This window comes from Notamacropus eugenii, chromosome 3 (assembly GCF_028372415.1).
Source record: "Notamacropus eugenii isolate mMacEug1 chromosome 3, mMacEug1.pri_v2, whole genome shotgun sequence".
NCBI lineage: Eukaryota > Metazoa > Chordata > Mammalia > Diprotodontia > Macropodidae > Notamacropus > Notamacropus eugenii.
The window spans coordinates 262731985-263020342 of NC_092874.1; the positions used below are offsets into that span (position 1 = coordinate 262731985).

The following is a 288358-nucleotide window of genomic DNA, read 5'->3' on the forward strand; positions in this document are numbered from 1 at the left end:
TAAAAAGGCAACATTGTTACATGGAATGAAGGGTCATAAACCAGTGGTTCCCAAATGGTTTTGGCCTTTGGACCCATTTACAATCTTAAAAAATTTTGAGGATCTCTCCAAAGGGCATTTATTTATGAGTTACATCTATTAATACTATATTAGAAATTAAAACATTTTAGTATTATGATGAAAATATTTTTGATCTTACTCTGAAATGGCCTTGGAATTTTCACAGGTCCCCAGACCACATTTCAAGGACCACTGGTAAAAACCTAATTGCTTTACTTTCCTCATAAGTTCCTGGATTAACTTTGAAATATATGAATTACTAAGACAGATGAAGTAGAAAGTAGGGTTTAGAAGGTAATTTATGGAGTTAGAAATTCCTGAGTTCCAATCCTGTTTTTGACATATACAAGAGCTCTTTTCTGATTCTCCCAGATGAAACTGTCTATCACTGTAAAACCACCTTTTATCTAGCATGCTAGTATGTTATTCCCTCAATCTCTAAATGATCTAAGCATATGACAAGTCAGTTATAAAAGGAAGAAAGGTAAGGTATTAACAACCATCTGAAAAAAAATGCTCCAAAATTACAAATAAGAGAAATGCAAATAGAAAGAACTCTGAGGTTTTGCCTTATTACCAATCAGATTGGCAATGATGCAAATTAAAATGACAATCGTTGAAGTACCATAGGAGGACAGACACTGTAATAAACTGTTGGTAGAGCTGTTAAGTGGTCCAACAATTCTGTAAATTGATTTGAAACATTACTAATATGTGCTGTTGACCTCCTGATTATACTGATGGATCTATATCTTCAAAGACATTAAAGAATGAGGGATAGGACGAATATGCACAAAAATATTTATAGCAGTGCTTTTGTGTTTTAACAAAGAAGAAATGGAAGCGAAGTGATGAATGGGTGAATGAAATGGATGAATGATTAACTGAATATGAATGCAATAGAATGTTATTTGATCATAAGAAATCATAAAAGGAATGGATTAAGAAAAACTTGGAAATTTATGTTAACTTATGCAGAGCAAGTGAGCAAATCCAGAAGAATAATTTATACAAGGACTACAGCATTACCAAAAAAAGCAACTGTGAAAGACTCCAGAACTATGACGAACACAATGACCTGTCATAACTCCAGAAGACTGATGATGTATGTTATGTTTCATACCTCTTGGCAGAGATAAACTAGGGGCACAGAAGGAGAGAAACTTTTCAATCAGTCAACGTATATGTGTTCTTTTTCACAATTATACTTATCTGTTGTAAGGGAGAATTTTTCTTTTTGTTGGGGGGGTAAATTAGGAGGAAGCATTGGAGAGTGCTAGTGATACTAAAAAGGAAGAAAAGGGTAACAATTATCCTTTTTAAAAAACAATAGAGTGCATTTTAGAAGGTGCACAGACAAAGCCAGCCAGGTTTAGAATTGCTATGTTAAATCTGAATCACATTAAAAAAAAAAAAAAACCCCAACAACCGAGAAGTACATAGTGGAAAAAATATACATAACCAAAGTCCATGGTTATATCCTTTATATCTTCCTTTGTAGATTGAAATATTCATGTTTGTTGATGTTCACAAAGTCCACAATGTTGGTTCCCCCAATGAAAGGTAAGCTCTTTCAGGGTATGGAATATTTGATTTCTGTCTTTATAGCCCTGATGCCTATCCCAATGTCTGGCACATAGCAGGTGCTGACTTGTGACTTTTTTTTTTTATTGATAACTGTGTCACCATGAACAAGTTAATTAACCTATCAGTTTCCCAGAAAAATCTCTAAATTAGAAACAGATGTAAAACTACATCAGTAGTTTGAGTTGCTGTCCCTGCTATATCCTACACCAATGAAATTAGAGTTCTGGGTCAAAAAAAAATGGCTGAGCATATTAAACTTCGTCCTCTATTTCACAAAATGTGTTGCCACTCTGGTGTGAGGTCCTGGCATACAAATGTGTGATTAACCTCTTCAAAATAAATTGAAACAGTATGGTCTTTGTCAGAGTTCATAATCTTTGCTATTAGAGAAGTTCAAATATTTATAATAAGTACATTTACTGATGCTGTGCTGTCTCCATCTAATAATGTTGAAGTGGGGAGGGGAAGGGAAGGCATCTATTACTCCATATTAGTTCTAAATTGGTGCATATGCTACATTCTGAATAATAATTTGTATATTTGAAACTCATCAGGAAAAATAAAGCAGAGTCAGTGGTTGATCATTTTTTTCACCTCTATTAAAGTCCTCTCTGATGCTACAATAGGGCATGAAGTTGATTTGGGATTCTCAAAGACTGTGCCAGTAGATCCCAAATTCAGATGTGTTTTACAAAGTCATAAAAGATTTGAGGATTGGTTCAGTGGTGAACCAATTATCTGTCATCTGAGGATCAACCCGACCAAGTTCAGAGGGGCTCATCCCTGAGCTGGCCGCAAGGTCATAAATTTTTCAGCCTCATCAACTCCTGAGATTAAGGAAAGGACATCAGATCTGACAATTAAAGAAATTATTAGTAACTTTGAAGACAGCAGCTTCAATTGAATGATGAGACTGAAAGTCAAAGTGACAGGAGGGGAAAGAGAAACAGCAAGGGCAGAAAAGTTTTTCAAGAAGCTTGCCTAAGAAACGGAAGAGATAAAGGATGGTAGCTTAAGGGGGTCATAGGATCTAATGAAGGCTCATTTTTAAAGATAGGAAAGACTTTATGATGTTTAAAGGCAGTAGGAAAGGAAGCAATTGATAGAGACTGATGAGACAAGAGAGAGGAGACAATTAAAGATGTAAACTACTAGAGAAGAAATGGGAATGGAATCAAACATATATGTAATAGATTTAGCCTTAGTAATATCTTTGTCAGAAATTGAGGGAAAGGAAAAGAGAGAGGGAGATGCTATCAAGAAGAATATCAGATGATATCAAGAGGAAATGAAGAAAATGAGAAAAGAATGAGCTTCTATCAAATGGCCTCAATTCTTTTTTTCCAATAAAGAGGCAAGGTCCTCAGCTGATCGGGGCAAAAATAGGGAGGTGCATGAGAACAGACTGGAGTTAAAGGATAGAAGGAATGTTTGGAATAGCTTTTGTAGGAAATGAGTTTGAGAATTAATTGAGAAAGAATGAAAGGGAGAACCCATTTCGGGTTAGATAGCACACATTTGTAAAGTAACCAATCAGCATGATTGTGGGACTTCCTCCAGCTTTGTTTCAGCAGCTTATTAGTAGGAATGGAAAAGGCATGTAGTATATAAAATATATGTAGTTCATTGTGTAACATGAGCCTAAGTAAATCAATACATCCTGGCAGAGTGAATAGAGTTGATCTTGGTCTTAGGAAGAAGTGGGCTGCGCAAGCCGCAACTGTTAGTGCTCTGGGCAGTTCTCTAAGACCATTAGTTGCAGAGTTATTGCATTGTTATCTACGTTGATGTGGAGTGTTTCCTCACTCAGGAGCTCCCTCTAGCAGTGTGGTCATAGATCTTGTAGCTAAAAAGCATAGGTCAAAGGTAGCCTTGAATTTAAAAAGTAAATCACAAATGTGTAGAACAGAGACTTGTCTTTTTGGTTTTAGCTGAAAGTGATGGATTGAGGATCAAATTATCTGAAAACATAAAAGGAGATAAAGAAATGCACACAATTATGGATAGTGATTTGGGACATAGAAACAGGAGGTGAAAACAGGAGATGACAGGCTCCATATTGTCTCAATCACTTCTTAATTTTGTGATTATAGACAAGACATTTAATTTATCAGGGTCTTAATATCTTCGCCTGGAAGAATGGGGTGATAGATTTATTCAAACTCATCCCACTTAAAGTGAAAAGATGTCTAATCAAACAATTTCAATCACAGGCCTTACGCTAAAATTTGAAAATTTCTTTGATTTTGAATTTTGTTCATAATTCAGCCATACTCCAGGGAATATTTGTAAATTATCAAGGAAGTTGATAAGTAATTCGTTCAAGACGTTAGAGTGAGCATGCATTTCCATCACACTCCTATAGAGGAACCACTGGAAATGAGTTTGGGGATGGGGGTAGGGGAGGAGAAGAAGTGGCTTTGACTTTAGCCTTTTCCAGTTCTCTTTTCCTTCTGTGTGTGTGTTTCGTTCTTCATTGCCAAAGAAGACTATGCTATCAGAGTAATGATGACATGACTTGCACTTGACTCTGTTTTGAGGGAGGGAGGGTTGTGTAAGGTCACCAGCCTCACTTCTGCTTCAGAGCCATCTGAATTCAGTGACCAGATATTCATCAGGATGACTGGAGATGACCCAGGATGAGGCAATTGGGGTTAAGTGACTTGCCCAAGGTCACACAGCTAGGGAGTGTCAAGTGTCTGAGGTGAGATTTGAACTCAGGTCCTCCTGACTCCTGTACTGGTGCTCTATCCACTGCTACACCTACCTGCCCACTTTTCCCTCTACACCACTGACCAGAAGATGACCCTTCAAGGTTCAAGTGATCCAGAGGATGTTGGACTTAACCATCCTCCCATCAGTATCTTATAGTAATTGCTGGATCACTTGATGGTAGTGTCTGCATTGGGGGCCAAGGACAGATTGACTCAGATTCTCCATGCTTAAAGAGAATGTTCCTCCATGTTCTTATGAATGACAGACAAGAACTTCCAGCACCCAGGAACTGTGATTACTCTTTTTACTTTCTAAACTTTACTCTCTAAACTTTAGCCCCCTTTCCCCTGCACTCTGCAAATACTTCTGAGAGAGTCACAGACTTATGGGATGATTTTTGTAGCAATATTATTACTATGACACCTTAGTAAATCTATCACCTTTCTAAAATCTACTTAAGGCTAGATGATTAAATTGACTCTCTACTGATAATCTTGAAGGGAAGAATATCAGTAAGGACTCAACTCAACGACTTGGGAGAAAAATTCCCTTGATCCTCGAGGAGTATCCCTAGAACCCTGAGGTAAAGATGTATCTGGCCATTCTCTCTGGAAAAGTGAGGTTAGTCTCAGGTATGGGGAAAGTAATAATAACTTGCATTGCCTACCACACTGAGTAGTTATGAGAAAAAGTAGTTGCTAGACTTAAAGCAGTACCTAAATGTTATTAATACTATGATTGTGTACAGCACATTGACTTACCTACTCTTTCTTTCCCATCAATTCTACAAAAATGAAATGGTTCCATAAGGAAGCCAGAGGGAGAAGGTGGATAGCTCCTGTAATAATAACTGTGTCGTTGCTGTCATTCAGTCATTTCAGTCATGTCCAACTCTTTGTGACCCCATTTGGAGTTTTCTTGGCAAAGACACTGGGATGATTTGCCATTTCTTTCTCCAGTTCACTTTTACAGATTAGAAAACTGAGGAAAAAAGGGTTAAATGACTTGCCCACGGTCACACAGCTAGTAAGTGTTTGAGGTCAGATTGGAACTCAGGAAGATGAGTCTTCCTGATTCCAAACCTGGTGCCTTTTCTACTGCACCACCTACTCACACTCAATAACTAGAATTTATATTCAAAGAAATGTTGATGGGTTGACACAAAACAACTGAAACTAAATGTTGTAACGTTATAAAAAACAAACTTTTCCCCAAAGAAGAAATATGAGGACAAACTTCCTCTCCCAACCCCAATACCTTTACAGACATAGAGGATTTACCAGTGTGGAACATTATATAACGCAACAGATTATTGTTCAATATATCAATAAGTATGGTTTAGTTTTTGCTCTTACTCTTTTTATTTTAAAAAATTGTTATAAGAGGTGACTCTCTGAGAGAAAGAAGAGATGAATACACAGAAAAAAATTAGGTGATACAATTATAATTAATAAAAATCATTTTAATGTAATTGATTGAATGTGATAAACTTTAGAATTCTGTTATTTGAAAGATCACCAACACTCCCATACTTTGCTATTTTGAGTCTAGTTACACCAGCTCTTCAATACCTTTCATTACATTTTATTAGCTTAGTAAATCTAATGTAATCTCCATGTCTCTAGTAACCATGTCAACCAACTAATCAGAATTTATACTTATTGCATTAAATAAAACTAAAGAACACTGAGGTGGGGGACCAGCTTGCACCATGGAAACTATAGTCAAAGCCAAGGATTTTCATCAACAGAGTTTGAGCTGAAAGCTGTCACTGAATTCCACAACATGACCATCCAATAATGTTTTGAACAAGAAGTAGAAAGCTATCATGTCCTTCTTTGATAGAAGGAAGATTCAGGTTTCAGCATTGTCTTAAGTCACAGTTTATAGGAAAGGTGCTCAGTGAGACTCTCCCTCTAACAGAGTACCAGTCATTTAGGCTTTACCACTTCCTACCCTATATTGTTCATTTGTTTTGTTATATTCCATAATCTTGTCAGACTCTTTGAGGGTAAGAATCATCTTTTTTACTTCTTTAAAAATTACCATAGTATAAAATATAATAGTATATAGTATAATATAATAACACTTTTGGAGCATCTCCAGGTCATGCAGTCTCAACTCAGGCTAAAATTGCCATCTCTTTTCCACTAGAACCGTAGACTATATCTCCTGGTACTACCTAGCTCTGTCCTTGTCTTGCCTGGATCTATGCCTTCACCATGATTCCAAGCCATGTCATATCACCATATATGTATACTAAAGTCCCTCTTACAGGTCATCTTCCTCCATTTAAAGGTAAGCTCTGTGGGGGCTAAGATTGTCTTGACTGCTTGTATTCATATACACAGGATGTTACATAGTATGTAACACATAGTAAACATTTAATAATTGCTTTAAATATCTATCTATTCATCCATCTATCCATTTATCTAACTACACACACACACACACACACACACACACACACACACACGCAATCGGCCATTTCATTCCTCTTGAAAAATTGGACTATTTATTCAAAGTTCCTTACCTATTTTACATATGGGATAATTGAGGCCCAGAGAAGCTAAGTGACTTGTCCAAGGTTACTCAGTTAATAAGTAGCAGAAGAAGATTTGAACTCAGACTCTCTGATTCCAAATTCAGTGTTATTTCCAATGTAATACCCTTCCTCACTTCTTTCTGTTATGATGCCCCGGTTACTAAAACACTTAATAGGGATAAGGATCTTTGATGTAGTACTTAGGAGGATCCTCAGAGATTACCATGTCCAATCTCTTCATTTTACCACTGAGAAAAATGAGGCTCAAAGGGGTTGAGTGGTTTGCAGAGAGAGAGAGAGAGACAGAAAGAGACAGAGAGAGAGACAGAGAGAGAGGCTTAATGAGTGCTTGGGTTAGAACCCAGATTTCTGTTCTTCAGGTCAAGCACTCTATCTGCCATAGAATACTTATTCTGTAATTGGTTTACAGTGACATATTTCGATTAATTTATCCTTGATATGATGTTTTAGGCACAATGCTATTCAAGGTTCAGAAGGAATTTTAGCAATCTAGGTGGTGCCTGGAGTTTAACAAAAATGTAAAACTGGGGCCAAGATTCTCTCTGAGGGTCTTTTAATTATGATTAGTTTATGGACTAGAGAAATATTACAGATTTTGAATAAATTGATTTAACTGACTCAAACCATAGAGAAACTGTAGACTTTTTCTATTAGACTTCTCATTTTTTCTGTCTATCCCCTTTTAGATCCAGACAAAATTAAAGTGGTAAAGAGGCTTGGAAAAATCTTTTGTTCAACTAATGGCCACACAGTCATCCTAGATTATAAGCCAAGGACAGGATTTATACAGGATTTGGATATATATTGAGTTTATGGAATTTCACAATTTCTTAGGACATATTATTCTATTAAGGGGCTTGATGCTTGGATTGTATAATACTATTGTGGCCACTTAAGTTCTAGGATTTACTTATGTGTTACCCTTTGGAGCTAATTGGTGTTTATGTTGGATCTGGGTAATGGTATTCTTGGATTCTCTTGCATTTAAGAAAAATGGAACATGAGAAATGGGGATTGGAAGCCCCTCCACAAAACAAAAACAAACCCATGGCCCTTGGCTCCCATGGTGAAACCATTTGCTACTTCAGTCAGACAAAAACTACTGAATCGTGTGTTCAGAATATTGTACCCAACCAACAATTGGATCAAACTATAAAAAGACTTACTACATTTCATAGAGGCTTGGCAAGAAGCAAATGAATGGCTTTGAGAGTGGTTTGAGTTGGCTATATTACCCACAAGTAGCTTAGTGAGTCTCCCAGAGAATATTTCCAGGTGGTCAGAGTAAGTATAGAGGCCCAAGTTGGGAGAAGATTCTCAACACTGCAACTTTTTGGAGAAGAAAATAAGCATCTAGTAATTGCACAAAAAACTCTTCATGAGTTGTAGTCATTGCAATATATCATTTGAAGGATCACATTTTGAAACCTGTATCTTGAAGATTTTGAATAACACAGATTCTTTTGCACCTTTCATGGACTGAAATCACTAGACAGAAAAATTTCATTCTAGCAGGCTAAAAAAAAACCACAACTGTGACTGTCACTATTTTTCTTCTTCTTCTTGTATTTTAATCATTTTCCAATCATGTCTGACTATTCTTCACCCCATTTGGTGCTTTATTGGCAAAGATATTAGAATGATTTGCCATTTCCTTCTCCAGCTCATTTTATGGATGAGGAAACAGAAAAATGGTTAAGTGACTTGCCCAAGGTCACACAGTTGTCTGAGGCCAGATGTGAACTCAGGAAGTCAGTATTAGTTTCTTTCAAAACCACAGAGAATGGAAGAGATGCAAATTCCAGAAGAAAAGAGAGTACCAAGTCAAGATATAAACCCAATGAACCTCACTTCAATGTCTAATACAAACCCAAAGCAGATTATTAAAGGAATGGGTTGAGAGCTTTTAGAGGAAGTATTGATAAATCAATCATTTGACGAGTACTTACTAAGTGACCATTATGTGTAGACATTCTCCTTGGTTCTGGGGATGCAAAAGTGAGATGGTCGTTGCTCTCTTAGATCTTGAATTCAGAGGCTGGAGCCAGGAGGATACATAAATATATAAGTATAAAATATATATATATATATACATAAAAGAGGTAAATTGTGGCGAGAAGGCCCTACCATCTAGATATATCGGGAAAGGATTCATGTAGGAGGTAGAGTTGGAGCTGAGGGGATTCTAAGAGGCAGAGATGAAGAGAGAGGGCATTTTAAGCATGGGAGGACCATATATAAGGGACAGTAAGAAGACCATTTTGACTGGACTATGGAATATGTGAAGGGAACTCACATACAATTGACTATTAGGCATTACAAACTGAATTTTTTGGAGATATCATAAACTTACTAGGTCTAAAACTCAACTAATTTTCTTCTCCAAACTCTCCACTGTTACAGAATCATGATTTCTGTCAAAGTCATTACTATCTTTTAGTTTTCCAAGTTGAAAATCTCTGCATTATCTTTGATTCCTCATACTTCCTCATCCCACATATCTAATCAGTTGTCAAATGTTACCATTTGTACTTCTATTTCTTATATCTTCTTTCTGTTCATGTTGTTACCACCTCTTACAACATCTCATTTAGTTTATTGCAATAGCCTCCTAATTGGTCTCTCTGTCTTCATCTCTCACCCTTCCAGTCCATCCCACATAAGGCTGCTAAAGGAATTTTCCTTATATACAAATATGACTATATCACCCCAACTACTCAATAAATTCCAGTGGCTCCTCTATGACAAAATATAAGTTGTTCTGTTTAGTTTTTAAAAACCCTTCCCAAACTGGTCCTAACTAATTTTCTATCCTCACACATCATCCCCTGAATTTTCTCATGTATGCTAACTGTCCTCTATGTTTGTCACTCTTGATACTTCATCTTCCAATTTGGTTTCTTGGAGTCAACATAAATCCAAGATATGTCTGAGTTTGTTCTAAACTTCTTTCATGACCCATAAGTTGGCATTCAGATTTTGCTTGAGTGAAACTCACTTGTCACTTCTTAAGGCACTCTAACTTTGTGACAGCTCTTTCCTTATATAAAAGTCAAAGAGACTTCTGTGCAATTTCCACCCATTGGTCTGTAATGCATTATATAATTTTGCCAAGAATCATATAGCTGGTTGATTTGATTAATCAATCATTTGACATCTTTTTCTGTTTCCCTTTGAAAATCAGGACAAAATTTGATCTTTTCCAACCCTGTTGAACCGCTCTCATTGTCCATAATTTTCCAGTGATTGACAACAGTAACTCAGTAACTATAACCATAATTTCTACCAATAGCCTGCCTGGCAAGTCATTCCTTGGAAGTAGGTAACTTGAACTCATCAAGACCATTTTCTTTTGTCATTTCTTCCCTTATTTTGGATTTTAGTTCCCTGTTAATTACTACTAGTGTTCTACACTTTGTAGATTAAGAGTCATTCTTGGCAAAGAAAACAGAAGCAAAGTAGACCTCACACAGAACTTCCTTGCTTCTGTCATGTATCATCATCAGCATCATTATCATCATCTCACTCACCCTAACCACAGTGTACATGGAATGCTTTCTTTCATGATATACCTTAGCTTGTCCTAAGCCTCAGTTTTCCTGGCTTCATTGTTACAAGGCTATGTCAGGGTAGCTAGGTGGTGCGGTGGATAGAGCACCAATGCAGGAGTCAGGAGGACCTGAGTTCAAATCTCACCTCAGACACTTGACACTCCCTAGCTGTGTGACCTTGGGCAAGTCACTTAACCCCAATTGCCTCATCCTGGGTCATCTCCAGTCATCCTGATGAATATCTGGTCACTGAATTCAGATGGCTCTAGAGGAGAAGCAAGGCTGGTGACCTGCAGAGCCCTCACTCACTCAAAACAAAGTCAAGTCCAAGTCATGTCATTATTTCTCTGATGGCATCGTCTTGTTCGGCAATGAAGGATGAACACATGCCACTTTTCTAAAGTGTCTTAAGTTACCTGCATTTACTGTTATCTTCTGGGCATATCTTTTTTTTTAAATCTAAGTTTGATGAATTTTGCCTGTAGCCACCAGTCTTTTCAGACAATTCTCTTTTATCTTCCTTTCAGAATCATTTGTGTTTCTGTCATCAGTTTTATTTTTGAGAGCATCTCATGTGTCACCAAATGAAATTTTTGTTTCTAGGATCTCTAAACTCTTAGAAATCTCCCCAATTCTGTTGTGTGTAGTGATGTCTGACTTCACCTCATCTACAAAAAATTCTGAAATGAAACTGCTTTCTACCAAAGTCTCCTTTATACTTCTGCATCCAGATTTGTATTGGTTAGAATCAAGTACCAAATGGTTACCATTATCACATCTTCTATATTTGGGAGAACAAAATCAAGAATTGTTGTATAATATTCTATTTGGAGAGCCAAATTTTCATAGAGTTGACATCTCTCATCAATGTCACAATCATCTCTCTGTCAGCTTTCCAACCTCTTCATCCCTTTCTTCTTTCTAATAGGGTCTTATGTAATGCACACTCCTTTAAAAATGATTATATTTGGGGGGAGAAGCCTAGATGACGGAGTAGAAAGATACACATATGCTAGCTCTTAACCCACAGCCCATAAAATATCTGTAAAGAAGAACTCCAAACAAATTCTGGAGCAGTAGAAGCCACAGAACAACGGAGTGGAGGAGATTTCTGTTCCAGAGAGCCCTGAAAAACAGACACAAAAGGTTCGTCACACCCCGGACCCAGAGCAGAGCAGAGCCCTGCCTTGGCCACGCAGCACCAAGAGGAGAGGATCCGAGCAGGCTTCAGGGACAGAATCTCCAGTGGCCAAGCAGGTCACTCCACCCACAGGTGCTGGGGGTGAGTGAGAGAGTCTTTTTGGCTCGCCAGTAGGAGAGCAGGGTGTCTCCATGGCTTGGGCCCCCTCGGGAGGCAGCAGAGGAGGCAGCAGCAGACAGGGGCTCCCCAAGCAGGCAGGAGCTCAGATCCATTGTTGAAGGTCTCTGCATAAACCTCCTGAGGGAACTGAGCCTGTGTGGCAGCCCTGCCCCCACCTGAGCACCTGAACCTAATCTCACACTGAATAGCAGCCCCGACCCCACCCAAAGCCCTGAGGCTGGGAAGCAGCATTTGAATCTCAGACCCCAATTGCTGGCTGGGAGGATCTGCAGGCAAGGTGGGGGTAGAGAGGATACTCAGAAGGATTCTCAGATACTCAAGACACTGGCTGGGAAAATGCCCAGAAAAGGGAAAAAATGTAAGACCAGAGAAGGTTACTTTCTTGGTGAACAGATATCTCCTCCCTTCCTTTCAGATGAGGAAGAACAATGCTTACCATCAGGGAAAGACACAGAAGTCAAGGCTTCTGTATCCCAAAAATCCAGAATAAATATTCAATGGTCTCAGGCCATGGAAGAGCTCAAAAAGGATTTTGAAAATCAAGTTAGAGAGGTGGAGGAAAAACTGGGAAAAGAAATGAGAGAGATGCAAAAAAGCATGAAAACCAGGTCAACACCTTGCTAAAGGGGACCCAAAAAAATGCTGAAGAAAATAACACCTTGAAAAATAGGCTAACTCAATTGGCAAAAGAGGGTCAAAAAGCCAATGAGGAGAAGAATCCTTTAAAAAGCAGAATTAGCCAAATGGAAAAGGAGGTTCAAAAGCTCACTGAAGAAAATAGTTCTTTCAAAACTAGAATGGAACAGATGGAGGCTAATGACTTTATGAGAAACCAAGAAATCACAAAACAAAACCAGAAGAATGAAAAAATGGAAGATAATGTGAAAAACCTCATTGGAAAAACAACTGACCTGGAAAATAGATCCAGGAGAGACAATTTAAAAATTCTGGGACTACCTGAAAGCCATGATCAAAAAAAGAGCCTAGACATCATCTTTCATGAAATTATCAAGGAAAACTGTCCTGAGATTCTAGAACCAGAGGGCAAAATAAGTATTTAAGGAATCCCCAGATTACCACCTGAAAGAGATCCAAAAAGAGAAACTCCTAGGAACATTGTGGCCAAACTCCAGAGTTCCCTGGTCAAGGAGAAAATATTGAAAGCAACTAGAAAGAAACAATTCAAGTATTGTGGAAATACAATCAGGATTACACAAGATCTTGCAGCTTCTACATTAAGGGATCGAAGGGCATGGAATAGGATATTCCAGAAGTCAAAGGAAATAGGACTAAAACCAAGAATCACCTACCCAGCAAAACTGACTATAATACTTCAGGGGAAAAAATGGTCTTTCAATGAAACAGAGGACTTTCAAGCATTCTTGATGAAAAGACCAGAGCTGAAAAGAAAATCTGACTTTCAAACACAAGAATGAAGAGAAGCGTGAAAAGGTAAACAGCAAAGAGAAGTCATAAGGGACTTACTAAAGTTGAACTGTTTACATTCCTACATGGAAAGACAATACTTGTAACTCTTGAAACTTTGCAGTATCTGAGTAGTTGGTGGGATTACACACACACACACACACACACACACACACAGCACAGCACAGAGTGAATTGAATAGGATGGGATCATATCTTTAAAAAATGAAATTAAGCAGTGAGAGAGAAATATATTGGGAGGAGAAAGGGAGAAATGGAATGGGGCAAATTATCTCTCATAAAAGAGGCAAGCAAAAGACTTTTAAGTGGAGGGAAAAAGAGGGGAGGTGAGAGAAAAACATGAAGTTTACTCTCATCACATTCCACTAAAGGAAGGAATAAAATGCACACTCATTTTAGTATGAAAACCTATCTTACAATACAGGAAAGTGGGGGAGAAGGGGATAAGCGGGGTGGGGATGATGCGAGGAGGGAGCAATTTGAAGTCAACACTCTTGGGGAGGGACAGGATCAAAAGAGAGAATAGAAGCAATGGGGGGGCAGGATAGGATGGAGCAAAATATAGTTACTCTTACACAACACGACTATTATGGAAGTCATTTGCAAAACTACACAGATATGGCCTATATTGAATTGCTTGCCTTCCAAAGGGAAGGGGTGGGGAGGGAGGGATGAAAAGAAGTTGGAACTCAAAGTTTTAGGAACAACTGTCGAGTACTGTTCTTGCTACTAGGAAATACGAAATACAGGCAATGGGGTATAGAAAGTTATCTGGCCCTACAGGACAAAAGAGAAGATAGGGACAAGGGAAGGGAAGGATGATAGAAGAGAGGGCAGATCGGTGATAGGGGCAATTAGAATGCTCGGTGTTTTGGGTTGGGGGGAGGGGACAAATGGGGAGAAAATTTGGAACCCAAAATGTTGTGAAAATGAATGTTAAAAGTTAAATAAATTTTAAAAAAATGATTATATTTTTCTCTTCATTGATTCTCAACTAAATTGTCTTCATTATATATCACTTCTGTCTGGTCTGTCAGGTTACTGGGGTGGAAGGATTACCATGTTTGTATCTGGAAAACTTGGATTTTAGTATGTACTGCTTATGTGAGTTTGGAGAAATCATTTGGCCTCACCAATTTAGTTTTTATTTTCTTCATCTAATAAATGAGAATATTAGATTAGGCCATCTCTAATATCTTCTCTGCTCTAATTCTGTGGTCTACCTCATCTTTCATTTAATCTGTTCCTCTTGAATGTGGTATATTCTTTAATTTCTCTGTTTGAGTCAGAAGTCAGTCTACCTTTCGATGGGCAGGTCTGCACCAGATTATTAATGCTCTGTTAAGACTCCCTTCATTTTTTCTATCCCTTTCCTGTACAGACTCCTAGGAACACTGCAGATTACAAGAACTTCCAAAGAATTGTAAGGGAAATTGCAATTCAGTGATCTGGAAGAAGCAATGGGAGTATAGTCTGGCTTTCTAATGTGGCCTGAAAAGACTGGGGCAAGGGGCAACAGGAAAGGGAATCACAGACACTTGTGTAAAATGAGATATGTGCACAAGCATACATTTCAAAGAGTCCTTGATTTAATTTTTTTTTCTTTTCCTTGTAGAGACCTCTGCCAAGATTTTTTTTTTTTTGCTTGATTAGAGAAAGAAGGGGGAAGGGAAAGTCACTCTTAGGACTCTGTCCTTTTCTTGCTTTGGGGTAGGCAGTGAGGGAGAGGCATGCTGCTCTGGTGGCCATGATCAGGGAAAAGCAAAGTAAAAATAGAGAGATCACTGTGCGAAGCTGTTCATGGACTTGGCACAAACTGGATGAATCAAAAGGGTAGTAGACAAAGTGATGAAAAGCAACCTGTCAATAGTGAAAATGGCCACAACCCCCAGACCAAAGTAGAAGAAGTTAGGTTAGGAGCTGCCTGTGATACAGCTGAGAACATTGTTGTCTTGAGGAGATCAGGTAGAATTCAAAGTCAAGTTCTGTTTTCTCAGAACCTTTGTCTTTTATGTCCAATCAATTCTGACTCTCAACCTAGCTGGGAGTATGTGTATATTGGGATGGGAAGGGGAGAGTAACCCAAGAAACCATGGTATAGAAGCTTCCTATTGAAAGTTTTGTTTATCTTAACTATCCCATGCTACCTTATTTGTGCTAATATATCACATGGCCAATTATGGTGAATGGTTGATCCTCTGAGGTTAGGGGATGGATTGTGATTGTGGAGATAAAAACTGCTTGGGGAGATATTTTTGGAAATTTGGAGTATACTCTAGATCAGAGGTGGGGAGCCCATGGCCTCAAGGTCACAAGTGGCCTTCTAGGTCCTTGGGTGTAGCCTTTTGACTAAGTTCAAGTTTTATATAACAAATCCTTTTATTAAGGGGATTTGTTCTGTGAAGTTTGAATTCAGTCAAATGGGCACACTTTATGACCTAGAGGGTTACAAGTGACTTCGAAGCCAGAGGTTCCCCACCCTTGCTTTAGATTATACCACTGGACTCTGAATCTTGACAAGCTTAGTTAACCCACTGATGAAGACAGCAAGGACCATGAGAAGTCAGAGACAGGGCTATTCACAGGTATCTGGAGTACCATATGATGTCCAAACAGTATACTCTATCCCCTCATTTAATATTGCTTTGTGTTAGAGTAAGAGAATGACTGACTAATGAGGGACCATCATTAAAGTATTTACAATCCTTGGCTGAGAATCCAGATAGAGGTTTTCTGAGCCTCCCTGCATAAATGCAGATGGGAGAGTTTTTCTCTCCATAATTCAGAACATATGTAATTATTCAGCATGTTTTCTGATAGCTTATTTTTAATTGCCTGCTAATATTGATTATGCATACAAGAGTTTGCAACAGACAAAGTAGCTTTTCATTTCCCTTCCAGTTTCAGAATGAGGAAGAAGAAGAAATGCTGTGAGCCTATTAAGAGTGGAGGATGGGCATGTGGCTCCTCTAGTTTATCATCTTTTATATCTATTCTTTCATGATCTTAGGGGAATGAGTATCAGAAATGGAAGAGATCAAACTAAAACCTTATGAGTTTTGAAAGGAAGGAAAATCACCAGAGTCTATAGCAAAGCCTGTTGGTAGCTAGGAGTCAATTCTGAGAAGCAACATGTTTGACCTAACCCCAGCAACCAAGACACCAAGTCCTACAAGAAAGGGAGCAACTCATCCATTGGCTATTCCAAACCCAGATATGAACTTGGGTAGAGGGGAGGAATATTTAGTAGTCACAACTTTAAGTTGAGTTCACTCTCAGGTGATATAGGAGAGTTTGCATCCAGTCCAAGAGGTTTTTATCTCATTGCTCCTGATACATCTTCTCAGTAAATGTTCCTTTGTAAAAGCTAATTTATATTAAATGGAAAATCAATGTTGAGAGAAAACCAACTGGTCAAATAGATATTGAAGAGATATTAATTGGCATTTAGCTGGAGAAGAACAGAATGGATAAGGATTCATGAATGACCATATTACACCATTCCCCACCCCTTTGGCGTTACTAGCAGGAACCTAAAAAACAGTAGTTGTCAAATGAATTCAGGGACTCAACCGACTAGTAAGAGATGGGAGAGATAGTCCAGAGACTAAGCATTACACAAAGAAGTTCATCCTGTCTGCATTTCTGGAAGCAGGTTTACAAAGCCTCCATTTGGATTGGCAACAGAGCAGAGTGTACATGTACTAAGGACTGCCTAGGTGCTCATTGACTAATCCTCCCATTGCAGTATCAAAGAATTGTCATCAAAGCGGATGCCTGTTGATTAGAACATGGCTGGGAAAATAGTGGCATATGGATGTGATGGAATTTTTATGCCATAAGAAATGATCATACAAAGAATTTAGAGAAAGGTGGGAAGACATAGTTGAATTTAGGCAGACTGAAAAATATATAACCAGAAAAACCACTAACTAGTGACTACAATAACATTAATGAAAAGGTCACTAAAAGGAAATCAAATTCAGAACTGAAAATTGCTCACTAATGGTCCTGGAGAACAGTTAATAAAACTTACCTGCACCTGAAGGGCAGAAGCAAGAGACTAAGAAAACAGTGTTATGCACATTGCTATACAATATTACTGAGTCATTTGTTTTGCATTTACTATTTTCCTTTTAAAGGATGATCTAATGACTGGTTAGTGTATGTGGAGATGGATACCTAGAAATGCCAGTGGTGACCTTGAGTGAGTTACTTCATCATCCTGTTTCCTTATCTGTAATATGGAAGGACTGTAGTAGAAAGTCTCTAAGATCCCTCCCAGCTATAGGGTCTTTGCTCCTATGATCCTGTTGGTCTCTCAAACTATGATCCTATGATTGTTTTTGTTTCCCACATATATGCTTTATATTTAAATGATTAGACAGTGTGGTATAGTGGATAAAAAACTGGACTTCAAAACCAAGATCTGGAACAAATACCCTCTGAGCACTCCAGATAATTGCCTAAGTTAAAGAAAAGGACCTAACCTACATTGGTAAAGGGAGTTAATTATACAAGTGAAATCATTGGTTAGCCTCTGTCTAATTATCATATTTTCCTTAGTTTAATTTCTATATCTCCTTTGAGCAACTTAGAATATCTCAGCCCTGCTGCTCCCTACTGCTTTCTCTGCTGCAAATCTTCAGCATTCCAACTCTAATTTGTGGTCCTCTGATTCTATCTATAAAATAAAAGGCATAAATAAGACAAAAATAGGTGTACATCTATATGCATATATATATGCACATGTACATATGTGTGTGCACATGGGAATTTGCTTGGAAAAAGAGTGGAGGTTTCCAAGGGCACAGTCACTTGAGCTAAAAAAGAGGTGAAGAATGGTAGAAACCATGGGAATGAATAATGTTGGTCTGAATAAGAGAGGTTGGTAAGGCGATAGTGTCTGTAGGGAATCGGCAAGTTACATTGCAAGCCTGAATGACATATCAATGCTAAGGGAGAAAGATCATTTGTGAGATAGATAAATAGTGAAAGATCTTCAAGAACGAATTGGCTCCAAAGCACTAACAATAATGAAATGGATTGCTTGGCACTTAGACATTAGACCTCATGGCAAGATTCTTGAGATTTTTCAGCTCTATCACATAGGAGTCCTGAAAATTGAAGGGAAAGACTTTATCACCAGCAGTGAGGTCTGGGAACATAGATAGATCATCAAAACAGTGGCGATATTTGCTGAGCACGACTTCATCCATATATTGAATGTCTAGAGGATGCTGTTTGGCAAACTCAGTTGGGGAGATGACAAGCAGATTGGACTGAAGTATTTAAATAATACACTGATGAACGGCTTCAGAAAGACAAAGCAAAGTCAGGGACAGCTGGGAAGTGCTGCACCAGACAGATCAATCTGGTGTGCAGTAATTGGGAATGGTAGCTCCTTTTGAACCAGAATATTAGACAGATTGCATCTCTAAAAGGTGGAATTATCAACAGTGGCTGGTTCTCCAATAGCAGATGCAGCCATAAATCAGTGCCCAGCCAGCAACCATAAACAAGGATGAAGCATCACATGGTTGGTTCCAACCCAAGCCTTTCACAAGCCCTCCACATTGGACCTTCCATAGTTTGAGCTTCGATTTCACTCACACAGAAATGAACAATCATTTCAGAAAATAATAATGATAACAATAATTAGTAATAAATCTGGTTCCCAAGAAAATGGAAGTTTGATCACCCTTTGTCTCCCTTTGTATCTACTTCATCAAAGACCTAAACCTAAATCTGGGGAAAGAAATAACAGTGGTGATGGAGGCAATGTCATCTGAGTACACTGAAAGAAACATCTGGGTTCTAACATATTTGGCTTAAGTTCAAAATGATTCAACTATTAGAAGAAGAAAAAAGAAAAAAGCCTCTAGGCTTTCTAGAGTACACGATTTACCAACTTGGCAAAACAGCCAAATTTAGCTTCCAACAGGTCCATCTTGTAATTACTGAGTAAGGATTTTCAATTTCTTTCCTTTCAACTAGGCCAACTATTTCCCAAAATGTAGGAGAAAATTCTTAGCATGTAGATATAAATGTAGATGTAGATATAGACAGCAGTTTTGAGGCCAATGTCAGTATAGTAATGAGGCAGTATTACACAGTAGATATAAAATTGGGTTCAAAGTGAGGAAGACTATGTTCAAGTCTTGGTTTTGACATATACTGACTGTGTGACCTTGGGTAAGTCACTAACTTCTCATGACTCTAGGCCAGTGGTATCAAACTCAAAATAAAAACAGGAGTCACTAATCTGTTAAGGACTCGTACTGGTTGCATGTTATAATAGTAGCTAACATTTATATAGTGCTATGTGCTAAGCAGTATGCTTTATAATTATTATCTCTTTATCACTCTATATTATTATATTAATATATTATACATCATATATTATCACTTTGTAGTTATTATCTCATTTTATTCTCACAGCAACCCTGGAGTAAGGAGGTGGGGTAGGTACTCTTATTATCCCCATTTCATAGGTGAGAAAGCTGAGGCAAACAGAGATTAAGTGATTTGCCCAGGGTCACACAGTGAGTAAGTGTCCAAGATTTGATTTGACTTCCCAACTCCAGGTCCAGCACTCTATCTACTGCACCACTTATCTGTTAGTTTTTAAATGTAGTATTCTCTGTGTTTTATTATATTTTCTTCCTTTTATTCAATATTCCCCAATTACAATTTAGTCTGTTTAGAGGTGTTTGACACCCCTACTTTAGGCAATTCTTTAGGACTTTAAGTTACAGAGAAGATGTCGAACAACAATGAATGGGACAGGGACTTCTTTGCGTATCCCAATGAAACCCTAAATCTGGTCCTCATCTTTATTCCTCCCTAGATGTGTGTATTCCAGTTGAATTTATGTGCATCAATGCACCTATGTGTCTGTGAGTGTGTGTGTGTGTAGATAAAGATGGATAAGGTGAGGGGAAAGGAGAAAGGGAGGGAGTGGAAAAAGAGGGAGGAGAGAAAGAAGAGAGAAGCTGGCTCAATGACACTTGAATAACTGTCCCCTAGTGTCCCATAACAAATCAGCTGGCAGTAGCTCACAATTCCAAGGGGTTGCTATGCAACCAAAGTGAGGGAAAGGAGGATTTCCAGTCACCAAATATGCTCACATAAATTCACGAGCTAGAATAAAACTAGTTATGTGTTTATGTAGGCACAAACATTGTATAAATTATCAGATAGTAGTGAACTGAAAGAAGAAAACAGTCTTTCAGCTAGAAGGAAAAAGCAAGGAAAGAAATTTATTATTTTTTGTTTCCCCTCCCACATCCTTCACCTCCCTGGTGAAAAGGTGATAGAGCCCTATGGGGTTAATTAGATTTTCATTTAATTTGATCACTCCCACTACTGTACCAGTTACATAACAAGAAGAGGACAGTAGATGAATGGTCAGCAATTAAATTGGAGAACCAACTTATACCCCTGAAAGACCTTTCTTTCTTGGGATGTATTTTTTTATTTTTTATTTTTTGACATAAGGCTGTGAAACTAGATAATGTCTCCAAAAAAAATTCTAAATCATGGCTGGTGATAATTTTGCCAAAACTGAAGGTATGCTTTACAGAAACTCAGTGTAGGTGTTGGTATGGCCTGAGGCCCTGGTACAACCACCCTTGAATTCAGCCTGTACATACCCTGAGGTATTTCATAAAGCCAAAAACAACACAGGGAGGTCTGAATGGAAAGACTATTTCTTCCAAATCCAAACACATCAAACTTTGGATGACCTTGCTCCTTTAAAAAAGGCCTAGAATTCTCTGAGTCTGAAATAAAGATAGATTTCATTTAGGGGATATAGAAGTGGAGGATGAAGACAATTTCTGAAATATAGTTGTGAAATGATATGACCTTCATTTACAATTTTCTCCTAATTGTGGAATTCCAATATTCACACCATGCTGGTAATCTTGGCTAACCTTTCCTGATATACTGAATTCAGTACAGATGCCTCAAGTGTTAATACATGTACATGATGAGTGTTCACTCCTCTGTAAAGCTTGATGTTTTCCAAAATACCACACTGCATCAGCCTGCCCGCTCCCAAGAGGAGGTGGGGAGGTGTGACACATACTGATAATTATGGCAGTCACTAGGGCTGAGGCACACCCTTCCCCTCAGGAAAGAGGGATGGGTTCTAAAGTGAATATAAAGCCGAGGCCAGATCAGGTCAGGAAATAGAGTTTCTCAGGAAGCCAGAAACCAAGGGGCTGAGATTAGAAGTGGAGTTAGAGCAGATATTTCAAGTCCGGGAAATTTACACTTGAGCAGTAGGCAGAGATGATGGCAAAATAGAATAAAAAGAATACAACTTAGAAAAGCAAACCTTGGTTCTGCTATTTACTAACTACCTGGTATTGGATTAGTCCAGTTTCATCATCTATAACATGAATTTAGTCCACATTCATCTTGAAGGAGCCTTCAAGCACCCAAATTCTATTATCCTAAGATCCTATGATTGGTTGTCTGATCTGATCCACCTCCCCAGATCTTTAGCCATTTTGCTCTAAAGTGTCAGTGTGTTCCAAAGGTCTGCCATTCTGAGAGCTGTCACTAGGGTGTAACTGCCTAAGGGTGTTGAATTATCTGACAGAGGGATCAATGCAGCATTTACACTCGTGCAATATGTAACTGAAGATAGCATCTGTGTGTTCATCCTTCCTTGCTGAAGAATACCCTGCCATCAGAGAAATAATGACATGACTTAACACTTCACTTTGTTTTGAGTGGGGGAGGGCTGTGCAGGTCACCAGCCTCACTTCTCCTCCAGAACCATCTGAATCCAGTGACCAGATATTCATCAGGATGACTGGAGATGACCCAGGATGAGGCAATTGGAGTTAAGTGACTTGCCCAAGGTCACACAACTAGGGAGTGTCAAGTGTCTGAGGTGAGATTTGAACTCAGGTCCTCCTGACTCCTGCACTGATGCTCTATCCACTGCACCACCTAGCTGCACCTAGTTAGCAAGGGAAAGGTAAAAACAATTATGTAGCACCTACTAGATGCTAGGGACTGAACTAAGAAAAGTTTGCAAACATTATCTCATGTATTTTATAATCTCATTAACTCACTGCAATCTTGTGAGGTAGGTGCTGCTGTTATTTCCATTTTAGCATGGAGGAAACTGAGGCAAAGAGAGGTTGTGAGTTGCCCCAAGTTACACAACTAGTGTCTGAGGCTGAACTTGAACTCAGGTTTCTCTGACTCCAGTGCCCTGCACCATGTACTTACCAGAGTAGGTGCCAGGAGAAATAATAATTAAAATTGGAAGCTGCCAAATGGTGTCCTTAACATCCCATCATTGCTAAGCCCCAGGTGAGGTCCTCTGCAGCCTGTCCCAACTTACTTCACTTATCGTATTTGGTAGACTCTTGAACAGTGGGCCTCTATCTCCCTCTACTTCAGGGCTGTGTCATGGGTTCTTGCTCCACAAGGAATTTCTATGAAGAACATGACAATATCTTTCAAACTAAGTTCACATGTACTTTGGTGTTTATGAAATTCAGATAGGAAAAACTGGCAGAAAATATGATTGAGAATCAGGAAACAAAAGAAAGCAAAGGTTGTAGATGCTTGAATTTCATTAATTCTTCCCTTAAGCAGTGAGTAAAGATTACTAAATAAGATGAATAGCAAACAATAACGCATAAAATGAAATTGATTATATTCTAAGAGACAAAAAATGACTAGTTATCCACATGGTCATTTCAGAATCAACTATTAGTCATCTGATAATCTGCAATCCCTTTAAATAAGCTCCAAAATCCCCCAAAATTACAATGGACAGAAATGAAGTCATTTCTTTATCAGCATTTTGTAAAGCATACGAAAAAAAGATATGACAGTATCAAAAAAGACACTAATACAAAAAAAAAACCATACTAGTGAAGATTATAGAATCACCAAACTGGAAAATCCTTCAGAGGTCATCTATTCCACCCTTCACCTGAACAGGAATCTTCTCTACATGTCTCATCATGAGTCATTCAGTCTCTGTTCGAAGACTTCCAGTAATGGATAGTTATTATCTTCCAAGGGCGCCTATTTCATTTTCAGACAATTCTAATCTACTATTATATTTCCTCACATAAAGCTGGATATCTGTCTTGCTAACACATCATTCCCAGTTTTGAATCCAACACATGAGGAAAATAAGTCTATTCCCTTTTTCACATGAGCATTCTTAAAATACTTGAGTATGGCTATCATGTTCCCTGCAAGTCGTCTTTTCTCCAGATTCCTTCTGGTGTTCCTCTTGTCTCCTCAGCATCCCAGCAGCCATCTGCCATACATTTTCAAAGTTGACAACGTCCTCCCTAAGTTGTGGTGGCTAGGACAAAATTCAATACTCCAGTTACAGACAGGAGAATTACGGTTTGAGTGGCTTATAGTAAAAACCTTGCCATATTGAACACATTGCCATTCTAAGATCTATTACTTGTCACTAAATATTTTCATTACACACTTTGCTTAAGAAACAAGCAGGTTGATTATAGAAACTTCTACATTTTGTTACTGTTGTTGAAGTGTCATTGTATACTTTTTTGCTGGCTGTGATATCCACCAAGGTGATTCCATTATTGGAGAATTTGTGTTCTATGAAGATACTCGAACCACTTTAGCTAGTTACTGTGTTGAGGACAACATTCAAAAATGTTTGTGCCATGCAGTGGACCCATATGTTAAGGTACAGGATGATAAATAAATTTATGTGATGGAGATAATAGCACTGTCTAAGCTGTCTTTGACCTTATGTGTTCCTTGAAGATGCAACATCCTAGAGAAACAGTTACTTTTTCAGATGCTAGACAGACAATTTGGTGGTATTGAGAGTTCATGGGGCAAATATGGAATGTTATTTGATATGCTTCGCTAGGAAGTCAAGAAAAGACTTTATGTTAAAGTTGGAGTGCCTGCTACAGAGAACAGTAATTAAAGGGGCAATGTCTGTGGAACAGAGGAAATACAATAGATTAACTAAAGTGAACAAGGAACTAATGTATAATGAAAGACCACAGTTGCAGATATTGATGTGTACATATCAAGGATAGTGACTTAGTGATATGGTTGGTGGTTGGTGATTAAGGTTTTAGAAACAAGTATAGGGTAGAAAAAAGCAGTAACAAAAGTCAGTCCCACTTGGTTCAAATATATTTTTTTCACAGAATCACAAAATCTGAGACTCAGAAGGGACCTTATGGCCATCTAGTCTATCCCATACACAAAAGGAATCCTCACTATAACATAGCCAACAAATGGCCCTCCGGGTTCTGAGAACATCCCTCCATTGGACAGCTCTATTTATAGGGAGAGTTTTTCTTCACATTGGGTTCAAATTCCTATCTTTGCTGCTTCTACTCTGCTTTGATCACACATTCCTTTTTTACAAGTAATCAACTATTCTAGTTCTACTCTCTGTCTACAAGTCTACTTATTCCTCATCATTACAGTCCTTCAAATATTTGAAGACAGCTATCATGGAGTCTTCATGTCTACAGGCTAAACAATCCCAGATCCTTTAGTTCATCCTTAGATAATATCAACTCAAGTCTCTTTACCAACTTAATTTCTTTCTTCTGGACACTTCAACTTATCTATACCTTCATCCTCAGGTAAGAGTCACTGAATCTAAAAGAGAGACCAGCTCGGTCCAATGAAATTCCCCAAGAGAAACCTGGGGCCAGGTCTATTGGAAAGTATACCAGCATACAGAAAGAGTGCTCTGAGAAGGGCATAGACACTTGACACCAGAGGTCAGGGTATTTTGCTTCAGGAAAAGCAAGAACAGATTTTGATCAATATGGCCAAGTTATATTTTGGTACCACTGTGAATGTGACAGGCATCCACATACTGGATGTACAGAAAATGGAATACCTTGATTTGCCAGTGTAGTTTCAGTTGCCTAGGAGTGCTGATTAGAGGGGTGCTAATTAGAAGGAAAAAAAATATATATATATATAATATCAACTATCATGGTTATACCTCAAATTCTAGAGGCATTAGTCATTTAAGTAAGCCCAGTATCTTCATAGTTAATTAAAAGAAACAGGACCTTGAATGAGTGCATACTTAATCAATAGTCATTAAATTCCAATATCCATTAGAATTAGATTGCATTTGCTTCAATGCAAATTTTGGCACTCCTCAAACAGACCAGAAAGAGGATCAAAAGTTCCTGTTAAAGGGGAAGCTCACAGAAGGCTTATTATTACCATAGGGGAAGTTGTCACACCTCAACACTGGGACAATATTAAAGGAATATTCCCAGGAACATTAGGAAGCCAGTGTCTAGTTTGGGCTTTTAGAAACATATTCTTATGTATGCTTCATTTTCTGCTCCAACTGATTTTTCTGCTTTCTGATGTCTTTTAGGAATTAGTGACATAAACTATATTCTATCTCCTTCTCAATGGTTTTTCACGTGATTCCCTATGCCTGAAATAAAAATATATTTTCAAAACCTAGCTCAGGTACTGCACTAGGAGATCTTTCCTGATCCCTAGTTGTTAGCACTCCCTCCCTCTTGAATTTTTTTTCATGTTTGTTTGCTTGTCTCATGTCGTATCCTCCAATGAATGTAAGTACCCTGAGGTCTGTCTCATGGTTAGGTTTTGTGTCTTCAGCAGCTAGTATAATGCTTTTCATGTTGTTATTGTTCAGTTGTTCTGTCTTGTCTAACTCTTCATGACCCCTTCAAATATAGTACTCCAATACTGTCCATGGGGTTTTCTTGGCAAAGAGACTGGAGTGGTTTGCCATTTCCTTCTTCAGTAGATTAAGGCAAGCAAAAGTTAAGTGAGTTGCCCAGGGTCACACAGCCAGTAGGTATCTAAAGTCAGACTTAAACTCAGGTCTTCCTGACTCCAACCCCAGCGAGCTATCCACTGAGCCACCTAGCTTCCCTGTACATAGTAGGTACTTGATGTTTATTCCGTTGAATTAGATAGAATACTTTGCCCAACTGGAACTTATGTCTATCAGGACTCCGGGTACCCACATTTTGCCTTCAAGTTACAGCAGGTAGACGTGGCTCCCATGTCTCACTTATCATTATGAGGAGATGAGCTAGCCTTCCTCTTTATTGAGCTGCTTTTCTCCCCGAATTCCAGTTATTTCCAATTTCTTCTTGGTTTCAGTTTTTGACTTTTCCATTCCAGACTCCTCTTCATTTATCCTATCTAATTTATCGGCTTCATTTAATCTGTCATTCCACTCATCTTCGTTTGTAGTTACCTTTTCCACCTCTTCTTCTCCCCAGGATTTGGATCGAGGTTTCCCCTGCAGCTATACTTATTGAAAAACTAATAACACACCACCCATAGCTTTCCACAGGGGACTTCGCATGAGTCCCTTCTTAGCTTGCGTTCAAACAGATCTTTGGCAATGGTGCCGATTGATCTTACCAAGTCCAATCTTTTGTCTTTACATTGTAGTTTTCTCAATGGAAAAAAAATTACAGGTATAATAATGTCTATGCTAAACCATCTCAAATACCTATTTAGCACATTACCCAATTTGAGTAGGACCCTTCCACCACTACTTAAATAAAAAGCAACAGGGAAAATTAGCAAACTTAACTGCAACAAAGATGGGGACTTTTGCTTTCTAATAATTTATTAGATGTTATTCAGACCTAGCTTCATTCCAGTCTCAAGTACTTTGAATCAAAGCCTCATTTCATGCATTATTACACATAAAACTAAGGGAATACTTTTATTTCAAAAATACAGTTTCATAATTAGATTTCTATATGGTTACCTGGGTAATTGTTGCTGTAGATGTAGGATGCATAGTCCCTTTCTGCAGCACATCCATAATCATTTCCACACCCAACAGATGCATATACTATTACATAAAGTGTGATCATAAACAAAAAAAAGAATGAAATTTGTTGAGCCCTATTAATTCCCTCAGATACCAAAGATGACTATTTGTCCCATCACCATCATCATTTTAAGTTTCAATTTCAAAATCTGTGCTCCCTTGTCCCATTCTCTCCAGAATAAGAATGCTGTAAAAGTTCACAGTAATATTTATTGGCCTTTTGGGGGATGCTAACAGCAACCAGATAACTGAAATGTTTAACTACTCATAATTCAGAGCCTCCAAGTTCATTTATGAGCCTGACTACATGCAGACTTAAACGTCCAACAGCAGAATGGTTAAATAATCTGTGCACAATGATACAGTTAGTTCAATGAAAGAATGCAATTAAGACTGACAAGTCTGAGAAAAATTAGGAAATCTGGGAAGACCTTTAAGAAATAATGCAAAATGAGAAAAAAGTGGAAAAAGGAGTACAAATTTATTTTTGTTCATATGAAGAAAAGTAAATGCAAATAAATTAACAAAGAATCATCATAGAGCCAAAGAGGGAATTATTGCAAAAGTGCTATGATCCCTTAGATGATAAAATTAATTTATTTCAATCTAGAATCCTAGATTTAGGACTCAAAGATACCATAGAGGCCAAGACCAGAATGGACATTTTACAGGTGAAGAATCTGGAGCCCAAAAATGTTAAATGACTTGCCCATGGTCACACATCTTATATCAACTAGTAAGCAAATGTTGTTAGTAGTTTGTGCTGATGTCCAGTTAAATTTCTTTTTTTCTTCCTTTCTTTCTTTTTCTTCCTTCCTTCCTTTCTTCCTTCCTTCCTTCCTTCCTTCCTTCTTTCCTTCCTTCCTTCCTTCACTTTTTTTTTTTTTTTTTTTTACTGATTTTACTGGTTTCATTCATTAAAGAAGCTCTCACTATCAAAGGAGATCAGCACCTTCTCTGCATTTTATACCATTGCTTGGGGCCACTAAGAGATTAAAGGGTCACAGAGTCAATATGGGTCAGAGGAAGAACTTCTACTCAGGTCTTCCTGGCTCTGAGTCTAGAGTGCTATCTATTCTACCATGCTGCCTCTTAAGTTTCCACTAAAACAATTAACAAGAACTATTTTTAAATGATTTCAAAGAGTAAAGGGATTTCTTTAGATTTCATTAAAGGGATCAATTGCTGTCAAATGAATCCCTAACATGTCTGGAATAATACAGCCTGGTCCTAATTGGACCATCTAGTTCCCATATCATTAATGATTGCTATTTCTAAACTAAGTTCACTATTGGTTCTAAGCTACTTTGTATATGGGAGGTTGGGGGAGGAGGGGGTAGTGTTGATTAGAAAGGGATAGAGCACAATAGATAATCTCTTGAAAGCTTTTTGGCAATTTTCAAAGGTAACTACATAAGATGACACCACCATCACCACCCTTGCCCCAAAGTCATGCCAGATGGCTATTCAAGAATATTAGTTTGAGACCCAGGTATTGCCTAGATACTCAGTTATACCAAATGAGATACTACACTGGACCCAGGGCAGAAGGCTAGTCTTTTGAAAGTATTTTCCTGCTTTGATTATATTCAGGGAATAGGTCAGAATTCAAAAGAATATAAATTTAAAGGATAATGAAATGTAATAAAAAATCTTCATTAATTCTAAAATTGATTTAGCAACAAATCTGCCTGAGTGTGAATGAGGGAATGCAGAATTTAATCGGATGAAACAACATTCTTAAAGAAGCCATTTGGCTTACATTTGTGTCCTAAAGCTCTGTGCGTAGAAGGGACAAATAATAATGAGAAGGAAAATGGATATTATGGGGCTCATATGGATGCAATTTGATCTGTCTGTATACTAGAGCACAGGGGACTTTAATTTTAATGGCAGAGGATTTTCTCTGTTTTATTGTCTAATGAGGACAATGGACATATGTGACAATTTAGTGCATTTATATATCTTGTATTCAAACATTTTATAAAGTGTCTTTTGAAAATGTCTAATATAATACTTGCTACTGTGACATAAATAGGTATTCCAGAATATATCAAATGATATACGGGAATGCTAACATTTCTTGCCATCAACTAGAGAAAATAAATCTTATCAGTATTGTCCTTACTACAAAACACTTATTCAAACAAAGCTACTTGAACTTTAAGCTACAAAACTGTTTTCAGCTTAATAGATATTCCTATTTGAAGTAACCTCTTTCAGTCGATGACTTGACTCCCTGGACTCTTTCTGAACATTTGACTCAAGGGACATCTTCTCCTCCTCTGATCAGTGAATTCATCCTCAGACCTCCTGCCAAACATGCTCCTCTCAGATCTGATTCAGACCACACCTCCCAGGACTCATTCTGGATGCCAGGAGCTATCTTCATACTGACAAGATCTCGACTTCTACAATGTCCTCCTCTTCTTGGCGAGCTCTTTCCTGAAACTTTATTTTAAGAAACCTTCCCACCAGTCATGCTTTCTCCAAGCCTGGTTTGGTCCCTGACTCTCTGGACTCCGCTGGACCTTGCCCTACATGGACATACCATACCTTTTCACCTCGCTTTTATGTGTTATCTTTCCCTATTAGAATGAAAACTCTTTGAGGACAGGACTGTTTTTCTTTTATGCTTGTCTTTGCATTCACAGTCCTTAGCATAGTACCAAGCACATAATAAATGCTTAATAAATACCACATCATCTATCTTCTGTCTGTATCTATCTCTACCATTTTCATCATAGAAACAAGTACTTCCTGTGCCTTGTGGTAAAATTGTTGCATAGATTACATGTAATACATTTTGGGAGATACATTTTTGCACTGCAGAAACTATGAATCCTAAGTTCTGAAAAGTTCTAAGAATCTTATGACATTAAATACAAATCACAGAATTTCAGGGGTTGGAAGGGACCATAGGAGCTCAGACATCTAGTATAACCCATACCTGAGCAAATATCCTCCCTACAATGTCCCTGTCATCTAGCCTTTGCTTAAGATCTTCATTCTCAAGGTCTCTCTTACGAACTTTGGAATTGATTGTGTGACATGGGAGACACTGGCAGAGGACTTCTCAGCATGGTGTGTCCACATCAGAGAAGGTGCTGTGCTGTAGGAGCAAAGCAGAATTGAAACAGCTCAAAGGAAACACAGGCTGTGTAGATTTAGAGAATCCAACCCCAGTGTTCACATGGACTTTTTGTGCCTGATCTGTGGTAAAGCATTCCAAGTTTGTACTGGTCTGATCAACCACAGTCGGACCCGTTGAAATTTGACCCTAGCATAGTGATGTCATTTTCTCTTCTTTCTCTTTGAGAATGAAGCACAATAGCCAATAACCAAAGATCTTCAGTGAAGGGGAATCCATTACTAATCAAAGCAACTCATTCTACTGACTAAAATTACTAACTGATGAGTAGTTTTCCCTTTATGTCAAGCCTAAATATGCTTGTTTCCACTCTCCATCCTTATTCCTAGTTCCTTCTGGGTTCAATAAGAAAAAGCATGCATGCCATTCTATTTTAGTATATTTTTCTGAAAGTAACTGTATGATTGGTGACTGATTGGTCTATTTCTGGCTCTTAAATATATTCTTTTGTAGTTGCAATTCTTACTACCCTGTTAGCACTGGGTTACCTCAGCATCAGGAAAGCATCCATACGCTCCTTTATAGTTTATACAGTATAATCAGTCACTCCAATAAGCAGCAGCAAGCCCTCTTCACTTTGGTGTTTGGCTGCCTTCCCTCCAAGGTAAACATCTAATAATAGGCATGGCTCTGACATGGTCTAGGGAGATTCATTCTAAGAAGCAGGTACATAAGCATCCATAACTGGTTCCAATCCCTAACACTGGGGATGGGGGTGGAGGGTCTTTGTTACACTTCTGACAATGTAAGTTTTACTTCTCCCATTGGATTGTAACCATAAGGGGAGCTTCTATATTTTGTGTCTCTTATTTTCTATGTATTTCTTGGGCATATAGTAGATACTGAGAAATGTTTGCAGATTAAAATTGAGTTAAAATATTGTTCATGGAACTTAAAATCTTTAAATCATATGTATACAGATATACAAAGGGTTTTCTCAGCATGTCAAATAATAATAACATCTAGCATTTATGTGGTGCTTCAAGGTTCGTAAAGCAGTTTACATACATGATCACATTTGATCCTTGCAACAACTCTATCAGATAGGTGTTATTGTTATTCCCATTTTACAGATGAGAAAACTGAAGCTTGAGAAAGGTTATATGAACTATTAAGGGTCACAGAGATATTAAGCAGCTACCTAGGAAGGTAGAATTCAAACTCAGGTCCTCCCAATTCTAAGGCTGTTGCAGAATCCATTTCACCGTCTATCTGCAAAATATCTCTAAGTTGCCTTGGACTAAGGGTGCCGAAGGAGGCAGCTAGGTGGCACAGTGGATAGGACTGGAGTCAGGAAGACCTGAGTTCAGACACTCACTAGCTGTGTGACTTTGGGCAAGTCACTTAATCTGTATTTGCCTTAATCCACTGGAGAAGGAAATGGCAAACCACTCCAGTGTCTTTACCAAGAAAACTATATGATCAGCATTGGCATGCTATGCTCCACTGGGTCATAAAATATCATTCGCTACTGAACAGCAGAAACCACAAGGGGCACTACACTCCAAATACATAAATTAAGAAAGGGAATAATAAAAGGAAATGACAAAGGCCAGTCTTAAAAACCTTTTGACTCAGTAGTTCCTCTTCAACAAAGTCAATATATTTTGGGTTTTTTTGTTTGGCCACTTTAAAGTAGGGATTTTTCTAATGCTTTCAGAAAGGCAAAGCTTTCTAACTAACGTGCAAATTATGGAGGAGAAATGCACCATTTTTAGTCAAAAAGCAAAATGTTTTAATGACATAAAAAGATAAATAGGTTATGGGCACTACAATGCCTTAAGTTAGCCCCCTTTGATGATATAACAAAGTGTTAGTCAAAGCTACATCAAAAGAGGTAGCAGTAGGGTGGCATAGATGATTGAGAGCCAGCCTCGGAGTTCAATCCCAAACTCTGACATTCACTGGCTGTCTGATCCTAGGAATGCAACTTAAGCTCTCAGTGCCCCCAGACAACTCTCTAAGATGCAAATGAAAATAGAAAGAATAGCAAAAGAATTAAAAATACAAATGATGATAACCAAGCTTGGCTCCAAAGAGGAGATGGAAGAAAACACCTCCTGACCCTCACCTTCTTTGCATTGATGGGGAACTATGGGTATGAAGTTCTACTTATCAATAGTAGATATATATATATATATATATATATATATATATATATATATATATATGACTTTGTGAAACTCTTTTGTTTCTCCCTATTTTATCCTTCTTTATTATAAGAAGTAATTCTCTGAAAGGGAGTGGTAGGGTTTGTGAATTCCTCAAAGACCATGTTTTTGTCTTTCTTCATATTCACAGTTTTTAGCCCAGAGCCTGACACCTGATAAGATAGCTAACTAGTGATCTTGAGCTCAAATGAGACCTCCAGACACTTACTAGCTACGTGACTCTGGACAAGTCACTTAACTTCTGACTGCCACTGTTTCCTCAGTTGTGAAATGGAGATAATAATAGCAGCTCCCTGGGTTATTGCAAAGATACAAAATAATATTTGCAAAGCATTTAGCCCAGTGCCTGGCACTTAATGAATATTTATTTCCTTCCTTCCTAATAAATACTTCTTGATTAAATAACACAAAAATAAAATATATCAAAACTGATTTTTTAAGAAAAGACTAAAAGTTGTGGGAAAGTATAACACTGATATGCATGAAGGGGAGGGAATTTCATTCAATATTTCTTACTTCATTAATATCACAAGCCCAGTCCAGAAACAAATTAAAGGTTTGGTTAGTTAAAGCTTTACTCCTAGTCTAGTACATTCAAAGGAAATGTACTTCATTTTTTTCTCTCTCCCTTCCTTCATGTTTCTCTCTTCCTCCTTACCTGTCTCCCTTCCACACTTAGCTTGCTCACAGCAGGAGTGTCTACAGGCTTCCAACTGTTTTCTGTCTTTCATATGCTTCCAGGGCACCTTCCAGAGCTGACTTCTTTGTAGTTTTCTGGATATAAGAACTGTTTAATTAAAAAAGATGCCTCTAAGATTGCCATCCTTGCTGATGATTAATATGATGAATTTTTTTTAAGTGTTGCCCCTTGCTCATTATTTTGGTTATCCTGAATAAGGATTAGCCTCCCAGGACACTAGCCCTTTCATTTTAACTCTAATTATAACCACAGAGAGAGCTAGCCCCAAAGACAAGACAAAGGTTCAGGTCCTGCTTCTCACATATATTTCTGTGTGATCTTTCTACTAGATCACACTGCCTCTTTTCTTAAATGTCTTTTTTGGTCCCCCTAACAAAATACATAGCAAGTAACAATATATAATTTTATTGATCAAACTTGCTGAATCTGTTGCCCTAGTTAAACATTAGCAATTTTTAGCAGATTTCAATACCATTCAATCCCATTAAGCCAAAGATGCGACCCATGTTGAAGAAATAAAATAATGTGGGCAAACCACCAGTCCAATGGATAAAGCACTACTTTTGAATTCAGATACACCTGGTTCAAAGCCTGTCTTTGACACTACCTGTATTACCATGGCAAGTCATGTCATCATTCTAAGTCTCAATTTCCTGTAAAGTGAGAGCTTTGGACTACATGGCCTCAGATGTCTCTTTTAGCTCTTGATATTATTACCCGATGAACCAAGGTCAATCTTTCTATCATGACTGGATCAATGAAATCTTGACAAACCAAGAATTTTATGCTAGCAAAGGTGGCTGAGATATTCACACCATGAACGTTTCTCCCTTTGTTTATGTTCTTTGGTTGTTTCAAATGCATCCAACTCTTCATTACCTTGTTTGGAGTTTTCTTGGCAAAGGTATTGGAGTGTTTTACCTTTTCCTTCTCCAGGTAATTTTGCAGATGAGGAAACTGAAGCAAACAGGATTAAGTGACTTGCCCATGGTCACTAATAAGTGTCTGAGGCCAGATTTGAACTCACAAAGATGAGTCTTCCTGACACTAGGCTCAGTAATATACGTAGCGTCACCTAGCTACCCTGGTTTCTCACTTATCAATCAATAAACAAGCATCTATATAAAAAATTCTCCTAAAACAGATGAGTAAACCTTATCTTATTTACTTTACTTTTAATTCAGAAATCTTTCATTCAGCACATCCAATTCCGATATCAAGGTTATTATCATGTATTACTTTAACAATTCTTAAAGTCAGTCTTTGCCTTGGACCATATATATTGCCATGCTGTCCTTCCCTAGTTTCTGACATTACCCACAAGCTCTTTAAGCCAAAGTTCTCACAGAGAAGGCCAAAGATGAAGACAGGATTGAGAGAGAAGGAAATGGCAAACCACTCCAGTATCTTGGCCAAGAAAACCCCAAAGGGTGTTGTGAAGAGTTGGACATGACTGGAAAATGACTGAGTAACATGAAGATGGGGCTAGGGAATAGATCTATGGTTTCACTGTAATATGATACTCCCAGGTAAGTAAACTCCACCAGTAATGTAGGTCTGGGCTTTCTCTGCAACATTTGGCTTAAGAGAGTTGCCTAGAGCAGTGGTGTCGTACTTAAATAGAATCAGAATTCATAAAACTGTACCTAAGGATCCTTACTGGCCACATGACTTTGAAAACCACATGTTCATATTATCTATGTTTTATTGTATTTTTATTTATTTTTTAAAAGTATTTCTCAATCACATTTTAATCTGTTCAGGCCACTCTAGCGCATATTATGGTTGGTGTTTTTGACACCTCTGACATCACTGAGAGGTTTAAGTGATTTGCTCAGGCTCACTCAGTTAGTATGAACAAAAGTCTTTCTGGTTGTAGCGCTGGCTCTCTATCTACCATACCACAATTTCTCAGAGCTGAGGTACCTTTAAAATGTCATAAAACATCACTCTGAAATATGACTTACAGGCAGCAAGTCTCATTTGGAAACAGTTTTGCTTTAAATCCAGGAAAGCCATTTCCTTTAGTGGAAAGTCAAGTCAACAATAGGGAACCACCATCAAAAAAATTTGAGCAGGGGAGTAATATAGATAAACCTAAAATATGATATAAAGACAGGACAATAATATTTTAAATGAAAATTTGAGAAGCAGGCAATTGGGAAACTATAGTAATAAGAAAAAAAGTATGATCTGTGCTGTCAAAAAATTATGATCTTTTGCTGAAATCTATTTCCTAGCAGTCTCAAATACTAACGGGGATAATAATTGGTATTTTCATTCAAAACCTGGCAAAAATTCCCCCTCCATCCCATTGTCCAGAAATGTCTTCATTGTGGATAATAGATTCAGAGCTGCAAGGTACCTCAGAGGCTGTCTAGTTTATTCTCCTTATTTGAAAGATGAAAGTCCAGAGAGATTATGTAAGGTCATACAGCTAAGAATTGAGTTGAAATTTGAACCCAAGTTCTCTGACTCCCCAGTATATCATATAACATATGCTGCTGGTTTCCTTCACTATTTTCCATGATTTCACATATATTACATGGAGTTGAGGAAGGAATTAATTCTATGCAAAATCTGTTACAGAGATGGGGGAAAATTCTGTGTTGCTCAAGGAAATGGATAGTCTTGGTTAACTAGATTTGAAACAATATGTGGCTTTCTGAATTAGTCATTACTCTAAACTGAACCCCAAAGCAGGTTACAGGAGTTGAACAGTCATTCTGAGTCAAATTAAACATATCAAGACATTAAGGATAATTGATTTTTTTCCTTTGCTTTTTCCTTTGCTTTTGCAAGTCATTGTACCAGAAAAAAAATAATTAGTTTGAAAAACTTTTAATCTGATGATGGTGGGTGAAAAAATTGACCACTGAGTCCAATTAAATTTCAGAGGAAGAAGTTAAAATGAGAAAATCCTTCACAAGTCATTTTGGCAGGAATTAACTTTTAATTAAATACCATGATTAGAGACTTCCAGGAGCCAAGATGGCAGAGTAAGCAGTAAATAGCCATAACTGTCCCATATTCACTTCCAAATTATCATAACATAATGCCCATAAACAATCCTGGAATAGCAGAACCAGAAAAAAGATGGCATGAAACAATCTTTTAGCCCAAAAACTTGGAAGATCAGCAAGAAAGGTCAATCTTAGATAAAAGGGGAATGCAGTCAAGTACAAGAGGTATCTCAGCAAGCCAGTAGCAAGTCCCACCTCAATAAACCAGCAGGAGATCCTGAACCCCAGTGTGGTATAGCAGGCAAACTCTAGGAACGAGGGAAATGTGCAGACTCCAGCTCTGAGAACTACCACATGCTTTAGCATAGCCCTGGACAAAAAAGGCAACCTCCAGAGGCCAGACCTCCATGTGCTTCAGCACAGCCCCAGACAAACAGGTAGATAACAACCTTACACACAAACACTACAGATGTCTAAACAAACAGGCAGCCAGCAGAACTGGTCTACAGCCACTGGCTTCAGCATAGTCTGGAGCAAACAGGCAGCCTCCAGGGACCAGACCACCAGGTGCTTTAGTGCAACCCTGGAAAAATGCAGAAACACACCCAATGGCCTCAGCACATACCAGACAACCCTCACTCAGACCCTGACTCAGCTCCAGGTAAGTTGTTAAATTTCTATGGCCTCCAACAGCTTCAGTCACCCTCCACCCCATCTTCTCAGCATAGCACCAGACACAAGGGTCTGCCATGGCCCTCATGGCAACATCAGTGCAGTGCCAGATAAACAACCAGACCTGCAGTCCCTGGCACAGGACACCTGAAACAGTGCCCCTTCCACCTTGGGAGCAGAGCTCAAATTTAAAAGAGAGGGAAAGGGCCCAAAAAGATGAGAAAAAAAAAGAAATGTGACTATAGAAAGTGATTATGGTGACAAGGAAGAGCAAAACACAAACTTGGAAAAGGACAACAATGCCAAAACATATGTAGGCAAAACCCCAAGGAAAAATGGGAAATAGTCTCAAGCCCAGAAAGAATTCATGGAACAGCTCAAAAAAGTGCTTAAAATCATATAAGAGAGGTAGAAGAAAAATGGGGAAAAGAAGTGAGAGTGATACAAGAGAATTATGAAAAAAAGACAACAGCTTAGAAAAAGAAAGCAATTGCTTAAAAAGTAGAATCAGCCAAACGGAAAAGGAGATACAAAAATTCACTGAAGAAAACAGCTCCTTAAAAAGTACAATTGGTCAAATGGTAAAGGAGGTACAAAAGCTAACTGAGGAAAGCAATTCCTTAAAGTTAGAATTGGGAAAGTGAAAACTAATGATTCTATGAGACAACAAGAGTCAATCAAACCAATTCAAAATATCTCATTGGACAAACAACTGGCCTGGAAAATAGATCAAGAGAGACAAATGTCAGAATCACTGAACTACCTGAAAGCCATAATCAAAAGGAAGACTTGGACAGCATCTTTTGAGAAATTATAAAAGAAAACTACCTTGATATCCTGGAATCAGTGGACAAAATAGACATTGAAATATTATCCTGATCAGCTCAGGAAAGAGATCTCAGAATAAAAATTCCAAGAAACATGATAGCCAAATTACAAAACTGTAAAGTGAAGAAAAAAATGCTGCAAGTGGTCAGAAAGAACAATTCAGATATCAGGGAGCCATAATCAGGATCACACAGGACTTAGTACTGGAGTACTGGAGGTCATAGAATATGATATTCCAGAAGGCAAAAGAGATAGGATTACAACCAAGAATTACCTACCCTGTGAAATTAAGCATGACATTTCAAAGGAAAAGAGGTCATTAAATGAAGTAGAAGAAATTCAAGCTTTCATAAAGAGAAGACCAGAATTGAAAAAAAGATTTGATCTGCAGTATCTTGAGAAGCCTAAAAAGGTAAGAAGGGAAAAGAAAACATAAGAGACTCAATGGAACTAAACTGTTTACATCCCTGCCTAGGAAGATAATACTTGTAATTCCTAAAAATTGTACCACTAATAGTACAGCAAGACGGCATATACATAGTCAGAGGACGCATATAAGGCAAATCTGAAGGAATGACATTTATAAAAGCTTAAGGGATGAGAAAGAGGTGTATGCTGGATGCAGAAAGAAGGAAGAGGTAGAATGGGGTAAATTATTTCACATGAAGAGGCATGAAAAAGTATTATAATAGAGGGAAAGATTGATGAGGTGGGTGATGGGCATCACTTGAACCTTACTCTCATCAGTATTGGCTCAAAGAGGGAATAATATACACAAGCAGGTGAATATAGAAATATATCATACCTGATGGGAAAGTAAGAAGGGAGTAGATTAAGTAAAGGGAGGGATGACAGAAGAGAAAGTAGACTGGGAGAAGTGGTAGACAGAAGCAAAGTCAAGGAGGGGAAGGGTAAAAAGAGAGTGAGGACAAACAGGAGGGAAAATGACATGGAATACACAGTAATCATAACTGTGAATAAGAATGGAATGAACTCTCCCATAAAACAGAAGCAGATAGAAGAATGGATCAAAAACCAGAATCCTATAATATGTTCTTTACAAGAAACACATTTGAAACAGAGAAACACACATAGAGTCAAGGTAAGGGGCTGGAGTAAAAACTATTATGCTTCAGCTGAAGTTAAAAAAAAGCAGGGGCAGCAATCCTAATTTCAGACAAAGCAAAAGCAAAAACAGACCTAATTAAAGGAGAAAAGGAAGCCAACTACATCCTATTAAAAAGTACCATAAAAAAGAGTAATATCAACATTAAACATATATGCATGGCATGGTGTTCAAATATTTAAAGGAACAGGCTCATGACTAAATAAGAGATAGAGAGCATTATGAAATGCAAAATAGATGAGTTTGTTTATATTAAATTAAAAAATTTTTTGCACAAACAAACCAACACAACCAGAATTAGAAGGAAAACAGAAGCTGAAAAACAATACTTACAGCAAGGATCTCTGACAAAGGTCTCATTTCTCAAATATGTGGGGAACAGAGTCAAATTTATAAGAATACAAGTCATTCCCCAATTGACAAATGGTCAAAGGATATGAATAGGCAGCTTTCAGATGAAGAAAACAAAGCTATCTATAGGCATATGAAGAAGTGCTCTAAATCACTTTTGATTAGAAAAATGCAAATTGAAATTCTGAGGTACCACCTCATACCTATCAGATTGGCTAATATGACAAAAAAAGGGAAATGATTGATGTTGGAGAGGATGTGGGAAAATTGGGGCACTAATGCATTGTTGGTGGAGCTGTGAACTAATCCAACTATTCTGAAGACCAATTTGGAACAATGACCAAAGGGCAACTAAATTGTGATTTCCCTTTTGATACAGCAATACCACTACTAGGTCTGTATCCCAAAAAGATCAAAAAAGGGGTGGGGGTGAAGAAGGACCTACATGTACAAATACATTTATAGCAGCCCTTTTCATGGCGGCAAAAGATTGGAAATTGAAGAGATACCCACCAATTGGACTTGGTATATGGATGTAATGGAATACTATTGTTCAATAAGAAATGATGAATAGGTAGGTTTTAGAAAAACCTGAACTTTTATGAACTGATTCAAAGTGGAATGAGCAGAACCAGGAAAACATTGTACATAGCATCAGCAACATTGTATGATGATCAACTACAAATGACTCAGCTCTTCTCAGCAACACAATTATCCAAGACAAGTACAAAGAACTCAAGAAGGAAAATGCTATTCATATCCAGATGAAGAAGTGGTGAGTTCTGAATGCAGATCAAAGCATATTTTTTTCCCTTGCTTTATTCTTTTTCATGGTTTCTTTTCTTTTGATTTATTTCTTCTTTCACAACTGTGACTAATATGGAAATATGTTTTACATGATAGATCATGTATAACTTATATGAAATTGTCTACCATTTTTAGAAGAGGGGAGGGAAAAAATTGGAACTCAATCTTGTAAAAATGAAAGCTATAAATTATCTTGTCACATAATTGAGAAAACTATTATTTAAAAAATAAATACCATGGTTATAGAGTGAGAGAAGTTAAGCCACACTGAGATGCTGGATAAATCTCACCATTTGGTTTCTTCTAATTCTGATACTTAAAAGAGCATTAAAAGAAGAATAAATATGCTTTTAAAAAAATATCAACTATCAGCTACTAAAGAAAGCTTGTTGCCTTAAACTGTTGTTTTTCATTGTTATTTAAACACACACACGGAGACACAGAGAGAGAGATAAAGACAGAGCTTTCATCTGGCCCATTTAAAGACTCAACTGATATCAACTGAAGGGAATATGGCATATGGTAGAAAAAGAAACAGACTAACAACCAGAGTTTTGTAGAATCAGCCAATCAAAAAACATTAATTAAGCACTTACTATGTGTCAGGCACTGTGCTGATGGCTAGAGTTAAAACTGCATTAGAGAGTTAGGAAACAAAAGGCCATATGAGTTATGAGGAGAAAAGTCAAGACTAGATGTGAGAATCAAGGTAGTCTTTCAGTGGCATATGAATTGAGATTTAAAATATGCGAAGGAATTCAACAGGTGAAGAAGGGGATGTAGAACATTCTAAGCATAAGGAGCAACTTGAACAAAAACATGGCAATGGGAGAGTGTAAAGTGTAGAGGGAGAGCAGAAAGAAATCCGGCTTAACTCAACCATCTAGAGTATCCAGAAGGGAGGAGGTTGAGATAAAACAGGAAAGTTATGGAAGCATCAGCCTGTAGAGGATCATGAGTACCAGAATTTGAGGACTTGTCAGTAGTAATAACAATAGTAATAGCAGCTAATATTTATATAGTGTGTACTATGTGCCAGACCCTGTATTAAGTGTGGTGGTATATCATCATCTTTCCTTATGTACTCTTTGAAATTCCATTGTACCCATCTTGCTGATGCAACCAGAATCTATACAGAGTGGCTGAAACTGATGTTCAGGGTGCACTGAGTTTTATTTCTGTGATGTCTCTGCTCTGAGCATAATAAACTCATTTTTTCCCATATTTCTGCATTATTGATTATATAACTGACAGCAGTACCTATCAACAGATCCTTGGATAATTTTTTATCACAGTGTTAACCCTTCAATTCAAACTCCAAACCGATTTACAATTATTAACTCATTTGATCCTCAGAATAAGTCTAGGAGGTAGGTGCCATTATTATCTACAATTTACAGTGAGGAAAATGAGGCAAGCAGAAGTTAGGTGACTTTCCTACACAGCTAGGAAGTATCTGAATCCAGATTTGAACTCAGGTCTTCCTGACTCCTAAAATAGTCCCCTATCTACCACCCCACTTTACTACCAGTATACAATGGAAAACTGAAGATTTTGAAGACTGCAGTAACTTGACCATATCCATGTATAAGAAAAAATTTTATGAAAGTAGTATAAAGGGTGGGTTGGAGAAGAGAATAGATAGGAGAAAGCTTGTCAAAAGGCTAATGGAATAGTTTAGATGTACAGTAATGAAGACAGGTGTTGAAGTGGTAGTAGCAAAAATAGACCAGAAGGACAGATGAAAGAAATATTGTAGAGACACTGGATACAAAAGAGGAGAGAGAGTGGAAAGAGACAATGATTGGGGAAAAGCCTACTGGAGATCTTGGATGAACAAAGCTATCACCGGCAAAAGTACTAAAATCAAAAGGTGGGAGGGCTTTAGGGGAAAAGATAATGAGCTAGGTCAGGTCCACATTGAGTTTGTGGTGTCAGGATACCAAGTGGAAATGACTTATAAGCAAACAGAGATGTGGGTCTCCAGTTCAGGAAATAGATCGATCCTGATGGTACAGATTTGGGAGTTGTGATAAGTTGTGTTTTTATGATTCCAATAAGCAGTGTGAATTATTGGCAAGGATAAAAAATTCAATAGAAAAGCATCTTTATTTTAGGAAAGCAAGCATACAACTTGATCTTGTTGATACAGGAAGAAGGTTGTGAATGATCTCAGCTTAAGATCTGATCTGGAGTGGCAGAAGCTCTGGTCATTGGACTAGAAGCTCTGGTTGTTGGATTACTTGACCGGGGCGGGTTTCCAGAAGCAACATGAATTAGAAGTTCTCCAGCACTGAACAGGATGCTCTGAGACAGAGCACATCAATCTTCACTGGGGAGAGCCAGATCCTCCAGTCTTTAAATTGTTTTCTATCTAAGTTGCATCAGAGTTATTTTTTTTTAACCCAACAACCAATCATATTGAAAGTAAATATGTTATTTTTATATAGGTAAACATATGGCTTTTCAAAACGTACTGAGTTTTCCATACATTAAAATACTCTTGGATCAAAACATGTTTACATATCATGACGATAAGTAAGCAGTCATTGGAAGCGCTGGCAAGGTTAGATAATATTTAAATCTATGACAGCAGTCAACTGCAAAGAGGTATTAATTGGAGTCATGGGAATGACTGATATTACCAAGGGAGAGAAAAAACATTTGAAAGGAAGACCCTTAGGGAATAATCACACTAAATATCCAAGTGCTCCAAAATCTTCCTATGCCCCCCAGTGCAAACAGAGAGGAAGAAAGGGAGGAGGGCGTGGGGAAGACAATGGGACAAGACAACAAAGCCTTTCTGAAGAGACTTTGCCACTCATATAGTCCTATTCCTTCCCTATTAATCTTGATTGATCTCACTGACACATTGTAAATTTTATGGACCTATAAACCACTTCAATGCTGAGTATCTTTGCTGCCCTGTATCTACTCCCATAACTGTTTATCTGTTGTGGTTGTGGTGTTTGAATAGGTAGAAGTGATAGCTGTAACCACAACCTCCATTTTCTGTTCTCCCTGGTTCCTGGTGCCTTTATTTTGACTCACTTTTCTGCATAGACTTTTAGTTTCTTTATAATCTCCAACTCCTGATTATTTCTGTAGTGCTAGACCCATTGCTCTGTCCTGCTCCCAATCATTTATATATGCCCCTGCCTTATTTATATACAGATGTATATAAATACAATACATAAATACAAATAAATGCCCTATTCCTTTGATGGTGCCTCTTCTTTTTTGGTCCCATTCAGGGTCTCCCAGTCCTGGCTTCCATTTCTAAGTCTGAAATATATAACCACCTACAATGCTAGTGTGACCAAATAAAACACGTATAGCCTGTATCATTTTTGTAGGACTTTGGGATTTACTCTCCTGGAACATCATAAATTCATAGCAGTTTACATCTTATAAATTACTAGGCTCAAAGGGGTTATAAAATTAGTCTAGGTTAATGGTCATTATCATTGTTTTCACTATCCTCACTCTCTTGGCCATCTACCATGAGTGGTTTTAGGTAATATTATTTATCAGTTATTATTTATACATAATATGTCAGTTATATAATTATAATATATAGGTTATTATTTATATGTTATTTAATTTAGAGTCTTATTTAGGTTAGATCATCAAAAACTGTGGTATAGTAATTGATTGCTTACTTGCTCAAATAATTTGAATGGAAGTAATTGTGAAGAGAAGGCATACCTGTGTGACTAACAAAAAACTTGACTTACTTATCTGTCATTTTTAGGATAGTGGAACATTCAAAGTTAACTACTCCAACCTCTACAGTACTTCTTTATATACTCCTCAAAGTTCTAGGACTCTTCCTTTGTGCCTTCCCTTCCCATTATGTAAATAGAGAGTTCCATCCACAAGGTCATGTAGAGACATTAAACACATTCATTCATCCATTGCTTGTACGTAGGGTCCTTGGAGAAGGCAACGGCAGCCCACTCCAGTATATTTGCCAAGAAAACCCCAAATGAGCTCATGAAGAATGGGGCCATACTGAAAAATGACTAGACAAAACCAACAACATGTAGGTTCCAGCAAACAGCTTGGACTATTAGCATAATCTCATTCAAACTTTGAATCTGAATATAAGGTATTACATTTATTATGTCACATCCTTCTTCACCACCTGGCAAATATTACTCCTTCCCAAAGGACATCCAATTATCACAGCTTCCTACCTTTATTATTTTTTAGCCTCATTATCCTGCCTTTAACAAGTATCAACCTATCCCCTGATCCAGGTGTCAAGAAGAAGCTAACTTCTTATACTTGCTCTCCATCCTCATGTTCCTATCTACATTGACTAGCCTCAAAAATTCTTAGATCTGGAGTCAGAAAGGACCTTGGAGGTAACTGAGTTCAACTACCCCATTTTACAGATGAGGAAATAATTCCAGGGAAGTTATGATGTTTCTCAAGGTCACATAAAGAGATACTTAGGAAGCAGGATTTGAACACAGGACCGAAACTCTACAACTTCAGACCTAGTAGTTTTCCACCACCTTAAATTGCTTCCTTGTTCATGATCAAGGTTTTCCTCTCAAAATTTCATTGCAGGAGAGTTACCTTCTTATGATCTTCCAAGATTTCATAGAAAGTATTACTTTTTCCTCAAAATAGCATGTGGAAAGGTAAAAATTATCTCCCAAGTCCAAATGGATAGTTTGTGGCATAGAGTGGAACAAGAATCCAGGACTCATGATTTCTAGTCCAGCTCTTTCCATTCTATTACACTGACTCTGCTCTCAAGGTGGTCACTTTCACTACCCTGAAGTACTCAGCTGATTCCTGTTGCTACAATAACAAGTTTAGAAGAGGCACGTTACAGCCCTTCAAAAGGCTATATTTTTCACATTCTGCATGAGTGGAAGAAAAAAGTATTTTGGGCATCTTATGTATTATTGTGAAATTTTAGAATTAAACAGTAAGGTGTAATTATGAAAACATATAATCTTAAATTATATTAACTTTAATGTTTTTATTTATAAGATAATTAATAGCATGTTGTTTATAATAATCTTTCTAAGAAACAGATTTAGGAATGAGTTCTAAAGTCTTAGATCATAAATGACTCAGAAAATTCCTTGCTCAAGAGCACTGGAGAACCAGACAGTGTACCTAAAAGAATATTCACATTTGGAAAATGTGTTTAATAGGAATGTAAATGTTGAACCTGTATCAGATTGTGTGCCATCTTGGTAAGGAGGGAGGGAAGGTACGGGGAGAAAATTTAAAACTTATGAAAATGAATGTTAAAAACTAAAAATAAATAAATTAACTTTAAAAATGCACATTTGTAGACTGGGGTCCCCAATGGCAGATGCTGCTCTAAAGGTTCCTGGATTTCTTATGGGTACACACTTCCCACTGGTGAATTTCCCATTAACAGTCAGGTAGTAGAAATAATTAACCAAAACAAAAGTCATTACTAAAATGGCATAGAAAAAAACAGCAGTTACAAAACATTCCCTCCACAAATTTGAGGCACACTTTCCCACAAACACATGCAGTATCCGTGAGAAAGATAAAAGATTACAGTGGCAAGGAGGCACATAAGTTAATTGTTTCTAGACTGTTCCCCTGATTTCATGGTTTGTGTTTGTTCTTTTGGTTCAAATTTATGATTTTGCTGTTGTGAGGAATCCTGGGTGATGAAATTACCTCTACCAATAGAGGTCAGTAGCTGTCCAACTTTCAGTCTCAGAAAGTTATCTGTGGCACTGAGATGATAAGTGTCTTACTCAGGTTCACAGAGCCATTGTGTCAGAGAGGTTAGTTAAATCTTGGACCAAGTTTTTCTCAGTACAAACCCAATGCTCTATCCACTTCCTGAAAATTCCTAAATTCACTTGGGTGCATTTATTTCAAGGGATAGAAAGTTCCTTTGATAAATTTTACTATGATGTCTGCTAATATTAGTGAGAGTCAACAGCGTTGTTTTTAAGATCTCTCATTTAATATTCAACATGAAAATAATTAACTGAAAGAAAAAATATGAGAAAATGAACATTTTTCAAGTGATTGAAAGCTGCCCAAATGACTCTGATCTAGAATTTTTAAAAGGTTAAATAACATCCTAAGAGAAGAATCATCTCTTGGGAGGTATATTCTCATCTACGCAGGAAAATTATCAGAAAGCTTTAAAAAAAAGAATCCATGGCATTAAAAAGGGCTATGAAAAGGAAAAGATCACAGATGTTCAGCATCAGAATGAAGCCTGAATTTCTTATACTGAAGAACACAAAAATTTAAAGGAACACTGAAATGTCTTATTATCAAATGCCCAAGAATATTGTGTCAACTTATGTGCCTTTCACAAGAGCAATATATTTTTTTGTACTGGAAAACTTTTCATTGTTAGGTGGAGTGGGATAGCTAGATACAGTTTAGATGATTCCAATTTTGTTGCAACATCTAAAACATCATAGTCTGGAGCAAGTCAGACATAAACCTTCTTCTCTCCATCAGGCTGGATCAGTGTGTTGACGTTGGTCACGTCCATGTCATACAGCTTCTTTACCACCTGCTTGATCTGATGTTTGTTGGCCTTGATGTCCACAATGAAGATTAGGGTGCTGTTGTCCTCAATCTTCCTCATAGCAAACTCAGTGGTCAAGGGAAACTTAATGCTGGCATAGTGATGAAGCTTGTCTCTCTGAGGGGTACTTCTCTGTGGGTATTTGGGCTGCCTTCTTGGGTCACTGGAAGGTGAGGGATATTTAGATCTGCTTCTTTTTGTGGCTATGGACAACCTTCAATGCCACTTTCTTGGCCTTCAAGACCTTGGACTTGGCTTCTGTCTTGGAGGGAGAGGGTTGGGGAGAAGGGACAAAGGCTTCCTTTTTTATCTTTGGAGCCATCTTAGGGGAGAGGGTCATAGGAGCAATATTTATGAGGTAGGTTTTTGAAATTTACAAAGTAAAGATTGAAATAGACAATAGTTCTGGCAACTAAAAGAAAAAAGTGTGATGGATCTGGCAAAGTCAGGCAGCAGGTGATAGAGGTTATCAGATGAATCCAAATAAGCAGATAAAGTCTCAATAAATCTGATTAAAAAAGGAGTAATTGAGCAAAAGTGCCAAATTATGTGTCACCTGCCTTGGTATGTACTTATATATGAAAGAAGAAAGTTTTAATGCATTTATTCTATTGAAGGTAGATTATTAGTTTGTTAAATTTGATTTGACAAACATTTAAGAAATGCCTATGATGTGTTGTGCATTATACTAGGCTCAGGGTATCATAAGACAAAAACCAGAGTCTGGAGTGTCTCAAATAGCTTATGTATTGTTAAAGAAAAACATCTACATAGAGAATTAAACACAATATTTGTATGAAGCACTTTCTAGGGGAATGTCAGTAGCAGCTGCGTAGGAGGGATAGGTTTTCTGTAGGAGGTGATAGTTAAACTGAATTTTGAGGGAAGCTTCTAAGAAGTGGAAGTGAGGAATCAATATATTTCAAGCATAGGAACAGTGATTGGAAGGAACTGAAATAGGTTAGGAAATGGAGAGGGGTGAAGATAGTTCTATTTTAGAAATGCTAAGTTTGAGATGCTGACATTATACCCAGTTGGAGATGTCTACTGAGTATATGGTGATGTAAAACTTGAGGAGAGAGACTGAGGCTGAATATCCAGATCTAGGAGTCATTTGCATAAAAATGATAGTTGAACTCATGGGAGCTGAGATCTCTAAGAACAAAAAGTTTAGAGAGAAAAGGGAATAGGACCTAGGACAGATCCTTGTAGTACACCCACAAAGAGAAGGTAAGTGTGGTTGGGCAGATAGGAAGATAACCAGGAGAGAACAATGCCAAGAAAATCCAGGGCGAAGAGGGTGTTTAGGAGTTTGGGGACAGGCGGAAGACATAAGTTATTTCACACTAGGAAGGGAGATATTTATGATCCAAAACTTTAGAACTCACTCTGAAATCTGTCTCTTAAGTTATTATAAACAACATACTATTAATCATCTTATAAATAAAAACATTAAAGTTAATGTAATTTTTAGATTATATGTTTTTATAATTACTTCTTACTGTTTAATCCTAGAATTTCACAGCAGCACATAAGATGCCCAAAATATTTTCTCTTCCACTTATTTAAAATAAAAAAAAATATTGTGATTGTTAACTTCATTTTCCTCTCTCCTCTCCAAGAAATTAAAGATGTTACTTAGTCACAAATTGTTAGTGGGTCCAGATTTAAGATTTAGTGACTTCCTGAAAGCATTTATAGTATGTATTGCAGCTTTTAAAAATAAATTTTCCTTCCTGTGGCTCTATCAGCACCAACATTTCATTCTGGGTCACACCTACAAGCTTTCCAGGAAAGACCACACAGAGCATTCCTGCTCTGTGTCTAATCCTGCTCTATGTCTATATGCCATATTCACGGGGGACTAGCACCTCTGGTGTCAGGGCTTACCAAGCCATTTTCAGGACTGCTCATCCACTTTGGTATCCACCTATCACCCAATTCTCAGCCGGGGCTCCAAGAAGCTGTAGCATACACAGCTGTCATACCCCAGTAAAAGTGTCTCCACAGGCTAGTGAAAGCAAGTTGAGGTTAACTGACAAACCTCAAACCCATTGGTGAGTTGGAGAAATGTCTCGAAAAGACTTCCCTGGGGCAATGGGCAGATGAGAATAAATTGTTCCAGTGGCCATGAGGGAAGCTGAAGCAGGCTCTGTGGAGTACTTAGAGCTTGGTCAGACATTGAGGAGGCTAAGATCATCCACTGTATCCCACGCTATTGCTAACCATCCTGACTTTTATCTTGCCACCAAGCTTCAATGACTGGAAAAGAGAATGAGACTGGTGACTTTGTACAACCATGCCTCACTTAAATCCAATTCATGCACAAGTCAAGATATGACCCATTAGTCACTATTTTACCCTAATATTGCAATGTCATTCATCCTCCATGCAAATGAAAGAAAAAGACAATAAACACCCTCAACAGGTTAGGACTCAAAGGAGAAAAGAAAAAACAAATCTCCTTCCTTTCAATAGAGAACTAAGATAGCACAAGTGTGTGATGTGGCTTACGTTGCCAAATGAAGTCACTCTACTAGTTGGTTTTGCTTAAGTGTTTTTTTTTTCTTCTGGAAGGTAAGGCTCACTGACAATGCCAGCAGACGGTGTCCTATAGTCAGAAATGACTGAAAAAAATAAAAAGTAGCAAAAAATAAAAGCAGTAATATCAAAATATGTATACTGAAATAAAGTCAAATGAGTCTATAAGAGCACACCAGGGAGCATGCACAGAAAACTTCTTTGGAAATTTCCAGGGATTCCAAGGACATTGATTGGGCATTTGTGCATGCCAGGCAGTGACCCAGTGCTGGAAGAACATGATATTTTAGAATGCTGTGGCAAAAACCAGAGTGGTTCCTTGGTCTTGCCCTACCCCTATGACAGCAGCAGAGGACCAAGTCTTTTAAAAGAAGACTGCAACTCTACTGTGTGACAAATAGAGCTCCTCCATAAGGAGATGGAGAATTCCCTCCATGCTCCTAACCCCAACTGGAGAACAGAAACAACCAGGGCTAGCCTAGCCTTTTCCCCTTTGTGTTTCCATGTCTTAAGAAGAAATCTTGTGAGTTTAAAAGGGTCAATATTTTAACATGAAGCAGAACCAGTTGGGGTTGGGCTTGGAGTGGGAGGAGCAGGGTAGACTGATGACAAGGAAATATGCTGCATCATAGAGAACAGCCACCAGAAAGATTAAGCTGGGCTGCTCAGCCAAGGTGAAAGTTTATTAGTCTGACTGGCAGCATCACAAAACTGTTTTATGTTCTAAAATATTAATAAATTAAATTTTAATATTTAAATAATTATTTAAATGAATAATTAAATTTTAACCATCCAACCAATTGCAACCCATCATCATAAATCAAGTTTCTGAGTCCTATTAATTTTGATAATTCTGTTAATGCTTGACATGGTTCATCGATGTTTAATATTTATTTCCATGGGGGAATACTTGATTCAAATTGCAAACTGGGTCCTTTTCTCCCTCTCTTGTGTGCCCTAGAAATGAGTAATTGCTTTTATCATAATTAACATCATCCTGAGAAACAGGAATTTGTTAATAAGTCAATGATGGTAGGAATGGGGAAACTAAGACCCTTAGTTTGAGTTCAGGCTTCCCAGAAGTAAACCTAGTCCACAATCCACCATGGTCTAGCAGCCTCCTCACCCTGGAAGATCCCTCCATTTCTGTGATATCTTTCTCTGATTGTCCAGTTCTTCCCAGAAACTCCATTTTAAGTACAGTGATCAGGTCATCTAAGGTCACTCCTTCATTCTTCTTTCATCTCTGCTCCAGACTTTCCAGATTTCTTTCCCTCCCCCACACACCAGTTTGTTATCTTTATCCATTAGCATGTAAGCTCCTTCAGGGCAAGGAGTGTCTATCTTTTCACTTCTTTTTGTAGATTTTGTACAGTATTTAGCACATACCTGGCACATAGTAAGCACTTAATAAATTCTTGTTGACTTGTTGACAATAGTTGGGTACAGGACAAGAAGAGATATAGGACTCTCATTTTTGTAGGCTCAGACAGGCAGTGTTTCAGTGCTAGAACTTAATGCATGTACAAATGTACACACATAGATCATGTATAAACATCACTTCCCTGCCTCTGTCTACCATGATTAACATTTCTTCTCTTGTCTTAGTCAAAATTGTCCAAGGGAATTTAAAGAAATCCAGGAATGGTAATATAAAGATGTCATGTAGTATAGATTTGGAGTGAGGAAGAGTCAACTTCCAATCCTGCCTGAGCTGTGTGACTTGGGAGAAGCCACTTAATATATCTGCAGATTATGGGGTTGGAGCCAATGACCTCCAAGGTCCCTTCAAAATTCTAACAGAATCACAAATTTAGAGTTTTGAAATGACTTCGGAGGTCATTGGCTCCAACCCTATAATCTACAGATATTGAAATGGAGGGTTAAGTGGCTTATCCCAAGTCACACAGCTAAGACAGAATTTGAAGTTGACTCATTTAAAGGGACATGAATGATATACTGTACTCTACTTTTGTTCTGCAAACAGTTTTCCATTAGTTTCATAATATTTTGGAGAGGTCATTTCTTATTCTATCATAATACAGAATTGTTGGTCCCAATGTTTGAACAAATTGGAAACAGCTGCCCCTGGTGATTGACTGAGCCACTACAGAGTGCCTTCTTGGTATGCAGCCTCTTACTGATGTTACATCATCATGGGGGTATGACACCCATGGAGCCATTGCCATTGCTGTCATAATTGGCATGAACACATGACTGACTCCTTCAAGTTCACTTGCAGCTGGCAGCTGCTCCTTTCCCCCCTAACAACTAGAGGGCTCAGCTGCTCCCACCATCACCTGATTTGTTTATATTGAAAAGGGATTCTCCCTCTATTGGATCTGAGGTCATGCCATTGCCCTCAGTGATCATTTCCTCTTCTTGGTAAGTGGTGGCCTCATTACTATGTCCCACCCTAAACATCATAATGTGATCTTTGATGGGTTTCAGAGAACTGGATTTGGAATACTAATTAAAAGCCAGTCTGTCATGCAGTAGAAAGTAGACTGCAGATAATAAATCTGGAAAGGACTGGAAAGGAGGTTGCTACTAGCTGAAGTTATAACACCCCAAGAGAGACAGGAGGTAGCATGTGCCAGTTAAGTCAAACCATCATCCCTACCTTAAGTGCCATCTCTTCTCAGGTAGCTATGGACCTTAAACCCATGATGTCTAGAAATAATAGTGACCCACAGACCAATGATCTTACTTCCAGCCCAAGCCTCACAGCTATCACTGAGGGAAAAAAATCCATGTGGAGGGACCAACTTCTTTTGTTATCAACAATACCCAGTGAACAATTACTACCAATGGGAAGGGAAGCTCAAGAGGCCTAAAAGTGACAACCTCCTCTCCACTTAAGACCACTGGTTCTGTTCCCAACTTAGTCTCTGTAACTGTCATCCTAGGAAGCAAACCTTGTGAAGATAGGATATAGCAACTATTTCTGAGGGATGTTGTAGCTTCTACTTCCTCAGTGGCCACTGATACTGAAGCAGAAAGTTTCTTGCCACCAAAGCCTTGGTACTATGGTTCACCATCAAAAATGCGTATGGTTTTATCACTGAAAAGGACATTAAGGACACCATCTATCTTGCCACTATACCCTAAGGACCATGGGACCTGTCCATCTGACTTGCAGCTGAAAGCTCTTATATGTGGTTTCCTGTATATATGTCATCCTCCCAGAGAACCTTGGTTCAAATTTGGATCTGACACTTGCTACCTATTCAGGAATGTGTAGTAAACAATTAACAACTTGTTTTCTGGGAGTAAACTATACACAAGACACTTTTTTGTTAATTTGCATTAGTGACAGTTTCCCCATTGCTTTCTTAAGTCTAGACAATCAACAAATCAATAAATCCTCAACTTGTAGCATTTGTAGATTTCTGAGGTTTAAATGCTCACATGGAAAATTTAACAATAGGTTTTCTCAAGTCAGTACAAGCTAGCTGTAATACACTATTTGACTTTGGGTAAATCACTTAACCTCCCTTAGCCTCAGTCTTCTCATCTGCAAAATGAGAAAATTGGATTAGATGGCCATCTCTAGATCTATAATACCAAGTCATTCACCTCATTGGAACCTATTTTGCTCAACTTCTAAACTAGAGGGTTGGACTAAATCCTCTCTGAAGTCTTATAATCTCTCTTTCCTAAACTAGAACATTCATTCTACAACATTCTGGTATTTAGAAATATTAGAATGCCGCAGTCTGAAAACTTAAAAGTATGAGAAGACCAAAGATCTCTCATTCTATTCAAGGCCATATCATTTATAAAAACCTGGTTACTGGATGTCAACTTAGTATTAGCTCAATATCCTGATAGATTTTCCCCCCTAATTTCCTGTGTTTATAGGAAATTCAAAAGTGTTATGGTCTAGTACAATCTTTTACCCATCTGTCATTGTGTGGATTCCATGGCTAGCATTAGGAAATTCTCTGCTTAGGACCAAAATTTAAAAATCACTAGACATAGTATTCATTTGTCAAATGTTCTACAAAATCATCTGTTCTCTATTTCATCCATACTCTTGGCTTCAAGGAAGTGGGTCTTCAGATTCAATGTGCTATTAGAATAAATTCAATTATATGCCATCTCTTATGTATACTGCAAATGTATTCATGCCCCAAATCTAGTTCTGCAGAAGTGAGGGATGGATCAAAAAGCGAAACTAGCTAACACATATTGTGTATGTAAACCTGACCAGGGTTATCTGATCAATTTTCCATTTTGGAAGCATAAAACTTGGACCGAGTGAAAGTAAACATGATGGAAAAGAGTGCTTTGAATCTTCAGATTCATTTTCTATCAGCAAGGGAACCTGAAAAATGTCAACTCCATCACTAGCAAAACAGTGCCTTAGGCTCCCTCTGCTGGCTATGTATCAACCTAGAATTATTTATAATGCTATTTTTACTGTTCCAAAGAAATTAATATTAAAAACTTTTTTCTTCCATAATAGAGTTTGATCTGCAATGGAAATGCAAAAAGAAGTAACCTATTTCAGGATGGAAAAATGCAAACATTATGATCTTGGGCTACCATTGAGAGAGAGGCATATCTTATAAGAGTAAAGAAGCATCAGACTACAACTAATATTTAGGGTTTGCGTAATATTTTCTAAATATTATCTGATGTTATCTTCACAATAACTCTGGGAAGGTGAGGTCATTTTACCTCCATTCTATAGATGGAAAAAAAATGAGGCAGATAAAGGTTAAGTGACTTTCCTTAAGGTATCACAGCTAAGCATTTTCTGAGGCAAGATTTAAACTCAGGACTTCCTGACTTGGTTTCTTCCTACTGCACTACCAAGAGTGTTATGTTCAGTTTAAGGCACATAGTTTAAGGAAAGACACTGATAAGCCGGAAACTATGCTAAGGAGAGCAAGTAGGATAGTGAAGGATCTTGAGTCCAGGTCATGTTGAGGAAATGGTTAAAGGAATCATACCTTTTACATATTTTATTGTTTTTTAATTATAGATGAAAATAATTTTTAACACTTTTTTATTTTAAGTTCTAAATTCTCTTTCCTCCTCCTTCCCTTCTCCCTTCCTTGAGAAAGGAAGCAATTTTCTATAGAATATGCATGTGCAGTTATACAAAATATATTTCCATATTAGCCATATAATGAAAGAAAATACAGACAAAAAAAAAGGAAGAAAAATAAAGTTTCAAAAAGTATGCTTCAAACTGCATTCAGATTCCATTTGTTCTTTCTCTAGAGCTGGATATTATTCTTTATAAGTCCTTGGAATTGTCTGAGATTATTGTATTACTGAGAATCATTGTCATTCACAATTGATCATTGTACGATATTATTTTACGCTGTATGGTGCCCTCCCGGTTCTGCTTTCTTCACTTTTCATGGATTCATATAAGTTTTCCCAGATTTTTCTGAAACCATATTGCTTGTCATTTCTTATAACACAATTATATTCTATCACAATCATATGGCACAACTTTTTTCATACATTCCCCAAATGATAGGCATCCCCTTAATTTCCAATGCTTTGACACCAGAAAAAAGAGCTCCTCTAAATATTTTTGAACATATTAGTCCTTTTTCATGTTGCTATTGTGTTTTTTTGTTTTATCTCTTTGGGATACAGACCTAATAGTGGCATTGCTGGGTCAAAAGGTATGCAAAGTTTTATAAGCCTTTGGCATTGTTCCAAATTGCTATCCCAAATGACTGGGTCATTTAACAACTCCGTCAATAGTACATTACTGAGGGGGAATTATTCTGGAAAAGAAAAGACTCAAGCGAGACATTAATAGCTGTCTTCTAGTATTTGATGTCTTGTCATGTGATGGGAAAGATTAGGCTTATTCTGTTTGACCCCAGAGGACAGAAACAGAAACAATAGGTAGAACTTGAAAAGAGAAATATTTAGGATTGCAGTAACTATTACTGCTATGCAATAATGACTTCAAATCCAGCTTCAGATAATTATTAGCTGTGTGTCCCTGGGCAGGTCATTTAACTTCTATTTAAGTTCCTCAATTGTAAAATGGGGACAATAATTTCACTTACCTTACAAGGTTGCTATGAATATCAAATGAGATAATATTTGTGAAGCCCTTAGTACAGTGTCTGGTGTATAGTAGACGCTATATAAATGCTTAATCCCCTCCCTTTCCCCTCTATATAAAAGTAGAATGAGTTGTCTGGAGAGATAGTGAGTTCTCCCTCATTTGAAAGATTCAAGGAAGGTGAACTGTGTTATAATGGGGAATTCCATTTGGTTAGGGTTGGATTAGATGCTCACTGAGGACCCTTCTAATGATCAATCATTAAACATTTATTAAGCACCTACTATTTGCCAGGAACTGGAGATACATAAAGAGGCAAAAGACAGTCTCTGCCCTCAAAGAGATAATGATTTAATTTAATCTCACTTCAGACACTTGACACTCACTATCTGTGTGACTTTGAGCAAGTCACTTAACCCCAATTGCTTCATCCTGAGTCATCCTGATCCAGGATGACTATCCAGTCATCCTGATGAATATCTGGTCACTGAATTCAGATGACTCTGGAGGAGAAGTGAGGCTGGTGACCTGCAGTGCCCTCCCTCACTCAAAACCAAGTCAAGTGCAAGTCATGTCATCATTTCTCTGATGGCATGGTCTTCTTCGGCAACGAAGGAAGAACACACAGAATGACTTAATGGGGTAGACAACTATGAAATTCTATGATACTGTGACAGCACACAAAATTAAGTTAAAGTACTCAATGAAGGTTCTTTTATTAAAATAATTTTAATGGAATGTATTTTTTTCCTCTCCTTGTCATGAACAGTCCCCTAGTAAGGAGCTTCCCAGTGCTTGACCAGACTGGCTGGTTCCTGGAAAGTATACTTAGCTTGTTGCTGAGAGCACACTCAAATTTCTATCAGCATGGAAGAATCAAGTTTGATCCACCTTTAAGAATCCAGGGTCATCTCTGACCAAGAAGAATAATGGGAATAAGGCCAAAATATATAATACTCATGATTAGCTTTCCTTAAAACAATCACTGTGCATATCTGAATTTAATTCTGAATTTAATCTCTTTTAGAAAGGGAAGAGAAAAATCATCTTGTCATCTCATTCCCCAGTTGATTCCCTGGCACTGGCCATCTCTAAAACTCCTAGCAACTAAGCATTTCCTACGTAGCGCTATAAGGTATCACTATTGCAAGGGTATGGTAAAATGGATTGGTTTGCATGGAGCCCTCTTTGCAAGGCCAACATGGGACCTCATTGTTAGGTAGTGATTCAAGTTAGACCACTGTCAAAAGGAAAGATCATTTAATCAAATGGTGCTTAGAAAGATCTATGGTTCACATAGTTTGATGGTAATAATACTTTTAGAGCTCTCCAAGGTTTGCAGAGTGCTCTTGTATACATTATTCCATGTGATCCTCATGTCATCCCTGTGAGACAAGTACTCCTGGTAAGATTATTCCCATTTTGCAGATGAAGAAGGTAAAACTCAAAGTGGATAAACTATTTCCCATGGTTACATAGCTCGTACCGTCAGAAGCAGGGTTTGAACTCAGCTGTCCCTAACACCAGAGACAGCTCCTTTCCATGACTCCATGCTCATAGGTATAGGAAAGCACTTTGTAAGACCATAAAACCCTGCATTAAAGTGAGTTATTATGTGTCTTCTACCCACCAATACATATCTTAAGCAATCCAAACCTTTACAGTTATATTTTTGTCCATATCTTTCTGCAGATTCTCCAAAGAGAACCTGCCCAGTGCACAAAGACCTTCCTCCTGTTCTTTCAGTGTTCATGGATATCACAGTATAGCACTTAATCTATCTCTCTGTTTTCCCTTGGACTAGAGAATTGTGGTCTTTCTGGATGCCCCTCGTAAAAGCTTCTGACTAATACTAGGACTTGTCCATAGTCTATATAGTCTATATGCTCTTAATCTAGTCCTTACATGTACACCTTTAAAAAAATAGCAGTTGTCTAACACTATGTACCAAGCACTATACTAAATGTTTGTTTTGATCCTCATAAAAGCTTTGGGAGGCAGGTGCTATTACTATCCCCATTTTACAGATGAGGAAACTGAGGCAAAGAGGACTTAAGCAACTTGTACAGGGTCACACAGCTAGTGTCTGAGCTTAGATGGGACCTTGTCTTCCTGTCTCAATGCTTCTCCTTCTATTCATTACTCCATCTAGCTGCCATCAGTTAATGCTAGTGATCTCTGATATGTTTTTCCAACTAGCTCAACATTAATTCGTAATCTTGTAAACTACACAGTCTGAGTCTTATAAGTCATGTCAACAGGCATTTATAACAGGCTTACTTTGTGTCAGGCACTGCACTAAATGCTAGGAATACAAATAAAGGCAAAAGTCTCTACCCTCAAGGAGCTAATGGGGGAAGACAACACGTAAATAGTCACTGAAAACTAAGGTTGGAGGAAGTGAGGAAAAGAGAAAGAAGTCCTGAAAGTCAGAAATGGAGTCCAGAAAAGAAGGAAAGATTGAAGTGGCTGCTCTAGGCAGGCTCTGTAAAATGAAAGTTCTAGGAGGAATTGACTGATCAAAAAAATGGATGGAAGGATCTTCCAGGCTGAGAAAATAGCTAAGATCAAGTCATCTCCCAGGATGAGAAAGAGAGTTCTGGAGCATAAGGAGCTAAGTGGAGAAAGCAGAGAAGGAAAGAACATGGTTGGACTGGGTAATTTCCTAGAACAGAGGTTCCAGGAGGGGTTCACTAATCTGAGAAAGGAACTGTAAGGGCAGAGAGATCTTCTAGGGTGAAAAAGCTCTGAGGTTCATGTCATACAAGGGTCCACATCAAATTGTTACATTCGCTATTGTTGCAGGAATTCTGGAGGATATACAGAAGGTAATTCCAGGATTTTGCCATGAACTGTGGTCCATATCGTTCATTAATCTAACACTCGATGATATGCTAAGCTCCATGCTAGGTGAAGGGGATACAAAGAGAAAAACAAAGCAATCCTTAACTCCTGAGGAGTTCACATGTCATTGGTAAGAGACCGGCAACCAGGATGAATTTTCCAGCTCCTGGGCAGACCTACAAATAATCAAGAAGATGAAGAAATAGTTCTGGATAACTGGATGGAAAGCCTATACTGGTGGTCCATTGGTGCACAGTAGAGATGAATAATGAACTGAATTGGAGAGGAATAAGAAATAGGGCAGGATTGCCTTTGGAAAATTACACAGACCCCAAGATCCTGTCTAAAACAAAGATCTGTCTTTTCAACAACATTCTTCTGATACTGCATAGCTATGAAATATCACATTCCCTAATGAATTAAAACTTAAGGTCACCAAGAGGGCAATGGAGAAGTACATAGTAGGCATGAATAGGACTTAAAGAATCAACAGGAGAAATACTGTAAAGAATATCATCAGAGAGAACTATGATCAGAAAAAGAGATGGGTTGGTGATGTACTAAGCGTGAGGGATAACCAATGGATGGTCCATATTTTCCACTGATGTCCACATAATATCAAGAGACACAAGGACAGACACCATCCATGGACATTTGGTGTACCATCTGTAAAGGGTCTATGAATTGACATGGACTAGAGTCTCACAGGATGAGAAAGTGTGGATGAGTTGGGATCTGAATCTCTTGGAGGAAATGCACCCTTTGATGAGAACACAGAGTCATAAAACTAGGTAAGAAGGAAGATCACAACAGATTGAAAGTTGGGATCAGAACAATTCTCTAACGGTCCTGCCATTGTGTATATAGAAACAATTCAAGGTTAACTCAATCTGTTGAGCAAATCACATAACCAGTTGGCTACTTAGGTTCCTCTTCAGTAGAGTGGGCATGGAATGGGTTGAACTACTTGATTCAATAGGTAGTCCCAAGCATCTAATGAGATAATTCATTTAAATTACTCTGTAACCTTCAATTACTGTGAAAATGTAAGTGTTTTTTTTTTACAATTACTCAATTCAACTGCTAAAAGGTGTATTACTAGTCCAAGACTAATTCTACCTGTCACTTCAATCAACTAAAATGTTATAAAAAAAAAAAAAAGACGTGTGAAGATGTAGGTTAAGTGTAAGTACTGAGAAAACACTTGCACAGATTGGTGGATTTTTTAAACCTATCTGAAAATGATATATTATAATTAAATGGTCACACATTCCCCTAATTTAGTCAGTAAATATTTATAAAAGATCTGAATGATAGCCCTTTTGTGCAATTAATGTGGTCATGGAAAAACCTCCTCTACCTTGAAGAGTAAATGGAAAAAAAATGTTCTTTTCATAGCAACACTTTTTCATTGTTTCTGTCAGTGACATTATTAGTTATTTTAAGTGCATATAATTGAATGTTTAAGTTAAAGAGGGCACTTTTACAGGATCAGCACTAAAAGAAAATTAGGACATCACAGCTGCAATCATCCAGCTGCAGTGCCTTATTTTTTTGGCTCTCATTTCTGGTGCTGTGATATCACAGAGTACAAATGTGTTTTCTCATGTCATTTTAGAAATAAACAAAAAAATTATGACCTTAAAACTCATTTTCTTTTGTGGGGGAAAGAGAGATAGATCCTAGAATACATATACTGGGCACAGAGTAGGCCATACATTCATGCTGAAGCAGATATAATGCAGTGTGTGTTATACTGGATAGAGTATTGGGAGTCTGGGCTTCTGGTTTTTGGTTGATTTTCCCAGATCTGTCATTCACTAGCTATGTGATCTTAACCAAGTCAAAACAACTTCATTTTCTAATTTTTAAAATAAGAAGTCGAACTAGATAATTCCCAAGGTTTCTTCTCACCCACGTAACCTCCAACATTCCATAGTTAATAATGAAAGAAATGTTCCATAGAAAATCTTATGTGAAAACATATTAAAATGTTGACCAAAAATATCCAACTCTATCTATCCAGTGTCATTGCTTATTAGCAAACTGACTACAGTGGATAGAGAGTGGAGCGTGAAGTCAGGGAGACCTGAGTACGAAAATCAGACATTTACTAGCTGTGTGACCTGGACAAGCCATTTAACCTCTCTCTGTCTCAGTTCCCTTAACTGTAAAATGGAGATAATAATAGTACCTCTCTTCTAGGACTGCTGTGAGGGTCTCAGGGAGAGAACAGTGCCTGGAACATAGTAGGCATTCATTAAATGCTTTTTCCCTCTCCTCTTCCCTTCCCACTGTGTATCTCCAGAATTTTACATAGTGCCTTACATAGTATTAGATATAGGGACTAGACCTGTGATTTCATTATTATAAGAACCCTCCAAGTAAAGAAAATCACTCTATCAATGCAGGTGGGCACCTTTTCTGCAATTCAGTCTTAAGAAAACTGCCTATGTAGTTTTAGAAGGCTGCCCAGAGGGGTTAAGTTACTTGCCCTGGGTCATCCAGTCACTGTATCAGAGGGAGAACTTGAAACTTAGCAGAGTGCCTGGCACATTGCAGATGCTTAATAAATGTTTATTGATTATTGATTAATTGACTTCAAAGCCAACTCCCTTTATATGATGCCATGATGCCTAACATTGCCAAAACATAGTAGGCACTTCATAAATTCTTGTTGATGGATTTCATTTTAGTTGTTTTTCTTTAGGAGGGAAAATCTAGGCAATTGGGGTTAAATAACTTGCTCAAGGTCACACAGCTAGTAAGCGTCAAGTGTCTGAGGGCAGATTTGAACTCAGGTCCTCCTAACTCTAGAGCCAGTGCTCTTTTCAATGTCCCACTTAGCAGCTAGTTTCATATTCTTTAATTTCTTTAATTCATATTATTTTAATATATGTGTATGTAGATTTATATTTTATTAATAATATATTATACTTATATTCAATTATATATTTGTAGATACAGACTTATACAGACTTCTCTGACTTTTCCACCATACCCCCAGAAATTTGTTATTGGGAAAACTCCACCATCCTGCAAGATTTCCTCAGCCTTAGTTCTCCATTTCATCATCACCTTCTGTCCGTTTTCTTTTTCTTTCCCTCATGATGAAGTCCTAATAAAACTGTCCCTGGCCCCAATATTCTAACTTCCTTTGGGGCCTCACTGAAGAGTAGACATGTCCTGATTTATCCACACACTCTAGCTTTAACCACACTACAGGTCCCTACACTCAATCACAGACCTCACCAGAACAACAGGTGTGTCCTTGTGATGGAATGCTAACCACTGTCTCTAGCTAACCTCTGAACCAGATCCAACCCTCATGTTTAAACAGGTGCGTCCATACACTCAACCACAATTGCATCACCCATTTAGCCCAAGACAGGACCATAATACCTAACTATCCATCTTGACCAGTCAGGAGCACAATAGTTAGCCAATCAGAAAGCAGCAGGGATATTTGACCACTGAATAGCAGGGACTTCCACATAGTGCCTGTGCGGTAATAGTAAAGAACTAGAGTAAACTTATGACATAGAGAGGCTTATTATAATACCATCAACATACATAAATGCCACCCCCATGGGTTTTTCTTTATGCATTATGAACAATTGCTTTCACAGTTGTACCAAGTCTGGGACCCCTCCCCCATCTACCTGATACTTTAGCAAATCCCTCCTGCCTTTTTAATATTCATAATTCCTGTTGTGTAATCAGCATTATTACACTATAAAATTGCCTGTCTTTTCTTACTAAGTTGCTGGTTCCTCTTGGAACTCAGCCTGCTGGAGAGTGTCACTCTCAATAAATGCCTTTACTTGAATTGGAGGTGGTCTAAGTCTGAATTCTTTGCAATGGTCCCACTGCAACACACCATGAAACCACAACACTCCAATCCAAGAACTGGGAAAAATCATGTTAATCAGCACAAGTGCAAAAAAATCCTTCTAAACTTCTATATGACACTAAAACAAACATTCCCCCACCCCCTCCAAAAAAAAAACCCCAACACCCTGGTTTGCAGCTTTCAGAGAGGACAACCTGTCCATCCCTGAGCTGTGGTTTCTGCCCTTGTGTCTTCTCATTCAGCCATTCCCAGGCTCTGTATCATGTTGTGTTAGGATGGCATGAAAAAATGAATTGGAAAAAAAAAATCTATCCTATTAAGTCATCTCATAGTCCTACCACTGACAGGGATTATGGAGAATGTGATCAGGAAGTAGACTCTTCTTAGAACCCTAGGAAGAAAGGATTTGGGGAAACATGTCTTTTCTTTAAGACAGCATAAGAAAACCTGCTCCCTGAACTTTAGAAAGAATGTGGGTGTCTAGGAAATCAGATGTTGGTGCTAATTTGTACTTTGATCTGAAATGAGTGGAGAAGAGGAAAGGGAATAAAAGCCAAGGGGCACAGCTCAATCCCTCCATGCCCAACCTCCTCCTCACTTTCCAGAGTGGTTGGGTGAGACCGGAGGAAGGAGGACAGAGATCACTAGAGTTCATTTTTCTTGCTCCAGCCCGTCTGTGGGTGTGTCTACTGCTCCATTTCTGGTAAGCCTGCTCTTTGACCACTGCCAGGAGATGTTGAAGTCCAAAAATGGTAATAGAGCCATGAACTGTAAAACCTCTATTTAAGGAGGAAGTTGTCTTCACCAGTACAATGTAAACTTGTAAACAAAAGATTTTTTGATTGTTTACATTTGTATCACCAGTGTCTGTCATACAGTAAGCACTTAATAAATAATGATTGGTGAATGATTTTTTTCAGAATGTAACAAACTGTATATATGTGTAGAAGTGGTGTAGGGGGGGGAATTATTCCTTCCCTTCTCTCCAAAGCATTTACATTATCACTTAGAAGAGAAGCACATGGAAAGCTGCACTCTGTGGGCCAATTGGCCAAAGAGATCAGAACCTGAGAGCAGACTTTCCCCAGGGTCGGGACACCACCTCAAATTCAAAAGTTTAGAGACTAGAGAGATTCTAGAGAGAGATTTTCTCGACAACAGAGATCATCTTGAAGCTGAAAGGCCAACACCAAATCTTAGTGGGCAGAACTGGCAAGTTATTTTCTGGAATCATTTTTGATGGTGCAGATAAACCTTTGAGGTTGGAGTCAGGAAAGCCTAGGTCAAATCCAGTCTCACACACAACCCTGGGCAAGTCACTTAACTTCTGACTGTCTCAGCTTCCTCATTTATAAAATGGAAAAGATAATAGCACCTACCTCATGGAACCGATGTCAGGATCAGTATCTATGAAGCACTTAGAATAGTGCTTGGCATGTAGTAAATGTTTGCTAAATGCTCAGACAAATAAGTCCAGGGAAAGGGACACCTTTAGGAAGTCTAAGCTGAATGTCTGATGCATTTCTGCATCTGTTCATGGACTACCTGAGTCCTCTGTGTCTTATACATCGTCTCCGGTATTGAACATCCATACTGTACGAACGTCTCTGCAGGAGTTGGAGACTCTGTTACATACATTTGGGCTACATGAACACAATCTGTATCTAAACTTTATTTGGGATATTTCCCTATGTAATAAAGAGAGTAAACGACTGTCTTGAGAGCAGCGTCCCAGGATTAGTCCCAGTCTGTATGACCAGAGTCTTTGGAGTACCTTTAACTATATAATAAATAAAATACGTGCGAAATGAAATATAAAGTAACAATGTGGATTAGGGAGGGAGGATATGAAAAACCAGGAAAGGGTGAGGAAAGACCTAATATAATTCAAGCTAGACCGTGAAGGGAGACAAGGATTCTAAAAAGCCAAAAAGGGAAAGTTAGTTACTGATAAGTTATAGATAATGTCATAAACCATCTTCTTTTATGTGTTTTTTACAGACAAGGAAAAATTAGGATCTAAATGCAAATATACATATATCATTTCGTCTGTCCTCATCCACCACCCACCTCAATCCCTATCCTGTATTTTTTTCAATTTTTTAATTAATTAAATTTAATTAATTACTTAAACTCTCAGAAAAAAGAGACAGACAGAGACATAACCTTTGTGAAAATACGTAGTATTTATTGAGGTAATATGTGCCAGTCATTCAAAACAAATTCCCATGTTGGACATGGCCAAAAATATGTATCCCATTCTGTATATTTAGCACCTCACTTGTCTGTCAAGAGATGGGTGGCATTCTTCAATATCAAACCTGTGGAATCATGGTTTAACCCTATTTTTTCTTCAGTCTATGATATTTCTCTGGGTCATTTACTTTCATCCTCAAGAGAACTGCTCCCTGCAGAATTTCTGGGTTGTGGAATAAAACAGAGAAAACTTCTTTCATGATACTCCTTAGAACAACACACGATGTCACCCTTTCTTTATCTCTTATTGTTAAGAGAGAGAAAATTTACAAGCAGGCATCTTTGTGTGGCAGTGTAGAATAGACAATTTGTAAAACAGGTCTAGCCTTTCAGTAGAAAGGTCATTTTCTCTCTTTTTCAAACTCCAGAAAGGACATGTTCAGGTCAGACAAGCCTTTCACAATTTGTCTAGTCTTTGTTCAAAGAAAACATCTCTATCTGAGAGAAAGGATAAATGTCAACCCCTTCCTAGAAGAAAATGCTGTATTTTCCCCATGTTCCAATTAATCATCTTCTTGTAAAAGATTCATTAAAATCACAACGCAAAATTCTTTTGCTCAAAAAACTGCATATCTGGGTTGTTGGCCTCTACATGACCTCCATCCCCACTCACCCTAACATCCCTATTTGTCCCAATTTTTAGTTTCTGTGGGTGTGTATGTGTGCATGTATGTTTAAGGCTTTAACTATTTGGAAATTCTTATAGCAATAAATGTCATATTGAGAATTAATGATAATCTCCTTGAACAAAAATCAAATTCTTTTCTGAAAGCAGATTTCCTGTCTGGAGGATCTGAGAGAGGTGTTACCCTCTAAGGAACTAAGAGTTTCCAGAAGCATACTGCAAGGGTCCAAGTCAGTTTTTGGAAAGGAATACTGTAATTCTTTTGCCTCCTGGTTTTAGTTTAGTTAAAATAAACTTTAAAAATCTCAAGAGCTGATATTTAAGGTGTCCCCCATTTCTTCCAGCTTGCCTTAATTCTGAATTAATTGAGCGAAAAATTGATCATGTTTTGAATTTAGGGAAGCATTTATCATAGTTTAATTGGGAAATTCAGTCTAATGAGACAACTTCCCACATCTTGAAATTGCCCCTGCTCAACCAATCCTTTTCTAAAGGATTTGAAGGACGGATCATGGTTTCCTTTCAGCTCAAAGTTGAAAATGGTGGTGCACTATGGGGGGCAAGAGATGTATTCACATTGTCTTTTTTAATCAAGCCTCCCTACTTTACTAAGGTCCAGGCCATCCAACCTCCCAAATGTCTTCAGCTACTAAATTTAATTTACACAAGGATAAGATCTATCTTATTTAAACTTTATATCCCAATGCCTAGCATAGGGCAGACACTTCATAAAAATTCGCTTTTATGGCTGCTTTTGTTTGGGTTCTACTTTGTCCTTTCTCTAAAAGTGACCCTTTGAAGCAGAAGATTAGAATACTGTAAAGGACAATATAGTAACATCCATTTGATGATGATAAAGATTAAGATGCCAAAACTCCCCAAGCACCATAATGTTGAATGACCTTTTTCATAAATTATTTTGTATAAATTACAAGTATGTAAAAATAGAGCCATAATTGAGGGCAAATACCAGGAAAGAAAAAAAATGTGCCAAAGAAAACAGCATCAAAGCTGTCCTCCAATCAACTATTTCACAATAAAATAAGTTGGTTCTATGTGGTGGTTGATTGGGGGAGAGACATTCAAAGCCTCAGGACACAAAGCATCATGTAGGAAAAGACCCAGAGGCAAGAACTTCACTTTGGGAGAGGGGAAGATAGCCTTCAGCACAGACCCTCAAAAGACCATAAATTCATTTTCATTAGGGTAGAGAACAGTGTGGAAGCAGGCTATGACCTTGGGTATGGCTACTTAGGAAGAATTGGGGAAGAAAAGTGTCATTGGGTAAGATTTGTGTTTAAATATTAGTACTGTAATAAAATATTCCTGGTCTCCACTCTTTCACCCCAATTCTTTCTTCTTCTGAACTTTCCTATTTCTTTCAATGACACCATTATGATCACAATCACTCAGGTTCTTAACCCGGATAGAATCATCAACTCCTCATTCACCCCACACATCCAATCTGTTGTCAAAACTTGTCATTTCAACCTTTGCAACATCTGTGGTATACATCTCCTTCTATAGCTACCACTCTTATAGAGGCCCCTCTGTCATCTTTTCCTCTAATATTCAATAGCTTTCAAGTTGTTCTCCTTTCCTCTCCACTCCAATCCATCCACCATTCAAGTGTCCAAAATGATTTTCCTGAAGTTAAGGTCTGGCTATGTCATCCCACTTGCTTCCCACAATTAATAAATGTCAATGGTTCCTTATTACTTCCAGGATTAAATAGAAAGTCCTCTGTTTGGTATATAAAACCCTTCACCATTTAACCCCTCCTGACCTCTCTTGCTATTATTATGCTTAACTCCACTCACTTCACCCCATGATCCAGACACATTGGCCCATGTGCTTTCCCTCACACATTATACCTCTACTTCCCCACTCCGTGTATTTGAATTGGCTAAATGCTATGCCTAGAAGGCTTTTCCTATTTGATTCAACCTTCTAGTTTCCCTGGCTTCCTCAAATCCCGTCTTCTGCAACAATGTTTGTTTCCCATAACCCCTTGCTTTTTGCCCCTTTTCTGAGATTAGCCTCCATTAATGCTTGTAGGTACAGAGCTATTTGTATGTTCTCTCCCCATTAGAATGTTAGCTCTTTGAGAGTTAGGAATTGTGATTTTTCTTTTATCTTTGTAACCTTGCTGTTACAACAGTGCCTGGAACACCGTAAGCACTTATTAAATGCTTGTTGACCAGCTGTATGACTAGTTGTAAAACTCACACAAGAAAACTCAAGTTCAAATGCCAGAGACTTCAGTCTTCCTCTTATTTCCTTCTTTGGAATTGAGGAGACAATTTAAAAAATGTCTTTTTTTAAGGCACTTCTAACTTTCAACTATCACTCCACAGAAGAGAGTCTGCTTAAGGGTAGACAACTTTGAGGTTAGTTATTCTCAAATTTTTGAGAGAGACCACAAAATTAAGAGAAATTCTTGTCTAAAGCATGTTCTATGTTCGTGCTTAATAACATATTGTTTAGTTCAAAAGAAATACTTATATTAAAAAGTCTTTTCACAAAGAAATAATTCTGAAGGAATCTAAATTGAACTGTCAGGTGTGCAAAGCACAGTATACAGAGGAGAGAGAGAAAGGGGAGTATGGGAGAGACATTACAAAGATCAAATCAATGGTCTTTGGCCACAGACTGGATACAAGGGATGAGAGAATGGGGAGCTGAAGATGACAAGCCTGTTGATTAGCCAAGGAGATTGAGGGGATAGTGGTACTTTGAACAATAACAAAGAAATTAAGAAAAAGGGAGGGTGTTGGAAGATGGTGAAATAAGACAAGAAATTACCTGGCTTTCCAGAATCCACCACCTTGAACCCAATAACTTTTAAAATGACTCAGAGGGAATTTTAGAGTGGCAGAAAAATTAAAAGTTGGAGTAAAACAGTCTTCCAGCCTAAGACAACTTGAGAGGACATTAAAAGAGAGACACTGGCCAGTAAACAAATGGCAAGTCCTAGGACAGCCTCACCTTCAGGAACTTTCCACCTCACAGACAGAGTGGGGGTGGGACAGCTGGTCAGGAGAAGATTGGGTGGGGGGAGGATGGGGAACTCAGTAGGTGAAAGCATGGGGAGGGGGCTCCACAGGCACTGAGGTGGTGCCAGGGACGTTGACTGGATGAAGTCCCAGGCTGTGGCTAAGGGCAAACAGGAGAAACAACATACCAGTGATTATGTTGCAGAGGGATGGGGTCCCGCTGGCTGTAGCCACTGGTAGAAGAACAGAGGCCCTGGCTTTGGTACCAGGGCAGAGGAGTGAGCTGATGTTGGCAGTGGCAAGCAAATGTTAGCAGGGGGCAAGAGCTTTGACAAACACACTGGGGGCCCTGGATTCTGCTCAGGAGAAGAGAAAAGTACTTGAGGACACTCAAGGCATGAACCAAAAGTGTAGTGACCACACCAGATCTTGGATTATAGAACACAAGTAAAACAACAAACCAAAGTTCCCTAATATGAAAAATCTGAAGCCTGAGATATTATCCTCTATATCCTAGGGAGCAGAGCCTGACCCTAACATAGAGGTAACAATCCAAAAATAGTCTGTTAAAAAATGAATAAGCAGCAGAGAAAGAACCCAACCATAAATAGTTATTACGGTGATAGAAAACATCAGGGTTCAAACTCAGAAGACAATGAAGTCAAAACAACTACTTGTAAAGCTTCAAAGAACAACGTAAAATGGTTGCAAGCCCAAAAGTTGTCATTGGAAGACCTTAAAAAGAGTTTTGAAAATCAAATAAGAGAGAATGAGGAAAAATTAGGGAAAAAATAAGAGTAATGCAATAAAAAATCAAGAAAATTATGAAAAGAAAGGTAACCAATTCGAAAAAAGAGATTCAAAGGCTTTTAGAAGAAAATAACTCCTTAAAAATAGAACTGGGCTAGGAAAAGCTAATGATTTCATAAGACATCAAGAAATAATAAAACAAAATTTTAAAAATGAAAAAATAGAAGAGAAAGTGAAATATCGCATTAGAAAATAAGTGACCTGAAAAACAGATCAAGGATAGATTATATAAGAATTGTTGGACTACCTGACAGTTATGATTACAAAAAAAATCTAGAGACTATAGTTCAAGAAACAATTAAGGAAAATCACCTTGAAGTTTTAGAACTAGAAGATAAAATAGAAATTGAAAGAATCTACCAATTACTGCCTGAAAGATCCTAAAATGAAAACTCACATGAACATTATAGCTAAGTTTCAAAGCTCTCAAGCCAATGAGAAAATATTACAAGCAGCTACAAAGAAAAAAATTAAATACTGTGGAGCAATAGTTGGGATAACACAAGATTTAACAGCCCCTACGTTAAAAGACCAAAGGATAAGAATATGATATTCTGAAGAGCAAAGGAGGTGGGCTTTCATTCAAGAATAACCAACCCAGCAAAGCTGAATGTAATCTTCTATGGGGTAAAAATGGATATTTAATGAGTCAGAGGACATTCATGTATTTGTGAGGAAAAGATAAGAACTGAACAGAAATTTTGACATATAAGAATCAGAAAAAAACAAGAAGGTAAACATGAAAGACCAATTACAAAGGATTCAATAAGATCAAACTGTTTACTTATATGGGAAAATATTATTTGTAACTCTTAAGAATGTCATCATTACTAGGGTAGTTTGAAAAATTTTACATAGATAGAAAACTTGGGATTGAGTTGATTGTGATGAAATGATCCTAAAAAATTAATATTGCTTAGGGAGAGGTAAAATTGAGCAAATTATCTCATACAAAAGAAGTGTCAATGGAAGAACTGTTACCACAGAGGAGAGGGTAAGATGGAGGGCAGGTAGTGAGGGAATTATTATCATCAGAAACGGATTGAAGAAGGAATAACATATTCATCTAGTAGGGTATAAATGTTTTCTTATCTTAGAGAGAAAAAGGAGGGTAAGGGGATAGGATAAGGGAGTGAGTATTGGAAAAATATATAGATTAGGGAGGCAGGATTCAGAAATACATTAGACTTCTGAGAAGAGATAGAGGAGAAAGGAAGGGAGAGAGAGAGAGAAAGAGAGATACAGAGAAAGAGGAAGAAGGAGGAGGAGGAAGAGAAAGGAGAAGAAGGAAAAGAGGAGGAGGTGGAGAAAAAGAAGAAGGAGAAGGAGACAAAGTAGAGGGAGGAGGAAGAGGAAGAGAAGGAAGAGAGGAAGAAGAGGAGGAGGAGAAGAATATATCAAAACTTGTGGGATGGAACAAGAACATTAATCAGAGGACAATTTGTATCTCTAAATGCTTACATTAACAATGATGGTATTAATAGTGATGGAATACTATTGTGCTGTAAGAAATGATGAGCAGCTTGATTTAAAAAAAAGTGGAAAGACATGCTTAAATAATGCAGAGTGAAATAAGCAGAACCAAGAGAACATTTTATACAGTAACAGTAATATTGTTCAAAGAGTAACTGTGAATGACTAAGCTATTCTGAGTAAGATGAATATTCAAATCAACTGCAACAGACACACAAAGGAAGATGCTATTTACCTCCAAGGAAAGAACTGATATATGGAAATATGTATTGTATAGTTTTACACATACATATCTCTGGTAAATGTTGACCTTCTCTAGTGCTGGGTTGGGAGGGAGGGAGGTAGACAGCTCAGAATTCAAAATATAACAAACAAATAAATAAACAATAAAAAGGTAGGGTTTAAAGATAAAGAAAATTAATTCAGCTTTGATCATGTTGAGTTTAAGGCATCTATGGGACATCCAGTGCAAAATGTCTAATGGCTGGAGAACAAAGAGATTAGGGCTGACTAAACAGATTTGAGAATCATTAGCATAGAGCTAATTGAATCCACAGGAGCTGATGACATCACTAAGGGAAATAATTTAGAAGGAGAAAAGAGGGCCCAGGATAGAGCCCTGTGAGACGCTTGTGGTTAGTAGCTGTGACTTAGATGAAGATGCAGCAAGGAAGACTGAGAAGGAGTAGTCAATTATGTAGGAGGGAAACCAGGAGAGAGTAATGTGATTAAAAACCTAGAGAGAGGAGAGTATCAAGAATGAAAGTGATTTACTGCATCAGAGGCTGATGAGAAGTCAAGAAAGATGAGGACTGAGAGACCATTAAATAGGGTGATTAAGAGATGGTTAGTAAATTTGGAGAGAGCAGTTTTGATAAAGGCTGTAGAGAGATAAGAGAATGACAGGTAAGGAAGGCACTGTGCTAGACAGTAGTCATATCAATATGAAGAATGAAATAATCCTTACTCCCAAAGAGCTTACATTTTAATAGGAGAGACAATATGGATAAATCACTCAGTTACCCAGCCAGCAAGCGTTTATTAAGTGCCTAGTATGTGCAAGGTCTGTGATAGCAATACAAAGGATGAAAAAAATCTCAGCTCTCAAGGAATTTACATTTTAATATTAACCCAAAAGGTCAGGTTAATATCTGGTATTCTCTTGATATTTGACATACCAACAGCAAATCCTGATGTTAAATACCAAAGAAGCATTTTGACTGTCCATCCTGTTTTCTGATTGTCATCAATCTATCTGATTGCATCCTTTATACCTTTTCTCTCGTGCAGTTCCTCATTTGTCATGTATTATAGTCTATTCGTGTCCAACATGTACCTCTCTGGTGACTCTGGAGTAATCTTCAGGCACAATTTTTTGAAAACTGTAGTGTCATACAACTCACAATCATATAAGCACATCAGTAGAATAATACTATTAAGTAGGTACCCATCAATTGGAGAATGGCTCAACAAGGTATGGTTTATGAAGTGAATTGGTTGTTATAAACCATGAACAATAACAAAAATGATGAATTCAGAGTAACATGGAAGGACTTGTATGAACTGACGCAGAGTAAAATGAACACAATCAAATGAACAATTCATGATCACACTAAAAATGTGAGAGGAAAACAACCTGGAAAGACCTGAGAACTCTGACCGAAGCTACAATCAACCAATCATGACCATGAAATATTGATAATGAGATACCTCCCACCTCTTGGCAGAGATGTGCTGCACCAGAGGGACAGAATGAGAAATGTCTTCTCAGATATGGCATTGTTGGTTGTGCTTGCTAAATCATGAAGTTTGTTTTTTAATACCATTGACCAATTAATTGTACAAAGGTTTTTACTGAAATTCAATTAGTAAGTTTGCATCTTTCTTCATGTAAGCAAATGTTCTTGCAAACAACTCGGAATCAAAAGACCAACAAGTATTATCAAATACTTACTAGGTGCTAGACTCTATACAAATGGAAAGAATGAAATGGTCATGATTTTGTTCACCACTATTTCTTATTTCTTTTTTATATAAACAATTGTAATTAATATTGAAAAGATGAACAGTCAAAGCAACAAAATTTGAAGTACTGGCTACTTTTGGCAGACAGCCCAGAACCAGCAGACTACTTGTCTCTTCTGTCTCTTCCTCCCCTTGCTGAGCACAAAATATACAAGGAATCATTCACTCTATGGTTCTGCTGACATTTAGGGACTTTGAGGGAAATCTGTTTTGTGGGCAGAGGGAAGGAGTTAAGAACCCAGGTGGGTTCCAGCAGTTTGTTCTCATCTACATATCTGTCCATTCCCAGTCATCTCTGAACCATCTCCTTACTTCCCAGTCTCCAGTGTCTTCAACCTGTCAATGTCCAGGATTGCAGGGCAATAATTAGGGTGCCCAAAGCAAAACTCTGACACCTCCCTACCCTCCCAGGACCAAATCCTCAGCAAATTAGAGAAATTCTCTTTCAAATCTTTCCCCACTCTGGTCCATGCTCTAATCATCTGTCAAACTGGTCTTCCTAAAGCAGAAATCTGACTATCTCTCTACTCAGTAAATAGCAGTGGCTCCCTATTACCTCTAAGACTACGTATAAAATCCTCTATTTAACTTTTAAAGGCTTTCTACCTGTCCCCTTCTTACTTTTCCAGTCTGATTAGATACAAGGATTACTCTGTGATGCAGTATCACTGCCCTTGCTGTTCCTAGCCTGGAGTCAGAAGACCTGAGTTCAAATTTGACCCCAGACATTTACTAGACTTTTGACTCTACACAAGTCACTGAACTTCTGTCTGCTTTGGTTTCCTCAACTGCAAAATAGGGGTAATTAATAGTACCAGTGTTCCAAGACTGCTTTGAGGATCAAATGAGATATTTATAAAGTGCTTAGCATATAGTAGGATCTTAATAAATGCTTATTTCTTTCCTTGAACAAAACATTCCATATCCTACCTCCAAGCATCCTGCTTCCCAATCCTTAAAATCCTCTCTCTCTTCTCATTTCTGCCTCCTGGCTTCCCTGAATTCCCTGGCTTTCTTCAGTTCCCAGCTAAAATCTTACTCTTTTGTAGGGAGGCTAATGCTTTCCTTCTGTTGATTATCCAATTGTCCTCAATAACATAGGTGCTTGCATGTTACCTCCAGTATTAGATTATGAGCTCTTTGAGAGCAAGGACGATTTTTGCCTTTCCTTGTATCTCCAGCACCTAGGAGAGTGCCTAGCCTTTAGTAAATATTATTCTTAATAAATGTTTGTTGCTAAAGTACTTATTCACTCACAGCAGAGGTCACCATGCAGTAAACTGGGAAAGGCCTGGGGACCATCTCCCCTCCCTTTAGGCCATGCATCCCTGACCAATGCGTTTGAGGGCGTGATCTTGCTTTGTTTGTCCTTTTTAGTTCTCAGGGAGAGAAGTCCCCAGTTTGGGAGCATGAAGATGGAGATCTTTGAGCCCAATATTCTGGGCGGTTCTTCTTTGAAGTCAGTATTCCAGGGTAGGTGTTGTAGCTAGCCCATCAATGAAGCCCTGAGAAGGAAAAGACCTGGCACAAAAGAGAGGACAAAGGGAATGAGAGGGATAGCCTTTGGACTTGAATTTAATGGAGTGATGCTCTATAGGAAGTGAGTATAAATTGTGACCCTAATCCCCCTCCCCTTAACAGAGATCTAGGTTATAGAAGGAAGATTATTTCCCCAAATTGTTGGAGGAAATGTTTGTATATTTATTCTGGCTAATGTCTGCCTTAAATATTTCCACACAAAAACTAATCTAATGTAAATGGGTAAATAGAAATGGGGTACTAATCACTGTATCCCTAAAACTGGAGGAAGATGATCAGTAGGATCCCTAGTCAGAGATGAGCAACCTTCTTAAGGTACTGAAGAACCCTGGGGTAGGTGTGGAATAAATGGATATGGGTCACAGATTGTGGGGCCAGAGCAAACCCATGTTTCCTATGTATGTTATATATGTATATAAGTGGCAGAGGGATAGGGGCTGAAGCCCCCTTGCTATTACATATGATCATTGGTAGAAGACTTCTCATTAGTGGAGTATGTTCAGTGCTCCTTGCTTTACTCAAGAGAGCCTGGAACTTCATGCGTCCCCTCTCTATACTGGAAGCCAAACGACCTACGATCTCTGCTCTTCTAAACTCTCACCAATTCTGCTTCTAATATAGACACAGAGCATCAAATAATCATTTTTCATCAATGAGAAGAGTTTTCTGTAAGGGGCTTGAGTCCTGGGTTACTACATAGGTGTATATACTATAGGCAATATATATATGCATGTTTTCATATGTATCTATGTGTCTACATATATATACATATACATATGAGCACATGTATTATATATATACATTATACAATAAATATATATATATATAAACTCTAGACCAATAAATACATCATTAAATTAAATTGTAATTTCATTAAAGTCAGGTATTGTCTTCTGCCTCTTTTTGTATCCATAATGCTTAGCATACAACCTGGAACATAGTAGGCTATTAATATTTAGCGACTGATTAATAGATTCATATATATTCAAATATATTGAGATTATATACAAATTATAATATAGAAATATATTCTAAACCAATAATCATGAGCATACATATTTTCTGTGGTATATACATATGTATGTGCATATATATACATACACATTTACACACATATATAACATATATATATATATATACATACATACAGTAGAACCTTGGTTTACAGGTAACCTGGTTTACATATGCTTCACTGGAAGGGGAAAATTTTTTTGCAAAATTTGTCTTGCAGGATGAACAAAAATTAGCAGTTCAAACATCAAAATTTTGTTGAAAAATGTCAGCCAAATAAGGATGTAGCAATGAGAGCCACTAACATTTTTAACAATAATGCAATGTCACATTTCCATGATATTCTGAAAAAAAAATCAAAAACAAGTGTTAGATTCCTAGTCAGAAGTAAATGTAAAGAAAAGAAATCAGTTGAGTCAAAACATAAAAATGATTCTAAAAAATGAAAAATAAGTGAAAGCAGTAATGCTAGTCTCATTTTTAGTAAAAGTAGCATGAGAGAACACTCCCAACACTGAAATCCCTGATGTTCTCGTAGAAGGAGATTCTCCTTCCAAGCAATAACCCTTCCTCCTCCTCCTCCCTCTTGTCTCCCTCAGGCGAACCATGACTCTTCTCATGGTAAAGTGCAGGTTAATTTATTTTATTTTTGGTTTATGTTGTGTTCTAATCATTGTTATTGTATTTCAGGTGCATTAGGGACAAAAAAATTTACTTGAAATTATAAACAATTATTTTTATATGAATATATTTGGGGATGTGGTACCAATCACCCAACTTTACATTATTTCCTATGGGAAAATTTGCTTTGCAAAACAAACAAATCACATGATAAACAGGATCTCAGAACAAATTAAATTTGTAAACTGAGGTTCTACTGTATATATACTTATATATATATATTATGTAACATATATACAAATATAGGCAATAATATCTTTTTTTTTTTTTGCAGGTAGAATTTCTATAGTTGTGATAGCCAACGAAGAAGGCAGTGAAAATCAGAGGTCTGTTCCTTGCTCCACAACCAGTTTGCTGCTTAACCCTGAAAAAGTATTTAGTTTCACATTTTAGTACGTATTTACATTCATATACTTAAAATACCATTTAGAATTTCCCTTCTATGGGCATTAGAAGAAATCACGGTAAAGTTGTTGTTTAGTTGTTTTTCATGTCTCTTTGTGTCCCCATTTGGGGTTTTCTTGGCAAAGATAATTAAAGTTGTCTGCCCTTTCTTTCCCCACTTCATTTCACGGTTGAGGAAACTGAGACAACAGGGGTTAAGTGATTTGTCCAGGATCGTACAGCTAGTAAGTGTCTAAGGTCAGATTTGAATTTGGGAGGTTGAGTCTTCCTGACTCCAGGCCAGTAATCTATCCGCTGTACCACCTGGCTACCCCCAAAGCAAAATACATTGTGGTTAATAATATCTTTTATAGGAGGAATAAAAAGGATTATTTAGTACTGCTTCCTTTGCTAACACCAAGGCAGTGGGATTGGTTTCCCAAGAGTAGAAACCAAGAAATTAGAGCTTCCTCCCCAGCTTTGTTACTCTGCTGCGTGTGACCTGGGGCAAAAAAAAAAAAAAATTGATCTGAGGTGTTTTCCTGCAAAGTAAAGATGACAGAAATGAATATAATTTACACCATCACACCTGCAAATTATTGCTCTTTAGATGCTGTTTTATCCCCTTTTAGAAGTGCAATTTTAAATGTTTCAAGTGCAATTTTGGAAAATGTGTCCATTTCAGAGACTTAAGAAATTGTTCGTAATGTTTCTTTGTTTAATTTTATCTACAACATTCCTTATGACCCTGGCCAACAATGGGCAAGAATAATTGAGGAGCCCTGTGGCACAGTAATAAGGCACCTCACTTTGATGCTGAAAGTTCTAGATTCCGATCCTGCTATTACAAATTATAAAGTGGACAAGTTGCTTAAACTCCCTAAGTCTGAATTTTTTCAGCTATAACCCAGAGATGGTGGTTATTGTTCATACAGTGACGTCGCAGGGTGATGTTTTGACTTGTGAGTGAATTGGATTTGAGCAAGGCAGAATTGCACAAAGTCATCAGCCTCACTCTCTCCTCCAGAGTCATCAAAGTCCAGAACAACTGGTCTGGGATGCAGTAGATGACCTTGGCATCTTCAATATCTGATCAGGCTCTAAGGGCTCCGCAGCATCTCCTTCAACCTTTCATAGCCATGGAGGTTGAGAATAGAGCTCTAGCTGATACCTTCCTTGCAGGTGGATTTTTGTAAGGGTCAAATGAGAAAGCAGATGCAGAAAGCACTTTGTAAACCCAGAGGTGCTTTTTCAATGTGATGCGTCTTTATAACCATGCCAATAAGCTACAGATTGTTACAGTTAAAGACTGCCATCTCAATCCATCATTAAACAGTTATAAAGCTCTTACAGTCAGGTGCTGTGCTAGGTACTGGAGATACAAAGAGGAAAATGAATCAGTCCCTTCCCTCAAAGAGCTTATGTTCTATCAAGGAGACAATGTGTACAAATCTATACAAGTCTATACAAAGTATCCAAAAATTGTAGTGCACTTCAAAGTTTTACAAGCTATATAAAAGACAGGAAAAAGACCATGATTTCACTGGTACAAGGAATGCCCAATGAAGAAATTCTTCATACTAATACATATTGTAGCAGCACTACAACTTAAAGTCTTAGAGAGTTTTTGGCTGGATCTTAGAGGGTCTTTTTAAAATTTAATTTATTTTATCCTGAATTTAAGAAGTAAAACAAACATTTCTATAACATAGAATAGAAAAAGAAAGATTGCACATGAAACTGTAAGTCTTTTATGTATACTTTACTACTCCTTTTAAATATTTAGCTATCACATAAATTTCTTATCTTTTTCTTTTCCCCCTTTTTTCTCCCTCCTCCCAAAGCTATCATTAGATACTAGCATGTACAGATATATGTAAAATCATTCATTGTATATTTCTATTTATCATTTCTTTCTCTGAATGCAGGCAGCGTCTTCCTCCACAGGTCCTTTGCAGTTAATTTGGGTATTTATAATAGTCAGAATTATTTATTTGTTCAAAGTTACTTTAAAACAACATTACTATTACTGCTCTTAGAGGTTGAATGACTTGGCCAAGTTCACAGAATTCGATTGTGAACACAATGAGGCAAATTTCTTCACCTCTCTGGATCTCAGTTTCTTCCCCTGTAATATGAGAGGGTAGGACCAAATGATCTCCACGATAACTTCTACTTTTAGTGTCTATAACCCTATGATTCTAGATAACTATCTTCAATATTTGAAGGATATTGAAGAGGAATTTGATTTTTTTTCCTTTTTACTTCCAGAAGACAGAACTGAGTACAAGGGAGCAGTCAGCTTTGTTTGATGTGGCACAGTGATTACAGCACTAGACGTGGAGTTAGGAAGACCTGGGTTCAAATCTGGTCTAAGAAACTCTTTTTTTGTGACTATGGGCACATCACTTACTTCTGTCTGCCTCACTTTCCTCATTTGTAAAATGAGGATAATAAGGGTACTTACCTCCCAAGGTGGTGGTGAGGATCAAATGAGAGAATACACATAAAGTGCTATATAAGTGCTAGATATAATTATTATTGTCATCATTATTATGAAAGATTGGACTGATTGTCCAATTCCTACAAGGAATGGACTGCCTCAGAAGGTATTGGATTCCCCCTCACTAGAGGCCTTCATTCAATGAATGGATTACCACTTGTTAAGAGCTTTTGCATAGGGGAATTCATATTGGAGTTTGGATAAGCTAGTCTATAAATTCCTTTCCAACTGAGATTCTATGATTCTTTAACTCTGTAACCTATTATCTGTTTGCTCTATGGTCTAGATGTGGGGGAAAAATGATATAAAATTACCACTTAATAGGAATACATATGTATATATTACCAATTAATAAAGCTATTATACGTATACATATACTATATTATATATACTATATATAGTATTAACATTATGTTGGAATTTCATATTCATATCTTCTTGCTATAGGAACCTAATTAGTGGCAATGTTCATATTTTAAGATGATAAATTTGAATTATACCACACAAACACAGTCATAAAGCAGATCACAGGTAAACTGGAGTAAGGAGAAACCAATAGGTAAAATCTTGCTATCCTACACAAGCTGGTACAAAATGATGACTTCCTCAAAAATTTGTCATTATTGTTGAATTGTTTTCAGTTGTGTCTGACTCTTCCTGATCCCATTTAGGGTTTTCTTGGCAAAGATACAGGAGTGGTTTGCTATTTCCTCAGAATTGTGATGCTTTAAAAAAAATGTGGCCATTAGATTTGCAGTAACAACGTCTTGCATTGTATAATACTTTACACAATGCTTTCCCCGATGAAACAGAGGGTATTAAACATTAAGTTCATCTTGGAGGGAAGGTCGTTGATCTCTTGTTAAAACATCTGCAATGTACCTGGTACTGTATTAGGCATTCAGAATATAGACAAAAGTGAAAGCTGTCCCTACCTTCAAGGCAATGTGTCTACTCTAATGAGAAAACTGAGGTTCTGAGAAGTTAAAATGATTTGGTCACACAGATATTAAGTATGTGAAGCAGGATTCACATTCTCATCCGCTGAGCATAGTTCCCATTATGCCCCACTGAATGCTTAACAGTGGTACTGCCTAGAGCATTGGCTCTGGAGGCAGACCACCTCAATTCACATCCCATCTCTGACATTTATTACCCATTTCATTTTGGGTAAGTCAATTAACTTTTGTGGGTCTCAGTTTCCTCAAATGCAAAATGGAGGGGTTGAATTAAATGGCCTGTGGGAGTTCCTTTCCAGCTAGAGCTCTATGATCCTTTGTTTGCCACAATATTTTTTTGAACCAGGTTACAACTTTACAGGTCTATTGTGTTTGTTTTAAAAAATAACATTTTAATGGTGGTGACAAGAGGGAGAGGGTGAAGTAGATGATAAATGGCCAATTTATCAACATGACTACATTGAAAACCTTTTACTCATTTTACTTATGGTTCCCTCTCCATTCACATTACCTCCATCTTCATCATATTTGGCCTTGTGCCTAATGAAGTGTCTAAGACTATACAGTATTGCAGATGTAATCTCTGTAGAGCAATCCAGTATGGGATCTTAGTCATTTCATGATGTGCTGTCTTCACCAGCAGAGCCAAATTTTGGCCTTTTGGGTTATTGTGTTAGATTTCGGCATGATTTACCATCCACTCTTCCAAGATTTTCCAGGAGTTAGTTTTACCACTGTATCTTACTTAACTCTTAACTCATAGATCTCTCTTCTAAAAAGAAAACATTTTTTTGGCCTCTGCTTCAATTGTACTTTCAATTCTTTGCCAATCACACTGTGCAATTTATTAATTCATAGTTAATTCCCTAACATCACTTTCCACTAATACTTTTTAAACTTACTTTATGATTGGGATCACAGCCTAGTCAAATTTGCAGGGATTAGGAAAATAAAACTTTATGCTGAGTCCAACAATGTAATACCTATTCCCATTAAGGAAATTCATCAAAATTCTTGACATAAATCTGTGCTGTTTTGCCCATGATTCTCTCATCCTCGTTACTGCATATTTGTTTAAATTGATTACATATTCTTGTGTGCTTGTGAAATATGTTTCATTGTAAATTCAGAATTGGTTGACCTTTTTTTAGTCCTTTTGCTCAATATTTTATACGATTCCATTTTTTTTTGTAGCACACTTGTGTTTTTTTTCTTTCATGCTTTCTTTCTTAAACCCCTGAAATTGGCAAATGACTTAATTATTAGTAGCATATATATGTATATGTATGCACGTGTACATAATTTGAAATTTTTTAAAAACTACCAAAAAAGACCTTAATATTTCTCTCTGATGATGTGATTTATATCTTAGCTGTCTTTTAGAAATCAGATTTCATGATTGAAATACAGAATAATAATATAGCAAAATGTAAATATTTTTCAAAAATAATTAATCTTTATATTTGTGAAAGAACAATTTTAGAAGATGAGATGCTTTATCTCAATCCTAGGGCATCTCTTTTCTTCTAGGTTAATGGATTTTAGAATGCTAGATTTCATAGCTGAAGACAAAAGGTTAAAAGTCTTTTTTGTCTCTTGATACGTGTGTGACCTTGTACTTTGAGCCTCAGTTCCAGCATATGCAAAATGTGGATAATACCAGTCCAGTGTGTGTCACAGAGTTGTTAGAATCATATGATATAATGGATATAAAATGATGTATGCTTGTGAGCTTTTATCACTATATCTTGCTTGCTTTGACATCCTTGGTTCTGGGAATGTGAAAAAAGAGTCCAAAAAAACTCATGATCACATTTGTTTTATGACTCTCCTGGAGTCATAAAGTGGACTGGCTAACATTATGTTACACTCAGGTTGTTTAGTGAGACACTAAAGGAATGGGATGAGCCAGTCAAGGTCTATGGATGCAGTGAGTTATCTGTGAAAAACACAACTTCCGTCATCCCCAAACCTCTTTGTCACCCATCATAACACCTCTCAGATCTGTGACCAAAACTATAAGCCTACCGTCTTCCATGCCTATCTTTTCCATAGCAGTTGCCTGTTCTGTTCACAATACCACCCACCTCATAGTGGTATATGGGAGTTAGTTACAAGAGCAGGTTGTTACATTTTTCAGTGTGAGCATTTATATGTTGGAAATAAGCAAACAGTACAAAGTAGGACTCAATTTATTTTATTTTTTTGTTGATTGTCTCAACTTGAGAAATGAAGGAAAAAATTTTAATAATGTAGATTAAATTTTAAAATGTCATGCATACATTTCCAGTGAGCTGGTTGTTAAACATTGACTAACTCAGCCTTTAGCTATTTGGCCTATTTCACTCAATTTTTGGAACGGACATGTGACTTTATCCAGGTATTAACCATAACATTTATAAAGTACTTACTATGTGCCAGGTACTGTGCTAAGAACTTTACAATGAAATAATTTGATCCTCACAACAACCCTGGGAAGGAAACGCTATTATTTATTCCCATTTTACAGATGAAGAAACTGAGGCAAATAGAAGTGACTTATCCAGGCTTATACAGCTGCTTAAATGTCTGAGGTTGAATTTGAACTCAAATCTTCCTAATTCCAAACCTAGTCCTCCATCCATTATTAGGGGCCTCTTGGTGGGGTACTTTCTCTGCCAATGCAGATCAGAGCCTTTTGTGCAACTTATTGTCTTAGAGGTTGTGACATGCCAACCCTATTTTTTCTGCACTTAAATCATATTATAAAGATCTACAAATATTACTTTATAAAAGGAAATACTGTATCAGGTCCTACCGTAAAGAAGGACCAAAAAGGATTAATTTCACACATCAAACTATCTTTTAAAACTCTGATACCCATATATTCTTTATAGTGTCACACGACAGAAATAGTTCTAATTTCATATTATGTCTTACTATTGTTGCACATTTTTTATTATAGGAAATTTTCATTTTTTTAAAAAAAATTAAGTTTCAGGAAAAAAATAAAAATAAAATTCTACATATTTCCATCCAAAGACTCTAGGATTATAAATTTAGAGCTGGAAAGGGTCCCAGAGGCTGTCTAATCTGCAACCCTTTCATTTTACAGAAAAGGAAAGTGAAGCCCAGAGAGATGAAGCAACTTAGTGGAAGAATGAAGAATTCATACCTATGTTCTCTGCTTATTAATCCAGGGCTTTTTTCCCATTACAACATGCTACCTCTAGGTTCCAGCCAACGCAGACTACCCCATTCTTTGACTCCCCGTCTGTACTTATTCTTGAAATGTCCAATCTACTACTGAAATCCTTAAATGCCTGGTAAAAATGGAATCTCCATTGTCTTCCTTGTCTGCTAAATGGAAATATTCTTTCCCTTTTTGGATCATACATAGCATTTGTGCCGCTTCAGAATAAATTTGTGTGCTGTGTATTATTCTCTATTATAGTTAAGATAGGTGCCATGCTTCCCCATTAGACTGGAAAGGAAAAAACCTATCTATTTATCTGCCTATGCCTAGCATATAATGTGGTTGTATGTATGATTAATGATTAATAAATACTCAACAGTACACTTTGAAACTGCATCTTATATCTGGCTATATGAAGCACAGACTACAGATGAAGGCAGAGGAGCGGGAAAGATGAGAATACACATTAGACATATTTTTCCTTTATCTGCGTATATTTGCATACACTCCAGCTGAATAAAAGGTCCATGAGGATAGGGATTATTTCATTTGTCCTTGTATCTCTAGGACTAACCAGGGGAAAACAGTGTAGAAAATTGAAAACTGGGCTTGGAACCACAAAGACCTGGTGCACCGGGCCTGCCCGGGGCCATCGCCTAGAAGCTTACCTCTCCTGTAAGCCACCCGCTATACCGGTCTTCCAGTGCTTCGGGCCCCCTCCTGTGCAGGAGGGGAATGACCAAACAGTACACCTGAGGAGGTTGCTTACTGCACTTTATTGCTTACCCCAGTCCTCCTGACCTTCCCGTGTTCCCCCTTATATACCCTGCCGTAGCTCCTCCCATGTTCCGCCTTGGAGGCAGAGCTCAGCTCCATAAGGGGCGTTCCCAGCACCCGAAGGCGGGTTCTCACCCCCGGGTGTCTCCGGGCTCACCAGGGGGCCACAGTCCAGAGCTCGGCCCTCTACAGACCTGGGTTCAAGACTAGCCTCTGACACATATTGTGTATCCTGGGCAATTTTCTAAGACTATAAATTACAGAAAAGGTATTGACCTGTATGGTTAGAGGGAGTTTCTTCAGAAAGAGTTCCTTCTACCAATGAAATTTAGGTCTGGTATGCTCCCATCTACCTCCTTCCACCTTTCCACTCCTGCCATGCTTTAGACTTAGTAGGTGCTAATGTTTCCTAACAGGGCAGCTAGGTGGTGAAGTAGACAAGACTGTCAGGCCTGGAATCAGGAAGACTCATCTTCATGAATTCAAACTCGGCCTCACTTTCTAGCCATGTGATCCCTGAGCAAGTCACTTAACCCTCTTTACCTCAGTTTCCTCATCTGTAAAACGAGCTGGAGAAGGAAATGGCAAACCACTTCAGTATCTTTGCCAAGAAAAACCCATATGAGGTCACAAATTATGGTATTAAATGAACTAAGCAGAATGGATGAGAATACTTCCCCCCCTTCAATAGTGGTAGTTCCAAGTTTGAGTCAGAGGGACTATGACTTTTGGTGAATTCATAGTGGCAAACAGATGACAAGACTGCAAATTTTGGGTCATTTGTAAATTTTTGTTAAAGGCTGAAGTAGCCTTTGGTGCATCAGAAGAGAGATCTTTCAGTACTGAAGTGTCCTGAACTTTTGGTGAGAGGGATGAGTCACAGAGCTAGGATTTTATTTCCTGAAGAGGCTGACTTGTTGGCTGGGTATAAGGATGTACTCCCCAGGCCTGGACATTTTTAGCTGCCCAAAGATACTACATACAAGTAATTTACTAGGGCTGATCTGGAGACTGCAATAGCCTTGGAACCAAAGCTCTTTTATCAAATATGAGAAATGATCCATCACGTTGCCTAATAAAGAATATAATCTCTTTACCTCTTTATGTGCATGATTGAGTAGCTTTACCCTATTACTAAACTTCCTACATGTAAAGAGACCTGAGATTGGCTTGTTTTTTGCACTAACATCTCCCTAAGTTAATCAGTGTTTATTTTTATCATGGGTACTAAATACACTGTTTTCAAGAAGTGTTTTTATGCTTTATTAGCAACCTGGCAAGCAACCTGTTTTTAAAGGACACTTGAGTTTATGATACTAATTCAGCAGGATAATTTGGGAAGTCAGCTCTTTTAAGAGTTTTGGTAAAGGTTTCAGATAACCCAGGGAGAATGCAAAAAGTCATTCATTCAAAATTCACTGGCATTTTTCCTCCTCTACCCTTGGTGAGAGATTTGAAAAATCACTTCAGCATCAGAAATTAATCTAATTAATCATGTATACAAATATACAGAAATATATTTAAAAATAAACAGAGGTAGTAGCTTATGTGCAGCTCTTAGCATCTCAAAAATTCATTAGCACTATGGACACAGTTACTTTAGAGTAAGTTTTAGAGAGTATTAAGTATAGAGTAAAATCATTTTCAATTTAATTTCAATTACAGACTAATCTTTTAAAAAGAAAACCTTTTCTAAATACAACCATGTAGAATATTTGCAAACTAACCATCAAATTTTCTCTGGAGAATTGCGGCAGTGAAGTGAATGGTATCCTAGCAACTCCTAAAAAAAACTAGCTATCCAAAAGTGACTGCAGAAAGGCTGCAGGGGCCTGTACAAGGGAATATACACAATATGATGAAAGGAAGAGAAAGGAGGGTATTTTTGTTTATAAAATAATTTAATGGATATTAAGTTTTCCCAAGAGCAGGATTCATCACCTATTAGTTCTTAAATGTATAAAAAATTAGAAGATGCCAATCATAGCTTCTGATTGCAATTCTTTTTTAAAAAACTTAAACTATCACTTATAATTCTATTATTCTATGTCCTATTTAGAAACTTGAAGTTATTTTTTGTCCAATTTAGCTTCTGTCTAATAATAGAAAAAAGGAAAATAAAATTTAAGATTACTGTCTGAATACTTTTTTATGGCAGAAGATGGGTATGTGGGATGCAAATATATAAAATGCAATATTTTTATTGCTGGATCTAGATTGAATACAACATCAGCATTAGTAAACATTACTATAGATGGGGAAAGAAACTAGTCATATGTATAAGGTCAGGATGAAAACTTTCAATAGAAGAGGGAGGGAAAATTGGTAGAAATATGGCTAATGATAATAACATTCTTCTTTGCATCTACCATAAAATTCAAATACGTTATAAAAAAATTCCAAAACAAGTTTTTAATACCAGAAGAAGAGTATTTAGCTACCTAAAACCTTTATTAGTATTTAAATATCCAAAAGCTATTTTTCAATAAAATGATTTAGTTTTGTCTATTAAAATCCTTAACTGAACAAAAATGTAGCTTAAGCCACTCATTTCAACAGAATGTTTTAATTCAGCAGATCAACTTTCTTTAAGAAGTAACAAATAACAAAAAAGAAGTCTATTTGTAGCATTCTAAAAATATTCTCTGCAAAAATAAAGACATTTCCAATACGTTGACTTGGTCTGTTAGACAATGAGCACAGAACTGCAAATAACAAAGAAGGATAACAACTGAATCAAAAGAATCCAGACAATATAAAAATATATTTTAATATGCATCAAAGAACAAGATATGTTTTATGTTTTCTCCTGTATTTTCTTTAGAAGATACTCCATCTGTAGGTTCAGATTTGGTTGGCCTTTTTTAGTCCTTTTGCTCAGTACTTTATATGCTTCCATTTTCTTTTTTTTGTAGCGCTCCTGGGCTTCTTCTCTTTCTTGCTTTCTTCTCTCAAACTCCTGAAATTAACAAATGTCCTAATCATGAGCAGCGTGTATATGAAGAGTCTGGAATTTTTTAAGAACTACCACAAAAAGACCTTAACATTTCTCACTGAGGATAGCATTTATATTTTAGTTACCTTTTAGAAAGCAGATTTCTTGGTTGAAACATGAAGTAATAATACAGCAAAATGTAAACATTTTTCAAAAATAACTGACCTCTATATTTGTATATGAATTTGGATAATTTAGAAGATAAGATGCTTTATCTCAATTCCAAGCTATTTCATTTTTTCCAGGCCAGTGTAATTTAGTGGAAAGAATACTGGACTTTCTATAAAAAGGCTAAGGTTAAATAAAAGTCTCAGGTATCTCTTGGCAACAGTGTGACCTTGTACTTTGAGCTTCAGTTTCGGCATCTATAAAATGCACCTATCTTCCCTGCATGTGCCACAAAATTGTTGGAATGACACAAGATAATGTACGTGAGCCATTATCTATTTCTTAATTATTATGCTCTCTAAATTACAATCCCGAAATAACAGACTAAGATTCTACTGTCAAGAACCTCATTTAACTGTCCCATCCAGCAGACAGCATCCTCCACTTACTAGAACTGCTCTAAATGGCCCTAAAGTGACCCTGGGTTCTTGAAGGCTGAGCCAAAAGAACACAAACTGAAGCAACTCCTGAGCTGGAAAAGCTTTCAATCACAGACTCAGTCATCTAAGAATCAACCTAGCCTATCCCTAAGTTGGCTGTAAGTTTGATGAATTTTATCATTACAGAAACCCTGAAAAAAGTTCTGTTACTTAAAGACCTATGAAAAGCGAGACATAAAATCTGTCTTTTAAGTATTTCTTACTGTCAATTTCATTTATTCTTTTTTCCTGAATTTTAAAGATCCAGCCTTCTCCCTAGGCTGCCCAAAACTCAATGAAGTGGCCCGACTGCAACCTGTTTGGATGAGATGTGGCTCCTCAATTCTCTATTCCTTTCAGTGAACTGGAGGATAATGGGGCCATCCCTCTACTTGCCCTCTATGCCCTTCAGGACTCTGGCACTGTCACCTGACTTTGTCCTGGCAGCCTTGCTAACCCTACCAGTCAGGGGTGGGGAACCTGAACCCTCAAAGTCACATGTGGCCTGCTAAGTCCTTGGGTGTGGCCTTTTGACTGAATCACAGTTTTACAAAACAAATTCTTTTATTAAGGGGATCTGTTCTGTGAAGTTTGGACTCAGTCAAAGGGTCGCACTTGAGGACCTCAGAGGGCCACACATGGTCTTGAAGCCTCAGATTCTGCACCTCTGCCCTACCTCCTTATGACTTGAGGGTCTTTCCATTCACCCTGCAGTTGGACTTGTCTTATATATTACCTTTCCCAATCAGCACATGAGCTCCTAGACAGCATCAACTGTCTCACTTTCTCTACTACTATCTCCAGGCTTAGCACTTAGTACATGGTAAGTGCTTCAACAAATGCCTTTAATTCATACTTGATGATAAATAACCAATGTATTTAAGAAGATTACTTAACTTTCAGTTAAACAAAGATACAAATCCTTCTATTATCGCTTATGTTCATGCGTAATGCCATCCTTTACAAAAGCAAAGTTATAAAAAAAAAAATCACATTATACTGAGATTTTAAAATAGAATGGATCATAATATTTTTTTCCAGCAGCCTTAACTCTAAATATCTTTTTAGGGAAAAAAAAACTATATCTATCATGATTTCTACTGTCATAACTATGATAAATGCACCAGGGTTGTATATTATGCAAATAAAGTCTTACATGGGATAAGACTTAATTTGTTGAGTTTGTAGATAAAACCACCAATGCAGAGACATGGAGTAATGTCTGTGGACCGTCCACAAAGTCAAAAGAAGCTTAGTATGTCTGTAATCAATTTAGAGCCTTCATTGAAACTTTCAGTAGTCTAGCTTTTATCACTATATTGCTAGTAACTTTCATATTGCCATTTTGAAACACTGAATTCCAAGTAAATAGGTCAACATTCATTAATAGGAAAGCTTCTATTTCCGGACAAGTGAAATGAAAAGGGAACATATAATTCTGTATAGTGGAACATTCATTTACTTCATCTGGTATCCTATTTCAGAATATGGTTAGAAAAAAGTACATTAACCAATTATATAAGTTTCAATAGCTCCATAGAGAAATACTGTTTCACCATAGTCAATCACCAGTTTTATGAACTATTAAGAAAAGTAGTCATTTTATCAAATACAAATTTTTAAATGTCTGAATTACTGTTCCTCATTGGCATGATAATAAAAAGATTAAAAGGCTTGTAAGTTACAAAATAAAATAAAATTAAATCATGGAATGCTATAAATGGAAAGATGTTAAAGAACATTTTTTCCATAACCTCATTTTAGACGAAGACAGTAAGGCTTAGAGGAGTTAAGTTGCAGAGCAAATTATCTTTGGTAACATCATTCACTATCATATCTGGAACTGCCCTGATAGAGGCTCTAATACTTTTTGAGGTGGAAGGATATCAGCAACTCTGAAGTAGTCAAAACAAGAACAACCTGTGGCATTAACAAAATCGTATTTTTGTACATTTACTTTTTAACAGTCTAACACTATTTTAGTTTATGCTTCTTCTTGCTAATTTAGAAATAAACTCTTCTTAAAAGGTCATAATTAGAATAATTATTTTAAACATTTTCATATTCCCTTATAATGTTGCCTTAATATACAGCAAAAATGACTGCAGGAAAAACTATGTTTTTCTTAGTGGTCAAATTGAATTTGATTTCTCATTAATCCTAAGAGTTAATCCTAGAGTTCTCTAGATTAATGGATCAGATTTAGAGCTCAAAGGGACTGATGAGTTATGGGATTTTATTTCCTTAATTCATTAAAATGCAAACAGCTGTAATACATTATAAATAGCCACAGAGACAAAATAACACCTTGAATGGAAGGCCACGTTCATAATTTTAACTTTGAATATATTTAGTTATATATTATGATATAGGATTTTAAGGGAATGAAAGTACTTAATTGTCTTATAAAAAAGTAGGTTTTACCTGTTTCTTAGCAGCACGTTTAGCTTGTACCCGTTCATACTCTTCTTTTGCCTTCTGGTTTGATGTTTTTTTCTTATTTCTTTTTGGAGTGGCAATAGGCCTGTAAAAAACAAATGTAAAAAAAAGTTATGAAGGTCAAAAAAATTTACCAAAATTCATTAAGCTTAGTCACAAACAAATAAATTTGTAAGTATCTCATTTCATGAAAAGTCCCAATTATAGAATATTATTTAAAGACATTATATGACTCTCAAGGACAAAAAGTAAAACCGGCTAGTAACAAATTGCTGGGCAGATAGATTCTGACTATATATTAAAATCTAGGGACAGCTTGACATCATAAGAAAACACTACACAATAGGGAGTAAATATGTATCATGGTGTTACAAAATATAAATAAGTTGTAGAAGGGTTTGCATATCACGGACCATAGATCCAAGAAGTGTTATTGAGGATGGATATGATGGAGGACAAAATATGTGCCAACGCCAGAGGAACCAGTCCCATGTATTTTATACTAGTAGAACTTAGGATATCCAAAACTCCAGTCATTTTGACCTGTCCATTTGATCAGATTCCATGACTTCACCAACTCTCATTCCTTTCCTGCGTTCCTCTACTACTTGTAACTTGGATGAAAACACTCACTTCTGGTCTAACACTGTGTAAATTACATATATGTGCTAGTCTTGTTTCCCTAACTGGACTATGAGTTCCTAGGTCAGGATGATGTCAGTTATCCCTTCTCTGGAGCCTAGTGAAGTTATGGGCACAAAGTAAATAATAATTGATAACAGACATTTTCAAAACCTCCTCCTCCCCAATACTATTTGTTTTTTTTAATTTACTATTAACCTGCTCACTCTAATTTTTTGTTTCTTTAAGTTAAGGTAAAAATCAGACCAGTCCTTTCTCCAAATGATCATGAACTCCGAATTGATGACTTCTACTTTAACCACAGAGCAAATCTTGGTGTTCAAGGGTCTCTTAAATCTTATGCCAATCTACTTTTCCTATCTGCTAACATTCCTCCATCTGAGGGACCATCTAGTTCAATCTGTAACCAAATGAACTTGCCCTACATTCCCAACAAGGGGTCATTCAGTCTTTGCTTGAAGACACCCAAGGAGGGATAATCCACTACTTTCTAAAGGAGTTCATTCTATTTCTGAAAAGCTCAAGGAAGTTTTTCTTTACTAAAAGCTTAAATTTCCTCTTTGCAGCTTCTACTCACTGCTCCTATTTCTGCCTTCTAAGGCTAAACGGAGTGAGTTTAATTTATTTTCCACATCCTAGCACTTGAAGGCAACTATTATTTCTATGTTTTTGTCTTTTTGCCAGAATAAACATAATTCCTTCACCTTATTTTTGGCATGAACCTGACAGTGCTCATCATGCTGGTCATCATGCTCTTTACACTACAGTTCATCAGTCCTTCATAAAATGTGTTGCTCCGAACTGAACACCCCTCACCATTTGAGGGATCACCAAGGCAGAAACCAGTAGGACTATCACATCACTGTTGAAAGCTACCCCTATCATAATGAAGCCTTGAAGCACATTAAATTCTCTGGTGGCCATATCACACAACTGACTCATTTTGATCTTGCAGTCCATCAATGAGTCACTTAGGTCTACACTTGAGTCAAACACACAGCTGTTCCCTTCATCTGAAATGTTTTTCCTTTCTCCCCTCATCACCATTTATCCTACTTGATGAAATTCTGAGCAACCTTTGAGGTCCAATTTGATTGTTACCACCTTAATGACATTATTGCTTATTTAGATAGCCAGATTTGACTTTTCCTATTTCTAAAATCAGGTAACAATTTTGACCTCTTTTAGGGTTCTCATCACATTATGCTTTATATTTTAAATCATAGCCAACTCCATCTGTAGTACCTTTCAGAGAATGTTTTTCTCACTTATCTGACATTTCTCCATGCCTTAGCACTTTCCACTTGATAGCAGTTTTATAGTCAGAGTTTGGGTCAATTTAAAAAAAATGTTATGAGAAAAATGAAAAAACTCAAAAATGCACTATTCTTTTCATTTACAGATGAAATTTAGAGTCACAGAATTTTAATCTGTAAGGAACCTTAGAGATTTGGCCTTATTTTATCATTATACAGATGAGGAATCTGAGTTTCCGAACAACTAAGAAGCTTTCCCCAGGTCACCAGAGCATACCACTGGTGGTTAAGGCCTGAATCTAAGTATATTTATTCCCACCCAGTCCAATACTTTTTCCTCTAAGCCATCCTACGTCCTGATTCATTCAAATATGCTACAACCACATTTTCATCTAATTATATGCATTTTTAAAACCTGGATAGAAAATTAATTCCTTCTTAAGTTTTCACAATATCTATCAAAATAGCCAACAAAGCATGAGTTTAATTTTCCGTATTTAAACAAGAGAGAGAGTGAAAACATACTTCACTGTTGCGCTACATTCTTCTTCTGGCAAAGGTTGTTTTTCTTTTTTATGTCGTCTCCTGAGCATTTCTTCTTCAGCTAAATACAGATGTTTTAAATGCTCTGGATATTTTTCTGTAAACTGAGACTCTTGTGAAATTTGTGACCTTTTTTCTTTCCTTAGCAATTTCTTGTACTCTCGCTGAACCTTCTGTTTCCTCTGAAATGCAAACCCTTGTCCTACATTGAAGAAAATAAGAGCAACAAGTTAATGTAAACAAAGGGGAAAAATAGATGTTAGTCATCTATGAATCTAATATTTAAATAAATCACATTAAAAATTATCAACTGAACATAACTTTAATAACCAGTCATCATCACAAAAGATAAGTTTTATATAGTTTCCTCTTTAGAGAAGCACAGTAAGAAACAACAGCGAGGATGGCATGCTCTTTAAGCAGCTGGCTACTTGTTTTCTTATTTGTTATAAAAAAGAGACATTTGGTTCGGGTTTGTCCTTCATTTTTGAAGACCATGACATCAGGGAAATGATGACATGACTTGTATTTGACTTTGATTTGAGTGAGGGAGGGTTGTGCAAGGTTACCAGCCTCACTTTCTCCTCCTGAGCCATCTGGGTCCAGTGACCAGATATTCATCAGGATGACTGGAAACGGCCCAGGATGGATGAAAGGAGAAATTAGGGTAGCATGAGTGTGTATATATATATATCTGCATCTAAGTAACTTAAGAAAATAAGGAAATGAGACAATACTTTATATTTACACTATTTCACTATATTATGGAATCAAATCAAAATCCCCTTTGCATCCAGAGACCTTAACTGAGTCCTTGGATGTTAGGATGACAGGATTTAGAGCTTGAAGAATTACAGAACAGCCAGGCCAACTCCCTCATTTTAAAAAAGAAACTGTGGCCCTAAGAGATTGACTTTTCCAAGATCACCCATAAGCTAGGATTTGGTGGGCTAACAGTAAATACAATAGTCTGTCTACTAGCCACACTAATTCCATCATAAGTTTTTGAAACTGAAAGGAAAAAAACCATCCCATTGAATCTCTTCACAAGTTTTATCAAATATTTTAAAATGGCTTCAAGTCTGATGTATGACCGTATCAAGAGGTGATGAGGTTCCCAAAGAAAACTATGTATGGTACAAAGAGCTCCTATTTATACCATTCTTTAAAATTCACAAAGTGCTTTCTTCCCAGTGACTCTAGGAAGCAAGGTTCTACAGACAGCACTTTCCCCATTCTATAGCAAGGTAACAAAAGCAAGCATGAGGTGCTGAGAAGAGGCCTGGCTTTGAATCCCAACTCTTCTCTACTCCCAGCGTGACTCTGCTCAAGATAGTTAACCTGTGTCTAAGTTTCCTCAGGTGTAAAATGTGATTATGTGCATAAAATGATAGCCTTTCTGTTGCCTGTCACTTCTAAATGCGTGATCCCAGAACAAAGCATTGCCCTTTAAATCCACAACACCTGGATCAGTACCTATTTCATCAGGCAAATACCAGAGGAAAATGACTTCATTTCAGTGGGCTTAGGACCCCTCAGGAAGCAGACGGGATTTTGCTAAAATCTGCTGACCCTGCCTTCTCCTTTCTCAGCTGGCCTCCTATAATGCAACTGTTTCATTTCATCCTTACAACACTGTGAAAGAGGTGCTACTGTTATCCCCATTTTACAACTGAGGAAACTAAGGTAAGCAGAGATTAAGTGACTTGCCTGGCAGTCACAAGGCCCCCAACTATCAACTCAAGGCTGGATTTGAACTCAGGTCTTCCTGAATCCAAGCCCAAGGCTTTCCCTCCTCCACCACCTGGCTGTCCCTGTAGAACTAAAGGTCAGCTTCCATAGCCTGGTTCCCTCAGGGCAATGTACTCCTTTGCCTTTCCTGGACTGACTTCAGTGGAGTTGGGTAGAGAAGGGTACACAGCACTTTCAGATAACATTAAGACTCTTGGATATAGTTGGGGAAAAGAAGCCTTATCCTCATGCTTCCTCTATACCAGAGATGTCAAACTAAAATAAAACAGGCCACTAAACCATACCTAAGTATCCTTGCAGGCCATATTAGAAAACCAAATGTTGCCGTTTTCCATGCTCTACTGTATTTTTACTTATCTTGTTAAATATTTTATAATAACAGTATTAATAGCTAACATTCACATACCAAGCACTGGGCTAAAGGCTTTACAGTTATCTCATTTGATTCTCACAACACCCTTGGAAATAGTTACTATCACCCTCATTTCACAGATGAGGAAACTGGGGCCAACAGGGACGTTAAGTCACTCGCCCTTCGACACACAGCTTGAATTGGAACTCAGGTCTTCGGGACTCTAAGCCCAATTTGCACTTTAATCCGGTTTCTCTCAGGAGTGCTGTGGTTAGACAGGCAGAACACAAGCAGGTTAATAACTGGCTGGGGGCCACAAAGCCAGGAGGTGTCAAGAGGGAGGTGACCCTGGAACTGATCCTGCGGACTCCAAGCCTGGCTGTCAGCCTCTCATTTTGTAGGGAGGGCTCCTTGCCCTACACCCTACACCCATGATGCTATGTCTGGGTGTTAGATAAGACGGTGGCCGTGTTTGTCCTTTCTTCTCGTAGAGGACCGGGACATCAAGATTACGACATGACTTGCACTAGACTTTGTTTTGAGTGAGGGAGGGCTGTGCAGGTCACCAGCCTCACTTCTCCTCCAGAGCCATCTGAATCCAGTGACGTCATACTCCTCAGGATGACTGGAGATGGCCCAGGATGCACCGGGAGACCTTGGCCTATTCCAGTACTCACAGAGAGATTAAGTAAAGGATTAATAAGCGCCTACTGTGTCCCAGAGGGGCAGCTAGGTGGCGCCCTATCAGGAAAACGCGAGTTCAAGTCCCGCCTCAGATCCTCCTACGACCCTGGACAAGTCACTTCACCCCCCGTTTGCCTCAGTTTGCTCATCTGTAAAATGAGCTGGAGAAGGAATACTCCGGTGTCTTTGCAAAGAACACTCCCAACGGGGTCACGGAGAGTCGGACACGACTGAAGGGTCTCCGCCATAACTTGGACCAGGTCCGGGGGTAAGGCCGGCAGGGGTCGGAGGTCGCTGTGCTCACCGAGGCCGGAGTCCGGCCCCTCCCGCCCACAGTCCGGAGCTCTTCGAGGCCTCAAAGGCCGCGTGCGTCACTCACCCTCGCGGACGCTGCCGGAGAAAACATTCCGTGCGTTCTCCCGCCATGTCCGCCGCTGTCGCTGCGCCTTCTTCTTGAATCCCAGGCGGGCGGCCGGCGCCCCCTGTGCCTGGGCCCCTCCGGCCCGCGCCGCTTCCGCACGCTTCGCCGGGGCCATTTTCCTGCTTCTCTGGCCCGGCGGGCGTCGCGCAGCCAACTGCGTCATCAGGGAGAGGTAATCGATCGGGAGGCCCGCCGGAGGCTCGGCGCGCCACTCGTTAGGCTTGACCCCGCCCACCCCAGCGGACGCCCGGGCGGCACGTGCGGCCCGGGAGGGAGGCCGTCATGGCGGCCACCACGCCGCTGCCGGAGTGCGGAGACGTGGACGTGCTGCGCGGCAAGCTGCGGGAGCTGCTGCGGTTTCTTCGCAAAGCCGTTCCCATCGCCAACGCCCACACGGTGGAGTTTTACACGGAGAACTTGTGGGAGCGCTTCGTGGAGGGATCCCCCGACAAGGTAATGGAAGCTCTAAGATCGCATGCACTCTCGTTAGAAGCCGCGCCTGCGCGCTGGGAAGAGCGCCCCCTGGAGAGAACTGGAGAAAATTCAGGTGAGCAGCGCCGCCTAGTGGACGGGAGGAACTGCGATGTAATGGAAAGACTGCTATCTGTAGCTTTGGGGGTTCGAATCCCAGTTCCCCAGAAGTTTGGGAAATTAATCTCCTAGCATGCATTTCGGTTAAGGAAAAAAGCTGATTTAATACTCACTAGGGGCCAAGCACTGTTTTAGGGCACTGGTAACGATGTCACACTCTTGGTAAGAATTGAGCTTGAGTGTGAACCTAGGTCCTCTGACTTCAGGTCTGGCATGCTTTCCATTATATCATTTCCTGGAAAGGAATCGTCTAGTCCCATGGTTTCCAGTCGCAGAACTGTACCTAGGAATTCTTTCATATTTTCATTAAAATTCAAATATATTTTTGGGGACATGGGGGGTAAGGGCAGCTGTGGTGCCGAGGAGTTTCACAGGAAGTATAAGCCTTCCTGACTCCTTTCTCCTCTTTCCTGTGACCCATTCCCTTTTCTTACCTTGTCCCTAAACCCCTTACTCATTTCCAGTGCAGTGGATGCTTTTAGAGCATAAGCACCCAGGCAGGGCACCTCATTTCCCATGTCAGTGCACTTGTTAAAAGCCTCAGCTACCCTATCCTAGTTATAGTTCTACTCCAGATTTTTCACAATCCGGAGCTTTTTTACTGTCAACACATTACATGAACATCCTTGTGATAGGAATTACTATTAATCTGTTGATTGAAAAATGCATAATGGCAGAAATTTAGGGATCAAATGATATTTATAGTTTATTGTAGTTTTTAGTTCATTAATCACAATTTCATCTATGTACATTTGACTTGTAGTGTACATATACAGATTTGTATGTGTATGTTTGTGTATTATATATACACGTACACATATATGACATACAACTTGATGGGTAAATATAGAACAAAAAACCAGTCTGTGGCATGTATGTGGACCATTAGATTCATTATAATTAATTCCTCAAACCCTAAAAAAAACCCCATTTGTTTTCAGGGTGTCTTCTCAACCTATGACAATAGGCAGGGTTAGATGAGTCTTATATGCAATTTAAATATTAATTTTCTCTCTCAAAGGAAGGGCAGAGGATTACAAGTTTTGGGCTAGAAAATACCTTAGAGTTTACATAATCTGTTTTACAAAGGAGGAAACAGAGGCCCAGAGATGTTAAGTGATCTGCCGAAAAGCAAACCGGTAGTAAGTAACCAAACTGGTGTTTGTACCCAAACCTTCTATTTATTTGTACATTACTCTGTTAACTACATAGTGGAGGTTCATACACAAGGTTGGGAGGTTTGGACAGGGGAGAGACATGTTGCCCTGGAACTTTGCCTCTGAGTCATTGCTGGCCTAACTTTACTTGTCTTTATTATTATAACATTAGTTGAGTACACACTATGTGCATGGCACCAACAGGGAAAACTGAATCAATTATGGATAACATGGTTGCTTTGCTCAAGGGGCATAGTTATGACAAACAGAAAAAGCAAACCTCTGTGAAAGTAATAAAGTAGTGATCTCCAAAAGTACAGAAATCAGACTTCTATGGTGGTGTTTCTATGATTCTAGGTCTACAGCTGGAACACGTTGTTCAGGCCTCTTAGCCACTTTGTGTGTCTTGGGCCCCTTGGTCAGGCTGGTGAAGCCTCAGGGCCTCTCATTACAATAGTGTTTTTAATGGACAAAATGAAACGGATAGGATTACAAAAGAAACCAATTATAATGTAGTGATAAAAAAAAAAAAAGCTTTTTAAAACCCACAGATCCCAGGTTAAAAACTGATCTTGAGTAATCTGTTCACTTTATGAATGAGGAAATTGAGGCCCAGAAAAGTTAGGTGACTTACCTAGGGTTATACAGGTGGCATATCAGAGGCAAGATTGGAATTTAGGTCTTCGGACTTCAGTGCCATTGTCTTTATGGACTGTGTGCTGTTTTCTGGATTATCTGGTCCAATCAAGTGTTTCTTGAAAGAGTAGTGGGGGAGGGGAACAATTCTGAGGGGAAAAAAATAAAAAATTCTAAAGAAGCTACGGCAGCTGGGTGGCACAGTAGATAGAGTGCCAGGCCTGAAGTCAGGAAGACTTATCTTCTAGCTGTGTGACCCTGGGCAAGTCACTTAACCCTGTTTGCCTCAGTTTCCTCATCTGTAAAATGAGCTGGAGAAGGAAATGCCAAACGATTTCAGCCTCTTTGCCAAGAAAACCCCACATGGGATCATGCAGAGTCAGATCTGAAAGAACACTGATCGACACCAACAAAAAGCTGGAAACACCAGCAGTGTCTGGAGTTCTAAAGGCAGAAACATGGGAAGGGAACAAGTACCACTGGATTATCTGGAATGAAATAATAGACAGACAGTAGACTCTTCCCACGGGTTAAAACGAGACATTAGTGTAAGCAAAGACGCTTCCTGTGCTCCATGCAAAGACGCTTCCTGTGCTCCATGGAACGATGATGTGTTTCTGAGGCTTCCATCAGGAGAGAAGGCATCCCTCATGTGCCAGGAAAGCTGAACACAATAGGCTCATGTCTCTGCTGAATAAAACTGTGGCCCCATGTGAAAATGACATCAGCAGCAGAGCAATCTGCTCTCTTCCTCCGGCTTGTGGTTGAGAATCTCCTGGATGGGAAGAAACCTGATAACCTTCTGGTGGTCGGTATGGCCACGATGGGCACTGCCAGAGGAGCTCAGAACGCATCTTAGGAACTCTGAAGCCCTGGGCGCAAACTGAAGACGTGGAAGAAAGAAGTGGTGTTGTCATCACTGCTAGGGTTAATTGTGAACTTGACAAGCATCAAGAAACGGGGACATTGCCATGTACAAAAAAATAAGAGGAGAAAAAGGGATAGTATTTGAAACTGACTCTCTATTAGGTACACCATTTTGTTATAAGTGTTCATTAAATTTAACATAGTAGTCCCAACACTGCCCTGCTTGTCTGTGTTCTCTTCTGCTTTCTTCTGGGTATTTTAAAAATATTTTTTGATTGAGGCTCTTTCTTTTTTTAATCATTATCATTTGCCCCTTCCCCTAAAAACAGCCCTTCTTGTAAGTACAGTTAAGGAAAACAAGTCCATGCATTAGTCATACCAGAAAATGATTTTCTTTCTGCACCTCTAGTCTGTCTCCTTTCTGGCTACAAGTAGGAAAGCCTGCATTATTTTCAGTTTTCTGGAGTTAGGTCTGGCCATTACACTGATCAAAATTTTTTTCCTTCACAGTATTATTAGATGTATAAATTGTTCTTCTGAATCTGGTCGCTTCATTCTTCATTAGTTAGTATAATAAATCTTCCGTGGTTTCTTTGAGTCTACCTTTATTTTTTTCTCAGCATAAAACAGCCACTTATACTTATGTTCAGCTCATTCCTCCATTGATGGGCATCAATTTTACTTTTAATCCTTTGTAAAATACAACAACAAAAAAGCTTTTATTAATATTTTTGTACACATGGACTCCTTCTATCTTTGATTTCTTTATGGCATATGTTTAGGAGTGGTATTTCTGAATCAAAGGGCATTTTAGTGACCTTTTCGGTAAAATTAATGAAAAAGCCTTTGTTGTCAATGTATTGTGTGCCGAACAGTATGCTTGGTACTGAAGAAACAGATACAAAAGCTGGATAGTCCTGCTTTCAGTGGGCTTGTAGTATAATTGGGGGAGATAAGAAGTAAGACAGTTTACTTTCATGATGGGTGAAAAATCCTGGAAATGGTAAGGGTCCAGTGGGGCAGATGCCAAAGATCAGAACCTATGGACCATTTGGTAAATTGGATGGCAGTGGCTAGGGGTCAAGAAGGCATTGCAGCAAAGAAAGGTAAGGCCCTGAGGACCTAAGGAGGCAGTGCCAGAACAGACGATAAGATGATAAGATTATGGTTGGTGGCTCACTGATCAAATCAAAAACATTTTACATAAATAAAATTAATGCAGTTAGTAAAAGAAAGACAGCTATTGATGGGGGGAAAACAATCTTTGCATAATGATATGGAAGGTAAAGTTCTGATAGCCAAATTACAAAAGGATGTATAAGTATTTAAAGAAATACGCAAGACCAGGAACCATTCCCTAGTACCTAAGTGGCAAAAGGATATGAATATTTCTCAAGTGAAAAATTGCAAACTATTTATAGTCATATAAAAGATTTCTCTGACTCAGCAGTGATAGAGAAATATAAATGAGAACCACTTCCAACTAGGAGCTTCCCTTCACAACCAGCTAATTAACAAAAGTGATACAGGAAGACAGGTACACTAATATACCTGGTGGAGCTGAGAATTTGTCCAACCAGTTTAGAAAACAATTTGGAATTATGTCCAAAAAAAGGGCTACAACATACCCTTTGACTCAGCTGTATCTCTGCTAGGACTGTAACCCAAGGAGATTAAAGCCAGAAAGGAAAGTCCAATAGATACAAAAACATTTTTAGCACCGCTATTTTGGTAGCACGGAACTTGAAACTGAAGTGTACGACTTGGGCAGTTGGTTGGGGAATGGCTAACTATGTTGTGGTATATGAATATAAAGAAATACTATCATGCTGTCAAAAATGATGATTATTAAGAAATCAGAGAACCATGAGAAGACCTCAAAATCTGTAGAGTGAAGCAAGCAGAACCAGGAAGACATTGCACATGGTGACTGCAATAAAATGATACTGAACTCTGTGTAATTGTATTTTTCAGGCTTTGTCCTGGAGAACAGTTAAAATGCATCCCACTATTTTCACTGGAGAGTTGGGAGACAGTGGGTGTATAATATTGCACATGCCATCAGATATAGACTGTTATCTCACTATTAATTGAGATACTATTTATGAGAATATATGTAATATATAATACATATATCAATATAATAAAAATATACATATATATTTATTGGGAACATATAAATAATAAACATGTAAATGAGAAATAGTATTTGTGAAATATTTTGTGTTTGTCCTTCATTCTCGAAGAGGACCATGACATCAAAATGATGACCTGAGTTGCAGTTGACTTTGATTTGAGTGAGGGAGGGTTGCTAAAGCATAGTAAATACTATATCAGTATTTATCCTCTTGCCTTCACTCTTCTCTATATGTCGCTTGTTTTACTGACTTTTTTTGTTGTTTTTCACCAGGGAAGGCGGCACGCATGAGTGTGTGGGGGTAGGGGATGCATATTTGGAAATAAACATATAAAAATAAAATCCATTAAAAAAAAAGACCTGGGGCTTTTAGTAAGCAGGAAGTTCATCATAAACTGGCAGTCTGACTTGACAAATAAAACAGCTAATGCAATTTTAGGCTGTGTTAGTAGATTTCCATTAGGTTCCACAAGGGTCTCTCATAGTACTCTTCTCTGTGCACATCAGGAGTCTTGCATTCAATTTTGGTATTAAATTTTTAGAAAGGACATTGACTAGACTTGTCCCAGTGGAGGGTGATCCAGACTAGGGAGGGAACTGGAGAACATGCCATACTGGGATTTGTTGAAGGAATTGAGAACATTTAGTCTGAGGAAGAGAAGACTTGATAGGAGGCCATGATGACAATCTTCAAGTATTTTAAGGTTTATCTTGTACTGTAGAACCTTGTCTTGATCTGCTTGACCCTGGAGTATAGAACCAGGAGCCCTGTGTGGAAGTTGCAAGGACAGATGTTGGCCTGCAACATGGGAAAACCTTTTTTGGAGAGAGCTCTCCCATTGTCAGGTGGGCCACTTTGGCATGGGTTAGACTTCCCATCCCAAGAGAGACTCAGATGGCCATTTGTTGAAAGTCCTTTTTAAGTTGGAGTTGGACTTGATGACTTCTTAGATTGCTTCCAGTGACTCTTATAGGTTAATAAAGAAATAACCTCCAGCCACATACCTTCCCCTTCCCTTCACTTTTATCACAGTTACAAAGATAGAAAATACAGCCCTAAATTAACTTGATGTTCAGTGTCAGTGTTCAATTCAAACATTGTCAGGAAATTCCTTGTATAGCTACCCTAAATTCTTCATGCTGCAGCTCTGGTCTGTTTTCTCTTTGTGTTCATAGGAGATGGAAAACAGCTGGTTAACATTCTTTATATAATAACCTTTCATAAACTTTAAGCCTGTTAACATACCCCCGCAGACTTCTCCAGGATAAATAATTTCTCTTCCTTTAGCCTTTCCTCAGAAGTCCTATTTTCTAACTCATTAATAATTTTAGTGGTTCTTTGAAATTCCTTCAAATTTCCTATATTCCTTCTCAAGCCCAGAACTGGTCACAACACAATATTCTAGTAAAAGTTTCATCAGTCTAAGTGGAGTAGAAGAATTATTTGGTTTTTGAAGCATGATAGAAATCAATCAATCATTCAGTCAACAAACGTTTATTAAGTATTTGCTATATGCCAGGCATTTTGCTAAGCACAAGGACACAAACAGCCTTTGCCCTTGAAGAATTTACATTTTAATGAGGTTGGAGTGGGAGGAGCAACATGTAAATAAATGTATTGTTTAAAGATGGATTATATTGAATGGGGATTACGTATTAGTTGCCAAACCCAATTAAAATTCTTCCATTTGAAGGATGATGCATCCACATGTTCTTACATACTATGACTCATTCATCTAATAGAAGTAGGTTCCAGTCATCTATTAGGGAGCATTCTCCTTCAGTTTTTTTTAGTAAGAGTTCTATATTTTATTGCTTTCCCAATCCATGAAGTCCCTAGTTGCCTTGAAGATGGATGTTAGAGAAGTTAGACAAGATTTCTATCTTTTAAAAATAAACTTAGGCCAGTTATTGTACACTGGGACCTAGTTATGGCACCATTCACTATTAGAGCCGAATTTATTATTGGGATGTATTCTTGGACCCTATTCAACGATGTCTAGTTATTAAAATGCCAAAAAGATCTCATTAGGAGATGGTTGCTACTAGGTTATAGACATGAGGACATCATTATAGAAAAGCACTAATGAGAATAATCTAAGGGTGAGCCATAGGAAAGATTTTATTTTTCATAAATAGCTGGAAATAGCACTTTGGTCTTATAGACAAATGGCATAGAGTTGGTTGGGTGGAAGACTGCCTGAGGAGTCATTATTCAGGGAGGTCCAGAAACTAAAATCGCCTGTCAATGAAACGCTAAGTGGGGCAGCTAGATGGCTTAGTGGATAGAGCACTGGGCCTGGAATAAGGAAAGTGTGAGTTCAGATTTGGCCCCAGATATTTACTAGTTGTGTGACCCTGGGCGAGTCACTTAACCTCTGTTTGCCTTGTTGATGTGGTTTGTGTCCTCCGTTCTCAAAGAGGATGGCGGCATCCGGAAGATGATATCGTCCATAACTTGCAAGTGAATTGGATTTAAGTGAGGGAGGGCCATGCAAGATCACTAGCCTTACTTTATCCTCCAGAACCATCTGGGTGGAGTGGCTAGATATAGATCAGGACTACCAGGGATGGCCCCCTCTTTTTGCCTTAATCCATTGGAGAGGGAAACAGCCAATCACTCCAGTATCTTTACCAAGAAAACCCCATGGATGATATTGGCATGCTATGGTCCATGGGGTCACAAAGAGTTAGAGATTACTGAACAACTAAGCAACAACCACAAAATGTGAGTCTATTTCCATTTAATTCAAAACACACCTGATTTCCTTGGTGCTTGCATCCCCTCTGCTGGTAATAGTCGTGCCCCTTTTATACCTTAGTATAGTTTTCATGAGTTCCTGAAGGCCTGTTCCAGCACTCCATCACTGGAGCTTGGTGACAGCACTGCAGGAAGAAGGGAATGACCCTGGATACCTACAATTCAAGATCTCCTGGGTCTTGCTTATCCTTCAGGTCCTGTGACAAACTCTGCCTTTTATTTAAGGACCCGCCTGGCTAAGTTCAGAGACCCACTCACTTGGTGAGCCACAGTAAATCATAAATAAATAACCAAGAGGCCTTGAATACACACTCATAACTATGTTCAAGAAGACATTTACCTTCATTGCATATTAGTTCCCATAGAAGGATTTTGAGTTGTTAAAATCATTTGGAGAATGGTTTCTGAATGCTTAAAATGTATGATTTAAAACAGATATATTCATTGTCTTCTTGACAATCATTTTCAAAATGTCCATTAGGAACATGATAAATATGGTTTCCTGTTAGCATGGGAACAGCAGTTGAATTACAGACTATTCTCTGAGCTGTACTGACTTAGTTCACAGTAAATATTACATTAACAGATGTTTGGCATAATAATGTGTTTTATAACATGAAGTTGCCTCTAAAAGTCCTGTGTATAGTCATTTAAATTTTTTTTCTCCCTCAGGAGATCCTCTGGGATAGACAGAGTCTTAAAGATTCCTTCTATCTTATGGACAATCAGAACTGCTAGAAAAATGAATTTTGTTATTCTTCACATTTGAAAGAAAGTTAAGAAGAATTCAAGTAGGAACATACGCAGCCGGGATTGTTCTGGGGTACCTAAGTGGTGTAGCTTTAACTAAGACTGTTTTATGGGAAGCCTGATTATACTTTAAAGCCTTTCTCAGATCCTTGGAAATTTATAGATGTTCAAGTTTAAATTCATTAGCATTGCTAGTTACTCTCTCAGTCTTTTTAAGTAAATAGCATTCCTGTTGAAAAAGTGGAGGTTTTGTCGACAACAAATACTTCAATGCCAAATGCCAGGCACTCTGCTGGGAAAGTGCTGGGTTAGAGGGTGGGCTCACAATACCAGCCACCTCTTCATGTGCTGACAGCTGCTCTGCTTGGTTTCAGCTACTGCATCATCTTCATTATGTACCACTCTCTTTTTACCAGTGCCCCCAGCCTGGTACTCTTTAGGGCACCCACTTCCTTTCAGCCTCTTTTTGTGTATTTTCCTTTTTATTGTAAGTTCCTTGAGGGCAAGGCCTGTCCTTTTGCGTATAGAGAAAGGAGAGGGCTAGAGGAGATCAGTGACTAGCTAATGGTCCAGTTTGGCTAGATTGCGGAGTATGTGGGAGGGGGGGAATTAGGAAATACTCTTGACGGTTACATCTGATTTCATTTGTAACTACTACCACTGATACTAGCTAGCATTTATGTAACACATTTATATAGTGGTTTGCAAAGCACTTGAAAAATGTTATCTTATACATGAAGACACTATGGACAGATTAATTGACTTGCACAGTGTCATACAGGTAATAAGTGACTGAGGTTACATTTGAACTCAGGACTTCCTGATTGCAGGAACTGTGCTCTCTCCACAGTGCTACTGAGCTGTAGTTAGTGAGGATAGTAATGACATTCTTGCAGTTTTCATTACCCTCTACAACATCTCATCCCGTTTGATGACTGTTGTTGTGTGTCCTTTGTGCTGGAGGAGGACCAGTGACAACAGGACAGCGATGTCTTGAATTAGATTTGAGTAAGGCAGGGCTAGGCAATCATCAGTCCCGCTCCTCTAGGGTCATCTGAGGCCAATGGCAAGACATAAGTCAAGGTGACTGGCAGTGACCCAGCTGATGACTGTGAAGACTCAAGAAAAATATGAGAGAAGTGTTCACATCACACAAGGTACTAGTTCAACTGTGATATCTTTTTTAGTCGTAACATCCTTGGAGTATTATGTTGTTTTCTGATGACTGCATTTTAAAAGGGACTTTGAAAAACTGGAGTGCATCCGAAGGGGGTAGGAAAGGGAAGGGAAGGGATCTAGAGACTTCTTAGTGAAGAATGTGGAAAACAATGAACTTCTTCAGCCTGGAGAGGAGAAGATGTTAGCTACAGCAGCAATAACAGTGAACATTTATGTAGCTCTTTAAGGTTTGCAGAGGACTCAGATATGCAAAAGACACACCTTGTGTAGCGCTGGAAAGCTGAGCTGAAATAGGTAGAAGTTTAAAAAGCACATGTCGGCTCAGCCCAGGGACTCACCTTCTGTCAGAGAGAGCTGCCTCTCAGGGGAATAGGCTCTCTTGGAAGGTAGTAATCTTCCTAGGCTGGATGGGCATCTATGAGGGGTGTTACAGAAGTGGTGCTGTCCTGGGTAGAAAGCCAGACTAGACTGATTACATCGAAGTTTCTTCTGAATCTCTTAAAACTATGGATTTGCACTTTATCTTACGTAAAGTCCTAAAAGATTTTTGAGTGAGAATAAACTGATTAAACTGATTTTTTCTGAAGATTTAGATGGTGGCTATAGTATGGGTAGGAAAGGGACAGAGAGACTTGAAGCTGAAAATCCAGTTAGCAGGCTGATACAGCACTCAGGCTATAAGAGATGTGTCCTGGTTTTGGATGATTGCAGTGGGAAGGGAAAAGAAGAGTGAAATGTCAGAGAGACTGAAAAAGAAGAATTGACCATCCCTGGTGGCCAGGAGGATGTGGAGGATGTGGGAGAGGAAGAAACCAAAGACAACTTCAGGTGTTTAACCTCAAAATGTTTAAAATAGTGGTACCCATAGCAGGCATACTGAAGTGAAGAGGACCAACTCTTCTTCTCTTGAGAATTTGTTTTTAGACACGTTGGCAAAATCTGATTTAGAAAAGACTCCTCATGTAATGTAGTTCCACCTGTGTACGAATTGGAATTCCCTGTAACATTCGGGAGAAGCAATCATCTTGTCTCTGCTTAAAGTTCTTCAGTAATGGGGTGCTTAGACAACTCTATTTTATTTTGGAATAGCTCTGATCATTAGAATGTTTTCCTTCCATCTCCAGAGCTTAGCACAGTGCTTGGTGCATAGAAAACCCTTAAAAATGCTCATTCATTTATTCATCCATCCATCAATCCTAAATCTCCCTTTCTTTAGTTTCTACCCATTTATCCTTGTAGTCTGAGGCTATGTAAAGCAAGTCTGTGGGCCATTTCCAGTCATGCCGATCTATATATGGCTCTGGGGGAGAAAGTAAGGCTGGTGACCTTGCACAGCCCTCCCTCACTTCAATCCAATTCACTTGCAAGTCATGGCATCACCTGCCTGATGTCATGGCTCTCTTGGAGAACAAAATGCAAACCACAACAAAGCCAGTCTAATCCTTTTTCCAGTGGGCTGCTCTTCAGAACACAACCCTCATGTCTGCCCCTAAAGATAACAAGTTTGCAGACTGAGGGCTAACAGAATAAGTTGGAATGATTAGAATTTTGTGGCTAAGTTGTAACAAATTTGAACCTTTTGGACCTCAGGAAGCAAAAATAAGCAATATTGTCATGGAATCTTTGATAAGTATGGGAGTTGTTTTCACGAACCCTGTTGTGTAGGACCACAGCCAAGGGACCTCAGAAGTCACTTATTCTAACCTCTCCATTTTACTGAACAAGGAAGGGAAGCCCAAGCTTCCTAAGCTTCAACTAGGAGTAAGTGAACTTCAGAGTCCAGACTTGAACCCAGATCCTCTTTCTCCAGCCAGGGTTTTTTCCACCATGCCACGGGGTCTCTTCTGCCCTTTATCTTTAATTTGTTAAGTCAACCAGGCAGCTAGTCAGGCAGCGTTTCTGAAGGGCATACTAAGGACCAGGCACCCTTCTAGGGATCGGTCATACAGAGACAAAAATTACACACTCTTGAGTTTTCAGGGAGCTCACGTTGTCAGGGAGGGAGTGGTAGCCAGCATGGGCACATACAAGTACGTATAAACTATATAGAAAATAAACACGTCATCGCTTTGGGAGCAAGCCCTGAGCACCGAGTGGCATCAGGACAAGCCTCTTGGGGGTGTGATGTTTGAGTCGAGCTTTCAACTACTTGCCATGACACTTAGGGGACAGGATGGGCCTTTCAAGTGCTATCCAACACACTGCCGCTGCTTAGCTGGTTAGTGTTGCCACCCTCTCCCCACGCCCCTGACAATAATTCCTAGGCTGAATCTCATACTATCCTCTCTCCTCCTGTCCCTGGTCCCCAGCAATCAGTTTGGGCATTTGGAGGGCCCTTGCACTAAACTGATATTTTTCTTTACCTCTCTTTTATATCTTAAGTGATCTAGAGACTTGAGCATTGATCCCTAATACCATGTGACCTAGAACAATTTTTATAGTGTGTGCTAACTAATTTTTCTAGCCGTGTAAATGCTTTTTCTTCCAACCTTTTTGAATTCACTTTTCAAATTTTTGGTCTAGCCAAAAGTTTTCAAAAGTCTAGCTAAAGATGCATTTGAATTACTGTATTCCTTTCATCAGTTAATTTTTTTCTGAGAGCTTATTTATGTCTTAGTCAATTATCAGTTTTTTTAAAAATATAATTCTCACTATTAAAATTCCAGTTGATTTCTTTTTTCCTGGCAGATGTATTATTCCTCTTAAAACTCAAAACTGTTTATTGTTCATTGTTTTTGTTCTCTAAATGTTTCTAAAAGGATTTATGTTATTTTAGGGGAACTGGAATTATTTGTTAAGATCTTTCTTTCTTATCATTCCGTAAACTGGCAACATTTTACTAATCCTTCAATTCTTCAATCTAATATTTGTCACCAGTTATTTTTAGAAGATGGTTATCCTACTATTTTATTATCCTTAAATGGCTCGTAGTTAGGCCCAAAGATTTGTATAAATAGAATTTTTTGCAAGTGTCATCAGTCTTTGTGGCTATATGTATAAACTTCTAAAACTTCTTAATCATTTATAACCTTTCTTATAATAGATTTCAGAAAGCAGTTCAAGAGTTTAAAGCACCTTAAAAATGTTCATTTGAGTTTCTTTCCAGTCTGTTTCTCCTTCAAGCTCTAAACCAGTGTACCAGTCAATTGTATTTTATTACTACCCTTCTTATTTGCTAGTTTTAACCTTCCCTTTATCTTCCTGTTCACTTTATATTTGAAAAAAATATTAGCAGCTTTGTTTTATCACAAGGAATATAAACCTCAAAATAGAGATTCATTGGATTAAGGCAGACCTTGTCAGTATCTTCTAGAGAAATTCTGTCTCCAGGATTGTAGAAAAAAGGCCATGTCCTTGCCAGCGTCACAGACAGAAACCAGCAGCAGCACAAGGTTCAGTTTTTCTTTTTGTTCTTGTTCTTGACTTCTCTGGCTGGATGGGAAAATGGAATTGAAAATTACAGTTTTTAAATGTCTGAAAGTATTTCTTTTAAACCTATTGGTAAGATTTTTAAAAAGCTGGATGAATATTATAGTATGTTATCAGTGATTTTAGCATTTTATAATTCATAGTATTGACCATATCTCTCTCTTGCTAAAAGCCTTTACTATCCATCTATTGTAGAATAAAATATAAATCCCCTAGCTTGGCATTGGAAGCTCTTCATATTCTTATTCCAGTTAACCTTTCCAGCCTTATTCCACACTAAACCGCGCCCCCCCCCCCCCCCCATGCCCCCTGCATTCCCAGGTACAAGTGTCAGAGGAGTCTCTAGGGTCTTACAAAGCTATTGAAATTCACATCACTTTAATCCAGTTTTTACTTAGTCTCTATATTTCTGACTCATCCCACCCCACCCCCAATTTAAAAAATAATCATTTATTTCTGGGACTGCGTTTCATATTTCGGCAGCAACAGCCACATCCCAGTTCTGTCTAGACTGAAACCGAAGAGAACGACTATGGTTTCTTTCCTGTCCGATGCTAGATCACAGGGAAAAAGCAACATACCAAGTTTAAACTGTCTGCATTGGCATTGTGTTTATTCTCCCCACGGAACTGAAAAATAACTCCAATAGTGAAACTTGACTTGATTGGTTAAGAAAATATACATATAGTTAAGAAAAAAAAATGATCAGACAATAAAGAAAAAAGTTTTAAGCTTTTAGAATTTATTTTGCAGGTTTCCTTTACTTTGTTTAATGGGAATACCCAGGAGCCCAGTTTAGTGATAATAGAACAAATTCCTCATATCCACCCCTTAGAAAATATATTTCCAGATGAAAAATTATATTTAAGGGTAGAAATAAGAAAAACATGGCAAAAGAAATTAATTCTAAGTAAGTGTAACATACAGGAAAAAAAACAATGCAGTCATACTAATAAGGAAGTCTGTAAACTGGTTATAATTTAGTTCTACTTAATTTGTTAACTTCTATTTAATTATTAGTATAAATCTAATTAGTTTATATCAGTTATTTGTTATTACAAACCTAATTATTTTATGTTAATCATTTGTTATATGGCTATTCTGTGCAAGGCATTGTGCTCTCAGGAGGGAGCTGTTGGCAGTTGTTATACCTTGATTAACTTAATCACCAGGGACCAAAACTGCTTTATCTGACGTCTACCGTGGTTACAAATATTTTTATCGACTATTTCTATGCTCCCTCAAGAAATATGCTTGTTGTTTTGAAAGCATTTTGGGGGTACTGATGGCTGCCCTGTTCAGTTTTTAGAGGGAGTGTTTAGAGAGAAGGTGGGAGAGGAAGGAGCAAGGGTTCCAGTCTTGGGTTCTGGTAACATCCTAGGGGAGATTATGTTCTGAAGAGGACAGACACCTCCTTGGGTTATCCAGACCTCTTTTGCTCACACACTTAGATTGAAAGCACCACAGTGACTGTGAAAGATGACAAATGAACTGAATTTATTGACTCAGGGACTTCTTTCATCTCCCAACTGGGTCATTTCCTACCTTTGTGTCCAAGGGCATGTGACTTACCCTCTCTGATCCCTAGTTTTCTTCATCTGTAAAATAAAGGGTTCAGACTACATGGCCTTCAGTTCCCTTCTGACTCATGTGATGCCATGGCCAGAAAAATGACTCAATACATCATCCCTTAGTGACTAAACAACTTGACTGTAGTTTAGAAACTGAGATCTAAGGTAGGGGTCGAGAGGAGAAATGCAGAGTCAGCACCTACTAAAAAAATACTTTTCAGTGAACAAGGACCATTTTGTCAACAGAAGCAAACTTTTTTTGAACTCTTACTGCTTTGAGTATTATCTAAAATCAGTAAAGTCAATTTTGAATATTTGCAATAGAAAAAGAAATTAAGATCTCAGAATTAAGAATTTCAGATCTCGGTGACTAATTGTTTTTGTTTGTTTGTTTTGTTTTTTAAAGAGCCTTCCTTGTGAGGGGGGTAGCATAAGTAAAGGTGCTGAATTGGGAATAAGCATGGCACATTCAGAGGGCAGTGATGGATGTGAAGGAGCAGCCAGGTATAGAGTGGATTTGTGCCAGTGAGTACGGTAGGAAATAAATCTAGTTGGGTTGGCTAAATGAGGTTTACATATAAATGGAGGAACTGAGGCATAGATAGCGTTACTTGTAATCTGAGATTAGAATTTACCTGGAGTGAATGCTAGTTTGTCGCTTCAGGTAACTTTTTGTTTTTTTACTTTGACCATAGCTTGAACTAAGGACTCCCTGTTCGCAGTATTGCTCTTTTCCTGCTTTTTTCTTTTCAAAGATATAATATAAAGTAATATGTTCTGCAGGAAAGTGGAGTGTGGTGTATAGAGCCTCTGGCCTGGAGTCAGGAAGACACATCTTTTTGAGTTCATATCTGACGTCAGACATTTACTGGGTGGGTGACCCTGAGCACATCAACTTAACCCAGCTTGCCTTAGTTTCCTCCTCTTTAAATAAAGTAGAGAAAGAAATAGCAACCCCCTCCAGTATCTCTGCCAAGAAAACCCCAAGTGGGATCATGAAGAGTTGGACATGACTGAAAAATGACTGAACAAACCAAAAAAATGTGTTCAGCAAGACAGAACAGAATTTGTTTCTTGATGTGGTCTGCTTTAAATTTACCTTTAAATTTGTCTTTTAATTAGACTAAGAAAAATGTCTTGTGGGTTTCTTTTAAGCAGAGGAAGAAAAGATTGTAAAGTGAAACTCCAGACTGGACAGATGAGCAGAGGGTGATACATGAATAGATGGTCTCGATTCAGAGATCTAGAAGCTACGCTAGGGAAGACCAGATTTTGAGCCACAGCTGGGCGAAGCCTTTGGACAGGATGGTACCTCATCCACCTGACTGAGACCAGGAATTGACTGAGCTTGGTGCCACAGATTCTTTTTCCATTCTCTTTGCTTTGTGGCTTAATATAACACATGTAAATGAATGCATTCTCATCTCTCCTTTTTTGGGTGGAAGAAATACTATGGGTAGTTGACTCTACATTTATAAAATTGTTTAGTGAATAACTTGGCTAAATTCAAAATACTTTTGGAATGGTTGAATCTGTTTAATGCATTTTAGTTGAGGTTTACATTGCCATAGCAAAGACATGTGAATCTTTTAATAAAACATCTCATGCTTTTCCAAAAAAATAGTTTACATGCTGAAATGATTTGTTGACTGAATTTTCTTGCTGAAATGAATTAAACCATATTAATGCTGCCAAAAAGTGTCTTAGGAAGAAACTGGGTGTTAGAATGTTGTATTTTTAAAGCAAGACTATGTATTGTTTCATACCTTGAATAGATTAGGGGATTAGGTATTAATATAAACATTTATAGAATGCATTTCAAACCATCAATAGTGTTGCTAACAAGGATTTTAACTCTCGACTGAGCATAGTCCTAAGCAAATGTATAAAACCTAAGGCTTCAGATCCACTCAGTGGAAGTTGCATAGTACATGGATAGAATTCTGACCTTAAAGTCAGGAAGACCCAGTTTCACATCCTGTCTTGAAGAGATTCCAGTATACTGTAATATGCATTTGTGAAGCCTGCCCTTTGAAAAATCCTCCGTTCCATGAGTGAGAAGCATAAGGTTAATTTGTTTTCTGTATAAGTTAAATTCTTTTGTTAAAATAGAAAATGTACTACAGTGCAATGGGAATATATTTTTTTACCTCTATCCAAAAGGACTGTGTTAATAGAAATCTATTCATTTCTTATAAGGAAATACTACTTTGGTCAAATTCATATAATATGTCATCTTCCCAAATTTTGCATATATAATGGTGGTAACCCTTCTCTGAACTCCTACAACAAAATTAGCACACAGTTTAGGACATGTGGTCTTGTATTGTCAGACAATGTTAGCAGTGTTTTCCCAGCCAGTAGTAAGTGGATAGAATGCTGGATCAAGTATCAGAAAGACCTAGATTCAGATTATGCCTTTGATAATCACTAGCTGTGTGATTCTGGGCAAGTGGCATCTTCTCTTGGGCCTCAGTTTCCTTATTTGTATGATGAGGGGATTGGGTTAGATGGATGCCCTTTAAGACTCCTTCAAGCTCTAAGTCTGCAGTCCTTAAGGGGAAGGACTATGTTTTACTTTTCTTCTTTATTTCTGCAGTGCCTGACATTGTGTTAGCCATATCACAGGCATTTAGAAAATACTTGTATATAGATTTATTGAATATGCCCTGGTCTCTTTTGTCACAGCTTCCGCTAAAGACAGTTCAGAGGAGTCATTAGAATTCCCTACTATGTTCAGCAGCACATACTTGCAGGAATATCTTTTTAGTGCAGACAATAGAGTTTTAGTTCTCAAGTGAATGAGAATAACCCATTTCAAAATGAACACTTTGGTAGAGAAACAGTGCTTGAGTCCATGGTTGTCATTGCCCTTTGATCTTGGAGACTGCACCATGATCATTTTCAGATGTTGTTTTCCATCTTGACCAAACTGCTACATAAACCACCATGGCTCCCTCTTTCCTTTAAGATACCTGTTGGTTTCTTGTTGCTTGGAGCAATGCATGTGGCTGTGCAAACTGGGATACTCCTTTTTCCTATGCTTCTCTGCTAGACAAAAGAATCAAAGAATCTAGAAGGTGGTAGGAACCTCAGAGGCTGTTAATCTGGTAGAACACATACCTCAGCAAGACATGATCCTATAACAAACCTAACAAGAAATCCTTCATCCAGCTGTTGATTGAAGACCTCCATTAAAGAGGAATTTGTTTCTTACAAAGTCTCAATTCAGTAGCTTATGTGAAAGAACTCTAACAAACTAGGTGAAGGAATCTACACTACCCAACTATGTGGTACCTAGATGGACAACCTATTGAGCATATAGCTACATACATATGTGCATTCATACATACATGCACACATTTTTGTTGTTCGTTCATTTCGGCCATGTCTGATTCTTTATGACCCCATTTGGGGTTTTCTTGTCAAAATTACCAGAGTGGTTTGCCATTTCCCTCTCCAACTTATTTTACAGATGAAGAAGCTGAGGCAAACAGAACTAAGTGATTTGCTGAGGATCATAGTGTCTGAGGCCAGATTTGAATTCAGGAAGATGAGTCTTTTTTGACTCTGGGTCCAGTACTCTAACCACTGTGCCCACCATGTTCTCCCACATACAGTTATATATTATTATCAGGATGCTTTTTTTCTTTGAGGTGAGCCTCTGATCTCATTGTGTACAGTTTTTCAGTGAAAACCTTCTCCTGATATAGATTGGCACCATCTCTGCAATATAGTCTTAGAGAGCTGCCTGGGGCATTCATGAACCAGTGTGGGAGAGGTGGCACTTAAATCCAAGCCTTCTTGATTCCTAGGCTAGCCCTCTATCCACTAGACAACTCCATCTTTTAATTATATCTATACAAATGCGTATGTGTATATACACTTTAGAAATGTGTATTTTCTGCTCTCAACTCATTGAAATGCACATAATAATTGGATATTGCCCTATCTTATGTCATATTATCCATATGCATGAACCATGAGTATTATTGCCTGATATGTATTATTGCCTGATATAGGACTCCTGTAGATGTTACGTTGTTAGGAGGAAAGAAGTGTGGATAGTGGTGAAAGATGAGTATCACTGTAAATGGAAGAGAATAGAAGAGACCCCATGTTGTACTTGGTGCAAGCCAACTCACACACACACACACACAAAACACAGCTTTTTGCATTTGCCTTTCAAAGTCTCAGTATCTACCAACCCTAAAAGGATATATTAGAAGAAAGCTATGACTGAAATTTGTGTACAAGGGCTAACATCTTAAGCACACTGTCCCCACAAAACACCCACTATCCTCTGGTCTAACATATCTTAAAGCATTGCATTTGCAACTTTCTGAAGATTGTAAAGGTGATCTAGAAGCTAAATGATGTAAGTCAATGTTTATGCTGTCTGTGCTAGGTCTTTAATTGCTATTTCATTGATGTTTTCTGTCTGGTAAAGTTGTATGCATTGTGGAATTCTACCATGATGAAAGTTAACTGCCGTTAAGTCAAGTTGTAGGATATCAGTCTCAAGTGGGGATAGTGTTCAGGGCTCCAAAGTCACAGTACAGTTTTAACTTTCTACCTTTTTAATGAATGATACCAGAGTTCCAACCATTGATGTTCAGTGTATTTGGCTAGCCTGGTCTCTTTTGACTTTCTGTGTATTTATTTCCCTGACAAGCCTCTGGGATGTTTGGGGGTTCGGTGTCATTAGTATAATTTCTTTGTCAAATGGTAGCATTCTGGAGAACTTTAATATGCATTGGAAATCCTTCTCTTTGGAGCCTCTGGATGACATTTTTCATGGCACTAGCAAATATATTTGGTTAGCCTGTATTTCTGTCTTGTGTCTCTTTATATCCCATCTTTCACCACACCCCTAAACCTGTCCTTTGTCTAAACTTCCTTATTCTCTTTATGACACCACTATATTTATACTTAAAACAACTTGATATACATTGGAATCACCCTGAACTCTACCTTCTTCATCTTTCCTGCCCTTATATCCAATCAGTTACTAAGTCTGGTCAATTTTATATCTACTTACATGACCACCACCTTAATTTAACCCCTTACCATCTCTCTCAACCTCTTAATTGGTCTTCTGTTTCCAGTCTCTCTCTTCCCTAATTTTTTTCTGCACTACTGATAAGAAAGTCTTCCAAAAACATGGGTTTGGTTCTCCCTTGCGCAAGAAACATCAGTAGTTCTCTGTTTATGGGTTAAAAAAAAAATCTCAACTTGCTATTTAAAGCTCTACACAATTTAGCCACACCTTCCTCTTATAGAATTGAGAATTGTACACTATTTCTCTTCACACAGTTTCCATTCTAGCCATACTGACCTTCTTTTCCTTCTCCTCCTTCCTTCATTTCAGTTGTGCCCAACTTTTCTTGACACCCTTTGGGATTTTCTTGGCAAAGAAGCTGAAGGAGCTTGCCATTCTTCAGCTTACACAAGGATTTTGCAGAACTGAGAAAAGTATGTAACAGTCATTTCTACTATCTTTTTTGGTTGCCTTTTGGGTGAGAGAGAAGTAAAACTACTGTCCCTTCTTTTTTCCATTCTTTAGTAAATTTCTCCCCTAGATGTTTTGCAAATAAGTCCCCAAAAGTCTTTATGACCATTTTTGTGTATTATAAAATGGTATTACTTCCTTCAAGAGTTTCTTCTTTATGTTTGGACTTGATTAGCTACTGTTCCTAAGCACATCTTGAAGATGTTGAATAAACACGTGGTAACTGGTTTAAAAAAGAGAATAATATTCCATTTCCTGCCTATTTTTTGGCCCTTTCGTTTTCTTTTGCAAATATCAGGATGAATCCGTGGTTTAGTTAAATCTCCTGTGAAGTTCTCTGCATGTCTGTTTTCTCCCTCACTTCTTCTGTTTTGTGAGGGATCATCTTGTAATCTCATACCATCCTTGTATATAGAGTTTTGTAAATGAACTTGTACTCTAAATCCTTTTTGCCCTTGTGTGTCATATATCACTCCTTTGCAAGTACTGAAATATTTGCTAACTTAGGCAATTTTTGTAGGTGATTTCTGGGCTCTTTTGACTTCCTTGTGATGACTCTTGTTTTGGTTGAATTTCTGTAAGAGATGGTGATCATTAGAGTCAATGTCTTTTCTTCCATCTCCACCCCACACTCATACATACCTTTAAAAAAATTTAGAATGGAGAGATGATTTTAGAAATATGATCAGTGCCTTTTATTTTTATACCTTTTATAACATACTCATTTCCCCTTAACACCTCTCCCCACACACACACACACACACACACACACACACACACACAAAATTCTGTGTTGTAATGGTTAAAACGTTCAAGTATTTCTTATCAAAATTAAGTAAAATCAATAGACATGAGTGACTGTATCTGATAGTTTATACTGCATCGCAAAACTTTGTTTCCTACCTTTATTCTGATAAGAGGGATGTGTTTCATCATTAGCTGAGAAGAGTTCAGACATGTTGAACAATTGTAATCATATACAGTCATCATCTCATCTTCATTCTTTTTATTTCTTATCGATTTGGGCCTTTGCTCTAATTGATAACAAGTTATTTTGGAATCATGTACAGTTTTGCTCTGCTGTGTAAGACTTCCCATGACCAATACGTTCCTTCTTGTTTTTTACAATAAATATTAAGATTTATAAATTTGAGGTTTTTATGAGACGTGTTTCTGAATTCTTTAATTTCTTTATCACAAACTGTATTTCTACCACAATTTTCACCCTCCTCTTTTGTGCCTCCATCAGCATTGATATCATCTAGTATTAAGGTCAAGGCAGACTTGACTTGAAGGACATTATCAAGTTCTTCATAGAATTTCTATGCTTGATCTTCTGCTACCATTATTGGCATTCAAATGGCAGTTAGCTTCACTGTGGTCTCTTTGCCCATGCTCATTATGAGCACTGTAAGGCAACATAATGAAGTCTACCATGAAATGATATTCTTGTTACCTCTGAGCATACCTTGAATACTTCATTTATAGAAAGGCTCTCAGTTTTGTAGTGTTTCAGTTCCTTAAGGAGGCATCATCTCACTAATTATTAGATGGTGGTCTAACATTAAGAGACCCCACAGTTATGTTAATGTTGGAATGTGATCTAAGGACTGAGAAATGATTAGTACATTCCATACCTAATAGTAACGCCGGCTATGTAGCACTCTTTGGGGTTCTAAACATTTTTCTAATAACAACCCTATGAGGAACATTGTGCAGTTGTTACTATTCACAGAGCTCAGGTGTTTTTTCCAGTGTTATACAGTTCCTCTGTGGTCAAGTCCAGACATGAAATGTTCTTTGGACCTCTCTTACATCTTGGTGCTTTCTATCAGAGATGTCAACAAAATGAACAGTCTGAACACCGTTGAGTTTTTTGGTTTTTTTTTTTTGCTTGAAAGAAATATTTGCGCTTCACAGCATGAAATTTGGGTAATTGCATTGTGACTGAAGCTGAGTTGAATAGCATAGGAATTTCTGTTTGGGGCAACCAGAAAGAGATTAAATAGGGTGGGCAGTCCCATCCTCTGGTGCTCTCTCTTCCTGGTATATACTTCCATCTTTGTCTGCATAACTTTTTGAACATTTTCCCCCACGGGACACTAGAAGTTCAAAGAGGAGTCAAGAGGAGGATTCGTTGACAACTTTCACTGTTACATGAGGCATCAGCGATGATGGACACAATGGCCCCAGACTGGTTCACCATAAGTCTGCTGCCATTGCATATCTAAAGTTGGAAATGGCACCTTCAGAGAGCTTATATTCTGATAGATAATATTACTCAGTGGACATTATCTTAGAGAATTAGACAAATTTATTTTTTTATTGTAAAGTGATGATTATTGAAAAAATACGTGTCTTGTATGATTCAATACCATGTTCATATTTTTGAAATAATTGTAAGTGGAGGAACCCTTTGCCCCATTACTAGGACACTCACGATTAGAAGCTAAATAAATCATGACTTTTAATTCATATTGAATTGGAATTTTTGCTAATAATTTCAGTGCAAAGGAGAGACTAGAATGCTAGAAGAGTTATATTGATTGCAGTCTTCGTCCATCCAACAGAAACATCACATTTCTTTCTGCTGGCAACCTTGTCCCCTAACTGACGAGTGTAGTAGTCCCTCTGCACTTAGAGATTTAATACTCTGTCTCTATCACACTCTACGAAATTGCTGCCCTGGAACCTGGGGATGCTGAGACAGCCCTTAAACCTGAGCCTTTTACTTAATAGCTTGCTGAGTTGTCCCTGCTATATCATGCCTAAACATTTCTATGTGATTTTTATTACTGTTGGCTGCATTAGTACATCTAGCCTGTATTATGTCCAAAGAACTCGATGTGCTACTCAAAATGTCTTCAATAATTCACCACAGAATTTATATAATTTAAATGTCTTTTGCATTTGATGCTAAACTAAGAGGTACACATCTTTGAGCATTTTTACATTTCCACACAAACTTTTGAACCAGTTTTTTCTCTTTCTTTCCCCAAACAATAAACATTCATATACTTTTACTTAAATATTCTTATTTAAATAAGACATATGTACATCTTTGATACTTTTTTTGCAAGACAAGCACAATTATTTGTTCAAAAACCAAAGCATATGTGCCTTTGAGTTTATTGTTAGTTATAAATGATAAATGTAATTTCTTTCAAGTAAGGCTGTTTTAAATAGGTCAACCTGAGAAAGATCATGTTGTGCATTTAATTCAATATTCATCTTCATCTTTTGTTTATTTGTAGACTAGAAAAGATGATTTTTCTATTTTTCCAGTTGCTAAAATATTTAACAAAGTCTAAAGAAAGAAACATCCTTTCTTTAAGTGTCAAAGAAGCATCTCCAGGGAAAATCTTCTTACTTCATTCATCTTTGATTAATCCTTGCACTTAAGTTGCTTCTGCCTGATCATTTGGTGTGGAAACCTTAGAGTGAAAAAGATGTGAAATTGTTTTACAGGTATTCATTACCTGAGCACACTAATTAATTTGACATTAACAAGACCATTGGCAAACTAATTAAAGAAGGCTCCATGGGAACAGTTTTATAATGGGATAATCTGCTAAATATTACTAAGTCAAGGATTGTTGACAGCCATGAACTGGTTGATGACCTTGACTACTGACTGTAGATCGTATCACTAATTAACTTCTGAAAAGATTACTCTCACTCAACAGTGTAATATTTGAATTATCCACTTTTTTAAAAGTAATTTTATTGTTTTATAGAACACAGTTACTCAACTCAGTGGCTAATAATAATAGTAGCTAGCATATAGAGAGCTTTAACATTCGCAAAACATTTTACAACTATTATTTCATTTTATCCTCATAACAACCCTGAGAAGTTGGTGCTGTTATTATCCCCAGCTTACAGAGGAGAAGATTAAAGCACATAGAGGTTAAATGAGTTTCTCAGGGTCACACATCTGCTAAGTGTCTGAGTTTGCATTGAAGGCAGGTCTTGTTGACTCCACATCCAGGGCTCTGGTGATCTTGTGGTGCAAATGAGTGCTTGTTTCCTTCTGTCTGGATGGTGCTGCTCTTTAGAAAAATCTGGTTTTACTCATTTCTTATTTATGTCATACATGTGAAATCAGTGTTCACCAGGCAATGGAAAATAGGCAGTTTATTTGTGTGAATTAGCTTTTCTTCATCAAAGTCCCTAGTACATTATTGTGGCATTCCTATTACCCTGCAAAAAGGTTTTTAATGCTGTCCGGGAGGTATAATATTAGCTTTTGTCTGACAACCTAGCTTATATTAGAGAGGCTCCTCATCCGATTGGCTGCAGTGTGATAGATAGGTAGATAGATAGATGATAGACTGATCTACATCTATAGTATATATAATATACACGTGTGTGTGTGTGTGTGTGTGTGTGTGTGTATGTGTGTGTGTGTGTGTGTGTACACAGCCAATCCTCATCGTTTGTGAGGGTGACTTTTCTACAAAATGTCAGTAAAGACAAAAATATGACTGTTGCTACATTGAACCTATGGGAAATATGAGATTAGGTTCCCTCATCCACCCAAAGTTATAACCTTTCAGTAGAGATTGCTGAACATTTTCTGTATGTAGTTCTTTATAACAGAGCATTAATTCTGATAATACAATGGCAAAGGCAATTAAAGTTGTCTCAAATGTCACCCTTATCCATTAGTCCTTGGGTATCTTTTCAGTTACTTGGGTGGAGCTAGAGTTTGGTATGTTATGTTTAGAGTCCTGCTTGAAGTAGCACATTTCCATTTAGCACTTCTGGGCCTTAGTTTCCTTATCTCTTAAATGAGAGGGTGAGCCTAGATGACCTTGAGAGTCTGTTCCTTCTTGACAAAATGCTTTTTCTGAATGGTAGGTCTGACTGTGTCTGTTCCTACACTCCAGGGGCTCTAGAATCAAATACACAGTCATCTTTCCTTTGAAGATCATAATGTGGCCTCTTTTTGCCCATCCAGTCTTCTTACACTTTACCCTTTCCTCCCTGTCTGCAGTCAAGCGACCCTGGCCTACTTCCTCTTCCTTCCAAGTTACACCCCATTTTCTATCTCCATTTCTTTGCATTGCCTGCCCCTCATACCAGAGATAGTCTACCTCACCTTGGCCTCTTAGCTTCCTGCTAAGACTTGTCTTTTATCTCCTCTGTTCCTGGAGGCCTTCCCTGGTGTTTGTGTATACCTAATGCTTTATGTATTGTTTCTTCCATTAGAATACAAGCTCCTTGAGGGAAGCAACTGATTTTGCCTTTCTTTGTATCCCCGGCATTCTCTACACAAGCTGGTACATAGTAAGCAATTAATAAATCCTGGATATTTGATTAGAGCACCTGCCAGTTTACTATAATCCAGAGTTTGTTAATACATTATATAGGATAATTGCTGTAGTACTAGAACAACCTTGGAGATGATCTGCTCTAACTCCTTCCTTTTAGGGATGAGGAAAGTGGGGGTAAGTGATTTTCCCATGGTGGCAGAGATGGGATTAGGAGCCAGAACCAGGGCATTTTCTACTGCACAATGGCCTGGGCCCAGAGCAGCACAGGGATTTAGAGAATCTGAAATCTCATCTGCAACAACAAAGAGCCCTGAGATACCTGAGAAAACTGGAGAAAAGCTCACTGCCAAGAAGGTACAACTTAACATCTTAGGTTGTATTGTATAAGAAAAGTATATAGGCCATTTGGGAGGCAGAAATGTGCAGTCACCAGGACAAACCTGGCACAAGTTAATTTAAATGTTAACCTTTGAGGGAGAAATTTGGCTCTGCACACACTGAGGAGAGGAATAAAGCCGTTAGTGAAGATGCAGTGGAAAAGCTCCATATTTAAGTGCTTAGCAGAAGCAGAGGCATTCTCAAGACCTCTCACCAGTAAGTGGTGATGGCCTGTACGTGTGCAGCTGGTCAGTAGAGTTGTCTGTGAAAGGTTATTTCATTTTCTGTGATCATCTTTGACGACCGTGTTGATTTTTATTCTTTCAGAGATCAGTATTTAGTATTTGTGTGTGTGTGTGTGTGTGTGTGTGTGTGTGTGTGTGTGTACAAGTAACTTCCAGATGTTAATACTTTAAACCTTTCTCAGCCTCCTGACTCAGGGCTATCTGTGCCCCACTCTTGATGAGTTGATTGGTGACTCTTTGGCCCAGTCTGCCACTTCTTAAGGGGCCAGGGCAATGCTTAGTTCACTCCTGGCTTGATTCACTCTCTAGACTTCTCCACCCCTTTACTAATATCCTTCCTCCCCATTTCTTTACATCTCTGCTTTTCTGGTCCCCTTTATGGAGTGTCTTTCTCCATGTAACATAAGCTCATTGAGGGTAGGGATATTTGCTTGCATATATGTATCCTTAGTACTCAGTTCTGTTCCTGGCATGTAGTGAAGCTTAATAAATGTTACCTCTCTTTTCTCCTCTCCTCTCCTCCTCCTTCTCCCTCTCCTTTTTACTTTCCCTCTCCCTTTCCCCATCTCTCTCTCTCTTTTTATTTCTGTGTCTCTCTTGGTCTTGCTCTCACTCTCACTCCCTCTCCCTCTTTTCTCTATCCATGTAGCAAAGTAACATTTCTAGCAAAATAGCCTTTAACATGCTTTGTAGTGGCATATATTCTAGAAATTAGTGTCATGACTGACGCTCAGACAGTGCTGAGGATAGAGCATTGAACCTGAAGTCAGGAGGATCTCAGTTCAGAGCGGACCTCAAACTGCCTGTGAAACCATGAGCAATTCACATAAGCTCTTGTCTGCCTTAGTTAATAGTAGCACCAACCTCCCGGCTTGGCTGTAAAGGATAAAATGAGATAAATATACAAATAAAGAGCTTTATAACCTTAAAGTGTTATATTTGAAAGTGCTTTTTGTTGTTTTTCAGTCATGTGTGACTCTTTGTGAACTTACTTAGGGTTTTCTTGGCAAAGATCCTGGAGTGGTTTGTCATTTCTTTCTCCATTTTACATGTGAGGAAACTGAGGCAAACAGGGTTAAGTGACTTGCCTAGGGTCATACAGCCAGTAAGTATCTGAGGCTGGATTGAAACTCAGGTTTTCCTGACTCCAGACCCAGCTCTCTATCCACTGTGCCACCTAACTGCTTGATATAAATACTGGTTGTTATTATTATGAATAATTGAATGGAAACTATACAGAGCTTTCTAGAGTTACCAAAGGAGCTCGGCAGATTTTCCCTTATTTTCTAGCTGAAGCTTTTGTTTGTTCGTTGCTGTTTATAATTCATTTTAAATATTGTCACATGCTTTTGAGTCATTAAAAAGTGTCTGCCAAAGAATTAACTGAGTTCTAGTGCTCATGAAAAGTCATAAATTATTTTTGATTCAGTTTGTAATAGGAACATCGAAGGATCCCTTTTCACCCTTGCAAAAGAGTAACTTGGCCAGAGTAGAATTAGATTAGGAAAGCAAATGGAAAGAACCTCTATCAGCCTTCTCACACTTCAGTGAACAAGCGTTTGGAAACTCCATCAACTCTAGCTATATTGGGCTTGTGGGATCCAAGTTAAAAATGCCCGTGGAAACCGTCCGGGCTTTTCTTTGCAGTGACAGCTTCATCACATGCAGCATCTTCTTGGACACTCAGATTGACAAGGCATTTAGAAAAACAAAAACAAATAGTCTGTAAGTACAAAATGAGAGAGAAAACATCTTGCAGTAACAGCTGTACCAGTGGGGGTGATAACATTGTTCTAAATCTGGTGTGGACAGGGTTTAGTGGTATATACTTGTACTGTTTTTATCCTATAAATTCACAGTTGTAGGTCAGCCAGGACAGTTCATAAATTTAATGACCACATTTCTCCTTATCCAAATATTAAACTATTTTAGTCCCTTGAAACCAGCAAAAGAAGGGAGAAAGCCAAACTGTAATTTGGGATTAAACTATGTAATTGTCTCTGGTACTGGGAAAGAGCATAGGGTCAAACCAAAAGTTTGAATAGTAAGTAATAGTCGAATTGTTAATTTTATTTTTTATAGTGAAATAAGAACTTTAAAAATAGGGTATCTTATTCTGTGAATCAAACTTTTATGTTTTAATCTATTAATTTTTCTTTTCTGCTTCTTTAATCTCAAATCACTAGAGCAAGACAAGTACTCATTAACCTTTAGTTTTCTTGCCCAACTTTGCAGGTGGTAGTGATTTTTCCAACATATTCTGTGAAAATTCTCAGAAGCTGGTGAATGTGGAAGCCTTTGCTTTAGCGGCTAAATATTATTCTCTGCCATATTTTGGAGTATGTACACCTTTGGAACAAGTGCTTGTAACACTTCATGGAAATCAACAACAAAGACCTGGTAGGTTTAAATTATTTTTCATTACTTAGGTGAAAAGATAAAATGACTTATCTGTAAATTTAGATGTATTTCTCTCAAATCTTTGATTCAGAATAATCTCAAAGATATTATATATCTTGAAGATACAGTCCTTGCGTCCCAGCTAATAAGTTGATATCTGTATTACTGGGGTCCCTCCTGGGAAAGATACTCTCCTTTGTAGACCTCTTGACTGTCTTTGTCTCATCGTATGCGTGTCCCTGACAACCCTGAGCCAGCTCTAATTGAAATTTAACATTTTCCCCAATTATTTTTGAAAACAAAATAAGACATTATTCTGAGAAGCGGCCCATGAGCTTCACCAGATATGAACTGTCCGTGACAGGTTAAGAATTCTTGCTCTATTGCTTCTGATTACAGGGGTAAGACATGTGCCCCACATGGTCTTGGCAATCTGAGTGCAAAGGCAGATGTCGCCATGGTTTTCTGTAATTTCTTCACTTCTTTGTCCTTTTACAAATGTTCATGTGTACATGCAGGTCACCTTGGTCAGGATATCTTACCTTTGTCAGCCTCAGTTTCCTCATTTCTAAGATGGGAAAAATAATAACACCTTAAGGTTGTAAAAAGCAAGTGAGATTATATATGTATAGTTCTTTACAGACCTTAAAACAATATACAAATGCTTATTATTATTTTATTAAAGAGTATTGGAAGGCTCGATAACCAATCATTCCATCAAGTCATTTTTTTTTTTAAGAATGGGAGAAGTGTTTCTAGGAGAAAATAAAGAAAAATGATTAAGGAACAAAGGGAAACTTAACTTGTGTTAAGAAGTTGGAAGGATAGAAGAATGTGGTATAGAGAATGAAAGAATGAAGCGCCATTGAACATGTGAAACTAGGCAAGTATTATGAATCTTTTCCCTTGGTGGGGATCCTCCAAGGAAGTGGTCCAAGGAATGATGATCTGTATCCACAGGTGTTGCCAGGAGAGAAGTTGTCTAGAGGAACACATCAGTAGTAGTATATGACAGTCTGAATTCATAGTTGACACATGGAGAGATATTATCCAGAAGAAGGTATCAGTGGTAGGTGCAGTGGCGGCGGTGGCGGCGGCGGCAGTGGCGGCGGCGGCGGTGATGGTGATGGTGGCGGCGGCGGCGGTGGCGGCGGTGATGGTGGCGGCGGTGGCGGCGGTGGTGGCGGTGGTGGTGGTGGTAGTGGTACTAGTACTAGTAGTAGCGTGCTGCAGCAGCAGCTGTAGTAATAGTAGAAATAACAAAATAGTAGCTAGCATTTATATAGTGCTTTAGTTGAAGGTTCACAAAGCACCTCACATGTTAATCTCTTTTGATATTCAGAATTCTGTGAGGGTAGGTGCTGTTATTATCCCCATGTTTACATATGGGGAAACTGAGGCTGATAGAGGTTAAGGATCACGTAGCTAGCTAGTCAGTTTCTGCAGTCAGATTTGAACTCTTGTCTTCCTTTGCCAGGTCCTGTACTCTCTCACCTGCAATTCCCAGCTACTTTGACAAGTTACGATTGTTGAAGGACTCTGAGATGGCTATTTGGCAAACTGCCATAACTAGCAAGCCCTTTACCTAGGGGATTATGGATATCCTTCTGAGATTGGTCATACCCGATGACTTCTCTCCCCTTTCATTAATTTATATGAGGATAAATGATACTATGAAAACATTGCATCCTGAGAGTCATGGCTAAGTATCATATAGTCCTGGGTAAGAACTGAAGACTGCTGAGGGGTGATTTTAGGTCCCTGATGGAAGAAAGAGAGGGCAGCCATTAGCAGGTAGGATTGATCTCCTGCAGTCAGTTTTTGGAGATCTTGGACACAGGATGGACAGTCTGTATCATTGGAGTGAACTTACATGATGAAATTTCAGATTCATAGGTATATTGAGTAAAGATTGATCAAAAGTAGGTGATTCAAAGGAGAAAGTCAGATTTGAGAAGTAAGTAGCTAGTTGAGAAGCTGGTGTCTGAGAAAGAGATTTGTATTCTTGGATCATGACTTAAAATATAGGATCTTAGCCAGGGATGGAATGAAACTAACAAGGGCCAGTAAAAACATCTTTGCCTAGAGTCTTCATTTGAATCTGGCCTCAGATGTCTATGCACAAATGAAAAAGGATGGAAAATAAAGAAGTGAACTAGAGAGTCACAAGGAGGCAAATTTGCCCTTATAGGAATCCTGGAGACTTTCTGGGATGGGATCCATGAGTGGAATATTTCTACAGAAGGCTGTTTAAAAGGAATAGGACAGATAAAAGGAAAGGTGGAGCAGCATTGTATATTGAGAATATAGAGTTATGTGAGGAAATCTAGAAACCAGATGGAAGATGCATAATGGAGAGAGTTCAGTTGAGGCATGGTGGAGGGGAAAATGGAAGCAGTGTTGTGGTAGGGAGATCCCACAGGCCACCAGGACAGAAGCAGGAGGGAGACACGGAGTTCAGGAAACATCCCAAGCTTGGCACAGAGATTTGATATAGGAGTGATAGGGGATTTCAACTTAATGGACGTCTGCTGGAATACTCACTGCCAAAAAGCAGAACAGTTGATAAATTCATAACTTGCATTAGTGATAAGTTCATATTTAGGTGGTGGAGGAAGTGGTGTGGGAACCTGCTGTTCTGAATCTGGTTTTGACCAATATGAGTAAACTGAAGTTTCCTTTCAGAATAAATGTTCTTCTCTAGAGTCCACAGCGGCCTCCTCTTTGGCAAGGCTTAGCTTTCTTAGCTGCATTTTGTTTCTCTGGGCTTTCCTCATCCCTTTTTCTTCCTTATCCTCCAAGTTCTTGATACAGGTCAGCTTCACTCTGTATTCGTCACATTCTTTTCTTTTCTTCTCTCTCCCTTCCTTCCTTCCTTCCTTCCTTCCTTCCTTCCTTCCTTCCTTCCTTCCTTCCTTCCTTCCTTCCTTCCTTCCTTCCTTTAACTCCTTTAATTTTAAGAGTACAAAAGCATTTATTTTCTCTTCTGGGACAAAGACCTGGCTGCACTTTGAGAATTCTCTTACTTGCCTTTGATGGAAACACAAACATGAGACACTCAGATCAGGTCACTGCTGAATTCTCCTGACTGTCTATACTTAATAGCTGTAATTTTTACTGGGGCAAACTGATATCCTTTCGTTGCCACGTTTCAGATATGAGTTCCCTCCCAACTGCAATACTTATGATATCATATTTTCTTTCTTTCATATAAATTTCAAGTCACTTTGTTTTGCTTTTTCTTCATTTGATTTTTTGTTTTTGTTTTGTCTTTTTTTTTTTAAGCATTACTTTGTTCATTAGAATGTCGGTAACTGAGTCCTTAAGTACTGTATTGGTATTTTGGTCTTCCTCTTGCCAAGGTCTTGAAATCAGTGACTTGATGTTTGGAGTTCAAATTCATTAAATTTGATTTCATTTTCAGAGTTGTGTTCTCTTCCTCTTGATTTGAAAAAAAAAAAAAACAACAAAAAACAAGACCTATGTTACTAACAGGTATAGTCAGACACAACAAACCTCAACACTGGGTTGAGATTAGGAGAGTATCTTCCAGTCTGAATTATACACTAAGTTGCTGCTTGTTTCTGGTCTAGATGTCTCTTGGGAGACATTGAAATCAGCCACCAGCTTGAAATTAAAACCAGGATATTTCAACTTAGAGCCAATTTTTAGAGACACTGTGGTGTTAGTAAGCATTTAAGAAAGACTTACCTATACAAGTAAACATAAAAAAAATAAAAACATTATATTCATTTCACTCCTTTACTAGGCCAGGATCATTGCCTCTTCGGTTAGGAAGGATCTCAGTGTCATTTGAATATTAGTTTCCTGTGTTATAAGGTCATAATAGTGCATTAGAACAGAGGTGTCCAACATGCAGCAAGCCATGCAGTTGCTATACTCCTTAGTATGGCAGGAATCAGATTAAAATGTAATTGGGAAATTTTATTGCTATTATGGAGTCATTTCAGTTTTGTCCAACTCTTTGTGATCCCTTAGTGTTTTCTTGGTGTAGATACTAGAGTGATTTGTCAATTTTTTGTTCCAGTTCATTTTACAGATGAGGAAATTGAGGCAAACAGACTGAGGTGACTTGACTGGGGGTCACACAGCTGTTGAATGTCTGAGACCAGATTTGGACTCAGGAAGGTGAGTCTTCCTGAATCCAGGCCCAGCACTCTATCCACGGTGCTGTGTAGCTCCCCTAATTGGGAAAAATAGAAAATAAACAAAAATACAGTAGAACATAGATAACCTTAATATATGGTTTTCTAAATCAATGTGTGACTGACAGAGATCCTTATGTATAGCTTAATCACTCCTATTTCTATTTGAGGTTGACACACCACTGCTTTAGATTCCCTTCAAGTTAATAGGTATAATAGCATATTTGGTAGAAATATTAAATAATAGTAATAATGATATCTAACATTTTTGTGGCACGTTAAAGTAAGCAAAACTTTATATGTTGTCTAATTTAATCCTCACAATAACTCTGTGAAGTGAGTGCTATTAACATTCCCATTTTAATATGAGGAAACTGAAGCTGAGAGGTCAAGTGATTTACCCAGGGTCACGCAGCTAGTAAGGCTCCTTGGTAGGATTTGAACTCAGATCTTCCTGATTCCTACCAGATCATAAATACGTCACACATGTTTTATTTTTGTTGTTCATTTGTTCAGTCGTATTTGACTCTTTGTGACCCCTGGACCATAACACCTAGGCCCTTCTGTCCCTCACTATCTTCTAAAGTCTGTCCAAGGTCATGTCCATACCTTCTATGATACCACCTATCCATCCCATTCTCTGCCATCCCTTTCTCCCTTTGCCTTCAATATTTTCCAACATCAGAGTCTTTTCCATTGAGTTCTGTCTTCTCATTACATGGTCAAAGTCGTTAAGCTTCAACTTCAGTATTTGACTTTTCAGTGACGAGTCTGAATAATTTCTGTAAGTATTGACTGATTTGATCTCCTTGCTATCTAAGGGATTCTTTAAAGTCTTTTTCAGCACCACAATTTGAAAACATCAGTTCTGTGGTACTCAGCTTTTCTTATATTCCAACTCTCAGAACTGGACATTACTACTGGAAAAACCATAGCTTTGACCATACTTTGTCAGCAAGATGATGTCTCTGCTTTTTAGGATGTTGTCCAGATCGGCCATAGTTTTTAAGGAGCAAGTGTCTTAATTTCATGGCTTCAGTTACCCAACAATATGAAATCTGACCTTGTTTCCATTTCTTGTCCTTCTCTTTGCCAGGAAGTGATAAGACCAGTTGCCAAGATCTTAGATTTTTTTTTTTTTGTTAAGCTTCAAGCAGCTTTTACACTAACCTCTTTCACCCTCATCAAGAGGCTTCTTAATTCTTCTGCACTTCTTGCCCTCAGAGTATTATCTTCTGCATATCTGAGATTGTTATTATTTCTGCCAGCAACCTTAATTCTGACCTTTGGTTCATTCAGGCCGATGTTTTGCATGATGTATTCTGCATATAAAAGTTATATATACAGGGTAACAACATACAACTGTGTTGTTCCTTTTCCAATCTTAAACCAGTCGATTGTTCCATGTTTGGTTCCAGCTTACAGGACCCTCAGGACCTCCACCCCCATCTCTTTGAGGACTTGCCACTTCTGTTGTGATCCACAGTCAAAGGCTAGTCAGTGAAATGGAAGTTAATGTTTTATTAATTATTATTAAGTATTAATGTACAGTTCTTCAATTATCTTTATTAACAACAATAGTTTGCACTAAGAAATGTCACTCTTAAAGATAAAAATACATGTATAGTCTGTAGTCGTTTGTGATTAGAGAGTTTAGGATAGTGGATGGAGAGTTGGTCCTGAAACCTGGAGGATCTGGGTTCAAGTCCCACCTCTTACAGCCATTACCACTGACTTTGTCACCAGCATTTCGCCTCTCAATACTCTAGGCTAATGGTTACAAATTCAAGTAGAAATAGATCCCTGTGGGCCACATATTGACTTAGAAAACCACAGGTTAACATCATCTGTGTCTTACTGTATTTTTATTTATTTTGCTAAACATTTTCCAGTTATATTTCAGTCTGGTTCAGAAGCACTTCGGAGTTTTGCCCAAGTTTGACATCTTTGCTCTGTAAAATTCTTAAAATTGTTAAGTTATAGGAAAGGTGCTGATCTGAGTCGGTAATGGGAACTTCTTTACCTGGGGGTTCCCTGTACCAGTGATGTCATAGATCCAGTCCTTATATCACATTGATTAATATATCCATTCATTATGGAATTTGACTGCACTTAATGTTCTTGCATGAGTCATCTTCAATCAAGAAAAACCATTTCAAAGATATGGAAGCTGAGACCAAGACCTTAAATGTCTTTTCCCAGGACCATTACAAATGCCTTGCAAAAACATAAGCTTGGACCAAGGTCCTCTGATTCCAAAGCCAGTCCCTAGGTTATGATCATTGAATTGGTGGAAAATGCTATTAAAAAAAAAAAACTGCGAAAGCATATTTTTAAAAATATGTAGTGAACTACAACCTGTAAGCTGAACTATGTCTCATTTATGTATAAAGCAAAGTGATTAATTAAAAAAAAAAACTCGATAAGTAAAGAAAACATAAAATTTGCGTAAGTAAAGGAAAAACATGAAAGGAAATAAGATGATGCCATTTCAGTTCCAAAAATATTGTTCTATAAGCCTCACTTTAAATGTTTGAATATTATTATTTAGGCTATACAGATAAAGTTAGCTAAATTCTCTTTTTTCTTACTTAATCTGTACTTTCTCTGCCTTTAGTTTCATGGTAAGTTCCTCTTTCAACATTCATTGAATTTAGTAGAATCGTTCTTTTAATTACTGACCACAACCCAACATTTTGCTTATAAAAATATTTCTTCTTTATGTTACAAAAAGGTCATTCAATTTGATACATCTCCTAGAAATAAATGTTTTTTATGTATAGGTATGTGTTTGTTTTTCTAGAGTATTGAAAATGGTTTCACTATGAAAAAATGTTTTGGTTTCTGTCTCTAATGAGGACTTTAAACTTATCAAGTATGTTTTTATTTCTCATTTGTAGTATAGGAGGTAAGTCTTAGAGTTTGAAAGAAATGACAGTTTTGAACTTACTATTATTACAGTGAAATATAGAGAAATTGAAGTATACATGACATGTTCTGTAATAGAGATGTAAAAACAGTTTTTAGGAAAGAAACTGCAATGGCAGAGCCCATTTTATCCCCAGTGGGATGAAATATTATTCATCCTGTCCTTTTGTGCACCAGATGAGGATGATTCAGGATGGGTCTAATCTGAGCCGATGAGTGCAGCAGCAGAAGTAATGGCGTTGTCATCCTTCCAGAGCAGCGCAGCAGTCAGCAGACTGCTCTCTAGGATCACTTCTTCATGCAGTCCTTTATGCCTTGCTTGTCTTGAGATAGATAGCGAAGTACAAAGAAAATTAGTATTTTTTGTAACCATACATTGTCTTTCATATTCTTTATCTCCTCCAGCTCTCTTGCTGGTGCCAGTGTTTCTTCTATCCCATTGCTGCTTCATTAATTCAGGTTTGATACAGATGTATAATTATAGCCACTAAATAATTAGCAGGATCAGTCACCCAAGCCAAATGGAAATGTTATGTGACTGTAATCGTGAAACTGTATATCATAAACACCCAATGATTCAAATTAAACTGATTCTTTTGTGGCTAAATATCTTAAACCTTATGCTTCTTTTTTTTTTTTTTTTTGCCAGGTAGTGAGGTGAAACCAGATGATTTTATGAATGCCAAAAAATCTCATGAAGTTCAGGTGATGTCAGAACTTATAGGAAGTATTGCAGATTTCTGTGGCATAAAGCAGGTAAGGTCACCTGCATTTGTTTCTGAGTGTCAGAAATCTGCCATGCTAATATTTCATTATCTTTTAATCTCCTTACTTCTATGGAATCTTTAAATCAGGGGTTCTTGACCTATAGAGCATGACCTTTTTTCTGATTATTTTGATAACTGTATTTTAATGTAATTTTTTTGCTCATAATCCTGTGTGTTTCATTTTATATATTTACACCTTTTTCTGATAAAGGTTTATCATATCTATACCAGACTGTGGAAGGGGTCCATGACACACAAAAGCTCCAGGACCTCTGCTTTAAATGATAGGTGAAGGTAGTGTCCATAAAGTGCAGAGAACCTGTTACATAATCATAAATGCTTTACTGCTAGGACATTATAATTATGGCTGTTCATTACTAGTAATGTTATTGTAGAATTCCTTCAGCCTGTCAGGCTCCAACCAGAATCCTACTATCAGAGAGATTAATAATGAGTCTTTTCAAAATCTTTTTCCCTTCTCATACCCCTCCCCCACCTTCCCTGTCACTGTGTAGGGGCAGCACCATTCTCCTGGTCCTTCAGGCCCACAACCTGCTCACACCCTTAACTCTTCACTATCCTCCCTGCCACCATCTGTTGCCAGTTCCTGTCGATTTTGTACCATCTCTTGAATATGCTCCCTTCTCTCCTCTGACCCTGCAAACACTCTGGTGCAGACCCTCATCACGACAACCCTAGACCATTGCAATAGCCTGCTGGTGGGTCTGCCTACCTCAAGTTTCTTCTCATTTCAGTTTATCCTCTAGTCAGCCACCAAAGTACAGGTCTAACCATACCACCCCCTACTCAATAAACAACAATGACTTCTTCTCACCGCCAAACTAAATACAAAATCTATTTGGCTTTCAAAGCCCTTTGTAACCACTACTACCACCCTTACTCCTCTTCCTCCTCTATACCTCCATCCCTGCTTCTGTTGCCACCACCCTTACTCGCACCTTTCTAGTCCTATTACATCTTACCCCCCTCATGTACTCTTTGATCCATTAACATTGGCCTTCTGACTGTCTCTCAAACAAGGCACTCCATGCCTTGGCCATGGGCATTTTCTTTGGCTGTCCCCCATGTTTGGAGTACTCTCCTTCCTTATCCTTGTCTCCTGGCTTACTTCAAGTCAGAATTAAAATCTAACTTCTTCAGGAAGACTTTCCCAGTCCATCTAATTATTTCTTATTTGTCCTGTATGTATGCATATATGCATATACTACCTATATGTGTCTGTATGTGTGTAATATATATGTATGTGTATTTATATATGTATGTGTATAATGTATATGTATTTTGTACATAGTTCTTTGCATGTCATCTCCTCCATAAGATTGAGATTGTGAGTTCCTTGAGAACAGGGACTGTCATTTGTCATTTTTTGTGTCCTCAGAGCTTAACACAATGCCTGCCTCATAGTAGATATTCAATAAAAACTTATTGATTTACTTACCAGACCAATATTAAAAATTGCAGCTCATATTTATATAACTTCTTAAGGTTTGCAAAGCATTATTGATACATTTTGTCGTTTGGTCCTCACAAAACTATGAGAAGAGGGAAATTAGTCAGAGATAGATGTTCTGGGGAGCCAGCCTGGCCAAACAAAAGACTATGAGGACATGAAAGATGTAGATCTTCTTCATCTTTGGAAGCCATAGTGGCCCAGTGCAGTAAGTGAGGCAGGGTTAGAAGAGGACCTGGCCATGAGCTGGCAGTGGGGGAGGGCTGATCAAGGTATCCCTGGAGGGACAGTGAAGGAGAGCTAGTCGCCCAGGGCTCCCCAGCAGGCTTGATTGATTGGGGAAATGGTGATCCAGGATGTCAGTGCGACGAGCCAAAAGACCAGTCCTCGGACCTTTGATTTGCCCCTGCTCCTTATAGTTACTGTTTAAGTCATAACTTAGGTTTTCTTCTGTTCCTCCTTTTATTATATTGAGAACTCTCACTCTGGAAGGAAAAATGCTTCCTCATCTGTAAAAGGAACAGCTTGGATTCTGTGACTCTTAAGTAACCTTCCAGCTCTAAATTCTAGAATCCTGTCACTTCAAGAGACATTGTTTCTCAGAAATCATATAATATAAATCTTTGGTATTTCTTGCAATGTTTCAGTTCAATCATTTGATCTTTAAGAATTCATATTTAATGGTTGTAGTTTTTATACAAGAGCTAAATTTAGACTCCATTTCTTATTCTCTTCCTGTGGACAGTTTCTCACTTATCCTTCTCCAGGAGAAAAAAGTGACTTTGATCTTGGACTAACTACTTCCTGCTTGTTAATATCAAAAGGTTAATGTACCTCTGTGGAACTTTTAATCCCACCGAGTCTCCAGGGCTCAAATAAATTAAATAAAATTAAGTAAAAATGCTACAGTACCATGACTATTTTTTCACACTTGTGATACTGTTTTTTGATATTTTTGAAGTTATTTTTCATATTTGTGTTTAGACGTAGCTAAATTTCCTGTCCCTTCAATGAAAAATATGTAAAGTTTCTGACTTTATTGATTGGTTTCAGGAATCTTAGTCTCAAGAATTTCTTTTTTTAATGCCAAGTACTTTATGACTGAATATTGAGTGTTTTTAAATCAAAAACAGCACTACAGTATAGCAAAAAAAAAAAGACTGCTTTAGATTAAGTTTATTCCATTATTTATTCATATACACTATACTAAAATTTATTTGTTCATACTTAGGAATGAGATGAAAATAGAACCTCAATTGTAGAAAAAAATCTATTTTAGTTATTTTTTTAAAAAGCCCTCTGATTTGGTTACTTTTAAATCTGGGTGGGAGAGATTGTGAATTTTAGGAGTTTTTCCTTATTGATTTCTTTGGTTGTACTCATAAAACTACATATATGTTGCATATATAATATATAATTAAAGTATATAGAACTATGAAAATAAATCACATATTTTGTAACAAAGTCACCATGAAGTGAGATCACTCAAAGATAGGAAAATGCCTTTTCCTTCACTTATTTTTATCTCTGGAATGGGTGGTATGGAATATAGTTCTCTAGTGATATTTTGTAGTACATTATTTTTTTTAAATGTAAAATTAAGGAAAATTTATGTATGCTATAAATATTGCAGATGGTTGCTTAATTTTATAAAAAAAGCATAAAAGAAAATATTGAAAAAATAAAGCAATATTTTAAATACTCCAATATTTTAAATATCTCAAAAGTCTTGATTATTTCTGTATCTGTCACCTCTAGTTATTTCCACTTATTACTTTTAAAATTCTGAAATACTTTTATATATATTTTTGAAAATGAACATTTATTAAAGAATTATTCTCTTAATAGACATGTTCATAAGAAATATAAATAAATCTATACTTGAACATAATTTTGGTTGTTTCCTGGAAGGAAGTTGCTACTGTATATAGGTGAATAGGCCTTTCTGAATGACCAGTCAGACGCATTTGTTAACCTTTCCACACCGGACTTTGTATGTTGGTTAGTTGACTTATTCTCTAGGATCATACATTTCTAGCCTTTTTTGTTTTTATGGATGACAAAAAAGGGCAGCTAGCTGGTGCAGTGGATAGAGCACCAATGCAGGAGTCAGGAGGACCTGAGTTCAAACCTCACCTCAGACACTTGATAACTCACTAGCTGTGTGACCTTGGGCAAGTCACTTAACCCCAATTGCCTCATCCTGGGTCATCTCCCGTCATCCTGATGAATATCTGGTCACTGGATTCAGATGGCTGTGGAGGAGAAGTGAGGCTGGTGACCTGCACAGCCCTCCCTCACTCCAAACAAAGTCAAGTGCAAGTCATGTCATTATTTCTCTGATGGCATGGTCTTCTTCGGGAATGAAGGATGAACATATACCCTGAATGAAAGAAAAGCACTTAGTGCTTACTGTGTGTCAGGCACTCTGCTAAGTCCTGGAGATAGAAATACAAAGACCAGGTAGGCCCTGCCCTCGGGGAGCTCACCTTTGATGACAGAACCAATGGCAGTAGAGACGGGTGGCAAAAAGGAATTACCTATGATGTGAGTGGAATAATACAACAGTTCATGGAGACATTATTCCAAGAGGCAGTGGGAATGTAGATTTGCTTGTGGTTCTTAGAGCCAAAGGTGGAAAGTTGGGGGTATGTAGAAAGGTGGGGCTTAAAATATTCTGAGTGAAAATGAAGCTACATGATCCCAGGGAGTGCTGAGTGGAGTAGCTTAATTTCAGTAGGTGGAATTGAGCCAGAAACACTTCCACATATGGGTACTGACTTATGTAAGTATGTGGAGGGAAGAAAGGAGAGGAAAGAGCAAGTTGGAGCTAGAAAGTAGAAAGATGTCTTTGAATGCCAAGCTAGGGAGTTTTGTTTTAGTTAGTACATAGGTAGTGGGAGTCACCGAAAGCTTTTGAGCAGGAGAGTAACATGATCAGACTGTGCCTCAGGTACATTGTTTTGACAGCAGTAGATAACTTGAAGAGGGGAGAGCCCAGTTGAAGATTGTTACTGTGGTCCAGAGAAGAAGCAATAAAAGCTTGAACTAGGATTTTATTGGGGATGAAGATGGGGGTGTGGGGGAGAATGGGACTGACTAGTAGCAGTAAATATAGAAAATGTAGGCTAGAAGGATTGAGAAGATTCAGCAATTAATTATGCATGTGAGAGGATGGAAGGAGGAAGCAGAAAAAGGAAAAGCTGGCATTAATGATACTGGAGCATTGGGAGAATGGTGATGCCATCACCATAGGTCGGGTATTCAAAAGGAGGGTCAGGTTATGCACAAAAGATGATGAACTCACATCAAAGAAGAGAAGTCAAGAGGAGAGTAAGTCAGTTTATTCTTCCAAGCAAGGCTGTGTAGCTTTGTGTAGGGCCCCTACATAAAATATATTTTCCTCCTATGCTTCCTAAAAAAAAAAAAATTCACTTTGCTATTGGACCTGAAAGTCTACCAAATAAAAACTTCAATCAAGTTAATGAATACTCTCCTTTAAAATGGTTTCACATATTAATAAAATCAGATTACTTTCTTCCAAATACCTTTCTGAGACAGTTACAGTGAAGGAAATGAGTTTTGAATGGGCTTATGCTAGAAAATTAATTTGTTTTCAGCACTTCTGGGGATGGGGCCAGATGAATTTATCACCCCTCCAATGCATCATAATGACACTGAGAGGTAAGGGACAGCAGCAGCATGAGGCAGAATAGAGGTGAAGACAGGTAGGAGATAATTGGCAGAGACAGGGTTTCCTTAATATGAAATTTTGAAGTTGCCAAATTGACCCGTGAAGGCCTCCTGTTCTGGATACCCAGGATTCAGGCTTTTATATTAGTGGTGTATTTCAACTATTATATGGGTTAATTAGCTATTTGTGAGCTAGTCTGGGAACTTAACCACCACTTATGATATTGTTTCCATGGAAAAATAGAGTCCAAATTCCAAACAACCAACTTCCAAATAAACTTTTGGAGCACTACCCTTTCATAAGTTGAGGACTGCCAATAATTATAAATATTTTGTGGATTTTTTTTAACCCCCCCCCCAAAAAAAAAATTTAGTCCAAAAAAGGACTTGGGGAGGACAAGAGCCATTTTTAAATAGCTATTTCTCCAGATGGAAGGAGTAAGACCAGTGGGTGGAAGTTACAAGGGAACATCTTTTTAACTCAGAATATAGATAAATTTTCTAATAGCTAGAATGGATCCTAGGGTGGGGTTGTGGTGAGTTCTCCATGGCCAGAAGAGTTATATCAGATAGCATATGACATTCTGTCCGGGCTGCTACAGAAGGAATAATTCTGGGAAGAAAACCGAACTAGATAACCTTTGAAGTCCTTTCTAACATTAAAATTAGACAATTCATTTTTATTCTTTTGCTCTGGAAATGAGAGTAAAGCCTTCTTGAATGAGAAAGGAAAAATATCATTCCCATTTCACATAGCAGTTGTAGGCTTTGGAGGGGTAGGGTTGGAGAAGGTTTTTTGACACACACCAGAAGACTGCTTGGTGAAGTTTGTGGGGAAGGGTGTTTCTGAGCAGAGGGAATAATGTTTCTGAAGGCGTTTTCTGGCTACATGATTGTAATTTTACCCTCAGACTCACTGCTTCCAGCACCACACCACTGAGATCATTTTTCTCAGTCACAGCTTTGACCACATCATCACTCTTCTAAACCTTTCATTGGCTCTTTGTTGACCTTCCCAAGATCAATATCCTTACCAGATGAGATAAACTTTTCCACCAAGGAGTTCTTTAATATTTAACCTTGACATTTCCTATTACAAGCCCCCAACTGATTCTCTCCTCTGACCATCACACATTCACCGTTCTCCCTTAGAACCTTGGCCATTTCTCACACTAATCCATATCAAAATCTTTCCTCTTCCTAATTTGTTCTTTCCCCTTTGAAAGTATAGCTGTAATCTCGCCATAAGAGCTTTCTTAATTAACTGGCAATGCAATTCCCTCTTGCTCCATCCTCCAGCCCTCCCATCAGAGAGGAGAGGCTGCTAAGGGAGCTGTGAAAGTGTTGAGTATCAAAAGCTGAGTCAGTCTTCATAGTGATGACATTTCAGGTGATCATTTTAACCTGGGGGAGGCTGGATGTTCTTAAAGTTAAAACCAAACAAAACTCTCGATGGAGGGGACAGAGTCACTCAGATTAGGGACTTTTATATGTTTTTCAGTTAGTTGACCTGAAATTCATTATATTCTCTGAGGCTCAATTCTGAACCTTTGTTTTCTCAAATAGTTCATCAGTTTTCAGTAATTCAGCTGTTGCCAGTTGGTGATGATTCCCAAGACTGTACATCTAGTTGTATTCCTTTTCTTGGACTCCAGGCCTGATACCATGTGACATAGAAGGTTAAAGTTACCAGTAACTTAGCCATTTCTTTCATCTTTATTTTTAGTCATTCACCAAATCCTTTTGCATTTGTCCTCTAAAGGCCTCCGAACACTTTCTTCTCCACATCGATGGCTGCCTCTTTCATCTAGGACCTATAGTGGAATGTTAGTGCTAGAAAGGATCTTAATAGATCATCTTGTCCAGTGGTTCTAAAAGTGTGGCCCAGGGTCCCTCAGGAGTCTCTGAGACTCTTTCAGGGAGTCCATGAAGTAAGAATTATTTTCATAATAATATTAAGATGTTTTCATTTCTAAAATTTAAATATTCGTAAATATAACCCACATAAACTCCCTCTATCAGGGAGGGTGCTCAATAATTTTTAAGTGTAGAGGGATTCTGAGACTAAAAAAGTTTGAGAACTGCTGATATAGCATATCCCTTTCCCCCACCCCATTTTACAGAAGAGATTGTTAGTGCAGAGGGAGCTAATGTGATTTGCCAAGTTCATATCTCTGCAAGAGATAGAAATAGAACCCAGGTCATTTGACTCTCAGTTCATTGCAGGATGTCTGAGATGGTCTTTCTGTTTTCAAAATAGTTACAATAAAGAGATACTACATATTTTTGTGGTTGAGTTGTTCATTTAAGTCTGACCGTGAACCAAATTGTCCGTGGGGTTTTCTTGACAAGGATGCTGGACTGGTTCGCTATTTCTTCCTCCAGTGGTTTAAGACAAACAGAGGTTAAGTGACTTGCCCAGGATCACACAGCTAGTAAGTGTCTGAGTCCTGTGAAAGGGTCTGGATTTGAACTCAGGTCTTCTTGACTTTAGACCTAGTGCTCTATCCGCTGAACCACCTGAGTTGCCCTCTCTTATATACTACTGTCAGACTAATTACTTTCTTATGACTGAGGAGCAAGACAAGAGGGAAAAGAGTTGTAGTAGAAGGAGAGCACACCTACCTCAGGAAACCTTCAGGAAGAGTTTGGGTATCTTTTTCTCTTGAATTGGGATGTAATATAGTCCTCTTGGCAGGTTCAAAGGATACTTGAATCCATTCAGTCCAACTCTATAAGCAACATGGTGTAGCATCCGAAACCTACTGCTATACCCCAAGTAATGTAGGGGTACACTTGCCTCTTCTTTGGCAAAGAGAACAGTGTGACTTTGTGTGACCCAGGAAAGCATAAAAAGTATCTGTATGCGTGCATGGGTGTGTGTGTGTGCACATACATGCACTTGCATGTGTGTTTGTATACATGTATGAGAGACAGGTTTTAATCTTAGAGTCTGATTCAATAATCGAATAGACTTGCTTATGTGGTAGGAAACTCCTTGTCACTGGCAGTATTTCAGTGACAACTGGATTCTCATCCATCAGTCAGGATGTAGGAGAGTTTCCAGTACTGAGAGAAGTTAAATAAAGACCTGAAGTCATGGAAGGAAGCTTATAAAGTAAAGACAACAGAGAGCAGATACACAGGCAAGGCAGATTTCAGAAGGGTCAGGTCTTAGTAGGATCTGCCTCTGTCCTTCATCTAGCTGAAGCTACTGCAAGACAGATATGCCATGATATAGCCCACCTTCCTTTTCTTCTTCCCCAAGTCTGAGGTCAAGAAACCTTGTTCTTTTATGTCTTGTGATAAGATTGGTCTAGAAGTAAATCTTTAAAAGAGACAATAAAATGTCAAAATCATCATGAAATAGCAAATAAGAAGTCATAAATCTAGATGTGTCAATGTCTAAGGAAAGAAAGGAATTTGTAAAGCTGAAAAGCATGGTGGAGACACAATCTGTCTTCTTCATTTTCAACAGAGGAAGTTGGGGTTCATAGATGGAAGGTGATTTGCAAGTTAATGACAAGACTAAAACTAGAGCCAAGAGTTTTTTGACTAGGGAAGGTGGCATTGTATATTGTTAAAAGCCCTAGAGATCTGAGTTCTGGTTCTGGCTGTGATATTTACTAGTTCTGTGACCTTGGGCAGATCCTTTCACTTCTCTGGGCCTTGATTGCCCTGTCTTTAAAATTAGGGTGTTGGATTGGATAATCAGCCCCATTTTGGAGTCTTCCTAGCTAAGGGATCAAAAAGATCTTTAAAATAGGAAGATATATGACCAGATCCTAAAAGAAGTGTAAGGTACCCAGAAGAGAATCAGTCCACGCCTGAAATATTTTGGAGCCTGGGTATTCCATTAGCGTTGGAGATTTGACAGGACCAGCTGTGACTAGGAGAACAGCCTTGAAAGTATGTCTTGGAGGGGATATCCATTTAGATAAGTGGAAAGAGAAAGGTCATGTAATATTTGTATTGGGTCATCAAGAAAGACTGCCATACGGAATGGGGATTAAATGTGTTCTGCTTGGCACCAGACAAGGATGACTAGGAACTAGAAAGTGGAAATTGCAAGGAGGCAGATTTTAGCTCTGTAAGGAAAAGCTTCATAAGCAATTAAAGCTATCCAAGGGTGGAATAGGCTGCCTCAGGAGTTACTCAGTTCCTCCTCATTATAAGTCTTCAAGCAAAGACAAGAGGACCATTTGTGGAGAATGTGGTAGATTGATTCAGTTTGATTCTCAGTCAATTCTGAGTTAGCTTACATGCCCATCTATCTGTCTGTTGATGCCTACATCACTTTCCAGACCCCAAGTTAATAATCCCCTGATCTAGTGATTCCAAAATCTTACTTGTAAAATAATCCCTTCTACCACATATTTGATGAGTAGTCATCAAGCCTTTGTTTGAAGACCTCCAATAAAGATGAACCCACTATGTTCCAGATAATAACTAGTTGACATTGATATATCACTTTAAGGTTTGCAAAGCACTTTACAAATATGATCTCATTTTATCCTCACAACAACACCAAGAGCTATTATTGTCCACATTTTACAGATGAGGAAACTGACGCACACAGCGGTTAAGTACTTGCCCAGGGTCACACAGCAAGGAGTGTCTGAGGCCACATTTGAACTCAGGTCTTCCTGACTCCAGTTTCAGATCTCTCTCCGTATCCATTGTGCTCCCTAGTTTCTTCCCAAAGCAACCCATTCCACTTTTGGGTAGCTCTAATTAGTAAGTTTTTCCCAGCACCAAATCTTAATTGGTCTCTGTCTTCTCATTGCTCCCTTCTGACCAAAAAAAAACAAGTTCCTTCCTTCTTTAGAATAAAATTCTTTCAAATTCTTGAAGCTGGCTATCATGTCCCCCCTCACTCATCTCTAGGTTAAATATTGCCTAACATGGAGAGAGACTAGAGTTAGGTAGCTTCATTAGGAAGCTGGTTCAACAGTCCAGGCAGCAGGTGATGAAGATCTTAACTAGGGTGGTGGCTATTTAAGCAGAAAGGGGATAAACATGGAAAGGGGGCAGGGGCAGTGAGTAGTCTGTACAAGGGGGAACAACAAGTAGACAGCACAGAGGAGGGGGAGAAGTTGTGCAAAGTTCATCCAAGGAGAGGGACACAATCCTCATATGGCATGATCACAAGGCTCTTCATCATCTTTACTGCCTTCCTTTAAAAACTCTGTTGTACTTTCTCTGGCTGTCCCCTGTACCTGGAATACTCTCCTTTTTCACCTCCATCTACAGGCTTCCCTGGCTTCCTTTAAGACCCTGTTAGAATCTCCTCTTCTACAGGAACCCCTCTTAATTTCACTGCATTCCTTCTGTTAATTCTTTTTTATTTATCCTATAAAGAACTTGTTTGTATATATTTGTCTACTCTGTTAGATGGTGAGCTCCTTGAGAGCAGGGACTGTCTTTTGCCTGTTTTGTATCCCCAAAGTGCCAGGTACATAATAGGTGCTTAATATTTATTGATTGATGGATTATCAGTGTCCTTCCTGAATACTCAGAACTGAATCTCATACTCCAGATGTGGCCCAGTCATGGCAGAGTATCACAGGAATCTAACATCCTTATTCCTGGAAGTGCTTCCTCAGTGAAGGCCAAGAATTAGCTTCTTGGCTTTCTTGTCACATTATTGGCTCATATGGAACAGGCCCCTAAAACTCCCAGATCCTTTCCAGACAAATTGCTGTTGAACCATTCTTTCCACATTTTGCCTTTTGAAGTTGTTGGGGGTTTTTTTAACCCAAGTGTAAGACTTGACATTTATGATTATTAAATTCTGACTGACTGGATTTGACCTAATGATGTAGTCACTCAGAATATTTTTGAATCCTACCGTTAGCCTGTGTTTTAGCTCTCCCTTCATGGCTTTTGGTCCCAGCAGTTGGGATGACTGTGCCATTGTGCCACGACCTTTAGCCACGTCCTTGATTTAAAAAAAAAAAAGTCAAACCACAGTACTGGAAAGATAAGAAGAGCAAGTTTTGTGAGGCACTTGAAATAAAAGTGAGGCATTTATGTTTGATCCTGGGGATAACAGGGCACCAGGGGCATCTGTTTTGGGGAGCCTGGTCAAACCTGCATATTAGGAAAATCTCTGTGACAGCTGTGTGGAGAATTTATTGGAGTGAGAAAAGACTTGAAGTGCCAATTAGGAGGACACTGCAGGCATACAGTGAGAGGTGACTGGAGTCTGAACTTGAGTGTTGATTATATGAATGGAAATAAGTGGATAAATGTGAGAGGTATGGTAGATTTATAGGGAAAGAGAAAGGGCAGGATCTTCAATTGAATGGATACGTGGAGCAAATGAACAGAAGGAGTGGAGGAGGATAACTAAAGTTGGGTACTTGGGTGACTGGAAACATAATCATTGTAGTAATAACAGCTGACATCGTTATAGCCTTTACTTACTATATGCCAGGTACTGTGCTCAGGCACTTTGTAATTATTCTCCCACTTGATCCTCAGTAATAACCCTGGAAGGTAGGTGCTATTATTATTCCCATCTTACAGATGAGGAAACTGAGGCAAACAGATGTTAAGTGACTTGCTTAAGCTCACACAGCTATTAAGTATCTGTAGCAAGATTTGAACTCGTCTTCCTGACTCTGGATCTAGTACTTTATCCACTGAACCACCTAGCTGCCCTGAACAGTGATAGAGAAGTCTGGAAGAAGGATGGGTTTGTTGGGGAAAAAGTCATGAATTCTTTGTTATGCTGGGCTGAGTTTAAGAACTGGAGCTCAGGAGAGAGACAAGGATTTGTTCTGTAAAATTTGGATTCAGTCAAACAGCCACACTTAAGGACCTCGATGGTCACATGTGGCCTCAAGGCCACCGGTTCCCCACCCCGGGATGAGATAGATAGATCTGAGATTCCTCTGCATAGAGAGGCGCAAAGCATCTCATTATACATCCTAGGATGAGGATCCCTGCTAAGGGGATTTGATCTGTGAAGTTTGGATTCAGTCGGAGGGCTACACTTGAGGCCAAACATCTATTTCACAGGATCTTAGCATTTGGAGCACGTTCTCTTCCCTCTCTTCACTGTTTTGTCCTCCTCCAGTCTTCTAATACCTTTCCCCTCTCCAGGATCTTTCAGGTAACCCTGACCGTGCCTCAGAATTCTCCTTTCAGGAGCCCCAGGACCTTGGTTCCTCTAGGCCAGTTGACATGGATTCACCTTGAACAGCTCCCTCCTTATTGGGGCTGTCAGCTCCCTCTTAGCCATTTTTGGGTCTCTCCCTTCCAGTCCAAAAGTCATTTCCTTGGCAAAGAAAATAGGAGCGAAGTAAAAATCAAAGCAAGTCTGTCTTCCCCCTGTTATCAGTTATAATTGTCCTCCACACCAGGCATGTGTCCGTCCCTTCTTTTTATTCTTCATTTTTGCTCCAGTGTAGCTTTTTAAAAACCACTCAAACTTTGATAAAAGACTAAGCCTCCTTTCCATTGTCCTCAGTGGTTCTTGATGTACTTTGTTGCTCCTGTTCCTACAGTACCTAGCTTTCTCTTGCATTCATCCCATCTTTTATCTTTGCATCTGTCTTGTCCACATTTTTTAAAAATCTAAGTTGGTCACTGATTTCCATATGCATCTTCACAGGTTTCTTTTGATGACTGCCCCCTTTTCTCCCAATAGGAATTTTTCTTTCAGTTCAGCATGTCATCCCTTTAAAAATTATTTTTATCAGTGCCATTTGTTTTGTGCCCTGCTCCACAGAATTCTGGAGAGAAAATGATTAATGAAAACTGAACATTACAGCCAAGTGTCATTACACATGTAATCTAGTAGTCTTCCACCTCTAGTGAAAGGAAACATCTGTCCTCTGAGATGAATATTGGTCATTGCATTTGATCTTCATCTTAGTTCAGTAACTATTTAGTGTTTTTTTCATCTGTATTATTGTAATCATTGTGTGAATTGTCCAGTTCATGGAAAGTTTGAATTCCTACAGTTTGCCATTTCCTACAGTGCAATAATTTTGCATTAAATTCATTACCACAGTTTGTTTAGACATTCCCCAATTTATGGGCACCAGATTTGTTTCCAGTTTTCACTAAACAAAAAAAGTTCCAGCATTCAGTTTCTCAGATCCTTCTATCTCTCTTGGGCTGATTTTCTTGCTAGAATTTTTAAGACTAGATACTCTATCAGTCTCTTTTCTGCACCCTTTGAAATGTGCTTTCTCACAGTCTGGAGTGGATTTCAGGTGATGCTTGGCTTTTATCTCTTTGTTTAATCACAAATTTAAGAAGTGACTGGCTGTTTCACTCCAAGGTTCTCATCATTTCACAGGACTAGTAAAGATGCAGATCTCATAGAAAGGGATCCTTGTTACGTTCTTGTGTTTATCCTTTGTTCCCAAAGAGGACCATGACATCAAGATGATGACATGACTTACAGTTGACTTTGATTTGAGTGAGAGAAGGCTGTGCAAGGTCACCAACCTCACTTTCTTCTCTTGAGCCATCTGGGTCCAGTGGCCTGATATTCATCAGGGTAACTGGAGACAACCCAGGATGCAATGCCAAGACTCATCAGGAAGATGAGACTTCCTGACTCCAGGACTGGCACTATAGCACCATCTAGCTGCCCCAAAGCTATAACCATATACTAATAGATAAAATTCACTACCAGCTAGAGAAATGAAAATTAAAACAACCTTAAGGAACCACCTCACACCTATCAGATTGACTAAGAAGACAAAAAATGAAAATGACAAATGTTTGAGGGAAATTGTGGGAAAATAGGTTTACTAATACACTCTTGGTTGAGCTATGAACTGGTCAGACCATTCTGAAAAACAAATTAGAACTATACCCCAAAAATTATTAAACTGTACATACCCTGACACATAGATCCTAGGTCTATACCAAAAGAGATCCAAGAAAGAGAAAAAGGACCTTTATGTACAAAAATATATATGGAAGTTCTTTTTGTGTTGACAAAGATTTGGAAGCTGAGAGGCTGCCCATCCACTGGCGAATAGCTAAATAAGTTATGGTCTATGAATGTGTTTGAATGCTGTTATGTTGTAAGGCTTCAGGAAATCCTGGGAAGACTTGTATCAGTTGGTGAGAGTGAAAAAAACCGAATCAGAGGAATAATTTATGCAGCAGCAGCAGTATTATAAAGATAATAAACTTGGAAGGACTCAGTAACTCTAAACACAGGGACCAATCACAGTTCCCGAGACTTGTGATGAAACGTGATTTGTACATCCAGATTAAGAACTGATGAACTCAGAGCGCAGACTGATGTATTTTCTTCTGTTTCCGTCTTCTTTTGCCTTTTTTTGAGGGGGGAGGGAGACATGGCCAGCATCTATTAAGTGCTACTCCTACATCTAATTATCTTCTTTGTCTTCCATCATATACTTTCTTTCAATATAATCAAATTTATGAACTTGCCATTTTCTACAAGTCACCATGGTAAATATGACAGATACGGAGAGGGATATAACATAGGCTCTGTTTCCAAAGAACTAACAATCTCCCAGAAACTCTGAATTTGACTTGGCAAAAGTTTTAAAAGAGATTGGGACTCAGAATTTTTGTTGTTGTAACAGGAATGTTTCAAGGCACCAACCAATAGACATTGCAAATGAGGCTGTACTGCTAAAGTGTAGAATGGTCAGAGTGACTGGAGTCGTGTTGGAATCAGTCTCCAGTGCATATCATTTTCCATCTTAATTTATTCCTGTTTGTGATTTAGTGTCCTTTGTATCCCACACATACTGTTTGTTTATTGGCTTGTCACTTTCATTTTTGTCTGTTTTAGATCCTAAATCAGTAATTCTAGATGCAGCTTTTATTATTTACATCAGGGATTCTCATGTTATCTTAAAGGTGTTGTGAAATTCTTTATAAAATCTCAAACATGAAGTGATGTAAATTTTCAAATGGGCAGGTGTTAAAGTGTGCTCTTCTATGCAGTTGGTGGACTTTGTAAAATCATATAATGCCATATGTGATATAGCCTCTCCAGAGATTTAAGAATCAGTTATGTAAATAAGGAACTTTGTTTAACTCCTTTTATATCCACAGATGACTATACTCTCAGGGAAGTATTTATGTATATAATTGGTTGTCACTTAGGTTGGAAACAGAACTTTGAACCAGAATTAAACTAGTGACATTTCCATTTCTTTAGTGATATAGATGATGTGATTTTATCCAGAGTTGGGGCTACATAAGTGACCAATAGAGTAATATAAGTAATGTACACTTAATTTTTTCTAGTCTCAGGGTGAGAATGGACTGAGAGTGAGATATTTGTGTGAATGTGTTTTCTTGGATTAGGGATTCTTAATCTTTTTGGAGTCAGAAACCCCTTTGCAGTATCTGGTGAAATCTGTGAATTGCTTCTCAGAAGAATCTTTTTAAATTCATAAAACACATAGGATTATAAAGAAAACTAATTAAATTAAATACAGTTATCTGCTTTTTTTTTAACCAGGTTCTCAAACCTCAAGCTAAGAATAACACCTGTCTTGATTCTTTAGAACAGGATTAAGAGAAAAAAATCACAATCAACAGACTTTCCTCACATGTGGAAAGAACAAAGGATGTTTCCACTTTTGAACTGGGCAACTCTGTTCTTTTGGGGATTAATATCAATAAGTTATAAAAACCCATCACTCACACACACACACACACACACACACATAAAATCTATATGAACTACATTTAACTGGAATGACTAATATTTGTTATGATTTAACTGTTTAATTTTTATATAAGTATTAAGAAGTTAAAGATTTTGTTGTATTTCTGTATTTAGCCACTTGGTTTTTTATGAAATTCTACATTAATAGCTAAATCTTTTATTAGTTTATAACTTGAAACCAGAAATCACAATATAATACAATCAGTTATCTCTCTGTGTTATAATACTATAGTAAATTTTTAAATCTATGTATGTAAAAATCTCCCCTTCTCCTTTTAGGAACGCTAACCTTTGGTTGAAAAATGTCTGGTTTGTTGGGATAGTACGAGCTATTTTTGATTTCTGCTGTTTTCTTTGCTTTAGGTGATTGACCTTGGCTCTGGTAAAGGCTATTTAAGCTCCTTCCTGTCCATGCAATATGGCTTAAAGGTTTATGGAATTGATTCCTCAAGTGTCAATACTCATGGAGCAAAGGAAAGAAACAGGAAATTGAAGAAACACTGGAGGGTCTATCAAACACGGTCAAGAGCACATAGTGGTCAGGCGATAGAAAAGGCAAAAGAAGGTACAGCACAAGAGGAACAGAAAGGTGAAGCAGATATCAAAGAAAGGCTCCAAAGTATAAACGATAGTCTCACAAATGAAGACAAGGGATCTATCTCAGATTCAGTCTTGCCAGATTTCACGGATGCTGTCACTTCTGACGTCACAAGGCAAATGGAAAATCACACTGCTTCTCTGCCACAAAGAGCTGGCAGCTTCCTGCTGGAAAACAGATCGACTCTTTCAAATGTTTTGCCTGTTGATGCCATCAGACTTACTGCTTCAGCCACTAAGACTTGTGGAAAACTTTCTGAAGAACATGAAGAGAGGAAAAAAATGGTGGCCCTCAAGGACCAAGCACGGGAGTCAAATGAATCAAGCATTTATTCACCTTTAACCTCTTATATCACCGCAGAATCTGAACTTTGTGACATCATTACAGATCTGGAGGTAGTTAAATATTTTATTAAAATTCATAATAGTTTAAAAATGTTTGCAGTTTTCAAAAATAGTAGCAGAGTATATAAGCCTTATGATAAATTATCTATAGGTTAATAATAAAAAAAAAAAGCCAGAGAAGGCCCTATAAGCCCAGTTTGACTGGAGCCCATTCCAAAGTACAGGATCTTCCATGAAGAATGTATTGATTCTAGTTCCCTTAAATCAAATAGAAACTTGAGAACAAAATTGCCTCAGTTGTTCGAGGCTTGAAACCTCAATAATCTTTGATTCTTTCCCCCTTCTCACTCCCTACTTGCCAAGCCATGTTTATTCTACCTCCTCAATATCTCTCAGTGGACCCTGTCCTTTTACCTTACCATTGTCTCCATTCAGATGCCCCATTACTTCTCACCTGGATGATTGCAATAACATTTTTACTGGCCCCTCTTGTTCTCTCAGCTTCTCAGGGGGTTTTCAGCCTGTTTTGTTTAGTGGACTGCTTTGGCAATCTGGCAAAGTCCGTAGACCCCTTCTTGGGATAATGTTTTTAAATGTATAAAATAAAATACATAGGCATGGAAAGAAAACCAATTATATTGACATGTTTTTCCCACTTGAATTCACTAACTTCCATGAAATCTACTCATGGACATCAAGTTGAGAATCCCCACTTTTCCCTTTGCAGTATCTCTTTCACACAGTTGCCAAGGTAACTTTCCTAATACAGAAGTCTGATCACTTCGCTTTCTTGCTTAGAAACTTTTGGTGGTTCCTCCTTAGTTGTAGGATAAACTACAACAGATTCCCTTATTGGCACAGTAGGAAGACTCATCTTCTTCAGTTCAAATCTAGCCTCAGACACTTCCTACTTGTGTGTGGAGAAGAAATTAGCAAAGTACTCCTGTGTGTGATCCCAAAAGGGGTTACAAAAAGGCAGACATGACTGAAAATGACTGAACAGCAACAAAAAAAATGAGAACTGAGTAAGGAATGACTGTGCAAAACCACTGGGTAACTAACATGGTCTTCTGGGACTCAGCTTCCAAATTCCTAAAATGAAAATGTTGGGCTGGATAACATCTAAGTGCCCTTTTAGCACTGATGAGGTAATATCCTGGGACTGATTCTAAGGGTAGCCTCATGATTGGTCTTTTAGATATGTCATTAAGTCAACTCACTTTGGATGGTATTTAATTAACTAAAATATGTGTATGTATGCATGTGTGTGTGTGTGAGAGAGAGAGAGAGAATATCATGATAGCAAGAGACAAATATTAAGTCCTAAGTCAACTGACCTTAAATTAATTAACCAGTCAGAAGGAAAATGTTCTTTAGGGGAACAATTTTTGCATTTTTCACATTATTTAATGTAGAGGGAAAATTAGCACTCAATATTATGTCCTTACTTAATGTTAAAATCCCACCTCTGACACCTGTGTACCGGTTCTGTGCAAGTCATTTAAGCTTTAAGTACTCTGGGCATCTGTCTAAGACTGTGAGTAGCAGAGAAGGTGCAGAGCCCTCCTAGATGATGGTTACCATATGTAAGTCATCTTGTTTGCTTCATTTTATGGGCCAGTTTTTTAGTCTGGCTAGCTAATCTAGAAATGCCAGTGTTCCCAAGTGCACACATAGAAGGTCTAGACCTATCATCTTTGGATCATGAAATTCCCATGTAGGATCATTAGCTCATGGATGTAGATTGAGAAAGAGATCATTCTTTTCTTCTCTGTCACTTTACAGATGAGGAAACTGAGAACCCAGAATATTAAAGTGACTTCATTTGAAACCCAGTCTTCTGTCTCTAAATCCAGGATCCTTTCTTTCCACTGTGTGATACTGCTTCCCATTCTGTTATTAATTGGGGGAAAAACGATTCCATGTTGAGAGCAGATCAATATTGTCAGTTTGTGTATAGTGACTATTTTAGTATATATATATATATATATATATATATATATATATATATATGTATATATATATATATATATATGTAAAAAAACTTATGGAAATTTGGTAGTCACAGAAGCTAGGACAGTTCTATAATTTTTAATAATTAAAATTTTTCATCTGAATAGCTTTTATTAAAACTCTTTTCTGTTAACAAAATCACCTTTTTTTATCTTTTTCTTTCTTTGTGAAAGGATTGTATTATGGTAGGTCTGCACACATGTGGAGATCTTGCTCCAAATACTCTTCGGATATTTACATCTAAGTCAGAAATCAAAGGAGTTTGCAGTGTTGGTTGTTGTTACCATCTTTTATCTGAAAAGTATGAAAAACAGCGCAAAGGTCAGTGTTTTCCTGTGTCCAAATCAAAGATACTAATACCTAAAAATTGTTGTTTTAGGTTCAGCTAATGACTAGAATTTATTCTCCTTATTCTCTTACCATTTTTAAATTATATCTGGGATAAAATTTATTTTGCCAGCACTTTTAAGATATCTTTTAAGATTTGATACCTTACTACAAATATTTTCTTTCAATTCTTTGGTAATTAGAACATAATGCTAAAAATTATTGCAATCTTAAACTATTTAAATATTTTAAAATATTTAAACCCAGGTTTTTTGATTTTTAGTTTTTTGGTGGGAGTTGCCCCACATCACCAGTTTTTATGCATGGTTAAGCAAGGGTTCTGTAACATAATGTCATTACTAATGCAAAGTTACAAGTTTTATCTTTATAGCTGCAGGTTTTATATTTTTTATTTCCAGGAAATATAAGTAATTTATATATTAACTAAAAAGAATTCTTGGTCTGTTGCTCTAATAAGATTTTAAAGATAGATTAAACTATTTTTATCTATTCAAAGTAAGTATAAAATTGATTAAAGTCTTCTTACTATTTGGCCTTATCTAACAAAGCTTTGTATCAGTTGGCCAGGCAGAAAGTAATTATCACCAATTAAGGAAATCAGAGTGTAAAGGAAGGTTGTTTAGGAAAAGTGGTGATAAATCAGTGAATTTAAAATTTTATGTAACAATGCTTCTGTTTTTTACCAAAAAAGTCATTATATCTAACATGCTGTCTTTTCACAAAACAAGCTATGCAAATCACATTTATTTAAGTAAAAGGTTAGGGAAGGAATAAATGTTCATTAAACATCTGCTGTGTCAGGCACTTGCTGTGCTAAGTGCTTTAAAGGTCTTATCTCACTTGATCATATTTGTTCTTCACAACAACCCTGTGAGGTGGTGCTATTATGATCTGCATTTTACAATGGAGAAAATTGAGGCAGACATAAGTTAAGTGACTTCCCCAGGGTCACATAGCTGGTAGTGTCTGAGGCCAAATTTGAACTCAGGTTTTCCTGATTTTATGTCCAGTAATCTATCAACTAAGTCATCAACTGCTTTAGTAAAATAAATAAAAGTAAAAAATTGTGATAATATTTATAATGGCAAACAAATCTATCCCCAAAATGCAATAAAAACATATATTTATATTACATAGATACTTATAAATTGATAACATTTACAGTTTTCATGTTCCTAACATAAGAATAATAACCACAATGATAGTACCAAGGTAATGGGTAGACTTGTTTTTTGGCATAAATTGCCTCAAAATATGGTATCATAGATATTGTTACAATTCTTTTTCAGTCGCCTCTTGATGTTAATATGTTGTTTTGTAGCAGCTTCAATAGGATTAACATAGCATTAACAACTACCAGTAAAATAGAAAAAAAAAAAAAGAGTAAAATAGTAAAATTACTTTGATAAACCAGAGAACTCTTTCTTTACCTGAAGTCAAAATCTAAGAAGATTTTTTTAGGCTCAAACATTTGTAACAGCATTGCTACCATAAAACAAGTCATAAACTATTCCTTTTCAGATGGAGTAAGACCAAATGTGTCATATTTGTTCATTGAAAATGGGTTATTTGACCATTCCCATTTATAAAGATCTGGGTCTTTTAAATAAAAGGAAAACAGCTTCTGTAGAGCTCTCAAATGATTGCGTTTACTTTCTTCTTTTTTTCATTTTCAGGGTAGCTTTTTTGTTTTTCAATTGGAAAACACATCAGAATGTTATTTCATAAATTTATTACCCATATTTCTGAATTTTTCATAGATCCTCTTTCTCTTTCAGGAACAGAAGTGTGACTTTGAGAACTTTGTATTGATTTCTTTAGAGTTCACAGTTTTTACAAAAATATCTACTAAATATGCGTATTTTGGAAGTCATTTGTGTTATAAAATGATTTTTCTTCATTTTTATGTTTTATGCCACTTTGAAAAATGGCAATTTCTTCTTTGAACTCAGACATGCTTTGAAGTACTTGGACACGAAGGTTCAAAGTGTTTGGCATAATAGAGAAGTGCTATGTATTCTCTGTCCTTGTATTATTGAACCATTTTGCAAAGAACTTTTCTTTAGGTGGTCTGTCTGGTCTTTTAAAAAGTTATTACAACTTGATAACTTGTATATGGCTCCTCATATTTCTCTTCACAAGTGGTACAGACATTAAATTTGTCCAAACTGCATGAAGGACCAAATTTTTTACTAATGCTTGCATTTTGTTCTAACATCTTTTGGGCTTTATTAGTATAGAAGCCAATACTATTTTCCCATTGTGTTTTTTTATTTTAAAATCCATTAATTATATTGAAAATATAACTTGAAGGGGCCTTATCATCAACAGGTTTGCAAAGTAAACCATCTGCCCTAACATCAGTCTCAACAACATATCATTCCTATGAAATCAGATGAGTATCTACACCTATTGCCTCATCCATTCGTGATATAAATAGGTCTTTAGCATATGGAGGCAATTCTCCTTTTCTCCTTATTCTCTGTAACTGCAAACAACCATCCAAAGCTGGAGGGGGTTTATAGGTTTATACCATATTGCCAGAAGAGTCCAAGACACAAACATCTGATCTATTCCTTTATTTTACAGGGAAGAAACTTGAAGATGGGGGAGATGGTGAAGTGATTTTACCAAGGTCACTAAGCTAGTTAATGACCGAACTTGGACCATAATTTAAGCACTTTGAGACCAGGCACTGTTTTTGCCTTTCTCTGTGTCCCCAATGCTTAGTAAGTGCTTAACAAATATCCATAGGATCACAGATTTAGATCTGGGAAGGGATCTTAGAGCTGTCAAAAACTTTAATGGGCTGCATTTAAAGTAACAACTTTAACGACACTCACTATATTCAGCTGTAGTTTGGCTTAGCACAGATTAGTATGTTTTAGAGGGTGTTCATGCTTTAGACTCTTACCTTTGGAGTATGGACATTGCAGTATTCCCTTTACCCTCTAAGATTCTGGGATCACTATATTATGCCACATTCAGTTTTCCTTTCCTGTTCATACCCACCTGCCTCTAGTCACTCTTAACTTTGTTTGCTCAGCTGTTTTAAAGTTTGAAATAGGCAGTGAAATCCTTTGGGATGTAAATATGAGTTATTAATAGTCTACCACAGTATAGTTGAATTTTTCTTGGTATGCATACTGCTACATTTTATGAAGATATTTGCTATGTAAACAATATGTGTTGTTTCACATGAATGTGTTTACACAATAGACTGTGGTAGACTATGGAGGTGGTCTGTCATGAAAATGTAAATTTCCAAAAATACCTCAAAGCTAACTGAGCCTTTATGGAATACTGAATTTGTAACACGTGTTTTAAAAACTGCCTTTAAATATTTATATTTTAAAATCTCTTGAAGTAGCCCCTAGAAATAGAGATTAGAAATGGTTCCATTTGTTAACTTTATAGCTATGACATATTTTTCCAGGCTTGACTTAACATTATCATATTTAACCTTGATAATGATGATTATGATGTACTGTTTTAAATTCTTGCACCTGAAAATTAGAGAAAAATCTTTCTGATTTGAAACTAAGATAGAGATGGGCCATTATGTCCAGTAACTCCATGCATTATATTAAGATCATCTGCTCTCAGGTGTCTTAGAATCAATAAAATTTTTCAACAATGTACGTTATTAATGGTCAAAATGAGCTGAACTGTACTGTCTTAGTATTTCATTCAAAATACAAAATCCTGGAAAAAGGAAAATTTAAACATTGGGATACACTTGTAGGCATCTCAAATTAGCCTTTTCTCAAACAGGATTCATTATCTCCTCTCTTTAGAACTTCCTTATGGCTGTAGAGGGAGGGCACCGCCATCTTCACAGTCACCCAGGCTTATAACCTTGTTGTCATCCTAAACTTCTTGTTTTCATTCAGCCCACATGTCTAGTCCATTTACCAGTCTTGTCATTTCCACTTTCACAACAGCTCTCATGGGCATATTCCCTTGCCTCCTTCCAAGCAGCCGCCACCCTAGTTCAGGTCCTCATCATCTCTGGCCTAGACTTTTTGAGTATCCTTTAATCCATTCTTCACACTGCCAAAGGCATTTTCAAAGTATACATCTAACCATGTCACCCACCCTTCTCCCCACTCAATATACTCCATGAAATAGAAATTTTACAGATGTAAAGTTCTGTATTTGGCTTCTAAAGATCTTCATAACTTGGACCTTTCCCACCTTTCCTGTCTTCTTACAATTTTCTCTCCTCTATACAATTTTTGATCCATCACCACGGTCTTCTTGATATTCCTTCTACCTGGCACTCTTATTTCTTTATACTGGCCTTGCCTCTTTCACCCCCATGCATGGCATGCTTTGCCTCTTTCATGCTACCTCTTAGTTTCACATTGTATATAAGACTCAGCTCAAATCTCACTTCCTACAGGAGGCATTTCCTGGTTGACTCCTTTGCTGGTACCTTTCCCTCTGATATTATATCTACTTTGTATATGTCTTTTATATATCTAGTGATTTGGACATTAACCGTTAGGATATGAATGCCCTGAAGACAGTCACCATGTTTTTTCCTTTCTTTATATCGCCTGTGCTTAGTACAGTGCCTAAAACATAGTAACTGACTAACCTAAATAATAGCTTAATTTTAGCAACACGTGTAAAGATCTGAATTAAAGGAGAATGCAATGCGAGATTTTCTCAGTCTTTAGCCCTATGTTGCTGTGGAAATGAAAGGGCTTATAATGATGATTCAGGACCAGATTGTGGCCATCAGAAGTTGCAAAAGGGTTAACCTTAAGTATCCTGGATTATGTCATATAGATTATAAAGGAAGATAGAAGCTGTGCAACGTCATTGCTGATTACAGAAGTTTAATCTTAGCCTTATACAACTTAATACCAGACTTAGTATCAGAGGCTTGCTACGTTTCATAAACTGACAGTAAATTACTTTTGCTACAAATTCAAAGCAGACTTGAGAATTCAACAAATTAAGCTTACACAATCAGGACCTTTATCATAAACAGAATTTTGCCCACAATCATCCAGATATGACACTAGACTACACCTTAAATCTTAAGAACAACACATTTAGTAAATGTTGCCATCCCACGTATTCAGTTTCCAGATCCCATGGAATGAAAGTACAGCTACTGCAGAGGCATAGAGCTTAGAGTGTGTTGTGTGAGGAACAGAGAGGCCATTTAGGCTGGATGTAGAGTATGGGAAAGGAAGTAGTGTCCAGCAAGGTTGGAACCAAGTTACACAGAATTCTAAAAGCTAATCATAGGAGTGTGTATTTTTGTTTTGTTTTGTTTTTTCCCCCTAGAGATTGTAGAATTGAAACTGATTGATCAAAGGAGTGATATCACCAAGTCTGTACGTAAGGAATCCCATTTTGATAGAATTTTCATAGGATGAACTATGAAGTAGTAAGAAAGCTGAGACAGGAAAATCATCTAGGAGGCTGTTTTGGGGATTAATATGGTAGTACACCAGAGTTGTCATAGAGGTAGAAATGACAAGCTTTGGCAGCTGATTATGCTAAGAATATTTTGAAAGATGGATAAGTGTGGTAATTAGAAGGATAAACAGAAAGATGATGCTTGTCATGTAATGTTGAAGATTTTGTCACTGTGTCACCAGCTTGTCCAAAGGAAAATGGTGCCCAAAGCAGATGATGAAAATATCTAGATTGAGTTTTGCAGTTATATCTTTTGTTTTCAGAGTTACATGAAATGAATGGCTTGAACTAGTTTCCTTAGGACCTGATTACCCCCAGATTTATGGAACGCTGAGGTTCCAGATCTAAGGAACTGAGAAATCAGATCCTAGACTCCCTCAAGCTGCACCAGCTCATCAGCCCAGGCCAAAATAGACTTGTAGCTTTTTGTTGTCGTGTCCAACTCTTCGTGACCCCATGGACCGTAGCATGCCAGGCCCATCCTTCACTGTATTTGGATGTCTTTCTAGCTTTACTCATCTTTATTATATTGGGCCATTAAAGCTGACAAGGAGGCTGGAACTTACTTAAGGCAAGCTGTTATGACTTAAACACACACACACACACACACACACACACACACACACACACAGCTTTTGACTTGTCCAGTGAATTGAATTTACTTCACACCTATCAAATGCCTTCTTTTCTATCATATGAGACAAATGGATGTAATTTATATGATTAAAAAACTATCATGCTTATCCTTACCTTTAACATGCTAAAACCAAGAAGAAATTCCACAGTATTAATTTTTTTTCAATATACTCATTGTCTAAAGTTGTTTGCCTTTCTGAAAAGAACTTGTTAAAGGCCTCCATACAGTTTTTGTTCACTTACGGTATGCAGGAAAATGGGACAGAAACCACATTCAAATTCATGTCATGAAATACAATTCACACTTAGTACAGGAACCATAGAAATTGTGGTTTCAGAGCAAATTAAGGAATTTTTTAATTGACTAAATGACATCTAAACAAATAAACAAGAAATTACCTGAGCAGCTAAGAAGGACATCCAATATGACATAAAAAGTCTACAATACTTCTCAAAGACTGTTATTTTCACATTTTTGACAGAACATTCAAATGTTCAAATGTTCAAACAAGGAATGACTGTTCAGTTAGAACTTTGCCTCAGGAGTTACTCTATATAACACTTGGTTTAGGAGTCCTCAGTTGTCTCCAAAACTTAATTTATTTGTAGCACCCTTTTGAAAACAAAGTATGCCTTCTTTTGAATCTTTTTCATTTCCTTTCATTATATTTACAAGCTTTTAAAAGTTAGAAGTTAATAAGTTCATTGAGAGTTTTTATTTATCTGACTTAAGAGTCCCAAGGCTCCCATTTCCCTGTAAGAAATCTGCAGGCTACACAGTTTCTAAGTAGGCATTCATTTCTTAAATCCAGTTTGAGGTTGTACTCATGATGGCACTGCTAAAAGTATTTTTTAAATTAATGAATGACAACAAAAATCAAAATGAGGTGTCATGACCACAGAATTCCTTACTGAGGTAGGCCTGCTTGTGATGTGGCTATGCATACTGCATGTTCTGCTGTTGGGACTTTCCTGAAAGCCTTTCAAGGATAGTAGGAGCAATCAAAACAGCTACCATGTGCCGGGCACTGTGCTGAGTGCTAGAGATACAGATATGAAAAAGATAGTCCCAGCCTTCAAGGAACTTACAGTCTAATTTGGGAGAAAGGGGGTGGTCATGATGGAAAAGTCCAAAAGAGTGCAGCCCAGTGGGAAGTGAAGAGATAGCTAGCCTGGTTCCTCTCCCTGTCAGAAGTGGCGCTCATGGCATAGCCTTTGAATACTGAGGATCATCTCCTCATCACAATAAGATATCTAAGACTTTGATATCAAAAAAAAAAAAAATCATTTGCCTTTTTCCTGAACTCTCTCCACTCTTCTGAACTTTCTTATCTATATCATAGAGGGCAGCACCATCTTCTCAGACACCCAAGTGCAATCTGGGTGTCTTTCCTAAATCCTCACTCCCACCCCACCCCCCAGCCCCAGCCCCAGCTCCATCTTTAATCTGTTGCCAAGACTTGTAAAGGAAAGAATAGTGGGTGAAAAAAAGACCAGAACTAGATGGGAAAAGTCCTTACATGTTAGAATTGGGGTTTTTCATTATATACCATATATATTTATTGCATTCTATACAATTACTTCTACTCATTATTTAAAGCCCACTGCCTTTGGGATCCAGCTCACCTCTCCACACTTTTTTCATAATATTACTCGTCATGCCCACTGTTTTTAAGCCCAGCTGTTGTACTTGCTGTTCTCTAACTTCAGAGTCTGCCTCGATCTCTGTACACAATGCCCTACATGTCTGGATTAATGTCCCTCCTCTCGACCCTCTCTGAGAACCCTTAGCTTCCTTGGAGGCTCAGATCAGGTACTGTCTCCTATAAGAGTCACTTCCTGATCCCCTACTTATTAGTTGTCTCTTCTCCATCATATTATTTTGTATTTACTTTCCAGTTTAATGCTGTATTCCCCCTATAGAATGTAAGTCTTTGAGGGCAGAAACTTTTTGAACAGATTTTATCTTTAGCACCTAGCATAGCACCTTTCAGTAAAAGCTTGTTGTATTCAGTTACCCTATGGTCCAGTGGGGGTTTTTGAATGGGAAGTTACTTGGTCATGTGGGTTCATTGTCTGCTGTGTGATATAGTCTTTGAAGATGAGAAAGAAGAGACCATTAAGAAAATCATTAAAATACCAGAGGAGGGGTAATGAGAACCTGACCTAAAGTAGGGTGATGGCCATATTCTTGGAGCATATAGGGGATGAATGCAAGAGATATTAAAGCAGTATTAAAAAGAATTTAGTTGTCAGGTAAGAGGCAATTAAAGGAAGAATCAAAGATGTCCTTGAGGTTTCAAACCTGACGGACTACTGGGAGCATGATGGTAGCATCAACAGAAATAGAGAATTGGGCTGCGTAAGAAGAAAATGATGTATTCAGTTTTGGACACACTGAGCTTTACCATCTAAACATGCAAGTGAAGGTGATGAAAAGCAGTTGAAAATGTGGGACTGGAGCTTAGGGAGCTGTGCTGAATTATATAGATTTTTGGAATCATCTCTGAAGAATTGATCATTGGATCTGTGGTTGTAGAAGACATTGCCAAGGGACAGAGTGTAGAGACAGAAGAGAAATGCTCAGGACACAGCCTTAGAGGACAGTCTTTCCTAGTAGTTGGGAAGAAAAAGATGGACCATAGGTGACTCACAAAGAATGGTCAGGCAGTTGAAGAGAACCATGAACATTTCAGTATCATCAAGGCAAGGAAGAAAGACATGAACTAGAGTTTATTGGGAGTGGAAGTTGACCCTGCTGGCCAAATGTGAGAAATATTGCACAGGTATAATGACAACCAATTGGATTTGTGACATGAGGAGGAAGGGATAAGCCAGTGATGACTCCAAGGTGTTGAGCCTAAGTGAGTGAGAAGATATTCCTGTCAACGACAGAAATAGAAAAGTCGAGGAGAGGAATAGTTATTAGAGGGAAGATAAAGGATTCAGATTTTAGACTTACTGCTGGTGCAGTGTTCAGCTTGCATGGTCTAGCACACACTGAGAAATGAGTGCCAGAAGCTTTGGGAGCAATAGAGGTTGCAAATGTAGGTATGGGAGGCACATACGTAAAAAGGGCAAGAGTATGGAGGAGGAAGAGTTCCAAAGATGGAACTTTAAGTAAAATGCATTAAAAATTAAGAAACTTAAATGATGTCTAAAAGTTCTTCTGTCTGGAAAATTATATGATTAAGTGAAAGTTCTAGTTTCAATTTGTTTGAAAGAGTCTATAAAATACAAACCAGGATTTTTCCAGTTAAACCCAGCTCATTAACAATAAGGAATTATATGTAGAACATTTTGTAGCTTATTTAGCATAATAGGTATCTTTTCAAATAATTCTACATATACAAGCACCAAAAGTAATATAATGTTCCAATAAAATGTGCAACATAGTGTTAAGCAACTTTCTTAAAGCTTAACCCTATTTTTAGAACTGGGAAATTTCTCACATTTTAAAAATTATTTTATTACTCAATGAGCAGAACTTGGGTTCTTCTACTTGAAATATTGACTAATTATAAAATGGATACTGAACTAATATAGTCTTGGCAGAACAACATTTCTTTTCTTTTGAATTTGAGCAGTGTGCTTCTTTAAAGAGTAAAGGTTCCTGAATTACTTTTGTGACCTGTGCCTTTGTCTGCTCTGGCTTTTACAGATTGTGAAAAAAGCAAGTTTTGAGATGGAAGAAGAAATTCTTCCTTTCCTCTCCCCATTAATCTTCTGTTCATTATTCTTTCCTTGATCTTGGATTGTATTGACCACCACACAGTGAAGGGAATTCTGGAAAACATATCCCTAAGATTACTAAGAATAAGAAGGAATGAAACAACTGCATCTTGTACTGAAGTTTGAGGAATACAAACTAATTGAGAGAGATCCATTGCAGAAAACCATTGGGAAAGCCCTGGTGACCATTTTATGCTGTGAAAGACACATGTGATGATATACATTTTCATACTGAAAATCATATTTCTATTGAAAGTAAAAGAAATCTATTTATTATTATTGTTACCCATAAAATCACTTTCACTATGGTAGCAAGTTAGATAGCACACTCAAAAGATAATATGCAATGTCTATGTAATAGCAATTCTTTAATAAGCCTCAAAAGAATCTTGGAAGGAGTAACATGGAAATAATTGCAAGATTTAGTAATGACAATGTTCACCTACATCCTTTATGGAAAAATAAATATGTTTCTCTCACAGGATTTCTTTACATTTCCTTTTACCTCATTAAATTTGGACTACACTAAAAAAAATCAACTGGTGGCTACCCGCAAAACCAAGGCCAATTTTTTTTTACCTTAATGAAACTAATAAAATTTCCTTCCCACTACAACTACTGAAGTAAAGAAAATAAAATGAAATAAAAAAAACTACTTCTACATCTAAGTTGTTTGGAAGTAGCCATTAAAACAGTTTAGAAAAAAATCAGCACCCATTGGTTACATAATTTAGTGATATTATAGACACTTAAAGTTGGTGGTTCAGTTGTATTTAAACTTATTACCTAGGATTCTTTTCATAATTTGGGAATGTTATACGTATAACATGCTTATAGTTGCTTCTGATTTTATAGGGTATGGAGGCTTTTTTTGGTTTTGTTAATTTTCATTGTGCATTGTAGCAGGGTCAAGATTGAGGAGCTAGGTGGTGTTATGGATAAAGTTCTGAGTCTGAGGTTGAGGAACACTAATCTCTATGACTTCAGATCTGGCCTCAGACACTCCTAGCTGTGTGACCCTGAGCAAGTCACTTAACCCTATTTGTTTCAATTTCCTCGTCTGTAAAATGATCTGAAGAAGCAAATGGCAAACCACTCCAGCATCTTTGCCAAGTGTTGTGGGTAACAGATTAAATGACTGAGGAAAATAAAGGTTTGATCTTCTGAGCATATCAGTTTATTAAGCAATCCATGCCAGTTGCCTAACAAATTGGGACCAGACCTCCTTAACTTAGAACTGGACCCTAGATACAGGAAGAGACAGACTTTTATGCATTAAAAAGAATCAAATAAGGCTAATTAATTAAAAGGAAATAATACAATATTAGGTAATCGGATTTCTGATTGGAGGAGAGATTGGGGACTTTCTAAATTAGGAGGTACAATTCCCTAAATTCAGAAACAAAGCTGTCCCATTCCTCCCAAGTGTTTATCTTTAATCAAAGGGCCATGGCACCAATAACTCATTGACCACTATAGAGCCAGTTTTCAGATAAGATAGAAGGATTGCTTGAGATGCATCAGTCTTTGAATGTGACTCCGTTTCTGGTCAGCTGAACCTAGGTCCTTGGTTAAGGGTCTTCAAGCATCATGGAGAGGTAGTCCAGTTTCCCAGCCACACACGGCTAGGTTCAAGCAATGCGGTAAGATTTTCTTCTGATTCCCACAGTTGAATAAAGTTTTCTTACAAGACAAAAATTGGACTAACCACCTAATTGAATAGAAATGGAACCAAGCTAGCCCCAAAACTAAGTCACAAGATAGAGTCAATGTGGTTTACTCAGGTCTCACAATTAACCACTTACTTTCCTAATCCTTCTAATTTCCCTAATTTTCCTTACAAGAAAATCCCCAATGCTGTCACAAACCTTCAGAAACAACTGCCCAACAACAGGTCTAGAACTCATAATATTTTGATATTATCTTAAGTTTCAGAATCTAAAAAAATGAAATTATTTCCTAGATTTGTTCCAAGTGTATGTTGAAAATAAATTGCCATAATTTCATTTTTGATGTAGTACAGGCCATTTAAATGGAAATTTAAAGAAGTTTCAGTGAGAATTTCTGTGCCTTCAAATATAGTACATAATTAGTAATGTCATTGTGGATAGAACATGAAATTATTTTATATTAACTGGGTTTCACTGGTTGAGGAGATGCTATACAGGTAAGGAAGGATACTCTGCAGTCTCCATGGACTTTTAAAAATGGGAGGTAACTCCTAAATCCTGATCTATAGCTCTGAGCTCTGGACTCGCATTTTTCAACTACTCCAAAACATGCTAATCTAGATATCTCACCAACCCATCAAAGTCAGTGCATCTAACAAAACGTATTGTCTTTCCTCCTCAAATATTCTTCTGGTTTTGCTCTTTCTGCCAGCGGTGCTGCCACCCATTGTTTCCAGCTTGTTATCCTGTTGATCCTTCCCTCTCCATCACCTCTCTTACCCATTCAGCTCTCCAGTCTTATTGACTCCACTTTTGTCCCTCTTCTTTCTCTCTTTTACAGACACTGGATAATAGATATACATCTAGAGGGTTGTGTTAGTCCTTCGTTTTCAAGAGGACCATGACATCAGAGAAATGATGACATGACTTGCACTGGACTTTGTTTTGAGTGAGAGAGGGCTGTGCAAGGTCATAGCCTCACTTTCTCCTCCTGAGCTTTCTGGGTCCAGTGACCCAGATTCATCAGGATGACTGGAAATGGTCCAGGATGCACTGGGAGAAGGTACCTTAGAGACCATAAATCCGACTGAGAGATGTGAGTGACTTGTTTGGGGTCACTCAGCTGAAAGGTTTCTAAAGTGGTGTTTGAACCCAGGTCTTCCCACGCCCTGACACATGCTGCTTCCTTCATTTGTACTATGGCAGTAGTTTCTTTATAGATCTTCATTCCTCCCTTCTCTTCTGGCATTCAATCCACAGCCAGATTTATCTGAAATATGCAGTAGATCTGTTTATGTACCTACTTTGTTCCAAAATCTAGTGTCTCCTTATTGCTTACCAAGGACAACCAAATGCTCTTTCCTTGGCGTTCTGGGCTATCTGTATTCTGATGCCACCCTCCCATTCTAACCTTATCCTTTATCTCATATGACCCCCCTCTGTATGCTCTACACTCTAGCTCAACGGGGCAACTTCCTGTCCCTGATTTCACCATTTGCCTATATGTAGTATAGCCTTCCTCTGACTCTTCATCATTCGGGAGATGATAATAATGAACATCTAGCTCACAGGAGGATAGCTAGATGGTGCAGTGAAAAGAACAGTGGGCCAGGCGTCACCTGAGTTCTCTTAGCTCAGACATGTACTAGTTGCCAGTCACTTAATCCTGTTTGCCTCAGTTTCCTCATCTGTAAAATGAGCTGGTGAAGGAAATGGAGAACCACCGCAATATCTTTGCCAAGAAAACTCCAAATAGGGTCACAGAGAGTCAGACCCAACTGAAATGACTGAACAAAACCAGCAACAACTCAGCTCACAGGATTGTTATGAAGATCAAATGAAATAACGTGGTGTTTTGCAAGTCTGTTATTATCATTATTATTGGAAACCAGATAAACTCATTAAATGCAAGTCAAACTTTTGAGATGAGAACTTTGTGGCAACCGAGGAAGTTTCAATTGTATTAATATTAGCAACATTTAGAAAGGCCACCCAGAAGATAGAGATGAATTTCTGAGATTACCATTTACAGCACAATCAGTCTAGTTTTTCTCCTTAGGAAAATAGTTTATGTATCCATCCTTTAAAAAGACTGTAATTTAAATAAGATTACACCAAGGGCTACAGATTCTCCTCAGGCCATTCTAAGGTAATAAGCCACATGCACTCTGAAAACTGTCTTGTTTATGGAAAGTGTCTGATTAAGCACTGGCCTGATTGTATAGGCAGTATTGTATAATTAAAACCAGATCACCTATATTATGAAAATAATGAATGGCACATGGCTTTTTAGCAGTATTTGGAAATACATGAGTCAATTAGTGTACTTCCATTTTGGTTAAAAATAAATCTAACCATTTGAATGTAGAAAATGTGCTTTTGGAGTGGAGAAAAAGGTAGAATAAGCTAGATGTGGCCCTAAAAACAAATTTTAATAGCACTGCCAGGACATTTACATCCAGAAGAATGGTGTCACCTTCAAAGTAATCACCTTGTGAAGTGACATTCTTTTGATGATGTCACAGCTTAATAAAATATTGCCACTCTTTTATTTGCATTCCAAGCATTCTTTTATATCCTCAATGGGAGTTGCATTTTTGTCCTTTGAGAGTAGACTTGACTTTTTCAAAGCAGCCAGAGGATTATTCAGAATCAGATTCAATAAATAAGGAGGTTGAACCAGCTGATTAATGCCATTGTAAGACAGCAACACATCCTTATGATAATGAGAAGTACTCTAAGGTTGAAAAAAATATACACACACATACACATATATGCTCAACATACATACATATTTGCATAGATATGCTCATGTATTATATGTCTAGATTGTGTGTGTGCATGTGCAGACACACACGCATAATCTTCTTTGAGTTTCACATCCATACCATTAGGTAAATTATGCAGGCAGTATGCTCCTCATTTTATAGAGGAATACACAGAAGCTCATGTATGTTAAGTAATTGGCCCATCATTGGCCAGTAAATGCAAAGATGGAGTTTGAATACATATCTTCATGATTAAACGTCCATTATTCAGTACATCATGCCACAGTTCTACTTAGTTAATGTGATTGATTTTCTTGTGTCATTTGTGAGTTGTCTCCAAAGGCAATTCCAAAGATGTCTTGAGTGATAGAGTGGAAAGTACACTGAGGATTAGAGGGCATAAGCTGAAGTCCTTTTGGGACAGTAGGGTATTAGTTTCCTCATCTATAAAATAAAGGGTTGGATTTGAAGTCTCCTGAGAATCCTGCCAGTTCCACATTTCTGAATGATTCTGTGATCTTTAGTGAAAAGTCTCCAAATGTGATATTTGAATGACATCTTTTACTTTTTGTGTATTGGTTTTGGTACATTTGTTCACATTCTGTTTCACTGCTTTATAGGCAATCCACATATATTAATGAACTTTTAAGTCCAAAACAGCAAATTCAAAATTGCCAGTGTGGCAAAAGCATTCTTAGGGTCAATACCATTATTGTCATAAATAGCCAAGCTCAGTTAATCCCATTTGTGAATTTCCCATTGCCTTTGTTTCTCTTTTCCATTTCTCTTCTCCTTTCTTTCCACCATTTTTTCTGCTTAATACCACCTCCACTGAAGATTGGAGTGTCTTGATATGAGAAGTTCAATGTTCTTTTCCCATTGTTTATTAATACCAACTCTGATCAGAATGACAACTAACTACCAGAACACATAACTGTTTGAGTTTCATCTGTTAGGTTCTGAATATTTTTTTTCCAAGCCTTGAACCAATCCATGAATGTCTCCCTGGATGTCTCTCAGGTAACATTTAGATCCATGTCTTGCTTGAGAGTATGTCTGCTGAACTCTTCACTCTAGTTTACAGGTCCCAAATCATTGTGTAAAATTCTGTCCTCCATTTCTTTGTATCAACATTATGGGTTTTTAAACTGCAGTATAGAACATTTGTACACCTGCTGATGTTTGCTAGAGGTGGCCATATGCCACTAGTTTATAATAATATTATTGGTACAAGGTCTTTTATTTCAGCCAAAATATTCCTGTAGGATAGAGAAGGACAAATGTGTAGAAGTCAGTGCAGGATCATTAAGATTACACACAGAGCAGCATTATCCTTAAGAGAGCATATCACATTTCTAATTTGTCAGACACAAATTACATTTTTACAGATGCATGCTGGTTTCCATAAAGCCCTTTTGCTTTCAAAAAAAATTGAGTGTCTGTTATTCTTTCCTTTAATATTTTAATGCATGATTCCTTCTAATTCCATTTCATTTTTAATCCAAGTTTCTAATACAATAGAAATTGTTTCCCTCAATAAAGGTCATGAAGGTGGTCATTTTTTTGTTGTTTTGGTTTGGTTTTAGCTATCTGTAGGGCAGTTGTTAGAGAGCCAGCCTCAAGGCCTGGAACCCTTGGGTTCAAGTTCAGCCTGTGACACCTTATGGCTTTGGAACCCTGGGCAAGCCAGTTATTCAGTCAGTTTGCTGGGCACCTCCCTAAGAAAATAAATGGTAGAGCAGGTGATACCTGCATTGGGGGAGGGGGAGAGAGAGAGACAGAGACAGAGAGACAGAGACAGAGAGATGGAGAGAGAGACAGAGAGAGAGAGAGAGAGAGAAATAGAAAGAGAGACAGAGACAAAGAGAGAGAGAGGGGGAGAGAGAGAAAGAGAGAAATTCCTCCGCCAGCGGTACCCTATACCAGTAAAATGACTCATCCATTTCCTGCCCCTATATTCAGTTATTAGGAAAGAACCAAATCTAATCATGTGGTTCAATCATTTGAACCGTGTGCTCACTCTGCTGGTCTAATTAGGCACTCTATTTCCTTTCATACCCACCTTATGATTCCATCAGAGGAAGCTACATTTTCTGAATGTGGTATATTTTATTCATTTTTTTACAAATATTTATTGAACATATACTATTCACATGAGGCCATGCCAGGTGATTGAGGAATAATCCAGAGAAAAATAAGAGAAAGGCCATGTTCTTGTAGAGCTATAATAAGATTTTCTGCAATTAGCTGGAATTGTCTTTCTAGAGTTCACTTTTTAACTGTGTTTTTTAATGGTGAAAGGAACGATAAGACATTAAGATGTTCATTTGTCCTATCCCCTTCAAATGAATTTTCTCCCTATCTCTTGTGTCAAACTGGGGCTTATTAAGCATGGTGAGACTTTTTTTTCCTCTGCTTATCTGCGATTATGAAAGATCCTAACAATATAAATTCAAACACTTTAAAGATGTATCTTCAACTATTGAGCTTTCATGCATTACACAGAGTACAAAGCATTTTTTAAAATATGGGGTAACATTTTTTCCAGACTACTTAAGTCCGTATCAAAGTTTTCAAGTAATTTCAGGTGTGTTGTTGGGAATTTTGGCAGGGGAAGGGTTATTTATTCAAATATATTCAGTAACAGAACTTTTTTTTAAAGGTTTCTTGTACATCCTTTTTTTTTTTTTTTTTGAACATCCATATTGCTGCTTTTTCCAGATTGTTAAATTGGCCTAGGGCTATATCTGTTCTTTTTTTCAAAAAGATATGTTTTCCCCCAGCATCTTGCGGATACTATTTCTGGGGCCTAGTATGTTTACATGTAGCTAGCGTTATTTCTTTGTGAAAAATACATTGGATCTGGCTGTTATTGGTACCAGCTTTATTTTCAGTCTTTTGTTTCTTTTTCATATTTTACCAAGATTTTTTTCCTTTTCTAGAGATTCCTCTTTTTTATTGGCAAACAGGAAAGAGCAGCCAAAGTACCTTTAAGATATTTAAAAAAATACTCCTAAAGACTTCATAATTATTGGATTCTACAATAAATTCCTCCATACCCACAGATTGTTATGCCAGAATTATAAGAAGTTGGTGCAGTAGAGTGGAGACATTGTGTACTGCCATCCACCCACTTCACAGGTGAGATTGCATTTGTCCTCATCCTCAGAAGATGAATGAATTAATACTCTTAGGACATTAAAAAACTTCAATTAGGCCATGCATTGTTTTGAAATGCAAATAGTGCTTGATCTATCATTGGGTAATGTCAGTTCAGATTTCATGTAGGGTCCTTGCTAGCTGTTTAACAATGGAAAAGTCTAATTAATGTCTAGGAAGATCAGATTCCTCCTCTGGAAAAAAGGGATAATAATGATTAAGTTTTCTACCAGACTGGGCTGTTGTGAGAAAAATTTGAAATGTGTATTAGAACTATTTACTTCCATAATACCAACTTGTAAATGTAACAGTATCGGAGAAAAGTCTGTTTGCTCTTCCTTCAGTTAAGTAACATTTCAGTTAACACGTATTGATGCCCTGCTATGTGTAGGACACACTGTTACTTGCAGTGGGAAACAGATAAGCATAGGCACAGTCCTTGCCCTGAAGAAGATGTGTATTGTATACAAGTGTGACCCCCACTTTGAGCTTGCTCCCTGCAACTGTCATTCACTTTGGCATGGGAGATTCCCTGGGGGTAGCTGACTACCCTACTTTTTATGGTTATAGAGGTATCTCTAAGATAGTAGAGGTTTCTTAAACTGTTGCTCATGAGCCCCAATCTAATATGTTCTCTCTTGATTATCAGATGGCCTGACTTAATTAGCTATTAGAAAGAGCGATTTATTAGTGTAACAGTTGATAGAAAATTATGGGACACACTCTCCCACAAGTATATACCACATCCAGAGGAAAATGGGCTCCAGCTTACAGAGAATTAGTAGCAAAGAAGTAACTCATGTCTCCTGGTTTAATGGGATTCTTTTTTCTCACTTTGTGGAGTCCTCGTGAAGCTCTCCCAAAGTGTAGTTCTCTACTGTGCTCAGAGGATCACTGCCCTCATAGAACGCTGAAAGGTGCTTTTCCTCAGGCTATCTAATTTGTGTTCAGTGTGTCTCTAAACTCCTGATACATACACGGGCCATCAATTACTGCTCTTCCTGTAACATTACTGTTGACACTGAGTCCAAATCTTTTATCCTATTGAATTTCATAAGATCATCTTCTGGTGAAAAGGGCAGGTAAGAAGAAGGACTTTCTCTTGTTACAGGTGCAAGATTCTGCCTCCTAAAGCAGTCCTTTCTCTGATACACAGGTGTGTCTCATAACTAATCCCAATATATTTTCTGTGTATTTCTATCAATCAGACATTTGATCAAAAGCACTTCATGCCTAATTATTTAAGAATTTGTTCACATGTAGTTTATATCTTTGAAGACTGGTTGTTCAATAGAACAGCCATATAGAACCAATAACTTCCAGAACTCATGCACACCTATACTTTGATCCATCCAAGAAGTGTGAGCCTTATGGGATGGGATGGATCCTAACTCAATGTAGCATAGACATACATATATGTTTGTGTATACATATATACACATATGTGTATATACACACATATATACATACATGTGTATACATATATATACACATATGTGTATATACACACATATATACATGTATACACATACATGCCACCTTGGGATAGAAACCTGGTAACAGAATCTCTGAGTCAAAAGGTATGGACATTTTAGTCAACTTTATTTGCATAGTTCCAAATTACTTTCCCAAAAGTGCTTATTCATGGCTCTGTCAGTGTGCCTTTGCTCCCCAACCCCTCCAACATCGACTCTTTCCTTTTTTTGTCATCTTTGCCCATTTTCAGGGTGTGATATGAAACCTCAGGATTGTATTGATTTGTATCTCTCTTAGTATTAGTGATTTTTTAGCATTGTTTTGTATGTCTCTTAATGGTTTGGAATTCTTTTGATATCTTTATCCATATCCTTTTATCATTTATCTGTTGAGGAGTGGCTTTTGGGTCTTTATACATACATACCTACATACACACACACGTGCATGTGTGTATGTTGTGTATGTCAGCAAGCATTTATTAAGTATCCGTTATGTCAGTCACTATGTTAGACCTTGTTCATACAAAGACATTCTTTGGTCATCAAGGAACTAACATTCTTCTAGCGACAGTCACATATACATACACAGATATACATATTCATACAAACTAAATGCAGGATAATTGGCAGGAGGAATCATGAGGGCATCAGAGCACTTGATCAAGATAAGCCTCCTATATTAGGTAACACGAGTTGAATTTTGATGGATGCTAGGATTTCTAAGAGCTGAAGATGAGGAGGTCATATGTTCTAAGAATTATTTTGCATGTGGGGAGCAGCACACAGTCCAGTTTGAGTGGACGGGGGAAAATTTGTACAAGAGAGGCATTGTTTGCTTTTTGTTTTTTTATTTTGACGAGTTTTGAGTTGATCAAAGTGTACTTAGGAATGTCACTTTGGCAGCTGTGTAGAGGGCAAATTACGAAAGAAAGAGAACTTGAGAGAGAGGAAGAGACAGATAGACACACTGTTTAGGAAGCTGGTGCAGTATTCCAGATGAGAACTGATAAGTATTCAAACTAGTTTAGCAGCGTGTGAATAGGGAGAAGACAGCTGTGAGAGTTATTGGGTAGAATCAGTTAGATTTGGCAATTGTTTAGTTATTATGATTTATGGAAAAGAAAGAACAGAAGATGAGATTCTGGATGCCTTTAAGGTCGGTGGTACACAGGACAGAAATGGGAGAGTTTTGAGGAGGGATAATTTGGTGAAAGGGAAGAGAGGGATTTTATTTTGAAGAGACTGACTTTCAGATATCTGATGGCCAGTTAGTAATATAAGACTGGAGCTCAGGAGACACACGGCTGAATATTTAGGTCTGGAAGTCATTCTATATAAATATGATAATTCAACCTGTGGAACCTGTTAGGATTATGAAAAAAGAAGAGAAAGTGATTTATTTTGGTTGAGACTAGAGAACACTTCATAAAGGAAGTTACACTTGACCTGAACTTTGAATAATAGCATTTTGACAGAAATGAAGGCAGGGGCTGGGGTCTGGGGTTAGGGTTGTATAAGGGAGTAGGGAGAAGAGTAGAGAGAAGAGTAGGGAGAAGAGTAGGATCCCTCTCAGCAAAAGTACAGAAGTACAGCATGAGCAAAGGGATGTGCAGAGCATGCTCAAAACTGATAGTCTAGTGTAGGGGTTGTTAACCTTTTGGTATGTCCCGAACCCCTTTGGCAGTTTGGTGAAGCCTATGAGAATAACATTTTTAAGTGCATAAAATAAAATACATAGGATTACAAAAGAATCTAGTTATATTGAAATGCAGTTTTCAAAATTTTTTTAAAGAAGTTTACAAGACCCTAGGTTAGGAATGCCTGGTCTAGTTTGAGTGGAGGATATATTATCATTGGTAATAGTGACAGACAGGGCCAGAAACGTAGGTTAGGTCATGGCATGGAAGTCCCATATTGAATTTCATATTAAATAATTTTAGTATTATTTCTAGCATTACTTATTTCTGGAACTGGAAGAAATCTTAAAAATCGTTTGATAGCAACTCCCTTCTAAATATGAAGGAACTTAGACCCAGAAAGATAAAGTAATTAGTCCAGTCAGTCATTCAGCTAGTAAGTACCAATTAATAGTAGATAATTTAAAACTTATTGACCATTTGTTTTTTCTGTCATATTAATTTATCAATATACATCCCTCTTCATTACGCAATATTCTGTGCCTCTAGTATCCTAGCTTTCTCTCTACAGAGAAGAGAAAAATGTGTTTCATCATTCATATTCCAAGACCAAGATTTGTCACAGTAAACATTTATTAAGTACCTACTAAGTGCTGGACACTGCGCTAAGCTAGGAATAGATACAAAAAGAGGCAAAAGGTATTCTCTGCCCTCAGGGAGCTCAGAGTCTACCTACCATTTAGTGTTCTATTCATTTGCAGTTTTGTAGCCTTTGTGTATATTATTTTCCTGGTTCTTCTTACTTCTCTCTGCATTAATGCAGTCATATTTTCCCGTGTTTCTCTGAATTCCCTGTTTTCATAGTTTCTTGTGATGCAGTAATAGCATTATTGCATTTATATTAATATTACATTTATATATGTATTTATAATTTGTATCATATTGTAATATATTTATATAAAATATATATTAATCTTTATGCATAATATATCTTTATACTATAATATATAGTAACATATTTCAGCAGGCATTCTTCAAGTGATGGACATCTACTTTATTTCCAGTTTTTTGTTGTCATGAAAAATGATGATATGAATATTATGATATATAAGGGATAAGGTATAGACTTTTGAAAATTTTGACAGTGAACCAAAAACTAAAAATCTCAGTTCTGTTGAATAATGGCAAGAAGAGACAATAGGGTCAGAGTAAGGCATTTTTCTTTAAATAATTGAGTCAGTCAGTAAGCATTTATTAAACATCAGACACTGTGCTAAGTGTTGAGAATACAACAGGGGGAAAAATAAAGACAGACCATGACCTCAAGTTGCCTATAATCAGTGGGGAAAGCCCACACACAAAAAGGAAGCTGGAAGGGGAAAGGGAGGTGCCCATTATAGGGGCATGATGAAGTCCAAAGAAATGCAGGCAGACGGGAAGTGATGTAGGTGGCCTCTAAGTCTTCCTTAACTGAAAGATTTGAAAGGTACCCTCCACTCCATCCAACATTCAGAGGGGTTCTAGGAACAGAAGGTATTGGTGAAATTTGAGTAACAAGAGTGATGAGATCTTGTGGAATGATGAGGTCTTTGTGGGCATGATGAAATTCAAATGGAAATGTCTAAAGAGAAATGAAGCTTGAATATATATTCAAAAGTAGATAGAATTATCAAATTAGAAGCATTTATTAACATGTTGAGCACTTTGGATATCAGGACAAAAGCAAAATAGCCTCTGCTCTCAAGGAGCTTACACACTATTGGGGAAAGGGTAGAAATAGCAACAAGAGAGTAAAAGAAAGGGGAGATGGAACTGTGTACACATAACATGATAAGTGGCAAAAAGATGCCCAGGATTGAAACATGGTCTGGGCTGCTCTGGGGCAATTAGCTCATAGGATGGATCATAGATCTGGGCTAGATAAGGCCATAAAAATCACTGAATCCTACCCCCTTATTTTACTGATAAGGAAACTGTGATGGAAAGAGCTTCTGTGATTTGTTTGAAGCCACACAGGTGGCAAGTATTCGAGGCAGGATTTGAATTTGTGTCAAACTAGCCTGTTCTCTGTACACAGCATTCTATAACTTTTATCTTTGCTCTTACGCAGGTCTGGAATGCGCTCCCTCCTAACCTCCATATCCATTCCTTCAGTGCTCACCTCAGGGCCTCCCCCCTGTTTAAACCTGCCCTGATCTTTTCCCAGTTCTTAGTGCCACCCCAAAAATTGCTTTGTATTTATTTCATCTGTATTTCATTTATCTTACATGATATTTTTCCCAAGTAGAAAACTCTTTGACTGTAGGGACTTTTTCATGTTTGTCTTTTTTTTATCTCTAGCATCTAGGGGCAAAACCCAGAATATAGTAGATACAAAAGGTTTATCAATTATAATGAAACTTCACTTCTGAAATGAGAATGTGCTTGAAGAGCAGGGATAATGTTATATACTTTTGTATTGAGCACTGATTTGATACCATAGTGTGAATGTGGAACATTGCAGATGCTGTCAGATTTTCTTGGTCTGTTGAGAAGTTTTGTTGAATTGTGTTCTTTTCTTTCTTATTCTTTGTTATAAGAAATGACTTGGTGAGGAGGTGGGGAGTAGAGATACATACTTTCGGAAATGAAGTTTATATAAAAAAGAATTGTCCACAAAAATTACAATAATCAGTGAAAAGAGACTATTTGCTTGGTACCTAATAAATGCTTAATGATTTTTTTGTTCATTCATTTAATTATATTTGTTACTAATACCTCCTTTTCAACATCTCAAAACTCATGTTTGTTTATTCTATCTTTAGTAGCAAAGTTTCTGATGGCAAAGTGTGCTTTTAGAACAATCCTTTTCTTTAATGGCAGTATTACTATAGATATATAGAAATACAGATGTATATAGATATAGATATCTAGATATAGATTTATATCATATGAGTATGTATCCATAGATAAGTGTAGAGATAGTCTTGTGTGTGAAATTCTGCCTTATTGTTTTGTTGTGTCATGTTTACTCATCTAATTTTAATATATAGTCCTTGTACCTCCAACTTATTTTTTACCTCATAGTGAATAAGATATAGACACATGCCTGCTAAGGAAATGCTGAATTGATTGATCTTAAAAGAAATAGTTTGGCACATCCTGACTTAACTCTTGGAAGATTCAGACAACATCAGACAGTGCACTCAAAGAGCTGATCATTTTACATTATGTAATGGCAAAAAGCCATTTAAGAAAACAAAGGTCTTTTGCTGCATTTAATTTCTTCATCATTAAACCTTTGATTAAGAAGATAGGGGTGCAGATGTGTGGGAAAACTTAGTGACAAACAAGTAGTAGCTGCTGCCAGGCAAAACTCAATGAGAAATGAAGAGAAACCATTGCTTAATAGGTGAGATTAGTCAAATGGGAAATAGTTTGATGGTAATGTGTTATTGAAAAGAGTTTGAATCATAATTTAACTTAGTTAAATAACTAAGGAGCAGTGCAACCTTGAAAAGATTGCTAAATCTCTCTGGGCCTCAGTTTCCTTACCTATAAAATGAGAGCATTGGTCAGAATGATCTGTAAGGTCCCTTTTGATTAGAGCTGAGATTTATATTCTTTTCAAGGACCAAGTCAATTTGTTTAGACAGCGGTATATCTGTGTATTTGTGACATTTTTATTCATCTTTTTTCCCTTAAACATTGCTTTTGTTTTGGTTTTGCATAAGTAACTATATTCCTTCAATGTCCGTACATATGACTGTTAACTAAGAATGTGAGACAATTGTACTTCTGTGCTACATGGCAATGCATGTTTTAGTGTGTGTTTTCCTGCCCCTGCACAAGGACTTATGTGTGATTTCATGGAAAATAGCTTCACCATAATGAGTAGTAAAATGCTGGTTCTGACTTTCCACTTTGACAGCTATAAATATTCTTGTCAGTTTGTTGATTACATACTTTTTCTGCAATTAGACTAGGAATTACTAGATAAATTCCTTTCCTGTTGACCTCTCTCTTAGTTCTAACTGTAGCTTTTTGTAAATATATATTATACATATATATATACTTTGTGTGTATAATATACGTTATACATATATATTATGTATGTATGTGTATATATGTATTGAACTAGCCATCCTTGAATGCTATTTACTTGGTGTCTACCTCCTAGGTCTTTGTAACCACATAGCTGATGAGTAGCCTTTGGTGCCAGCTGCGTGAATTTAGCTGTGTCTAAGCTTTGGGTGCCCTATCACATTACTACTCTTCACTGTTTGATTCTGGCTTGAGTCCCAAAGCAATCCTTGCCAATAAGTATGGGATTCGTACAGAGATTTCTAGATGGTGCTTGGCAGTCTATGCACAATTACCTCACACTGACAGCTGTATCTGATCTTCCGTCAGTTGTGTGTTTTCTGCAGTCTTGGCGCTGATTTTATTTTTGCCTTAGGGTATTCTAGTGCTGCCTAGAAGTGGTTAGAAATGAAGCTTTCAAATATTCTTGCCTCTTTCTTTCTTTAATTTGCACCTCGTTATTTTTTGTGACCGAAAAAATGGGATTTTTTGATGTTCACGCATATTGTATTTGTCCAACATAAAAAAAAAACTGCTTCTTGTGCAAATACGGTAAATAAAAAGGAAAGACTTTGAAATCTATCGCAAGAGAAAAACTGAAAATACACACTTAAAAGAAATACTTAAGGGAACTACTTTTTATTGAAGATATAAAATTGATAGGAATTTTTGTCTGAAAAGAAACTTCAAAAGCAATATAGAACAAGCTTTTGAAATTTCTCTTTATACATTTTACTGATTTAATATACAAATTTGGACTAATTTTCTTTGCATATGTTGATATTTTATAAATATGCTTACATAATATTTTATTGTAATGTTCATAAGATCTTAAAGCTAGAATTGCAAAGGACCTTAGGTAGAGAAGATCTGGCCAAATCCTCTTATAAGGAAGTTACAACCCATAGAAGCTGCATCTTGGACTTGCTCAGCATTTGCCCAGGCACACAGATAGTAAATGGCAGAACCACTGATTCAAACTCTAATCACTCTGTGCTCCTTGTTGATATTCTCTTGGTTTCAGGACACCACTCTCTCCTGGTTCTCCAGCCTGTCTGCCCACTTCTCAGTCTTCTTTGCTGGATCCTCATCCAGATCATGCCCTTCAGCACACAGGGTTCTTTTCTCCCTAGATTCTACTTCACTCAGTGATCTCATTAATTCCCATAGATTTAGCTACCATCTCTGTGCTGGTGATTCTCAAATCTACCCATCCTTTCCTCACCTCTATGCTGACCTCCATTGTCACATCTCCAAGTGTCTTTCAAACATTTGAAACTGAATGTCCAGGAGACATCTTAACTCAGCATGTCCAAAATGGGACTCATTTTTCCCCTTAAATCACATCCTGCCTTTCCTGTTCCTGTCCAGGGCAGTACCATCTTCCCAGTCCCTCAGGCTCACAACCCAGTGGTTTTCCTCACTTTCCCTCACTCCCCACTATCCAATCTGTTGCCAGGGCCTATCAGTTGCACCTTTGCCACATCTCTCCAATATGCCTTTTTCTTTCCTCTGACACTGCCACCACTCTGGGGCATGCCCTCATCACTTTACATCTAGACTATTGCAACAGCCTGCTTTACTGTCAGCCTCACATCTCTCGCCATCCCATTCCATACTCTATCCAGCCACCAAAGTGTTTTTCCTAAAACACAGGCTTGACTCTGTCAACCCTCTACCTAATAAGCTCCAGTTGCTCTTTCTCAACCTCCATGATCAAATATAAAATAAGCTCCACTGCCTGTCCAGTCTTCTTATACCTTACTCCCTTTCTCAGACTCTTTAATATAGTGACTGATCTCTTCTCTATCCCCCAGACAAGCTCTCAGCTCCAAATATTTTCTCTGGCTTTCCTCCATGCCTGGAATGATGTCTTCTCCTCATCTCTGCTACTGATTTCCTTGACTTCTGTTAAATCCCAAGTAAAAACCTGTCTTCTACAGTAAGCCTTCCCCAAACCCTCTTAATCCTAATGCCTTTCCTTTCTTATTGACTGTTTATCCTGTATGTAACTTGCTTTGTATGTATTTATTTTTATTGTCTCCCCCATTAGATTGTAAGAACTTTGAGGACAAAGTCTGTCTTTTGCCTTTTCTTGTATCCTCAGCATTTAGTACACTGCCTGGCACATGGTGGCCACTTAATAAATGTTTATTGAATATATGTGTGTGCATATGTGTGTATAGTATTAGTCCCTTTGATTTTTTACATTACCTTCATTTCCAAATGTATTATTCTTCCAACTTTATCCAGAAAGTTCTCGTTTACAAAAATAAAGTGGGGGAAAATATTAAGCAAAATTAATAGTGTATCACCTGAATCTAACAGGATCTATATATAATGTTGTATAGGTTTCAGTTTCCTGGTTTTAGTTATACTGTTCATCTGCCTTAGGGCAGGAGTTGAAACTCCTTATAGACTCTCCTTATAGAGATCAGGGAGCCACTAGAAAGCAGTAAGCTAAACCAAGTCTTCATAGCTAATCAGGTCTTTTGTAGTCTTTTTTCTAGGGTTGTATTTACATTTTTAGATTGATATTCATTTATTCCTCTCTAGTTCTATTTTATTTTATTCTTTCCCTGTTTAAGTATTAAGATATTTATTTTGTAAAATTTATTAATTTTGCAAATTTAGTAGTATGTTGTCTTTCTCAGTTTTTGAGAATAATGTCTATAATACAGATAGACAGTAATTATTCTTTAAATGTTTGATAGAATTCTTCTAAAAATCTATTTGGATCAGATAATTCTTTTATAGCTAGATCAGTTTCCTTTAGTGGGATTAGATTATGTAAGATCACTACTTACTAGTCTATAAATTTAAATACCATATTTTTGTTTGTAACCCTCTCTTTTGAATTGTCAGTTTTGTTGGCACATAATTGTGGAGCAGCTTTGAGAATTCTTTTCACTTCTTCCCTGTTGTAATTTTGCCTTCTTGTTGATTTGATATTTCTTCTTTTTTTTGAGATGTTTAAAGATTGATCCATTTTATTAGATTTCTCAGAGAATTAGCGTGTAGTTATGTTTATCACTCTGACAGTCCTTTTAGTTTCCAGTTTATCTATTTCTCCCTATTTGTCTAGATGTGCTTTTTTTGTGATGATTAGAGATTCTTTTTTGTTGTGGTGGTTTTTAATTATATATTCAGTTCATTATTTCTCTCTTGCTCTATTTTGTTAATATACATTTTGGGTTTTTTTTTTTCATTCTGAATTGTATTAGCGTCTTTGTTGTCCTAAATTGTCTTTGTGATCTTCAGTTCATTTTGAATTTTAGCATTCCTTACACTGCCTGAAGAACTGTGACATACTTTCATATTCATATTAATTTTTTCTGAAATTTTATATGTATTTGTTTATATCTTCTAAAGCCTAAATTGATTGGTTAGTCCCTTGTGTACATTTACCAACTTCTTAAGACAACTTCTTTTCTTCTTCATCAGAAGGAAGAAACATTTCTTTTTATGCCTTTCTCTTGCATCTCAAGAATGAAATTTTTGAGAATTTTTTTTTTCCTTTTGGAAACTTTCCCCATAGAATTCTCACCCAGAGAACTCTTACTATACTTTCTCTGAACTTTTAAAAATCTGCTGTACTGAATCTAGGGTGCCTAGCAAACTACTTGGCTTTCCTCTTTCTCCCTATCACGTATTTTAAGATGGAGTAGTCACTTTCTCCCAAGGTTAATATTATTTCCATCCCAGCACTCATTGCTCCTTTTTGGTAACAATCAGATACAGTCACTCTTAAATCTTTTGAAGTATGACATCATCATTAAAACAAGACAAGAAATTATTAGCTGTTATGCTTTGACCCTCTGGTTCACCAACTCTGTGTCTATTAGCATGTGGACATGGGCTTCACTGAGGATTCCTTTCTTCAATTTTAGCTCTTGTGTGTTTCTGAGCATCAACACTTATTCTTCCTATATTGTTGCAAGTTTCTGTTTTGGTGGATTTGGGGTTTTGGGGGGAGGGGCTGGCATTATTACAAGCCCTTGTTAGTTATACTTCTTCCATATCCTTACTATATGTAATCTAGCACACCAAATTCCCACATTGGTTCTGTCCCAAAAAATTTATGTCTCCTTCCGAATGTTGAGTCCATCACCTACTTCTCTGTCCAGATATGGGTAGCATAAGTCATCACCAGTCCTCTGGGATTATGACTCATCGTTGTGTGTATCAGAATTCTTAAGTTTTTCTTTCCATTGTTATTGCCGTTCTCCCATTTGTGCTCACTTCTCTATTTAGCTCACACAGGTTTCCTTGGGATCTCTGATCTCACTGATGGTATATTCTCTCTGTTAGTTCAGAATGACACCCACTGCACTGACTTCTACAGTTAAACTGGTCTACGTTCTCCAATATCTCCCATCTACAAGGGGTCTTTTCAGTATGTTAATACTTTCCTCAAGGTCCTTTTTATCTTATTACCAGCACATCTGAATTGTTCGTCTTTCATTCCTCATTCTTGATCCATGAACAAAGTCTTTTTCTTTTTAATGGTCTGTTTCCTGCATGATAACCCTTACGTTATTCCTTGAGTAAAAGAATTGTGAAAGAATGAAGGAGCAAAGGAACAGAGGCATTTGTTAAGTGTCTTCTATGTGATGGACCCTGTGCTAAGCACTTTACAAATTTCTCATTTGAACCTCCCGTCAGCCCTGGTTGCTCGGTGCTATATGACTCCCCAAAACCTTGGGAAATTGACGGAAACTATCTTATGCACATACATGTATATCATATGTATATATGATATTATATGCACATACATACATATCACAAACATAAAAAAACATACTTGCCTGCTTTTATGGCCACCTTTAGCTTTGGATCTTGATATTTTCTTTTTGTTTTGGCCGTAAGATTTATACTTATTTGGTAGAGTTTATGAACTGTATTTAAATATAAAAGCAATCTATGTTTACAGATTTGCTAGAAAATACTGCGGCTGATAAATTCAAACATACCAAACTAAATAATGTATATCTTGTAAAAATCAGTTTCAAAGCACTTAGTCCTTAGCTTTTTTTTTTAGTCATATATCCTAATGAAGAAATATAGGGCAGGAATTTTCTTGGTATGCACTACTAAGAGCAAAACTTTCTCTGCACTATTAAATGAATCTGAAATTCCACTTTATTTGAAGATGTCTTTACCTCAACTCTGCACAATAGACAAATTACCATCTGCTTATTACTATTTCACAGGTTTTCTTAGAAATTTGTAACTAAAGATCAGATATGTCATTGAATAAACTCTAATGCAAAGGTTATTAATCATTTTGGTGTCAAATGCAATGTGGTAAAGCACATGGATTTGTTTCCACTTGCCATGTTGTATACACAAGAATACAGTACTATAGATCTCTTTAATTTTTCAGTTATTTTTCAGTCACGTCTCATTCTTCATGATTCCATTTGAATTTTTCATGGTAAAGATATTGGAGTGGTTTGCCATTTCCTTCTCTAGGGCGTTTTACAGCTAAGGAAACTGAGGCAAACAAAGTTAAACTTCACACATCTAGGAAGTGTCTGAGGCCAGATTTGAACTCAGGAAGATGTCTTCGTGACTTCAGATACGGTGTTCTTTCCACTGTGCTGCCTTCACAGTCTTAGAAAATATGAGTAGCTCGACTTTTAGAGGACATTTGATAGTGCTATATGTTCATCTCTTTTAAGAAGACTCGAATTTGGATGTTGTTATTAGATAATTTGGAAGTTCTTTTAGAAATAATTGTTTTCCTTTTTTTATCTTCCACACTATATTTTTATTACATCTTGAAAATTTATGCATTCATTTTTATCGATGCTTCACATGAGTAATTTATAAGTCTAAACATGTAGAAAATATACTTTTAAACATAAAAGAAAACCAAAAGTGAGATTTTTAGTTTGTAATTATAGTTTATAAATAATTTTTTCCAATATCACAATAAAACTTTTCAGTCCATAACAACAAGTTTTTGAGGAATGGAGTGCTTTTTGTATTTTTTTAAATTTTATTCTATGTGTTACACAAATTCAGATGTTTCAGAGCAACATTGGTTTCCTATTTAGAATCAGTGTTAGTGGGGAGGGGGGAAAGTATCCTGAACATACAATTTATTTATTTTTGAATTTATAATTTTAGTTTGTAAATACTTTTTTTTTTTAGTATATTTTTCTAACTTGTAAGTTGCATACAGGAATACTCATGGAGAGGAAACTATACAGAATATTATTCAATAAGAAAAATTGTAGCCAAAAGGAGAAATTAATTCTTTCTTTTCATCCTTTCTTCCTTATTAGTATACTTCTAAGACATTCATCAAACACTTCCTATATTCCAGTCACTAATGATATTCTTGAGGTACCTTATTCATCCATCTAATCACCTGATGGCAAGCCTCCAAGTGGTTAGTTAACTGCTGATCTGGTCCTCAGAAAACCATCAGGGTTCATTCCTTGGGCCATATTCATAATCTTTTCAGTTTGCTTAGGAATTGCCACAACTTATGCTATGTTTACGTAGCCTAGCACTCAAGAATAAGAAAAGAGAAAAGAAAAAAAATGCTTCAGAGGACGGGTACATTTGTATCAAACCTAATTCGTTAATGGTATTTATTTTAAATATGTTGAAGTAACAATGTGCATTTAGTGGTTTTTGAAATGTAAATTAATGATCTTTTACTTTGAAATTACAGTCACTATTTTTATCAAGTAATTACTGAAGAATTAATCATCCTCTCCCCAATACCTTTCAATACCTAAATCCTTTAGTGAGGGGGTAACTAGACCATTCTAACCCAGAACTGAAGCAACTGGATGGCTCAATGAATAGAGTGCTGGGCCTGGACTCAGGAAGACCTGAATTCAAATTTGACTTTAGACACTTACTAGATGCGTGACCTTGGATAAGTCACTTAATTTGCGTTTGCCTAGGAGGCAGATAGGTGGCTTCACGTATTGTTTTTGGTTAACAGTATATAGAGAGCTGGCCCTAGAGTAAGGAAAACCTGATTTCTAATTTAGGCTTCCAAAAAAGGGTCAGAGAACAAAGAGGTATATAAAACAGAAGTAGTTTCAAGTAGGCATCATGGATCTCACACGACAAAAATACCACCGCTAACAAAAATGTGAGCTGTTACTCTGTAGTCAAAGTGTTTAGGTTTTTGTATCGTTGTTTGTTTGCTTGTCAGAATACCACACGAACAGAGTGTATTGTAACAGAAAATTCCATCAAAGGTTTTTAAAAACGTTTTAAAGGTAATTTTACCTCTTGTCTAGGGTTGATATTAAGACTCTGAAGAGTTATTTGGATTTTTTTCCCTGAGTATGCTGTTGAACAATGAAATACTGACAAAAAAGTAGGCAAACGTAATCACCGTGAACATAAATAAAATAGTCTGATTTTCACAAATATAATAACTGTATTCTGTGCCATTGAACCATCTTAGTAGTTTCCAAATGACCCTACTTGTATTGCAATTATTGTACTATTGTGATTGCTATATGACAGGGAAAAATTAATGAAAGAATCACTGTTGGAATTCATTGCAACACACTGGAACTATGGCTTGTCTAAATTTTGAGAGAAATTGCTTTGGTAGAATGGAAGACAGTGGAGAATTTAAAGCCTATGTGGAATGTAGTAGAATTCCTTTCTTTTTTAAGTTTCCAGAGCAGATGGAAGCATTACAAAAAAGAATTCTTTTGAACTTTATAATGCTCCTGGTAATTTTTATACACTATTACCACTTGTTCTTTTAAGCCCCAGAGGGAAGAACTAGGAACAATGAATTGAAATTGGCGGGGCCTATTTCGGCCCCTGCTGTCCCTTTGTTCTCTAACCCTATTCTGTAAACCTGTAAATATAGAAATTTCCATGTCCCGTGGTATTTGGGGCCTCACTGGCTAATCCCTGATGGAAGGGAAAACTTTGTAATAATTATAGTTACATAAAAGTAAAATTGACTGTTTCAAGAAATGTCATAGAACCAAAGATGTAGAGCTGGAAGAAGCAGTAGAGTTCGTTTCATCCAACCCTACGCATTTTTTAGGTGAGGTCTCAGTATGTTAAGTGATTTACCAAGGTTATATAAAGTAGTAATGACAGAACTGGAATTCTAACCATGGTCCTCTTGAGTCCAAATACAGGATGATATTACCGCTCCTTAGAAGCCTACAAGTAGAGGGTTGCTGTACAGAATGTATTGTCAGTGATACTGTCATGGGAATCATGTAGGACTGGCTAGCTGCCTCTAGAGTACCCTTTCAATTCAGATACTGTGGTTGTACTACTATGACTACTGTGGATAATGAAAATGATAATTATAGTAACAGCTCACATTTTTGTATAGTTTTGAGGTTTATGAAAGACCCCAAAATGACCTCATGAAGTCCGTTGTATAATTGCTTTGAGTTAACCATTATGTAAGTGATGTACTGTCAGATGCTAATTCAGTTCAACACACATTTATTGAGCACCTGCTTTGTGCTTTGTGTAGATCAGTTATAAAATTAGTCATTAGGGAAGATAGAGTGTTTAGAAAAGACATGCTCCACGTCCTCACTGACCTTAAATTCTTGAAGGAGAATATTACTCGTTCCCTTCTAACCATAATGACTTAGAAAAACATGAGTGTCTTAGAGATAGGAAATTGACTACTTCATGAAATCCAAGGGGAAAATGAGCATTCCTAACAAAGAGGACCAAAAACTTGAGGAATAGGAAATTGAGGAAACTTCTAAATTAGACATTAAATGGCACTTGCCTTTTAATAAACAAATCAGTGAATGAAGGAATAAATGAATGGGGAAAAACACCATGTATCAAGTGCTTACTATATGCTAGACACTTTGAGAAAATATTTAATGATCCAAAACTTCACCCTGAAATGAAGATTGATCATTTTAAACACCAGTTATTTTTCCCATGATTCTAGATACCTAAATGTGATCAAATGCCACTAACATTCTTACAGATGTAGAATGTTTTGAGCATTAGTGAAATTATACGTAGAAGTAAAGGATTCTTAACTTTTTTTTCTGTTTATCATGGATCCCTCGGGCAATCTGGTGAAGCCTCTGGACTCCCTCTGAGAATTATGGTTTTAAATAGTTGAAGGAAATGCTAAATTTCAGTGAGATCAAGCTTTTTTCACCTTTTTTGTTTCCTGGAACTCTTTGGTTGTACAGCAAAATCTGTGGACTCCTTTTCAGAATAATGTTTTTAAAAGCATAAAATAAAACACATAGAATTATAAAGTTAATCAATATTTTGAAAAACCAAGTTTACTGTGACTAGATTAATAAAGACAAAACTTCTACAGATAACTCCAAGTCTTCTTATCGTCAGTCAGAAAGCATTTATTAACTGCTCACTCTGTAATTAAAAAGTCAATATAGAAGCTTTGAACATTGAGAATGTAATGTAATTTTAGTAATTTAGCCATAAAATAAATCTACTATATTAAACACTGAATGTTGATTTTGGTTGTCGCTTAATCATCATTAATACATTTGAACCAAATGGAAATCATAGTTTGGAGACTTTGCAACATGAAGAAATAAACATCTTTGCAGCTGGTCTTTTCTGGAAAGCAAATGTAATGGCTAAAAATAAAATAGTTTGCAATACTGAGTGAAAATTGTTCGATGTAGTAATTTATGTCAGACAATTAGAAGAGCAATAAGTTTTCTATATTAGATATCAATGATATATATTTAAGTCACATATTAAAATACATCTTCATGAACTGTTTACCAGCATCATCATTATTTTTCTCATTTTTGCACATCACTGATTGCTTACTGCTTTTAGTCTCACCATAGATGAAGATTTTTTTCTGTACTAAATTGTCCTTGCTAAATCTTGGAGAAATAGTTTTGGCAAATGGGTTGGTTGCTTTCAGACCTGGAGCTTAAACACAAAACAGCTGTTGTTGAGCAAATACCGTTTTCATAACACTAATATGCTTTTAGTTAATGGACTGGAATGAACTGTTAAACATCACTGCTACCATGTTTAACTACTGTTTGTCTTTCTCAATAGATGATTTACATTAAGTGAAAGAGGAAGACTTTTAGTTAAGTAATCTATATTGTTGTTCTTCGTCTGTAGATTACACTCTGGAAATGTGGGGGTTTCCTATGTGCCAGTATTTAAAGGAAGAGGGCTGGTGCTGTGGTCGAAATGCCAGAATGTCAGCATGCTTGGTATGGTTCTATTCCCCCCCCCCCTTTACTGAGAGGTTTATCCAGATGTTACAGAATTTATTGTCCTTGGTTTATTGTGCTAAAGTCATGACTCATATCCCAGATTCTTCAGAGTATTATCATTAAATGTTGTTTTGCATCATAACATGGTAAAAATTGATTAGCCTTCCAACTTTACGCATTGAACATATGATGTTATGGTTATCCTTTGTGATTAAATCTGGATGACATTATTTTTAGTTTTCTGTAGAAGATCTTAACTGTCAAGACTCAAATCACCAGATTAATTAACATCGTTCTTTTATCAGCAGTTGTAAGATTTCTAAGATTTTTTTTAAACTGAATCCACATTAAGGTTGTGAATATGTGTGTGTGTGAGGAGAGAGAGAAGGGAAGGATGGAAGTGAGGGAGGGGGACAGAGAGAGAGAGAGAGAGAGAGAGAGAGAACCACTGTCAAAATACTTAAGAAGTCAAATATTTATTTTAGAGTATAACGTGCCAAATTCAACCAAGATTAGTAATTCAGTACCTAGAAATTAGTCAAAAAAACATATATTGTTCCTTATTTACACCTACAATGGATATTACAAAGAATGTACAAAATTAATATTTCTTCAGAAAGGAGAGGAAATGATGAGGATAACTGCTATTCTGACCATGCTTCTGAGTAATAGGGAAAAACTGGTAACTCAAATGGAAATGACAGAAACTTCAGCAGAAACTTTCTGCCCCATCTTAGAATTCATAATAAATAGGAGGAAAATTATTCATACTCTAACGTGAATGCTAAATTTTAATAGATTAGATTTGAAAGCACGTGTTGAAAGGCTAGTTAGGATTCCATAGTCCAAAGTCTAGTAGCACTTAACTGTACCAAATTGGTGTGAATCACTAGGTATAGAGGAACTGCAGCCCAAGATACTAATAGAACTATCAGATGTGATAACTGAGCTGATCTTTTTTTTTTTTAAAGTGAACTGGAAATGAACATGTATTCCTATTTTTCCAAAAAGGATAGTTTTCGAGCTATAGACTGTTAAGTGACTTAGATTCCTAACCAAATTCTAACATACTACCAAAGTGATGGTTTGTAAACATTTACGAAGGGATATGGTGATCACTAATAGCTAGGATGGCTTCATCAGGAACAGGTCATGTTTTTGATAAGGATATAATAGGGAGAGAATACCCTAGCTGTAGACAAGCCAGGTTTTCTTTTTTAAAATTTATTGTTGCCTTTTGTTTTTACTTCACTATCATTTTTCTTTAACATCTCTCCCCCTTTTCTGTTGAACATTCCCTTATAATAAAGGAAAACCTTTCAGCAAAATGACCAGATACCATAGCCAAGTCTGAGAGCATCTGTCCTCTTCTGTCCTGAGAGGAGAGAAATGTGTTTTATCATCAGATGTTCAAGTCCACAATTGGTCATTATGGTTCATATGAATTTAATTTTGGTTGCCTTTTAGGGTTATTTTCATCTCATTAATATAGTCTGTGCTTGCATAATACTTTTTATTACGTTGCTGCTGCAGCATGTCATACTTGGAGCACTCAGTAGGATAAGCAGCCCAAATTGGTTCATACCCTGACTTCCGTTTGCTTCTCAGTCTGTCAACATATGCTATCTGGGGCATGTAGTATTCAAGTTGCATAATAGATGGTGCTATCCTTGAGCCAACAACCCAATGCATGTGTGGGTAGCTAGTAGTCACTTTTCTCCCAGTTTCCTTTTCATTACACTGTGATCTGCATAGCTAGGGATCCCAAATATACATTTCTCCCTTTATTCCCTCATAAATATATGAATATGAAAGCCTTCCTAAGGACTGAAATATCCGCATTGGCCACCAGAGGGTACTCAGTGTGTATATACTCTAGCTTCTTCACCATCAAGCCTCCATTTCAGCAGTAGCTCCAAGTAATGCAAATGCATACTGATTGGGTTCAGAGACACATAGGGGATAAAATTAAATTTCACTCCTTGAAATTTCAAAATTCTTAGCTCTAGAGCAGGAGTTTGTAAATTTTTTTTAATATTCTGATAACTGTGTATCCTATGTCTGGCCCAACAACCTACATACAGGAAGCCAACAATATGTGACATGAGTGGGTATCATTTTATAGATGGTCACCTGACTGTCTCATCACACTAGACTGAAAACTTGAACTCTGCACTGACTTCTTCATCCAGAGGCAAACAAACACCTTTTTCCAGCATGCAGTTTTCCTTTTTCCTGTCTAGTGTGATATGAAATTCATATCAGATTTAGAGTCAAAGGACCTGGGTTTAACTACCAGTTCTGTCCATTACTAGTGGTATGACCTTACGTAAGTCACTTAAATTCTTTGGACACAATCTTCTTATCTATAAAATGATATAATAGAATTTGATGGGCTCTAAAGGATTTTCCAGCTCTTTTTATATATGATACTGTATTTGTGATCACTAACCTTTTCTGGTCATTGAATTTTTGTTGTCATTTCAGTTGTGTCTGACTCTTTGATACCCATTTGGGGTTTTCTTGGCAAAGATATTGGAGTGGTTTGCCATTCCTCCAGCTCATTTTACATGTGAGGAAACTGAGGCAAATGGGATTTAGTGACTTGCCCAGGATCACACAGGTACTAAGTATCCTGAAATCAGATTTGAATTTAGGATGATGAGTCTTCCTGACTCCAGTCCTTTTCCATCATTCTGTCTACTGCACCACCTAGTTGCCCCACAAGGTCACTGAATAGGATTATTTATTTAGTTCTTTCAAGAACCTTGAATAGTTTTCATGTGTGGATGGGAGACACCTTGTTGAACATGAACGTGTAAGCCAGTTTTTCAAAATAAACAGTAAACACACTGAGATATTATATTCTCTGCATCTTTCCATTTCTTCTTGTGAAATGATTAAGATGTTGTTCATCTTTACCACAAAGTCCTTTTCCCTTAGTTTAGACACATGGTTCTGACTAGAGCACCAGCACAGCCAATATGGAGGCAATGAAGCTGCACCCAGATGGTTTAATGCAATACAATGATACTTCAGTAAGTATCCTTAATTGATATCTATCCTTCCCATGCCATGGCCAAGTAAATTTCTTTTTGTTAACTGGTAGCTTGTCTATAAGTGTGTCATCTCATTACAAATTCTGAACCATTAAACCAGCCTCAGTCCAGCCCAAGCTACAAAAAGCCAATAGTGTGTGACATGGCCAGCCACCTAAAATGTTCATGTATGCTTACGTTGCATTGAGAAGCAGAATTTACAATGAAATAGGTGATGTTTTATTGGACTTGTCCAGTCAGATCTTGAGGATTGTTTTCATTTCTGGGGGGTATATTTTACAAAAGACATTGAACAGTTGGAGTGTTTTCAAGGCAGCTACATTAAAGATGGTGAGGGCATTGAAGACTGTACCATATTAGGATTAGTTGAAAAACCTGAGTACGTTTAGCCTTGGAGATATATGAGAGTTGTCCTCAAGTATTTGAAAGGCTGTCATGTAGAAAGGGGACTTGATTCGTTCTGTTTGGTCCTAGGAATTAGTACCAACATACTAAAGTTAGAGGGAGACAGGCTTTTGCTTACATAAGGAAAAGCTTCCTAATAATTAGAGCTTTCCAAAAGTTGAACAGACTTTCTTAGGAGGTATTGGATTTATGGTCAGTGAAATTCTCCTTAAATACTTACATGCTTGGGAATCCACTACTATTTGAGCCAGCCCATTCAATTTATGGATGTCTTTCCTGACATCAGGTATTTCACTGCTTCCACACGTTGCTCCCAGTTCTGCCCTGTGGGGCCAGATGGAACAAGTCTGATCCTTTTTCTCCATGATAGCCCCTCAGATACTTGAAGACAATGTCCCACCCCCACCCCCTGCCCTGAATCTTCTTTTCTCCATCCGAACTATCTCTAAACTGTTCAGCCTGTCTTCATATGACAATGAATAAAAGCCTTCACCACCTGTGTTTCCCTCCTCTGAACATCTTCTGTCTTATCGCTGTTCATCCAAAACTGATTCTCAGAACTGAACATAATACTCTAAATGCATCTACTGGAGCAGGGCACAGTGGGACTCTCACCTCCTTGTTGCTGGGATCAGTGCCTCTCTTAATGAAGCCCAAGGTCATGCTAAGTTATTTTTGTTTTGTCTTATTTTGGCTTCCATATCACACTGGTGACTCATGAAACTCACAGTGTAATACAATCCTCAGATCTCTTTCAAACAAACTGCTATCTAACCATCCTACCCACCTCCCCCATCCTATTCTGTTCTTATAAACTTGCTTCCTTGAATCCAAGTGTAAGACTATTTGTCCTTTCTGAATGTTATCTTTTTAGATTCAGCCCACTGCTCTACTCTGTCACTGTCAGTACATTTATCCAACTCTCTGGTAACAAAATGAACAACTGAAGGCCCAGCCCAGGGCAATTCTGGAAACCCCTTCCTAAATTGACATCAAGCCATTGATGACTGACTACTCTTTATATCTGGCCATCTCACCAATTCTGAATCCATTAAATTGTATTATCATCTAGCCCTCCATGTCTCTCCATCTTTTCCTAAATAATAGTGTGAACTTCTTTATCAAATCCTTTGCAAAAAACAGGTGTATAACATATCCATAGAATCTCCAGGTCTATAATTTTAGTAACCCTATTCAACAGGAAAATTAAGTTAGCCTGACATGACTTCTTCTTTGTAATCAATGCTATCTTCTTAAAATAGAGACATCTCCTTCCAAATGTTCTCACAGATTATTTGGGCCCAATCTGGAGTAGAACCTTCTGAGCTTGGTTTGATCAGACACACTATATATTATGATGGCACTTTGGTCCTCTTTCATTACAAAGGACAACAATGAACAAACAAATGAACAATCTTTTCCAGTTGTTACCTAACCATCTTTTTTAATAATCTACTAGAGAATTCTCCCAGGCTTTAAGTTTAAATCCAGTAGCATATAGCTAACAGAATTTCTTCACTTTCCTGTTTTGAAAACTGGGATATTTTCCCTTCCCCTGTGATACCTCTCCTTTTTTTCAGTACCCACGTATTAGTTCCTCTGGTCCAGATGACTTATTTCCCTCCAGTACAGCTACAATGGGTATTCTCTTAGTATATGTCTTGACTTATTTTCATTAAGAGGAAGTTACGGAGTTAGCTTTTTAGAACTAAATTCTGCAGGTGAATTTGCAAAGCACTTGTGGAATTCAAGGCATATCCCCACTAATATCAGTCTCTCATGCCTTTGCTATTTCAATCAAATGAACCTGGCCATTTTTTAATTATCCCAGAAACACCTGAGAAAATGAAACTGACTTTACTGTTTTTGTTTGTTGCCTTTTTCTCCAAATTACATTTTTTATGTTCAATGATTTTTTTAAAATAAAAAAGACCTATCTGTATGCATTGTCAGATTGATTGTTCACATTGAGTCCTAAGTAGAAATAGAATATTAATAAAATTACTTCAGTCAATCCAAAATAACTTTAAACTTGATGAGATTTTAAACAAAATCCTACTTAATTATAAATTGTAAAAGGAACATTTGATATTTTCCTCATTATAGCTCCCTGTGTTTAGGCACAAAATGCTTCTAATGAATACAATGTATACGCCTTTCTTTTTTTTTTACTCCACTACCCATAATTGCGTATTGAAATTCCTTTTATAATTTCTAAAAATAAACAAATCAGCCCTGCAGCCTAAAAGCACTCCATATACAATGCTCAGGCACTCTTGAAATAAAGCAGCTGATAAGAGCCTGTCTGTAACCCTTTATTTAGGTGGTAAGCCAAAGCTAAGAACACCTGGCTTGAACATAAGCTATCATCCTGATCATCAAAATTGAAAACAAACAAAGGAGCCCATCCTGGGCACTCTTTAACTTCATTTAACAAATGTTAGTTTAGTTCTGTCTTCAGAAGTACTCTTTTTATGGTGAGAACCTATTGCCTTTCCTGGTCTGTTCTTCTGACTTCTTGGGCATTCCTGGCTTCCTTGACAGCCCTTTGGACTTCCTGCGCATTTGGGAACAGCTCTGCGATACCCAAAGAACTTTATATAATTCTCTTGCCTCCTGATCCACCCTCTGGAGAAATTTTTGGCTTTGTTTTGGCCTTTTATCATTATGTTACCGAGTATATTAGTTCACCTTCTAGCCTCCTTAATAATTTTCAGTCATCTGACTTGATCAGTGAGATCTCCTAAGTTGTGATCACTGAATAAATGTTTCCTAAGGTGCATGGTATGTGGGCAAGATTCATATGAACTCCTGTTATTTGATAACAGAAAAACGATAGTGTGACCACATTAACAAAATGAGAATGAATACATTAACAAAATGAAAAGGAGAGAGAAGGTGATATCCCAACTAGGCCATCACAAAGGGTCAGAGGACTTGTGGGGAGTGAGGAGTGGGGGCATACTAAGTTGTTATGCTGACCAGGCTTCAACAGTATTTTTCTTTTAAATAGAAATGCGCTGGATAATGCCAAAAGTACAAAAACCTGGATTTTGATTCACCATCAATGCTTATGCTTTTGGAGATTGTGACTCTGTTTTATTACCAGAATCAGTCCCAACTGCAATATTGTCTAACCCACATCTTTTCCATGTGATGAAGATGCTAGGCTTTGTTACAGTTGGAGAAAACCCATAACATTTCATTGGATCACCCATTCTAGAAACCCTGAAAGACAAGAAAATAAGGTTAGTTTGTCACGAATTTATGTCAGCTTCTTTGAGATCATCAGTTTACTTTTCTCTGTATTCACTTGCCATCCTTTTTTATTTTAGAGTTTTTCTAGTTGAAGTCATAATCACTGCCTTATAATTTGCAGACTCTCTTCTCTTCCAGTTTATTGAAAATTAGGGCATTTGCCCTTACACCAATCCTAAAGGACCACTCCCATTCTCCATACTCCAGAGATCAGTGAAAGCAACTCACCAATTAGATCGGCCAGTTCTTTCCATACCTTTGGATGGAGTTCATCTGAATCTGCCTGTTAACTTGTACTCATAAAGGGCAGCAAGGTCCTCTCTCTTTGGGTTTTTGACTCTCCATCAGCTAATTTTACACTGTTCTTCCCAGTCCAAAGATTTGTTTTGGTTGGCAAAGAAAACAGAAGCAAAATCAAAGTGGACGAGTTCTACGTTCTCTCTCATCCTTTATCATTATCAGTGAGTTGCAGTCATTCTACCCATTCTTTGATCTTCCTGTTATCCTCAAATAGAGTTTTTAAAAGACTTCTTTTGTCATTGTTAGCGTTCCTTGCCAATCTTAGCTCCTTCTGAACTTTTATGTTTATGTCAGTCATCTCTTTCCAGCAAGAGTTTCACTCTCCACCCTGTAACTTTATTCCAGAAGGGTCTAATCGCATCACTCCCTGGCAAAACCATCTGACAGGCTTGATTCAGTTCCCTTTTATCCAGGTATCTTCTAACTACTACTACAAAGCTTCATCCGAACCACCAACTCAAAGATTTCCACCAAGACAATTTGCCTTGTTCGAGATGAACCTAACCTCCCTATAGTAAGCATTTTTAAGTACCAACTCTATGCATAGCATTGTAAGTATCAAATACTAGTATCAAATACCCCATATGGCTATCCAATTCTAAATGCATTCCCTAGAGACTGTTTGCGAAATCCCCTTACATAATAAACCTTGTTTTTGCTTGGAATCAAAAAATTAGAAGAGCATTCCTTTCTTAAAAAATCATTGGATCATAGACTTATAGATAGAAGAAATGTTAGAGCCCAGTAAGTCTAACTCCTATCCCCCATTTTAAAGGTGAAACCAGACACTTAAAATTGTCTCACCATGATGTAGTTTGGGAATAGATGGAAAGGGGTGGAAGAATAATCAAGCAGGATAAAGCTAATTGGTATATATAAACTCCCACATTCCCACCCTTCACTCTTGCTCTGGCTTGTCTGTGTACCCCAGCACTTCCTAATGTAAGGAGAAGGAGCAGAAGAACTTCAAGATTAACCCTTAGTTTCTGCTTTAAAACAAACAAACAAAAAAAAGCCCATTTGTTTCAACCAAACCCATTTTTCTTCTCCCTCTCTCTGTAGCAGTAAAAGCACTATCAGCTTGGCTAACTCATTTGAATTTTAATAGATCTTTCTGAAAATGAAATAAATGCTTCTTTTGTACCACAAAAATTAGTGTGTTCTGGAGCTGACTGCCACCAGAGGATAACGTTGTGCCTGAAAAGACTTGAAGTCCTGTGACGCTGTGCCTTTTGCCTTTAACAGTGTAGGAACAGTGGAGTTATTTTTACTGGAGAGTAATAAATTGTTTTGTTCTATAAATGAAATCAGACTGCTTTAACTGCTAAAATGAGCAAAACATTCAGACCACCTAGTCCACAACCAGACCATGGTTAATGTCAATTCAAGGTAACATATCAGATTCCATTAATGAAAATTTAAGGTATCAAATCCATTGCCCTTTTTTATTAGTTACATCATAATGAAATATATTCTGTCATGTTCACTTAGAGAAGAAGGTAAATGTTGACTGATTTTCTGGCCAACTCAAATTACTGTCAGAATTGGTCAAGCCCTTCTAAAAATACTGAAGTTTCATTTGCACTTCACAATCAAGTCTTAATATGAAGAACTTGGAGGGAGTTCATAGAAGAGTCAAAGATGATTCAAGAAGTTGGAAGTAAAATCTTTGAGAACTGTCTCAAACAATTGAGGTTATTCAATTAAGGGGCAGTAGTCTTTGAGTATATGAACAGCTATTAAACTGAAGATGGTGACCAAGCTGTTCTCCATTTTCTGTTGAGAAGGGACAAGGGAAAATAGATTTAATTATAGCATGAAGGATTTAGTTTAGATATAAAGAAGGCTTTTTCAGAGTAACTAAACCCTGAGACTAAATTACTGAGATTAAAGAATCCTGTTTTCTAAAGATAGTTTTTTTAAAGAATTTTTAAAGAATTTAAATAAAATAAGAATTAAAAGTAGATTTTATTATTATTTTTAAGTCTCCATTTGTCTTGTATGGATTATGTTCCTGAATGCAAAGAGGTAGAATACTTGACTTTTCTAATTTTCATCTAGTCCTAAAAAGAAATCTGTGATTCTGTTTTTTATTTCTATGTGAGCTATATTTTTTCTTAACTAATAATTAGATTAATAAAATAGAAAGCATTTGAAGGTTCTTACTTCATATAGTAAGGCTTTATGTCTGTGAAATACCTCTTTGCCACTGTCTAGTCCTTATGATATCTGTAATGTTGGTTTTCAAGAGACACTGTGGCATTATGGATTTGAATGGAAAAGACTTAGGTTAAGCCATGCCTCAGGCATACACTGCCTAGGTGACTTTGGGAAAGCCACTTAAAGATACCACGATTCCTCAAGGCAACTCTCTATGACTGTAAGTTTTACAACAGTTACTGATCTATATTTTGAAGAGGAATTTTTCTCACTGAGAGTCCTATTTTCCTTAAACTCATAGATTAGATTGTCTTTCCTCTCCTCTCCCCCCCCCCCAAAATGCTTTTCATCTTTCCCTCAAGAGACTGATTGTATGCAAGGACTTAAAAAAATTTCCAATGTTCTTTTAAGGCAAAATGCCTTCCTCATCCAGAGAAAGAACTATGGAATTCATTCGCAGAATGTAGCAAATCATTTTCTTTTGTATTTGTTTTTGGTTTGTTATATGATTTTTCTCATTCATTTTAATTCTTCTACATATCATGACTATGGTGAAAATGTACTTAATAGGAATGTATGTGTAGAACCCATATAAAATTGTATGCCATCTTGGAGAGGAAGAAGGAAGGTGAGGGGAGAGAGGGGAAAAAAATGTAAGTTATATGGTGGTGATTGTAGAACACTGAAAATAAATAAAATTTTTTAAAAAAAGAGACTGTAATACAGTCCCAGCTCATATTGAAAATAACAGTTAACTTAATGAATAATGTCAATAAACACAATTTGAAAACCATGTTTTCCTCTTGTCCTGGAGGTGTCCTGGAGTCAACTTCTGCTTATTCAAGGGTCAATTATTAAATTGTTAGTTTGAGCATTTACACTTTGGAAATCTCCTCCAGTCAAAGCTTGATTTCTTGTTATGCTGATTGTATAAACCTAAGAAAATGATAGAAAAAAAAGTTAACGATACGGATTAATGTATCATGCAGACATTTCTTTTTTTCAGGAAGCAGTTGTTAAACATTTACCAGCACACCACTGTCTGTAGTCATATTCATTCTTTGAAGGATTATTTGTAATTTCACCTGTATATATCATTTATCATTATTTCCAAGGTGCCCTCCTACCATTGGAATGTGAGCTCCTTGAAGGCTGGGGCTCCCTTGTGCTTTTCTTTGTACCCCAGCACTTAAAATAGTGAACAGCCCATTGTAGGTGCTTTATCACTGCTTATGGGTTATTGCCTTTTTTTTCTTTAGCCTTGACTTTTAGCATATTTTCAACTTTAGCGTAACTTCTTTGTGGAGTAGGCCTACACTAAGGATAAGTAAAAGATCACAGCACACTGTGGCATTGTACACACAGCAGGTATTCAGCCTGTTGTGCATATTTAATATCTTTTTATTGACTGGTTACCATCAACATGTCATATTAAAAAGCTTTTGGGCCTATTTTAGCAGGATTTTCTGTTTATTTGTTTTATGATACCAGGTCTCCCTATCTCACCTAGTTTGGAAGTGCAGCAGACCCTCACAGGCCTAACGCTATTGCTGACTGTCATGGAAGATTTGACCTCCTCCATTTCCAACTTGGCCCAGTTTACCCCTCCTTAGACAATGGTGGCTCCCTTGCTCCTTGGGGCTCACCATATTGGTGTCAGACTTAGTACAGACCCTCAGTTGACTTTAGCCCAGCAGCAGCTCAGAACTCTCAGAATGAAGCTAAGTTCCAGCCTCAGCCTCCTCAGACTGGAGACTATACAGTGTATGCCACCATGCCCAGCCCAGCAGGCTGCTTTGTAAAGTATCTGCTAACTGGCTTCTCCTCTAACATAGTATTTGGATTACTGGAATTAGCAGCTTTCATGTAGTTATGTCAAGCGGTGACAACATTTTTTTCAATTAGAGAACCATTGAGTTCTTAAAATCTTAAAGCAGCCTTTTCCATTGTGGTCATATTTTACAGTTATTTTCTTAGTCCAAAAAATAAACATATTATTATCATTTAATGAAGATTATCACTGTTACTGTTACTTACTGTGGGTAACATGTAGATAAGCATTACATGCAAAAGATAGATTGTAGAAAGGAAAAAATGTAAGTTATTATGTAACAGCTTGTCTAGGAAAGGTTGCCCTACATTTCAATTTTAATTCATCCAGTTATAATCTTGAAAACATCTGGAGGAGGCTGTGTCTAAAGTATGTTAATTGCTGGCAGTTTATTTGTTTTGAAATCAAATTTAAATGGACCAGTCATCTCCTATTGACTACTAAAAAACTTTAAAAAATATTCATTTATCAGGTAATTGATGTTTAGTAGAAATGCCAGAAAATATTATGCAAACATGCTTTCTGAATGTAATAGGCAGCACTATGTCAAATGATAGAAAGTGATTCTTATTTCTTGTTCTAATTATTTGTCATCTTGAGTCATAAGAAAAAAAGTTCCATTTTAAATGGAACCCTTCAGCTAAATCTGCAGATTTTAGTTTACTATAACATAAAACTAAATGCTTATCCAGAGATTTGGAGAATGAAAACACTGAAAAATATTGAAAAACATTTGGCAAAAATGTATCCATATTTGTTTCTTCTTTCACAATACAATGAATGTGGAAATATATTTTACATGAATGAACGTATATAACCTATATCAAATTGCTTACTATTTTAGATAAGGGGAAGGAAGGTTGAGAGGGAGAAAAATCTGGAACTCAAAAAAGTTTTAAATGAATGTTTAAAATCATCTTTATGTGAAATTGGAAAAAATTAAAAACCTATTTTTAAAAATGTATCCATAATATCTACTGAAACATTTAATAGTTTCAGTTATACTAGAAAACAACTCAAGAATATTTCCTTTCTTTTTACTTTCAAACTTCTTCAAAAGTTCAAGCATATAAAAATGTGCCCTTCTCTACATACCTTACTAATAAGCACCAAGTAATTCAAGTGTGCTGATTAATGTGCCTCAGTGGTACTAATACTTTTGAGTGTATAAGCATACAATGTATCACCTAATTAATCTTTTTAAATGTCATTTTCACAAGCCTTTATATGGTATGTTTATAATATCTTGTAAGAGAAGTTTAAATATAACTGCAGTCTCATTTCTTCTTTTTAAAGGCTTTGGAACGGGTTGCAGTCGGACAAGGGGTAAGTGATATTGTTTATTATAACCCAGTGGATGACCAAGATATTTTTTTTCTCTTGGAATGTTCATCATTTCTGACCTGTTGATGAACCTACTGGTTTCTAAGAGCATTGTCAGGAAGTTCAAAAGTTTTAGCTTGGTTAATCTTTGTAGTCTGCACCATGACTCCTTTTATATGCGTGTGTGTGTGTGTATGTATGTATGTATAAAAACATCTGTATAGGGATTTTCTTTAAGCTCACTTGAAAAGCAAATTGATGGAGACTTCCAGTTCCAAGATGGCAGAGTGAAGAAAGAACCCTCTGATAACCTCCCAAGTTCCCCTCCAAGCAACTAGAAAACTGCCTCAAATTTGATCTAAGGAGCAGGGAAGCAGCTTATCAGGCCTGCAGGAAAGGTCTGTCTCACTGGGTTGGGAGGAGCAGCAGCAGCCAGTCTCACAACAGGGGAGGACCTACAGTAAGGCTCCAAGCCTGGGGTCATCCACTAGTGAGGCCCCACCCTCCTACAGTCCAGCAACCCCCAGGCAAGTGAACAGTCTGTGCAGCACAGCAAGGCCCCACCCCAGTGACCCCATCCCCAGCACAAGCTACCAACTAGGCCTTGACCCCCCTGCTGAGCATTAGTGAAGCCCCACCGTGGGGCTGGCCAATATCAAGACCCTCCCCTTAGGGCCTACCATCAGAGAGACCTTATTACCGTAGCAACCCAGGAGCAAGGTCCCACCCCTGAGACACACCCAAAGGAGGCCAACAGAGAGGCCCCACCCCCAGTACAGTCCAGAAGGGAAGGTGATCCTTCACAAGAAGCAAGCAGCTAAGCCCTGAATCCCAGCAAGAGCCAGTAGTAAGACCCTGAGCCCCAGCACAAAAAGTTTGAGACCAAATGTTGGACCAAAGCCCAACATAAAAACACCAAGTGACCAAGGCAGAAAAAATGAGCAAAAAAAAAAAAAAAAATGCTGACTACATAAAATTACTATGGTGATAGGGAATATGAAGACATAAATTTAGAAGAGGACAATAGTGTCAACATGGCTCCATGGGAAGTCAAAAAAATGTAATTTGGTCTCAGGCCTTGAAAGAATTCCCAGAAGAACTTAAAAAGAATTTTAAAAAGCAAATTAGAGAAATAGGGAGGAAAATTGGGAAAAGAAATGAGAGTAGTGCAAGAGAATCATGAAAAATAGAGTCAGTAACATGGGAAAAGATATAAAATAATTTACGTAAGAAAATAACTCCCTAGAAAATAGAATTGCCCAAGTGGAAAAGGAAGTACAAGAGCTGACTGAAGAAAATAATTCCTTAAAAATTACAATTGAATAAATGGGAACTAATGACTCTGTGAGATGTCAAGATATGATGAAACAAAAACAAAAAAAGGAAAAAAAATAAAAGAGTATGTAAAATTTTTCATTGGAAAAACAACTAACCTAGAAAATAGATCCAGGAGAGATGATATGTGAATTATTGGACTATCAGAAAGCCATGATTTAAAAATAGAGGGGGAGGGAGGAGAGCTGGACAGCATTTTTCAAGAAATTATCAAAGAAAATTGCTCTTATATATTAGAACCAAAGAGCAGAGTAGAAATTGAAAGAATCCACCAAATATTTCCTGAAAGAGATCCCAAAATTAAAACTTCCAGGAGCATCATAGTCAAATTCCAGAGATTACAGATGAAAACGAAAGTATTGCAAGTAACCAAAAAGAAACAATTCAAGTGTCATGGAACAAAATTACACAGGATTTGGCAGCTTCCGCAGTAAAGAACCAGAGAGCTTGTTATGATAAATCAAAAGGCATAGGAGTTAGGATTACAACCAAGAATCACCTGCCATGCAAAATTTAATATAATCTTTCAGGAGGAAAAAAAGGGACATTTAGCAAAATGGAAGACTTTCAAACATTTCTAATTAAAAGACCAGAGCTGAATAAAAAAAATAAGATTGACCTCCAAATGCAAGACTCAAGGGGACATAAAAAGAAAAAAGAAACATAAGAAATTCAGCAAGGCTAAACTTTATATTTCTATATGACAAGATAATATTTGTAACTCTTAATGATTTTATTACTATAAGAGGAATTACAAGGAGTATATGTAGACAGAGGGTGTGGATATAAGGTGACTGAGGGGATGATACCCAAAAAAACAAAAAAAGGTATGAGAAAGAAAATTGTACTGGAAGAAAGGAGGGGGTTGAATGGGGTAAATTATCCCAATTAAAAGAGGCATAAAAGAGCTATTATAATGGAGGGGGAAGAGGGCGCGGCGGGGGGAGGACTTGCAAGCAAAGCTTAAAATTTACTCATAAAAATTGACTCAAAGAGGGAATAAGAAATACATTTACTTGGCCATAGAAATCTAGCTTACCCTATATGGAAGTAAAAACAGATGGGATTAATAGAAAGGAGAGTGGAGATTGATTAAAAAGGACAATAGTTTGGGGAAGGCAGTGATCAGAAGTAAAACACTTGTGTGGAGGAAAAAGGTAGGAGGTAAGATAGAGGAGAGGATAAAAAAACCAAAAAATAATATGAGGGAAAATACACAGTTTGTTATCATAACTATAAATATAAATGGTTTGCACTCACCTATAAAATGGAAGTGGACAATAGAACAGATTAGAAACCAGAATCCTGCAATATGTTGTTTACAAGAAACACATGTGAAGCAGAGAGATACACACCAGGAAAAGGTAAAGGGACTGGAGCAGAATCTATTATGCTTCAGCCAAAGCAAAGAATGTGATGGTAGCAATCATGATCTCAGACAAAGCAAAAGCAATAATAGATTTTATTAAAAGAGATAAAGAGGGAAACTATATCTTGCTGAAAGTTACCATAGACAGTAAATTCATATCAATACTAAATATATCAGTACTAAACATACCAAGTAGTAAAACATCTAAATTTTTGAAGCAGAAGTTAAATGAGTTACAGGAGGAAATAGATAATACATCTATACGAGTACAGGACCTCAACTTTCCACTCTCAAAACTACATAAATCTAACCAAAAAATAACCAAAAAAGAAGTTAAGGAGATGATTAAGATTCTGGAAAGTTTAGATATGATAGATCTCTGGAGAAAATTGAATGGGAATAGAAAGGAATATACTTTTTTTTTCTCAGCAGTTCATGACACCTACACAGAAACTGATCATAAAAATCTCAAAACCAAATGCAGAAAAGCAGAAATAGCACATCCTTTTCAGATCATAATGCAATAAAAATTATATTCAGCAGTGGATAATGAAGAGATTAAAAATTAATTGGAAATTAATCTAATCAAAAAATAAATCATAGGAACAATTGATAATTTCATTGAAAAAAATGACAATGAGAAAACATACCAAAATTTATGGAATGAAGCCAAAGCAGTACCTAAGGGAAAATTTGTAATTCTAATTGCTTGCATCAGTAAAATAGAGAAAAGGCAGATTAATGAATTGGGCATACAACTAAAAAAAACTAGAACAATAACAGATTAAAAAACCCCAATTAAACACCAAATTGGAAATCCTGAAAATCACAGGAGAGATCACTAAAAATTGAAAGTAAGAAAACCATTGGAACTAATAAATAAAACTAGGGGGGAAAACAAAACAGATAAATTGGTTAATTTGACTTGAAAAAAAAGAAAGAAGAAAACCAAATTATTAGTATCAAAAATGAAAGGGGTGAATTCATTACCAGTGAAGAGAAATTAAGACAATTGTTAGGGGCTATTTCGCCCAATTATATGCCAATAAATTTGACAAAATTTGATAAACCCAAAGATCCAAGCTTTTGAAAAGAAAAAACTCAACATTTGAGAAAAACTGCTGAGAAAAATGGGAAACAGTATGGGAGAAGGTAGGTACAGACCAACATCTCACACCATCTACCAAGATAAGGTCAAATGGGTACATTATTTACACATGTTAGATGATACCATAAGCAAAATAAGAGAGCATGGAATAGTTTTGTCTGTCACATTTATGGATAAAGGAAGAATTTAGGACCAAAGGAGATATAGAGATCATTACAAAATGTAAAATAGATAATTTTCATTATATAAAATTAAAAAGTTTGTGCACAAACAAAACCAATGCAACCAAAATTATAAGGAAAGCAGAAAACTGGGGGGAAATTTGCAACAAATATCTGTGATAAAGGCCTCATTTTTATATAGAGAGAGAACAGAGTCAGATTTATAAAAATGGAAGTCATTCTCCAATTGATAAATAGTCAAAGAATATGGTCAGGCAGTTTTCAAACAAATCAAAACTATTTGTAGTCACATGAAAAAATGCTCCAAATCACTGTTGATCAGAGAAATGCAAATTAAAACAACTCTCAGAAACACCTCACACCTATCAGATTGCCTAATATGACAAAGGAAAATGTTGGATGTTGGAGGGGGTGTGAGAAAACTGGAACGCTAATGCATTGTTGGTGGAATTGTGAGCTGATCCAACCATCCTGATGAGCAGTTTGGAATTATGCCCAAAAGGCTATAAAAATGTGCATACCCTTTGATCCAGTAATATCACTGCTAGGTCTATATCCCAACGACATCCCCCAAAAAAGGGAAAATCACTTATTTGTACAAAAATATTTATGGCAGCTCTTTCTGTGGTGGCTAAAAATTGGAAATCAAAAGGATACCCATCAATTATGGAATGGCTAAACAAGTTGCAGTATATGATTATAATGGAATTTTATTGTACTATAAGAAATACAAAGGATGTTTTCAGAAAACTTGGAAAGACATACATTAACTGACGCATAGTGAAGTGAATGAATCAGGAGAATGTTGTACACAGTAACAGCAGTATTGTGCGATGAAGAACCGTGAATGGCTTGGCTGTTCTCAGTAATACAATTATCCAAGACAATCCCAAAGGAATAATGATGAAGCACGCTACCCACCTCCAGAGAAATAACTGATATTGATTAAATGCAGACAGAAGCATACTATTGTTTGCCTTTCTGTAAGTCTTCTCGTACAAAATGACTAATATGGAAATGTTTTACATTATTTCACATGTGTAACCCATATCTTATTGCTTGCCATCTCAAGGAGGTGGGAGGAGAGGGAAGGAGAGACTAGTAGAATTTGAAACTCAGAACGTTAAATAAAAATATTTTTAAAAATTGGGGAAAAAAGGTATTTAATATGTATAAAAAAAGTAAATCTATTCCTTTTTTAATTTAACAAAAACCAGTTTTGATTATTATATTTTACAACAGCATTACACCTTTTGTTTCCCTTCTTTATACTGGAAACTTATTCTATCAATAAATCTTCTTTCACTTGTATTGCTCGTTCTGTGTAATCACAATTTAAGAAGAAATGAAACATACACAATAGCAATTATTATATATAATTCAAGTTATGTTTTGGAGGGAAAAGGTCTTGACAGATGTTAATGAAAATTCTTTATTGGATTACCAGTTTGCATATACATCACAGATTAAGTGAAAAACATGGTTTATTGACTAAATAATATAATTATGTACAGAACTGTCTGATCTTTAATCTGATGTTGCATGGAATTTACCTCATCAACTCTTCTGATGATTTTTTGTTATGGTCACATTTTACCACTTCCATTAATGCTTATTATTGGAGACTGCTATACCCATACTCAAGGTATAATTCAGAACAACTAACAGGAAAAAGTCTAAATTTTACAGTCTTATAGTTACTAACTATAGTAAGTATACATATATAGTAAGTAAGTATACATATATACAAGTATAGTAAGTAACATGGGACGACTATGGTTGTCGAAAGAGTTAGGACCCAAAAAGATCTCAACAAGCTCATTGTTACTAGGAAAGCAGTCTAGATTAAATTTAATGAAAACAAATGTAAAGCCCTGAAATTGGGTTCTGAAACTCAACTGCATAGGGAGTTTAGGATGAAAGAAGTATGGCATATGAAAAAGATGCAGAGATTTTAATGTTAGTTGTTAATATAACAAGATAAGGAGGACAAGTCAAAGATAGAGCAAGCAAAATGATAGGCCTGGAAACCATGGTCTGTGAGGAGTGGTTATAATGAATTGAGCCTGCATATTCTGAAAAAGACAAGGTTGGGGACATTTTAGCTTCTTTGAATATTTATTCCTCATGAATTATTCAAGTTAGGATTATCATATAGAAAAAGGGTTAGACTTATTCTGCTCTCCCCTCTTAGCTCCTCACCACCCACACCACCCCCAACCAAGAACAAAACTAGGAGCAGTGGGTGGAAGTCACAGAAGAGGCAGATTTCATTTAAATATGATTTAAAACATTCTAGCAATTAGAATTGCCCTAGAAGTGGAAGAGGCCACCCCTGGGTATCCTCCTTACAAATAAGTCTGCAGGCAGAGACTGGGATTATGGCAGGCAAGATTCTTATTCACATAGGTTGAACTAAATTACCTGTCAGATCTTTCCCATTTCTATAGTTTGTGGTTGTGTTCTCTTCACAGAATTTACAGTTTTGGTTTTACTTCAGCAGTAGGCATATGTAAGGATTTTCAAACATATATATATATATCCATTACATGATAACAGGTGACTAAAGTACTGAGGTGAAAGAACCTATTATTTAGTAATTCATTTTTAAGATAAAAAATTGCCAACTGGAAATTTTGTGTAAAATAGCAGAGTCCAAAATACTGCACAGCGTAAATTTGTGATTAACCTCATGCCATCTCTTCAGAAAAAAAAATGGATGAAAATGAAATCGAAGTTGCTTACCGAGAGTCCCTGACCAGCCTGATTTTTGTTCATTTTACATATCAGACTCCTGAGCATATTCATGTCGCTTTTTTCATTTCTGTGTAATTTCCCTACCATTGCCTAACCACAAATAAAATTACAGACTTAAAACTTCTGAATTTTTCTTTTTGGATAGGCCTAGTTTAATGTAAACAAGATTATTGTATCTAACCATGTAGATATAGGGAAATATGATATCAAGTCACTGACATATAATTTACTACAATTTCTCAACCCAGAAGGAATTTTGTAGGAAAAAAAAGATCTTTCGCTGTGCCTTCTTTATAACATTACTTATTCAGTTTACATTCTATTTTCCTATATAAATATATCACATTTAAAGGTATGAAATTTCATATGCTCCACTTTCCCATGACAGTACATCACTTTTATATAGTGCTGTGTAATTTACAAAATGCTTTCTTCTCAAGGCCCATCTAAGGTAGGCAGTGCAAGCATCACTGTTCCATTTTCCAAAAGAAGAAATTAAACCTCAGAGAGGTTCAGTGGCTTAGCTGTTACCACATTTCTAGCTGATTATCAGAGATGGGCCCCTTCCCAAGCCCAAGGCCACTGATCTTTCCATTACACAATGTTGCTTGTCCATGTTTCTCTGCAAAAAGGAGTGACGTGAACCAAATATTGCATATGTGTGTGTGTGTGTGTGTGTATGCAGATGAACATGCAAGCCTAGGACATTCATAAAATATTAGTTTGTTTTCTCATGATTTTTCATTTAGTTTTGTCTCATTCTTTGCTTTATCTTGTATAGTTTCCTTTATTTTCTCTCACAATTATAGTTCCTTTCAGTCCTAACTACAGATGGCCTTTTCAACTTTGGAATGGAAAATTATAAAAAAAAATTGTTCTCAGTTTGTGTATCTTCATATTTGGAGCAGCCAATAATATAACAGCTTTTCTGGTCTTCTTTTGTCGTTATATATATATATACACACACATATATTTTTTCCTGAACTTGCAAACACCAACTAAAATAAGTACTTTCATGTACCCTGCAGAGCAAAAAAAAAAAAAAAAATTTTTTCATACATGAAACTGCAAATCTCTTATTATGAACAGCTTGCTTTTCTTTTAAAAATCATAATAAATATAACCTGTAACTTTCAGAGTTGTCCATGTTCGATTCTTTTGGTACATAAAAAAATAGTTAGAAAAAATTCCTTCCTTTCTCCCTTCTTCACTTGCTCCGCAGTCAAACTGAACTGCCACATGACCATGTCCAAAAATGAATGTTTCATTCTGCATCTTGAGTCCATCTCCTCTCTGAAGTCAGTCCCCTCCACAGTCACAGTCCTTACATTGATCAGGGTTCTTCAGTCTTTCAGAGTTGTTCATCTTTGCACATGGTTCTCATGGTTCTTTCCACTTCATTCTGCCTCAGTTCATACAGGACCTTCCATGTTTCTCTGAAAACATCTCTTTAATTGTATCTTAGGGTGCAGTATATGTGCAATAATTCCATTACATTCAGGTGCCAGATTTTATTCACCCATTCCCCATTTGATGGGTGCCGTCTTAAGTCTGAAGTTCTTTCCACCACAATACTTTTGGACAGACAGGTCTTTTTTTCCCTCTTTCTTTTCTCTCTTTGTAATGTAGAGACCCAGTACTGGTCTTGCTGGATCAAAGGATATGGAAAGTTTAGTAAGTTTTTGACCAGAGTTCCAAATCGTTTCAGAATCACTTGACTAATGCAAAATGGATACAGTGCTGGAGTCAAGGAGACCTGAGTTCAAATTTGCCTCAGATAATTCTGTGACCCTGGGAAAGCCACTTAACTTCTGTCTACCTCATTTTCCTTATATGTAAAATGTGGATAGGGGCAGCAGTGGATAGAGCACCAGTGCAGGAGTCAGGAGGACCTGAGTTCAAATCTCACCTCAGACACTTGACACTCCCTAACTGTGTGACCTTGGGCAAGTCACTTAACCCCAATTGCCTCATCCTGGGTCATCTCCAGTCATTCTGATGAATATCTGGTCACTGGATTCAGATGGCTCTGGAGGAGAAGTGAGGCTGGTGACCTGCACAGCCCTCACTCAAAACAAAGTCAAGTGCAAGTCATGTCATTATTTCCCTGATGGCATGGTCTTCTTTGGCAACAAAGGACAAACACATAAAAGGTGGATAACAATAGTACCCACCTCCTAGTGTTGTGAGGATAAAATGAGATAATATTTGAAAAGCCTTTTGCAAATCCTAAAGGGCTACTATATAAATGCTAACTTTTTATTTGGAGCAATTTTTTATATGCTTTTGAAAGTCTGAATTGCTTCCCTTGAAAATTGCTTTTTCATATCATTGTATCAATCTGGTAAAATGAGGAATGGTTCTTATCCTTATGGATCTCTCATATGAGACTTTTAATGGACAAAACCCCAAAGGAGATTGGGCAGCAGTTGCATATGAAACTTTTATCAGAGAAACTTTCAGCAGAGATTTTTTCCCCCTTGTTATCTTTTTGTTTTCCATTTTTAACGGCATTTGTTTTATTTATCAAAAACTTTTAAAGTTTTTTTGTAACCAAAATTATCCATTTTATTTTCTGTGATCTTCTCTAGCCCTTGTGTTTCTTTCTTTATTTCTTTTTATTCCTGCATTTGTATTTCAGTTTCCAATCAGTTCTAGCCTTTTTATCAGAAATTCTTGGAAATATTCTATTCCATTTTTCACCCCATAGGATTATACTTACTTTTACTAAATAGGCTTAATACTTAAATCCTTAATACATGAACTCTTTATTGTTTTTTCTTCTGTTGCCTTGTTAGTCCTTTATTGGGGTGTTTGTACAGGATTATACCTCTCAGGTTCTAATGTGCCTCCATCTTCCCCATATTCCCATGTTACTTTTTTCTAACATGTTCTTCCTGTTGTGTGACCATTTACATATATTTTGGCTTTCTTTTTTAGCTGGCCACTGAATCTTTGTTCTATCGTGCTGTCCTTCAAGAGATTATTAAAGAATGTTATGGCATCACTGAATGGTAAGAAGATTTTAATCCAATTCCATTAAATTACATATGCAGGAGGCATATTATCATTAAAGATGAACTTGTATGGTATCAGATTAATCAATGAATGAAGCCATATGTATGTTAAAGTTGTTCCATCAACTGATGCGATATGTAGGTAGTCTCTTAGTTGCTATCCCTTGAGTTTTTCATCACTAAAATGAGGGCCATAATATTACCTTCCTATCCTGCAGTGCTGTTGTGAATATAATGAATTAATGGACTTCAAAATTTAATAAATAAACAATTGTTAAGGAATATTGTACATTATCACCATATAATCTCCCTTTTTTTTTTGGATTTTTGTACCACTAAAATAGAGGAGAGTAAGGGAATTATTCAGTGCTTATCAGTCTGACAGCAGCTATTTCTAGGAGTATCATCATCCTCCTTCAGTAAGGGTGTGAATAGTGCCAGTTGTGGCTGAGTAGACAAAGACCTAGGCTTGAGGATGTCCAAACACCTGAGTCCTCATCTGCCATGGACTTGCTGGTTAACATAACTCTGTCTCTAAAAAAGAACAACTGTTGGAAAAGTATGTCATGTAATCAATCTGAAAGTAAAAATCACTGCGAACATAAACATAATTACTATTATTCTTACTCTTAGAAGGCCTATCCAACCTTCAAGGTCATCTCTTCATAAAAAGAGTTCTCTATGTGTAAAGTAAGATCATTTTGACCAGGTGGCTAGCAGAAGAATAAAGCTATTGGCTAGACATGACCCCCAGCACTCCAGGAGGTGGCACCTTCAACTCCCTTTGAATATCTCCCTGTTATGACTAACCAGCAGGGCCCATTATCTCTCCTTCTCTAGCTGTTTCTCCATCTTTTTTCTTTTCCATGGTCCACTCTGAAGTTTCCCTTTTCAGAATTTAATTTTTCTTACTTCTACCTAAACAACGTAGTTCAACATTTTATTACATTGTTCTTTTGTGATTATAAAACAATATTGACTGTTTTAACTTCTAACTGTATTTAATCATGAATATAATTGTGATTATAATATCCAATCCAAGTGCAGAGATTATTCTTCATAATAATTGGCAATATATTTTAACTTCTCCTGAAAGTGTCACTGCCATGCTTCAGAATTGGCTAATTGTCACCCATCTTGATGTCTTGCAGCTTTCTGTTATGTCTTTGATATAGGTAATGTGGTCCTGCACATTATCACTAGGGAACAAGCAGCAGAAAAACAATTCATTATCAAGGATGTGTATGGTCTGAAAAGTACATGGAAGAAAACCCTCTAAACTTAGCTTTGTAGCCAAAATCTGTCAGAAACAATATATTAACAGCCCAGCATTTCTGCTTAGAGGGAGATTCTGAGGGACGGATTCCCTCTGACAGCTCTGACCCATGCAATTTCCAATTTACATTTCATAGAAATTGTAAACCAGAAGTAGATAAATTCTAGCAGCAAAGTAAAACAAAGAACAAAGTAGAAATTTAGGGCTTTAGATTGACCAAATAGAAAAATAGTCATGTTAATGCCAGTGTACCCTTGGAAAAAATGACTTCCCTAAACTATTCCCGTGAAAACTGTCCTCATTCAGTCTGGTCTGCAGTAAACAAAAGAGATACCTCTCCTGTTTAGAACAATAAAAAGACCTCCCCACTCTTAATTTGGACATGATAAATAAGATATTTCCATTCTTAGTTTAGCTTCTGTCAACTTTAATGATTAAGTCTCAGGGAATTAAGATCACTCCTTGAAACTAAGTCTTTTCTTTAAGGATTCGTAATTCAGAAGAGACCAAAGACTTTAGACCTGGACATGGTTATAGTATTCCTCTTAATTTTTAATAGATAATAGTTGCCTCTCTAGTGTCAAATAAGGGAGTTATTTAGGCTTTGAACTAGGTCAGTCTTGTGTAGTCTATGTCTACATATAGACTACAATTTTTCTCTCTTAGTCATAATTGAAATTTAGCATCATTTTATCTAATAATCATCCAAATGGGGGCATTTGTGTTTTAGATAAAGAAATATGGCAAATAAGAAATTTCCTAGCCTGTGAACACCCAACATTAAGAAAGAAAATTGTGTCTAATGTGTAAGAGAAAAGTTTTTTGTATGCTTACTTTCTTGAAATGAAGGGCACCATCATCTTTAATGAATCCATTATACCCAGTCTTTGGAGAAATCACGTAAGGTTTCTATAATAATGAGTTATTTAGCATAATTTCTTATTTTTAGTTTACTGCATAAGAAATTTTTTTAAAAAACATGAAAACTAGCTTGTAAAATGAAAACCTAGCATGACCGTGAGGGACATCAAAACTGTTTTGAAATGAATAAATGTACATTTAAATTGAAAAGTGGTTCGGACATAGTTGAGAGCTCACCAAGTTAAGAGGTCACCATTTTCAGTGACTTAATTGATAATTTTTCTTCTATCTCTGAACTTTTACGTCTACTTTATAGTCTTAAAGATTTTGTGTGCAGGAGTACATAAAAAGAGTACAAAGCAATTGTTGTCATAACATAGTTTGAGATAATACAGAAACTGAATTTCTTTCCTTAAGTTACTGTGGTTTTCCTTTTTCCTTGGATACAGTATTTGTCTGTTCCACCCTTCTTACAATTCTCAGTCATTAGTTTTGCTTCTTTATTGCCTTATGTTCTTTTTTACACTGTTGTACCAAAAATTCCAGTCAGTTGAATCTCATGCCATTCACAAACTTTCTGAAAATGGCTTTTTTAAGAATATGACTAAAAATTGAACCCTTGCATAGCTTGGTGAAAGCTTGGGGTAACCAGTAGACGACACCAAGATTGACAGGGGTTGTTTGCTCTGTCAGAAGGACACTACATTTCAAAATATGAGACTTTAGCAGTCATGTCATACTAGGCACTTTTCCCTCTTCCATAGACAAGAGAGAAAAACAACAGTGCCAAAAAAAAAGGTACACTATCCCTTGGAAGGAGAGAGGATGTCATTTCTGCTGGCTAGCCAACTAACCAAAGCATCTAAAAGGGGCATAGAGATGGGACATGCGCTACCATCCATCCAGCCATCAGGTCTGTTTTTTTCACTTCCAACCTGGCCTCAGTAACCTTGTTTTGTTGTTGTTCAGTAGTTTCAGTCATGTTTGACTCTTTGTGAACCCATTTGGGGTTTTCTTAGCAAAGATATTGGAGTGGTTTGCCATTTCCTTCTCCAGTTCATTTTACAGATGAGGAAACTGAGGTAAACAGGGTGAAGTGACTTGTCGGGGGTCACACAGCTAGTAAGTGTCTGAGGCCGATTTGAAGCTGATTACAAACCCAGTGCCACTTAGCTACCTTGGTGCATTTGCTTAGGTTTATACAATAGGCCATACTTAAAATTTCCTCTCTCTTTTCTACATCTTGCGCTTTTTCTCCAATTCTTCCTTAAGATTGGGAGGATTACATTATACTCTTTTGCACCTTTCTGAATTACTTCCTCTTCAGTCCAGCTTATGATTACACAGTTTTTGGTCACCCCTCCCTGGGGTTATGGTTAAATGTCTTTCCCATATTACAGAAAGCTTTTTTAATAGATTTCCCTTCCTTTAGGTGCACCATCAAAGAGTTGGAATGAAATGGTGTATTAGTAATGTCCAATAAGAGCAAAATGTTGTTACTCTCAGTGCTGTCAAAAATGGTTCAGGCTGTCCTAAAAAGTACTCAGTTCCCCATCTCTTTAGATCTTCAAGCAAAGTCTGAACAATCATTTCTCAGGGATCTTATAAAATGCATGCTTCAGATAGGGGTTGGTCCAGATAACCTCTGAGATCCAGGGAGAACAGTGATTTAAAATATTGTAGGAACCTTAAAATAGATATGAATGTCAGTGTTCCTAAGTGAGAGATTGAAGAACTTTTGCTTTGAGCAACTACAGAGTGGTAACATGTGGGATGTTCTTAAATCCACATTCATATACTCAAGAAGTGAGAAGTGATAACTTAAAATCTGCTAGGGGTTTCAGAATGATCATGAAAACATACAAAAGAAACTTAAACATTTATTGACAAATCTTGAGACTTGTGATACAAAGAAGAAATGGTTAAGAGAAGGCAAAGGAACTTCAATATTAAACAGTATCTCCAATGGGTATTTTTTTTAATGCAACTGAAAAACTTTTTTGGACCAAATATACTTATCTGTCTATGTGCACTTTTGCCTCAGTAGGATGTATCCCCAGCATTTTTCACAGTACTTAGCAAAGAGTAGGTGCTCAATAAATGCTAATTGAATTGAATTAAAACACTGGAAGTGCTGATGAAAGATAAGTGTACTATTAATGCTGATTGAAAGAAACATTTTTGACAGTCTCCTCACACTAATAATTGGATGCAATATATTTTCACACTACTTCATCAGGTCAGAAATGACCTGGCAAAGACACCAACCTTTGAGATAAAGACTGCTCTTTGTTCCAAAGATACCAGATGGGAAATCATCAAGAATGGATGACTTCTCATGGAAATATACTTAGCTTGTTCATCCTGTCTTTGAGTAGGACCTATCTCACTTAAAGAGAGAATGTCATAAGGGCCAGGGTCTCCCATTGCATCCTGGGCCATCTCCAGTCATCCTGATGAAGGGATCCAGATTGCTCTGGAGGAGAAGTGAGGCTGGTGACCTGCACAGCCCTCCCTCACTCAAATCAAAGTCAAGTGCAGGTCATGTCATCATTTCTCTGATGGCATGATCTTCTTCGAGAATGAAGGACAAGCACAACCACAACAGCAACAACAACAACTTCTCCTCAACATTCCCAGCACGTAGTCCTCCGTAAAGCTCTATGATAAACTCACTCCCCAGGTGTTGTCATTCAGGTTTTAAAGAGCTTGATTTTTAGGATTGTTTTAGCCCAAATTGACCTCTCTCAGGAGAAGAAAGTGAGGCTGGTGACCTTGCACAGCCCTCCCTCACTCAAATCAAAGTCAGCTGCAAGTCATGTCATCATCTTGACGTCATGGTCGTCTTCAAGAATGAAGGACAAATGGACAAACACACACACACACACACACACACACACACACAATGATTAACTCCCTAGGTGTTGTCATTCAACTTTGAAAAAACTTTCTTTTTAGGATTTTTTTACCCCAAATTGACCTCTCTATAATAAAATAAATAGAATTATAAAATGAGTTTAAAAATTTAGAAAAAGGGAAAATTTCAGGTGATGACAAATACATCATAATTTTTGAAAATAGTTTTAAAAGAGATTAATGTGGGGTAGTTATAGTCAAATCATCTTGAATTCAGTGGAAGAATTATCATAAGATTTAGTTTGAATTTAATCTACTACTATCCAGTCTTCTTCCTTTTCCTATAATGTATTTGCTAATATATCATCTTTGCCTCTCTTTTCATCTCTCAGATATTTCTTAGCTAACTCATTTGTTGCCCACATCTTCGATTAACAGCAAGAATCATTGAACATTAGATCTAGAAGAGACTTTTAGAAATCCTTTTATCCAACCCGTAGAAATCAAGGTATTTCCTAAAGGTTGCACAGTTGGTTAGTAACTGTGTTATCAACAACCTACTGTACATCTCTACCTGGACATCCCATCAAGATCTCCATGTTCAAAATGAGATTTATTATTTTTGCCCCAAATCTGCCTCCTCCAAACTTTCACATTTCTGGTGAAGGCACAAATTTACAACCTCAAGGTCAACCTCTCTTCTTTCTTTTCCTTTACCCAACATATTCAATCAAGCATATCAATTCTAATCCCACATCGTCTCAACTATCCATCCCAAACCTTCATGGGCATAGATTCCAACCAAGTTCAAACCTTCATTATCTCTTGCCTGGACTTTTGCAGAAGGCTCTTAATTGGTCTTCCTGTTTCCAGTCTCTCTCTCCCCTCTCTAGTCTAACCTCTATACATATTCTCACCATATTTCTTCTTGCTAAGTATATTTCAGTTGCACTCCAGTCTACCTTCCCATACTTTTTTTATATACTTTTCCTTCACTCATCTCCATTGTGCCCAAAATGGCCTGTGTATTCTCCCCCTAATGGGCGATCAGTCTGCCTTTTATCTTTGCACATGTTTTACCTTCTCACTTCTGCCTGTTTGAATCCTCATCTTCCTTCAAGTTTATCTCAGATACCACCTCCTCCTTGAAACCTTTCCTCATCTTCTTAGTCATTAAGCCTTTCTCCTTCCCTCCCTAAATTAACTTGTGTTTACATATCTGTGTGCATGTTGTATACAGAAGGAGGATGTAAGCTACTTGAGAAGCAGAGGTGGTTTTATTTTTGTCTTTGTATTGCTTGCATCTAACGTAGGGTCAAAACTCCAGTAAATTAACATCCATAATGAAAATCTGAGGAGTTGAAAATGCTTTCCTTGCCTAAGAAGCTGCTTCATTCAAAACTGGCAGATGAAAAAATTAGTATGTTAAATGCAGTGTAGCCTTTATATGTCTGAAGAAGAAAAAAAAGACTATATGAAAATGTGATATTGGACCTCAAATTAAATCCGTAGTTTATCAGGATATACCACTAGAGTAGAGCATATAGACAACGTTGCAAAATGCTAGAAAAATCCAATCAGGATTACTGAAAATTATATTATTACAGTGGGAGAACCAATCTTAGAAGCAAATTAAATTTAACATTACATTTATAATCATTAGACGTTAACTTCTTTTGGCCACATATTGACGGCCACGTCTGCCCTCCTTGATCAAAACTGTACTTTAAGTTAAACAGAAGGTGCTAGAAGAGGATAATAAAATTTAAAACATATTTTCCAACAAGCCAGCATTCACAACATTACTATATTAACTTTCCTTCTTCTGTTCAAAAAGCTTTGATGATTTCCTGTGACTTGCCAGTTAAATTTCAAACTGCTTAGCATGTCCTGCCTTCAAGGCTCTCTTCACCCTCACACCAACCTTCTTTTCTGGAAATATTTCACATTATTCTACCCTAGATTTAACTACTCGGTGTCTCCAGTACACATTCAGTGCTTTTCCACCTTTGTGTTTTTGCTCCCACTGCTCCTTACCCTGGAAGTCACCCCAGCCTTGACTACTTGACCCCTCTTGAAATCCTCCCCCTCCTTTAAGATCTAGCTCCGATGTTGCCTTTTCTTGAAGCATTTCCTGATTCTCCCCATTTAAAATGTGCATTTCTTTCCTCAGACCTTGCATAGCCCTTTTTGTATAGTTCTCTTTAATCATCTTTTTGGCACTGTGATTACTTATTAAGAATAGTTACATTAGTTAGGAATGTTACATGTTAGTGACTTGTTAGGAAATTTTTCTTCCTAGTTACTTTTTAATTACTTGTTAGGAAGTTTTTCTCATATTGAAGCACTGCATTTCTACCACCAGGCGTTTCTCCCATCAGACCCACAAAGGAGAAAACCATAACTTGACTGCCTTTATCTTTCCCTAGGATCTTGTATACTCTTCTGCCCATAGTAGGTTGAGTTGAAATTTCTTCATCTGCTCACAAACATAAAATATAAATTGTATATGTATGTATATATATATATATACACATATGTATGTATACATATACATGCATATACATATATACACATACACATATATACACACATATACATATATGTATGCAAATACATCACTAGCACCTCAATTTATAATTCATATGACTTTTGGCGAGTAGTTCAGCTTACAGAGCTCATTCATTATTTTAAGACCCTTTGTCTCATTGATATTATTTCACTGGAAAAGACTTCCAGGTGAGGTGAAGAGTCAGCTTTTTTCTGTCAGTTTAACATTATAAAGTGCCTGAATCATTGAGTTACAGCTAGTGACTAGCTGAGAACCACACAAAAAAGAACCTTTAATCTCTTGCCACTTATCAGCAAAATACAACATCAGGCCTCAAAGGTGAGGATTGGAAAAGCCCTGTCAGAACTGTTTCTTGTGGATTAGTCACAAATGAAGCTTTGTGACCCTAAATAGGCAAATACACTGGAGTGGTTTCCCATTTCCTTCTCCAACTCATTTTACAGATGAGGAAACCAAGGTGAACAGGGTTAAATAGCTTGCACAGGTGCCACAGTGGATAGAGCACCAGGCCTGGAGTTAGGAAAACCTGAGTTCAAATGTGGCCTTAGACATGTACTGACTATGTGACCCTGGATTAGTCACTTAACCTCTGTTTACCTTAATCCACTAGAGAAGGAAAGAGCAAAACACTTCAGTATCTTTACCAAGAAAACTCCATGGAAAGTGTAGTCCAGGTGGTCATAAAGAGTCAGACACAACTGAACAAAAATAACAATTTTAAAGCCAAAAATGTTGCTCCGTGGTAGAACACACACTTTGCATGTGTGAGGTCCCAGGTTCCATCCCCAGAATCTCCATTCATTTTGTAATAACTGTGTGGTGCAGTGGATAGAGTGCCAGGCCAGGAGTCAGGAAAACTCATCTTCTTCAATTCAAATCTGTGTGACCTCGGGTAAGTGATTTAACCCTTTTTGCCTCAGTTTCCTCATCTGTAAATTGAGCTAGAAAAAGAAATGGCATATTGCTCCAGTATCTTTGCCCAGAAAAGCCCAAAAGGGGTCACAAAGATGCAGCCACAACAGAAAGCAACTAAACAACAACAGTATTTTCAGGTCTTGGTCCTTTATGCTTCTTATCTTAACTATTTCTGTAATCAGGATTGCACAATGACTTGACAGATATTTGTTCAGTATGACAGTGTTCTGGGTAATATCTGTATCAAGTTACTTAAAGGCATATAAGATAACACTGTATAATGCTAGGTGTGAGTAGAAGAAGTGGGTGACAAGTAAGATAGCTAAGAAATAATGGAGAAGAAAAGTGAAGAGAAAATGTTGCTCATCAGATCTAGAGATACAATGAAGCTGGGAGGGGTAGGGAACTTTTGCATGAAATAACAGGATAAAAATGCCAAAAGCTTTCATCCACTTGGCATGGTCCTCTGAAGCTAACAAAATTAATTTAATAGGAAAAAATGGAAAGTTCCATACTTGGTTTTTTTAAAAATCATCTGCATAAGCACAAAATGGAGATGTGGTTATAACACTGATCATCTGGAAAAGGACTGGGAGTTGAACTAAAACTTCTGTAGTTGTCTGTAGTCTGGCATAGGGGGAAAAACTAATTTGACGTTAAAGGGCATTAATAAAATTATAGTGTGCAGAGAAAGGGTAGTACAAGTCCCATCGGACTTTGCCCTGCTCAAACCACATCTGAAGTATTGTGTCTGGTCCTGGACTCACCATTTTAGGAAGGACTTTGGCAATCTGGCATGCATTTAGAGGAGAAGAAAAATGAAACCGTGTCACATAAAATGCTTTGAAGGAACAAGAAATGTTTAACCCAGAGAGGAGAAGGCATCATGTAGCTGTCTTTAAATAGTTTAAGTTGTTATAGACAAGAGTAGTTAAGTCTCCTTCTCCTTATATTTAAAGGACAAAACTAATCAAGGGGAGGCAAAATTTCAGTATAAGAAAACTTCCTAATAATTGGAACTGCCCAACACTGGATTGGATTGCCTCAGAGAGTATGAGATTCCCATCACTGAAAGTGTTCAAAAAGGGATTAAATGACCAAAGGATTCATACATTGAGTTACATGGGGACTTAGAAGATGACTTCTAAGATGTTTCCTTAAGATTATATATTTAGCTTTGGAAAGGACATTAGAGACCATGCATTCCATCCCCAGGTCCCCATTTTAGAGGTGAGAGAATTGAAGCCTAGCAGATTTCAGTAACTTGGCCAAAGTCACAAACATAAAAAGTAGCAGAACTAGAATTTGAACCTGATTCTTCTAACTTCACATCCAGCCCTCCTCCCTAACTCACCAAATCTTTGATTTGTTCATATGTTATTTGCTGGACACTGTTGGGGAATACAGAGAAACCTAAGACTGAACCCTTACTACCATGAAGCTCTCTGATTATGGAGATACAAAGCATAAAAAGGTAACTTACCTGTACAAGTGCAAAGGAACCAGATGACCATGGGCTGGTGTGGTCAGGGAAGGTGTTCTAGAGCAGGTATGCCATGACCTAGGATTCAGCTAGGCAAAGCAGGGAAAAGATGAGTTCTAGACAAGCAGCAATCACAGCATGATACAAAGACCCAAAGGTAGGATAGAGGACTATACAGCGTATGCAGGGTACAGTGTGTTTGATGGGAGTGCATGTCTCATGTATAAATGTCATCACAAAGAAAATTAGAAAGGGCTAGTGAATCCCAAATTGTACAAGACCTTGAACTAAGAGGATAAAGAGTTTAAATGTCATACTCTGTCCATACCATTGGAAAAAAATAGCAGGGAAATAACATGAATCTTGTGTTTTAAAAAGAATAATTCTACTTGTCACCCACCTCTTCAACTCACACTTAGCGTTATAGAGTTTTGTCATATAGACCTTCATCTGGGTAACTGATATACAGATATTGTGCAGATATGCAGAATGGGTAAGAGAAAGAATAGACCAGAGACTGCATGGCCAGTTAGGAGAAGTAACTCAAGCACGAGAAGACAAAAGCATTTCATTCACCATTAGGGTCGTAGAAGTGGGAGTGGAAAGGAACAGATGCAAGAGATAGTACAAAGGAATAATTGAGAAGACTTTGTGATTAAGCATGAGTGGTAATATGCAACACAATTCCAAATTCAAATTAGCTCTTGTTAAGGGATTTTAAAAGGTGGTTATGACAGTGATCTGAGCTTCCATCTCTACAGTTAGATCATATTTCTGAAACTGTACCCCAAATTATAGGGCGTTACATTCTGGAATTGTGTCATTTAAGTAAGGAAACTTCATTATTCCATTTTCCTTAAACACACTCACACACATGCACAAACATACACATACACACACTCTCTCTCTCTCTCTCTCTCTCTCTTTTTCTCTCTTTCTCTCTCTGTCAACTTCTAGGCATACATAGTGAGATCAATAAGCTCAAACTCTCCATGTGGGACTTGATCAATTGTAGACGCTGAAAAAGTCCTTATCGTTTATGTATTGAGTTCTTGCCACTATTTGCAGGTATTGCAATGAAATGTGGGCACTGTGATTATGAAGCAGTAAATTACAAACATGTTTTGTAACAGAATGGAAATTCCTACAAGACAACTCTTCCCAGAAAATATCAAATTTTTGTTAGAATAAGTTATTAGATATAAATGGTTTTGTCCCATATTGCTTATCTTCCATTGAAGTATTTTAAAAAGATGACCAAAAGCAATTTTAAAATAATTTGCAACATGTAATAAAAAGTGTTTAGTTGAGACTATTACTATGTTTAGATCAAATCTGAAGTTTATGTTTTCACCTAATAAATACTCAATAAATGTTTGTTGATTGAGTATAAAACATGTATATATTACAGTAGAAAAAAGTACAAGATGATTCAATTTTGTCTTTCAGTGATAAACATGTTGGTAAAGTTTATTCCAAGTCTACTTCCTTTTTGGATTATGTCAGAAAATCTTTGAAGAAGCTTGAATTAGATGCCTCCAAGGTTGGTACACAATTATCCAATGTTTTACTGAGTTACAAAACAATTAATGAAGTGAAGTGCCTCAGAACACTTTGCTTCCATTTTCTGCCTTGGGTCTTTATGAGAAACATTAAGTTGTGTAGAGAACAAATCACGGTCTTTTCTGTTAGATACAATGTGCCATCCTGTGAACATTCAGAGGACCCCCCTTTTTGTGTTTACATAGCTAAAAGAAACTAAGTCTGATAACAAACTTATCCCATTGGTGAATGAAAATTGAGAAATAGAAGTAAATTAAATGGTTTCACTTTGAAAATTTTCTATTTCTATTTCAAATATATATATAATTTATATAAATGTAAATATATATAAATATATATAAATTTTATGTTTTATTTATTTATTTAAGAGCTGAAATTACTTCCCTGTAAAAAATTAGTTACTTAGTTAATTAATTTGGCTTTGAATGAGAGAATCCTGGAATTTCAAAACTACATGAAAGGTTTAGGGTAATAATTGAGACCATTTTATAACAACTAAAAAAAGCTTGGTAGATAGGATTGCTTCTTCTAGAATGGGAAAGCAAGGTGCTACTTCACCTACCAGATACATCTTGTTCTGTAGCAAGAATATTAAAATGTATTTGAAACATCGTAATATTTTAAAAGATCTATAAACTAAATTGTTATCATGAGAGGTGAGTCTTGCTCAGGTTTGGGTTGGAAGAACTCTCCCTTGAGGTCCCTGCCCACTGTGAGACTTGTTGATTCTAAAGATCAGGGAAAATTCTTACAGGAAATGAAAAAATTGTTTTGTGACAAGAAGTTAAGAAATAACAGAGCTATAGAGAATGGGATTGTGTTTTTAATTCTTGAGGTATGTTTCAAATGCTCATTGAAAGCTAAGGGCTTATGTAAAATATATTTAGTACAGTTTCTACTTGGAAGTAATGTATCTAGTGTCTAATTGGTACTGGCCATATTCCTTCTACCTCCAAAAGGTTTCCTGTGCCTCTTTGTTTATAGAACAGTGTGGTTAACTTTCAGTTCAATAAATTTTCATTAAGCACTTGACTATGTGCAGGAAACTGCTGAACACTAGGGTCACAAATAAGAAAAAGGAAGACAGTCCCTGTCCTCAAGGAGCTTACTGCTGTATAGGGAAGGCCACACCAAAGGAAGCGGAAAAGGGGGAAGGGGTTGGGACCATAGGGTATCTGACATGGGGCAGGATATTTCATGGAGTCAAGAGCTGGGAGAGCTGCTGCTAAAAACTGGAATTACCTGGAAATTTTGGTAATCATCTACTAGAATCTAAGAGATGGAAAGAAGTTATAGACCAATTAGTTCAACTTCTAACTCTGTAAAACAATCTCATCTTCAGCAACCTTGATAGGTTGCCGTAATGTGCTTGGTTTTAATCAGTTCACTGAGGGGAGGGAGCTTCCCAGTCAGTTCATTCTCTGTATAACAAATACTTAATTGCATGAGTGGAACTTGCTAGTTAAGCGAATCTCATACTATATTATTACTCCCTAGTGTCTGTGATTTTAGTTCATTGGAGAAAATGCTAGATTGAGTCTGAAGATCTGGGTTTGAATCCTCTCTGCTAATAAGTACGTGTATGGCTTTGGGCAAGTCACAAACTCCTGAATCTCATTTTTTTTTCAGTCTACAAATATGGGGATTGGGCTAGAAATAGATCAGTAAACAACAGCCAGGGGGCCAAATCCCTCTGCAGCTTGTTTTTATATGGCTTGTAAGGGAATAAATAAATAGAACTTATTTAATATTTTAATAAACCTCAATAAAATGCATTTAAAAATACAAAACAGAAGTAGGGTGGATTTGGCCCTTGCGGGCCATCTACACCATTAACCTCCTCGTGTAGATGATCTCTGAACTCCAGTTCTGTATTCTGATAAGCCTAAATATTTTCATATATCACAAGATGCACCCGTATGCACACATTAATTGTGTTTCATCAAATATTTTGGCCTCTCTCTAACCATAATATGTAAACCTTAGAGGGGCAGAAATATTTTGCATGGTACGACAAGATTAAGATTAGGTTCTAAATTTCATGAAAGTCTATACTACCATGTAAAAATAAAGTCTTAAGTGAAGTATCATCAGGTTATAGCAGTGGTAGCCTGAGCCTTTCAACTGATTTTGCTGGTGGTTCAACTGATTCTCTAGAGCAGAGTTTTCTTAACTGAAGGGTCCATGAGATTATTTTGGTTTTTTAAGATTTTGATAACTTCCCATATGTTGATTTCCTTTGTAATCCTTTGTATTTCATTTGAGGCATTTAAAAGCATTGTTCTGAGAAGGGGTCCATTGGCTTCACCAGACTGTCGCAGGAGTCTGACCCCCAATATTTAAGACCCCTGCTGTAGGGGCAAATGGTTAAAGAAACATGAAGGAAAACAAAGGGAGACAGGAAGACCAAAGATGAAAAGATGGAGATAAAATGTAAATATTGAAAAATCAGTGAGTGAAAAAAAGTAAGCAGGTACAGAAAGAGAATAGAAAAAAGAAGAAGAGAGGAAGCTAGGTAAATAATCAGGAATACATGGAATGCTAGTGGAGAACTCAGCTTCATTTCATATCCATTTTATGTATCCTGATCCTTGTCATTACAGCCTAGAAAGGAACATATTAACCACAGCCAACTGAAAATAGATTCTACAATCTAGTTTTGTGCATAAACACAATCACATCAGTGCTTACATGAGTTTCTAATCATTGAACATGACAACATGCCTTCAGAAGCTTTTTGATTAAGTTGGTGTTAGAGCTTCCTAATGTTTACAAACTATTATATTTATACAAATGAATCTGTGTTGAACAAATATATATCAGTGTGTTTCTGATCCTGCAGTGAACATCTGTTAACATTCAGAATTATGTAAACATGGGAAGTGTCTAGAAAATCTTTTAACGTGCTTCTGGACAGGTTCTTTTCCTGAAAAATTACTTGAAGACATATCAAGTAAAACAGAACACTCTTAGACAAATCATTATCATTCCAAGTAGGCCAGCTCAACATGTGCTAGATTTACGTATGACTAATATCCAACCTCAATGAGGAATCCAAGGTGACAAGTTCTAAAGTCATTTATGAAAGACAGCCCTGGGCCTTCTTCTCACTTAGAGCGTTTGTCATTCCAGTCGTTCCATTTGGAGACAGATAAAGGGATTGCCAACATTTTCATCATAAATCCCATTTTTTTTAAACAGGCATCTAAATTATTGCTGGTTTAAGTGACCTCCCTAATAATTCATGAATAGAAAGTTCTGGAAAAAAAATGTCTCGAGAATGTAGTTTTAGAAACATAGGCAAATTGATCTTTAAAATGGTCCCTATTTAACGAATTCCTTCATTTTTTGTATCTTTTGACTGAATTGTCTGCTTTAGTAATTGGATACTGTTATAGACTCTTAAAAAAGGAAGGATTTTAGACTCCAGAGAAGTTAAATCTAGCTAAGTATTTCAGGATGCCAACTACACTGTAGCAATGTCACCAAATATACCTTATGTACAAAATCACCTTCTCAGAATAAAACTACTACAGTCCTTCTTAGTGTTATTCTGATAAAGGTATTCTTTCTTGTGGTAAAATATTAAGACTTGCTAATACTTTAATCACAAAGTTTTTGTAATTCCCACCTCACTCAGTGATATTCAGACGTATAGCTAAACTAATTACTCCTCAGCCTTTTTCTGCTGTGAATTTCTTTGGAATCTGGGGAAAAGTCAGTTTATAGTTTTGTTGTTTCTGAACCAGTGTGTTTTACTTTTCAAAATATTTATTAAATCTCAGGATCTCGTTCTTTCTTATTCTCTCTCTCTCCCTCCCTCTTCTCTCTTTCTCCCTCCCTCTTCTCTCTCTCTCTCTCTCTCTCTCGCTCTCTCTCACTCTCGCTCTCACTCTCTTTCCCTCTCTCTTGTCCTTCTTCCTCTCCCTTTCCCTTTCTCTTTCTTTCTCTTTTTTCTCCTCTCTCTCCCTTTTCCTCTCTCCCTTTCTACCTCTCTCCCACCTTCTCCTCTCTCTCCTTCTCTCCCTTCCCCTTTCTCTCTGTGTCTTTCTCTTTTCCTCCCTCCCTCCCTAGTAAGCCTTTAAATGTGTCATTTTTGGAGGGAGGTCAGTAAAGGTTAGAATATTGATTCTTGAGTAGTATAGGAACAGGGGAATCAAGTAAACAATTAATATCGGATCTCACAATTGGAAGTGACCTGAGAGGCTGCCTAGCTAACTTGTCCCACTTCTCTGATAAATGATAATTTTATGTCTTATTTTCATTAATTACAAATCATAACTATGCTTTTCTGAGCACCCCTTGGTTATAGAGTTCATTATTTTCTGTTATTTTCTGTGCAAGTTGTCTCTAGGCACCTGCAGGTACTTTCAGACAGAATTATTGGAATGGCTTTCCCAAGGCTCTGAGTTAAAATACAAATTGTTTCCTGTCTCTGTTGGCGTTAATTTAATAGCCAATGAAAATTCTGTGTCTCAGTAAGTCCATACCTTGTAAGACCACAGAGTGTTATAAGTTACACAGGTGGTCTGAGAGCTAGAAATGAGACATCAAGATCTCAAATTACTTTCAGTTACTGTGGTGTAACCAGACAAAAGTTGAGTGAGATGTACATATGCATATGAAAGTTATTTAAACACATGGTGTGTATACATATGTATGTGTACACGTATATGTGTGTATAGATATGTGTCTATAGATATTATGTAGATGTATACATATATACATATATGTGTGTATATAGAGACATATTTATACCAAATTGGATTCTTCATTCTATTCCTGTGTTAACCTATAATCTTTCTCTGAAATCTGATATTCTTCTCTTGCACAGTTTTCATTTTGTTCTTTATCATACTATTGTTCAGTCTTTCTTCACTACTAGATGATGCGGTAAAGTCAGGAAGATTTGAATTCCAGTCCTGCCGCAGATTCTTAACTAGCTGTGTGACCCTGAGCAAAGTCCTTAACCTCTGTTCGCCAGAATTGCCTAATCTAGAAGACAGAGATCATACTAACGCCTCCTCCCAAATAAATATAACCCTTTACATACCCTAAAGTACTATCTAAACGCTTGCTATTATGATTTAAATGATTTCTTCTGTCCGTGTGCTCTGTGATCCAGTGACAGTGGCCTTCTGGCTTTACCTCATGCATGGCGCTCCATGATCTGACTCCATGACTTTTCATTGTTTGTCTCCATACCTGGAATGTTCTCCTTCCTGACCTCTCCACAGTCTGGCTACCCTGGCTTTCTTAAAGATGCCACTTAGATCCCACCTTCTGCAGGATGTCTTTAACACTCCTCCCCTCCGCTCAAGCTTTCTCTGTGTTTACTTCCCATTTCTCTCCTATAGATCTTGTTTGCAAATAGTGAGTTCCTTTAAGGCAGGATCCTGTTTCTGCCTTTCTTTGTAAAATCAGTACGTAATACAATGCCTGATACTTACATGACACTCGATAAGTGTTTTTTGACGACCTGAACATCTCTTCACAAGATAGAGCTACAGCTATACTAGAAAAGTCGTTAGGCTTAAGAATCATTCTGGGTTCCAGTCTCAGCTCTGGCCTTTACCTCAGTCCTTGTCCTGTGATGTACAAGTCATTTATCTTCTGTAAGACTTAGTTCCATAATGTGTAGACTGGAATGATGCAACTAGCACAACTTACTTGCTGGGCTTATGTAGAAAATGATTAAAACCTCAATCATTTGAACTTTAATTATTGTTATTTTGACTCTACACTCCTTCACATCCACGGATGTGTCCTCCGTCCATATCCATTCACACCTTCTGATTCTTTACAATTTGGCTGCACATTGTCACATGGATCCTCTCCAGAGGCTCAGCTTTGTCTTCTAGAGAGCTTTCATGATAAGCAGTGTGGTGTAGTGGGTAGAGAGAATATCTGGGCTCAAGTCTTTTCTCTGATATATACTGGCTTTATGAACCTGGTCAATTCATTTAATCCAGGGGTGGGAAACCTACCAGCCAGAAGATCACATGTGGCCTTCTAGGTCCTTGGGTGCAACCTTTTGACAGAATCTAAGTTTTGCAGAACAAATCCTTTTATTAAGGAGATTTGTTCTGTGAAGTTTGAATCATGTCAAAAGGCCACACTTGAAGACCTAGAGGGCCACATGTCACCTCCAGGCCACAGGTTTCCCACCCCTGAATAATCTTTCACAGTTCTAGGCATTTCCCTAAGGTTATAAGGTTTTTTGATAGAAGGAGCCTCCTTCATCACCTTTCCACAAGTCCAGTCCCCATCTCTTAACATTTTCTAAGTACCTATGGAGTACCCTGGATATCTTTTTAACAGGATAAGCCAAAATTAATTGGACACAAAGTAATACTAATAATAATGATAACATTACCTAATATTTTATAGCATTATATTATGCTATACTTTTTTTTCAAGGTCCTTTCCTATACAACAAGTGATATAGTAAAACTCTGAGATAGGTATCTATTTTATGGACAAAGCCCCTTAAGAAAGAGAGGAAGTGAATTAACCCAAATTATAAATCCAGTTAATGACTAACTAGGTCTCCTGTCTCTTGTCTATGTGTTCTTTCCTCTAAATCAGAGATTACTTGGGTACCATGTATACCCTAGGGGTCTATAGATAGAATTCAGGAGGTCTATGAACTTGGATGGGAAAAAAAAACATTCTATCTTTATTTTCCCTAAAATGTAACTGAAATTTAGCGTTTCCTTTGATTTTGTGAAAACATTTTTCTGAGAAAGGACCCATAGGCTTCATCAGACATTGCCAGATGGGTCTGTGATACACACAAGACTCTTAAGTACCTATGCTGTAAACCAACAAACAAATAAACATGTCCATGAATACTGTTCATCAGTCTGTAAACACTTAATTTTTATGTTTTTCGATATCTTTGAGATTTCCTCAGCCATTTATTATGGTTTCATAAAAAGTAAACAAAAACAGAAGGGAGGAAGAATTCATAGACTTTAAGGAGAATTTATGAGAGAATTAAGTAAGAATGTTAATAAAACAAGAAGATGTGCTGAAATAGAGGAGTAAAGAATAGATTATCACCCAGTAATGGCTTGAGGTAAGGGTTATTATACATTCACTTACTCTGTACACTTTACTTAGTGCTTTTGCTCGGTGTTCACTCTTCCTGTCTTTGACAGTTCATGAAATAGCAACCTTGTGGCAAAGGCAACATGGCTCCATTACACAGAGTGCTAGACTTTTGGAACTTCTATCATCATGGAATTAGAAATGACCCACGAGGTCATTCTGACCAACCTTCTACTTAATAAAGGAATCACCTTCTTACTTTTTGTGGAAACTAATCCCAAATTCCCCATGGCTCTTTGCCTACACCTCTCTCATTTGTAGTTATTTTACTCCCTTTTATCACATTTATTTTGGACTTTTCTTTCTTATAATCTTTTTAGAGCAAGATCTATCTTTACTTTTCACTCTAACAAGTTAGTGGCCTGATTGTACACTGACAGCTAACCAAGGAATGATATCAGTAAGAAGTCTTAAAATATAATTCATTACATTGCTTCTTATTTACTGCTTGCCTTCCCACTTGTTCTTTAAAGAAAATATACGTGCTATGTAGGGGTGAGGCTTCTTTGTAATCTATAAATCTTTGACTTCTCTCATTCCTTACTCCTTATCTGTATTTTCCAGTATATCTCTGATATTCTTCACTAATTCCTAGTTTTTCACTCAAGTTACTAAATATCAAAGCATAAGTAGATTGAATGTAGAGAGTCTTAAAAAAAAAAGTCTTTATAGATTTTCTTTCTTTGTTCTCCACAAAAGATGTTGGTGTATGAGCTACAGTTATTGTCATAGTGACTTTTTTTTTTTTTTTACAAACACAAGCACATCTGTAGTAGATGTCCAATAAAATGTTACTTGTTGCCTTTGGCACATGATTAAATCAGCCCCTTTATCTTCCTCTCCAAAGAGAACCTCTGAACCATCCTTCCATTGAGCTGCAACTTCCTTCTTCCTTCTGGTTTCATTTATAGCAAAAATGTCAGCATTAATGTGCTTGGTTCCTCCATGGGATGACCATTTGTCACTTGGACAAAGATTGAATATTTAGAGTACTAACATTGAAGATAATATTTATGGGATGGGGCAAGACAGGTTTTAGTGGTTTGAGGAACTCCCCATGAAAAAATCTCTACCAATGGAGGTCATTATATCCTCAGAAACTTAGTTTTAGCTGGTTGCTTGAAGGACTTAAAGGTTAAGAAACTTGCCATGTGGTCAGTATATCAGAGGCAAAATTGAACTTAGGTTCTCCTGACTCCAGTACCATCCTTCTGTCCACTACACTGTAATGTCTCAATGTTTATAAGACATAAAAAAGTATGATTCTTAGCACCCTTCGTCTTTTTCTACCACTGTGTCCCCATTACAATAAAAATGGAGAGGGGCAGCACAGGATTGAGGGTCATTTTGTCTTTTTCTTTATTCCATCTGTTGCTATGGCCAACAAATTCATCCTTAATGGTCCAGACTTCTAAAAATACATGGTCCCAAAGTCCAGAAAGTTAATACTAGACTTAGAGTTAAATTAAGCAATCAAAAGTCATGCATCAAATATGATTTTTGGCAGTACACTACTTTTTAATGGCAAATATATGAAAAGTTAGATTTTTTTCCTCTAAAGAGTAGAAAGCTAATCATCAAGCTACTCCAAAGAGAATATACTCTTGCATATCAAGGTCATTCTCTCTTTCTCTCTTTCTCTCACCTATCTACATTGTTTACAGATGTCTCTATGGTAACCAATCATCTTAGAAAATAGTATAATGTTAAGAGAATGCCGTTGAAAGAGTAAGGAGAAATAAAAGAGAAAAACAGGTTATGACTTTTTTCTGATTCAGGAAAAGAGAAACAAAAGCTCCTTATGTCAACTTATTTTAATCAGTGCAGTACTTTCAACAATAAAAAGAAAACATTTAATTCCATAAAAATAGCATTACTTCGAGTCATTATTAATTGAATAATCCACTTTTGTTAATTCCTCTGCTCATAGAATGTGAGGATTGTTCCAAAATGTTTCCTCTTTTCTCGAGCCTCTAACCTTTGCCCCAACCTTCTACCCTTAGAAGCTCCTTCTAAACTGAAAGAAATTAAGGTCATTTTATGGTAGGCAATTTCCTCCACTCTTTTTCAGTCTTCAAAACTCATTATCATCACTTACTTTCCCCTTGCCTTCTGTGTCAGGAGATGTCTCTGCCTCCTGTAAAACTCATCCATCTAGCTGTAGCTTTTTTCTCATCTCTTCACACCTCCCCCACATTCTTCCTCCATAATCATTCCCCTCCCTCTCTCATATATCTTTAATCTCACTTTCTTTACTTGTCCTTCCCCAGAGCCTATAGATTTGCTTAAGGTCCTTCAGTCCTAATTTTCTAAAAAATCTTTCCTTGACCCTGTTCTCATCTACCAGTCATTACATCTTAACCTTTACCTGCGCTGCCAAATTATTTTTGAAATGTTTTTTTCTCAATAATGCCTCTTCATTCTTCACCATCTATGCTATCCTCAACTCTTTGTAATCTAGTTTTTTCCCTGTTCTACTCTAAGTGCTTTCTGAAAGGTCACAGCTGACTTCATGATTGGCAAAGCCTGCGGTCCTTTCAGTCTTAGTCTTAACCTCTTAAACCTCTCTGCGGCATTTCAGGCTAGAAGCCATCCCTCCCTATCTGCTTCATAGCCTCTTTTACCTTCCTGGGACTCTACACTTTCCTGGTTCTCATTTCTCCTCACTCATTCCTGATGGGTAGGCATTACCCAGGTTTCTATCTTTGACACTTTTCTCTTCCTAAACCCTCTCCATTGACAGTTCTCATTCACACATCCATTATTTCAAGTATTTCCTCTGTACAGAGAAATCAATCTTAACTTATCTGTCTCTCTGTCTCTTTCTCTCCTCCTCCTCTCCTCTCCCTCTGTCTTTCCCCGTCTTTTAAACTCCTGGAGACTTAGTTTCCCTATATGTAAAAATAGGCACATTGAGGGCTCTCCAGTGTCTCATACAACTCAAGTTCTGTGATCTTATGGTCAAATGAATGAGATCACTTGGATAGCTGAGTGGAAAGATGGACTGTTATGATATGAGGGAGGCCACCCAACAGGATATTACAATAGTCCAGGCAACAGATGAGTACCTGCATAAGACACGTGGCAATGTCAAGCTTTACAAGCTTTTATACAGGAGAGATTGGAAGGTAGATTCAACAAGAAATGGCAACAGATTGGATGTGTTAAATGAGAGAGAATAGGAAGTGGAAGGTGATACCTAGGTTGTCATCTTGGGTGAATGGAGGAATAATAGTGCCCTCAATAGTAAGAAGGAAGTTATGGAGATGGAAGGATTTGGACATGCTGAGTTTAAGGTGTGTACAAGACTTTGAAATTTAGATGTCTAGTAGACCGTTCTACATATAAGACTGGAAGTCTGCAGAGAGGTGAGGGCTGGATACATTCACATAAGAATCATCTGCATAGACATTCTAATTGAAAACACGAGTGCTAATGTGATCCTAAGCTTAGTAGTATAAGGGGAGAAGTGAGGAGAGCCTAGAAGAGAATCTCTTAGGATACTCATAGGTAACAAACAAAATCTAGATGAAGATCCAGCAAAGGAAACTGAGGAACAATGTGACAGGAGGAAAACCTGGAAAGAGCAGTGTCATTAAAACCTAGAAAGAAGAAAAAGCCAAGGAGAAGAGGGTGATCCATAATGTCAAAGGCTGTAAAGAGGTCAGGGAGGATAAGGATTAAGAAAAGGCCATTAGATTTGTCAATCAAGAAAGCTCTATTTGAATGAGATTTGAAGCTAGATTGCAGAAAGTTAAGAAGAATGAGAGGAACGGTTGTGGAGGCACCAGTTTTAGAAAATCTTCTCAAGGAGTTTAGCTCCAAGAAGAAGGAGAAATATATCATGACTCACTTGGATGAACAAATCAAGTGAGTGTTTTTGTGGATTAAAGAAATGTTGCAAGATGGCGGAGTAGAAACACACAAATACACTAGCTCCGAACCCACAGCCCTTGAAATATCTGTAGTAAAGAGCTGCCAATAAATTCGGGAACAGGAGAAGCCACATAACAGCAGAGCGGATAAGATTTCTATTCCAGAGGGACCTGCAAACCTCTCGCAAAAGGTCCGTCGCGCTGCGGACACGGAGACCAGCCCTACCCTGCCCCTGCCCCGGCCCCGGCACCGAGAGGAGAAGATCCGAGCGGACTTCAGGGACGGGATCTCCAGCAGCCGCGTGGGTTCCTCCACCCACAGGTCACGGGGGTCGGCAAGAAGGTCTCTTTGGTGGGTCGAGAGGGGAGTGGGATTCCCCCATACTCAGGCCCCCTCGGGAGGCAACAGTGGAAGCGGGAGCAGACAGAGGCTCCCCAAGCAGGCAGGAGCCCAGATCCATTGTTGAAGGTCTCCGCATAAACCCCCTGAGGGAACTGAGCCCATGAGGCGGCCCTGCCCCCACCTGAGCACCTGAACATAATCTCAGACTGAATAGCAGCCCTGCCCCCACCCAAAGCCCTGAGGCTGAGAAGCAGCATTTGAGCCTCAGACCCCAAGTGCTGGCTGGGAGGATCAGGAGGCTAGGTGGGTGTGAGGAGAATATTCAGAGCTCAAGTCACTGGCTGGGAAAATGCCCAGAAAAGGGAAAAAAACCAAGACTATAGAGGGTTACTTTCTTGGTGAGCAGGTTTCTCCTCCCCTCCCTTCTGATGAGGAAGAGTGGTGTTCATCATCAGGGGAAGACACGGAAGTCAGTGCTTCTACATCCCAGCCCACTCAATGGGATCAGTTCTGGGAAAAGGTCATAAAGAGCTCAAAAAATTTTCAAAATTATGTTAGAGAGGTGGAGGAACAACTGGGAAGACCAATAAAAGACTTGCAAGCAAAGTATGAACAACAGATCAGCTCCCTGCTAAAGGAGACCCAAAAAAATGCTGAAGAAAATAACACCCTGAAAAATAGGCTAACTCAATTGGCAAAGGGGGTTCAAGAAGCCAATGAGGAGAAGAATGCTTTCAAAAGCAGAATTAACCAAATGGAAAAGGAGATTCAAAAGCTCACTGAAGAAAATAGTTCTTTCAAAATTAGAATGGAACAGATGGAGGCTAATGACTTTATGAGAAACCAAGAAATCACAAAACAAAACCAAAAGAATGACAAAATGGAAGATAATGTGAAATATCTCATTGGAAAAACAACTGACCTGGAAAATAGATCCAGGAGAGACAATTTAAAAATTATGGGACTACCTGAAAGCCATGATCAAAAAAAGAGCCTAGACATCATCTTTCATGAAATTATCAAGGAAAACTGCCCTGATATTCTAGAACCAGAGGGCAAAATAAATATTGAAAGAATCCACCGATCACCACCTGAAAAAGATCCAAAAAGACAAACTCCTAGGAATATTGTGGCCAAATTCCAGACTTCCCAGGTCAAGGAGAAAATATTGCAAGCAGCTAGAAAGAAACAATTCAAGTACTGTGGAAATACAATCAGGATAACACAAGATCTAGCAGCTTCTACATTAAGGGATGAAAGGGCATGGAATAGGATATTCCAGAAGTCAAAGGAACTAGGACTAAAACCAAGAATCACCTACCCAGCAAAACTGAGTATAATACTTCAGGGGAAAAATTGGTCTTTCAATGAAATAGAGGACTTTCAAGCATTCTTGATGAAAAGACCAGAGCTAAAAAGAAAATTTGACTTTCAAACACAAGAATGAAGAGAAGCATGAAAAGGTAAACAGCAAAGAGAAGTCATAAGGGACTTATAAAAGTTGAACTGTTTACATCCCTACATGGAAAGACAATATTAGTAACTCTTGAAACTATTCAGTATCTGGGTACTTGGTGGGATTACACACACACACATGCACACACACACGCTCATAGAGACAGAGTGCGCAGAGTGAATTGAATAGGATGGGATCATATCTTAAAAAAAAATGAAATCAAGCAGTGAGAGAGAAATATATGGGAGGAGAAAGGGAGAAATGGAATGGGGCAAATTATCTCTCATAAAAGAAGTAAGCAAAAGACTTTTAGTTTGGGGAAAAAGAGGGGAGGTGAGAGAACAACATGAAGTTTACTCTCATCACATTCCACTAAAGGAAGGAATAAAATGCACACTCATTTTGGTATGAAAACCTATCTTACAATATAGGAAGGTGGGGAACAAGGGGATAAACAGGGTGGGGGGATGATGGAAGGGAGGGCATGAGGAGGAGGGTACAATTTGAGGTCGACACATAGGGAGGGACAGGATCAAAAGAGAGAATAGAAGTAATTGGAAGCAGGATAGGATGGAGGGAAATATAGTTAGTCTTATACAACACGACTATTATGGAAGTCATTTGCAAAACTACACAGATTTGGCCTATATTGAATTGCTTGCCTTCCAAAGGGAGGGGGAGGGGAGGGAGGGAGGAAAAGGTGTTTTGGGGTGGGGGGCGGGGACAAGGGGGGAGAAAATTTGGAGCCAAAAATTCTGTGAAAATGAATGTTAAAAGTGAAATAAATAAATAAATTTTAAAAAAATAAAAAAATAAAAAAAGATGTTGCTATCTTTGTACTAGCAGGGAATTAACAAGCAGACAGGAAAATATTCAAGATTATTGTGATTGAGGGTGATATGGGGACATTGGAGAAGGCAGTATGGAAAAAGATCCCTTGTGTACCTAGAGGGATTTGTATTAACAAAGAGAAAAGTCATGTGTCCTCTGAGACAGGGGGTGAATGAAGAGATAGTGGTAGGAAGCAAGTGAGTGGTACGAGATGAATCTGAAGAGAAAAGATGGACCTCTTGGTTAATGACTTCAATTCTTTCGGTGAAATATGAGGCAAGGTACTCAACTGAGAGGATTGGGGAAGGTAGCCACAGAGGTTTGAAAAGGGCTAGAAATATTTGGAAAGGCTTTTATGGTGCATTGACTAGCCATCCAGTTGGGGAGGTGCGAAAGCATTGCCCTCCATAGTGAGGGCCAAGTTGGGATTAAGTAACATAACTTTGCAATGGACCATTAGCTTCATGATTTTCTCCAGTAGGAGTGAAGGCAGCAGATGGTGGGAGTAATCCAAGGATAGTGCTTACTGGGCCAAGAGAGACAATAAGATGAGTAAGGAACCCTAGAGCAAAGGATAGTGTATAGTGGAACTGGTTCACCAAGGAATCAAGATGAACAAACGAGGAGACGGCAACTAGTGCCGGGGATGAAAGTCGGGGAAAGTCCTAAGGGGTGAAGTGAATCTAGGTCATGATGATGATCCAGAATAGGAACTGAATCATTGCTGATTAAAATTTAACAGTATTTTAAGATAGGCGTAAAGGAATTCATTGGTGAAAGGAGTATGCACAATAATGAAATAATGATGCTTCCAAAGAAAGTCTGCATGTCTGGTTTCAAGAGGAATGTCTGTCATGTTTGGATTGGGCGATGTGTCTTATAAGAGCCTTTTTGAAGTCAAAGTAAGGAATAATGGATGGTACCATTTTGTTTTGTACCATTGCAGAAGATTAAAAAGATTTGTTAAGCTGAATTACTTAATGCCTCTTGACAGAGTCCTATGGTGGACAACATGTGCGCAGATTTCTTTACTTTAATGGTACTTTTTTTGTTACAAGGTTGAGTTCTATTTAAGGAGAGAGTTGAGTCACTGGAAAGTGAAGTAGCAGCAATTTTGAAAAAAAAATTATCTCATAAGCCAATTACTCAACAAATGTTTATTGAGCACTTACTACATTGAGTCAACAAGCATTTATTAAGCACCTATTCTGTGGAAGGTACTGTGCTATTTGTCAGACAGTTTGTTAAGTATTTGGAAATTTATCCTCAAGGAGCTTACATTCTAATGGGAGAGGAAACATGTACAATAGGCATGTATACAAAATATATACAAATTAAATACAAGGTACCTTTAGAAGGGAAGGCACTGTTATTTTTTTAGATGTCAAGAATCATCGGTCTTATTTTTTTCATTGCATTTCTTTTATGCCTATTTTGTTTTAGGAATTATTCCAACTACTTAACATTGCAACTTTTTCATATTTCATTGTGTATTTTTATATATTTATGTATTTTATATGTTTTATATTTTTTATTTTTTATCTTACAGCTTACAGAAGAAATGATAATGGAATACTATGAGAAGTACAAGCCTAGAATGAATGAACTGGAAGCATTTAATATGGTAAATCACAGAATTCACAGTAAGATGCATGTGTCTGCTTGTGTGTGTGTGTGTGTGCGCGCACGTGTGTCTGTGTCTGTGTGTGTGTGTGTGTCTGTGTCTGCGTCTGTGTCTGTGTCTATGTGTGTGTGTGTCTGTGTCTCTGTGTCTGTGTGTATCTGTGTCTGTGTCTATGTGTCTGTGTCAGTGTCTATCACAGACTAGAATAGGATCCTGTGAAATTTTGTGATGGGGTGAACTAACTTATTTTGTGATACCCTGATTCTCAAAAACACTGAGTTGGATCATGTCCTATTTCAAAACTATATTAGGTGTCAGTAAAATAAGAAGAGAACGCATGAAAGCTTCCTTTATAAGCAATGTTATAAATGTGCAGAAATATTAGAGTTCTTTGAAAACATGTTTGTCTTGATGCACTTATTTCACAAGCATTCCTTTTAATGAATTTCATTCTTAGTGCCCTGTAAGTGCTTCCTGTCATATTTGCATGAGGATGATACTTCAAAGCAATTTAAATAGTAACCATTTTCCCTTTTTATTACTTCAGAAGACTTTTGATCCATTCTTTATTCTTTTGCATGATGGGCATTTGCCATATCTAGATAGATAGATCTGTAATTTTTCAGCAGTATTTTCTTCAACAGGACAAGTAAAAAGGAAAAGTTTTTCATTCTGCTGTTTGTTCAACAACTGTAATTATATCCAATCTTTCTTTTAGTTGAAAGTCATTTTGGCTCCTTGTATAGAGACTTTGATACTTATGGATCGACTTTGCTATCTTAAAGAACAGGTATTTTTGCACTTTTTAAAATATCTGAAAAACATCTTAATTGAATCAGTTATCTGCTTAATTGCTAAAAGGGTGCCTTCTAAAACTAGCAGTGCAATTATTTTCATCATATTTGCAAATTTTAAGTATTCATTCCATCTCTTTTTCAACATATGTACAGCAGATGTTGTTTGTAGCAAAGCTGCAACAGTAAAGTTTATGTTCTTGTAATTGTATGGTAATTACTAGTCGCTAGACAGTAAACACACAAAGCACTGTATACTGAGACATTGTGTGGCTAAAATTAGTAAGGGCTAGACAGAAGATACCCTTTATAAACTCCATTTCACACGGATTAGCACATTTATTTGAATTTTCCTACTTGGGTACTTGCAGGGTATTATTCTCTCCTGAGCAGTGTTGATGGCAATTCTTTTTTTAGTAAATCATAAATGTATGGTTCTTGTTTGAATGGGGGGGAAATGGCCCTTTTGGTTAGCTTTGAGGGAAGTGGTTTTTGCAGCTTCTGCTCTGGGCTATGGTCAAAATAAAGTTTTGTGACCTGTTTAAATTAAACACATTCATGGGAACAGCCCTGTTTTTCCACTATAAACCCTTCATTTTAACAGTTACACTTTATCATGAGGAGAGCTTTGCTTTCTTCTCTTTGAGAGCCTGCTTGGACCAAATGGATTGTAATAAATGTTTGCTTTTGTTCTAACTGGTATTTTTATAGAAAAGGCAATTTTAAAATATTTAAATAATGATGTATTTTTCTCAGCTGCCAGCCAACTATAAATCAAAGAGTATCTTTGATTCTCAAGATGGAGGGGGGGAGGGAAGATCATGCCTACTCTACTGAGCATTCATTTTCCTTTTCACAACTCTTTCCATTGACTTAGGTATAGTAGTTGGTCAAAATGCTATAGGCTAAAGACTATCAGAACGGAAGTTAGTTTTTGGAAGTCATGAGAAGCACTCATTTGGTTTTTTTGCAATATATAGAAGAGATTTCTATTCGCTTGTGTTGATAAATGTTAAATATCTCCAGTTAATAAATAAGAAATAATTACTTTAAACCACAAATATCTTGAATTTGTTTTTGTAGTTGCTTTGTATACTTGAGGATGCCACTGTATTAGTCAAGGAAGACTTTTTCTCTTTTTTTATGAAATTCTGTATGTCTTGTTTTTACATTACAGAAATACATGCATTCTGCATTATTTCCTTTTTTAGTCAGTATCTAAAGCTCGTATCAATTTACAGGACAACATTGCCTGGTCTGCGCTAGTGAAGTTATTTGATCCTGTGAAATCCCCCAGATGCTACGCTGTTACTGCTCTGAAGAAGCAGCCATGCTTTCAAGATGAGGCAAGTTGTTAGATGGAACCAGGCTGGAGACTTGCTTTTGTTAACCATCTCTTTGTAGTTTGGTATTAATCATAACAGCTGCCAGTGGTGATTTTTGTATGGACTTTTTTTTAATGAATTATAAATAAATCATGAAAAAATAGGATTCCAGTTTTCTATTGTCAATCCTTTGCCACCCTTCCCTCTCCCCAAAGAATCTGCTAAAGGGTTAATTGACTTTACTGGTGTAAAAGCTATATGGTAATATGATATTATAATGTCTTCCCTATTTTCAATATTTTCAGGCCCTGAATATTTGTTCTTTGTCAAAATTTTGGCTTTTTCAATGACTTTAAAAAACCAAAGTGACATCCATAGAGTGAATTCAAACTTCCAGCATTTTTCTCCCACATTTTGGTAGGATTTTGAAAATTTTCAGTAGGGAAAATCTACATTAAAAGTATATCTGTACTTCGGCACTAGACCAGATATGAAAGAGCGATAACACTTTTAGATTATAGATTTAAAATATAAATAATATAATTATATTATATATTATATTAATATTATGTATTATGTTATATATAATATAATATATATTATAAATAATATATTATATAATTAATATAAATAATAATAAATAAATATATATTTAGATTATAAATTTTCATTCTTTTATTATCAGCTGTATGAGGTAATTAGTCAACAAGCACTTATTAAGTGCTTCCTGTGGGTTAGGCATTGTTCTAGACACTGGAGATGCAAAGGAAGGCAAAAAGAGAGTCTTTTTTCTAAAGGAGCTCACATTCTAATGGAGATAATTGTCTATATTTGTTAAAAATCAGTCTGTCCCTCAGAGATTTCTTGGGTATGTATCTAATTTTGAATAGTGTAGTATATATCTTTAGCATTATTAAGCCTGTCCTGATTATAGTGGATCAAGTGGAGCAAAGAGTGACTCCTCATTTAGCAAAGACCAAAAAAAAAACATGGTGGTTGCTGCTAAGGTTATGGCAAGACAAGCACATTGTATGCTGCTGGTACACCTTTAAATTAGTCCTGCCATTTGGGAAAACAATTTGGAACCATGCTATAAAAATCACAAAACTCTACATGTCCTTTGACCCAACTACAGTCCTATTGGGCAGATATCCCATAGAGGTGAAAGACAGAAGAGACACATGTGCAGAATAGTTATAGAAGCACTTTTTGTGGTATAAAGTGAGTACCCATCATTTGGGGAATGGCTGAACAAATTGTAGATTACTTACATACTGATTTTGAAGATGGATTTGACAGTATAGATGGTATCCGATGCAAGTCACTTTTAACTTCAGGGTGCTTTAGGCAATTCTCCAAGACAGTAAATAGGTTGTAGAGAAAGTGCTACCTTTCATTGGTAGATGGAATTTCTTCCCCCAGAAGTTCACTGTGCCAGTGTCACAGGTCTACTTCCTAGACTACGTTCAGAATACTGTTGATACAAAGATAAAAGCAAAATTGTCTGTGTCCTCAAGGACCTAGTATTGTACTGGGGAGAGGGAGTAATTGGACCAATGACAAATAGATGGATAATATCGATGATGATGAGGAGGAGGAGGAGGATGATAACATAAATGGATGGTGACCATGATTGATGTATGGATGGTGTGAGCTCCAATTTTGAAAGTGCTCTAGGGTGTGCAAAGTGCTTTACATATAGTTTTTCACTTTTTTAAACATCATTGTTTGGTAGGAGATATTATCCCCATTTTCTAGGTATAGCATATACAGACTTTGGACTCACTCATGACTCATACTGACAGGTCAAGTCCCCAGAGCTCAGTTGCTAGAACTCCTTTCAGAGTTTAGAGGTTGTTCTGAGGGACTGGAGGTATCTTTCTAGTAAGAAAAAAAAAGAGGAAGGAAGGAAAAAAAAAAAGGAAGATCCTGAGCCCCTACTTGTTTGCTTCAACATATGATTATCAGTTTATATCAGTTAGCTAGATTTAATTAGCTTTTTTAAAAAAGCTATTTTACTAAGGTGGAATCGTAAGAACAGAGGCAAAAAATACCTCCCCAAATTCTGATATACTTTCCTACCAGTATAGAGTTAAGGGGAAAGTGGGCTCAAGCTTAAAAGCATATAAGGTAAAGGGGAAATGTGTAGCTCCTGCTTTCTTTTCTCTTTTGGGGCTTCCTCTGAAGTTCCCCTTAGGCATTATATGGCTTTTCTATTGACCTATTCCTCAGTGTGTATAATTTTTCCCTGGTTCTCAATGAAGACAGTACATCAGCTTTTTCTATGACTGCTGCTAAGATTAGGGTGCTAATAGGAATTCCAGAGTCCTCCAACCTGCTGAAATCAACAGGGTCCTTCTGTGATCAAGGCAGGGAGAAAAGAAGCTGAGATATTTTCTTCTCTCTCCAACCCCTCCAAGTAATTTCTTGTCAAAGGATTGTCTCCCCATGAAGGTACCAGATACTTGAATGCCCAGTTTCAAACTATCACCAGATATCCTCAATCAGTCATAACAAGCTTCCTGTTGTACTTAGTTGAAATCATTTTGATTGATTTATTCAGTGGAGATGTCCTAACCTGATAAAGGCATCCTGGCTAAATGGGGTGGGGCCATGATTGACTCACTTGATAACTCCCTACCTTTACACAGATGAAGAAACAGAATGGTTAAGTGACTTGCCCAGAGTTAAACAGAATAAATTTCTGAGGCAAGATTCCAGCCTTACATAGTTTATTATCTATCCACTCCTTCACTCTGCCTACAAAGTAACACCAATTAATTTCAAAATAGAATGTTAAAAATACAGATGAGGGGCATAAAAGACCTTCTGTAAAAGTAGCACCTGAAGTTGGCTTTCAAAGAAAGTAGAAATTCCAAGAGGCAGAGGTAAGGAAGATATATATTCTAAACACAATGACATAGAGATTTTGATTAGAGTGTATATCAAGAGAAGTAGTATGAAATAAGTCTAGAAAGGTACGTGGAAGGTAAAATGTGGAGGGACTTAAATTGTATCCTTTTCTCTTGGTAACAATGGTGATAAAGGGTTATTTTTTTTAATTGGGGTAGATGGCATCCTTGAATCTATGTTTAGAAATTAGTCTGACAGATGAGTAGAAAATTCATTAGAGGAGAGACTTGAGTCAGGGGGACCAATTACAAGGCTATTAAAATAGTCCACAGAAGAGTGCATGACACCATGATATCAGCCAAACTTATACATTTAAGAGATAATACCTTTAAGTAGCAAAATATAGACAGAGGGGAGGGAATGGGAAGATAGTGGATAAAATTCTCAGCTCCTAGGTGGACTTAGTTTCAAATCCTCCTACCTCTGACATTTGTTGCCTTTGTGACACTAGGCATGTCATTTAACCTCATATGTGTCAGGCAATTCCTCGAGACTTACCTGCTACGGTATGGTAAGGTACGGGGAGAAAAAAGAGTCACCTTGGTGGAGGGAGTTCCCACACTAGAAGTTCTTTAGCTTTAGCATCATTAATTTGGCAGATGAGTGGAGAATGACCAAAGAAGGGAAAGAGGCAAGCAGGAAGACCTGTTGATTGCAAAAATCCAGGAGGAATGTGATGATAGCTTGAACTAGGGTGTGGGTGTCTGTGAATATTATATATTCTATCATTCAGGAGTTATTTATTAGGCTCTAAGTATGTGCAAAGTATTATGCTAGGTGCTGAGGGGGGAATAAAGAGATGAAAGTACCTGCCCTGCAGAGGCTTATTCTCCATATACAAGAAACACATATGAAACAGCTCAGTTTACCATAGAGGTAATGACAAATGGAAAAGATTGTCCAAAGGGGTATTGTGCTACTTACCACCTCAAGGTGTGTTAAGATCATATACATTTGTCCTATATTCTCCCCAAATGGCAAAAATTTCTTTTTCCTTAAGAATCAGGATGTTTTTCATATTTTTGTTTTAAATCAATCTCAATGGCTTGTATTCATGAGTGAGGACTGTTTGAGGAAAAGTCTGCGGTGAAGAACATGTGCTCAGTTTAACCTGTGACAAAACTGGCTGCAACTCTCCAAACTTCCCCAGATGGCTTCTACTTGGCCAGGGATGCTACTGGCTGCATGTGTGGGAATTTATTAGTCAATGTCTTTATCTCAGTGGGTTGCCTCATTAAGTTTGCAGATGTTCTGTCAATGTAAGACTTTTTAAAAAATCATACTGTTTTTATTAGAACTTTCCAATGCACAGCAGTCTGATAGAGTTAACTCAGTACAGTGGAGAACAGAGCAACATGTATTAAAGTCTCATGGAAGGGAGGTGGGATAGGGAATACCCCCTCACTTGTACTAAGGAAGCTATGGTCAAGAATCTAAAAACTGAGAGGAAAAAAGTACTCAAATGCTAAACTGAGATTATTTCCTGTTTGGTCTATGTATGATTGGAATAAGGTGAAACGCGTAATGTAATAGTATACAAGCCCATTAGCTGACTTCATGTATTTGCCATTGACATTAACCATGAGTTGGTTAACTCCTCTTTTAGGAGAGGCCATGGCCCACCATAACTGCTGCAAGTCTTTTAGAGACTCAGTCTTAGATGTGATGTTCCATGAAGCAGAGCATGCCCAAGTAATGTGTTTCAAGGGAAAGATAAAACCATTCCAGATACCAACTGATTTTTATAAGAGAACAATATGGTGCCCTGGTAGCTTCAGAGCAGTCTCTGATTTTCACGAAAAGCAATTATTTATACATGTGAGCAAGAGCAAATGTAGGAATGAAGTAAACTTAAATCTTAGAGGAAAAAGCCATAGTTCTATTTTTAACGAGCAGGTTTTTAGTTGTTTATGTGTGTGTGTCTGTGTATGTCTGTGTGTGTATTTCCTTTTTCCACTGCTGGACTTGAAAAATTAAGTAAGTTTGTGTGGTTTCACTCACTCCAAAAGATTAAGCTGACCACAACAGGTGACAAAGGAAAGAACAATTTTAATACATGAAGTGCAGACACGTTCTAAGTATAAAAACTGTGCTGTTCAAGAGACCATCTTGGTGTTAAGACAAGCAATCCACACTTGACTGTGAAAAGTCATGACTTGACAGCCTTCCAGATTACATAAGAAATAATGAAAAAGGATTTGAATACCAACATTGGAGAGTGCATTTGTGCCATAAAGTCTCAAATGCCTTTGATACTAATAGCTAATGCTTATAGAAGTTTACATAAAGCTTTGAGGTTTAATAAGCACTTAACATATATTATCTTGTTTACTAATAACAACCCTATAAGGTTAGCGCTACTAGCCCATTTTGTAGATAAGAAAAGGAAAGCTAAGAGGTTAAAGGAATGTCTGGGATCACACAGCTAGTAAACAATTGAGGAAGGATTTGGATCCAGGTCTTTCCAGTGCCATACCTTATTAGATAATGTATTTAATTTGAGCAGTTAAAAATATGTTTTCACCTTGTAGCCAACTTTCTGAAGTTACTTCTCCTGGCCCTTGAAAATAGCCTCTTGGTGAGCCGGTATTTGAAATCTTGTTAACTCAGTAGCCTCTGTAGTGGACTGGCACAAACTTATTCACTCCGCATCATGGCATGAGACAGAGCTTTGGCAGAAGAAAATCTTTTAATAATACAGATAAGAGAGAGGCAGTCTGATATAGCTGATAGAGAGCTGGCCTCCAAGTCAGGAAGACCTGGGTTCTGTTTCTAAAACAAACAGGCTATGTGACCCTGGGTGAGTCACCTAACTCCTTAATTCCCTAGGCAACTGTCTCAGATGACATTTCAGAAAAGGTGCCCGTGTGTATTAGTAGAAGGAGTTTCCTATATTAACAGAATCATGGATTCAGTCCCAGTTCCTAGTACAAACAAATTTACATGGCTGTCTTCCTCCATAAATCACGTGCAGCTATCTATAACACAAATATTTGAAATCCAGTAGACCCAAAAAAAAAATTTTTTTCACTTAAGGGCTCATCCCATAGAATTGTAATATATGCCTTTGTTTTCAATGAGATCGTTAGTAAAGTGTTCCCACTATGATTTCAAAGTTGCAACTACCTGGATAAATAAAAGTATTCCATTACAATGATCCATAGATGTCAGTAGAATGCCTTTCTACCTCAAGGTTAAACATGGTTAAGTATTAAAAGCAAACAAAAGCTCCTTACTGTTCCTTAGCTGTGAAAACTGTAACTATGGCCAAAAGCTATCAGGCTTCATTTGGTGAAGATCTATGCAGACTGTACCACAAGTGTCCCTGTAGTGTTTGAAGGGGATTACTATTCATTTTGTCTAGAGCACGTTTGCAGGTCTCCATGAGACACCTGTGAAAAGGGCAGCTTTCACTAGGTTGCTCAGAAGTTAACCTAATTGGCCCAGGGATAAGAATCCCACTGAGGTTGTAAATAATCTTCCAATTGCAACCTAATTTTATTTTAATCATTTCTGGAGAAATACTTTATTTTATATTTTGATTTTGTTGTTTCATAATCACAGGATGTTACCGCTGGATCTTAGCTGAAATGAATGAGAAGATTCAACTTGAGGCTATTTCCCAAGAATGATTGATAAGGCTGTTAGTTGAACTTTAAGTAAGGAATTTCTATCAAAGTAACAATAATCTTTTGCAAGGTATCTATCCTCATCTTCAACGCAAAATAAATCTTTGTTAAGTGCTGTTGAAGAACATTCAACAATAAAACATTCTAATTATGTTCATGCAAATTCCTGCTATCTTATAGCAACTGGGAGTTCCTGGCCTCACCACAATGCTTTTATTTTTCTGACTCTTTATCAGGTTACTCAGAAACGTTCCAAACTTTTTCCTCGCTCCTCCATCCCCTCTTCTCCCCTCATCCCTTTTTCTCAGTAGATGATCTTTCCTACTTTGTTATTTTAAGAATGCTGAAGTCATATAATATGGTCTTTATCTCCTTTTTACTACCTTTCAAAATCTGTTTTCGTGCATCCTTTCTTCTTACTTTACTGTCCTCAAGTGTGGCCCTATGAATGAATTTAAATTTTCCAGGACAGATTCTTTCATTAAGGGGATTTATTCTGTGAAGTTTGAATTCAGTCAAAGGGCCACACTTGAGGACCTAAAGGGCCTCATGCGGCTGCAGGTTCCCCACCCCTGCCTAGTCCTAGATCTCCTGCTTTCCTCCAGGACTTACTCCCTTTGACTCTTCTCCATCACATCTAGAATCTCTCCTTTTCTTGAGGTTTTATCCTTCTCTCCCACCCTCATATACTTCTTTTTACTCTGCTACCCCTTCAAACTATTATTCCAAACCTCTCCCATCACACTGCCAAAGTTCTAGAAAAAAAGTAATCTTTGATTACTGCCTTCATTTTCTCACCAGTCACTCACATTTCAATCACCATCACCCCATCCCCACCCCCAACAATATAAGTGATTTCCTTCCCACTTTTTGGAAACTACTTTGTCAAGGTGACTGATGATGTCTTAATCACCAGATCCAGGATCCTTCCTTCCTCAGTCTCCTTGACCATTCTTTAGCATTTGACAGTGATGGCTACTTCTGACCATGGCTTCCAAAGCAGTCTGATGTGTTTCCAAGGTAGTTCTTTTGTGTTTGTAACCCAGTCAGTAGAATATAATAGGCATTTTCAAATACTTGTTGATTAATCTATTGATCAAGACAGTATGAATGTAGATTTGAAGTCACCTCACCACATTTTACCCTGGATACCTTAATAAACTAAGATCATGTCTCCACAGAGGTAGACTGTAGAGTAATGCATAAAGCCACTCAAACGTAAGTGCATAGAAACCCTATTTAAATAGTCTGAGAAAACTTGACTACACTTTAGGAATCTTTATAAATTACCAAACTAGTTAGAGCAGGAGTCATTCTAGTCATTGGAGCAAGTATGGCATTCTAGCTAAACCCCCTGAGAAGGAACATGAGGATGAAAGTATAGGAGAGGCTTTGGGTCTCCTTCCCCCACACCTCTAGCCAAAGAAGGACATTATTCAAAATGATATAGAGAATGTTAAACTTCTCATCTTCCAATCTATGAATTAATCTCTGGATTAGCTGATAGAAGAGTCTGCAATGGAAATCAAGGACAGACTGAATATAGATTCAATTCCATAAAGAACCTAAGGATACACCATGGATAAGGAAAACTTCACCACCTCACAAATGAGAAGACTTCCAGCAGTCAGCAACTGTGGCTACATGCATATTTGCTATATGGACTCTAAGATGGAACCCACTTTCCCCTGGACTCTGTATGTGCTTGTGGGAAAACATGTCACACTTCTGAAAAGACATTTTATACCAACTGTTCCTCCTGTACTGCTCTAAATATTCCTTTCTAAAAGCCACTTAAGGCTGGCTGACTAATTTATTATCATAATATCATGATAATCTTTGGGGGAGGGGGTCAATTCAGGGATAGCATACTTGAGTCAATAGGAGTAGAAAATCGCCTCCATTCCATAAGAGGAACTGTTTCTCTTTCCCTCCCAGTTTGATTTAGTTATTTTTTTCTTTGACTCATTAAAAGGGCCATTCCCTTAAAGAGGCTTATTCACTCAATGGGAATTACCTCCCTATAAGTGAGTAGGTGAAAAGGCCTAGCCTAAAAAGGCCAAGGTCTCCCATCACATCCTGGGTCATCTCCAGTCTTCCTGATGAATATCTGGTCACTGGATCCAGATGGCTCTGGAGGAGAAGTAAGGCTGGTGACCTGCACAGCCCTTCCTCACTCAAAACAAAGTCAAATGCAAGTCATGTCTTTATTTCTCTGAGGGCTTGGTCTTCTTCAGCAATAGCAACCTTTGATGAGATGATGAAGGTGGAAGTGATTTCTAGTTTCCTTATGGAACTGAAACTGTCATTGCCTCAGGCCTACTGACCCCAAAGCCAGCAGTCTTTATGCTGTTCTGTGTTATCTTCTATAAAGTGCTAGAATTGTGCAGGAAAAGCAGGGAGACAGGTTCACATCCTGTCTTTGACACTAACTAGGGAGGTCACTTAATTTGTGATTTAGAAGCGATGTGGCATAGTGGAAGGAGGACTGAATACGGAGTCTGAAAATCTTGGCTCATATCCCAGCTCTGCCAATAAATCTTCATGTTACCTTAGGGCAAGTCATTTAACCTCTCTAGGTCTCAGTTTCCTGATCTGTCAAATGAGGGTAATGGACTAGATGATCTCTAAACTCCCTCCTAGCTCTAAATCAATGACCAATTAAATGATAGATAGGTTGCAACTTGTTCAATGGAAAGAGTTCCAAAGGCTGACTAATTCACAACTTCTTCCTAAATCCACATAATATAGTGCCCGGCACATAGCTGTGTTCAATAAATGCTCACTGATTGATTGATTCATTTGTTCCAAAAAGATACTAGACCATAACTTTTTAAGAGAAATACATAAAATCCCTATGCTTCTTTTGGCATACTAATATACATCATCTTTCTTGTTTACCCTTGAATCAGGTTTCTTTTGCACCCAAACCCATGGGACCTTTTCGTGTTAATAAAGATGTCAAGCCAGCTGGTATCGAGTTTTGCACAGAATTTATCAAGGAAATCAAGACAGAGTAAATCTACCCAGGCAACAAATCAGAGTGCTTGGCTGAAGCTCAAATTGCCTTAACACCCAAGCTGTCAACTTCCACAAATCATGGATAAAAGAGCAAGGAAATTGGCTCTTTTAATAACTCTGGGGGGTGTCTCACAGCTGAAAAGCAAGCCCAAATCAGGAGACAGGGAGTTTTACCTCACTTTGCAATATAAAATTCCTGATGATTTCTTTTAAAAGTATTTCACATTAGCATTTCAGGAACCCTACCTACTCCTTTCAGCACCTTGGAATCTGCCAGTACATATTGCCTATTTTGAAATAAATGTATGGGAATCATGAGTTCAGCTGCTCACCTCATAAAAATTAGGTATGTCAGAAATCAGTCCTGATTACACACAAGGAAATCGTCAAATAGCTTATGACAATGGACAACAGCCTAGGAGGGTTTTATTGCCTGGCTGTGAAGACCCAGAACTCAGGGAAACATCTAGTAAGCAAAATGTCTAACTAATCAACTGATGGCTATACAACTTAATGGTTTGGCTGAAACCAATTTGGTTAATTTATGAGTTTAATGTCTCATGAGCTTTTGACAGTAAACTGAATTTAAAAAATGCAAGGAGGTACAATGAAGACCAGGCCAGACATGGCTGCTGTCCAGCGGACTCACCCTGAAATCCTTGGACAAACCCAATAACAAGAAAACCACTACACATAGTCCAAAAGTCTCAGGCTTTGTATTCTGGACTCTACTTCCTCCATCCTCTCATACTACTTGGCAACATCCTCTGCTCAGAAAAAATCAAAAGCTCCAGAGCAAGCAAAATCTTCCTCCTCTAATCTAATAAACATTAGAAGTATAATAAAATATAATATAATAAACAGCAGTACTAGATGCATAAAAATTATAGACTTCTGACTCTGAGAGACAGATTTTCTTTCAGAAGTAGCAGCATTGTTAGCTTTCAGCATCTCCCTGCTACAAAATAGACTTTATCTTTCACGTTGCAAAGTATGCTGAGATCATTAAAATGTTATTCCTATATGCTCCCCTCCAATCTTTCTGTGCCTGAGGCTGGGATAGAGAAGTCTTTGTACCTTAGAGATTCTTTGAAAAAAGTGTGGATGTGTCCTCATTCACCCTCCTTTTCAGTCCTACTAATTGAGTTTGGTGTTGGCTCTGCAAAATCATTCACACTTGTCCCCTCCAATTTTTTCCCATTGGCAATCTAATACAAACCTTCATTATCACCTTCCTAACCTATTGCAATAGCTTCCTAAAGGATCTTCCTTCCTGCCTCTATCTCCCTATATTTCATTCTCCGTACAGCTACCAGAATAATCTCCCTTTTGTACAGATCTCATCTTGTCACTTCTTTGTTCAAAAGTCTTCATAGTTCTTTATTACCTAAGTTCAAATCACTTTTTGTCAGATGCTCAACCCTGGGGAAGAAGGTAATAGAACTGACACTTGCAGATAATTAAGTCCTAAGGTCCAAGGATAGAGCCCTTCCAGGGGGACAAAGGACCATGATTCAAGGTTTGGCTGAGAGTATTTAGTAATAATAATATTATAATAATAGATAGCATTGATAAGGAGCTTTAAGATCTCAAAATACTTTATATGTTCTCGAATTCAATCTTATTAACCCTAATCTCTTTCACATACTCTACAATCTAGCCAAACTGGACTTCAAGCTATTCCTAACACAGGACAGTCCATCTATCATTATTTCTGTGCTTTTACTAGCTTTCTCCCATGCTGAGAATGTATTCTTTGCTCACATTCACCATTTAGAATCCCTATTTTCCTTCAAATTTCAACTCAAAGGTCTTTTCTATAGGAGACCTTTTCTGACCACTACTATTTCTAATGCTTTTTTAATCCTTTCCTCTCCCCCAGCTGCCTTGCATTTGGATTGTTTTGCCAGACTCCAGTTCTAGATTACGTCCATCATCTGTGTCCTCCAATCCTACTCAAATGATGCTGAGTAGAGCTGGAAGGAATCACACAAATGTGCTGATTGGGTGCACTAAAAATTCATGTTATCCAACTTCTACTGGTCCCTCACTGCAGAAAGGGAAATCTTGTATGCCTTCCTAATTGATTACCTATCTCATGCTCCAAAAAAAACTATTCCAAATCTTCTCTTCTTCCCTTAGGCTTTTCGTATATTTCCCTTTACTATCTAAGTTACTTCCTCATCTAGGGAACTCACCTCGGAATTTACTGAGAAAACTGAGGCTGTTTTAACCTTCTTGTCATCTCAAAATTCTTTGACATTTGCCCTTCATTTCATCCTCTCTCAGCTCCAAAAGATTGCCACTTCAAATATCCTCTCTCTGAATCTTCCAGCTTTATGTACAATTTCTTCTCTACTGCCTTCAAATATGCCCAAGGCTCCCCTATCCTTAAGAAATCTTCACTAGACCGTACCATCCCATCAAATTATAATTCTCTAGATATTTTACTGCTCACAGACCATACAGAGATGCAAGATGCTTGAGTAAGCAGTTGGTTGGTTGGTTCTTTCTAGTGGAGAAGAGGTGTTGGGTTCTATTGCTTCTTCCCCAGTATCTACTCACTGATGGAGCGATGGGGTTGCAGAACTGTATTCACAAACAAAAAAAATCTAGCCAGAGGTATTTTAGGAACACTCATATTAGAAGGCAGAAATCCCTGGTAACCTGAATGATTTGAACTGGCCTTTTGCATCCCTCCTGCCATCCATAGCTGGACACAGGTCAGCAGGGTTCCTATTAGAGATCTTCTGCAAAATTAATTAGAGCTACCTCATTTGTTGCATTCACTATTCTGATTTAGAGGAGAGCATGCACTTAGAATGGAATGATATTCAACATAAAACTCCTTGTACGCCAGGACCTATACAAGCTTAGTCATTCTATTGGTACTTTGTAATTAGTCCCCAGTAAATCTTAGTTATGTATGTGTGTGTGAGTATGTATCAATGAAGAATTGGAATCAATTCTACTGGTATTTTGTAATTACTCCCCAGTAAGTCTTAGTTATATATGTGTGTGTATGAGTGTGTATCAATGGAGAAGAATTGGAATCACTTTCTTCAACAAGGAGAAAACCCACAGGCTACTTTATGTATCACTAGCCCCATTGCTTCTGGAGTTGATAACAACCCCACCCCATAGCTGAAGTACAGAAATGAGTCCTACTATGGAGGTACTTTTTATAGTCTCTTGCATCTCTAAACATTGAGGGTCTTTCTAGCCATAGAGATTTAGAACTTGCCAAGACTGCAAGACACAGAGAGGAGGGGAGATATCTGGAACAATGTCCAGGAAGAATCTCTCCAGAAAATCCAATTTATTAGTTGGTGAATGGAATTTCTTGAAAGATGGAAGAGTTGATTGCTTGTGTGGCTCGAGATGGATAGTGAAATTTTCAGTAGCAAAAGAGATCAAAGCAAGAGTGCTTTATGACAGTCTGTTGAAAAGACAAGGTAGCTTCCCTCTAGAAACCTGATCTGTGATTACCCTGCCCCAAACTAAGAATGCCATTAATTTTCAGAAGAGCAGAAGAAAGCCAAGTTCCTCATACCATGACATAAATAAATTTGTGTAAAAAACAAATAAAAGGGTTCTGAACAATGTGTTTCCTTGGTGTATATATTTTGATGAGGTGGTCATGATGATGATGATGATGGGGAGCTGTGTGGCACAATGGAGGGAGCACCGGACTTGGAGTAAACAAGACCTGAATTAAAATCTTATCTCTGACACTATGTGGTCCCTTAATCTCTAGAAGCCTCCATTTTCTCATTTGTAAAGTGGGGGCAAAAATAGCACATACCTCATAGAGGCATTGTGAGGACCACGTAAGAAAACATATGTAAAGTTCTTTGCAAACTTTAAAGTGTTGTTGTCGTTACTGTTACCATTGTCATGCTCACTAGACTATAAAGTGAGATTTTCTCACTAGGAATGTGTCCTTGGTTGAATAAGAGGGAATAGATCATTCAGTTATGAAGTTAAGAAGAAATCTAACAATAACTTTGTCCAGATTCTAGTGAGGACCAGGTACCAAACTTTAGAGCTTTTTTATGATGGGACTTAGAGAACAATGACCATTGGTGGTTGATCACTCATTATCAAGTAAACTGAATAAGGAGAATACTGGAGATAATGAAATATGAGAATCAGTTGAAGGACCTAGGAATATTTAGTTTAGAAAATAGACAATTCAGGAAAATATGATAGCTGTTTTCGTAATATAATCACACTGAGGACAGAAACTCCTTATTTTTCTATGTAGCCTAACATTTAGCACAACATCTGGTCCATATTCAACACTTAATAAATGCCTGTTGTATTTGACCAGAAATTATAGAAAGATAGAATTTGACTTGATGTAAAGATAAAATCCAATTTGATGTGAAGACAAATTATCTAACAATTAAAAATATCCCAAAGTAGAATGGGCTGCCTCATGTGGGTTCTGCATAGAGGTCTTCAAGTGGAGCCTGAGTGATCATTATATGGGGATATTGTGGAAGAAATTACTGTTCAAATAGCCTCTTCTATCTCTGCCATCTAAGGGAGTATTTTAATTTCAATATCCCCTTCAAGCAGTGAAAATTTGGTAGCAGGAAGCTGACAGTCTTCCCAGCCATCCTGGCCCTAATCAATCATTTCCCCTGAAATGTTCATTTTAAGGAAGATATTGAGGCCACATTCATCTCTTCATTCCTGACTATTTGGAGATATTCATGGTACCACCAGGAGTGAGTACCTACACCCATTCCCCACACGTTCTTCAGTTCTCCTTTATATGTTGTCTTCCTCAGTAGAATAAAAGCTCCATGAGGACAAGGGCTATCTTCCCTTTCATTTAGTGCCTAGCACACAGTTTGTACTTAATAATTTGCTTAGTGACTTGATTTCACCTAAAAGAAATGGAAGGTTGAAGTAGAAATGAAGTATACTTTAGTCATTTTTGTTTCAATTGGGACTTGTGGTCAGATTGTCAAAAGCAATCAGCACCCAAGTGCATTTTTTCTTCTACTTTGACAAATTCTCTTTCTTATGGTTCACAGGAGATCAACCAGGAGGACCTTTGAAACTTGGACAGGGGTGTGGGTGTTGAGAAAAGATGTACTCTGTTTAGTCTTTACAATCTCAATAGATTGATGAGATCTGAAGATTTAGTGAACAGTATAGCTCTTAATTTGGGTAAGAAGTTGTGGGTTGATTCCTAGATGCAAAAGATGACAAAGATATTTATAAATATATAATTTCCTATAAATTTTCCTAAAATATAGGTCTGACCATGTCGTCCCTCTTATCCAATAAATTCAAGTGGTTCCCTACCACCTCCAGGATCAAATACAAAATCCTTTGCTTGGCATTTGAAGCCCTTCATAACCTAGTCACCTCCTACTTTTCTAGTCTTCTTACATCTTACTCTTTTCTGCATATTCTTCAATTTAGTGACACTGGCCTCCTGGCTGTTCCATGAAAAAGACACTCCATCTCTTGGTTCCTGATATTTTCCCTCGCTGACCATAACTGGAATACTCTCCCTCCTCATCTCTGCTTCCTGGCTTCCCAGTCTCCCTTTAAATTCCAACTAAAACCCACCTTCTACAAGAATCCTTTCCCAAACTCACTTAATTCTAGTGCCTTCCATCTGTTAATTACTTCCTATTCATGCTGTATATAGCTTGTCTGTACATATTTGTTTGTTGTCTCCCTCATTAGATTATGAGCTCCTTGAGGGTAAGGATTATCTTTGGCTTCTCTTTTTTATCCTTGGCACTTAGCACAGTTCATGGTACTTAGTAGGTGCTTTAAAATGTTTATTGGTTGGTTGATTAATAAACTTGAGGCTTAAAGAAACTCATTGTATCCTGGCTGATACTTTTTTAAAAATTTAATCATAGTATCTCTCAGGAAAGCCAAAGGTGTCTTATAGATACCCCATTAATGAAAAGATACATAAATATTCTCTATTTCTTGGAAATGTTGTTTATTGTTTTCTCATTTAGGGACTGATCATGTGAGTCTATAAGTATGTTTTTCTACCCTTGCTAATTGTGCTTCTGTGATCTAGGAACTTGTCTGTTCCCCAGTGCCAATATATACATCATAGACACTAATAAAACAATTGGGAATGAACAAATGATTCCTGTTGCTGGTTAGTGGTTAAATTCAGAAGTAGCCAGTTGAATGACAGTCCATTTTCTTGTCAGTATCTTTGAAGATATTTAGATTTTATAGTCCCAATGGTCAAACATGGAAGAATCTCTCTTAATAAGGTTCTGTTCTCTATATCTACCCATGAATAGCTTAGTCTTGGGAAAAGGTATCAGTGGTGAGAAGGATTTTTAAGTTAACTGATAAGTAAATAACTACAGATTAGAAAATGAATTTTAGGATATCCCCAACCTAGGAAGGAGTTATGTACTTCACACTTAGTGCTAAAATTTGGTCATACCATCATCAAATCAAAATCATAGATTTGGAATTGATAATGCATCTACATCAGCCCTCAGATCCAGTTGTTCTAGGATTCCAGTTGGATACTGCACACAACCTCCCCTCTTCCTATCGTTATAGTTTTATTATTTTATTTGTTCTTTATGATTGCGTTTCAAAGATATTTCATTTTTTTTTAACAAACTGAAGGTTTGAAGCAACTTTTCATTAAATAAGTCTATTGGCACCATTTTTCCCATAGCATGTGCTCACACCATGTCTCTGTGTCACACTGATTGCTCCACAACCCAACAGTTCCCTGTCTCTCTACCTCTCCTCAGGTCTCCCATTCTCTGAGACACAACAATAATAAAAGTAGGCCAATTAATAACTCTAAAATGGCAGCTAAATTTTCAAGTGAAAGGAAGAGTCAATTGATGAGGCATACTTCATTGTTTTCTTATTTTGAGAAAATTCCATCCCAGCCTTCAGCAGCTACCATGCTGATAAGTCAGTAGCTATCAACATTGAGGCAAGACTTTCTACCAGCAAAAAAGATTAAAAATCACTGAAGGCTCAGATGATGGTTAGCATTTTTTTTGCAATAAAGTATTTTAATTAAGAGATATACATTTTGGACAGAATACTATCGTACACTTAATAGACGACAGGATAGTATAAACATAACTTTCATATGCACCGGGAAACCAAAAAAATTTGTGCGACTTGCTTTATTGTAATATTTGCTTTATTGCAGTAGTCTGGAATCAAGCCTGCGTTATCTCCAAGGTATGGCTGCACACTCTAGAAACTAGAGTTTAGCCATACTAGTCTCCTTGCTGTTTCTCACACACAACATTCCATTTCCCATCTCTGTACATTTTCATTGGCTGCCTCCCATGACAGTAGTATTCTCTTTCCTTCCTTCCTTCCTTCCTTCATCTTCCTTCCTTTCATTGTTTTTCTCATGCATACACATACAAATACATATCTATCTATCTATCTATCTGTCTATCTATCTATCTATCTATCTATCTATCTATCTATCTATCTATCTATCTATCTATCTGATCATGCACTCAATGAAGCCTCTAAAGCTGAGATGCAACAAAATATGGGTCAATTCTTCGCTGCTTGTGCTAATTTTGACCCAACAATTCACACCAAGAAAACACAGGTCCTTCACCAGTTAGCACCATACCATCCATACATGGAATCAGTGGTTATAGCAAAAAGAGAAATATTGAATGCTGTAGATAAGTTCACTTACCTGGGCAGCATCCTTTCCAGGGATGTACACATAGATGATGAGGTCAAATCACACAGTACCAGAGCTAGTTCAGTGTTTGGGAGGCTATAGTAGAGAAATAAATAGTAGAGCCTTCCAAGCCCATATTGATCTGATCAGTGACAGCTGAACACACTGTACCTTTACTCTAACGTAGTGATGTCATTTTGGTCCTCTTTGAGAATGAAGAATAACAACCATCCAACTATATATCTCTTAAAGTGGGAACACTGAGATTGGAAAGTGACCTCATGTTATGAAAAAGGGAATCTAATTCCATTCTACTTATAGGAATTCGTATTTATATTCTCAATTTCTAGAAGTCATTTTCATGGACTTTTATGTTGTTATTGAGCAAGAAATTTCCCTAAAAGTTAATCTCCTCCCTCAAGCAAAAATGCCTGTTTATTCCAAGGAATTCAGTCTTTTCCACTGACAAAAACAAAAGCATACAAAAAAAGGTAAGGAGAGCACTGGCCATTTAACAATTTTTTTTGGTACAAAAATTTTATACATAGTACTTATAACATTTTTGGAGGAAGAAATAAAAGCATTACTTTTAAAAGAAAATAAAAGATTACTCTTAATAAGATATGTACATCCTCTAGATTTAAAGCAAAAAAAGTAAAGGTCCCTTATGAGCAAATGACGATATTTGGCACAATAGCACCATGTAGGGTGTTTTTTTTTTAACCACAAAGCAACAGACCCTCTAAAGTGTGTGTGTGTGTGTATGTGTATGTTTTTAATTTTGTCATATTCCTTTCAACCCCCAAAAAAGCCAACAAGAATCTGGATTGCTTTGGATTTTAGTATGAGTTCTATGAAATGTGAATGGTGGCACTATATGGAGGGAAGATAACTTTATTTGGAAGCAAAGGTATGGTTTTGAGTCCAAGGTCAACCCCTTCCCAAGTATACGATCTTAGACAAGTCTCTTTAACCCTCTAAATATTAATTTCTTCATTAGCAAAATGGGGATAATACTTTGACTACTTCATGAGTAATATTGTGAGAATAAAGAGAAATGTTTATAAAATGGTTCATAAATCATAAACTTCTATAAATTGTGAGTTGTTATCATATTCACCAATCATCATCATCATCATCATTGGCAGCTACATCATCATCACTTATGTTATTAAAGCCTTTTGGTTTCTCGAATTAGCTCATACTGTGGAAAGAAATTAGAGTGAGAAGCAGAAGGTCTGATGGAATATCTCTTTTTGCTTTTGGATAGTACTCTAACATCCCTGAGTGGGCAGAATTGAAACTAAAGCAAAGAAATAGGTTCTTTGTGATAGGGAACTAAAGTTTAGATGGATGTAGGCAGCACTTCTGGTCATTTAGCAGCGTGGAAACAACTGAGTTGTGCACCTAGTCTGAAAAAAATCATTAAAATATGAAACCATCAGATAGGGGCTCCCTCTATCTGGGGATCACCTTTCTTTCAATCCCCTCTTCCTTTTCCCTCACTTTTCCCTTCAATGAACTTCTACCTTACCCCACATCTCCCAGACAGTGGCCATCCAACAGCAAGCTAAATTCATGTTTTCCCTGGTCAGAAAAATGGTTGTCTATGGCACTGCTGGCAGGTCCCAGATTGCTATGGTTCTGCCATTTAAGAAACTGGTAAACTAGACGGGGTCTTTTACTTTAGGGAGCAGGATAATACACAAATCCTGGCCTGCCTGAGTGGGAGCTAAATTCCTCTTGTCACTCTGGGTCTCAGATATTACCAATTTGGCTTTGGTAATTGGTTTCTCCTTCCTCAAGTTATTTGGCAGCATGGGTTTAACCCTAGGCAAGGAAAAAGGCTGGTTTTGTTCATGGCATTTCCCAAGGCTTACTACAGCTATGACTGATTCTCCATAGGATGATCTAATCTAATCTAAGGGTGGACAGGAAGTTTGGAGGAAGAATGGGTTCAGTGTGGAATAGGAGCTCAGTTTTGGATATGTTGAGTTGGAATAGCCTGCCAAACGTCCAGGTGGGGATATCTAACAGGCAGATGGAGATGTGGAACCAGAGTTTCATAGAGAACTTAAGGGCAGATGTGCAGATTTGGAAGTCGTTGGTGTAGGGAAAATAATGGAAGCCAATGAGATCAAGGGAACTAGCACAGAGTGAAAAGAAAATGGGGCCAAGAACAAAACTTTGGAGGATAACTAACCCCCATACTTAGGGTATGAACCAGCAAAAGAGGACGAGAAGGAAAAGTCAGATGGGTGAGAAGAGTGCCACATAGATGTCATTTCTTTAAAAATTACATTAGTATTGATTTTGTTTTTAATTGTGATGTACATATCAATAAGTATGAATATTTCAACTTATAAAGAGCAAGAAAAAACAAGATTGAACATAAAACTTCCAACTTCTACTTTGTTCAGTTTTTAATGTGTATACAGTATTGTTAATGAGGCAACATGTTGTTGTGAATGGAGTGCTAACTTTGAATCTAGAAAGACCTGTTTCTGAAGTACTACTGATTGTTTGACCCTTAGGCAAGTCACTCATCCTCTTAGAATTCCAGGCAGCTCTCTAACCCTGCAGGGAAGGTACTGACTTGCATTTGGTAGAGAATTTTCTCACCAGGGAGTTCCCTATATCAATAAACCACAGAATTAATTCCTATCCCTATGTCTATTTAATTTAACAGAATCATAGCCGAACTGTCCTGTTTGTCTGAGCTTCCTCCTGCTCTTTTCTGTGTATTTTAAGTGTTGCATTGATGCTTTTTGCTTCCTTTTCTTTTTTTTTTACATCACTATTACTACCAACCAGCTTCCCAGACAAAAAAAGTTCTCATTTGAAACTAATAAAAATAATAAAGCAAGCAAATCCACATATTGTCCCTGTCTGAAAATTTTTATCTAACTCTGGCCCTCTAGCCCAGGCCTACACAACCTGCAGCCTGTGGACATGCCAAAGGATTTCTGATAGCCAGCAAAAATTTACAGTGTGTTTTCTTCTACATTTTTTCACAGACCGCCTGAAATCCGTTGGCATGCCGCAAGCAACCCCTGGGCTGTAAGTGGTCCACAGGTTGCAAGTTGTGAGGAATTTCTCTAGTTCATTGTCTCTCTGCCAAGAGGTAGGAAGCATGGATTGTTTTCTGAAGTCATGTCTTCTGAAGCCATGGTCAGTCATTGTTTCGGTCAGAGTTCCGAAGCTTTACAAAGTTGTTTCCCTTTAAATAATTGTACTCATTCTATACATTGTACTAATGGCTCTGCTCACTTCACTCTGCATCAGTTCATTCAAGATCTCTCAGGTTTCTCTGAATTCTTTTGTCTTTTCTTAAGGTATATTCATGTTCCACTCTATTACTAAACTGTGATTTGTTCAGCCATTTCCTAATCAATTACAGTAATATAGCTTTTAGAATGGTCCCAGTCATAGATAATTAATTCTGAATGCCCCAGTATTTAGTTTAGCTTAATTTCAGAAAATGGAGTATTGGAATAGGAAAGATTCCCTTTCTTTACCAGTAATATAGGGAAGAAGGGCTTGGTACCAATTGTAGAGTTAGGGTCTAAAACCACAGTACGTCTGCATGTGTGTAGGAAGGGCTGCCATTTTGACAAATCACAAGGCAAATTCCCTTTGAATTTGAGTGAGTAGAAAAGGGTCCTTAAAAGACCCTCCCCTTTCCCCCACTGGAAAAAAAAAGAAGAGGAAAACAGAAATGAATGTTAAGAGAAGTCTCAAGCCACTAGAAATACCCAGATGAGAAAAAGTAGTGGCACCAGTCAGTCAAAAAGTATTTATTAGGTGCCTTCAATGTTCTAAGCACTGTTTTGGCAAGGTAATTTGTGTGACTAGGATGGGGGATAATCTGGAACAATCTGGAGAGGGCTCACGAAGAAGGTAACATGTGAACTAAACTTTAACAGAAACCAGAGATTCTAAAAGGGAAAGAGAAGGAGGGAGTGAGTAAGTGCATTCCAGGCCTGTAGGGACAGCCTAGGCAAAGGCTTGTAGAAGAAGGATAGATTGCCTGGAATCCAAATCTATTCTTCTTTCCTTTGTAACATGTCTCCCATTCAAAGCTGATTCTCCAAGAGAATTCCAGGGACATCTGGAGAACCCCTACATAGGGTACAGAAGACAAATTGAGGCTTCTACAGACTTTGTAGTAGTATGCAAATTGATCACCTAGAGATGACAGAGAGAATCCTGCCATGTTTGGAGAACTCATGCCCTTCTCAAATCAAATACCTTCCAAACCAAATGATTAGAACGTTTCAGGAATATCCTAGTTCTGAGAAAATGTTCAAATTCAATTAATTGATTCTAGGGTCAAAAATCCCATGCATTGAGTAGAAGAAAAGGATGGAGTTAGTATTAGAGAAGTTAAACTTCATTTTAGAGACTCTTTGGTCTCAACAAACCTTTTTTTTGGTGTAAGATGAAATACAGAGACATTAGTGCATATTCTAAATACAGAAAAGTAAGTAACAGATGCTTTGGCACAGAATCCGCCTGTGTTTGTCTGCTCTTTGGAAACGGGGTTGGCTTGACAAATTACTCGCTAGCCAGGAAAAGCATTAAGGGATTATTTGTCCACCGCGATTTCAAATTTTTCTCTAATGATAAAATCTTTAAAATGAAAGAGTGTGGCCAAGATGTTGTATACAGGGAGAGCTTTATTTCATACTAAGACATTTGCAGGCATAGATGAAGATTGAATAAGAAATAGATTTCATTTATTTCTATGTTTTTAAAAGAAGTTTCATTTTCCTCCAGGGTTCAAAATAATGGCACTGGTTAGTACATGTTTTAGAATTACAGCTGTCACTCACTACCTGTGTGACCCTAAGTAAGTCACTTAATTTTTTCAAGCTTCTATTTCCTAACATGTAAAACTGAGGGAGTTAGATTTGATGACCTCTAAATGTCTCCTCCAGGTCCAAACATTTGATTTTCACTTGATGACAGTTTGACCAAATTTTAGTACCAAATGGAAAGTACACATCTTAGAATTCCTTTTATGTCCTTCCCAACTTACTAGAAACCTTTTATAGCTTGGGGACATCCTAAATATCTTTCCAATTTACTTATCAGTTATTTTTTTTTAAATAAGCTATTAATGGCTTTTATTTTTATATCCCATTCTTTTCTGGAAATCACACCTCTCCCCCAATCACAATTAACATCCTCCTTTACCAAAAACAAGCAAATGAAAAACAAAAAAAAAAAACAAAAAATTTAAGCAAAAACAAACACAATAATCACACCACAATGCCCTAGTTCAGGATTTGAAGCTTCTATATTTCAATAGTCTTAAAAATGGTCTCCTCAAATGCTGTCCTTCCCCTCTCTAATCTACCCACACTAGCCCCATAGATGCCAAACTGATATTGCTAAAGGAACAGTTTCCATCTTGTCCTTTCCCTGCTTAAGAAGCTTCATCAGCTTGTATTGTGACTTTCCTCATTGTGGTTTCAATGTATAGCAGGTTAGCATAAGAAATTAAATGAGAATTTGGGGGGAGTTTTGTGGAAGCCACATATAAAGGCCAGTGGATGACACAGAAAAAGGTTAGAAACTCAGAAATGCATAAAGCATATGTATAATATATAATATCAACATATTTTATTTTTCAATACTGTACTAATTCTCTAGTATGAAGGGAGGGTCAAAAAATTTAAAATGTATTTCCCAGACTGTGGGACAGGGGAGTATTGTGGGCAGATGGCACTGTGCCCCTAACCCCTGTGATGTGGAAGGAACAACTGTACTGCTTTTAGTATAAGTTGTGAACCCCTTTGTTTAGCATGTAAACACCTTTAGTCTGACCCCAACCTATCCTTGCAGGAATTACACATTTCTATACTCCAATGAAGTGGCCAACTTCCTTTCTGCTTTACAAAGCATTGCATCTTCCCCCTTGATGTCTTTGCACATGACTTGGATACTTTCCCTTCTCACCTCCACCTCTGAAATCCCTTGCTCTCTTAAGAGCTCAGTTCATAAGCCATCTCCTTCAAGAAACCTTTCTTGCCTCCTCCCTTTGTTAGTTCACTCCTCCACTCCAAAAATCACACTATATTTATTCTTTATATCCTGTATTCACTTATCTATGAACATGTATCTTCCAATTAGCATGTAAACTCCTTGAGGAAAGAGGACATTGGACTTTTGTGTCTGTATCTCGAGTGCTTAGCACAGTGCCTGGTACATGTAAGTAGATTAATAAATGCTTGTTGATTTATTTGCACTGTATACAACACTTTCCCTTAAAAATGTCCTCCACTCTTTGCTATTGTTATGTTCCCTATCCCAATCTGTTAATGAGTGATATAGCATTATTTTTATTTGCATATAAGCAAATGCTCCAGATTTTATATGTATTGGTGTTGGTATTTGCTATTACATCATGCTATATAGTGGGTTTTTTTTTCAGGAATCTTTGTATTGCAAGATTCTTTCACTTTTTTTGTAGTAGTAGCACAAATGAGCTTCAAAATAATCAAGATCCTCATAAAAGAAATTTCACTTTGATTAAAGAACAATAAAATCCCATGAAGCAATAGCCACACACCTACTATGTGTCAGGCACAGTGCCAAGCAGAGGGCATACAAAGAAAGCAAAAAAAAAAAAAACCAGTCTCTGCCCACAAGGAGCTCATAATCTAATGGGGAAGACAACATGCAAAGAACTATAGACGAACAAGCTATAGGCTGGATAGTAGTCTAGTTGAAAGCAATCATACCCAATTAGGAATTCTTCAGTGGATCCACTTGACTTAGTGAAAAAGGAGTGGGATTAGACTCAGGAAGACCTAACTTCAAGTTCAGTCTCTGACACTTTCTAGCTGTATGAAATGACTTAGATCCTCAGTTGCCTCATCCACAAAATAGGAATAATTAAACCTGTAGGACTCACCCACAGGGTTGCTATGATGTTCCAATGAAATAGTAAAGGCAAAGACCTTTACAAACTTTAAAATGTAACATAAATGCCACCTATTGTTATCGTTACCAATGATAACAAATGAAGATAATTAGATATTTATGAATTGAGTGTAAGTAATACATTTGTATAATTTAGAATTGGAAGGCTCTTAGAACCTATGGAGTCCAAACCCTTTGGTTTTATTAACCAGGAAACTAAGACTTAGAAGTGTAATGCAACTTGGCCATGCAGGGTCAGGATTAAAACTCAGATTTTATTATTTCAAATCCATTTTCCTTCCAACATACCTCACTATTCCATAAAGAATTTTAAATTTAAATTAAAACATCTCAAAATGTTGCAGACAGGATGCATGGACTGACTGGCATAATACAAACAGTTAGGTGGTGTAATGGATAGAGCCCTGGACTTGGAATCAGCAAGACCTCAATTCAACATCCATCTCAGACATTCACTAACACTCTGACCCTGAGAAAGTCACTTGATCTCTCTCAACCTCCATTTGCTAATCTATAAAATGGGGATAATAATAGTAGCACCTACCTCACGGTGTTGTTGTGAAGATTAAATGAGATAATACATCAGGAACACTTTGGAGACCTTAAGGTATTATATACAGTACCCTAAAAGTCTCAGTGTATCTTTAACCTTTTTTAAAGACTGCATTGAAACTTTGGGGGGATCCTATATAAATGCTAATGTTAATCATTATCATCACCACCCTTACCAATACTGCTACTTCACTGAACAGAGATCCGCCCACAGAATCAGGAAGACTCGAGATCTAGTTCTCATAGATCCCAGCTGTTTGGTGCTAAACCAGACAATCTCTCAGTGTCCCAGGAAACTCTCTAAGACTTTAAGTTGTATACTAAGTGACAACTTGCTTTGGTAGAAGGAGTTTTCATATCAGGAGGTCCTTTCTAATTAAATCATAGATTTGATTTTTTTTAAAGTTACAAATAACATTGTTTCTTTACATGATTTGATATCTGAACGTATAGTAAATATTCTAGTGGAGGGAAATGACATTTCCCCCCAAATATATGAATAAATAGTCATCATGCAAATAACCACATTATTATTTTTCTTTTCTATGTAGTTTCTGACAGACTACTTAACTTTGTATGATATTCATTCATTTGGATGCATGTCTATATCACATAAATCTTAGATGGAATTATGTACTGCTTGGGCATCATAGCCCTTCTAAAGAGAAGAAAATATACAAATAAGTACTTAAATCAATGTTCTAGTTAGGATTTTGGTGGCTGCTGAAATAATCAATTAGCACCTCAATTGTATCTACAGACGACAACCTACTTGGTTCTTAAACCATTATGAATCCAAATATATTCCTAGTTTTAAAAAGTAGTTTGCATGCATATATTGTATCATATATTATTTTGTATTGCATTGTATCACATGATGTATTGCCTCATGTTGTGCCATATGGCTTCTTATTATATCATACTGTATTGTATCTACCTCCTCATCCTCTGCAACAGATGTTTCACAAAGACAACAAGAATCTTTGCAGTGAAGGTCTCTTTGAAAATGCTTAACATGAGCTCTGCAATGAAAGATGATCAAGTATCTTATGAAGTGATGTTTCTTTAGATGCACACTAAAACTAACTCCACCTTCCTTCTCTGGTTGCTCTAAGGAAAACCTGTAAACCTTCCTTCTATTTGGCTACAACTTCTTTTGGTCTTCTGCCATGCATCCTTGTAGAAGCAGAAGGGATTGTACAGTACTGAAGAATGAATACACATATAAGTGTGTATATAGCCCTATATATTTACATACACATGTGTATACCTACATATGTTTGTATAGATAATATTTTGTACATTCATTATATACACCATGTATGTATGTATACACATATATACATGCACATACATGCATGTACACACACAGAGAGATGTCTACATATATACACTTATATATACATACATATATATGTATGTATATGTATATGGGATGCCATAACCAAAGATTTCATCAAGTGACCAGCCTTTTGTTGATCACTCTCTTAAGACTTACAGTAGCTAGGCTAGCCTTTGGAAGGCAAATAGTACTCAAAGCCCTTCCAGCATGGTAGAACCTTCCAGAAATTGCACTCCATGGACATAGCCTTTGAGTACTCAAGGTCAACTGCTTGACAAATACAAAGACATCATAGTGTGATTTTGTGGAAATTGTTCTGTTTTACTTCTCTGAAAATGTTGTCTACTGCAGTAATAGCAACAGTCTAACGATGATCAACTTTGAAAGACTTAAGTATTCTGATCAAGATAATGATCCAAAGATTCATGATTAAAAATGCTATCCACTTCCTGAGAGGACTGATGAACTCTGTATGCAGATTGAAGCAGACTTTGTTTATTTCCTTTCTTTTTTGTTTTTTGGTCTGTTTTCTTTTGCAACATGGCTAACAAAGCATGTAAATATGCTTTGTATGACTTAACATGTATAATTCATATCAAGTTGCTTTCCTTCTCAGGGAAGGAGAAGAAGTGAGAGGGAGGGAGGGAATTTGAGATTCAAAAAAAATTAAATGAATGTTTAAAAAAATGTTTTAAACATAATTGGGAAATATTTAATGAAATAAATAAACCTATATATAAATACCATATACTGAACAATATACCCTGGTTGATATTCCTATAGGATTATTTTCTATTCCCAGATCAAATACATAAATGGAAATGAATCATTTTTGGCATGTACAGTCATGACCAGTTTCTAAACAATTGGATTTATAATGGATTTGATCCAATCTAGTCATTAAAATGCAGGAAGTCCATGATTTTTCTTGGCCTAATTCATGTTTTATTAAATGACTAATAAGGATGAGGGAAGCAGCATGAGGTAGTGGATAGAGATTTGACCTCAGAGTCAGGAAGAACTGGGTTGAAGTCCTGCCTCAGACATCTACCAGCTATGGGACCCTGTTAAATCATTCAACATCTTACTGCTTTGGATTCTAAGAAACACTTAGGCAAATCACTTAATTTTTGTGGAGTTCAGTTTTCTCATCTATGAAATAAAGTAGAAGAGTAGAAGAGCTCTGAGACTTCTAGATCTAGATATGTGATTCTAGATATCAAAGTAAGGTGGCAATGAAACCAAGAAGTTTTGGATTCCAGTATTGCCTCTGGAGAAAATGAATTGTGTGATCCTAGATAAATCATTTAAGTTTTCAATGCCCCTGTGGGCTGCTGGGTGGAGCAGTGGATAGAGTGCCAGGCCTGGAGTCAGGAAGACTTGAGTTAAATCTATCCTCAGACGCTACCTGTGTGAGCCTAGGCAATTCATTTAATCCCATTTCCCTCAGTTTCTTCATCTATAAAATGAGCTGAAAAAGGAAATAGCAATCTCTTTGGTATCTTTGCCAAAAAATAAAATGAGGTCACAAAGAGTCAGACAAAATTAATCAATTAAACAACATCCCCAGGAAACTCCAAAGGACTACATAAATTCTAGATAAGGTGTTGATTTTTACTTATGGACAGAGTTCCACACTGGGAGGTTCTTATACTAATGAAATTACAAGCCCTATACAAAAAGAAAAATCACATGGGAGAAGCAGAGATATAAGTGTTATACTTCACATCCATTTTCCTTTTCTGTACTCATTCATTTGGTAGGGAATGGGAGGCTGGTGACCAAAGACCATTCATAAAAATCCTGTAGATATGTATTTTTGAATGGATTTTGGAAGAGAGTGCAATCATAGGGAGAACAGTCTGCAGGGGTGGAGAACCTGTGGCCTCCAGGCCACATGTGGCCTTCTAGGTCTTCAAGTGCAGAACACATCCCCTTGTAAAGTTTGGATTCAGTCAAAGGGATGCACATGAGGACCTAGAGGGCCCCATGAAGCCTCGAGGCTACAAGTTCCTACCTGTGGTAGCTGTATCAGAAAGTATAGGATGTATGGTAATACTATACAACTAGGCTGGAAAGATAGGTTAAGGGCAGATTGTAAAGGCTTAAACACTAAACAGATGAGTATCTATCCATGCTAGGGGCCATACAAAGTCACAAGCATTTATTGAGTAGGGAAGTGTTTTGGTTCGATCTTCACTTAAGGAAAATTATTTCAGTAGTTTTATATAGACTGGAGTCAGGAGAAACTTGAGGCAAGTAGGACAATTAAGAGCCTTTGTATTAGGGCAGAGGTGATGAGGGACTGAACTAAGGAGGTGGATATGTGAGAGGAGAGGAATTGTATGTAAGAAATGTACTTGAGGTCTAGAAATGGCAAAATTTGGCTTTATGGATTGAAGGAGACTGAGGAATGTGGGATAATGTTAAGCTTAAAATCTAGGATACTGGAAGAATTGTGGAGTCTGACAGAAATGCGGAATTTTGGAAGAAGGGTAGGTTGAGGGAAAAAAGTTCTACTTTGGACAAATTGAATGTGAAATGCCTCTGAGACATCATTTTAATTGTCCAGTAGACAATTGGTGATGCCAGACTGATGTTCAAGGCAGGGATTGGAGCTGTATATATATACAGCTGGGAGTCATCTGCAACTAAATTTATGGTTGCTGATAAAGGGAGAGGGAGAGGGTGAGGGAGAAGGGGAAGGGGAGGGGAGGGGATGGGAGAGAGGAGAGAGAAGGGGAAGAGACAGTAGGGGAAAGAACAGGAGAAGGCACAGGACAGAGTCATAGAGAACATTACACTTATGAAAGATGATAACAATGATGAGCCAGAAAAGAAGCCTGAGTGGTGTTCAAATAGGTAGGAAAAAAAATCTCCCAGTAAAAATATACCCAGTTCATGTATATACCCAGTGAATACATATACACACAAACATACATGTATATACATATATACATCAATGCATGCATATGTGCATGATATACATATACATGCACATAACTATATATATATGTGTGCACAATACACACACACTTGCAAACATGCATGCATGCATCTGTGACTCCAGGATAGAGTCCCAAATCCCAAAAACACAAGGGTATACAAGAGAAGAGGATGGTCAATAGTGCTAATTGTAGCAGATGAGTTGAGAAAGATGAGAACTAAGAATAGATCACTGGATTTGAAAATTAAGACATCATTAGTAACTTTGGAGAGAGCAATTTCAGTTGAGTGATGAGGTCAGATGCCCAGATGACTAAGAGTTGAATAATTAGGGAAAGGAAAGGCAATGGAGGCAATCAGTGTAGATGGCTTTCCCCTAGAGTTTGCCTAAGAAAGAGAAGAGGTTGTTTAAAGAGTAGTGAAGTTTAGAGCTGCTAAGGAAACCAACAGAAATACAAAGGTGGACATTATCCAATGAGAACCTTCCTTTTCCTTCACATGATGGAATTTTTTATAAGAAAAAATAATGTGATCAATGATCATCTAGTTTAATGCATGGTATTTTGTATTCATTTTTCTTTTATTCATTTGATAAGAGAGAGCTATAGGGATAAATTTTATGAACAAAATGTTTAGGAAAACATTCCCTCTTCTCATTCCTCTCCCTTTATATAATGATCAGAAAGGGTTTCTACTGAAGTATCTAGTAGTATATTAACTTCATTCACAGTCAATTCACCTTCAGTGGGTGATAAAGTAACATGGAATATTTTAACCTACAATCTCTCAAAGGCACCCATTAATTCTACTAACAGCTTACTATTTTTAAAAATGTTAATTGAATATTTCAATGGACAACAATATTTCTTTAATTCAGTGTCAGACCTTATTCTGTACAGATGGGATATTCAGATTAGAGTTGTAACTGGAGTGACAAATTTCTCACACACCAACAAATTCCCCATCAACTCTCTGAAGATAGTTTGGCCTTTATTTATGACCCTGTATGTCAAAACACCAGAAAAAAATCAAAATAATGCCTACTTTGTATATAGGCCAAGAATTCTATCTGGAAACTATAAATGTAGAATCTGAGCTATAAATTATAATTGATTTTGAAAATCCATTGAAGAGAGTACTACTGTGAGGGGATTCCTATGGAAAAGATTTTTAAAATATTGTTTTTAGAGAAGAGTGTCCCCACTGGGACCTGAAAATTGTATAGGTAAATTTTTAGTGAAATATCTGAACAATTAAAATAATATTTCAGGCTGTCAGATTGAAAAATGTGTTTTAATTTTTTCATTAAAGTGATTTATCATTTTAGTAAATAGCTCTCAAAACTTTTTTTAAACTTCAATTTTACCACTGTAAAATTGCTATTTCTTTTTCTTTATTGTGCTTTCATTTCAGAAAAGGTTCTTTATTAGCTTAAGGCATTTAGTTATTTTACAAATGCATTTTAAGTCAATAAAATGAGTCTTGTGTGATACAAAGTTAAATAAAGTAATAGGCTACATTTCCATTAAAACCACTTGGAAGTTTCTGTCAAAGCTATGAAAATGTGTTTTTCTATTAAGAAAAAAGATAGATAATCAGTAGTTTGGAATTAAATTGCTAGATATAAAGCAGATTCAGTTGATATTAAATGCTCTAGGAGGGCGTTAGATTTGACTTTTTTTTCACTACCTGCCAGATAGGAATCCAACATCTAAAAGAAACTTCAGATGAATCTGGAGAATTTGGTAAGAGTTCCGAACAACAGTGACAAAGACTTTGCTTGGGGAAATTCAGTGAGTTAAGATTTCAGGAACAGATATTGAAGAAAATGAAGTTAAACTTTGACTCAATAATCTTCAAGGACATAAAGGATGATTATCATTTTTACAGAAAATTAAGTCTAGCTGCTCTGTCTTAATAAAGAAAAAATAATGTTGAGTTTGGAGCCAGAGGGCCTGGGTTCATATCCTGGACCTATCACCCATAGCAAGTGAAATTAGGTGAAGAGAGAGGTCATTTAACTCTCTGGCCTCAGTTTCCCTTCATTTTACATATGCAGTTGGACTGGGTGGCTTCTGTGGTCTCTTCTAGCTCTGAAACTATGACAAAATTCAAAACCCACACTGATTTTTCACTTTGCTACCTGTTTGGACTTATCCATAATAAAGGGGCATATAGGGTATTCAGGAAATTAGTCCCTCTAGTGTGAGAGCTTGCCAACTCCTCTTCAAGGTTGTTCATCCTCCTTTGGTGTCCCCAAGTCACCTAACCCTTACCTGTGACACCAAGAAGCTATAACATGCACAGTGATCACACCCTGGTAAAAATCATCTCAATAGGCAGGTTTAAACCTAGTCAAGGGCGACTGATGGCCTCAAACTTGTCAGTGAATTAGGGGGATTTTTACCTCAAGCATATGAAGACTTTCCCCAGTGATATGAGTGGATAAAAATAGTTTGTTCCAATGGCCATGAAGGTGGCTGAAAGTTAGTGCTGCGAGGTGCTTAAAGCTTGATTAGACATTGAAGATGCCATAGTCATCCATGACATTCCATCTTGACTTCTGTCCTGCCTCTGGACTTTGATGACTCTAGAAGAGAAAATGAAGCTGATGATTTTGCCCAGTTCTGCCTCACTTAAATCCAACTCATGCCAACTCAAGATATCACCCCTGATGTCAATGAAGGACAAAAAACAGTGACAATTATCCTTACCCCACATTGACCATGTTTTCATATGGGTCCTAGTTTCCCAGTTATTCCTAGTGTACCATTTCACATCTCATGCTTTTCTTTTCTCTAAATCATAAGCTTTTTTGGAACAGAGATTTAATTTTTTTTAATCTTACCCAGTACCTCAGAAGTAGCTAGATAGCATAGTATTAGAGTTCTGGAACTGGAATCAGGAAGACCTCAATTCAAACAGAGCCTCAGAAACACTAGCTGTGTGATCCTGGGCAATCATTTAACATGTCTGTGCTTCACTCTCTTATCTGTATGATGAAGGGGTTGCTTCTGGTGGCCTCTAACATTATCTTCCACCTCAAAATTTATGACCCTATGGTCTTTACACTGAGTAACAAAAACCATTAGATTTTCAAGTTAGAAGGGAACTTTAGAATTTTTTTTATCTCTTAACTTCCTCATCTATGAATGAGGAAGTTGGAGGAATTTGAGATTAGAGCAATAGTCAGAAAATTTTGGCCAATAGGCCAAATCCAGCCTGCCACCTATATTTGTACATCCTGTGAACTTACCTGGGCCATACAAAAATAAGAAGTAGGTTAGATTTGTTCTTTGGGTTGAAGTTTGTCAACCCCATGATTCAAACATTCTCAGTCTAAGGTTCCTTCCAACTCTAAATCAATGGTTACATATTAAGTTTCTGTGTTTTCTCTCAACTCTTAATTTTGTTCCCACACTCAACTTTCTGCTGCTATCTCCCAGGTTCCCAGCTCCCTCTTTTGCCTAGATCTGTATTCATCTTCTATTGTAATTTTCTAATAAAAAAATTAAAATCATAGGATATTTCCTATCTTCCATTTTAATTATATTCCTTGACCTAAGGATGATTGAGGATTATGAGAGGCAGTATCTCATGAAGCAGAGAGAAGCAAAGAAGGAAAAAAAATCAGACTAAAGAAATCCTGCCAAGATACTCAACTAGGCAGAGTCATTCAAAGAACGTTAAAGGATGAAATTAGAAAAAGGACTAGTCACAGAAAAAAATGGAAAAGATTTGTAGATTATTACAACAAACTATTTTATCCATCAGAGATAAATGGAACCCATAATACACAGTCTTGAACATCTTAATCCCTGAGGTACCTACAAAGAAAAAGAAATGGCACTAATGAGAGCAAAGACAGAAAAGCCCCACATTGCTGCTACATCTAAGTATATATAGCAGTCTATATATAAACAGCCTATATATCAAGTCTTTATAGAGGAGATCCATTCTGGAAGTTACAAGATTTTAAGTGTATTGAAGAGCCAATCTATAAGGGATCTGTAAGAGAAGATGTCTAATGTATGAGGGGGAAATTCTCAGACCTTATTTATTTTAAAAAAAGAGTAATATGAAAAAAATTATCCATTCATCTATATGCCTACTCTCCATTCTATAAAAAAAATCTTCATACATGAATTGAGAGTATCTTGAATGTAGCTATTATCATGGAAAAAGCAGACTTTCACAAAAAAATATTCAGCTGTGAATCACATCTTTATCATCTTGCAAATGGTTGAAAGATGTAGAGAATATAAGATGTAATTGGGCTTATTTGTTGATTCTACAATACATGACTTTGAAGAGCAAAACACCCCCTTTTGGGCTCTTTTACACCAAATGTGCCTCCCATCAATAAAGCAATATCATTAAGATGACTTGAGGATATAGCAATGGAAATAACCATGTTCTATCACATCCTGAATATAAACATCGGGCATCAAATAGAAAGATATATGCTTTCCAAAAGTTTTCAAGTATGATGAGGAGATCCAACTCAGATATCAAATTAAGGAGGGATTCTCCAAAAATAGGAAGTTTTTCCAGATGCTTCCAGGTGGCACAGTTGATAGAGTACCCTCCTAGGAGTTTGGAAGACCTGAGTTCAAATTTGGCTTCAGACACTTTGAACCTTGTTTGCTTCCATTCCCTCATCTGTAAAATGAGATAGAGAAAGAAATGAGAAATCACTCCAGTATCTTTGCCAAGAAATCTCCAAATGGGGTCATGAAGAATAGGACTAAATAATAACAACAAATTCTACCACTACCTCTTTGCTGATCATATGGTGTTGGTTTTTATCAAATCCCAAAGCACTGAAGAGTCTCTAGGGAGAGATTTAGAGTGGTTCAAAGGAACCCAGCTTGTTCATTCGTTCAGAAAAGACCAGATGAATGAAGAATGTTGATTGCTCAGATTTCAATAGGCATCTGAATGGACACCTTGTCAAGCTTAATCATTCCTATGTCTATGACTGGCAATACAAATGAATAATGAGCAGGTCATAGTTTAAGAGGAGGGGAAGGGCAGTCTCAATTAATTTTGGAGAAATTACAAAACACCTTTACTGACTACCAGTTTCCCAAAACAACTCATCTATTCAATATGAACATTTTACCTGTGTTGCTATACGGCAGGAAGACCCTTGGCCACTTTGCCTCTGAAAAAATGAAGAATATCACCCAGAGGGCAGCAGCAGATACCTTTGTGTCTACTACAATGTATTATCAACAAAGATTTCCAAAGAAGAAGAGGAGTAAAGAGTGTCATCAAATAATTTTTAGGGAAAAGGAAAGTGGCTTGTCATGTGGTGGGAATAAGAGATGACTGGTAGGTGCCTAGTTTGCTCTATCTGTATTCTGACAGTACCAGGAGAAAATGAAGTAGGCACATAGTTTGTGGTTTAACTGCCTGTGGCAAATTTTTGGGAGATCATAGATAACAGTCACAAAGGAAAGGCAGACATGGATGGGTTGCTATTTTTTTTTCACTTGAGGTAACTGCTGAAATGATTGTATCATTAATCTATTTGAGCACATCTGGCCTAAACTTTATGGATCAATTTTCTGGCTTTTAGGAAGATTTCTTTGTTCTGTTGTCTTTATTCTTCTGTATATTTTGAGACTGTGTGTCCAATCTGCAAGGGTTAGTATTTTCTGAGCAACAAATATTTTTGTACTTGAAGGATTAAAACACTATAACTGGACATTATTTGGCCTCTACTAAGTAGTCAAGAGACATGAACCAATACATTTCAAAACTGGAAACAAATTTTTAATAATCACTTGAAAAAAGTTTAATCTCACTAAATTGTCAAAACATAAATTAAAACAATTTTGAGGTATCATTTAACATTTAAATTGGCAAACTAATTATAAGCAATTAAATGCAATGATGACAGGGCTATGGGAAAAAATGTATGCTCATTCATTGTTGGTGGAATTGCAAGATCATCAAATTATTTTTGAATGGGATCTGGCAGAAAAAGTAGTGAAAACAAGTATATTTTTTAATCTAGTGACTATAAAAAATATACCCTGAAATGGTTATTTAAAACAACAAACACAAAAGTCTATTTGTCCAAAGACTTTCCTAGAACTATTACATGCAATTGCAAATAAAAAAAGTCCAAAAGTAAACAATATTTTTTATAATGCACTGTATTCATGCAGTGGAATATTAAAATGAAATTCAGATCCACAAATATAACTAGTACAAAAATCCTGGAAAATATTTAATAATTCAAAGTTTAAAAAGGCCAAAAGAATAATTAATGTGTAATGACCATAGGGGAGAAAAAAGTTTAATGAAAATGAATAAACAAAAGATCCTCATGGGTACAGAAGTAAATGAAAAATTCTTATGATATATTATGCATTGAAATGATTTAACAAAATGTAAATATTTACTATGCAAATTTAGTTGGTTGTGTGCCTGCTCATTGCTGTTTTTTTAATTATTGAATTTTTAAAAAATATATTACACCTCTTGAAGAATACAGAAAAATTAGCCTTTGTTTTTATATTACCCAAATAGCCAAGGAACTGCTTTAAAAAGAAATATATTATAGCTGTAGGTACCTGGGTGACAGGATACCATTCCTATAATAAAAAAAAAAATCTAGCTCCTGACATGTAAAGAGGAAGTATTTGAATTTATAATGCGTACCCTGTTTCTAAAATCTATAATTATTGGAAAACATTTATTCAAGCTATCTTTTCCTCAAAGCTTAATATTAATCATGAACTCCGTTTATAAATGGACTCTTGCTTTGAATGAAAAAGTAAAAAAAAATTCATTTTGCTTTTATATCCTAGTAAACTGGCATTTACTTTCAACAAAATGAATATTTTTTACATGCTTTCTATAGTTCAGTCCATTAAAACAAGTTTCTTGGGAAAGTTAGATACTGAAATATGGTCATTACATGGATACTTCTAAATGCTTATTCTACTCTGCCATTTGTTCCATAACCCAGCTTGTAGGGACTTTAGCGTGTCCTTTAACCAAATTATTTGAATTGGTTTGCATCACTAATATACAACTATCATTTTCCTCCAATTTAAACTAGAGCTTTATATGACGGAAACACTTTTTTAAAACTACTAAATGTGTTCAAGAGCCTAAGGTACTCAAATTTTGTTAAAATTTCAAAAGGAAAAAAGTAATGATCTTTTCCAAATTGTAGTACTCAGCTAAAGACTTTGGAATCATAATTTTAGTAATAGGCTCATAGATTTAGAGCGAGGAGTCTTATAGATCATCTCATTCTAGCCTACTCAATTTACAATTGGGGAAACTGAGACCTGGGGAGGGTGTCTTAAGTAACATGACACAGTATGTATATATCAGCACTGGAATATGAATCCAGGTTTACTGATTCCAATTTTATGTTCTTTCCATTATATTTCCCTCCAATCCCGCCCCCCACCCGCCAACTCCACTGGACTGGAAAGGGACAACACAACTCAAACCTCTCTCATTTTATGTGAAACCAAGAATCAAGGAAATTAAGTGATTTACCCAAGGCCATACAAGTAGCAAATAGCAACAACAAGATCAAATTCAGAGCCTCTAGAAACTAGGTGGCACAGTAACTAGAACTCAGAGAACCTGAGTTCAAATCCAGCTTCAGATCTTTACTAACTGTATGATTTTGGGTAGGTCACTTAGTACCATTTGTCTCAAAAAGAGGAGAAAGAAAAAATGTAATCCAGAGCCTCTGATTTCAAAGGCACTGCTTCTCTTTCACAAAAAAATATACCACAGTGCCCCTATGTGCTGGGCACAACAGGGGGTTAAGATTAACACAAGGAAATAGGTTAAGTTTTACAAGGTTATGCTTGCTTAGGGTGCTATGGTTCAATTCCAAAGGCTTGGAATCTTTGCTTTCCAATTCTTGCATATTACAGTGATCTGGTGTGAGTTTAACATATGTTAGTTTTGTAGAAAAAAAGTCACATCTTTGTTGAAGACAGGGCTGATTCCTTCCTTGTTTATTACTATAACCCAGCACAACTTTTCCATTAATCAGGCTGGCATCCAGTTGGGACTAAAACATTCGGTAATGGTGGGCAGCATAAATTCAACCTCAAGTGTTATTGAAGACAATTAAATACGTCCTGAACCCCCAAATCAAACCAATCTAGCTTACCATGGTTACTTTGGGGCATATTGAAGAGTTTGATGTTAGACTTTGTCCCAGGTCAAGAGCTCTTCATTTAAAATTGTAACACATACAACAGAACTCATAACCCAAGAACATTGTCCTCCTGACAGACTGGAGGAGGGGAAATACATATATAGTGCACAATAAGATTCTTGACTGTCCCTATGACTAAGACATTTGATGATATGATGGGATTATTGAAAGTACACTTCCTATCAGCATCACTATTCATTGTTCAGAGATTTAAATTGTATGTTTGAAATAAACAGCCTGGTGAGTGAGTCACTGCTTATATTATACAAAAGCTGTACTCAATACTGCAACTTGGGTCTTTCCTATATAACTTTATAGGATTACTTGTATGTGGAATGAAATCTTCAGGTGTACCTACTGGAACCAAATTTGACATGTATAACAGACCAAGAAAAGTTTTCTACTAGCAATACTGAATTACTATTTGAAATAAATTAAAGTTGCAGCTTTTAGTATAAATTCTACCCATAATATAAAGATTGAGAGCATGACAACAGGGACAGCAGGACATAGGAATTTGCATTCCACAGAATGTGACTATCAATTTAGAAATGTCACTTTTGTACCTTTGCAGAAACCAGGGAATTAGTGTCTTTGTCGAGGGACAGGGGGGAGAGGAATCCCTGGATTTGGCATTAGAAGAACAGGTTCAAATCTTCCTTCTGCCACTGATTCCTTATCCAACTCCGCAGCAACTTTGTTTTCATCACTCGACCCCTCTTGGACCTCAGTTCCCTTATTTATAAAATCAGCAGCTTGAACTAGAGGGAGTCTCTTCTGTTTCTAATACTGAGAGTCCATGGCCCCAAAGGGGCTTTCTGCTACTCAGCAGTTCCCTGATTTCATTCTGTGACCCAACACAACAGGTGCCAATGGGGAAAGCCCATGAATTTCAATTGTCAAGAACTGAAGGTAAGCTGAATCAATGAATTAAAGAAAGGTTGACTGCTGTAGGTCAATGACAGCCAAGACGAGAAAACCAGTACTGAGCTGGTGTCAGGGGAGCAGTAGTTACAGGAACAAGTGAATAATAGATCATGTCACATTACATAGACTGAAGCTGTCTGGCAGATCTTTCTTAAGGACTCTGCACTTTAAGGACCATGTATCTGCATTTTAAGGTTGAGCTTTTAAAATTTATTTGGCAGCTAAACTATTCTATTCAAGGACCCTAGGTTGCAGAGTTGGCAGACACTTCAAAGGTAATCTAGTCAGCAGTCAATCAACATTTTTAAAGTACCTACTATGTGCTAGGCACTGTGCTCAGCTTTGAGGATACAAATAAGTGTAGTGATGGCTAGCCCCTATGTACAGCATGGGGGTGTCATTGTGTGGCTTAAAAGGATGCACAATAGACATGTCTAACCCCCTCTCCTCCTACCCTCCCCAAGGAAGAATTTAATCCCTTCTAGGAGGGGAAGCAGGAGAAGTCCCAGAGACTGACTATCCTGTTCCCCTCAGAGGGAGAAGGTGTCAGACTGGAATTATATCTACCTGCTCTCTTAAATATTTTTAGTCTAGATGTAATTTTCAAGTTCAAGCTAAACTTCTGATAGATTTTTTAATAGTAAAAGGACTCAATCTTTATATCCAAAGCTTGACTCCCTTTGCACCAAATAACAGGGTCACAATGAACAGCCATAGTAAGTAGAAAAGAAATTCATTTATCCAAGTTTATAGCAAAATAAAAATCAGACAAACTATCCATAAGAGAATAGCTACCAGACAATACAGATTGATTGAACTATCCATTGGGAGAGAGACAACTCAGCTAGAGAAAGAGAGACACATAGAGACAGAAAGAGACAGAGATAGAGACAGAAAGTGAGAGAGAGAAAGAAAGAGGGAGGGAGGGAGAGAAGGAGGGAGAAAGAGAGGGAGAGAGAGAGAAGGAGAGAGAGAGAGAGAGAGAGAGAGAGAGAGAGAGAGAGAGAGAGAGAGAGAGAGAGAGAGAGAGAGAGGGAGGTGCCTTACCCAAGGGAAAAAATCGACCAAATCTTCATTGTAACATATGAACATGATAGAGACTGTTAGCTCCTCTCATGCTGGCTTCTTCCTGGAACCTTATTCTCCCTTCAGAAACTTGAGGTGGGGTTGTTAATCATCCACCTTCTCTTTCAAAGCTGGAAACTAGAAGTGCCCAAAGCCTGAAGAGACTCAGACTTGAAGAAAGTCTAAAGAGACTGTATTTCTCCTCCTGCCAGTTCTCACCCACTCTGTCCCAATCCTCACATAGGTGTGGGGTACTGATCTCTACCAATGAGGAGATAATCTCATAGCAATGAATTTTGAGATGGGAGTTACAAAAGAAAGGCAATCCCTGACCTCACGGAGCTTACAATGTAAGGAATGGAGGGTGGGATGGGGAAGACAATACACAAAAGGAAACTGAAAAGGTGGGGGGTGGGATATAAAGGTACCCACCTGGTAAGTGGGGCCATTATGCTTGTGAAATTGAAAGCAAATGGAGCAGTTGATGGGAAAATGTCTAACTCCTTTATTTTATAGAAAAGAAAACCAAGGAAATGAGGTGACTTGCCCAAGGTTACATAGAGGGCAAATGTTAGAGGTGGAATTTGAACCCAGGTCCACTGACCCCAGAACTAGTGCTCCTTTCACTTCCCCTTCAGACGTATTGTCAGTGTCTAGGGATATACTTTCTTATTATAATCACTCTCTAATTTTAAAAATGAAACACTTTTTATTACCAAAATGAGCTCATTTCAAGAATAAATATCTTTAAATAACATAGTCAATACTTAAAATATCCCAAAAAGCAAGGACAAACTATGCTTTAAAATGATTTGTCCAAATTTCTGACAGCGTGTTGTGATGAGTCAAGGTCGAGCTTGGGCATCATAGATCATGGAGTCATAGGTCTAGAACTGGAAGAAACTTAAGTGATCATCTAGTCCAGTTCCTTTCTTTTATAGATGAGGGAATTCATGCCCCAAAGACTTAAGTGACTTGCCCAGTATAATCGAACTAGTCGGTATCAGAGGCAAGATTTGAATTCAGGTCCTTTGACTGTATTAGGTGATATTGGTTCTACCTGTGGCTTTTCCATTCTCTATATAAGGTGAGTATTCACCATTGCTAAAATACCATGGTTTCTGAATGTCCAGGTGATGTATGCTGATATGTAGGGTAAGGTAAGGTTGGCCTCTTAGACCCAAGCATAAAAGTATACAAGATGTCAGATTGGGGGAAACTACGAAGAAAAAAATAATGGCAAACACAACCACAACAATTCTATACACAGTGAAAAGACTATCAGATTTAACCACAAAGAGATCATTCATAACTTTAGAGAGATCGGTTGCTTGTGAAGGATGAGATTATAGGCTGGACTGCAAAGGGCTGAGGAAAGGGAGAGAAGGCAGTGAATTTATACAATATGACTAGGACTTTGAGAAGGGGAGGGAAAATATAGGATGCTAGCTTGAGGGGATAGTAGTGAAAGTTTCTTAAAGATAGGAAAACTTGGGCATATTTGAAGGCTAAGGTAAAGAAAACAGTAATTACAGAGAGATTAAAGATTAGAGAGGGAGAATGGGCTGATTTAGGGGACGATGTACTGGAGAAGATTGGGGAGAGTAACATAAAGAGACTGGAGAGAGACTGGCCTTGTCAAGGAGAAGAGCCACTTCCTTAAAAGAGACTGGGAAAAGGGAGATTGGAAGGAGATGCCAATGAGTTTTGAGATGAAGAGAAGGAAAGAAGAAGGAACTCATAGCAAATAAATTAATTTTCTGGGTTAAGGAGCCAAGATTCTCTGCTAAGAGAGTGGGGAAAGGTATGGACACTTGAGAGAAGAGAATGCTTGCAATAGCTTAATTGGGGAATGAGGGAGATAGGTACAGGGGGTGAAGAACTAATGAACTGAAACGAACTGGTTAATTATAGAGCTGAAATTGGGAAGGGAGAAAAGTGAAATCAGAGGAGTACCTGGGACAGTTCTAACGGGTAGAAGGTTGAGTGGTCACAATGAGGATTATGAATGGATTCTTCCAATTTATGTCTCCTAATTGTGGGTGTGACAAGTAAAGTTCTGCTCTTTGCTCCCTTTCCTAGCTCTGTGCTCTTAATATTTTAAGTGTATTAAGCTTGGAGCACAATAGGCTCCTGGCACTCACATGTTTAATCTTATCTCATCGTGAGTCAATGTGCTTCAACTCTCTTTAAAGGGAACTGAGTGCTGTGAAAATGTTTTTTAAACACTTTTAAACATAGATTGAACATATATTTTTTAAACAGTTAGATAACAGTATGAATTTTTCTCCAAAAAGATTTGGCAATAACACAAGGATAGAAAGGAAACTTGGCTCAGGCAGCATCGTGAGTTCTAGATTCTGGAAATGGAGAATAGGGAGTGAAAACACATAGAGGCTTGGAAAAGGTTCTAAGAGATGGGAAATTGTCAAGGTACAAGGAACAAAATGCCAAAAAGAATTGTCATAGTTGACTGTTCTGTGATTCCACTGTCCACTGATGCCTGATTAAAGCTCACTTTTTCCTACTAAGAAGCAACCCATCCCCATGGCTTTTTCAAAGCCATCAGTCAGGGCCTCATTATCAGGTTCACTGATATAAAGTGAGGTCTGCTTTTAGTCTATTTCTTTTTTCTTCTAGACATTAAAAATGATTTTTGTGGAAGATAGAGTTATGATCTGAGAATCGCTTTATCCAAGAGAAGAGATAAATTACAGTTCTTTCTGCTACTAAGTTTCCCTCTTGCCCTCTCTTCCTGCCCTGCCCTATGTTATTATGACATAAGGGGCCCCAGCAATCCAGATGTTTTCTTGTTTTTTATTTTATATTCACAGTGAAGAGACAAGTTTCTTGAAAGGCAAGATGGGGTAGTGGAAAGCACACTGGACTTGAAATCAGAATCCCTGGGTGCAAATTCTCATGCTTACTAGCTGCGTGACTTTGGGCATGCCACTTAAACTCTCCAAGTCTTAGTCTTCTGAACTATAAAATGAAACAATAATACCCATGCTACTTACCTCATAGTATTATCATGAGCAAAGAGTTTTGTAAATTTACTATTGTGTATCAATCAAGCAGCTAAGGCAGAAGATAGTACACCACCTTGGAGACAGGTAGACCTGAGTTCAAATCCAAGGAAATGGCAAACCACTCCAATATCTTTGCCAAGAAAACCCCAAATGGAGTTATGAAGAGTCAGGCACAATTGAATAACAACAAAAATCAGTAAAGCGCTCTATTCTCTTCCCAATTTCTCTGCAACCACCCCTCAAAGAGAACAGAAAACAAGCTCTGGAAAAGTTAACCCTTTCATGCCCAGAATTCCTGCCCTGAGCTTCCCCTCTCCTGATTGGTGGTAACCTCAGAGTTACGAGGTTAATAAATCAAGTAAAATACTGAGGATATATATTGTTGATTTAATTACACGTTATTGTTTTAATTGTTTGAAATCGTATTGGTTTAATAATAGCTATCATTTACATATTGTTTTAAGGTTTGAAAAGTACTTTACAAATATTATCACATTTTATCCTCGCGACCACCTTGGGAGGCAGGTGCTATTATTATAGCCATCTTATAGACAAGGAAACACAACACTCCTGAGTGCACTAGGTTAAGACAGAATTCCTATTTGGTTTTAATTGTTTGATGTATTAATAAAAAATAAATATACAAAATGTGTACAGTTTTCTAAGTCAACATATGGCCTGCAGGGATGCTTATCTATCTATCTATCTATATCTATATCTATATCTATATCTATATCTATATCTATATTTAGTTAGTTAGTTAGTTAGTTCCTCCCATTTTCATTTGAGTTTGACCCCACTGTTCTAGAGAGCAATATGGTAAAATATGAACCAGATAATAGTACTGGTTAGTAGAATCACAACTACAAACAAAAGAAATGGGTAACGTTAAAAATTCTGTGTCAATTTGGAAGGAGTCTATAATGGAGTGCCATAGGGCTCTCTCTCCTTAAAAACTTTTATCAGGCTAAGAACACAGAAGTCATGCTTGCCAAAGCTTACCAAACATGCATTTGACATGCAAATTGATAGGGCACAAAACTATTAGATACAGCAGTATAGGATGAGAAGTAAGGATGATTGACTGATAATCCCTGTAGCTTCAACTCTGATGGCATAAGGCGCCAGAACGTAGAGTGAGTATAAACCTACATGGAGGGTGTTAAGTATCCTCAGAAAGTACAGAGAGGCAGATCAGTCATTATACCATTCCCCTTGCTTTGAAATTGAATGGGATTTTAAGTAAATTTGACTTCAGTTAGGTAAGTGATAAGGTGACTAGAGAACTGAGCTTGGAATCAGGAAGACATCTTTATGAGTCCAATCTGACCTCAGACATTTACTAGGTAGGTGACCCTGAAAAAGTCACTTAACTTTGCCTCAGTTTCCTCATCTGTACAACAAGCTAGAGAAGAAAATGGGAAACCATATCTTTGCCCAGAAAACCCCAAAATGGGGTCACAAAAATCAGACATGACTGAAATGACTCAACTTCAACAAAAGCCCAACTTTTTACCCCTATATTTTCGGGATTATATTATGGGGAGTCATGTAGCACCATTACTTCAGAAGAATCACCACAGTAATTGATGCAAAGGACAATGGAAAGATGCAGAGCAGGTTAAAGTAGTCTAGATTATATTACCAACAATAACTTGCATGCAAGAAATGATATTAAAAAAAAAACAAAAACATGTGTATGACCCAAATCATAACTAGCATGGGGCAAGCAGAGTTTTGCCCCAGTGTGTTAACACTGAGAGGGCATATTTCCTGTATGCAGTGGTTCTCTACCCCACTGGCACCATGTTTACCTTCTCCTGGGTGTATGTTTCATAGTGTCCTGCCTCTCCTATACCCAGATCTAGGCCTACACTACCTATGAATTCTACTTTTTTTTTTTCAAAGATAAAGAGAGGTAAACAATTCCACATGAAGTTGGGGCATATTTTATAGAGGATAAGCCATTATCTCTTCTGGCACAAATGCACCTGGTGGAATGGACTTTTCCTGTCTCTACCATTCCCCCACCACCTGGATTGGTTCTAGGTGTCAGAATTCCCAGTTAGATCTTTATACATATATGACAAGAAAGGGTACCTAGCTTGTATAATGAGACATAGGGGTAAAAGATATGTAACCAATGAATAAAAAGAGGTATCCACAAAATATTACAAGAAGAAGAGGAAGACTTCTAGCATATTGGTTGAGTCCTTTGCAGATAATGAATTGAGAGATTACAATCATACAGCATGCAAAAGCATAATCCATAGAATATCTGCCCAATATATCTAAAATCCAGAGCCATAACAAAGGTAGTAGCAACAGAGGTTTTATCCCAAGGTACAGAAATTCAGAGGGTACCAATAACATTTACACTCCAACATCCTAGAATACCTGAGCTTAGCACCTAGTTAGTAAGAAAAATCAATTAGAAAAGAAAGCACACTTCCTTTCCCCAGTGGACAAATCCCAAGAGATTCCCATCCTAGTTCCTCTGACTTTATCCCCTTCCAAAGGTCTTCTTTGATCATTTTTCCTGATTGCCTTCCATCTGACATGACTTCCTTCCAATTCAGAAGGTACAGGCTTCTCCAGTACTGTTAGGGACAGACAAATAGAAGAGAAGACAGTCTGAGCTGCTAGAATATAAACATGGTATACAAGAGGTGGCTAGGTCACACAGTGGATAGTGCTAGAGTTGAAACTGGGAATGCCTGAATTCAAATCCTGCCTCAGACACTAGCTTTGATCTAGGATGAGTCATTCAACCTTTGCACCCCTTTGTTTATAGAATAACATTCATCTCCCAGGGTGGTTGTGAGGATCAAATTATATGATAAATGAAAAACTTTGTAACCCTTAAAGTAATATTTAAGTGTTAAATATTACATCTATGAATACTACTACTACTACTACTACTACTACTACTACTACTACTACTGCTACTACTACTGCTACTACTATTACTAGTACTACTAACTTCTACTACCACTGATGCTACTACAAACTACTACTATTACCATGGTAGGTAAATAACAATAAGAACTTGGCCAAAACCAACAATAAGTATAATCGAATCATGATCTGGCAAAATAGGTCAACATTGCGTCTCAGAGTGTGCCAACTTTGGAAACTTTTTAGCTATTTTAGTTATTTCTTGAGAATAATTAGGTTAGGAAATTAAAGCCAGGTGGCAGAGTGGGAACAGGCCTGGGACAAAGAATGGAAAGGGAAAGACCAGACATGAAATTCATATACCCAGAAAAGCTCACAAAAAGATGTACCCAAGTGTCCCAAGCAGAAGCCCTCACAGGCCAAACAGGGCTTCTAAGATACCGTTGATTGTTTGCAAAACACAGCAGCAGCTGCATTCCATGGGCTCCAATGGAATAATGGAAACTTTCTTTTCTCTTCTCCATCAAGACATAACAAAAGCAGAGCTGATGTAATTAATGAAAAAAAGATGGTTGTTTGAAACCCAGGGAGTGCTGAACAACGGGATGGGATGGAAATGAGGCCCACATTTAGTGACAATTCATTAGCTAGATGCTATATTCTTATGAACATGATGTTTTGCTAACATGCCCCTCTGCGGGGACAATACCAAACCAGGTTGGTGACTGACATAAGCATTAGAATCAAAGGCAACGATATAAATAGTGGATGGATGGAGTGACTCCTTGAATATAAATTAGCCTACACCAGCCAATCCAAAGAATCTTACAACTGAATACCTCAACTTAATGGATCTGTTTTAAAATTCCTAGTAATGGCTTTTTCTGTGGTTACAATATTCACTTTTCCAGATATCCTATCCTCCACTGAGGCTCTCATTGACAATGCACAAAGACCCCTTCCCCCAACTCCTAACCCTTACCCCCAAGGACAGCTTACAGAGAGAAGAATGTTTTTTTGCCAGATTCAGCTGCTCCAAAGAGAGAATGTTTTCAAATTAAACTCAAGTCTCTGGGGGCTGGAGTTCATTTAAGACTGGTGAAACACACCTTTCCCAGCTCCAAAAGATAAATCCCATTGATATACATGGGGATTTTGCAAGTGTTTATGGAAAACAATTGAGGGAAATGTATTCCATTAAATACAGAAGTTCTAGGAATGTTTCAGAATTCTGATGAGAGCTCATTATTTCATCTGTGTGTCCTGAAAAAGCTAGACTCAAACCTTGGAGGCCCACTTTAGAAATTCCATCACTGTCTCCAACTCCCACCTGCACCCCCACCCCAAGATGCCTCCTCTGGAAAGATTAAGAAGTCTGGACAACTAACTGCTTTGGTGAGTTACTTAGTTCTTTTTCAACCTTAAACCACCATAAGAATCAAGTTAGAAGAATAGTGGGGGCTGGCTTACAGAGGAGCGTCTATGATCAGCACAGGCTGCTTTGACCTTGTTTAATATTTATTTAAATTTCACAGTAGGTGGCATTTACTCAAAGCCCAAGAAATAAATAGCAATTCTTTGAGCCCTTCTTACTTAAAAACAAAAAAGTTGTGTTCGGAAGAAACAACTGGGTCTTTAGCAGTTCTTTAAAAATAAGTGTGCGTTGTGTTTTATTATGACTAATTCATGTTGAAACCGATAAAATCTGCCAGTTTATGTGTGCAGAACAAATCTAATCGTATCCTTTTCATTTTTGTCACTTCAAGGAACACATAAGTCTTCTGAAATCACTACGTTTAGATTGTTTATAGGTTAAATCTAGCTGTGAACTAACTTCAAGAGATAGTTTGTTGAATGGACTGTTCAAATGGCTTAGTTTTATTGGCACTTTCTTGCATCAAATATTCTTGGACCATTAGTGGAGACTTAGACACCTTTGTTATAGACAAATATTTGATAAAGCAGTCATTTTTCTGGTAATATTTCCCTTGTAGTGCAAGCTTAGCCAAACTGCCTTCCACCTAATGGGAAAGAATTTTTGAAAACCACTGTCTTGTTAAATGGAGGAAGCATTGAATAACCATGTCCAAGACACCAACATTTGGGTCTACCTTCCACTTTTCCATTTCCCAGCTGAAATTTGATATTAACACTGTTGCACTTTATGGAGGAAGAAATGGTTAAGCCTTTCCTCTAGGCTCCTGTAACTCTTCCTTGAGATCCCATTTGAATGATTAACTGCAACAGAAACTGTCTCTCCTTTCTCCTCCCACCCTCATTCTGAGTACATTGGAGGCCTGCACTTAGCTTAGCCCCTCTAATCTACACAAATGGAATATATATAGCCAAACCAGAACTTTGAGGCATCACAAGATACCTGATTAGTAATTAAAGGAGCTGACAATGTTTTAATCTGGAGAAGAAAAGGTTGGCCTTCTTCAAATATTTTAAAGATGTTCCAGGAAAAGACAATTATTCTGCTTGGCCCTGGGAGTAGCAGGATGGGTATAGGAACTAGATTAGAAGTCATAAAGAAGCAGATTTGGATTGAATAAAAGGAAGAACTTCCTAAGAATTGTAGCTTTCTAAAAATGGCCTGGGATGCTTTGGAAGGAAATCCCAGAGGCTTTTGAAGACAAGCTGAAAAAATAACCCATTGGTGAGGTCAAACAGGAGATTCAAGTTTTACATAGAGATTGGACTATACACGTCCAATACATATACATGTAAAAAGCATTCAATTTTGGAATCTGATCTTGGATCAGATTTCAACCCTGCTATTTTCCACTTGGGTATTCTTGGGAAAATCACTTAAATTATCTGAGCTTGAGTTTCTTCATGTGTAAAATGAAAATGAGAGTAAAGTAAAATGATTTCTAAGAAACTTTTCAAGTCTGTGTCTTATAATACTTACATGAGGACACTTCCCACGAATGTATTGCATGGTTTTTTCTGGATCATCTGAATTTTCTAGCTATGTAAATTAATTCACTCACTCCTTCATTCAACAAGCATTTGAGTGTCTTTTGTGTATCAAAGATTGAACTAGGTACTGAGGAAGACAAAAATGAAATAAAAAAATAGAACTTTTGCTTTCCACAAGGACACTAGATATTTTATTAGAGGAAATAACATGTACACATGTGAGTAAATACAAAATCTATACAGAGTAGCTACTCAACTCTTCCATAGCTATTCCCTATTTTTTTTTTAATTTTTGGAGGGAGGAGGTGAGGCAATCAGGGTTAAGTGACTTGCCCAAGGTCACACAGCTAGCAAATGTCAAGTGTCTGAGGCTGGATTTGAACTCATCTACTCCCTATTTTGCAATAAATAAACTACACATATAATCGGCAGATGAAAAAGCTCATTTCTGAAAGCCAGGAGACTAGTGAATATCAATGCTGGAATTCGACCAAAATTGTCTAAAAATGTTGGTCTTTCTTATTCATGGCCATCATTCTTCCAGGGATTATTATAATTTTGCACATTTACTTTTCAATTCATTATAAATACTTTTATGTATTCTCTCACTTCTTTGGCCTTATTGTGGTAAATGGCATGAGACGAACTCTTGATTAACCAGAAGAGGGCACCATCTACCACATTCTTCCCCTTAAAAAAAATCCTATGGGCTTGATTGGTTAGTGATCTAAGATTCCACAGCTTTTGGGAAAATAAAAAAAAAGCATGAAAGTCTCTGGAGGTTTCAGTCCCAAGTTTTCCTTTTGGAAGCTATGTATGCACTGTATAATTGAACCCCTGTTCAAGCAAGAGCAGGGAAAAGCACAAATAAAATAATCAATTCAATATGTTGGCATTAAAAAAAGTTATTTCTTAGACACTGAATGAAAATTCTCCCCACTGGTTTGGTTATTATAACCTCTTTTCATATCAATAGACTAGAAAAAAACTTTGGTATTTGCAATAAAAAGGAAAATACGTTAAGATAGGCATATTAGCCACTTAATGTTGTGTTGAATGTGCACGATTAATGTGTCTGAACTCCTAAAATAGCCAAACCTGGTCTTTCCCTTCCTTTTTTCTTTCCTTCCCTTTGTCAGTAAACTTTTTTGGGTTTGTTAGACAACTACACATAGAGAAATGACTAGGACTGAGAACCTTATTGCAGCTTATTTTAAATATGTTTCATAAAGCACATGGAAGTGTTGAAGTGTCATTATGGTTGGATTTTATCCCAAGTGTCTGAAATTCAGGTTCATTGTCGCCATGTCATTAAGATCACATTTGTCCTTCTTTGCACTACACAATAATTTCCATACCATTGGTCAAGTGCACATTCCCACAACTGAGCCTCTTCTGGAATATTTTTCTTTATCTATTCCTCCCCCCATCCCTAAGGTTTTATCCATTGGTGACTTCACCAGTGTAGGGAACTGCCAGAGAAGAAACTCTCTCTAACTGTTCAGATGTGTTACTGTTCCCCACCTTTGAGAGTTCCCAGTTTACCTGACTTAGGTAGGATCACACAATCAGTTTGTGTCAGACGTTCTTGAACACTGGTCTGGCTGAGTATCTGACCAGCCCTTGACCTACTATACAGTGCTGCCTGCTGGCTTACCTTGCAATTATTTCTATATATTCTGCCTGTCTGTTTCTGTCTGTCTGTCTCTGTCTTTCTCTTTATGTGTGTGTGTGTGTGTGTGTGTGTGTGTGTGTGTGTGTGTATCTGTTACCTTCCTTATTCGCTCCTTGCAAATCAGGATTATTTCAGTCCTTTTTTTCTTATCCCATTCTCCTAACACAATACTTGGCCCATGTTGGGTGTTTTTGTTTCAGTTACGTCTGAATCTTTATGATACCATTTGAGATTTTCTTGGCAGAGACAATGGAGTAGTTTGTCGTTTCTTTCTCCAGCTCATTTTTACAGATAGGAAACTGAGGCAAACAAGGTTAAGTGACTTTCCCAGCTAGTAAGTGTCACACAGCTAGTTAATGTCTGAGGCCAGATATGAATTCAAAAGATGAGTTTTCCTGCCCCCAGGTCTGACCCTCTATCCACTGTGCTACATAACTGGCTTATCTTCAGAGACCAATGGAATAGGGGTGGGGGGTGGGGTGACAATATAATCAATTAACAGGTATTTATTAAAGCTGTCTTCACAAATCAATACTTGATCTGTTTCTTAACTTTAAAATGTATAGTTTATTTTTTGCCCCACCCCTATCCCATTGACCTCTGAAGATGAGAACATCTTGTAGTTCTTATAGTTATTTTTCTATTAGCTACTGTACACAGAAGGTTCTCACCTGTGTATGAATTCTGAAGTTTCTCTTTCTAACCATAATCTCTTAGTCCTTTCACCCACTTAATCTCTTGCTTCAAAACTGTCCTTTCCCTTCCCCACCCCTACTCCCAGGACTCTTCTCCAACTTCTCAGGGTACTATCTCTATTAGGGACTCAGTTTCCTCACTTTTCAGTCTTGATCCTATAGTGAACTAATTCAAGGGAGACATGGTCGAGAGACATGGTCATTCAACTTGGAATCCAATGGTGTTCTGGTAAAATACGTAACTTCTGGCTTTCTGAAGAAGAAGTAGACCTTTGAAACACTTGTAAATTTAATACGCATCAACATTTTCTCCATTACTTTCTTAAGTCTAGACAATCAACAAGATGAAAAATCAAACCCTAATTTGTAGCAATTGCCAATTTCTGATGTGTAAATGCTTACACTGAAAATTTAACAATTGCCTCTCCCCAGCTGTCTCCAGCACACCTCTGCTTCAATCCATGCCTCTCTTGTCGTTCTGACAATTCAGAATCAGTCAGTCCTGAGCATGTATACTGTTTCCTCTTCTACTCCTAAGTTACCGAATGCTGTTGGAGGAAACCTTAAAACTATGCCAACAAGATCTGCCATGAATTATTATGATTGGATGCTGAGACAGCTGGGTGAATGAATAACTCCCTGGTCTGGTGTGTATATCCCAGAAACAGTCAGGTTGATGAGCTTTGCAGTTATCTGACTTAAGGAGAACATATATTCACATTAAGAAGTAACACTTTCTAAACACCCTTTTAGGGGGTGATTGTAAACTGAAAGCGTTTGCAATGCTAAATTTCAGTGGAGAAAAGGCTTTGTTTGGCTGAAGAGTGGTGAACATTAACAATCAAACAGTGATCAGTGAAGTAATTTCACATGGTGCATATATTCCAGAATAGACCAATAGCATCTGACCTCAGGATCCAGAGTTATAGCTACTCTAAGCATATTATGATTCCTCAAATCATTTGCTTCCTTTTTTTTAGGTTCCTGTGCATGCCTACTCTTTGCCACAGATTTTGAGTGCATCAATGGGAGAATATTATCCAGTTTTTTAACTGAATACAAACGTGTTTTATTACATATTAACTGTAATATGTTATCTATTCTTTTATTATCTTGTATCTTTGCTAAGTACTTATATTTAAGATCTAAAAATGTCAACCATAAAGAGTCGACTGAAAATTAATTGAAACAATAAATTCAGTAAAGCTGTAGAATATAAAATAAATTCAAACAAATCATCAGCATTCCTGTATATTACAAATAAAAAACAACAAGAGCTAGAACGATAGATTTTATTCAGAATAAGCTCAGAAGGCATGAAATATTTGATGATGTATCTACCAATGCACAACCAGAAATTATATGAGTCCAACTATAAAACACTCTTTGCAGAAATATAGTCTCAAATAAATGGGGAAATATCAACTGTTTGTGTAATTAAAGCCAAAATAATAAACATGGACAGACTATCTAAATTTACTTACTTATACGGTGCTGTAACAATCAAGTTACCAAAGAATTATTTCTTGGTACTAGAAAGATAACAATGAAATTCACGTGGAGGAATAAGGGGTCAAGAATCTCAAAGAAAATAATGAAAAATTGTGGAATAGAAGGTGAGGGGA

The 288358-nt window shown here is 37.3% G+C and overlaps 3 protein-coding genes and 1 non-coding gene across 17 annotated transcripts; 2 read left to right on the forward strand and 2 right to left on the reverse strand.

The window, feature by feature from the left end:
- Positions 1-46320: 46320 nt before the first annotated feature.
- LOC140532038 (large ribosomal subunit protein uL23-like) lies at positions 46321-63341 on the reverse strand. Its single transcript, XM_072650597.1, has 3 exons — positions 63249-63341; positions 61610-61719; positions 46321-46582 (listed from the first exon to the last, which is right to left on the reverse strand). Exons 1-3 carry the CDS (start codon positions 63339-63341, stop codon positions 46321-46323), a joined length of 465 nt encoding a protein of 154 aa, XP_072506698.1.
- A 22126-nt stretch (positions 63342-85467) lies between these two features.
- On the reverse strand, positions 85468-94751 carry CCDC59 (coiled-coil domain containing 59). Its single transcript, XM_072655496.1, has 4 exons — positions 94547-94751; positions 91362-91581; positions 88924-89023; positions 85468-85876 (listed from the first exon to the last, which is right to left on the reverse strand). Exons 1-4 carry the CDS (start codon positions 94749-94751, stop codon positions 85715-85717), a joined length of 687 nt encoding a protein of 228 aa, XP_072511597.1. The 3' UTR covers positions 85468-85714.
- A 119-nt stretch (positions 94752-94870) lies between these two features.
- Positions 94871-236435, forward strand: METTL25 (methyltransferase like 25). Of its 14 annotated transcripts, none has more exons than XR_011977301.1 (13): positions 94871-95135; positions 123316-123480; positions 131224-131330; positions 147556-148185; positions 150321-150468; positions 167806-167881; positions 185181-185275; positions 197588-197617; positions 207306-207379; positions 218795-218888; positions 234076-234150; positions 234869-234940; positions 236186-236435. XR_011977301.1 is itself a non-coding variant. In XM_072655494.1 (13 exons), the coding sequence occupies exons 4-13, from the start codon at positions 131250-131252 to the stop codon at positions 236300-236302; spliced, it is 1416 nt and encodes a 471-aa protein (XP_072511595.1). In that variant the 5' UTR covers positions 95053-95135; positions 115038-115141; positions 123316-123480; positions 131224-131249; the 3' UTR covers positions 236303-236435. The 14 variants fall into 14 exon arrangements, 8 of the variants coding, with proteins under 8 accessions (XP_072511588.1, XP_072511589.1, XP_072511592.1 ...); XM_072655494.1 differs by lacking the exon at positions 167806-167881 and adding an exon at positions 115038-115141 and having other exon boundaries at positions 95053-95135; XR_011977298.1 differs by lacking the exon at positions 185181-185275.
- LOC140497913 (U7 small nuclear RNA) lies at positions 108816-108881 on the forward strand. Its single transcript, XR_011964917.1, has one exon. It is a non-coding gene; the product is annotated as a U7 small nuclear RNA (small nuclear RNA).
- Positions 236436-288358: the final 51923 nt, after the last annotated feature.

Coding starts and splice junctions, on each gene's coding strand:
- METTL25 (XM_072655487.1), top strand. CDS start 94,871: ATGGCGGCCACCACGCCGCTGCCGGAGTGCGGAGACGTGGACGTGCTG. Junction 148,186..150,320: donor ACATCATTACAGATCTGGAG/GTAGTTAAATAT, acceptor TCTTTGTGAAAG/GATTGTATTATGGTAGGTCT. Junction 234,151..234,868: donor AACTGGAAGCATTTAATATG/GTAAATCACAGA, acceptor TCTTTCTTTTAG/TTGAAAGTCATTTTGGCTCC.
- CCDC59 (XM_072655496.1), bottom strand. CDS start 94,751: ATGACGCAGTTGGCTGCGCGACGCCCGCCGGGCCAGAGAAGCAGGAAA. Junction 91,582..94,546: donor CTCCGGCAGCGTCCGCGAGG/GTGAGTGACGCA, acceptor TCTTCAATGTAG/GACAAGGGTTTGCATTTCAG. Junction 85,877..88,923: donor AACGTGCTGCTAAGAAACAG/GTAAAACCTACT, acceptor TGTTAATTTCAG/GAGTTTGAGAGAAGAAAGCA.
- LOC140532038 (XM_072650597.1), bottom strand. CDS start 63,341: ATGTATGTAACAGAGTCTCCAACTCCTGCAGAGACGTTCGTACAGTAT. Junction 61,720..63,248: donor ATAAGACACAGAGGACTCAG/GTAGTCCATGAA, acceptor GGTGTGTTGCAG/TGGGACCATTGCAAAGAATT. Junction 46,583..61,609: donor CAAGAGGAACCAGCAACTTA/GTAAGAAAAGAC, acceptor CTCACCTTCCAG/TGACCCAAGAAGGCAGCCCA.